We start from the raw sequence: 288,358 nt of genomic DNA on the forward strand, positions 1-288,358 counted from the left end.
TTTTTTCCTCTATGCATTTTTTGCCAGTCCTGGGCTTGAGCTCAGGGCCTGAGCACTATCCTTGGGCTTTCTCAAGGCTAGAACTCTACTACTTGAGCCACAGCACCACTTCTGGCTTTTTTTTTTTATATATATATGAATGTGGTACCGAGGAATGGAACCCGTTCTTTGTGCATGCTAGGCAAGCACTCTACCACTAGGCCAAACTCCTGGCCCCTATGCATTTCTTTTTAGTCTAATTTCCTGACTGCTCTGTCAGATAGCAGTGAACAATTTTATAAATACAGGGACATGGTTTCTAGCATTGTATAGATCCTTCTTTCTTCCATAATACTATAACCTTGACCTCTCTCTCTAGCTGGCACACTACCTTCTTTGCCTACAGCTAGGACTGCACTATTTCTGGGACTTACTATTTCTTTTTTTTAAATAATTTTTTATCCTTAAATTCTATTTCTTTCATTTGTTTTTTGTTTCTGTGGTATTGAGAAATCAAACTCAAGGTATCATGCATGCTAGGCAAGTGTTCTATCACTATGCCCAAGCCCTGGGACTTAACATTTCTTGTCTGCCATATTGGATTCTCAGCCATTATTTATCCTATTTCTTTTCTTTTCTTTCTTTCTTTTTTTTTTTTTTTGGTGCCGTCCATCGAGAAGGAGAGCATGGAAGAATGAAACATTTTGGGTTATGTCTGAAAAGGTCTTTGTCGTAGACTCCCATTTGATGGATGGTTTGGTCATATATGTCATTGTCCCTAAGGAACTTCTAGAACTTCCTATCTCCTGACACATCCTACTTTGTTGTGTTGTGTTTTTTCTCCTTCAGAAGTTACGTACTGTGAAGTCTAGCATATTTGCATGCAGGACAGAAATGAAGGAGGCAGAGGAGCCTGGCTCAATAGTTGTTCTGAAAGGAAGGACATGGAAAGATACTCTTGGCTCCCTTCGCCCCTCCCTCCTCTACCCTCCTTTTCTCCCTCCCGCTGTCTCCCTCTCTTCTTCCCTCCCTCTCTCTGTCTCCCTTATTTCTCTCTCCTCTCTCCCTTTTTCTTCTCCCTTCCACTCCATCTCTGTCTCCCTTTCCCTCTTCTTCCCCCTCGCTTGCCCTCCCCCCTCCCTTTCCCTCTTAGATATACCCTAGGATATCTTTGATTAAGCACACAATTTCACTTAGCTGACCTATTTTATTTTAAAGGAGAAATGAGCCAATGCCCTAGATTTCAGAGAAGACTGACACATCCCCTTTATCTTTGAGCTCCCTCTTCTTATTCTAAACTCCAAACTCAAGTTGACAACTTTTCTTCTTAATAGGCTTGGGTAAAGGGAGTGCTCAGAATTCCAATTCCACTCCCTTCTCTTCCCAGTCTCCTCTCCGCAGTGACACTGAATCCATTTACTACTGCCAAGCAGAGCCCATAAAGTGATGCCTGTTAATTATTCGGTTTGGTAAACACACTGAATGAGCATCTAGTAAAAGCAGCTAACACCTTTTCCTCCCCGTTACCTTCAGCCTGGCTCTTTACACCCATAATGCATTTCATCCTGGCCCTAGCCCCATGAGACGCAAGGCCACGCAGCCAGGGCTCAGGTGAAATAACCCAGTCAAGGTCACTTCACGGAGTCAGGACTTCATGACAACATGCAAATTGGTCAGGGTAATTTGGAAGGCATGGCATGGTGTGTGCGAATGGGGGAGGAAGACTCGACTCTTTGTCCAGAGATGCTCAAAATGTGGCTACAGAGGGTGAAATGAAAGTTGGACCAAGCTCTGAGAACCCAGCGCCGGGCTGGGGCCCTGAGCTGTCTGTGGTCTGGTGGTGGACACGGAGAGGGCAGGCAGGCACCTGTCAGCCATATGAAATCTGCCTCTGAAGACAGTTTGAAACAGGCGGGTGCCCCATCTTTTCAGGTTCTGAGTTCCTCCATATGCAGGATGTGATCTCTGGATACCAAACATGAAGACACCCAGACAAAGAGGTTCCTTGTCCTACACCAAAGACCTCTGACCTTAGTCCTGTGAAGACAGGAGAGAGAGGTGCATGGCCCTGAGTTCAGCTCCCCTCCACGGAGGAAAGAGCTGGTAGACTGCCCAGGCTCGCTCTCAGCCACCAATCTCCTGATTCCGTCTTCTCAAGGAGCTAGATTTTTCTGGACAGGAGGCACTGTCCCTGCACTAGCGGCTGACCCCTCTGTGAACAGAGGACGTCTGGAGATGGGAAATCCAGGAGGGAGAGCACCCACTCCTGCAGGCAGATGATCCACCCTTCGCAGGCCTCTTGCTGACAAGCTGAGCTGTTTTAATGACTACACAAGAAATGATGGTGCAATTTCCCTTGATTAAAGACAAAGCTAAAACCTGTGCAATTTCCAGTAGGTGCCTGTTGCTCCTCTCCTCTCCGGGGCAGCAACACGGGAACGGGGAGGGACACACAGGGCCAGCCTGTAGTCCCCCGGGAGCCGAGCGAGATGGTAAGTGTTGAAGACCCAGCCCTCCCCCAATCACCGGGGAAGAAAAAACCACGCTGAGTCAGAAGCAGTGTTAACCATGAAAGCGCATCAGATCTCTCTGCTGATCTCTGCTGATCTCAGATGCTCTCTGATGCTCTCCTCTTTTGTTGCGTCAGACAATTAGTTATGTACTGTTAGGGTATGAGAAGGTGGGCACTGGGAAGCTAGCCAATAAGAAGAGGGCCCCTGTGCTACCACTAAGGGTCTGGGTGGGGCTTTCAGGTAGTGGGCAGGACAGGTGCAGGAAAGCGCGCCAGACTTGAGCTGCTGCGAGACCCGCGAAACTGCGGGGGGTTCAATCGAGTCACGTACACAGAGATGCCTTAAGAGAGGTATGCAAAAGACCAAATGCCTAGACAAAGCCCTTTAATTGCAGCTGAGCCAGAATCAGGCCTCAGAGATGGAGGCTAGGCCCCAACAATTCCCCCTTTTTTGTTTATTAGAACAGGGGGGACAAGCGCACAAAGCCCCTGTCTTAGGTCGTCCCCTTCAGGGGATCTTACCCGTCATTGAGTGCTCTGCGGCCTTCTGTCCCACAGTACAGATCACCCCCGGGCCTGTCTTAGGTTGTCCCCGCTCCAGAGATCTTACCCGTCATTGGCTCTCGGGGAGACATCTAAGGGGAGTCGAGGGATCCCTCCTTGTCATTGGGCTCTCCTTGGTCATAGCGGTCATTGGCATTGGTAGCAAGCCTCTGGTAATGCACCTGTACGTTCATCAACTGAATGGATTCGTTCATCAACTGAATGGATTCTATCCTGCTTTGAATGAATTGTAACCTTATTGATAACACAGGGCCCAAAAGTTAAGAGTAAGAACAAGAGGAGTATAGGACCAAGAAATGGAAGGACATAGGGTAGCCATCTGTGCAGTCCGGTCCAGAGGAAGTTGATGATGGGTATCTTGACTCCAAGAAGAAACAGGATCAGCACTGTAAGGTCCATTATTTATTCTGAAAAAGAAGAGAGAGAGAGATATCCTCAGGAGGCAGAGAGCCTTCTGGGTCTTCATCAATATTATTGGGGTCCCTCCATATTTGGGGACAATATTTAAGATCCCTTGTAGGGACCCAAATTGGCTTTGTTTCATCAGTGGGGAAAACACAACCAAATCCTCTTCCAGCTGTAATGAGGGGGTCAGGGCCCCTCCACTCCCCATTAAGGGGGTCCTTCCACCGGACATAGACAGTTCGATAGGGAATAGAGGTTGTCCAATGTTTCTGGAAGGGTGAGAGATGTTCCCCTTTGGCAAAATTTAAAATATTGAGAGTAAACAAAGCCATCTTTAGCTGATCATGGGGGGGAGTGTATTCCCCCTTTTTTGTTTTATTAATTGAGATTTAAGGACATGGTTATATCTTTCTACTATTGCTTGTCCTCTGGGATTATGAGGGATGCCAGTACTATGGGTAATTTGCCATTGTTTAAAGAAGTCATCAAGAGACTTGCTTACAAAACACGGACCGTTATCAGTTTTTATTTGGTCTGGCAATCCGAGAGTAGCAAAACATTGAAGAAAATGACTGATAGCATGTTTAGCTCTCTCCCCGGAATGGGCTGTAGCCCAACAGGCATGGGAAAAGATGTCTATTGTTAAAAAAATGTATTTAAGTTTTCCAAAAAAGGGAAAATGTTTGCCACAGATTATTAGGCCTAAGACCTCGAGGGTTAACACCGCCCATTTGGAGCGGTGGAACCTGTAAGAAAGGGTGGCACGACTTGCAGGTTCTAATAATCTTTTTTAGGTCTCTAATAGCAACTTGGGGAAATCGGTGGTGCAGTCCCCTCCAGTTGGCATGCGTGAGCCGATGGAAAGAGATAGCCTCCTGTAAAGTGTAACATTCAGGATTAGAGGCTAACTGGTCAGCGAGGGCATTGCCTTTGGTCAAAATACTTGGAAGGCTTTGATGTCCCCTCAGATGTTGAATAAACATAGGAGCAATCCTTTGTTTGAGCAAATTTCTAGCTTGAATCATCAAAGGAGTGATGGGGTTACTATCAAGTTTAATATGAGCTTCTATGAGGTTAGGTAACAAATTGACCACATACAGGCTATCTGAGAATAGGTTAAGAGGACCAGTAACCTCAGATAAAGCTAAGACCACCGCATAAAGTTCCTTAAACTGCGCTGAGCCCTGTATTTCATGAGACAGGGTCACTGCAGGAGAAGAATTGCCTTTACCTGGGGAGAAAATAACAACAGAAGCCCCCTTCTTGCCTCCATCCGTGAATACGGTGGGGAAGGAGGGATTGGCTTCACTTAGAAAAAGTTTTGCATGGCTATTGCAAGTCTAGCATTATTTCTTTGTAGCCAAGAGAAATCATTAATCCTAAAAGGGACAATAAGAGAGTGGGGTTCACTCCCAAAAAGACGAGTGGATAAGTCTCGTCCTTTGACAATGCAATCTGCCATCTGGTCAGTCATGGAGTAAACTCTAGGTGTTCCTCCAACTGACAGGTGAATCCAGTGAAGAGGTTCCCCTTCCTGGCCTAAAAGGGCAGTAAAGAGGGTCTGTCCTGATAGGACATAGAGTGTTAGGGGCATAGCAGGATCATACCTCTTTAAGGCTGCTTCATTGATAGCTAATTGAATTTTATTTAGAACCTCTTTATGATCAGCTGACAATGTTACTATGGAGGTCAGATCAAGACCCTTTAAGAGATCAAAAAGAGGTGTGAGAGTTGCAGTGGTTATGGAGATCCATGGTCTCATCCAATTAATTTCACCAAGAAGTTTTTGAAGTTGGGGCAGGGTATAAGTATCTTGGATAGCTAATTGGGGTTTTAAAGGAGACACAACATCCAGTGTTAGGACTGATCCCAGGATTTTAAAGGGGGGTATCTTTTGGATTTTTTCTGGGGCAATTTGGAAGCCATTATCTTTTAACAGTTGGAGACATTTATTAAAAAGACAATCTAAATGCTGAGTGTCTGGGCTTCCTATAATGATATCATCCATATATACATAGAAAAGTGTGCCTGTCTCCTCGTTAAGAGGGGATAAGACTCTAGACATATAGTCCTGACATATAGGAGGACTATTGGCCATACCTTGAGGTAGAACTGTCCATTCAAAACGCAAATCAGGGCCCTTATAATTTAATGAAGGAAGGGAGAAGGCAAACTTCTCAGTATCTTCCGGGTGGAGAGGAATAGAGAAAAAACAGTCTTTGATGTCTATGACTATGAGATATTGGTCATTAGGAATGGCAGGTATCCAGGGCATCCCCCTTTGGGGGGTCCCAAAAAGTTCCATCCTCTCATTTATTTTTCTCAAATCTTGGAGTAGTCTCCACTTGCCATTAGGCTTTTTAATCACAAATACTGGGGAGTTCCAAGGGCTCAGAGAGCGTTGGAGATGTCCCAACTGGACTTGTTGGTCAACCAAATGGTGAAGTTGCTCTAATTTTTGGCGAGGCAACGGCCACTGCTCCACCCAGACAGGGGGACCCGAAATCCAACGTATTTTCGGTGTCCCGGGAGGAGCAGTGGCCCTTAGGATTGGGGGTGAGGCCGAGAGCAGCAAAGTAGTTGATCCCTTCTGGCCAACCCAAATGTAGGGTGGTTTTTATAACTTCTTTGATCTTTAAGAGAGTATTGCCGATATTCCTCATCATCCAGACCATTATCATAAGAGGCTTTACGGTCAGTGGTAATAAATGCCTCTGCTTCCCCTAATACATCTTGACCTAGCAAATTGGCGGTTAAGCCTGAGGCCACTAGGGGGCGAACTTCTCCTGTATTGCCATCGGGATCCTCCCAAGTTACCCAATCAGCTGTCTGCTGTGATCCTGTCTGTCCTCCAACCCCCAACAGAGGTGGGCCGGCAACCAGCTTCCACTGAGCGGGGATCTCCTCTTTCCTAAGCACTGTCCGATCCGCGCCTGTATCAATGAGGCACTTGAAAGGCTTTCCTCCTATAATGAACACCATCTTAGGCCTAACCCCAGACACGAGAGGCACCGTCCAATGCGCACGCGCTGGAGTTTTCCCCTTATTTAACGGGGCTGGGGTACGCCCCCCTTGGAGTTTAAAGGCCTGCCCTGAATATCAGTTTTGGATCGGCAGTCTCTAGCCCAGTGAAATCCTTTTCTGCACCTAGGACAGGGGGTGCGAGGCAAACTGGAGTCTTGTGATCTATTAAATGGAAGCAGCGGCGGTGGCGGTGGAGGCTTATTGGGACAGTCTTTCTTAAAATGTCCCTCTTGACCGCATCCAAAACAAGTACGCCCTCTCCCAGGGAGTGCCTGCCTGAGGGTGGAAGCAAGGGCGGCCATATCATCTCTACGGGAGGCCTGAAGCACAGCCGCCATCGTCTGTGCCTGGTGGGAATGAGTACCTATGTCCTGGGAGGCCACGATCCACCTCTCCATGGATCTGCCTTTTAATCCTGAACAAGCCATCTTGTGCTCGTTGTTCATACCCTCCCAAACCATCATCTTAACAAACTGGTCCCTAAGATCCCCAGGAGGGAACTTCCTTTTTATACTCCCCTCAACTCTATCAATAAAAGTGGACAGGTCCTCTTCTGGTCTTTGGTTAATTCCTGCTATCGGAGACTCAGAGGGACCCTCCTCCAGTTTTCTCCAGGCCGCTAGGCCCAAAGCTCTAATCTGATCCTGATAGGGAGGGGGGATGGCAGCCTGCTGGACCCCCGTAGAGTACTGATCAGAGGTCCCTGTCAGCATCCCTAGAGTAATGGGGATCATAGGTTGGGCATGATGGTTCCTCTCTGCCTGCTGGCGGCATTCTTCTTTATACAGGGCGCACCACTTAATGAAAAGCGGGCCTGGAAGGACTGCCTTGGCCAGGGCCATCCAATCGGCCGCGGTACATGGTTGATGAGCAAGGCCTTGGAGGATGGCTTCTGTCCAAGGAGCATTAGGGCCAACTTCTAAGACAGCCTTTTTGAGTTCCTTAAGGTCGTCAGGCTCCCAGGGATACCCGGTTGCAGGGCGGTTACCACCCGGGTCAACATTAACCAGGAATAGCTGGCAGGACTCCGGGCCAGGTTCAAATGGTGCCTCACTAGTGACACTGTCTGTTGGGGTCACGCTCTCCGGCCTTTCTGACACACTTCCATTCAAAGGCTGCAATATCTTGTGGACCTCAGAAGCACCGTGCAGAAGCCTGTCTGGTGAATGGAGCCCTGGCAGGCCCAGACCCTCCTGTGAGACTACAGAGACCTCATGGCCTGGGTTTGATGGGGGAGGGGCAAAGGGTGGCTCCTTCGCATCTCCCTGAGGGGAACTTGGCCTTTCAGTAGACAATGAGAGATTAGCATCTCCACAGGGAGTAAGGGAGGCATCTGGCCTCTCTTTGTTAACTGTGTCCCCAGGGGACCCTGCCCTCTGGTTGGAATGCCCAGGAGAAAAACTAGACTTTAGAGCATACAAGACTGAATAAACGCCTCGTGGAGGAATCTCCCCTTGATTAATCTGGGCTTTTCTGATTAGATGCTCAATTTTGTCCCAAGTATTCCAGTCTACCAAATTGCTAGTTGGCAGCCACAGGGCGATTTTAACTAAAGTATCCCAAACTTTACATGTCTGTGCAACTAAAATCTCTAACCCTCGACTTTTAAGGAAGAGCTTAAGAGAGTCGAGGGAAGGGTCATTCTTAGAAAATATCTTTCCCATATTTGATGGGAGTACACTTACCCGCAGTCCGATTAGCTCGTCGGCGGTGAGTTTCTCGAGCACGTGGAGCCCTCACACGGGGCGGCAGTTTCCTCACACGGGGCACCAGCTGTTGCTCCTCTCCTCTCCTCTCTGGGGCAGCAACACGGGAACGGGGAGGGACACACAGGGCCAGCCTGTAGTCCCCCGGGAGCCGAGCGAGATGGTAAGTGTCGAAGACCCAGCCCTCCCCCAATCACCAGGGAAGAAAAAACCACGCTGAGTCAGAAGCAGTGTTAACCATGAAAGCGCATCAGATCTCTCTGCTGATCTCTGCTGATCTCAGATGCTCTCTGATGCTCTCCTCTTTTATTGCGTCAGACAGTTATGTACTGTTAGGGTAGGAGAAGGTGGGCACTGGGAAGCTAGCCAATAGGAAGAGGGCCTCTGTGCTACCACTAAGGGTCTGGGTGGGGCTTTCAGGTAGTGGGCAGGACAGGTGCAGGAAAGTGCGCGAGACTTGAGCTGCTGCGAGACCCGCGAAACTGCGGGGGGTTCAATCGAGTCACATACACAGAGATGCCTTAAGAGAGGTATGCAAAAGACCAAATGCCTAGACAAAGCCCTTTAATTGCAGCTGAGCCAGAATCAGGCCTCAGGCCCCAACAGGTGCCTGTTAAGATAACTCAAAACTATTAAAAAAAAAAAAAAAGGAATTCTGAGCACTGAGAAATGTGGCAGTGAGCACAGGGCATGGTTCTTCCTGTCACTCAGCCTTCTATGACCGCGGTAAATATCTCGCAGGAGGAAAGGTGAGCCTGCAACCCCACCACCATTCAGGAGGTGGAGACAAGGTGACCAAGAGCTTGAGGCTGGAGTGAGCTAAATAGTGAGGCTATCTCCAAATTAAGTGAGCGCACGCGTGCGCACACACACACACACACAGACACACAGGTTTTGAAAAGGGGATTGTAGTTCAGTGTTAGAGCACTAGTATGTGCTCTGGGTTCAACCCCTAGGACTTAAAAAAAATAAAATAATCAGGTGTGGTGGCAATGTGTCTGTAATCCCAGCACTGGGGGAGGCCGAGGTGAGAGGATTGTGATTTTTTTTTTTCCAGTCCTGGGCTTGAGCTCAGGGCCTGAGCACTGTCCTTGGACTTTCTCAAGGCTAGAGCTCTACCACTTGAGCCTCAGCACCACTTCTGGCTTTTTTGCTATGTATGTGGTACCACGGAATCGAACCCGGGTCTTCATGCATGCTAGGCAAGCACTTTAACCACTAGGCCAAACTCCCAGTCAGGATTGTGATTTTGAGGCCAGCCTGAGCTATGGAGTAGGACTCTGTCGAGAAAGAGAGGTGGGGGTGGCAGGAAGGGAGGAAAGGAAAGAAGGAAGGACTCACAGGAGCGGTTAGTGTGGACCTCACAGAAGCTACTGAATGCTTGTTCCCCTTCTGGAGGCCCGGAAGGAGAAGGGGGAGACACAGGGCTGAGGCCCCTTCTGCCTTGAACACAGCAGCTATGGGGCCCTGTGGACCCCCAGCCACAGAGGTGTGCAGTCCTTTCCCTAGACACAGCTTCCTGCTCCGCTTCCAGCATCGCCTGCATTCCCACTTCTCTGTGGAGCTAGGAGGAAACCAGCAGGAACCGCAGGTGCCATTTTCAGGCAGCACTGCTTTTCTGGCCGCATTTCTGGCCTTGGGTGTGGACTGGATTTGTGGTGTGTGTTGGTCTCTGCTCATCTTCCTCTGCTGGCTCCAGCAGCTAAGCGTTCCACAGGCTTCCGTAAATACTGAGCCCCCAGTACGTGGCTTTGGGGGGGATTTCGACCATTAGCAGGCATGGGGGAATGGTTTGTGTGGATTCCCTTCCTTTCCTGTTCTACCATGATCACCTCTCAGGGCCTCAAATTTCTTGTCTTGGGCCATGTTTTTGGAAGAGCCCCCAACCCTGCAAGAAAAGGCCCCCAGAAACCTGAAGTTTTCTAGGTCTTGCCCAGTGTGGATGCTATGCGCTTCTGTTTGGACCAGATGGGTTAGGACGCGAAGCTGCAGCCATATGCATTCATTATACAGGGGATTGCAGGGTCACTGGGCAGATTGTAATGGAATTTAGCATGAGGTGAGTGTGTGTGTGTGTGTGTGATGGTGCTTGAAATCAGGACCTAAGACTCTCACTTGGCTTTTTCCCTCAAGGCTGGTAATCTACCACCGGAACCATGCCTCCACTTCCAGCTTTTTGGTGGTTCAGGAGATGAGTGTCACAGACTTTGCTGCCCCAGGCTGGCTTTGAACCCTGATCCTCAGCTCCCAGCTTCCTTTTATTTTTGCCACTCCTGGGGCATGAACTCAGGGCCTGGGCACTGCCCTTGGACTTTCCAAAGGCTAGCACTCTACCACATGAGCCACAGTACCACTTTTGGCCTTTTCTACCTACATGGTACTGAGGCATCAGACCCAGGTCTTCAAGCATGCTAGGCAAGCACTCTACCACTAGGCCACAGTCCTGACCCAGATTTCAGCTTCCTAAAGCTAAGATTACAGGCGTCACACCTGTAATACGGCATTCAGTTTAGTATGAGGAAGTTTTAACTAGAAAATGACATCTGGGGCAACACAAAATCAGGAGGTAGAGAAAGACCTAAACCCAAGAATTTGGTCAAGGACTTCCCCTCCCCCTCTCCTCCATTTCCCTTGGGAGTTTTGCACTGGTTATATCCAGCGACTGTCTAGTTGGGATGTCAGTGATGAGAGGCCCTTTCCTTTCATCTTACTGTTTAATTTTCTTCCTAATGACTTTAAAGGGAGAAATCTTCTGGTGCTGGAAATTACTTTGGATTCTAACCAGGGAGAACAAGAGGAAAAGCAAAGATTCAGGACCTTTCTTCTACTTCTTCTAGTAGTAATTCAGGGACATGGTATAATTGAATTAAGACTCATCAGGGGGTGAGTTATAGGATCATAATTCAGGCCTCTCCGTTTAATAGGATCTGCCCTGTGGTCTTGGGTCCACTAGATCTAAGCGATGAATTACGACTCTATAAATATTCACTAGGTCCCAGGGAAAGAGACCCTGATTAAAGAGAATTAAAACCCACATCCAAGCCGGCTCAACCTGTAATCCTAGCTACTCAGGAAGCTGAGATCTGAGGATCATGGTTCAAAGCCAGACCCAGGCAGGAAAGTCTCTACAGACTCTTACCCGAACTCAAAAACTGGAAGTGGGGTTGTGGCTCAAAATGGTAGAGCGCTACCCTTGAGTACAAAGAGGTGCAGGGACAGCGCCCGGGCCTTGAGTTCAAGCCCCGGTACCAGGAGGAAAACATTGACACTCTGATCAGGCGAATGATCTGAAGGGTGAGGGGTGAGGGGTGAAGGGTGAGGGGTGGGTCTGGGAGCTTGGCATAGGAATTGGAGAAAAATGTGAAGAGCGGGGACCCTGTCTCGATCAATTTCCTCTCTTCACAAAAAGGAGTCGACACCCGGGCACTGGTGGTTCACATCTATAACTCTGGTTACTTGGAAGGCTGAGAATGTGAGGATTACAGTTCAAGGCCAACCTGGACCTAAGACCTGAGACCCACCCCCCTTTTCCCCCAGCCCAACCGAAGCTGATGCAGTGACACACCCCTGTAACCCTGAACTACACAAGAGGCCAAAACGGGGAGGGTCATGGTCTCAGGCCATCCGGGAGAAAAGAAACTCAGCAAGACTCTACCTCAGAGGCAAGAAGATGGACAAGAAGGCAGATGGGAACAAAGACCCTAGCTCGAGAATGAGCCGCACAAAATGGACTACAGAAGTGGTTCAGCAGCAGAGTGCCTGCGTCCTGAGCACAAGGTCCCCAGTTCAAATCCCAGCATTGACAAATCAATAAAAAGCCTCTGGCTTGGGATCTGAGCTTGGCCGACCCCGAAGGACGCTGTTTTGATACCAGCTTCTCAGGGAGAACTTGGAGATGAGATCAAAGAAGGGATATGAAGCTGCGTACATTTGTTGACATCAAAGCAGACGTCAGTGAGGAATAAACAGGATTATTTTTTAAACTAACCTTCTGAGAGCCAGTCATGTACGTGCCGAGAATCGCATCCACGGGCTGTGTTCTCCTGTTGGATTCTAGAACACAGCTGTTGTTCCAAGAAAGAAAAAGAGGGTGATTAATTCAATATGATTCACACTTGCTTCCCCCCCCATTTATTTAGATACTATTTAATTAATGAGTCAACACTGGAGATTGAACTCAGGGCCTCATTTCAGTTAGTTTATTTTCAGGTAAAGTCTTGGGATTTCTGTGTGGCTGGCCTCTGTGATCTGCCTATGTCTGCCTCCTGAATGGCTGGGATTGCAGGAATGTACCACCATGCTTGGCCACGTGCCCTTTTGAATATGACTCTGACAGTTTGCCACCTCTTGGGTAAACCCAGCTTTCCTGAACTTGTAGAATCCCAGAGGTGACCACCGCAACGCTGCAGTATTCTGTCAGCTTAGGAAGTTGGCATTAGCCAGCCAGAAAGTTTTCAGTTCCTTTGAGACCCCTGTCCTGTCAACCTTTTGCTCTCTGCCTCCAACTCTTACCTAAAGATACAAAGAAAATGCTTGCAATTCATTACAGTTCATTAAAGTGAAAATAACATTTATTTTGCATCAAAATGAAAAAATAGGACTCATTTATTATTAGCATATAAATGGCATTTTTAAAATGTCACTCTGTCCCCAAATCACTTACATTTTCAGTGATCATAGCACACAAAATTAATTTTTGATAGCCTTTTGTGATCTGGCTGAAAATTCTTATTTCCTTTTGTGCTTTCAACAGCAAACTGTATCCACTGCTATTCATAGCAAAAATTTGAGATAATGAAGCAATTAAAAATACATGGATTTAAGATCCTATCTCATTTTTTTTTTCCTTTGGCCTATTTCTGCTTCATTATTCATGAAGGGGATATGTTTAATTCAGAGCAAGTAATTGCAGATAGATTTACGGAAAATTGCACTCATATTCTTTACCCATTTCAATTTATTTTAGCAAATAGATCTCTATTTGGGGAAGAAGAAGAAGAAGAAGAAGAAGAAGAAGAAGAAGAAGAAGAAGAAGAAGAAGAAGAAGAAGGGGGGAACGAGTTCTGGAGTGAGGGGCAAGCTTGACAAAGACCCCGAGAGCTCTATGTGCGTGTCAGTACCGATGGGAACGTCAAGGAAGAGCTCAGGAGGGCTATGACTACATTTTCCGGGGGTGTGCTGTGATCAGGGTGCTGCCCTCATGGAACTTTCCAGAAAGGAGATTGGAGCATCAGGTTATGCTGTTAGGCATGGCAGAGCCAGGCCTGGCACGTGGCTGGTCAGCCACCATGGACAGCATCTCGTTGCTGGCCTGTGCAGAACAGCTGGCTCATGGCTACATCCTTGGGGACCAGGGGTCAGGAACTTTCCTGCTGGGGCTGGCTTCGAGCCCTGATCCTCAACTCTTGGCCTCCTGCCGTGATCTTCACCCAGCTCTTGAGGTAGCAAGAATTGACACTGGAGAGTCAAAAAGACCCGGGATGTCTCGAGTATGTAGCTATTAGGGATTGCGCTGCTGGGAAAGACCCTTCTTCCTGTGCTAGTCCTTGCTGTGATAGAACACTCTGGGGGTGTCATATATACCCTAAAATGTTGATGATGACAGATCTAAGGGGCTGGAAGTGCGGGGGAAATCCAAAAATGGATGTGCATCGGGGCAGGGCAGACGAGTGGAGAAGAAGCTTGAGAGATAAAGTGGGGCGCAATGGCAGCCAGAGGTGCTCAGAGGCAGATGGCCTGGGGCCAAGTGAAGGCGAAGGAGTCACAGGTCTTGAGCAGATGTCCGTGTCAAAGGACCCAGGTTGGGGACTTGGGCTACAAGACTTGGGCTACATTCACGTGAACCTCAATATAAAGGCCACCTCAACTAACCTCCAGGCCAAACTCATTTAGGACCCCAACTATTGTAGTTGCCACGTGTCTTGACTTTGTCTGTCCTTGACCTCTGCTATCAATGGCCGCAGCCTGACTGTGATGCCAGTTTTAAGAAGCAAAGACAAAACCAAAACAAAAAAAAACCCAAAAAACCCAAACCAACCCTCACTCAAGTGCCGGTGACACACCTGTCATCCACAGGAATCTTCAGGAAGCTCAGATCAGAGGATCGAGGCGTGAGGTTCAAAGTCAGCCAGGGCAAGAAAGTTCACAAGACTCTCATCTCCAGTCAATCACCGAAAAGCCTGCAGTGGAGCAGTGGCTCAAGTGGTAGAGCACCCAGCCTCGAGTGAAAAAGGCTCAGGGAACAGCGCCCAGGCTCTGAGTTCAAGCTGCAGGATTGGCACAAAAATCAGGTCAGGAAGGCAAAGCAGGCTGTGAGAGGCGCGTGGACGCTGATGGGGGGCGTGGATAAAGGGCATAGGAGGGTGGAAATCGACCACGCGGCCGTGGTCAACTCACCGACGCCCCCAGCTCAAACACAAACGCCTGCTAGCAACAAAACAAACCTCCCCCAAATGCCAAACTCATCATTCAGAAAGGCATTCAGCACACAAACGCATCGAGACCACCCAGAGCCCCTGCCTATGGTTTGTTTTACTTCTTTCCTCCTTTTTCTTTCTTCTTTTTTAACCCCCTGGAGAAATACAACAAGGATTCCCTTTGTAAGAAATTGTACCCCGTTCCATGACTTCCCGTCCCACACGGGCAGAGTTCTGTGTCCTCCCACTGCTAAGTGTCAAATGGGCTCGTGTCACACAAGTCACGGCTTTCAATCTCCCTTTTATTTGCCGTGTCACCTGTCGGTGGGGCTGTGACAGCTGCCAGCCACCACTCTCCTGCCATTACCTGATAAGTGTGTTTACTGCGCTTCCAGTCTTCCTTCCCCTGTGTCTGCAGAGCCCCACATCTGGGGTGGAACAAGCTCCTGCAGGGCCGTCTGCTTTCTTTCCGTGGGAGGGCGGGGTCCACACACACTGGGGGCAGTGACTGGCCACGCTGGCCTGGCAGAGGCAGCCACCAGGACCCAGCACGTGTCCTGGCTGGGCTGGAGGGCCCTGGGGTGGGGGGGGGCGACTCTGTCAGATGGGTGGGGTTGGACCTGTGAAGCTAGGAGCACCCCAAACTCCGTGGGGTTTGCCAGGCCCTGGGTCTGGGCAGCTAGCCATGTCTGTAATGGCATAGGCACCGTTGTTTAATCTACAAAGAAAGTTTAGATATTACAGGGGTAGCATGTATGTGAAGTATATATACTAAGATAAAAATCACATAATAGCGGCCAGGAGTTTGGCCTAGTGGTTAAAGTGCTTGCCTAGCATGCACAAAGACCCAGGTTCTATTCCTCGGTTCCACATACATAGAAAAAAGCCGGAAGCTGTGCTGAGGTTCAAGCGGTAGAGCTCTAGCCTTGAGAAAGCCCAAAGATAGTGCTCAGGCCCTGAGCTCAAACCCAGGATTGGCAAAAAAAATAAATAAAAAAAATTATATAATAATATATATTAAATGATATAGTTAATATAACATGCAAATGTATATTAGCTATGTAACTAATATGCATATGAATATAAGTATATAATAAATAATCTGTAATAGTATAGTTAGTAAGTATATAATAAATATTCAATACTACTAAAACTATAATGGAAGGGAAGGATTATCCATATGATGAATTAAAAGCAGAAACCTATATAAAAAAAGACCTATTGCTGTATAAAGAAAGTTTAAGAAACTCCTACTTAAATCAGGACTCTGTGTGTGTGTGTGTGTGTGTGTGTGTATGTGTGTATGTTTCAAGTGATACAGCCCCTACCAAACAAGTACATGGCCTTAAGTTCAAATCCCAGTACTACTATGAGAGAGAAAAAAAAAAAGAAGGAAAAGAAGAAAGAAGGAGAAAAAGCAAAAGGGAAAGAAAAAGAAAAAAAATAAAAAATAACATCCTGCATGAACAGGCAATTGGGGAAATGCAATATGCCTGATGGACTTAGAATGATAATGTTTTTCAAATGTAAAGATATACTTTGAATTAACGTAGAAGGGAGGGACAAGTCAAAATGCAGAACTGACACCTGGCAGGCTAAAATTAACCAGAATAATAACTATCGTATCGAATCTTGTTGGGGTCGTGTATGTCCACTTCTGGTGGGTTGAAGCCTTGCTGTCACTGAGCTCTATTTCACTTCATCAGAATCTTCTAGTTGTTTTGCAGAGGCACAGTACACGAGGGTATCTTGTTCTCTGAGCCTTGCCGTCGCTTCCGTGACCTTCCCACCCCTGCAGAGCCCTTAGCTCAGCCCAGGACATACCTGCTCTCCTCATCTCCTTAGGCAAAAGCGACGCAATTCTCTGCTCTGGAATTCCCAGTTGGTAGTCCCTTCTGGGATGACCCTCAAAAGCACCCATAGTTTCTTTGGGTCCTTTATTTATTCTTTGTGCTTAAGGGTCCATAGATGGTTTGGGATGTTCTTCACAAATGTTTGATTTAGCCCCAAGGTAAACCAGCCAAACCAGTGGCCCTGGCTTCAGAGGGAGCGCAAGCAGTGTTCTGCTACAGGATCCCAGCTATTCAAGGTGAAGACTGAAGCGCGGGGGTGGATATGAATTAGGGGTCCGAGTCCCTTCTCCATGAAAGCTCAGGTGTTGCAGGAAAGATCTGCCTTGATCAGCACCACAGGTGAGAAGGAGTGGAGTCATGTCTGTGCTGCTCAGGTATAGTTGAATGTCAAGTTTGCCCCAAGCGCACATGGCAACAGTTCAAGTTGACCAGAATCTTATCTTCATGCATCCCTTCAGGCTATGCTTTCTTTCCCTGCCATGAGAAAGGACTAGCAGCCACAGGCTTGACATTTAACAGAAACGGATGCTTAGATTTGTCTATAGACAGCCATAACCATTAAAAATGTGAGCCTCACAAATCCCTTCTCTTAATAAGTGAGCAAGAATGGATGAGCTCGTTCTAACCCATCTCGCCCTCATTCCTCATTGCCTGTTGCAGGCTTCAGACATGGTTCAAAGTTGGGGCCAAGCCACTGGGTTCTCAGTGTACTTTCAGGGTTGGCATGGTGATATCACTATTCTAGATGTGTTTTGTTTTGCAGGTGGAGATTGATGAAATCACCCACACATCTCCATCTTGATAAGAATGCTAGAGAGATCAGAGCGTGCGGTTCCCAGTCTGGGCAGGGCTCGGCCAGCCCTCTGGATTCCAGGAGTGCAGTTTACAAATGGCGGTCAGACCATCCTTGGCACTGTGTGTGTGTGTGTGTGTGTGTGTGTGTGTGTGTGTGTGTGTGTGTACTAGTACCTGGGCTTGAACTCAGGGCCAGGGCACTTTTTTTTACTCAACGGTGGCATTCTACTACTTGAGTCATATCTCCTCTTCAAATGCTTTTGCTGGTTAATGGAAGGTACGAGTCTCATAATAATTTTCCTGTCCAGCCTGGCTTCCCACAATCCTCAGTTGTCAGCATCCCGGGTAGCGAGGAGCACAGGTGTGAGCCCCAGGCACACCCAGCTGGCACTCCAGTTCTGTAGCCTTCCCTGGTGTCCAGACAATGGCTCTTCTCTCTGTTGGCCATTTACACTTCATGGAAGGTTCTGGTATCCTCATCCCTGCAGCAAATATCACTGAGAACTAATACACTTTCCTCAGAGCCCAGGTGGTGCCTCGTGGCTGTGGAGATGCATTGCACACCCTTCCCTGTCCAGAAGGAACTCTCCGAGGCAAACACACTAATGGTGTATAATTGTCTCCACAACCTTCCCCCCGCATGACCTCAGCCTTCATGCTGGTTCTCTGATTTTCCCTAATCCCGGGCTTGTGAATGTGACCCTCCTTCCACCAGTACCATAACTGTGAACTTCTAGATAAAAGTGTAACATTCCAGATTGATACCCTGAGTTATAAACAAGAGGATGCTAAAATGTCATGGACTTTCCTGCCCAGACTGGCTTTGGATCATGATCCTCACATCTCAGCCTCTTGAGTAGCTGGGATTACAGGCGTGAGCCACCGGCACCTGACAGATTCCAGCTTAAAGAGGGGTCTTCTTTTCTAGCTTGGCCTTCTACGGTTTGATTTGCCCAGGACGGCTTCTTCATAAGACCAATGCTTCTGTTTTTGGTGGCTTTCTCACTCTGCATCCCCTCCCCCCATGGAGGGGAGGGTGTAGAAGAAGGGGAGAGGGTACCCCCCTTTTCTTCCCATCACCTTCCCTTCCCCTGTCTGTTAAATACACTTCATTTTTCCTTTACTCTGCCGCCTCCACTAAGGAAAAAAAAATCTTCACAATGTCTTTAGGATGAAAGACCAAACATCCAGCAAAGAAAACAGATTAATAATTCAAAAAGTTATCTGCCACAGGTAAAAGAAAATAAAATCAAACCACTAATTCTTCATCTCTGCTCTTGGCTGCAGCTGGAGAATTAACAGGCCTCAGATTCTGCAGTAATTGGAAGCGGGCTCTTAGAGCTGCCTCCCATTTCTTTCTTTTTCTTTTAAACTGGATCATTAGTGTTTCTTCCCACCATCTTTTCTCATGGGTATATACTCTACCTTTTATGGTTGGGATGAGTTCCCCCCCCCCACTCAAATCTCTCCCTCCCTCCTCCTTAGATCTTAATTTTGCACACAAGGACTGAGAAGTGCCATTAAGATCAGCCTCATTATCGCGTTGTATTTTTGGCACCCGTGATCTTCTATCTTTATTAGCCCAGAGCCTCTGATTCTCAAGCTCATTTGCATAATTCCCAACATCCTGGGCTTGTTCGAGAGGCTCTTTGATGTGGGCCTGAAGGAGGTCTACTTTATACCAAAGGACCCTTCATGAAGGTCCAGTGAGACGCCATACCAGAGAGTACACCCAGTGGGCCTCGAGTACTGAGCTCGGCTCAGCATCTCTCTTCCTGGTAAATTGCCAACCTGGCGTGGGGGGGGGGGGGCTGTGTCCACAGCAACCACCAGGATTGTGAGATCACTCACCATCACGCCCTGTGCCTATGATTAGACATCACTATTGCCCTTTGGTCCCTTCGTGAAGAATGACACAGAAAAGTGCCCCAATTATAAGGGAGCTCCAGGAAGTTCTAGAAATGGACACAGCTGAGTAGCAGAACAGCCAAGTTGACTCTCTTTCTGAACTTCATAGAAATGGAGATGTTTCTATGACAAGTCTCTCTGCCTGACCTCCAATGCCTAATATTTGGGAGAAGCAGTCTCCATTTGAGTCAGGAGAAAGAATTCATTTTTCACTGCTGTATAGTGTAGACTTGATTTGCAATTGTTTATGCATTATAATTTTGATGGACATTCCCACCTCTAAAGGAGAGGTTGTTATCATGTGTTCTTCTGGAGATTTGGGATTTGGGGACATTTTTGTTTTTTTTCCTAGTCCTGGGGCTTGAACTCTGGGCCTGGGAGTGGTACCTGAGTTTCTTTTGCTGACAGCTAGTGCTCCACCACTTGAGCCACAGCTCCACTTCCAGCTTTTTTCTGTGATTAATAGGCTGGCTTTGAACAATTGAGCCTCAGATCTCAGCCCTGAGTAGCTAGGATTGCATGCCTGCAATCGTACTGGGGCTGGTTTGAGCAGTCAGTGACAAAGGTTTTCCCAGGGACCTGTCACAAGTCACACTGCCCTCAGCCAGTTCCACTACATCTCCATAAATGCATGCCTGGTCAACTTTTCTTCTCCTTTTATCTGGTGACCATGTCTCCGTCTCCCCATTACATTTTATGCACCTAATATCTGACTATCATAGTTTCCCATTTTTTTTTTCTTGCTGGTGCTAGGGCTTGAACTCAGAGCCTGAGCACTGTCCCTGAGCTTCTTTGTGCTCAAGGCTAGCGCTCTACCACTTGAGCCACAACGCCACTTCGGGATTTTTTTCTGAGTGGTTTATTGGAAATAAGAGTATCATGGACTTTTCTGTCTGGACTAGCTAGGATTACAGGTGTGAGCTACCAGTGCCTGGCTAACTCTGTGTGTGTGTGTGTGTGTGTGTGTGTGTGTGTGTGTGTGTGTGTGTGAGAGAGAGAGAGAGAGAGAGAGACAGAGACAGAGAGACAGAGAGAGAGAGAGAGAGAGAGAGAGAGAGAGAGAGAGAGAGAGAGAGAGAGAGAGAGAGAGAGAGAGAGAGAGAGAGAGAGAAGAGAGAGAGAGAGAGTGTGTGTGTTCTGGGACTATTTCTGAGCTTTCATGCTCAAGGCTGGTGCTCTACTACCTGAGCCACAATCCACTTCTAGGTTTTTTTGGTAGTTAACTGGAGTCTCACAGATTTCTCTGTCTGGACTGGCTTGGAACTGTAATCCCCAGATCTCAGCCTTCTGAGTAGTTAGAATTATAGGTGTGAACTACTGGTGCCGGAGGGTGTTTAGTTTTGTTTTTTAATTTAAGAATATCGGAAGTCATTTCAAACTTGGAGAGAAGTTACAAGGCCAATGCAAAACTGTATGCTTTTCACCTGTATTCACCAACTGCGAGTGATCGCTCGCAATTTTTAAATTAATTTCTCTCTATATGCATATGTGTGCATATTATTATTGGTGTTGCTTCAGAATATGAGACATCTCAGAAATCACCACCCATTTTACCGCTAAACATTTCCCTGTGTTTACCAAGAACCATGTCTTAAATAAACACAGTAGAACAGTCGAAATCAGAAAAACCCAACATTTGCAGAAATGTAATTACAGAATCTATAGACCTTATTAAAATTTCCCCACATGTTCCTGTCACATTTCCCGCCCTCACCCCAGCTGCAAGATTCAGTGCAGGAGCACATGTTTCTATTTCATTCTCCTCTGCCTACCATGTCCTCCTCTCTTCAGGGAGGGCTCTGCTCTTCATCTGTCAGGGTGTGATGTGATTTGCAGAGTGAGAGAACCCAGGGAGCCCTCCTTGGTCAGCTGTGCCCTGATGGGGTGCCCATCCGTGCTGGCTCCTCTGTGTGTCACTCTGCCCTTGGCTTATTCAGTCATGTCCTAACGTGGCTGGTCACATGACTGAAGAGCAAGGGGCTCCAGGCTTCCTCACTGCACTACTCCAGCCTCTGCGGCAGTCCTAATTATTACAATTAGCTAATAACTGTAAGGGGGTTTCTCCAAGGTTCTGCAAGGAGAAATCAGACTCATTCATTTGAGTTATTACATGATGATTCTATCCCAGTCCATTTCACAACCATCATTATATTTTAAAAATTATCATCATCATCATCATCATCATCATCATCATCATCATCATCATCATCTTAGGGCTTGAATTCTGGCCTGGTGCTGATTCTGTGCTTCTTGTTTCTGCTCAGCGCTACTGCTCTATCACTTGCACCACAGCACCACTTCCAGCTTTTTCTGAATAGTTCATTGGAGATAAGAGTCTCACAGACTTTCTTGCTTGGGTTGGTTTCAAACCGTGATCCTCAGATCTCAGCCTCCTGAGTAGCTAGGATTACAGGCACCCAGCTAAATTACTGTTTTGAAGTAGTTGTGCAAAGGAGGTGTCATTTAACAAAGCAATATATGAATGCAATACATCTTGATCAATGTCACCCCTTCCAACATTCTCACCCACCCCTCCTCCCGCTCCTTCCCCGTCTCCCTTCCCTCAACTTTGTGGGATATACATTGGATTCGTGTTTCCCCCTCTCTCCTCTTCATTCATCCACTCCTTTTCCTTTTGCCCCACCCCATCCCTTGTGAGAGCCCAGCTCCTGGTGTTTTATTTTTACTAAATTCTGCCTCTGCCTCTCTATGGAATTACATGGTTCTCCCTCGAACCCACTGTACACTTGTACACACCTCCGTACCACCCAACGTATTTACCTAGGAGTTTATACGCTAAACCTACCTTCCCCATAGAAAGGGAAAGCCCAGATCCATTGTTTCTCTGGGCCTGACTTTTCCCTCATTCATCAAGGTTTCATGATGGTGAAGAAGCAAGGCCCTTAGCTCAACCAGCACACTGCCCTCTGCTGGGCATACGTGGACATGGAGACATGTTGAAGAAGAGAGAGTGGACAGCGCTGAGCACAGGGGCTCCTCTCATTCCTTCACTCAGTGAATCTTGACTGGACAGCGTCCACCCGCCCTCCCCCTTCTGCTGGACTCTAGTAGCTCCTTGACATGCAGCCCTCAGATCAGAGCCAAGTTACAGTGAGTGCAGTGCAGGGGGAAGATCTTGTTCTACAACACGTAATGGATACAGAATTCACTGAAGTTAAGGCCAGGTGTGTAAAGGAAAGCCAAGATGCAGTGCAGCTCTGGAGAGGACACACTGAGGAGGGACGGCTCTCCCATCTGTCCACCTCACCCCAGGGGCTTTCAGCGATGTCCAGAGACTGTGTGTGTGTGTGTGTGTGTGTGTGTGTGTGTGTGTGTGTGTGTGTGTAGCTGACTTTGAACCAACCACGATCCTCAAATCTCAGCTTCCTGAGTAGCTAGGATGAAGGCATGAGCTGCACTGGGGCCCAGTAGGAGACATTCTTGATCTCAGCTTGAAAAGCATGCCATGCTCTGGGCATTTAGAGACACTGAGTGGCACCCCACAGCGCCCTCACCTCCAGCCAAGGAGGAGCCAGGCCCAAAGCCAACCGTGGCACCATCAGACACCTTGAGATAGAGTTACCCGTCAACCTCTTCAAAGGGGGATTCATGTGAGCGGGGACAATAAGGATAAGAAGCAGCCACCTGGAGCTGTGAGGGGCCAGGGTGACCAGGAGGACACAGCTGTAACCCCGGTGGGATATGGGAACCCTGGGGGTGGGGCGTCTCCGTGGAGGAGGGGAGAAGTGGACACATTTGAAAGCTATCTTGTATGGAGAGCAGTCAGTGTTCACTGAGGGTGATGAGAAATCAGAGCTGGCTCTTCCGTTTTTCAGTTGGAGGCCCAAGGAAGGCTGGGCAGTGTTCGTTGAGGCAGCTAGAAGTGGAGGCTGAAGCTATGTGTGTGTGGGGGGGGTCCCTGCTGGGTTGAGTAGGTTTTATCAAGGCAATATGTTAAGACATGTTTTACAGCGAAATTCCTTCCCGTGGAAATCTGTGTGTGTGTGTGTGTGTGTGTGTGTGTGTGTGTGTGTGTGTGTGTGTGTGTGTGTGTGTGTCGCCCTGCGTGCAGAAGCCTGACACCATGGAAAGGCTTCATCTTCTTAGTCATTGCCTAAGCCCCGTGCCAAGGTATTTTTAAAGTGTCATAGATCCCATAGCCCTGTCTGAATTCAGAGACTTGTGTTTAAGTTTTCTACTGCAGTGTAAGCAAGAGAGGAAAAATATCCTGAGAAACGGATCCCAATTCGTAGAGTGGGGACTTTTCAGAATGGGGCCCTGATCTGCTTTCCCTCCCCTGCCCTCCCCTCCTCCCCCCTGCCTCCCCCCTTTCCTCCTTTGCCCTCCCCTCCCCTCTCCATCTCAGGTGCAAACACAGGTACAGTGTGTATTTCTCTATCTTCTCCATTTTCAGCCCTCTCAAACCTGTAAGAGTACCCTCTGGTCCTGCCCCTCACTGGGGTCAATCGAGCGGTCACAGGGTCGTCACAGAATTGTACCCCAATTGGCCACCATGGTGATAAGCTCCACAGTTGGCATCTGCTGCCCTTCTCTTTCCTTGTTTTATCTGAACGCTCTCCTTTTCCCCTCCTGGCCCTAGGCCCTCTCCCCAAAATGAGACCCATCCCTTTGCCCGTCTCTAAAGCTGCCCCCTGGTGGTGGTGGTCAGGTGTGCGGCAAGGGCCGCTTGCATAGGGGAGCTCAGGACATGGAACTAGGCATAACCATTGTCCAGGGTTCAAATCCTGGTCCTGACATTTGCCTGGGGGACCCTGAGCACATTTCTTACTGACGTGAGTTTCATGAAATAGAGCCTGGCCAGGCAGAAATCTAAGGATTGCAGTTCTAAGCCAGCCAGGGCAGACAAGTCTCTGTGAGACTCATCTTCAATTAATGACCAAACAGGCAGAAGTGGAGCTCAGACTTCTCTGGTAGAGATCCTGCATGGATCTTTTTGTTGTTAGGAAGGTAAAGGAATGCACAGATGGTTTGTCCCCCAGGCCTGGAAAGTAGAATGTTAAGAATGGACATTGGTATGGGCCTGAATGTATTCTGAGCCATTTACCTCTGTCATTCCAGGTAAGCCACGTGAACAAGTGCAGGGCAGGAAGGAGGGGTGTCTTGGAGTAGGAGGAGGAGGTTGGGGAATGCTCTAGACTCCTCCTGAACTGCCACAACAGAGAGCGCGTGCTTTGGGGTGTGTGTGTGTGTGTGTGTGTGTGTGTGTGTGTGTGTGTGTGTGTTGAGAGTCATGAGATTTGAACTCAGGCCCTGGACTGTCCTTGAGCTTCTTTCATTTGAAGCTAGTACTCTACCACTTGAGCCACAGCTCTACTTCTGGCGGTTTGGTGATTAATTGGAGATGAGTCTCACAGAGACTTGTCTGCCCTGGCTGGCTTAGAACAGCAATGCTTAGATTTCCACCTGGCAAGTCCCTACTTCATGAAACTAGCGTCAGTCAGTCCCTGTGCAACTAACTCCCAGACACATACCTGCCCCTGTTGTGCTAAGCTGACTCCTCTTCCTAATAAAGCAGGGACTGACTCATAACTGCTTTCCACCATTAAAGTCCCGTCTCCCTATTTCACAGGTGAGGAACGTGAAACTCAGAGACTGATTGGGCCCTGGCCACGGAGCTCAGCCTCACATCCTCTCCTTCTCTGTTGGGTCAGCAAACTTCAGAATAACTTGGTAGCTATTCTAGCAAACCAGGGGGGAAAGAGACACCCCCGTTTCCTAATCTGGTAAGCTAATAAATAATGCCTTTTGCAAAAATAAAAAATAAAAAAGGAGCCCCAGAGTCCCCGATTTCCTCTCTATAAATTCCCACATGAGCTGAGGGTGGCCTCGATCCCTGCCTCTGCTCACACCTCCAGGCCTCCTGTTTCTTCCCACAACAGGCTCAGCTTCCTCGGGAAGGTGAGAATGGCAAGGGCCTATAGAGGAGGCCCTTTCTATCCAGCTTCCGCCAGGCAGATGGAGAGTGAACCCCGTACAGAGTGGAGTGGAGTGGGCTGGCTGGCGGCAGCCACGGGGGGAGGGTGCTGCTCCCCCACCACCACATGGCCTTCCACGGTAGATTTGAAGTGGAAAATGGGAATTTGAAAATTATAGGCCGAGAATGGTAATTAGTTTACCTAAAGCAGGAAAAGATGGGCTTAAAAAAAAAAACCAAAAAACCTAACATTTTGCTAAGTAAGTACCAGGGAATAATTTCACCAGGAAGTAAAAATAAATTGTGTATCTGTGTGTGTGTGTGTGTGTGTGTGTGTGTGTGTGTGTGTGTGTGTGTGTTCCCTGCAGCCTCTGACTGGTTTTGAATACTCCCAAAGCCTCAGTTTCTGCATTAGTTATGCAAACAGCTAGCCTAGGAAGAATGAAGCTGTATCTATTTAACACATAGGAAGCTCCCAGGTAACTGACAGCTATTTATAAAACACCCGAAATCCATCCTGTGAAAGATGGCCGAGTGCCTCTCTAATGTGACTTTCACAAAACAGTCATGAGTCTGGGTGGCGGTGGCACACGCCTGCCATTCTGGCTATTCAGGAGGCTGAGCTCTGAAGATCCTGGGTTGAAGCCAGGACAGGCAGGAAAGCCAGAGAGACTCTGCTCTCCAATCAACAGGAAATGGAGCTGTGGCTCCTGTGGTACAGAGCCAGCCTTTGGGTAAAAGGCGGATAGCTCACGGACAGCGCCCAGGCCCTGAGTTCAAGCCCCAGGACCGGCCACTAAGACAAGCAAATAAACCGAATGCCAAAGTGAGGTTCATAACATTGTTGTGGTAGTAACTCTGAACTTCGATCTGAACGGAGGCTGTGGAATTCACTGTTTCTTCCGTGGAGGTGTCTGTGGGTCACAGGGGACAGGGTTTCGTTGTGCTGGCCCAGTGCTCTTGCAGCAGGTGTGAATGCGCCCACGTATGCCCGGGCATGTGCCCACTCATCCATCAGGGGACACAGGTGGCCTCTCCCAGGCAGCACTCCTTTCTCGTCTCCTCTGTCACCTTGGCCTTTCCCATGGCCGCCCCTCTGACTTTCTGAGAGCATCCAGCTACTTTCCTAGCTTCCCATCTCTCTCCCCAGACATTGCTCTTTCTCTGCTGCTCACATCCATTTCCTTCCATGTTTCTTCATCCCTTGCCCTCATCCTCCCACCTCTCCTCTCCTCCCCGCCCTTCCTCTCCCCTCCTCTCCCCTCTCCTTTCCTTCTCTCTCCTCCCCTCCCCTCCTTTCCCCTCCCCTCCTCTCTCCTTCCTTCCTTCCTTCCTTCCCTCCACACCTCTCCCCTCCCTCCTCCCTCCCCTTCCCTCCCTCTCTGTTCTCCCCCTCCCTTCCTCTCCCCTCCCCTCTCTGCTTGCAGTTGCACACTTTTCTTCAGCAGGCGAGGCTCCCCCCACATCCCTAAATGCATTTTAAACACGGTGTAAGGTATGATTTGCAGGAAAATCCGATTTCCATAGTTGGCGCTTTGGAGTCTCAGGGGACCCTGGGTCTGGCTGCACCTTGGGCAGGTTGAGACATCGCGGGGTCTTGGGGTGCCCCTGGCATGCCCCCCCCTGCCCCCACCAGCGTGGGCTGTGGACCGTGCATTTCCAGCCGCTTTCCTGCAGGTTGCAGAGAGCTCACAGGCAACCGGGTCTCTGGGTGTGGACACCCCTCGGCGCTCAGGTAAACGAAGGCTGCAGGGCTGAGGGTGGGGGCTGGCCTGGTGGGGAAGTGGGGTGAGCATGTGGGGGTGTGGGGTGCTGTGTGCGACTGGGGAGGCCAGGCTGGGAGAAGGTGGGACACTCGGGAGGCAGAGCTCAGGGGGAGGCAGTTGTGTCCTCGGAGGAGATTCAAGTCATTCCTTCTGAGCACAGTTCCTTCCCGGTTGCTACCAAAAGAGAAAGGTTGGCCTCGAACTTGTGGCTTTCTGGCTCCCCATATCATTGTCTCGATGAGTATGGCATCACCAAGTCCTCAGGGAGCTGGGCAGGTGGCTGTGCCATGCTCTTGCCACCTGGAGCTGTCAGCTCAGGGTGTTTCTTTTCTTTGCGAGATACCCAGCCCCAAAGGCTTAGTCCCAGCAACCGGAGAGGGTCAGATCCACGGTTCACAGTCAGCAGTTTGTGTAGCAGGGGGCGTGGGTTGTGGCAAGGAGACCTCTCTTCCCTGAGTCTCTCATTCCCCCTATCCCCATTAGGCCTGCAGAGCACCTGCAGTTTTTCTAACGGTCGTCTGCTTATCTTGGAGCTTCCCAGCCTCCTGGATGGGTGAAAAGGCAAACTGGAACCCTCCAGGGCCACGCCACGCAGGGTAGCTGTGCCCCTCCCCGCACCCACAGCGCCAGTCCCACAGCTCCCACGTGGAAGCAACCATGCGCAGATCCGCAGATAAGCAAAACACGTACCCTCGTGTGGAATATTACGATGTCTGGCGGAGGAAGTCAGCTCTGACACTCGCCACAACTCGGGGGAACCTTGAGGACACGTGTGCAAGGTGAAATCAGCCAGGCACAAAAGGACAAGTTCCATTGGGATCCTCCCGGCGCTGGGGGGAGCCGAGTACGAGAATGTTCACGTTCAGAGTGCCCAAAGAAAGCAGCAGGACTTGGGCAAGAGAAACTCGGGGAGCTTGTGTTACATGAGTTAAAGGTTTCCCAAGAGGAGAGCTGTGAAGTGTGACACACTTATTACGTCGAACTGGAAACCCCACCCCACTCTGCAGATCCACGCAGCCCCACAGGTGACCCCCACACGTGCCCTGTGCTGGATCCACCTCTGGGGAGTGGCTGCCTCTGCTGCTGCTTCCGCTGGAGAGTGGCAGCGTCCATCTGCATGAGACCCATCTTGGAATAGAACGAGGCACCCCGAAGAACGGGGTCTCTGGAGGCGGAATCTCCCTGCCCCACCTCACTTCCTCCACCACCCACAGCCTGCTTCCAGCATTTGCTCCTCGCTCTTTAGACTCCTGGCTCTCCTTCCTGCTTCCCGGAGGCTGAGCTGCAGGCATCGCAGCATGGAGCTCCTTCCTCCAGCTGGAACTGGTGAAAGATGCTGACAGGGGCCATTTTCCCCTGGGTAGCTTCCTCACCCCGGGTGGGGGGGCTGGCTGGCTTCTGGGGTCCTCTCTCCCTCCACTGTCACCAGCTGAGGCTCCCCCAGCAAACAGGTTCCCCGGACCTCACTTCTCTCCATCTCTGCGTTCATGCATATTTATGAGCCCAACGACTCCAGGCTGGAGATAATAACTCAAGCGAGGAAGAGCCATTGTGAACGTGATTATCTGGGAGTGACAGATGAATTGTCTAATTTCACGTGTGTGTGCGTGGCACAAACGCATCACAAGAGCTTTAGAGTCAAGAGTGTCCTGTGGTGCCGTGGCTCCTCGTCTTCACATGGTGGGGAGATGTGGGGGAAGGGGCTGCCCCCGCTGGGAAGGGGGACTGTGAAGGAGTATGAAACTTCAAACACTGCTTGAGTCTGCCAAACACACCAGTAATGACAGCCATGAAGAGAAGGGCAATGGCCCAAACAGAGCCAGCAAGGGTCACAAGCCACAATGTCGTCGTTTGGAGGTATCACTCGATGAATGGAAAAAACAAAAATCCCAGGGTAGGGGCCAGTTGGGTCCTTTGGATATGCTGAGGATCAGAGCGCAGAGGCCTAGCAGGACGTGTGTGTGTGTGTGTGTGTGTGTGTGTGTGTGTGTGTGTGTGTGTGTGTAGGGGGCATTGAATGAGCTGCACTTTGGGGTCTGTGTGGTTCCTGTGGACGTGGCCCAGCCTGTGGGAGGATCCAGAATCTGTCCCTTCTGACAGCCAAGCACAAGATGGTGGCTGTTAAGGCAGCTCTTGGAAAACCAGTCTTCAGTCGTTTCTTCTATCCTCCTGTTGGTGAATCCCCTCTCACCCCAAGAGCTGGGACAAATGGGGGTAGAGCTCACGTCACATGTCTCTCTCTGTGCACAGGGCCTTCTGGGAAAGTCTCCAAATCAAAAGAGCAGGAGACCCCAAACTGCCTTGGAAGACAGCTCTCCCCACGTCCTCCCAAGTCCTGGGGCTTGAACTCAGGGCCCAGATGCTGTCTCTAGGCCTCTTTGTGCTCAAGGTTAGCACACTACCACTTGAGCCACAGCAGCGCTTCTGGCTTTTGTCTGAGTAATTTGTTAGAAGAGTCTCACTCACAGACCTCCCTGCCCCACTGGCTTTGAACTGTGATCCTCGGATCTCAGCCTCCCGAGCAGCCTGGGTGACAGGTGTGAGCCACTGACACCTGGTTTGAAGGCAGCTCTGAAATGAGTGATGCATGGGAAGCCTCATCCAGTATTTCTGTTACCTCCTCTATTTCCTTCCAAAACAAACAGCAAGTTTCCACGCATATCCTCTGCTTCTTCAGTGTCTGCACAGACACCGGATCCCCCCACTAACTCCCACTGCGGCTTCTTCTGGAAACAATTTAGTTCGTGCTTGAAAAGGAACCCGAGACATCACCAGCGCAACACGTCTCTTCCTCTTTCCTAGAGAGAACCGTCCTGTAATGAAGAAAAGGGGTGGGGGAGGGAAACAGGGCGAGAAACATCTTTAAAAACTTGTGACAGAGCTGAGCCACTTGTATGAGAACAGGAATGTAAGGTTCCAAAGTTGAAAGCTGACTGGTTTGAGTTCTATGGAGAAGGCTTCGTGGCCTCTGGCGATTCCTTTCTGGGTGATCTTGAAGGTGTGGATGGCTTTGAACCTCAGTCCTTAGAATCTCAGCCTCTTGAGGAGCTAGGATGTCAGGGTGAGTCATTGGTGCCCAACTTTAGCCCCATTCTTGAGTTTAGGGATTAACTGCTGTCTCCCATTCCCCATAAGTCGTTCAATAGCTCAAGAAAAGACCTTGAACTTTCCAAAGACAAGTTACGGAGATCTTGTCTTCACTTAACTGTTGGTGACTTTTTGAGACGAGACCTACAATTGGAGCCCAGCCGTTTCTCTCTTTTGTAACCTCTGAAAATTAACTCCATCTGCATGGGGTTACAATCCCTGGCCAAAAAAAAAAAATCAAACCAAAAAAACCCCCTCAAGTGTGGACTCTTCTTCCACATTGACAAAAATAACAGGTAATTAGGCTGCAATACCCAAAGGAAAGTGAACTCACAACCAGCCAATTGTCTGTCAGCATGCAAAGTGTCACCATGGTAACAGGCAGTTACAGCGCTTCCATTTTAATATATCAAAGGCCAGGGATAATTTCCCAGCAAGAATACAGGACGGCAGCTTTCTTCCCCTTCCTCATATTTTCTGCCCATCTTTTGCCAGGACTGCCCATTCTTCCAGCAACAGGTTTACAGGGATGAGCTGTCTTATGAAAGAATCAGACACCTGGCATGGTGCCCAGGAGCTGCTGTGGGCCTTGGAGGTGGGGGGAGGTCCCGGGAGAAAACAGCACAGTATTTGTATTAAGAGTCTGGGCCACATTAAGCAGAGGTCAGAGGCTGAAGTATGAGCTGGGTAACATTGCCTCCATTCTAGAATGTTCTGTTTCCACCAAAAAGATCCTTTCTTCTTTCCCTTCCTGCTGGCTAAATGCTGACTCTGTTCCGCTGAACCTGATAGGTTATCATTTAATTTACTCTCCATCTTCATGACAGAACGGAAAGACAAATCTCATTCTTAGTCTGTGTAAAAGAGGCCCCCTGTCCTTCCTGTCCTCTCTGTCATTGGACTTGTCCCCTGAACAGGTGGAAGTCGATGTAGCTATTGTACACGTCATTATCAGGGCTGTCATGTGTCAGTCAGCTATGGCTGCATAACAAATGTCCACAAAGATTTCAGTGGTGTAAACCATTATCATCGATTTCACCGCAGGATAGGGTGGCTCTGGCCTGCGTGTCCAGCTCCAGACTCCCCAGGGGGAGAACTGTCCTTCTAGTTGTGGTACAGCCGCTAAAGTCCACGTCCAGTGGTAGGAGTGCATTCCAGATCCCTTCCGTGCCTCAGCTGCTAATAACCCCTTGGCAATGCAAGTGGAGTTTACAGTAATCTCACCCTTGATGTTTTGTGACAAGAATATGGAGCCCCAGAGGGACGAGGGCAGGAACTCAAGAGGTCATTTGAGTTGTGGGTCAGCAACAGCACCACCATCTCTCCATCAAACCATCACCTCTGCCATGATCCCACTTCTTGTGCACAGGGTCTGGGTAAGTAATAAGTGATTTTTTTTTAAACAAAGTTCTCGGGGGAAGGAGGGCAGCTAGCGTCTAACCAGACTAAGACAAAGATGCTGCTGCTGCTGATGGTGGTGGTGGTGGTGGTGATGGGGCTCTTGCTGTGTTCCAAGCACTATACTGGGGCTACGTCTCATCTGTAAGTAATCTGTCAGGATCTGGGGACCAGTGGCTCATGCCTGTAATCCTAACTACAATCTGAGGATGATGGTTCAAAAACAGCCGGGCTAAGAAGAAAGTCGGTGAGATTTTTTTTTTAAATCTCTAATTAACCACCCCCTCAAATCCAAAATGGGAGCTATGGCTCAAGTGGTAGAGTGCTGGTCTTGAGCACAAAGCTCAGGGACAGTGCCCAGGCTTAGGAGTTCAACCCTAAGACTTCACCCCCTCCTCCGCAAATAGACATTAAAAACTAGTTTTCTTTTTATGCACGCACTAAATATTTACCTTTTTAAACTGCAAAGATGTCAGAACACTCATTTGGAAACCAACTAGGACTAAGGAAAGACTGGAATTATGAGATATTGAGGATGCAGGATTATTTCTGCGCCGGGTTCCCTGGGCACAGAAACTCAGCTACTGGAAGATGGCTCGTTAGAGAAAGTTACACACTGAGCCCTTCGAGATGGAAAGCACCAGAGCTGGCATGGAAATTTTCTTGCCAGTCGACAGCTATAAAGTGTTTAAAAGCTGAAGTGTTCTTCTGCAATTTGTTTATATGTGCCTGAAATGAGGAACACATTTATTTACTCTTTATTCAGTCTTGTTTGACTCCATATCCTTAATATTTAGCGTTTATATAATCTATCATTTGTATGTCTGCCTATCTCTCATCTATCTATTATATACAGATCATCTATCTTGATGATAGGTGGTTTCTATAACCTATATCTATCTATCATCTATCAATCTATGATCTATAGATCATCTATCTTGATGATAGATATATCTATCTGTCACCTATAGAAAATCTATAACAGATAATCTATAATGAGTAATGTACCTATATAACAGATACCTATATCTCCTAAGATTTATATAATATATAATTATGTATTTACATAATACATAATCTATAGATTATATGTAATCTATATCTATCTGTAATCCACTTATATTGAAGATCTATATGTAAATGTAGATAGAAAGATGGTAGGTAGATATGGGTGGAGTTTGAGCTAGATAGAGGTAGATGATAGAGATAGATGGATACATACATATATATATACATGTATACATACATAGACGATTAAATGATAGATATTACATGATAGACAGACAGACAGACAGAGGATAGAACTTGGGGCCTCATACTTCCTAGGTGAGTATTCAATCACTTTAGTCACCCTCACAGCCTTTTTCTTTTTGTGCTTTTTGTTATTTTTTCCATGTTGTCTCACGGTTTTGTCTGAGGGCTGGTCTGGGCTGTGACATTTCTGATCCATCTCGTCCTGAGCGGCTGGGATTAACAGCATGAGACACCACCACATCCTGCCCCTAAACGTCCATGTAGTGGCCCTTGGCATTCGTGGTGGGGCCGATCTGGGTTCTGAGAGAGCCCCCATGGCTGCAGAACCAACAGACATGCTTCTCTTTCTATGGGGGTGGCTGTGGAGTACATGGGACACCGGCTGATAAGGAGACCTCTCTGGAGGCAGCCAGCACGCCAGCCATGTGCTGATTTGTTTTGTCTAATACAATGTGAGAAGTGCTAATGGGATTAGCCTTTTGCGATGAATGCTAATATGATAGAAAAACAAATGCTGATATACAAGGGGAAATTGCTAACAAAGGAGAAAATTGCTAATAAAATCCAATGGCCCTGGATGACAAATGCCTCCCTCGCCGGCTCAGGCACTGGAGGGAAAGCAAAGTTGGGGGAAGCTGAGATGCAGGGGTGGCAGTGAGGCACCAGCTACTTCCGCTGGGACCCTCGGCGTGGAGCACGCTCCTGGGATCGTGCCCACAGGCTCCGGGGGTGGATGACCTTGCTCCATGACCTCCAGAAGCAATCTAGGAGAGGACCCCTTGTCAGAGTGGCCCTGTGAACCTTTCTAGAACTCTGCACTGGCCAAGCAACTGCCTGCAACCCTGGCTTACTCCAGAGGCTGAAACCTGGAGATCGGGGTTCAAAGCTAGCCCAGGTAGAACAATTTCAAGAGATCTCCAATGAACCACCACCAAAAGGCTAGAAGTGGAGTGTGACTCACGCGGTAGAGTGAGCGGAAAAAGCCAAACAAGAATGCAAACAGCCAGCCGAGGTGTCTCCATGCCTGTAATTCTAGCTGCGCAGGAGGCTGAGATCTGAGGATCGTGGTTCAGAGTTACCCCAGGCACTAAAGACTTTGAGACTCATCTCCAATTAACTACTAGAAAACCGGAAATGGTGCTGTGGGTAGGGCGGTAGCCTTGAGCTGAAATGCTCAGGGACAGCACCCAGGCCCAGAGTTCAAGCCCTATGATCCCCAAACAGTAACAACCACAACCACAACCACAACAACAACCCCAAACAACCCAAGGTCTGAGTGAATTGGGGCAAATGGCTTTTGGCTGTCATGAAATTCCACCCTGGTGTTTGCAGGACCTAATGTTGCATTTCGCTTCGTTCATCTGCTTGAACTACACCTTAATCACTTGTTCAAAAATAATACTTGGGGGGGGCTGGGAGTTTGGCCTAGTGGTTAAAGTGCTTGCCTAGCATGCACGAAGACCCGGGTTCGATTCCTCGGTACCACATACATAGAAAAAAGCCGGAAGTGGTGCTGAGGCTCAAGTGGTAGAGTGCTAGCCTCGAGAAAGTCCAAGGACAGTGCTCAGGCCCTTAGCCCAAGCCCAGGACTGGCAAAAAAAAAATAATACACTGGGCCATCTCTGCTCATTTCCTGTACCTCTGAAATGTGCTCCCTTCAGGGCTGTCCTGAGAAGTCAGAGAGCTGCAGGCGTGGGAAGCCCCGGTGGCCTGGTCCCTGGTAAGATCTCTGTCACCCTTCTGTCAGTGCTCACTCATCATTGATTCTGAAGGGACAGACACCCACACTCCTGCCACAAAGGGGAAGAATGGTGTGGCCTCTTCAAAGGACAAGCCATCCTCACCGTGGCACAAGAGCCAAGGGAAAGTTCCAATGCCCTGAGTTCAAGCCCCAGTACCACCACCCCAACCTAACCCAGAGGACATCTCCTCTTCAGAGTTCTTCTGCCTCAGCTAAAATGCTTTGAGGAGACTTAGGAGAAAGAACTCAAAGCTTTATTTTTAGGTGACCTTGGCTAACCTCGGTTCTGAACTGAACTGGACATGCCCAGGTGTGTTCCGGTTGGACATCTTTGATTTTTTTTATTTAGTAATTATTTTTTATTAAAGAATTTATTAACATTGATTTTTACATCATATTTCAAATGACAAGTTTAACAAACAAGTGTTTAAGAAGGGAATCTCTATATACAACCACTGGGACTTAGTTTTTAGAACTTAATCAAAATTAGGCTAAGGGTTTGTATGTCATAGAAACATATTAATTTATGAAATAAAACATTATGTCTATAGAGTCATAGATTTTTATGTCTATAGTTATATTTATATTTCCATTACCATGTCCATAGCATCAGGTATGCAAATATTGAGTCCTCGCTCTTGTACTGTTTGGATCTAATAGCCTCATATTAAGGATACCATGAGCCTTTTGTTCCTTTGGTCTTGACTTGTCTCACTCAACATGATTCGCTCTAGATTCATCCACTTCCCTGCAAATGCCATTATTTTATCTTGTCTGTTGGCTACGTAGAATTCCATTGTATATATATTTATTTATATACCACATTTTCTGTATCCATTCATCTGCAGTAGGGCATCTGGAAGTAGTTACTATTTTTAATCTCTTTTTTGGTGGTGCTGGCATTTGAACTTAGGACTTCTCAACTTGCTAGGCAGATACTCTACTACTAGAGCAACACCTCCAGTCTCAATGTGATTTTGTCTCATAATCATCTTAACCTCTTGGCTTAAAATTTCCATTTCTCTGAGGCTTCTTGGAATTACATATAAGTTCGATAGCCACGTTTCCCCCCCCCCTCTTTTTTTTGCCAGTCTTGGGGCTTGAACTCAGAGTCTGGGTACTGCCCCTGAGCTTTTTCACTCAAGGCTAGCACTTTACCACAGCTCCACTTTCGGCTTACTGGTGGTCATTTGGACATATGAGTCTCAAGGACTTTTCCTGCCTAGGCTCGCTTTGAACCATGGTCCTCAGATTTTCTGCCTCCTGAGTAGCTAGGAGGAGATGGGTGAGACATCAGCGCCTGGCCAAGGCCCTGTTTTCATGGTTCCAAATCACACCACATGGCAGGTCTCATCAGAACCCCTCTTTCTCTTCCTCATGGTCCTGCCACTTTGCTCTCCAAGGAGACAATCTCAGTCTACCCTCCAGACTGAGGAGCTGGGTTCTTTCAGGTGTGTGTGTGTGTGTGTGTGTGTGTGTGTGTGTGTGTGTGTGTGTGTGTATACACCAGTCCTGGATCTTGAATTTAGGGCCTGGACACTGTCCCTCTTTTTCCCAAGACTAGTGCTCTATCACTTGAGCCACAGCTCACTTCTGGAAATCTTGGTGTGATTAATTGGAGATAGCTTCATGGACGTTACAGCGTGAGCTGACTTTGAACTGTGATCCTCAAATGTCACACAGTATGTGCTCTATAAAATGCCTGGGAAATAAAACATCTTAAGTTAGGTGCCAGTGGCTCACCCCTGTAATCTTTAGCTACACAGGACATTGAGATCTGGAAGATCACAGATGGAGGCCAGCCCCGGAAGAAAAGTCTGAGAGACATCATCTGTCATTAACCAGCAACAACAACAACAAAAGAGCAGTGCTGGAGGCATGGCTCAAGTGCCAGAGAACCAGATGTGAGCAAGGAAGCCGAGCCAGCAGGAGGTAGTGAGTTCAAATCCCGGTACTGGCCAAAGAAAAACTAGATATCTTCCATATAAGATACTTGGAGTGTTATGGGTTATGTTAGCTGTACATTTTTTTTGGTCATTTTGAATTTGGTGGAAAAATTGCCTTTGGGGCTGGGTTGGGAATCAAGTTTGAAATCAGTAGATTCCAGCCAGATCTGGGGAAATGTAAAAGTGCCCAGAGGTTGCTTGATTCCCACTTGATCTGAGTTAGGGTTGACGAGAGCAGGCTAGGAAACAGATCTAGGGAGAAGAAACTGCTTTGCGGATGCCATGACTCCACAGCGTGAAGCCACAAAGTAAATGTTTTCCCTGCCTGCTGATTTGCCAGCAAAGCAACATTGGAAATAGCAAAACAGCATCATCGGATTCATGAGTGCGGGCACGGACTGCGCAACTCCTGCCTGCCGTGGATGGTGAGTGCCTGGCTGGCTGGCTCGTGGACATTTAAAATCTGTGGCAGGCACACTGACATAGCGTATCCCCCACGAGACAGGATTTCTTGGGGGATCCAAAAAGAAATCCCCTCTATTGCATGCAGCTCCAGTTGAAGTTGAGCCATGTGCTTGCATGGCTTGCATTTCAATGAAGGATAGGCTGGTCTTACAGGGTCTTGCATGTGGTTGCTGAGGCCTCTAATGGGACTCCCTTCCCAACCAACCCAAGCTCATCAGCCAACACAAAGAGGCTGGAGTCCATCGCTCCATTTCTTAGGAGTCTGGCCTGCTTCTAAGAGAGCTAGCCTCAGGGAAATCTGCCATGTCTTCCTTGCCAAAACTCAGCTATATTAGCCCATTCTCAAGAGAGACACGACTAACAGATAGGCACGTGAGTTGAGTTTGGGACAGGAGAAATCCTGGCTCTGTCACTTACTGCCAGAATGTCTGTGGAAAAATCATGTGACATTCCCAAGCTTAAGTTTCTTGGTGTTTGTTCACACAAGAACAAAACTGGTGGTAGGTAGTAGCATCATCCGGTATCTTGGGCACTGTCCGTGGTGCTGAAGGAGCTGAGGTCAATAGACAAAAGTCCCCCGTGGAGACAAAGAGGCCCATGGTATGGAGCACATCTATACTGCTGAGAAAAGCCCCAAACCATCCCACAGAAAGGTGTTCATGAGATGAACAGAGGTTGAGAATGCTGAGAATGTGCTGGCTTTTCTTCATTAATTCATTCATGCATTCATTAAGCCATTCACTTAGCAATTCAATGACATTTTCAATCACTTATACCCATCTATTCATCCAGCCGTCCTTTCTGCCCATCGATCTCCATTCATTTTTCCATTCACCCATCCATTCATTCACCTATCCACCCTTCCCTCCATCCACCCACTCACCCATCCCTTCATTCACCCATCCACCATCCACTCATCCACCCACCCACCCATCCATCCCTTCATCCATCCATCCATCCCTTCATCCATCCATCCATCCATCCACCCACCCATTCTTCCTTCCTCCCATCCCACAGTCTCTTCTGTTTCCACTTCCACCTTGGTCAAGCTATCAAGTCCCATCTTGGACTCTCACAAGGGCTTGATAACTGTTCACCCACACCTACTCTTGCTTTCTTCCTTTCATTCTGTGCATGGATGGAGCCTAAATCTTGCTACAATGCTTAAACAAAAATGCAAGGTCGTGCCCTTGGGTTGGGCATCATGCACTCTTCTCTCCAACGTCAGCACCCACCAGTGGCCTTGGTGCCTCTCTGCTCTTGCTCCACAGTCCTTCGTGGTTTACCACAACTCAGGATGTGAAATCTGTCTCAGTTCTGGCCAGGGCCTCTGGTCCTTATAAATCTCAGCATTCTAAGGACAAAGTGGCCCTCATATCCTTTGCTGTGTGCTCTCAATCCATGCTGTGACCTTGTCTCCTATACTCTGTCACCCCTGTGGGCCACCTTGTCCTCTTCTCATTTCCTGCGTTCTACTGCAATGTTGCATTGGCTCATATGTGTATTATATCAACAGTTGTCTTCTAGGCTAGATTTTTATGCTGCAAAAAAGAATAGTAACACAATGTCTGTTATGTATGTGTGTTTTTCATGGAGCTAAGGGACAGCCTCAAGTTGAGACAGAAGAGGACATGTCTCCCCTGGGAGGTCTTGGGACACATTAAAGAATTAGGAACTCATATTATGTGGCTCTGTCTTACCTCTTCTTATTTCCCCTGTATTGTCTCTTATCCTAATAGACCCTTTTTATTGCATAAAGCCTTTTATTTCTAAAACAGCAAATAGCACTTGTCTCAAGCCTTGGCTACAGTAGGTACTTAGTACAGCTCTACTTAATGGAGAGATATGTAGCTTGTGGATTTAATTCAGGTCTTATTAACTGGGCTGAAGTGTATTCAGGAGATTAGGGAAGGAAAGAGAATGTTTAGAATGGTTATTAGAATATGATGGTTTTTTTGGTAACACACATTTAATGAAATATATCACAGAAGGAGTCTAATTTGCTTAACTTCTAGATATCTAGTCTGTTGATGCAGAAGTGGAGACGTGAAAGTATTAACCAGCTTCACATCAGAGAACAGAGGCAAGATTAGTATTTAGATGTGGGTCTGACTTCAGATTCTGTCACCACCTCTGGGCTCTAAAGGCTGACAGTTAACACTTAGACCTTTCCTGTTCTCACTTTCCAGATGAAAGATTCTAGTCCTACTCATTCCAGGCGGAAGGAGACAGCCGGAAATGGGGGAAGGGACAATGATTCAAGCCAGCAGCAGGCCTGCTGTTCATCCATTAGATTCTGGCTCCACATGTGTTACATGGCAAACCCCATGAAGCCCGCACTCAAGGTGACCCCGAGCTTCTCTACCAGCTTTCCTGTTCCCGGGGATAGGCCCTGTGCCCCCCAGAAGGCTGAAATTGCAGAAGAGACATTTCAGTTTGCTTTCCAACCATTTGTTTTGCTCCACAGGCTTCTCTGTCCGCTCATCCAATTTCATGAAAATTAGATTAATGAGTGTTAATTGGCAGTGGCTCAGCGAGTGGAATAGGAGGCTGCAGGCATGAGGGTGGGGTCACAAAGCTGTGGGAAGCTGGGTTTCTCCGTGCAAGTACAGAGCACAGGTGGCTTGTGACAGCTCTGTCCAGCCCACTCTCTTGGGACGGTGCTACACCCACAGACCCAGGAGTGGACGAGCAACACTGTCATTCATGTATGTATGTATGTATACATGCAAGTAGTCATGTGTGTATATATATATAAAGGTCACAATGAATCTCACTTTGCACAACTAATATATGCTAATAAAAATCTTTAAAAAAAAAGAGGCACTAGACTCAACTTGTATCCAGCACAGGGACTGTTGAATCTGTTCCAATTCTTGATTCTGCTCTAAGGCTGCCTGAGTTCCTTCATTCTGCATTGAATTCCATCATCCAGCGATCCATGGTTTCAGACACTCAGCTTCTGATGAAACATCCGTGAACTAGGCTGATGTTGCTTACCAGTGGATGAACCTTGATTCGCAGAGATACAACTGCATAAAAAAAAAACAATACGTAGAGGACATTCTCTTGTAAGGTTTCTTCCTGGCACCTCATGCATTCTGAATCCATACTGGGCAGGATGCAGACTGTGTGACTCCAGAGTCTGAATGTGAAGGGGCCTTGGTGGCCCTTGGCCACCATTTCTTTGATGGCAGGGGGAAACCAAAGCCCATGTCAGGAAAGATAATGGCTGTGGTCACACAGGAAGTCAAAACTGGGGGCTGGGAAAAGGCTTGGTTTTTCAGCCCAGCACTCTCTCATCAGAGTGGTGGCTACATGAAGTCCCCACACAGAACAGGGAACTGATGATACGCTACCTCTGCACACACAAACTTGACCTTGGGCCAGCCACACCTCTTTCCAGTCAGCCACGAATGTCTTCCCTCCGATCTGATTTCCAAGACACACGAGGCTTTGTTTGGTCTTAACTCTCAGAGACCGTAGACTAGAATACACCTTTCAGCATCTGGCAAAAACACCTCAAGCTAACCCTATGGAAAGCTTGGATGCTTCCATCACAGCCACGACCTTCCAAGCATGGAAGTCTACACATTTCCTGGAGATACCTCCCCCAATCCCCAGCCAAAAAAGAGACTGGTTGGGTCAGAAGTCACTGCTAAATCAGAACTTTCTGCTCCAATGGTAGCAACCTCACAGCCCCTCAATTTATAAAAAAAAAAGCCTCCTTCATACGGGTTTGATGTTCAATTTTGTTTGAAAAATCAAAAAAGGTTCCTCTCCAAAGAAGGGAAAAGAAATACAACCGGATGCTGGGTGGAAACGGGTCCTGGGTGAGCCTTGGATCTAGTAAACAGAAAAGAATTTCGCCCAGCGTTGTGGTGACCCAGGCCCAGAAATCTCATTATTGGTGGCAAAATGCAGGTTTCAGTTTTCAATAGCAAATACAATTGGCCAGAGGATGGATGTAAAGTCAGTATTTTGGATAAAAGGCCCCATGCCTAAATGATCAATGAAGGAATAAAGCTCCATTCATTTGTCTATTCATTAAATAATCACGGATCCATTGTGGTAAATACTAGGAACTGTGCAGAGCTGTTTTCTCCCAGTGACTTAGGGACAGCACTCAGGCCCAGAGTTCAAGTCCCACAACTAACAACAACAACAACAAAAACAAACAAACAAACAAATTTGGGCTGGCAAGTGGGGAATGGTTGAGAGAAGAGGCTGTGGTGAGATGATTGATGGGTGGTTCTAAAGGTGTTGTACCTACGCCTAGTTGGTCAGAAGTCAGTCACATGGTCATACCCAAGAGCAAGGCAGTCTGGGAGATGCAGTCCAGTTATGTGGTCAGAGGGAAGGGAAGCAGGCTTGCTAGGTGACCTGCCAGTCGGATCTACAAAAGCATGCAGAAGGCAGTCCTACCCAGACACGAGAAATGGCCTCTAGAAAAGGAGATGGCCACAGCCTTTATGAAAGGAAAGGTGTCCACATCACAACTAGGAAAGAAGTCAAATGATCACTGCAGCTGCAGAGGTGGAAGACAGACAAGATGACAGGAAAGGAAGCCAACAACATGGTTCCAGAAAGACCGCATCTTTTTTAAAGTTTTATTTTAAAATTCTGCATCTGAAAACACAGTATGACAGAAAGCATATATACACCTGCGGTGTTTTTGGTATGATACAGTATTTAATTCATCCACTGTTTTCTGCAAAAATGTTGCTTTGTCAGACAAAAACAAACTCCCCTAGACCCCCCAAAAAATACAGCTAAGGCACAATTTTGTTGTTGTTGTTGTTTTTCTGATCAATGAAAAGATAGAAGAGGAGGGAAAGTGGGCAGGTAACATAATCGCTTCTGAGAATCACATTCCATCATGAGGAAAAGCATTCAGATGACTAGAACTTTGTCAATTCCAGATAGCTTGATATCTCTTAAAATACTCCTTTAAATAAATAGCAAAATATCTACATCTTTCAGTGTGTGCCATGTGAATTCTCTCTCCTTTTTTTTAAACTTTATTTACAGATTCTCTTTTGTTGTTTAAAATCAATACATTACAAAATAGTTCTGTACAGTTTTATGCATATCATGATCTATAACAAAATAGTTATTCTTTTTTTTTAAAACTATATCACCACGTCTTTGAAAACAATGAAGGCGACAGTAATAACTTATCATGAGACCCTCCCCCCAAAAATGCCCAAAACAATGCCACTGGCGACATCGACTGAACACAAGGGGACAGACAGCACGGCCACTGTGCTGGGTTCCAGTGAATTTCCTGTGAGAACCCCCAGGGGTATCTTTGGCTCCCATCAGCACGGTGGGGTGATGAGGGGATCAGGATGATATCTGAAGGGGGGAGGTCTGATCCTTATCCACTAGGGATACTCAATGCTAGAACTTTCCAGGCAGGAAGGACCAAGAGCTACAGGAAGAAGCTCTGCTGATTCTTCCCTGGACGGACCCCATGAAGTCAACTGGTCTTGCGGGGGTGTGGGGGGGGGTTCTGAAAAGCTCTCAGATCCATCGTAGTGCCAAGGAAACAAGCTGGCTAAGGGAGAGCTGCCCACCCCAGCCTTCATACCAGCATACCAACCTCCTCCGCCGTGCCAGCCATTTTCACCTCACCCGTGAGCCATGCCCCAGCCAGAAGCTCCCATGAACGCTTCCAGAGGTGAGACTGCTTTCTGGGGGTGGGACATGGAGTGGGGAGGATGGCAGCTTCCCCCCCCCCCCACTGCCAAATAACTTTAAGGCCACATTTCAAAAAAAGGAAAACCCTAAGGCTTTGTTAGGGGTGTGAGGAAGAGAGGTAGGGGAGGGGAGGGAGGAGAACTACAGAAAGAGAAGACCACCCCTGGGGTGAGAGTGCAAGGCGCAGGCGTGCTTCCTTCCAGCAGGGGAGGGCCCACGTTCTCCCTGTGAGGGGCAAGAACAGAACCCAGGGCAATGAGAGGGGCACAAGGCCGCACGTGACAGCCTTCCTTGCTCTCGAGAGGATTCTGTACAATATCTTGTTTGCAAGGTAAATTAGTCATAATAATACTTCAAGGGGGGGGAAGAGAGAGAGAGAGAGAGAGAGAGAGAGAGAGAGAGAGAGAGAGAGAGAGAGAGAGAGAGAGAGAAAGAGATTTGCATAGATTGCATTCAGCCCCAGAACATCTGGACATCCCAGCGCCCCTCCCCGCCCCCCCAGGTAAACTTCTCAGCAGACACAATGAGGTAGCACCTGTGGTTGACCCCATGGGACAAAGTAAGGGAACTGAGGCAGAAGCAAGAGGACGCCCCTTGAGCGAGCATGGGTCCTTGTGCTTTCCTAAAGAAGCTGGTAATTGGACCGTCAGGACTTGGAGATCTGGAAAGAGCTGGAAAGAACCCAGCTCTTTCCCCCTGCCCTCCTACCCCTTTCTCCTGGACTCTGCTGTTTCAGCTGTTTCTGATGGGATTCCCAGAAGGTGGGGGAGCAGGCTGGGTGGTGCCAGTGGGGCCCAGTTCTATAAAGGAGACAAGCAGTCAGAGGTCTGTGTTACCTTACATGCCAGTATGAGATATTCCTTCTGTGTCTCCTTGATGCTGTTTTCTTCTCTCTTGACACCCCCTCATCACAGCCTGCTGGCGATGCAGCAGTAGAATTATGAATTTTTTCCCCTTTGCCCCAACTCTGCTAGGAAAAAAAAATAGCTGACATTGAAAAATTCAAGTCGTCTATTAAAATCTGGACTTCTGATTTCTCTTACCAAACTGGAAGATTCCACTACTCTGAGCTAGCATTTTTTTTTGCCAGTCCTGGAGCTTGAACTCAGGGCCTGAGCACTGTCCTTGGGCTTTCTCAAGCCTAGAGCTCTACCACTTGAGCCACGGCACCACTTTCGGCTTTTTCTATGCATGTGGTACTAAGGAATTGAACCCTGGTCTCTGTGCATGCTAGGCAAGCACTCTACCACTAGGCCAAACTCCCAGTCCCATGAGCTAGCATTCTTGTGGGGTTTGTTGTTGCTGTTGTAAGTTGTTGGACTTGAACTTGGGGTCTGGGCGCTGCCAGTGAGCCTCCTTGTCCTTGAGGCTAATGCTCTACCACTTGAACACAGCGCCACTTCTCATGTTTTGGTGGCTAATTGGAGATGGATGACTTTGAACCACAATCCAAAGATCTCAGCCTCGTGAGTAGCTAGGATGACAGGCGTGAGCCACCTCACCTGGTTCTCATACTTTTGAAATCATAAGGGAGCCGAGGCTCGGGGCTGCCTGCCAACAAACTATTTGTGGGCAGAGAGTTAAACACTGAGACCCCAGAATGTCCCCCATGTCCTCAGGAAATCTTGTGTTCTCTCGTCATGGTGAGTTTTGCTGGGAGTTCTTTCCTTCTTTCTTTCTACCAAAATGTAAGACTACAGAAGTATAAAACTATAGCAGCTGAGGAGTCAAAGACCTGCCCTCTCCATACCAATAGTGGGGTGATGGGAAGAGAGTGGGCCCCAGAGAAAGCCAGCTCTGAGTGGGCATGGACCTTCTAGGACCCGCCAGGGCCAAGTTCTTCAAGCCACCGGAGCTCACACTGCAGGAAGCACTGGGACAGAGAAGCAGCGGGCAGGGGATGGCCCAGGGCAGAGAGGCCTTGCACTGGATCTGTGGCCGGCAGAACTCCTGAGGGAGGGAGCCTGGATGGGTCTGACCACTCCCCTCCCCACCCCAGGATGTAGGGGTCCCCTCCAGGAGGGTGCATTTCCCTCCATTACTGCACACAGAGATCTGGGGTTCAAGTGGGTCTAGAAAACCCTCCATGGAACAAGCAGGGATGCCCTCGGTCTCTGCAGTCAGCTCATGCACCTTTCCCCAAGCCTGGGTCAGGGGCCCTGGTGGCTTGGGGGTTCCCTCTCTGGGGTTTGTGGGGACAGAGCCAGCACGAGGAGGAAGAGCAAGGCTCAGATGGGCACTCTACTCTACCAATCCACTTTATACCGGGGACCCTTCCCCATCGAACCATCATTCCCACTCCACTCTGAGGACACGAGATGGAGGGTAGGGGCAGAAAGACAGCAACAAATGGGGGGAGAGAGAGGGAGAGACGGAGAGAGAAAAGGAGAGAAAAAGAGAGAGAGAGAATGAATGGAAATGGGAGAAAGGAATGGGGGCCTTTTGTGAATAAAGGCAGCTTCAGTTAGTAAGATAACATAATTGACAAGCTGTCAAAACAGCACCTACTAATTAGTCATTGACTAAAACATATAAATAATAAATATCTAGAGTCCCTTCTCAATGTCCTCCATTGCTAACAGGCGAGGGCGGCACAGTTGTCAGGCCACTTAGGGGCCCAGCCGGGAGGGACTCGAGGACTGACCAGCTCACCTTGGGAAGCACAAGGCTGGCTTTCCCCAGGGAGTGCTGTCATTGGGGTGGGGCGTTCCTGGGGAAGGGAGACCCTCAAGTTAGAGGGCAGTGGTCCCCAGAGTGCCCATGGCAAGAAACGCTTTAGGTTTCTGTGAATGTAAGAAACTTGAATGATAGCTGAATTTTTCTTCCCTCTGTGGGAGTTTCAGGCCAGGGTCCTCAGCATCCATCTTTCCAGGACTGGAGGCCCCGGTCTTTCTGGGACCCGAGCTCAGATGTACCTCCCGGCTCTACCCTGTGTGTGACAGCTATGGGGGAGACAGGTCCCTGGAGTCTCCAGGCCTGCTTCTGTCCCTGGTCTTGACCCCAGGCTTTGCCTCAGTGGCTCCACAGCCAGACAACAGGGGCTGGGCAGTGCTTGTCAGACTGGGTGGTGCGGAGCCCTTGGGCAGGAAGAGGTACTGAAGGGCTGACCAGCGGCCTGGCTGGGCCATAGAGGGGGCACTCACTCCCCAGCCCCCCATCCCACACCGGGCTGAGTACACAGCTTCCTGCTGTTTGGTGTCGAAGTGAGAAGGGCGTGGGGCTGGGGGGGAGTGGGCAGGAGAGCAAGGGTGTGGGGAGGCCTGCAGGAAGTGAGGGTCAACTGGAAGAGGGGAGACCCACGTGGTACCCTGGTGCCCCCCCCCCCGTCAGTCCCCCCTCCCTAGAGGCCAGCTGCCCAATGCAGGCCAATCCAGCGGTGGCCTCCAGCATTCCCTCATGTGATGGCCTGGGGGACGCCCTGCCCAGGACGCCCGCCCCTCGCCTGCCTGGGGCGGGACAGGCTGGGTTCAGCACCCCCTCAGGCTGCTCCTCCACTGGGCTCAGGTGGTGGTCTTCTGAGCCAGCCTGGCTCCAGCGCTACCTGAGGCGGCCGTCGGGTTTGACGGCCCCCAGCTCTGACTTGGGGTCAGGGCTGAAGGAGCTCCAGGCGGTCTGGCTGCAGGCCTGCATGACGGGGCAGGCGCTGGGGCCCACAGAGCACGTGTCCATGGCTGTCCACATACTGCCCACCAGCGTGTCCAGCCAGCCCTCCAGGGCCGCGCCCGTGGAGGCTGCGTTCCTCCGTGCCTGCTCCACCCGAGCCGGGCTGATGGGCAGGCTGAGGACCGGATTCAGGCTCTGGAAGCTTTGCTCCATGTAGGCACTGCGAGGGGGCCCGCTGTGCAGCCGCAGCGCCTCCTCTGAAAGCCAAGGGGACAAGGGCTGGATGAGAAGGGCCGCTGACTGGGCATCTCCTGGCCCCGCCTCGGCCTCGTGCGGGGCACTGGGTATCACCTCATCTAATACACACACCATACACATAATATTTCCTATCTATCTATCTATCTATCTATCTATCTATCTATCTATCTATCTATCTATCTATCTCCCCCTAGTACTTGAATCATGTCCTCAGACTTTTTTTTTTTTTTTTTTTTTGCTTGAGGGAATGTTCAGCTAAGGTGTCCCATTTTTATTACAGGACTGGACTTAGTCTGTGATCCTTCTACTTCTACCACTCTCTCTCATTGCTGGGGTTACAGGCGGGCGTGCACCACATCTGGCTTATTTGGTGAAGAGGGGCTTTGCTAGCTGGTTTTTTTTTTTTTTTTTTTGCCTAGGCTGGTCTTGAACTACCATCTTTGTGGTCTCTGCTTCCTGAGTAGCTGGGGTTGCAGGCATGGACTATCAGGACTCCAGGCACACAGGCATGTGCTCCCGGTTTTGTGATGCTGAGGGAGGAGCAGGTGAAGATGGAGCTGGCCCTCTGCAGCATGAGCTGCTCTCTCACAGACCCAACCAACCGACCACGGGTCCAACAGAGCCGTGTGCACTGAACACTACGGGGCGGCTCTAATTCTTGTCCTGGCTCCCTCGGCAATATAGCATAACTGCTATTTGCACACCATTAGCGTGCTGTTAGGAGCCAGCGGAGGTGATTTACATATGGAAGACATTCTGGGTTATGGGCAAAGCTCCGCCACTCCGGAGAATTGAGCCTGGGCAGATGAGGGTGTCTAGAGGAGCCTCTGGGGTCATTTCCCGCAGAAGGCCTTGTGGTGCAAACCGAGGGGGCTGCGTTTGGAGGGATCCTGTCTTGGGAGTCCATCTAGGGCTCTGCACGGACAGCACCAATGGAACCTGCACTGGCTGTGTCTCCTGCCCTGTGCTCTTCTTTGCAGCTGGCCGTCTACACACCCACCTCTGCTTAGGTGGATCGTACGCTCAAAGAGCATATTTCCTATGTTCACCATGATTTTCTAAACACCTTCCATGACTCCCTATCTGGAAGAGCCAAGAAAGGAGACTCAGCGCAGGGCTACTGATTGCTCTGCCGGGGGCAGCCGCATGGCCCGGATGTGAGCACCCTGTCTGCCAAGGCAAAAAACTCTCCCAGGGTCCCGGGTGCCCATCTCCTGATTTTCCTGCAGGCACGTCGAGGTACTCACCCGGCTTGATGGGCTGTCTGTTGGAGAAGGTCAGAGGGGCCACAAGGAATTTGGTCTCGGCCACTGGCACCCAGTGGTGGAGAACCTTCACCGTCCAGACTCCAGGCCTCAGGGGCAGGTTCAGGGGGGGCTTGTAGTGAGTGAACTCGGCCGTGGACTCGATCAGGATGTCATAGGTGGCGGCGATGACATTGATGGGGTCCACCCAGACCACAGTCACGGTCACATTGGGCCCCTTCCCCCACTTCTGCATCCCCACCGGCTCGTCCATGGGCCCCAGGAGCCCTCCGAAGTTGCGGAAAAGCCTCTCCTTGGCATCCCAGTCAGTGCCCACCTGAAATGGGAAAGCAAGTCAGCGAGACGCCTCTGGTGCTGGCCTGGAAAGGCCTTGGATCCCTGCTCGGTGGGCTGCGTCCACCCACTTCACAGGTGAGGAGAATGAGGGGCCAAGCACATGGTGTCATTGCATGGCTGGCCAGCACCCATGTCTTTAACAGGGCACTAAAGCCCTCAGTGGATCCCCAGCACAGAATCTATAGAAGCATGATCTAGTTGGTGGTTTGTGGTGGGTCAGACCCAACCAGTCCACTCAGAGCCTTCGCTGAAAATGCTGGCTTCATGAGAAATTCCCATCCATGCCTGTTTGCCACGTGGATCTATTTGGTGCAGAGCAGGCCCCACAAGTGAGGGGCTCTGGGGATACAGAGGGGTGCACCAGTGGTCTGGGGCCATCTCAATAAACAACCTGACAAGCTGATGATGCACTATGAGGCGGTGAACTCTGAGGAAGAAACTAGCGCAGAGTGTCAGGTGGGTGCTCGTGGTAAAGATCAGTGATGGAGGAAGAGAAGGGGCGCTAGCTGTGGAAACCTAGGGGAGGTGTTCTGGGTAGAGGGCAAGCCTCGTATCTGACAAAGACGCAGGGAGTGTGAGCAGGAAGAGGATCACAGCGGACAAGGCTGGAGGAGAAAGTGGAGGACAACACACATTGTCGGGGCTTCTGGGTCTGGAGGGGGGACTGGCATGATAGGAAGATGCTGGGGAATTTGTTTCCTTAGCCAGGAAAATATACAGTGGATGTCATGGTGAGGTGTGTGTGAGGGAGGGAGGGAGGGAGGGAGGGAGGGAGGGAGAGGGAGAGAGACAGAGACAGAGAGAGACAGAGAGAGAGAGAGAGAGAGAGAGAGAGAGAGAGAGAGAGAGAGAGAGAGAGAGAGAGAGAGAGTGTCCCATGGATTAGTGTGTTGATGCAACTGTGTGCCAGTCCATGCAAGAATCCACTATGGGTCTCCAACCTTCCTGTCCATTCATCCATCCAATCACCTGCCAACTGCCCATCTATCCATTTCTCCAGCTAACCCAATCATCCATCTTCCCTTCTATCTATCCATCCATCCATCCATCCATCCAATCACTTGCCAACTGTATACCTATCCATTCTTCCAGCTGACCCAATCATTCTCCCATTCTCTCATTCATCCATCAGTCCATCCATCCATCCATCCATCCATCCATCCATCCATCCATTCTCTCATCTACCCACCTATCCATTCATCCATCCAATCATTTGTCTTAACTTGGTCCATCTATCCAGTCATCTTCCCATTCTCCCATCCATCCATTCATCACCTACCTGTCCATCTAGCTATCCACTCATCTGTGCACCTATCTCTCCATCCATCATCCATTCTCCTATTCTCCCATTCACCCACTTGTCCATTCATCCATCCTCTCATCCCTCCCTCCCGCCAGCCCATCTACCACTCCTCCTCTCCTGTAGCCAGTGACTGCTCATGTGGAGGCAGCCCTCACACCAGGAAGTGGGATAACAAACATATACCAAGCATTTGTGGCCAAGGAAACCTGGGATCCATCTGGAGCACTTCCCCTTTCTAGCGATTCAGAAAAAAAAATCTAAAATCTCCTAAAGGCCTCCATTTCCCCCAATCTGTAAAATGGTACCAGTGTCACCTTTTCATCAGCCAACTGGTTTTCTACACAGGTTTAGAGGAATCACTGGTTGGGGACCAAAAAAGTAGGCGAAGCTTCCAGTTCATTCTGTCCACTCTCATTGACCCCTGTGACCCCCCCACCCCCAGTGACAGTGCTGGATCTGGGGTCCGTGTTTGGCACAGGGCCTGGCAGGCGTTGGTGACTGTCACAGTGCCCGGCCTCCTACCTCAGAGAACTGGAGCCTCCCGAAGTCACTTGGGGGGCTAGCCACCTTGAAGACTTTCTTTGGCATCACCCACGTCTCCAGTGTCTCTAGCTTGCTCACACCCAGGTTGGTAGCGTGGTGCTTAATCAGGAAGCCCTGGAAGCGGTCAGCCAGGAAGTAGAGGTGGACAGAGGCTGGGTGGCCCATCGGGTAGTACCTGAAAACACAGGAGCTCAAGGGTCAGGACCTGGGCTGGGCCCTGCTCCTCATGCAACCCCCTTCCATACAGAGATTACTTATCGGGCAGGACTGGGATGGCAGAATTTGGGGCCTTGCACTTGCCAGGAAGTATTTTTCTGTTGGGGGCCGAGTAACGCCATGTCTGATAACTTTCTGCTGAGACAAGGCAAGGCGCAAGAGGCAGGGCGCAAGACTTGATGACCATTGGTTACCAATGTGTTATTGTTTATCCCTCTCTGCTGAGACCCACGGTGAGGGTCTATTAGCTGGAGGACTTCCTCAGGAGGGGGGTTTTATTTAGAGAGAGAGACTTTCCTGCCTTGATGAAGCTGCATGGCGGGCGATCCGGTGCCCAGCCTCTTACCAAGTTCTTCTGCAGCATCAGACTGCTGCTGCCCGGTGGATTTCAATAACTATGAGAACTTCGTGTTGAGTTAAAAACACAAACATGCTGACTGCAGGGAAGTGCAATAAAGAAAATAAAATGACTCCTTTCGATGCCTGTTCCCATAAATAACAACGATTCGCAGACGTGCACTGAGTGCTCTGGTGCTTCGTACAGGGGGAGCAGTGACGGTGTGTGAACACTGCCTACCGATGACTTTCCCCGCAGCCTCATTTTCTATGCATACATTTCTATGCATACATTTGCATAAATTACATAGCTGCATTTTGCCTTTGCTCCATAGGACTCCTCAAACCTTTTGTGTGTGTGTGTGTGTGTGTGTGTGTGTGTGTGTGTGTGTATCTTTGTAAAGCCTCCAAAAAGCAAGGTATTCGGCATATCCTACTCATGCCTCTGTCAACTATTGATAATTGTACTCTAAAGCAATGCTGGGTTAAACATCCTTGAGCAACATTATTTTTGGAATATTTTCTGGGTGTGGATGTATTGCTCAGCTGGTAATTCTGGGATCTGAACGTAGAGCCTTGTGTTTGGCTAAGCAGTTGCTCTACCCAATGAGCCATGCCTCCAATCCTGTCTTGCTTTTGCTGTTTCAGGTAGGGTATCATATGCTTTGGTTGGGGCTGGTCTGGTCCACAGCAGGAGGAAGCAAGCAAGCAAGGCCTAGATGCTTGGAGGAGAGTTGGGAGCAGGGAGTGGGGAGAAGAAGAGAAAAAGCCACTTCCCAGGGTGCATGTAAATCACTCAGTACTGAGAGACTGCACTTGGTTCCTTAATAACCACCTTCGCTGTCCTCACACAGCTAAGTGTGGGCTTCCCTCGGCTTCGGAGCTGGAGTCTTCCATCTTTCTGTTCAGTTAGAGTGCCCGGGGGAAGCCGCCTTCCCATGGCGCATCTGTGCACATCATGGCCTGGGTGCGGGGCTATGGGAGGAGACGGGAGTTTCAGAGGGCTGGAGCCATCGAGGCTCACCGATGCTCAGGTGGGAGTGTCGAGTGGAAAACCTGAGGTGTCCAGGTGGCGGGAAGTCACAGCAGGGCTGGGACATGGGGCTTTTGGAGCTGATGGCAGTGCTTCAGATCTGAGCACCGGAAGCGCGGTCCAGTGGCTGAGGAATGTCACCTCCTCTTGCGTTTAACCTTAAGCTTGTGGCTCACAGTTACAGTCATAGAAGAGACGTTGCTCCAGGGCCTCAGGCCCTGTCTTCAGAGGGCTTTGCAACTTTCCTTGCATGGAGGAGGAGGCCATTCCTCTGTCCTCTGAATCCTCTGCAGCAGACCGTGTGGAGACTGACTGCCAGCTCTGAGTGAAGGTTCTAGGAGCCTCCCTCCAGATCCTCTGTTTTCTCACATCCCATTTCTGATTTCTCTGGGAAACGCAGGAGATTTGCTTGCAAGCTTGAAAGTCAACTGACCTCCCGTCTACAAGACTGGAGAGTGGTGTGGCCGGCGCCCCCTGCAGGCAGCCCACAGCACGGCCCCCAACTGAGCTAACTAATGAGAAAGGCTCTACCTTCCACTCCAGACATTTCTGTAGCACATGCGTTACTTCATAATGAGAAAAAGAATCAATAAACATTTTAAAATAAAAGGTTAATGCGATGGATTGGAAATACACATAGGCAGAAAATGCCCAGGGAAAACCAGGTTCTGCTCTTGTCCGCTGCCTCCTCAGGGGGAAGCATTCATTTTGCCTCAGGGAGAAAGGTCTTGATTTATATGCAGCTTGGATTTGTTGATGTATGGTTTTGCACACAGCAAGGTGCGTGGCCCCATCAGAGTGGCGGGGGGTGGGGGAAAGAAGAAGACCTGGCCAAAAGCTTACCGGGCTGAGGGGCCACGATGGCTTGCTTTATTCCAAAACAAGCACCAGGGGAAATTTCCAACAACCCTAAAGAAATTGGGGGTGTCTTTTGGAATTTCCTATCACATCATTCATCTCTTGAGCTCTAGGAAGCCTGGGATTAAAGCCTGTCTTGCGGATGAGCTGCCTGAGCTGTCGATTCTGCTGGGGAGGGCAGGAGAAGATGATGGTCACAGCCACATACCTGGGGGAGGGGCCAGGAGGGTATGTCCTGGGCTACGTTTGGCTGGGGGGAGGTTGTGGGGACTGTCAGAGGGGGACCTTGAAACAGCACTAGAGGGTAAGTGGTGTTTGGATGGTCGTTAGGACGAGGGCAAGCCAGTCTGGGCAGTGACAGGAAGCTATGAATAAAGATGGCGGCCGGTTAGTCTCTCACCCATGAGATCCACTAATGGTGGCTCGGACAGGACTGGCTGCTGAGCATGCAAGACATCATCACAAAGCCAGCTTGAAACCCATCAGGTCTTTTTTGGGGGGAGCGTTTTCTCCTCTAAGTTTCAGTTATCTTGTCCAGGGAAGGTGGTAAACAATGCGCTCATTTCACACATGGAGAAACTGAGGCTACAAATGAGCCTCAGGGGAACTGGTAGAAAGCAGGGGTGAGATCTCAATACAGGCCCCAGGTTTCTAACACACCCTCATCTCCCTCTGACCTAAGCAGGCCTTTGGGGAGGGAGAAGCTCAGCTAGGTAAGGAAGCAGTAAACCTGATGGCCACAGTCCAGCAGAGGATTTGCTGGGCCAGGCAGGGGAGAGATGGGAGTCCTGATCCTGTTTTAGAGTTGTGGGGAAGGTGCCTTTCTTCTCCTCTCCTCTCTAAGAAGAGGGGAGAGGGGAGCAAAAGAGGTCTGTAGCTCAGACCTCCTGCTTTTGTCATTGTGTGGTTAAAAGGAAGCTGGAGGAGGAGAAGGGGTAGAGGGAGAGAGGCAGCAAGAATGACAGAGGCACTTCCTGGAATCTCTTCTACAGAAGTGATCAGGAAAAAGAATTACAACCTCACCCCGCCCGCCAAGTTTGTACAAATATAGGATTCATCAGAGGAATAAAATAATGTCATTTTCAGGGAAATGGATGGAACTAGAACAAATGCATGTTCTTGATATGGGGAAGGTAGATCTCAAATGCACTGGGATGTGACAAATTACATAGGATTATAGAGGCTGACACACAGTGAGACTGAATAGGGAGAGCCTTACGAGAGAATTACGAAGGTGCAATACCCTTGCACTACTTCTTCTTCATAGGTATGTAAAATAACATTCACACTGAAATGAACTCCAAAGACCTGGAAACCAGAGACTCTTTTCTTAATTTGTGTTTTCTTTTTCTGATGAGTCTGTATTCTTTACTTCATAGAGGGTGATTCATATGCCTATCCTTGGGAGGGTGTCGGGAGGGCACAGAATCAGAGGAATAAAGGGGTGAAAAAGTACTAGCAGTGGGGCACACTGGACAGAGATACAACTCGTAGGTGGAGATGGAGGGAGGGAGTGGGGGGAGGAATGAGGGAACAGATGACACTGTATGAAAGGAAATGTACCTATTGCCTGATGCATGTAGATCTAACCCTGTTCTGTATCACCCCATAATAACAATAAAGAAAATGAGTTTTATATAGTTACGGGGGGGGGAGGATTCAACAGAACCTTCCTCATCACAGGAAAGGGTAGGTGAGGCATCTGGAGTTTCCTTGTCATAGGACAGAACAGTATTAAAAAGCGGGGGTGGGGGTGGTACTGAGACCTGTGGGGGAGGCAGAGGATGGAGGAAGAGTGGACATTGGATTCTTGCTGCCATGATGCCAAGATCCAGCATGGAGAAAGGAAGAAAAAGCCAAACCCAAGAGAAAGAGGTGGCTGGCTGCAAATCCCCACCTTCCTCTCCCCTCACTCAAACTCTAGAACATTCTTTTTTTTTTTTAAATATCACCCACTCGTGGGAGGTGAGCTGATTCTAAGGGCTGGCTGAACATCTTAAAATCAGAGCTCTGCCTTTTAATGATTTACTGAGTTATATTTTTAGGTGGGAGAATGACATTATAATTATATAGACGTATATACACATATATATTTTAAAGGACTCCCTATTTTTCGGTGATACCTATTAAAATATTTATGGTTGGAATCGACACCCGTGCCTGGAATTATCTTCAAATTGTTGAGGGAGGAGGCGAGCAGGGGGAGGGGGGCTAACAATGACAGTTGGCGGCTTTGGGGTTGTTGGGGTGACAGGGAGCATAGGGTTCTGCTATTTTCTCTATCTTGGACTTATTTGACATTTCCATCATGAAATGCTATTAAAAAAAAACCAGAACAACCCTGCTTCCCTCCTCCCCCACGCCAGGGTTATTTGCTATTTAAGAACCTGCCAAGCGCATGCTAGGGTGATGGGATGATCGGATGGTGCCAACCAGAAGGGGATGCTGGGTAGCAGAGCCAGCAGGTGGGCCTGTGGGGAGGATCTGGGGGCTGGGGGCGGGCCCGGGGCTCCGGGGACTCACCTGCAGCTGTTCTCCTGAGCATCTGTGCTGGGGTGCAGGGAGGAGGCCGCCCGCCGCAGGCCCAGGCGGGTGAAGGAGTGCAGCAGGCTGAGCGTCACGTCGCTGAGGCTGTGCAGGCCCTCGGGCTCATCGTACACATTCTCCCAGTAGGAGCGGAGGCCGGGGGTGCCTGCCGGGTAGCTCCCGTACAGGTAGTAGTCCAGCTGCCCGATGATCTCCTGGTTCACCACGGCCTCGAACTTGCGGGCAAAGAAGGTGGGCCGGGCTGTCTGCTGTGCTCAGAAAAGGGGAAGGGGACGTCGGCAGGGGCCGGGAGACCCTTTTCCCTGGACCCCGTGGAGAGGGGCATGAGGCTAGCCTGCCTGCATGAGACGTGGGGACCGGACCCCTATTTCTTGCCAGTTTGGTGGCATGAGGGTGGGTGGGGGGAGCTGGAGCTCGGGCCTTCTGCTCCCTAGGCTGGCACTCTACAGAGGCCTCCAGCCCTGCTGAGGCAGGATCTCAGGCCAGCCTGGGAGTATGTCCGAGCAGCCAGCCACCAATTCGGGACTTCCTGTCATAGCTGAGATAACAGGTGCACCACAACAGACAAACAACAAACCACATCTTCGGGTCCACTCACAGTGGTGCCTGCCTGTAATGCCACTGGGTGGGAGACAGAGATCGGGAGAGTCATGAGCCCCAACTCAAATAATCAAGACCCCATCTCACACAGCCAGCCAGGCCATGTGAGGGTGGCCGAGAGGCCGCGGGCCGGCGGGCTCACCTGGAAACGGAGGAAGTCCTGCGGCTTGAAGTCGTTGGGGGAGCAGCCACACCAGTCCACGATGTGCTTGTACTGGCACTTGCAGCCCAGCTTGCGGTTCCAGTTGGTGATGCGCAGGTTGTTGTCCACCATGGTGTCGCAGTGGGGACTGTTCTCCAGCACCGTGTGGAAGAAAGACTGGGGGGGGAGGGCTAGCCTGAGACCTCCCCGGTCTCCCCCAAGAGGGGACGGGGTGATGGGGGGAAAACATGGGGACATTGCCCAGGACAGCTTGGGCCGGGAGGCTCAGACCTCTGACCTATGTGCCGGAGCTCCAGCAGCTGCGAGGGAGGCCAGATGCGTGTGGGGGTGCATCAACTCTGGGGGGCAGAGGGGCGCTCTAGGTCCCTGCCATGCACACAGTGTGACCACTGCTGGGAGAGCAAGGCAGGCTCGCTGTCCGTGGTGCTGAACCGGGGGCGCACAGTGTGACTGCAAGGGGAGGGCAGGCTGACCGCTGTCCATGGTACTGGACGGGTGCCGTGTTTCCTTCCTTAGTCTAGGGCTTGAGGCCAACCTCGGAGAAAGAGGCAGAAAGACAGCAGTGGGGAGACAATGGCTGGAGCCGCTGAGGGTTTTCTGAGACAAAGTGGCAAGGAGAGAGACGGAGGCGTGCCACTTCAGGGCTGTTTTTAGAAGAGGCCAGCCTCCAGGAGAAGACAGCCCCCCTCTGCTCCCAGCTCCCGAGGGCCGCTGGCGGGGACGTTAGTGGGTGCAGCCTCCCCTCACCCGGCCCCCAGAGGTGCGTGGGAGAAGGGAGGGCTGGGCAGGCCACAGAGACCAGGGCGGGGGGACAGGGGATGCAAGCCAAGATGCACAGAGCGCTGGGCCCTGCAGCCTGGACCCAAACAATTGGCCTGCCAAAGGATCTCCTCTAAAGGAAGGGGTGGCCAAGGTGAAGCTCTGCAGCATCGTGTGAGGCCTGTGAGGTAAGGTGACAGGTCCGCTGGCCACAGCCCACAGAGACACATCTTCCCCACCAAGTGGCAGGAAGAGAACCCTGGTACTGCCTGCACCCCTCCTTTCACACAAGGCAGAATCCCCGCCCCCCCCTCAGGCATCACGGGAGATAGGACATCAGAACAGAGAAAGGGTGGATTTTGCTGAAGCAGGATTAAAAGCTGCTGCTCATCACGTGTGCTGTGACCCTCTGGGGATTCCCGGGTGAAAGCCACCATGGGAGCTGCCTGCTCTGGTCTCTGCTCGAGCCAGCTGTGTGCCAATGACTCCAGTCTGTCATCCTAGCTACTCAGGGGGCTGAGATCTGAGGATCATGGTTCAAAGTCAGCTCAGGAAGGAAAGTCTGTGAGACTCTTATCATCAATCGACTACTAAAAAGCCAGAAGTGGCACTGTGGCTCAGGTGGTAGAGCACTAGCCTCGAACACAAAAGCTCAGGGACAGCATCCAGCCCTGGGTCCCCACCAGGTGAAATGGTGGGGGGGGTTCACTCACGAATGTCACAGGCTGTGCTGTGACAGGCTGTGCTGGCCCCACAGAACCAGCACATCATTTCTAGACCACTCTGGGTTGTTTTAGATGGATGCCCATCTGAGGCCATGGTGGGGGGGGGCAGAAAGTTCTCTTGGGCTCCCTGAAACTTTCTGGCACCTCTCCCACAGTACAGGCTGACACCTGAATGGATGACAAGTGAGAAGGCTGTGCGGGATTCTGGCTGGCTGGGTCTGTCAAGGCTTGGGTTTCTGGGGGTGCAACTCGCGCAGCCAACACACCCCAGGGAGGAATGACGGTGAGGAACTCAGAGAAGAAAAGGGCTTGCTGGTGCCGACAGGTGGGCATTACACCGTTGGTGACTGCAGAGGGTCTGTTAGAAGGTCAAGTGGGTCTATCTATCTATCTATCTATCCATCCATCTCAGAAGGGTCAGCAAACAGCTGTGCTCAGTTCCCAGGAGGCATTGCCATCAATGCAGGTGTTAGAGGCTTGCATTAAAAATTGCAGTTCTGAGCTTTGAATGTGAGGCTTTGTGCTTGGGGGCAGGTGCTCTACCACTTGGGTCGTACCTCTGGCACTTTTTGCTTTGGTTACTTTTTTGAGATATACTCTGTCTTTTTCCTGCCACGTTGGCCTGTGATCCCCTATTTATCCTTTTGTTATAATTGGAGTGATGAGTAAGAACCTTTCCTGTTGAGATGGGGGGCTGTCTCTAAAACTTTCAAACCACAATCTGTCTGCTCTCACCTGAGTAACTAGAATTACAGGAATATAAGCCTGTAATTTAAAAAAAATAACCTTTTTTTTTGTTCTTGGAAAGTGGAACCAAAGTCTCTAGCTCTAACAAAATCATTTTTTTTTTAAGAGAAAGAGCCTATAGGGTCTGAATGTCTTGAACAAAAACTGCCTTTTCTGTTTACACAAATGCATTGTGCTGGCAGCGGGTGGTGACACAGCCTGTTGGTGTCATCCAGTTTTGGGGTAGGTGGGAGGGGGCCTGGAGACCTTGCTATGGCAGCCAGAGCCCCATGTAGCCAGTGCAAGGCCAAGGTGTCTTTATCTGGATGTTTCTAGGAGATAAGGCAGGCAGACCTTCAACACGGCTCTCTGTCCAGCATCCGGCCTCTCTGCAGCCTCTCTCAGAGCCCGTCCCTGGGACTCACCTCGGCGGGCAGCAGCGTGTAAGAGTAGAACTCCTTCATCTTGGTCACCAGGTCGTCCGTCGAGAATGTCACATACTCCACGAACTTGCGGTTCAGCAGGAACCAGTCGGAGCCCCCATCTACCGAGATGCCCTCGGGGATTCGCCGGTCCCCCAGGCGCCACATGTGGGCGTCGCACTCCAGGAAGAGCCGGTCCAGGCCTTGCTTCCGGATGAATCTGAGGGAATGAGGTAACCCTGAGCCCAAGGGGCTGCGCCCAGAGCCCCAGTGACACTTCCTGTGCGGGACAGGATCCGTTCAGTCACTGCGAACCCCGGGAGCCACTAGCTCAGGGCCCTGATCATCTGCCATGTCCACAGAGCTTTCTAGACCAAGATTTCTGTGTGTGTGTGTGTGTGTGTGTGTGTGTGTGTGTGTGTGTGTGTGTATGTGTGGTGACTGCTGTGGTTGCCATGGTTGGAGCCTGCTCCCCAATCTCTCTGACAGTGCTCTCGAGTGCTCACCAAAAAATACACTTCAGAGAGACCGTCCCCACCTCAAATATGTATATATGTATACAACACACGTACTTCTGCCTGGTGTTCACAGTAAGCACACACTGCGCGCCTACTGTGTGCCCCACTGCACCAGGTGCTGCTGGCAGGGGTCAAGGACAGCTGAAGATGACCCCTAGTCCCTAGTGGGGGGTTTATGGCCCAGAGGTCTCCCACCCTGGAGTTCCTTCTGTCCTCCTTTGGTCACCCATATGGCTAATCATGGACTCCTGTGGAGGCCCTCACAAGCTGGGTGTCATTGAAAAGTGAGAGGCTCTCTCTGAGCCCCTGTCTCCCTCAGAATGGGTGCAGAGAGGGTCTCCATCTTTATCTGAGTGTGCACAAGGGCCGCACAGACCTGGGAAGCTGCTAAGCGTGCTGGTCAGGGTATGAGGAGGAGTGAGGACTATGGAGAAAGCGTGAATACCGTTCTCAAAGCTTTCCATTCCTTTCATAAACAAATGTTTCTGGCTGAATAACACATCTCCCAGGCCGAATCCTGGCCCAAGGCCTCTGGCCAGAATTCTAGCAGTGGTGGTCCAGAAGTCACTTGGTTATACCCAAGGAGAGGGTCCCATGGGCTGGTGTTATCACATGACACTGCAGACAAAGAAGCCCCGAGTGAGTAGGCTACTTTCCCAGCAACACACAGAGGCTCACACAAGGGCAGAAGGCCTGGGTGCCTGTGTCCTTGGGTTTGTTCTCTTCACATACAAAAGCTAGGCTTGTTAGTACAGCCAAGTTCTTGGCGGGGAGGAACTTAGTGAGGGTACTTTTACTGCATCACAATTTTACCCAGATGGAAACACAAGGGGTCGATAGAGGAAAATAAAATAAAATCCAACCTCAGCTCTGGCTAGTATGTGCACATTTACCACATACAAAACTTTAAATTGCAGATAGCTTGTGTGAAAATGTATGTGAGAACACAGAGAGGGAAGAAGGGAGAAGGAAAGAGAGAGAAAAAGAGAGACAGGGTGAGACAGGTACAGAGACATAGAGACAGAGGAGAATAGAGGTAAGGGGACTCACTGATTCTTCCTGGGACTGGCTCTTGTATTTCATGTTCTATTATATGGGATAATACCGTCATCTTGCAATTTTAATGCGATGTCCCAGGCCATAATATTCAGATGCAATATTTATGCAGTCATCTCCAAAATGAAATATTCATGGCATTGGGAGATTGGCTCTATATTTATTGCATTCCAAACTTGGATATGCTGCAAATATATGCTTTGGTTAATTATGAGTAAATAGACGAGTGATTCCCTGGGTTTCAGAAGCTTCTTGGGTGACAGGGGGCCTACTGAGGACTTTGTTTTCACTTGGGAGAAAGTGGCAGAGGCCCAGAACCTGGGTAAGAACTGGAGGAGAGAGTGCTTGGATTTGGGGTCCCTGGTGACTTGAAAGGGTAAAACTGGAGGGCATGGTAAGTCAGTGAAGACACAGTTGGATGCTCTTTCCCCCGCCCTTGCTGATTGGCTCTCCAGCAGAAAGTACACAGCTCTCTGCCCTAAGGGATGAACACAGCTTTGCAACAATGGTCCAGGTATATGGAAGGGACCAGTGATGCTCTGCTCTCCTTTCACTTTTGGTTGCCATAGTTACCTCGTGCATCCTGGCAACAGGTGGCCCCGCAGCAGAAGAGGTGCAGGGCAGAGCCAGGTACTAATCCTACTCCTGTATGCCCCACAAGCTCCCATGACCCCATCCTGACAAATCCAAGTATAATGGTGACTGCTGTATTGTTGGGGGGATTGCAAGATGTGTTGTAAGTGCTGGTCACTCAACTGATGAGCTGACGAAACCCTCCGTCCCTTCTTCTGTGGCAAGGACCATCCCCTGACACTCCAAGCATCACAGAGCTCCTCTCAAGCTTTACTCTTACCCACCATGCTTTCCATATGTCTATTACTACCTGCTACAGCAGCCCGAGATAAGGGAGACTTCAGTCCACTTGTGTTTGAGGCCTTCTCCCTAGAATGCTGCTTGACACACAAGCAGGTAGGTGCTCAAAAGACATTTACTGAGCAAATCAACAGGGAAGGGTAACGAATGCAGCGCTTGGCAATCGGGATGCCACGGAAATCTGTATCCAGGTAACTAGTTCTCCTAACTCACTTGACGAAGGAACCGAGTCTAGAAGGCTTGCTTGAATCCAGGTCGGGCTGGAGCCAGTGCCAACGCTAGCCAGTGCAATGCTCGCATCTTTACTACTTGTCACTGGACCAGGTGACCAGGGTTCCCTCCTCAGGGGACAGAAAGATCTGAGAGCTTCAATCATTTCAAAACCACAATGGCCAGAGAAGTCACTACTGGTGCTGAAAGGGGTACTCTGGAGACACCTGGGGCACATGTCTCCCGAGTGAGCTGCCTGTAGTCACCCCGCTTTCCTTCCTGGGCTCGCGGAAACGAACGGCTTACTTCCTGAGAGCTTCCAGTGCCACAGCGGGAGCCACGGGGACCAATCCACCAGCTAAGCACCGATGTCATCCACAAGAACAGACCTGTGATTACGTTGAGGCGAGGGGTCCTGGCCTCCCCACAGGGGTGGAGGACCCAGAAGAGAACCCTGAGGGCTCTTGACGAAGGACCTTCGTCATCTCAGACGTCTCGGCACACTCCCATGTGCGGGATTATTCCAGAACTGTCTTACTCCCTTTTGTGTTCAAAGAGGGTCTATCTGCCCTTTCCGTTTTTAGTAATATGTCTGAGCAAGGAGGAATCTTAGCAATTAACTAATACGACAAAATCCACAGACGAGAAACAACAGCAATAAGGCACAGAGAGGGTGAAGGGGCCACCCCCAAGTCCTACGACCCGGAAACACCCCGCCCGCTTCCTGATTACTCCACCCAGATCCTTTCCAAACGGAGCATTTTAGTTAAGAAGTTTAAGTCCGGGAATCAGACCTGCAGACATGCCACGGGGGGAAATCGGCTCCACAGGGGACAGGCTCATGGCTCGGTGACCCAGAGGCCAGGATGGGCTTCTCCTGGCAAGCTGCTGTGTCAGTTATTATCCGGAGGCATCTGCATCTCCTGTGTCACAATCACGCCCGGTGTGAAGGTTTCAATGAGATGGGACAGGGAGAGGACTGGGCCTAGCACCTGCCACGCAGAAAGTGCCTCACAAATATCCAAGATGGATTTGGATTTCCCCTCTTTGTCTCCATGTTGAGAGGCTAGGTGGACGATGGGCAGATCTGGGGCTGCAGAGCCATAGAGCTTCAGTACCTCGGACAGCACCCAAGGCCCAGGAGAGCCCCTCAACAACACCTGCTGGGGTCTGAGCATTTCCTTTCAGCATAAAACCTTCCTGACTCCAGGAAGCCAGGAGCAGACATGGATTCAGCTCCCTGGGTTTGAGCCGGGCTTCCCAAAATGCTTTCTGCTGGCTGTTCTTCAATGCACCTTCCAGAGTCTACAGTCTGTATATTTTCCCATATTTTATATATACTTTTTTTTTTTTTGCCAATCCTGGAGCTTGAACTCAGGGCCTGGGCACTGTCCTTGAGCCACAGCACCACTTCCAGCTTTTTTCTGTGTATGTGGTACTGAGGACTCGAACCTGGGGCTTCCTGCATGCTGGTTAGGCACTCTACCACAAGGCCACACTCTCAGCTTTATATATACTTCTTATTTGTGCTGGGAGTGGGGCCTTGTGCTTTTGTTTGGATTCTCCTTTTTTTTAAACCTACAGCTGGCCCTCTACCACTCAAAGCCACGGCTCCACTTGTGGCGTGTTGCTTGCTAATTGGAGATAAGAGTCTTATGTCCTTTCCTCCCTGGGCTGGCGTCTACCCTCAGTCCTCAGAGCTCAGCTTTCTGGTAGCTAGGATTACAGGTGTGAGCCACCAGCGCCCAGCTCCAGATATTCTTAACATCCGTACTTCAGGCTTCCCGTAGCACTGGTAGGGACACTCACCCTGCACACACTTCCTTTCCTCTCAGTCAACTTTAGACCAGACCTTGCCTTTTAAGTTCAGCTCTGATCTGAAGCAGAGCATCCAGAATGACAGGCACTGGTTGTCCGAGTCCTAGTTGGGTGGGTCCATGTGAGACCTGCATCTAACTTCCACGTTGTACCATTGATCTGTGACCCCTCAGGAATCTCACCCAGCACTGGTGGGCCCCCGAGGTCACCTCGGGAGGTGCTGGTTCTGAGGAGCGGGGGAGGGAGGGCCCTGCTCACTCCCACATAGCACAGCTCTGGCTCAGGCTGGCAGGACTCAGCTCTTTTATCTGGATAGACCAGAACAGAATACTTCAGAGCTTCTCTGTGCATTTGTAGGAGCCACAGGGTGATGAAAGGACACAGGGTGGAATGGCCAGGTTCAATGGAAATTCTGTCCTGCACCACCCAAACCAGTTCCAAATCTCAGCCTCCCATAGCCCTCTCAGAAGCTGGCGCCTGCCAGGTGCATTCTAGAAGGGTTCCAGCTCCATGACTTCCTGTGGGCAGTGAAAAGACTCTGCCCTTTGTTCCCAGAATGCTGTGATACTCAGTCCTGCAGTCCCATGTCCCCGTCGGGATCTTCTAAAGATAAAACACAGGCTCTGCTCTTACAACTGGACTGCACTATGATCCAGTGCGACATACTGGATCCCTGCAGGTCCCGAGACCACTTCTGGAATATACTGGCCTCCTCCCCAGGACAGCTGCCTCGGCTGGCCCTGCTGAGATTGTCTGGGAAGATGACAGCTGGGCTCTGATCTCACTCTATGTATCAGTGACTTTGTTTTTGCATGAGAGCATGAGAGACAATGAACACCATTCCCCCCCCCCCACCACCCTTGTTTAATTACAAGAACAGCCAGGACCAGTTGGGCAGCTATGAAAATGGCAGTTGCCTCTGCCATTTCCCCAAAGTGGGAGCTGGAAGTTCAGACAGGCTGCCAAAGGCCGGACACGAGACAGAAGGTGAGAGGCCCCTCGACACCTGTCTGCCTACCCATCCCCCTGTTCCATCTCTGGAGCTCTCCACTTCTCTCTTCCCTCTTTTCTTTCTTTTCAGTGGTACTGGGGTTTGGATGCAGGGCCTCCCACTTGCTAGCTAGGCATCTACCACTGGAGCCCCCTTTTCCTTTTGCTTGTTTGTTTTCAGACAGGATTGTGCTTTCTCCTGGTTGAGACTCCGAATGCAACCCCTTGCCGCCACTTCCCAAGAAGCTGAGATTACAGGTGTGCATTGCTACAGCCAGCCCTAACTCCCTTGATTTTTCAAAGGGAGAAAATGAAGCTCAGGGAAGCACAGTGGCTGCCTCAACATTTCCCACAGCGTGTGACATAAGCAGGACCAACAACCAGAGGAACCTCATCATGCAGCCTTTGTGGAACTGCCCTGACACCTGTCTCCTGGCTGTGGGAGCTGAGCTGAGGGGATTCATCTCTGTCTCAGCTCCCCTTCCTGTACAATGAGATAACTATTGAATTGACAACTATCACTACCTGGAGCTGAAATAAAAATAAAGACCAAAACAATACAGAACCAAACAGCTATCAGAGTCTGGACCTGATCATGCTCTTTGAGCTGCTTGATCCAGCCATTCCTGAAGTCAGAAGGAATGTTTTCATTACCCTATCCTTTACCCATAAGCTAGTTGGTGCTGGGTTTCTGTCATTTCCACCTGTCTCTAGCACACCACTGGGGACAGAGCTAAACTGGGGAAAGGAGAGGGAGGGGAGGGGGCTGGGGGTCACCTGCATCATCTATTATAGGAGGTCCCAACTAGCAACAGCAACAAGAGATTGGGAGATGAAGCCACCTTCGTTCATCTCACCATTGCATTAATACTAAAAAACACTGTCCAGAACTCATGGAAAAGAGAGAAGTCCTTTGGGGCCTTGCGAGCTTGTGCACGAATGTGGATTATTCCACTGGGGCAGCTTTGGGATTTGGTGTTGGTGGGGGCAGATGTGAGCAGCGTTATTGGCCACAGAGGCACATGGTTACACAGGATGAAGTTGTCAGGGTTTTGGTGGCTCACACTGTCACGCTTGCTACCCAGGAGACTGAGAGCTGAGGACAGTGATTCAAAGCCCACCCAGCTCCCCCCCAAAAAAAATATCTACCAGAAAACTGGAAGTGGAGCTGAGCCTCAGAGTGATAAAGAGCTAGTACTGAGCAAAAGAGCCCAGGAACAGTGCCCAGGCCCCAAGTTCAAGTCCCATGACTGACAAAACAGGCAAAATCACCACCACCACAGCAAACCAGGACATAGTCATGGCCCAGCCACCACTCTAGCCTGTACACCATCTATTTCTAACTGTCCCAGAATAATCTGTGTGCCGACCACGACAACACCAATCATCACCACGCACAGTTACCTTGCCCGGTGCATTTGGGGTGGTCTATCACAGAATCCTGCTGCAGGCCCCGCGAGCTCAGGCCTCTGGACATTCCCACTCTTTGGGGAAGGAACATCAAAGAGGTTGAGTGACCTGCCTAGCACCACACAGCCAGGCTACAATACGTCAGAATTCCCTACCACATTAACCGGGTCTCAGTGGAGTGCTTGGCTCTGCTGCCATGCCCAGGCAGTGCGTTCTGCCTCCACCCAAACCACACGGCCGGGGCAAAGGTGGTTCTTGAGTTTGTAGACTTGGAGTGAGCTCTTTTCCCATGATGTAACTTGTCTGCACCAATAGCCAATCGCACTCTATTTAGTGGGGGAGGGAGGGCAATCCTAATATTAGGGTCACTCTGTGCAATTCCCCCTGTGTGGACTCATGACTTGACCCGCTCCTGATCATTGGTTTTGGGGAGGCGAAAGACCTGGCTTCACATTCTAGCTTTAACTGGCTGGGCATTGCTCGAGAGCAGTGGTTTGGGTCCTGAATCTGCCCTTCCTTTCCTGAGGGTGAGGTGAGCCAGGCTGGTCTGGGAAGTGGGAAAGCCGGCACAGGGGGGTGGGCGCTGGAAGGAAGATCTGCACCCCTCAGTGGCTATGATCCTTATTTCCCTATCTCCCCCCCCCCCAGCTCCACCAACCTGAGTGTGCCAGGATCCCTGAGGTGCTGATTTCCATGAAAGCACCTCAGAGCTGGACGCTTATCGTCAACGAGGCAAAGGCAGCCCACAAGCAAGACGGGGATGGGTCACACTCCACAGAATGAAATCAAAGCTTTGCAAAAGCTTTGGGGCCCGGGACTCGTTGCATGCTTTCTGTCTCTCCCTCGGGCAAAGCGAATCATGAGGCGAGGCCGAAACCAGGAATGCCTCCACCAACAATGGCAGAGAAGGAGATTGCCAGTTGTACTGCCCAGGCTGGAGGGAGAGGCAGGGGTCAAGGTGAGCTGGAGAAGAGGCCCATGAAAGATTTGCTGAGACTCTGTAAGCCCTTTGGCTTTCTCCAGAAGAGCTGGAAACCCGAGTCAGCCCCGGGCATTGCCATCTTTAAAAGGGGCTGGATTAAAACAACACGAAAGAAAACAGGAGAGGGCCCAATGCAATCTGTTGACCAGCTACCAGGGTGAGTGAGCACTCCCAGACATCGCCTACAGGGGGCGCTCGAGTCATCACCCAGGTCTGGCCCAGAGGTTCCAGTGGTGGCTAATCTCTGGGTGCCTCTGATCTGTGCTGACACTTTGTGTGTATAGGGGGGAGAGGGGAGGATGAGGATCATTTTGTGCTGGCAGGAGATTCTTTTCCACTAGGAAGTAAACTCCATGAGAGAGGCCCGAACTGGTTGCTGTTGACCAACAGAACAGTGCCTGACCCACCATGGGCCCTGGGTGAATGTTGTCTGACTAAACGATCTGGGGATATCACCATCAGTCTTCCCACCAATGAAAGAGGATTTAATCATGGTTTTTTACCTCTGAGCTCAGCTGACTAGGCTAGAAGGAAGCTTCCCCCAACCACCTGTGCCCATCCCCACCCAAAAGACGGCTTAGATCTTCCAGCTCTGTTCTACACAGGGGACTGGGAACGATGAGTTTGTTACCTTGCGTTGTCCCGGCCGTGCGATTTCAGGAAATTCATGTCTCGGTATCGTGAAAGAAATGCCACCAGCTGGTCATTCGTCCTGTAGGGAACAAACACAGAAGGTCAGGGCCCTTCTCATCCCTGGCCTACAGAAAGAGCTACATTCATGTCTGCAGAATGAATGAGTGTATGAATGAATGAATGAGTAAACACATGCATGAGTCCAGGTGACTCCTTAATTGAGCTCCTCGGTGGCATCTGAGCAGGGGACCCTGAGGGATCCTGAGTGTGTGGTCTCCCGTGGATGAGGCACTGGATAAGAGTGGCGTCGCTCTGGCGCATGATTAATCCCAAATTTATGGCCATCGGTCGGTGCGATCACTGGTGCAGTCTCAGCTAATGAATGTGTGCGTACAGCTGTGACAGTATTTTAAAAGTGTGTCGCCCGGGTCTCCATCTGCCAGCAATGTGGTCGCCTTCCCTTTTGGTTGAATAAACACACACAGGAAAAGGGAACGGGCGTGGCAGAGCCTCCCTGGCTTCACATGGCTGGAAGGGGTGAATGGCGGCAGGTAGAGGCTGCACTGGGCAGGGAAAGGAGGCGAGGCTTTTGAAAGGTAGGGTGGGGCCCACATCAAGAAAAAAAATTACCTGGGCTCCCCAGGCAGAAAGATGGGGAACTCTGCCTGGCTACACATGGGGAGGCTGGGGGGGGCAGCCTTCCTGGATTCGTTGCCTGCTGGCTATTACCACAGTGGAAACATGCCCAGCACATAGTAGGTCTGTTGTGATAGCTGTTGGGTGGATAGTAGGGTGGGCTTTACAGGGCACAGTCAGTGCCTGGTATGCCCATATCCCTGTCCTCCTGTCAGTCCTCTCTGCTCTGAGCCACCCGTGTGTCCCCTGCAAGACAAATCCACATGTTTATCCAACCTAGCCCACCTCACTGCCTGGGTGCTGCCACCACCCGTGGGGCCCCGTGGGGACGTTTCTGGAGCTGGGCACATGGGAGGGATCCAGGCCCCGTTCCTTCCCCAGCGGTGGAGGGGCTGCTCGGGCCCCGTGTCCCCGCAGCCCCTCGCCACACTGACAGTTCATTATTGTCGTCTTGATGAATGCAGGACAAGCTGGCCTCTGAATGGGCTCCTAGCTGCAGGGATAATACAGAGGCCTCCGGGGCCCGGGTGGGCGGCCTCGGTGGGCTCCTGGGCCCCCTTTGCAGAGCCACGGGCCTCCCAGGGTCAGTCTTGGCAGGGACTCGGCTCACAACCCCAGACATCGTCTTTCAGGGCTGGGAGCGGGGGCCATTTTCACATTAACCGCTTGGCCGAGCCCTCATCTGATGGGCATGAATGGGCATTTAGCGAATTTACTCAGCGATGATTCCACATGAAGTCGTTTCAAAAGGTGACATGTTGAGGGGGGAGAGGAAGGGCAGGGGCTTGTGGATAAAGCCTCCTTTCACAACACAGGCCTGTGCGCTGGCCTGGGGGGTCCCACAGGATTGGCTGGACGGGTGGGATGAGGGCACCCCGCCCCCAGCTCTTCCTGGGAGCTCTGGGGGCCCCCTCATTCCCCCTGAGTGCAAAGCGCCTGCTCAGAATGCTAACGTCCACCTCCCAAAGGGGTGGAATTTGCTTGGGGCCCAGGTTTTCCTCTTGGGGCTGTTGGAGGCCTGGCTGTCAATAATTGCTCACATAATATTTAGTTTTGTCCAGATAATGAACAACGTATGATCTGTTGACATTATTTTTACCCCATTCCAGCCTTGCTTGCTTCTGCGCTCTCTCTCTCGCGCGCGCGCTCGCTCACTCTCTCTCTCTCTCTCTCTCTCTCTCTCTCTCTCTCTCTCTCACACACACACACACACATATACTCCCCTCTCAATCAAACCATTTGCCAAGTATCTCCCTTTTCCCCCATCAATGCATCTATTTCCTTTCCTCTGAGGACATGATTATAGTTCCGTGTTCTGATTCGGACCACATCCTCTAACTAGAGCAATGGAAAAGCCTTCCTGGAATAAAATAATACTAGATATACACAGAAATAAACTTGACTGGTTATCCATATGGGGGATTCTGGGTTAAAAGTGCCTAAATAAATGAACAACAACAAAAAAAAGGTAATCAGCTCAGAAAAGAGCAGTCTTGGTGTCCTAGTAGATTCTTGTTCAGTTTTCTTGTGTTTGTCATCTGCAGAGATGCTTTGAGATGTGAGATTCTCTTTCCATCCTACAAATGGAGGGGCAGAGATGCAAAGGCAGCCCCAAGAGAACATGCCACCAACCTGGCTCCCTGTATCACATCCCATACCTTCATGGCCTCCACACGGGACAGAAAGTGAGCAGGGACACAGCAGGTGCAATGATGTGTCCCCTACCCACAGCCTGGTCTACAGCCCAGCAGCCTCACCCCAAAACTGATTGAGTTAAAGCTCAGGTGACTGTGGAGCCTTTGCCACCTGAAAAGCTTGGTTCTACAGCAAGGGAGAGTCCCCATGCTAATTCTTTTCTTTCTGTCCTCCCCTGCTCCTCAGATTCCTCTGCAGAGCCCTGCTGTAGATCAAGGTTCTCCCATCTCTGTGTCACCGCCACCCCATTTTGCCCTTGGGGCTCCACAGAAGAAAATTGTAGAGAGTTTGTCTTTTTTCTGTGACTGGCCTATTTCACTTAGAGAAGCATCCTCAGGCTTCGTCCACATTGGGATTGCATGCAAGAAGTCCTCTTCTTTTCAAGGCTGACTAATACTCCATACTCCAACCTGATATACCATGTTTATCTTCTTGTTTTGTTTTCCTGTTATGTGTAACTACAGCAGCCATGACTCTTCTGCACAACTTCAAACCAACTATATAGATATATACTACTATACAAATAAATATGTGTGTATATGTGTTTGCATATATATATATACATATTAGAGAGAGAGCGCCTGATTTCTAATAGAATCTCAAGATTCCACGTAGAGTCTAAGAGGATCTCATTTCTTTAATGAATGGATGTGTGGATAAACAAATTACTCTGTTGGCCAAACATAACCAAGACTCAAGACAGAACCATCAAACTCTTGTCCCTCTGGTACAATGAATCTTTTTGGTGCTCAAATAGAAAGCCTTGGGCAATAGGATGGGAATGTGTGCAGGCAAGATGGCGGCACCCCCGGATGGAACACATCAACTCTTGCCTTTCATACAGAAACCTGCATCCTTATCTGGGTGAGTCAGGAGAGCATCTTTAACCCACGTGACCACTCCTGAGAAGCCTGGGAGAACTTTGTCTCTCTCTGCTTGGCTGGTGGATGTGTGGCGTTGCTCTTGGCCTCAAGAAAGCCTGAGAGCCGTGCCACCTAAAATAGAGCTCTGAAGACCAGAGCAGCTGGTGAGAGGAAAGCAAAGTGTATTTCTGCAAAAGCCAGCCCATGTTCTGTCAGCTTGAGAAATAACAGGGCTGGGGATATGTTGATTTTGTTACTAGATGCAAACAACACTGTTAACAGCATAATTATGGGCATGTTTTCTCCAGTCCCCTTGTGAGGCCACGGCCTGAGCAGGTGACTCTCCCAGACTGCCCATTATCTGGGTGGAGCTTTCAATGGATGCTTTCATCCCAGGGCCTTGGGGTCTTAGGGAAAGAGGCATGCATCTCTGCACATCAAGAGACAAAAGTGGTTGGTTGCTGAAAGAGCAGAGATGCTCACCAGACCCCAAATGCAACTTCCCATGAGGCACCTAGGCTAATGGTCTTCCTATCTTGTGTTTACTTCACTTACTTTATTTGTTTTGATGTGAGATTTCTTCTCCCTGCCCCCTGCACCAGTAGTTTTCAGCCTTTTACCCTGTGTCACCAATACATGTGTGAATTAATATTATGTGATCACGAAGTGAAGTCCCGAGTTTCTGAGAATTGCTCAGAACCATAATGAGGGTCTCACATGGGTAGGATGCAGAATTGAGAGAGGGATGCACAGGAAAGAGATGTAGGGGTACAGTTAGGATATGTAAGGCCTGGGTGGAGGGGTGAGGCAGAGACTGACAGAGCACTTGAAGGCTCCTGTCAGGGAGGAGGAGGAAGAGAAGGAGGAGGAGGAGGAGGAGGAGGAGGAGGAGGAGGAGGAGGATCCTATCCAGATAAATTGTGTTTCTTAAAGCTATTGCTGTCTACCAACAGGTATACCAGTTGTCCATTCTTTCCAAGGGCTCTTATGTTCTTTGGAGTTTTTATCTTTAGAAAGAACAAGAGATATCACACACCCAGTAGGATGACAATAACAAATGAACACAAAAGTCGGTGATTACATGGAGGAATCTGAACTCATTGACTGCTGTGGGGGAGGCATTGTAAAATGATGCAACCACAGTGGCAGAACAGAATGGAGGTTCCTCTAAACAAACAAAAACCAAAATAGAATTAGCATATAGCAATTCTACTTCTAGACGTTTATCTTGAGGACTCCAGGCAGGGTCTTAAAGAGATCTCTGCTCAGCATATATCTATATCTATATCCTAAAACACCTATAAGGTAGAAGCTGCCAATGAGTCCACTGATGGATGAATACACAAAATACAGTCCATCCACTTTAAGAAGGAATTAAATTCTAACACATGCTACTCCATAGGTGACCCTTGGCAGACCCTCTGCTGAGTGCTAGGAGCCAGTCACAAATGACTATTTATGTAAATCACATACAGGAGTCCAATTCATAGAGGTGGTATGATGACGGCCATCAGGAATGGAGGGAGGAAGGAGCAGCAAGGTATTCAAGGAGTAACTTCAGTTTGCAAGGTGAAAAGACTACTGAAGCTGGGTGGATCCGATGCCTGCACATGAGTGTGAAAATACTCCATACCACTAAAGCCGTACACTTAAAAATGGTGACAATGGTACAGTTGGTGACACAGGAGTTTGACCACAATTCAAAATCAAGGGCAGGAAATAGAGAGGGTCTCTCAAACATTCTCTGGTACATTCATTTGCCTCATTCTGTTTCTAATCTTCAGGCTAGCTTATTATAACTAGTGCTCTTCTATGGCTCCAGCTATAGGCCACTGGGTAGCTGTGTTCCCTGTTCGGTCTCCAGCTGAAACGCTCTGTGGATCTCTGAATGGGGCAGTCTGTCCAGGTGTGAGGTTCCTGGTCCCCAAACAGAAGGCGCTGCCTGGCTCCGTGTGACTGGAGGACTAAGTGGCTGCTTGGATTCTAGGAGCTCATTATCTCTGCCAGTGTATATGCACTGCCAGGAGGTTTGGAGAACTGTGGTCCTGTGAGCCTGGTTCTGGGCTAGACAGTTGGACAGAGGCTTCTACCTCTTAACTGGCCACCTGGCCAGAAATATCTTCATAAATGGCTTCCCTTAAGGCCTCCTGCTCACAGGGCAGGCCATGCCCCTCAGGTGATGGACAGCAAGGTACTGCTGGGCCTGTCCACCTGGCTTGCTCCCTGCAGGTTCTTTGCCGTCCACAGCTCTTCAGACCTGTTGGGGGTCCCTGGATCACCTTCCTGAGGACCCCCCTCCCCCCCACATTTCCACCTACTGCTAAGAACTCTGCCATGAGATGCTGTGGTCTGCATCTCCAGGACGCTTCCCTGGCCCTGTGGGAACTCACAGTGCCCTCCACCCCTGCCCCAAGGCTGTGAGATTCATTGATCTTTCATCTTCTCCTCAGGAACAATGTGTTCACTCCCCATGGCATTTTTATTAATGTCTTCCCATGCCCTCCTTTTTGAGGTAGTATCTTGTATGCAGCCCCAGACTGGCCTCAAACTTATGATCTTCCTGTCTCGGCCAGCATAACAGGTATGCACCAATGTGCCTGGCTTCTCTTCTTCCTATTAATCACCACGGCCATCACACAGACAATCCTTACCATGTGTTCACCAACCCCTGGCACACAACTCATGCAACACTCCAAGTATTCACACGAGATGCTGCTGCTGCTACTACCTCCATTTTCACAGACATGGAGCCCGAGGCTCAAGGAGGATGAAGTAATTTGCCCAAGTTCACTTTCACACAACTAGTGAATGAAGGAGCTGGGTTTGAGCTGCAGGTGGTTGGACCTTAACCATTGTGATGAGACTTGGAACCTCTCTCTCAATGGCCTGTCCCTGGCTCCAAAGGCTGACCTGACCCCTGTGGCTGGAACCAGTTGCTGGAGAGCTGGCGGACCCAGGGCAGCTTCTTAGGAAACACAAGCTGAGCAGTGGAAATTCTCCAGGTGAGAGAACCGTCTCCAAAGACACACGTCTATGGATCTTCCCCAGTGTCCTTGTCTAGCTGGCCTGAGTGCTTGCCTTCCCAGGCAGCTCCAAGCCCTTGGGCTTGGATGGCAAAAGGTCCACAGTGAGCTGACCTCTTCAGCTCTGAGCTCCCACCCGGTCCCACTGGCACCTCAAAGCAGTTAAAGCAACTTCTGTGTCTACAAGGGGGTTCCCCACTAGGCCAGCCTTTGTAAACATAGGTCCCCAAGAGGCAGGAGAATCTGAACCTGGGCTCCAGCATACATTTGCTTCTGTGCTGACCCCACGCACACAGTGTGAACCTGGGGCAGAGCCGTGGGCACTCTGTTCTCGACTCTCCTCTTACTGTCTAGACACAGGGCCGGAGAAGGATGGGCATTGTCTTTCAAAGACCATGAAGCACTACCATCAAATACACTGGGCATCTTCCTTCCCACCCAACGCTGGCTGAGTACTAAGTGCCATGTTCTACCTCTAGGTGCTATGTTCGACTTGCCTCTCCCAGCATACAATCTTACAGAGGAAAAAATAATGGAGATGTACAAAAATGGAGAAAACTTATGCCAATTCCCATGGCCAAGGAGACACAGGCAGAGCCGAATCCAGGCCATCTGTGCTCGGGTTCTAGGCTGGTGAGCAGAAAGCCAGTGAGTGTTCATACCCAAGGGAGGGGGATCTGACCCCAGTTAGGGCAGGGAGCCCCAGGAGAGGCAGTGGGCGTCTCAGAGACTCAGTTTTGACAGCATGGTTGAGAATGCTTCCTTGGGGGCCCCTTTGAGAAGATTCCTAAGAGTGTTCATTTCCTGGGATGGAGAAGTCGTGGTTTTGGGAAGCTGCAGATGGAGCAGCAGATGGGGAATGAAAACCTATCAGAGTTGCCCACGATGGAGACCATTCATCTGCAACATTCATATGCTTCTGTGTGGGCCCACTTCATGGCGGCAACAGCAAGAGGAGCCGCTGGTGTCCGATGCATGACACGCCTCTGGCTGGGAGAGGACTGAATAAGAGGTGCCGGGGGGTGGGGGAGGGTGCAAATGGGTTGTGCCATGATGGGAGAAGGGAGAGGAAGAGCGAGCCAGACTATCGGAGATGCAACCCAGACACGGACACAGCCGCAGAAATGATGCTTGTTTTGGGGCCCTTGGAGAGACACAAGATGTGGCCTTGAAGGCAACAGACAGTAAAACACCAGGGATCCACTGAGCCTTTTCCAAGTGCCTGGCTCTGCTATGTTTTGTTATTAAGCCTCAGTGTCCTCAACTGCAGTTAGAGCAGCACGGCGCCTCTAGGGGGCGGCAGCGGGCAGGCTCGCCTGGCCTCCCGCTGTCCCTGGCTGAGGAACCCTTTAACCTCCACCCCCACCTCCCTAGGCTGACCTGACCCCTGTGGCCTCATAGGAGCTTTGCAGGCCGGAGGAGCGAGAACCAGAACCTGCAGCTCCTCAGACTCAGGGACAGCAGGTGACTTCTAGGTATCTGCTACCATCGTCATCGGTATTTGCCAGGAGGCCTGGGCCCATTTCTAGCTTGTAGCCAAAGGGTTCACTGGAGAGAGAAAAGGCCCCATATCTGCAACCAGACAGAATTGGTTCTCTGCACTGCCGTGCCTCAGTTTCTCCATGTGTGATTGTGTTTACTGAGAAGGCTGAAGGCAGGTCAGCCATGCACAGCACGCTAGGAACTTTCCAGGGAGAGGGAAGGGCTACCCCAGTTTCTCTGCCTCATTCTTGTCTAAAACCACTTCTTTGGGTCCATTAAAACGTTTTCTCAGACACAAGCTGCACGCATTAGAAATGGTGGCACTCAAGCTGGGCACTGTGGGCTCATGTCTGTAACCATAGCTACTCGGGAGGCTGAGATCTGAGGATCGTGGTTCAAAGCCAGGCTAGGCAGAACAGTCCATGAACTTCTGACCTACTCCAAAAAAGCTGGAAGTGGTTGTGTGGCTCAAGGGGGAGAGTGCTAGCCTTGAGCACAAAGAACTCAGGGACAGTGCCCAGGCCCAGAGTTCAAGCCCCAGGACTGGCAAAAAAGAAAGAAAAAAGAAATGGTGGCTCTAAACCACAGGTGATTTCGGTTGTCCTTTGAAGAGGGGACCGGGCTGGAGATATGTGCTTGGCACAAATGGGCAGAGGGTGGCAGTGGAGTCACACAGCCTCCTCACACCCAACCTAGGCTGTGGCACGCAGCCTCCTCCTTCCATTCTGCCCCCTTTGAGTTCAAGGTCACCCCTTTGCCCTTTCTGTTTCCAGCATGCTGTGGCTTCCATCTTGCTTGGAGTGACAGCAAATTTCCTGAATTCCCTCTCTGACCTTTCACATCTCGTGTGTACTCCTTGCTTTGTTGTAGCTGCTCTTGACCCCACCGCTGTTTTGTTTTGTTGCACACCCGGGGAACACAAGCCCTTCCCCTCCCTGGCCTCTCCCCACAGATGCCCTGTGCACACAATTTGTTGTTTCATTTCCTGTTGTTTTCCCTAAACAGAAGCCCTGTGTGGGTCGTAGGGCCCTCGGCTCCTTAGGAACCACGCTGTGCTTGAACTGAGTCGGGGAGTCTGTCCTCATCATCAACACCCGTGCAATGAGTGTAGGAATACGTGGAGAGGTGAGCCAGTGTCAGGACTATGGAGACAGCAGCCCCCCCCCCGTCCCCCCTCCCCGCCTCCCCCAGCGGCCTCTGAGAGGCCTGCACCTTCCTGCCACCTCACTCATCACTCTTGTCACGGGAGGAGCCAGGGGAGGCCCGGTGCCTCACCTGATGGGGTAGTCAGCCGCACTGAGGTTGATGAAGAAGTCCCAGGGCCAGTCGGGCATCTGCAGGAGGTCGCGCATGCTCTGCAGGTAGGTGGACAGGAGACTGGCCCCGCCCCAGATGGTGGCCATCCTCCAGGGGGCGACGCGCACGTTGCTGTACTGCGTGGCGAACTGGAGCACTTGCCGGTGCAAGTAATTGGAGCGCTTTTCCCGGGAGACAAAGGGTGACATTCAGAGGCCCTGGAAACATCAGGTGCCACGCCTTTCCTCGGCCCCCGTCCATGCCTGTGGCACTAGGCGAACACACCAAGCTTGCCCCAGTCACTGACCCTGGCCCTGGGGCAGCGGGGAGGGGAGTGGGGTCCTTTCTGCCTCACCTTCCAAACTTAGGAAACTTTTCAATGCACAGCAGAAATGGTGATTTCCTCAGCCCCTCCCCAAGCTCTCCAGGCGTAGGCCCGTAAAGCCAGGAACTCTGGCATTCTAACTTCCGGCTGACACACTTGAGGACAAAAGCTAAGAAGGCTCACGCCCATCAACCCAGGTATTGGGTGGCTGAGATCTGAGGATTAAGGCTGGAAGCCAGCCTGGGTAGTAAAGTCCATGAGAGTTTTCTTCAATAAACTACTCAGAAAAGGCCTGGAGTGGTGCTGTGGATCAAGTAGTAGAGAGCTAGCCTTAAGCATAAAGAGGCTCTGAGACAGGCAAAATAATAATAATAAAAGTTATTTAAAAAAAAAAAAAAGCTAAGAAGGCTGGGTCTGCCTGCTAAGAATCTGAGAGGTGAAGTTTTGCAGTGTCCACGAGGTGACGAAAGCAACAGCAGTATGGGGGAGGTTCATCCCCAAAAAGATCTACAAAAGAGGATTCTAGTGGATCTCATCAGAAAGAGGTAAACACAGAAAGCAATGGATATGGTAAATCACCCCGAGGTGGATACAGATATTGAAATTTCATATTATAACCCCTTGCTATGTGGTGAATAAGAAGGGGCGGGGGAGAAAAACACTGATTATGGAGCTGAAAATTCTGAAGCCAGCATTGAGTGTGTGTGTGTGCGTGCACACATATAAACACATGCATGCACTCATACATGCCTGCACAGCACAGTTGTGCAGCCTCTGAGCCTTGGCCTGTGCTAGAAGGAGGGAAGAGAGAGGGCCGGCGGGGGGGGGGGGGCAGGGGCAGGGAGGCCCTGGGCTCACCTTATCCACGTGGATGTAGTAGAAGTGGTCTCGGTGGTAGATGGCCTTGAACATGCGTTGCAGCTGCCGGGAGGCCCGACCGTGGACAACCAGGACAAAGGCGATCCTGACCGGGTTGGTTGGCATGTACTCCACTGAATCCTCATCCCACTGCACATTCCTGTTGGCTTTGCCTGGGCAAAAGAAAAAAAATAGTTAAGATAGCAGAGGTGAGAGCAAGACACTGTAAGGAGTAGGAACTTTAACTTTTCCTTTTCATTTCTTTCTTTCTTTTCTGGAGTCTTTCTTTAAGAGGTCCAGAAGTTATTCTGGGGCCCTGAAATCTGATTCAACTTAACTAATAAACACATCTAAGCGAGTGTGTCGTCCCAGGCACAGAAAGGAGCTTCAGACGGCTGATGGATGGGGACACACAGACAGGCATTCACTCGCCGCCGCGGGCAGGAAACGGGGAGACGTCGAGGGAATTCCGAGTTAGGCAAGCTAAGCTCTCACGAGGCTGAGCTAACACACTGTGTCCATTCTTCCTTCCTGACAGCAGCCAGTGTCTTTGTCTGCTTCCTTTAAATTGCCTTCCATTGTCGAAGGAATAGATACCACGCACTCTAATGTCTGTGCATGTTTTCAAATGTCCAGTCTGGTATTGTTAACTAGAAGCATCCCTGCAGTTGGACATCTTGCAGTCTTATCAGCTGACACTTTTTTAAGCCCCTTCTCTGGGCCCAAGCTCAGTCCACACGGACGCAGGGGATTGGCTCCATGATCAATCCAGGGCCTGTCTTGCAGCCAATCAGAGCACTGTGTCTCCCCCACCCCCCCAGCCCCACCCCGTCCGAGGACTGGATGTGTGACCCCAGAAAGCTAATTAGCCTGGAAGAGAACTGCATACTTTGTTGTTGAACTATTTATTGGATAAAAGAGTTTCTGCTCTGCTGGACATCACACTGGAAGATGATAAGAGCCTCTGCATTCTCACAAGGACAGAAGTTGCCAGAAAGAAAACCCATTGGAGAAGAACAGTGGTCCATGTCTTAAGTCTGACAACCTGCTTGAGCCCTGGGATCTGCCAGTGTCCTGTCTGGTACGTCCCAGGCTGCAGCTCTTCATATGTTACTGTTTTTTGTTTTGTTTTGGTTGGTTTTTTTGCCAGATCCAACACCATCAGATCCAAGGAATCCAGCTTCCCAGCTAAGTGTGTAACTCTGCTGGCTGGCCTCGAACTGGGCTCTTCAGCCTGAGCTTAGTTCCTCGTGGGTTCTATGTTGATGGGTGCCAGAACATTGTCAGGACAGTGTCTCCATGTGCCCCGAGCATCAAAAGAGAAGCCGAACTTGTAGACCATTTTGCCCAGAGGATAGAAGCTCAGCAGCCCATCAGCTGTCATTAGAAAGCAAATCACTGCCAAACAGAGATGCCTCCTTCCAGAACAGGCGGAATCAACAGGGGTCAGGTCTACACTGAGATCCTCATGCCAGACTTCTCCAGAGAGCAGGTGAAAATAACAGGGTGGCTTCGAATAATCTGAGACCATGAACAGAGACTACATCATCATAGTGAGCCACGAGCAGCGACGATGTCATCATATGATCCAGGAATGCAGATGACATCAGCTTGGAAGGGAAAGTGGGTAACAATGGTGGGTGCTTGTCAATCAAAGATATTCTAAGTTAGTGACGGAGCATGCGTTTCAGAAAGGTCACAGCTATCTCCGGATGTCTGTATTAGATCGGAGATGACTGTCGGTGACCAAGTGGCACATTGTTTTCATTCATCCATGCAACCCATCTGTTCTTTTGTCCTTCCTTCCTTCCTTCCTTCCTTCCTTCCTTCCTTCCTTCCTTCCTTCCTTCCTTTCTCCTATACACCCATTCTCTAACCACCCATCTATCTATCCACTCATCTATCCATCCATCCATCCATCCATCCATCCATCCATCCATCCATCCATCCATCCACATACCCATCCATCCATTTATGTATCCATCTATCCACCTATCTGTCTACCCATCTATCTATCCACTCACTCATCCACCAATCCATATCAAACTATCTAGGCACTCAAGCACAGCAAACAACACAAATACACATCCAGCAGAATACCTAACAGCCCATCAAGGCACACACCACACCACCTGACTCTTGCTATGCCCTTTGTCCACAAAGCCCTCTTGCCAAGGTTGCTGGATAAATGAATGAATGAATGAATGAATGAGCTCTGAAGAAGAGTGGCTGCTTTGGTCTGGAGGAGTGGATGTTTTCCGAGGGCCTGCTATGTTACCATTACCATCTGTGGAAACTCAGAGATGGCAACACATTCCCTGGGGTCACACAGTGAGGGCAGAGGAGAAGCAGATTATGCAAAGTTGCCCGGTTATTTCCACCCCTCTGTAGAAACTGGGGCCTGGAGAAGTCTGGCATGAGGGCCCTCTCCCTGCTGTCCTTTGAAGGGACTTGGACATTGATACTAAAGAGACCCTTTTGTACGTGTGTGCTGGTCCCGGGGTTTGAACTCAGGGCCTAGGTGCTGTCCTTAAGCTTCTTTTTGATCAAGGCTAGTGCTCTACCACTTGAGGTATGATGTCACTTCCAGTTTCTTCTAGTGGGAGGTCAGTTAGAGATGAGTCTCCCAAACTTTCCTGCCCAGGCTGGCTTTGAACTGTGATCCTCAAGATCTTGGCCTCCTGAGTAGCTGGGATTACAGGTGTGAGTCTCTGGTGCCTGGTGGAGGAAGCCATGCAGGGTCACAGGTAGACACGTGGACGCGTGCTTTTCCTCTGGGGGAAGGGCTGGGGGAGTGCCTGGGAAACCGGAGGCAGCCACATTAACAAACCACTTCCTCAGTTTAAATAAAGGTGTCCTTGGCTGAGGCAGCGGGTCTGGACAGCTGTGAAGAACACAGGGCAGAAAAACGCCAGCGTTCTGCAGCGCAGCTATTTTCCAGAGGAGTTGGGGGGGGTGGGGGGAGGAGAATGGACAGAGCGGCTGGCAGGGGTGAGACGTGGAGGCAGAGTGAGGCAGGAGTAGAAAAGGCCAACCAACTGTTCACAGAGGGCCCGGGAGTACAGAGCGAGGTCTCAGTGTGATCTTAAAGTCACCTAAAACTCTACGAGAAGAAAGGCAGTGAGGAGGCTGAGCCCCGGAGGCCCCCATGAAGAAGCTGAGATGGTAATAAGCACAGTAGACGCCCTTGCCGCCCCAGCCCTAGGGAGGCGGAGGGAAGGGGGCTCCTGCGCTCAGGGCCAGCCAGGGTGAGCCCCTTTCTTAAACAATCAAGGGCTTGGGGTTGTTGCTTGGTGGCAAAGCACTCTCTTACTGTGTGCAAGGCCCTGCATTCCATCCTCAGCACGGAAGGAGAAAGTAAACAAGAAAACAAGAGCAGAAAACAGATTTTTTTTTTTTTTTAAAAAAGCCCAGCACTGAGCCAAGAATGGAGTGTGTCTGTGATCCTGGAGCTCAAGGGCTGTCCCACCGCCCTGCTATAAAGAGAAGAATCTGTTCCCAGACCAACTGTGAGCTTCGGGGTGCAGGGTAAGCATGGATGCTGTGGGGCTCCGAGCTGGGCCAGTCTTTGAGACAGGGGACTTTTTGAAAACACTGGAGCCCAAACACTGCCCAGCTCCTAAAAACAGAAGTCTCAATTGAACACTGTAATCAGATACCCATGGCACAAAATAGCAAATAAGTGGGGGAATCAGAGTGATTAGAGGCAGGAGAAAAGCTGACTGCAGACGAATGTTAACAAGCCAGGTAGGCGCAGAGAATAGTAATACGCTGCCGCTAGCAGGTGCGGGGGCTAAGCCCCCCGAGCCCGCACCGGCTCCCTGCGTCACTGGCTGGGCAGTGACGCTAAGCCTCTTACACCAGCTCTGCACCCCTCAATCTCTCCTCGGGTCAAATGAGAATGCTGTAATCCCCAGGCTTCAGAGATGGCAGAGATGCGGGGTGTTTTGCAGGGTCACTGTGTGTGTGTGTGTGTGTGTGTGTGTGTGTGTGTGTGTGTGTGTGTGTGTGTGTGTGTGTGTGTGTGCGTGTGCGTGCGCTGTCTCGGTTTCTGAGACTCCAGTTCCCCAACTGTCAGCCTCTGTCCAAAAATATCACATGGAACATTCCAGAAATAGACAGCTTTGAATAATCTCGATTACAGTCTATTGTCCGCATCGTTCTATTTTTATGATTAATCATTTCTGTCCATCCACTGCTGGGGGCGGGGTAAGTGATACAATAAATGCGATTGTAGGTATGTACATACAGGAGAAAGATGTAAGAGTAGGCCGACCATCTCGGTGCATTCTGCATCCAGGGATTCAACCAGCTGTGCATGGAAATCACAATGCACCGAGTGGAAAATGCACAGACTCCTTTCTTGTCGGACTTTGCTGGAGTGTAAGCCATCACAATCGGCCACAGGACCCTTGCATCGCATTCGGTCTTATAAATAATCTGGAGCTGATTTAAAATATCCCAGATATCCTGGGTAGGCTCTAGGCAGTGTGCTCAAGCACCCCTGCCCAGTCTGTGGACACAGAAGGTGACTGGGATGGTGGGGTGTGGGTTTGGGTGTTCATGGGGAGTGCCAGGATGGGTCCCTGAGGGCAGGGGAGGGAGGGACTGTAGTGCAGGTGCAGTGATGCCTGCAAGAAGAGGCTCCGGGAGGAGACCCAGGGCACTGTGGGTAGAAATCACCCTCACTTGCCCATGAGCGTTCTGGGCTCTGAGGTGGTGAGGAATGTAACCAAGCTCACACAGTCAAGAGATGGAGAAGAGAGTCAGAGCCCAGGTCTTGACTAGAATGAAAGAGATGGGATTTCTAGAAACTTTGAGACATTTCTGGCTGGCCTGGGGTTCAAACCCTGTCCGTGCAGTTACGAGTGCTGCTTAAGAAGCTGGTTCTCCAACAGAGACTAACAGATCTCAGCGGGGGTGAAGGGGGGGGCTGGGCCATCATGGTGAATGATATGAAATAGACTGCGTTTCCTCCTCACCCTTCCCAACCTCATGCCCCACCACGCTCCTCCAGCCACCCCTCCCCATCCAGCCACCATGTCACTAAGCATCCACAGACCACGCCAGGGGGTGGGGGAGGAGGGGAGGGGGTGGCAGGGCCCCCTGAGCTGGGATTACCAGTGTTCTTTGCCCTTCTGACCCAGAGGTGGTCATCTTTCCCAAGTTCTCCTCCAAGCTTTCTTGTTACTTGCCATGTTCATTTCTGTCCCCCCTCCTCTCTTGAGGAGACTCAGAGGCTCAATAAATACTGTCACGGAAACACGCGGCGACTCATCTGTTTTTATTACAGACGGGGCCTTGTGTGGAAGGAACAAGTCTTATTTACTTCTCAGGGTAAGGATTTTGACAACAGGTTTATTTTCCCCAGCTCTCCAAGGACTAAGTGAGTAACGTTCGAAAGTTAACAGTACATTAATTAATGCCAAAGTGGTTGAAATTTTCCTAATAAAAACTCTTACAGTAATCACATTATGGGCCATTAACGCTGTCTTCCCGATCACCAACCATAAATATATGCTGCAGGTGCCTGCTTTAGAAAAGGGGCATTCCCACGCCGCCCCTCGTTTGTCACATGAATGCTGCCAAGTCACATGATGTGGGCACGGGGTCCTAAAGGGCAGGATTTACTCAGCCGGCCCTTGCAGCAGGCCTGCATGGGCTGCCTGCATGGCTCTTTACAAGTGGGGAAACCGAGGCATGGAGCAGAGGTGAAGCATGTTGGTCTGCTCCAGGGTAAACATTTAGGAAGGGAAAGAGCTGAGACCTGAGTCCAGGCAGCCCAATTCCAGAATGTTCCTCCATCCTGAACTAGAAGCACCAGCCTACTGTCCCCTGGGCCAGCCCCACGGCTGAGCCAGCTCGAGTTGGATAGATGGGAGACAGAAAAGGAGGGTGGTGTTTGGTTTTTAATCCTCAGGTAACCCACTCCTGGCCTGATTCTGGCTTGAGAGCTCTTGTCCTCCGTTCACAACTCAACATGGCCTTGGCCACCAAAGATACCCTGGTTTCCTCAAAGGGGTCAGCACTGGGGAATCGAACTCAGGGCTTGACGCTTGCTAAGCAGGTGCTCTATTATCTAAGCCGTGCCGTTTCACTTCCAGTTTGGTTATCAGGTAAGAATCTCCTACTTTTGGTCAAGTTGGCGTCTGGGACCACAAATTTTCTATCTCTACCTCCTGATGAAAACCGTACACGACTATACCCGGCCCCGGAGACCTCTGGCTTGGGAGCCACATGTAACCTAGGATATTTTTGAGAATATTCTTTTCTAATGAACGACTTCTATAAATGAACCGGCTGACATTGTCCTGGAGAGAGCTTCAGGAAAAGGAGGCGTCTGGCATCTATGTTTTTCCCCCCAGACAGAAAAAGGGTTAAGATGAGCTGTCCAGGTGGCAGGACCTATATTCCTGCCACTTCCCAAGGCCACTATCAGTGAGAACCACCTCAATTAAGTAAAACGTAGCCAGCTCCAAAAGGAAACATGTGGGTAATGTTAACTTCGTTGGTGTACCAATGTGTAAAACTAACAGACGATACTTAAATGAGAAAGGCAGTGAAATGACATTTGGTTAAACAATGCATCAGTGGGTAGAATTTGTTGAAAACTGCCATTTAAAAAAATTACAAGCACAAGCAAAAGTTGAGCAAGCTGTCACGCGGGTCTGGCCACCTCAGTATTTTTGATATGACAAGCTTCAAAGGAGTTGTGGGTGGCTCAGGCTGGAGACAATTTGAACAAGTTGGCAGACTCAGGCCAGAGTCCGTAGACATTTGAAACTCTCCCAGAGTCCCATAAGCTGGGGGCTGGAAACCTGTCTTGGCTTGTGGATTTCGTGTCTTGAAAGACGATACAAGACGTGGAGGCCTATGAAAAGATATGACAAGCTTGGCGTGCCTTTGTCTTTCTGTCTGCTGTTGTGCTGGGTGTGGAGTAATTGTGGAATATGTTTTCTGCATATTGGATAATGCAGACATTCTGGATCTGCCATCGCATTTCTGGGGCGTATTCTTCCTGACTGTCTAGTGGGTCCTCTCTCTGGCCCATCTGCCTTTCTCCTTTCCAGTGTCACCAGGACCTAGGCCATTGACCAATTAAGGTATGGGATGTAGGCTGATTGGGGAGAAACAAGACTCCAGTAACTCATGTCCAGCCTGGCAATGTGGTATGGATGCAAGCTGGTATCATTAGATACACTGGGTTAGGTATGGCTGGTTGATTATAGTTTTTCTGTTTAATTCTCCTGCAAACACCCACCCGGGTCCTCCCTTATCCCAATTTTATGAGGAGGAAAGATGGAGACAGAGGTGTTGAGTATCACAACCAAGTTCACACAGCTGATGGTGAAGCTGGGGGTTTTGAACCCACGTGAAGTTGGGTTCCAGAGTCACCCCTCCATCTGTCCTCAGTGGGTGAGGAACGTGGCTCAGATGGCTCCTGTGAGTCGGGGCCACGCCAGGCTCTGCTGGGGTAACACATGGCCCCCCAAAGCAGCTGTGCTCAACACTGCACACACTCATTTCTCGCTCCTGTTCCCCGGGAGACTGTCCCTGAGGAGGTGACCTGGGGACCCAACGGCTTCCACTTCAGTTCCTCCGCCTCTCGGCAGTCCCTTCCTCATCCAGTGCAGAGGAGTCCAGCAGGGCCTGGCAAGTTCAGACACTCCTAACCATTTACCCAGAGGAACCAACCAGCGCCCCTGCATGTTCGCGTCCCTGGAAGGGGACCAGGCCACAGCCAACTCTGACAAGATGCCCGGGAGCCACACAGCGCGGACACAGGGACCCCTGAAGGTCATTTTACAACATACGCACCAGAAACATAAGGCAGCACTCAAAGCCAGTGCATCTCATTGTGGGACAAGGATGCCCCTAGACCCGAGAAGATCTGGGAGGTCCCAAGACATGTCAGGTTGTCAAACCTAGCCCCTCTGGGGCCTGGGAGATGGAATCTACTGGAATCCACTCCTGCTTTTGTGTCGAGGTGGTGGGCTCCACTGCGCCAAGCTACGATACAAACCCAGCAACACTCTCCCAGAGCCACAGTGCTGCTGACAAAGGAATTCAGAGTCCCAGGGTCCTCCATGGGGGCCGTGACAGCTGCTCACACCCAGGGCCACCCCCCAGGAAGGCCAATGCTGAGCGACAAGGCGCTGATGGATGCCTGCGGAGACGATTGCTCAAAAGCTCCCGGGTCACCTGGAGGCAGCTGTGCCAATGGGGAGAAAAGGCTGGCATTTGTTAAGTGCCTCTCTCTATCTGTCTCTCTCACTCTCTCTTGCGAGCTTTGAATTACAGAGAACATAGTCTAAGACTATCCTGTCAGCCTCTGACAACTAAATTACTCACCCTGCCTCCCCTGTGTCCCCTGTCCCTGTCGCGCACAGCCTCGCTCACAGAGGTGAGCACTCCGTGGGAGCCCCTCCTGGCTCGGGGAAGGGTGACCCTCCCGGCAACCTAGGTAGCCACAGGGTCAGAGGGGTCTGGGGGACTTGGGTTTGGCCTGACTGGGGCAGCGGGGCAGGCAGAGTGGGGGGGGCTCTCTCTCCCTCAAACCCATCTCTGCCCTTTCCCTTGGCATGCATCAGAGCCTGCTTCCCAACAGCCTTTGCAGCTGGCTGAGCCATGGAGGTGTCAGTGCTGTGCACCTCCTCTGTTTCCCTGTCATCTTCCTCCCCCACTGGGAGCAAGGGGTGGGGGAGGTAGTTCTAAACAGGTGTGGCCATGTTCTTACACAACCCAAATAGGTGGTGGTGGTGGGCCGTGTGTGGCTACCAACCTGTGAGTAAAAAGAAGCTCAGCTGACCACCCAGAGAGCCAGCCCAGAAAGAGCCCTGGGGTTTTGCCCTGCCTGGCCTCACAGGCCACCAGTCCCTAGCGCTCGCAGGCTGTGAACAGTGTGTTGTGAACACAGTGTGCTGTGCGTGCGTGCGTGTGCCCGCATGCCGTGACCTCTCCTCCACACTCAACCAGCCACGTACAAATCACATCTCTCCTGAATGTATCACTCCTAAACAATGCAGGATAGTGACTCTTCGCACTGCATTTTGTTGTGTTGTGAGGTATTGGGATGCTTTAGGTAACCTGTGATTTAATCCTCAACGGGAGGATGCAGGCAAATACTGTGCCGTGTTATATATGGGCCGTGAGTATCCCTGCATGTCCCTATGCACAGTAATTCTGGAATGGTCCTCCCAGGACATGAAGGAGTTACTATAGACAGAGGTATGCATATACATATATGTATGAATATATTCATATACTAATACATACACATATATTCATATGTATTCATATATGTGTGTGTTGTCACACATGCACACATAGGTATAATAGGCATATTTATTTACCTATATTATAAGCATGATATATATATGAAACATCTTTGTAAATACACTATGGATTCACAAATACACTATAATGTACTGTGTATCATACATTTACATATAAAACATTTACCAATGTAGTATGCAGATAATGTGCTTTGCCAAAGTGATTACTTCTCTGTGTCCTTGAGATTCTCCCCATTTCCTTAAATATCAGCTATTTCCTGTCCTTGAACCGTAGCTCTGTGAGCTATGTCATTCCCCACTTTCCTTCTACTGCTTTTGCAGGATAACTTGCAGGGTTCACTACCAAATTATTTAAAGTTCTTGCTGGATTTCCAGATAGTCAGAGGAAAGCCCTCAATCCAACATGGGCCCCTCCAAGTTAAAGCCTTGAGGCTGCCAAGAGTTCCCAAAGTTTCCTGAGATACCTTCCCTTTTCTACTTTGTGTCACCCATCAACCAGCCAGCTCAGAAAGTTTTGTGACAAACTTTGTGACAAGTCCAGAAAACTTGCCACCTGCGTGCTTCCTGAAGGGTTCTGAGAATGGTGTTTTTTTTTTTTTTTTACACATCACAAGAAGCGGCAGCAGAAAATAAGAAACCCAATTTTCTTTTAGTATATTACTTGTCAGACAGCGAAATGGGATATAATTATGGTGTGACATTTCCAACAGCAAATATGTTCCAGTGTAAGCAATTAACACCGGTTCTTTTGGCAGGCTTAAAAAGATTACTCGGAGACTGTGCTAGGTTACAATGCCCCATGAATAATAAATAACGGAATATCGCAGCTAAGTTGCACGTGAGGACCAAAGTTCAAACTTTCTTGATGAAAACCGACGGGGTGCTTCGGTGATCCTGTCACTGCCACTTGGCATGAGCGAAGGCAGATCATGATTTTTCAGGATGTATCGAAATTGCTTATTTACCTTGTTCCTGAGAACATGCCCCCCCCCCCCCTCAAACTGAGTGCCTTGGTGTCGGTGGCTGGGGATGGGTCTCAGGCAGTGGGTTTAAGGGTGGCCTAGTGAGGGCACATGGGGGATGTGGCTCTCATGGGGACTGACCATCTGTAGGACGGTGACAGTGATGAAGTCCCACAGAACAGTGTGGGGTGGGCCGTATGCCCCCTCTGTGGGCAGCCAGCCCTGCATGAGCCAAGGGAGGGCAGTTCCCTCTGACTCCCGGTTCAAGGGCTCACCAGGACGGGGAGCTGGGGGCAAGCCTAGGCTCAGGGGCAGGTGTGTCACCCGGGGTACCACAATGCCCTGGGCACCACGGTCTGGGTATGTCTCTGCTGTGCCCTGTGAGGTGTCTAGCAGGACTTCCAGGCTCCATGCAGAGGGCAGAGAGAAGTTTCCTCCTTGGCTGGTCACACCCCCCCCCCACAGTCTCCAGACACGGCTGCAAGTCCCAGGGGGGTCATTAGGCAGACCCCAGTGCTGATGAGGGCCCTGCTCTGAGCCTCAGTTTCCTCCCACATGGAATGGGAGGAAGCCACACACACACAGCAGAGGTGAAGTGCGGAAGGATGGAGGAGATACGGGTGTTGGCTCAGGCGAGGGACCCGGTCACTCATATACCTCTCGGCCCTCACTCACTGAAGCAGCTCCTCCTCTTAGCGGAGCTGCACCTGCAATCGGTGCCGGGGATGGAAGAGGCCCAAGCTTTCTCCTTTTCTTCATCAAATGAGCTAGAAACACCCATGGATGGGAGACACGTAAACCAATCGTGTCAGAACCAAGCCGTCCTTGGTAAAACAGCAGCAGGGTGATGGGGGGATTGGAGGGGAAATGCCCTCATTTTGGGATTTTCTAGGATGTGAATTTTATGGTAGAGGTTGGGGGATGTGGAGGTAAGGAGAGGATATCGAACCCAGAATTCTGAGACGTCCCACGACTTGCCAATCCAACAAACTCAGTAAAGCTCAGCCCACACTTTGCTAAGCCGGAAATAATGTGGTGATTGATTGGCACTGCCTGCTGGGGCCCAGGAAGGTAGCTGAGAGGCAGGTGGAAATATATTTACAAGTTTTGTGGCACAAGAGTTTTCAGAAGCAGGGGAGATGTAAGTAGGAAGAGGTGGTTTACTTTTCTTTTAAGCCCCTTCTGAACGCCATGTTTCTGTTTTGAAGATGGGCAGAAATAGAGACAGGAGGAGAAAGGGTTAGGAGAAATGGTATCACTGTAAGAGAGAAGGAAGGGGTTTGGTGGGGAGGAGGGAAGACGGCCGGGCAGGAGCTGGGTACAGGGGAGGGTTGGGGTGAATACTGAGAGCAGAAGAAACAGAGACCCCTGGGGATCTGGCGTGAGCCACATGAAGGATGGGGGTGTCTTTCATCAAGAGAGAAAGCATGGAAGACTATAGAGATGAAAAATGGTGGGTTCTCTGGCGGACCCTAAGAAGATGCCTGTGGGTTTCCCAAGCTGGTTGCTTTGCCTTCAGATCAGGACCCCAGTCTGGTGACATGGGTGTAGACATGGTGGCTGTCACAACGAGACAATGAACTGTCTACACCTCCCCCGGGCTCCATGCAAACCCAACTGGAAGTGAGAAAGGCTGCCCCATCCACTGGGATTCTCCTGGTCTAAAGCTGCTCCTGACTGACGGGCCCAGTGGAGGAGGACAGGCGAAAGTCATCACTGAATAATCCTCCACACATTTCACAGTCAAGCCAGCGTTCTGATGATCCCTGTAATCCAATTAGACGAGGTGGGGAGCTATATCTTAATTCCTGACTTCATTGTGACTTGCCTGGTAGCAGACAAACCTTGTTTTAATAAGGTGTCACCTTCCAACACTGGCTGGCGCATACACAATGAGCGGCAGGACAGTGATGAAGCCTGGGGATGAGGGGAGGGGCTAACTGTGGCTTAGGAAACTTCCTGTCTCTAACAGCCAATGGATGACTCAGAACCCCATGTCCTCACCACCGAGGCTTCTGATTGGACGAGACTCATCTCTTCCCTTCTTTGCATCCACTCTGCTCCTCCTGACCTGGGGGTGCTGTATGTGGCATCTGGGTGATGCCAGGAACTTACAGGACAGTAAAGATGCCCATCACTTTTAGATGATTGACATTTATTGAGTACACTCCCTCCCCTCTGGGTTGAATAAGATTCATTGTAGGGATATGAAAATTGTGATTCAGAGGGGTTGAAAAAGTTGGCCAGGGCTAGAGCCGGAGCTCAGAGTCATAGGAGTGTGATTGTGAAGGGCTGGTGCTGTGTGCACGATTCTAGGTGGGAAAAACCAACATACACTAATGTTGACCCAAGACCATCCTGCAGTCCAACAGGGGGAGCAGCAGTAGATGTGCCTGTCCTTCCCAGCACGCACATATGTGGATTGGTTGCCCTCCAGCTTACTTGTGCAATTCCCAGCCCAGGTGCTTGCCTGGGTGGCTGCATGTGTCCGTGGTTAGGCCACGAATCAGAACGAACACTGGCCTCTGTGGCCTCTGTGAGACCACCAGGAATCTGCAATGTGGGTGAGCTCTGCTCTAGGGACTTAGGCCCACAAAGGGCGGTCTCAGGCTGGGATCTCACAAACAGCACTGACTCAGCCCATGCCACTCGCGCCGATGGCTTCCTCCTTTGGGTTCGTGCTCTGCCCTTCCCTGTGCTAGTCCTTCTGTTCTCCTCTGCCTCTCCCATGCCACCATCCTCCTCCCATGCTGGCAGGACTCCCATGCCCGGGTGCTTCCTCTGCCCCTTGCGGGCTCCTTCCCATCTCATGGCATGCAAAGGGTGACTCCTTCATAAACACAAGTTGACCCTGAATGAGGTATTGACCAAGATACTAGAGCTCTCCAGCTGTCTCTCCCAACTCCAAAGGAAAAAAAGGACAAGCAGTGTATCTGGGACCCTGCATCCCTGTCCAGTTCAAGGAAGCCACAAGTCCACTTGTCCTGAGTGTGGACTCAGAGTGTGTGGGGAGAGAGGGGAGGACCTGGGAACTGGGGACAGGGACTTAGGGACTCTGCAGGCCACAGAGAAGCTGATGCCTCAGACAGCCACACACAGGCCACGCAGCAAGGCCAGTCGGCACACAAATCTTGCTTCAAAGCAGAGTTCAAGGCCATCCATCTCCAGGCTTGCCAGCCACCAGTTCAACTTTTCAAATTTGCTAGCCTGGCACAAAAGAAGCTCAAGGATGTGTTCAAGCTTCAGGATGGACACACACACACGAATAGCAATTGAGGAGCTGGAGCCTGTCATCTGGAACTTAGCTGGAAAGCCGGGCTAGTGGGCCACGGTGGCCTCCACTGGGGAGGCTATGTGGATGCTCAGACCCCACCTGGACTGGGGGGCGGGGCCGTGAGCCAGGTGGTCCGCACATGTTCACTGGCTTCCCATCCTGGCTCCGCCTGGGTGGGCTGGCCGCGTGTAGTGGGGGGTGGGCACGACTTGAGGTAGGACACCTGTTCTCACCAAGTTCTAGCTCCCTGTGGGCTCAGCAAAGTCACTAATGACCATGCATGGCCCTTCCACGCAGAGGGGCTCAATAGCAGGCCTGCCCTGGAAACCCATCCGGGGAGTGGCACTCCTGTCCCTGGGCCCCTGTTCCAGCAGTAGGGTGCGAGCCCACATCTCACACATGAGGAAAGGAAGGACTGCTAACCTGGAGCTCGTGAGCAGGAGTCTCCACGAAACCTTTCTCCCACTGCTCACTTGTGCCCTTGGCTCTCGCCACCTGTGGGCTTCAAAGTCCCTACATGCCAACCTCTGCATGGCTACTTCCTGCCCCTGCCTATAAATAAGGAATAAATGCCTAATGAATTAATAATCCCAGTGGATAAATAAGAAACAAGAGGAATCAATCAAATCCACAATGGGGATGGTGGTGAGGGAGGCAGAGTTTATAGAAACAAAAACCATTTGAACAAAACCAGCTAGTGGTTTATTATTTTCCCGATGTCTCCACCATCCCGGCTCCTCCTGGCTCTCACGGCAGCCCTCGGGTCCCCTTCATGCAGAACGGAGCCACAGGTGAACAAAAAGACAGTAACTGGCACCACCCCTCCTCCCCTGAGCCACGGCTCCACTCTACTGCCCGCACGGCAAGCCCCAGCATTTTCCTTGAGTGTCCATGGTGTGTGATTACTTAGCCCACAGAGAAAAGGTCCCTCCCCAAGGCTGCGTTCATGTTGCTCTACAGCAGTAAGCTACAGAGCATGCTACTGTAATGGATATGCCCATAATGCTTTGCTGGCAGATCCATCAATGTATGCCTCAACTACAATTGAGCACAAGTAGGTAACAGAGGATCATTGGATCTACATTTTCATTCATCCGGTGCCATTTATCTTCTGGTTATTGTAATGATCTCTCATTATGAGAAAATAGGCAAACTTCCTGGAGCAGGGGGGTGGGCGGGCAGGCGGGAGGGAAGGAGGGAGGAGGGAAGAGAAGGAAGGAGGGAGGGAGGGAGGGAGGGAGGGAGGGAGGGAGGAATCCAAAGGCCCTCTTGCTGTTTTATCTGGCGCACTTTGTTTTTTAGCAGAGGACATAGCTGATTTCAATCCAGCTTGGGAGAAGAAGTCTGGAATTAAACATGGCTCTCAAGGTGACCTCAGACAAACCAGACAAGCTGCTATGGAGCCTGTGGTCCTAAATCACCTTCATCATCACAGCTCACTTTGTTTGTTTTTTGTAGATCTACTATATGCTAAGCACAGTGCCAAGGGAGGTCTTTCTCCCAGCCTCCCTCCCCCCCAGTTCTTCCACCCAGCCTGAAAAGATAGGCACCACAGCCCCTGTTTACAAACGGTGTTCCCATAGGCCAGGTGACGTGTCCTAGGTCACGCAGGTGGAAATGCGCAGTGGTCAGCTCTGCCTTCGGAGGGCCGCTGCTCAGGGCCTCACCATGTTCCTTGGTGTGCGAGAAGACTTTGGTGCTGAGTCACTGTAGACATCATGAATGCGGGAGGCCAAGGGGTGAGTGATGACAGATGCTTTCTTAGCAGTTCTTTCCAGGAGTGCGCATCTCTCCGTCACAGCTCCCAGGCTTGCAAGTTCTGCCTTGTGCTGCAACTCACGAGACACCACACACTACGGCTTCTGCACCCAGATTTTGTCCCAGTCCAGACCCCAGTTGCTGCCGCCCCCGAGGATATTTCAAGCCACTTGCGCCAGTCTCCTTCGTTTTTGCTGAAGGTTGTATTTGATTTGACCAAGCCATAAAGCACTGGTGATTTAAAAAGGAAGTGGATGGTACGGCTCCGGTGCTCTTCCTGCTGCAACCCCGAATCTTGTCCCCCAGGTGCTGGAAGGGTCTCCGTATATCCTGTCCACCACGGTCAGAGGCCGGCAGGGGCCAGGCAGGTCATGTCCCAAACAGGGAAGGCCTGGCCAAGACCAGTGCTCGGGGTTGGGGACCGCTGAGGTGACTCCCCTGGGTACCTGCACTGCTGTGGGCAAAGCTGCTGGGGAGGCTGGAAATCTGGACATCTCAATGAGCCTGCCAGTGCGCAGGCTTGGAGCCTCAGGGCCCTGGTGAAGATCAGGGGAGGTGGGCATAGCCTGACCTGTCCAGAAGGGGAGGAGATTAGCTGACTCCCCTTGTTGTTGCAGAAACTGGAGTTGTCCATCACAGAGCCTGCCTTCAAGTTCTCATGACTTCCTCCCTGTAGGCATTTGGATTGAGAGTTCTTGGTCCAAATTTCTCTTGTATACAAAGACATATCCACATTGTATTAACACTCATGTTCACACCATCCTCTGCCGAAACCTTACTCCCAGATAGCACCACATTGACACACTGAGAACCAGGCCTTCAACATCTTTGCGGGGCGGGGGGTTGATCCATCCCATGCTGTCTACTAAGCAATGACATGCAGGATTTTGAAAGTCTTGGAAGAGGTCAGACGTGGGCATCCACAGTGTTTAGAAATATTTTTGGTAGTACTTAGGGTTTGAGCTCAGAGCCTCACGCTGGCTAGGGGGTTACTATACTGAGGAACTGTGCTTCTATTCTTGTATATTGCTGGTTATGTTTGAGCTAGAGTTTCTGTTGTCATCCAGGTATGCCAGGATGAGAGTGTGGCCCCTGAGCCACGATCTGCCTCTGTAAGTCTCTCATCCATGCTGGGATGCCAGGCACATGTCATCTTGAGTTTCCTTTTATGGTGGCAGAACCCTGTGAATTTTTCTGCCTGTCTTGGCCTGCCCTCTAGGAAGCTAGAATGAGAAGCATTTACCACCATGCCCAGAAAAGGTCTCCTGAACTGTTTTTTTTTTTTTGCCAGTCTTGGGCTTGAGCTCAGGGCCTGAGCACTGTCCTTGGACTTTCTCAAGGCTAGAGCTCTACCACTTGAGCCTCAGCACCATTTCCGGCTTTCTTCTATGTATATGGTACCGAGGAATTGAACCTGGGTCTTCATGCATGCTAGGCAAGCAGTCTACCACTAGGCCAAACCCCTGCCCCCTCCTGAACTTTTTAACTGTAGGCTGGCTGCAAACTATAGGCCTCCCTTTCTTAGCCTCCCAAGGAGATACAATTATAGGTCAGGAGTCACCTGGCTAATGAATCAGCAGCATTCAAATGGCTATTCCAGGTAAAAATAAGATGGAGAAAAATGAATGTCGGATGGATACTGTTTGGAATACAGAAGGTTCAGGATCCAAGGGTGTGTAATGACAGGGTTTGAACCTGAAACATGAATGTTCATAAGGTGGCAGTAGTGGGATGCCAACAATCCCCACGGATGACGTCATCATCGTCACCATCATCATCATCGTCATCACTGTCATCATCATCACCATCACCATCATCATCTTCATCTTTAGGAGTCGGACCTGTGCTTTTCGGTATCTTCCCCCCCCCCCATTCTCTGACAGGGAAGAATTTCAAAGACTTATCAGAGAAATTGCCATCTCTTGGTTATTTTTTTTTTCAAGTGGACTTTTCTCACTTCTCCCACTGGTCTCCTTTGTGGGAACTCCTGCCCTCCCCTCCTGCTCCCTGTCACAGCCATGGGTCAAGGTTGAAGTCACCAGAAGCATCTGAGATGGAAGATCAATGCTCTTTGTCCTGCCAGGCAGTGAATCAGTTTTCCAGAACCTGTCTCGTGGCTCCAGGAAGCACACATGTAATTAAAGCCAGCAGAGCTGAGTTGCAGATTAGCTGCAAAGTGCGCCCCTGCCAAAGGTCTCTTCCTTCCTGCCAGACGCAGAGCAGTAATTAGAAGCGAGGGACGGCAGCGTTCGGAATTCCTCACCAGTGCCCGGATCCATGGGGTCCGATCCTGTGTTCTGTGAGACCCAGGGGCTTTGCTGGGTCCCTCTGGCGTCACAGCCAGCTCAGGCCACCCTGAATCCCCAGCCAGTCATAGACAGCAGAGGATGAAGCCTTGGTCCTTCTTTCTAAGCCGGGCTCTGGGTTGGAGGTCAGGTGTTCAGTTGTCCACTTGTATCAGGCAGGTGTTGGGCTGATCCACCCATCAGTGTGCAGGCTGTATCTGGGCACAGCACCCCCCCCCCCCGGCCTCGCCCTTTTTGCTCTAGTCTATTTGTGAGACCCAGGGTAGCCTCGAAGCAGAATCTCCTATATAGGTTTGATGCTCTACCACGCCTGCCTGGAGGTTCCACAGAGTGAACATCTCTCTCTAATCTTTACATCTATTTACCTATCCATGGATCCATTCATCCCCCTTCCATCCGTTCTCCCATCCATTCTCCTATCTGTCCATTCTCCCATCATCCACCTGTCCATCTCTCTGTCCATGCATCCACCCATCCACCAACCCACCCATCTTCCAGGTGTTTGCTTTGTTCTGGATGGGCTAAGCCTTTAGAAGAAGAAGACGGGATCTGCCTTCCTGAGTGGCTGAGTGTAGCTTTGGTGTAAGATGCTGAACTGATGACTGCTCTACTGCACACCGGTTACCAAGTGGGAGCAACGCTTCAGGAGAAAAGCAGAGGCATTCTGAATTTGAGCCAGATCAGAGGAACAGCAGGAGCTTGGCAGGGCAGGCATGAGAACGGGCCTGGACAGGGACAGAGTGCATGGGAAAGGCTTTGCTTGCTCTGTCGGGAGAAAGGGATTGGCAAGGGGAGGGAGCTGGCTCAGCAAGCCATGGGGCAGGGAGGGGTGGGGTGGGAGGGGGCCTGGAGGAGGAGCTAACTACAAGGAACCCTAAAGGACCCCCAGCAGCGCCAAGGAGGCTCATGGGCCAGAGTTCACTGAAGACCCTAAGAAAACTACCACAGCAGAGGGAGGTGTGAGAAGCTGGACTAGGCAAGCAAGCACTATACTGCGTGTGTGTGTGTGTGTGTGTGTGTGTGTGTCCATGTGCATGGGAGAAGGGCACTGGTGAAAGAGTGAAAGATAGTTTGACTCAGGGCTGAGTCTCCATGCTGGACGAAACATGAGAACCAAGAAGTGACTGTTTATTTTATTCATTTATTTTTGTCAATCCTGGGGCTTGAACTCAGGGCCTGGACTCTGTCCCTGAGCTTCTTTTGTTCAAAGTTAGCACTCTACCACTTGAGCCACAGCACCACTTCTGACTTTTTCTGTATATGTGGCACTGAGGAATTGAACCCAGGGCTTCATGCATGCTAGGCAAGCACTCTACCACTAAGCCACATTCCCAGCCCAAGAACTGGCTGTTTAACATGAGCTCCCAGGAGGGTGGGGCAGGACATGGGAGGAGGACAGGGATAGGCCCTTTGGTAGATGGCAGAGGACTGGCACTCCGCCCCAACTCTAGGAACTCCAGAGGGTTTTCCATGGATCCATCCGAGTTTTTATTGCTTTACAAATGCATTATGAAGCAACCATAGTCCTCCCGGCATCGCCTTCTAAATTACAGTGTAATTCCTGGACAGCGCTCCACGCACTGAACAGTGTGCCCCTGTGTCCACGGTATTGAATTCTAGGGTGGGGGTAGATAACCAGGTGAACTGGCCTTTGCAGTCCAGACTCTGTGTGTGTGCCAGTTTCCTATGACTTATGACAACTATAACAAAGCCACCCTGTTTCTCTACACACTGGGTTAAGGAAAATCCAAAAGACAGCAAAGACTGCACATTTAGTGGTCCCGTCTCATACTGGGTCCAGGTGAGCTTTTACTTTTCTAATTTTTGATTAACCAGTTCTAACTGTTCACACCTATATGGTGCAATGCAATGATTTAAAATTATTTTTCCATATGAGGGATTGAACTCGGGGCCTTGGATTTGCTAGGCAGAATTCTCTACCACTTGGTCCACACTCCTAGTTCTTGTGGTTTGATTGCTTTTTCAAGTAGGACCTCACATTTTGGCGTGGGACTCACTCCAGACCACCATCCTCTTACATCCTCTTACTTCTGCCTCCTGTGTAAATGAGATCATAGATGTGCACCACCATTCCTGGCTTGCCTGTTGAGATCTCTAACTGGGATTCTTCCAATCCCTCCTTCTCAAGTAGCTGAGATTACAGATGTGCACCACTGGGTCTGGCTGACACAGTTTTGTCATATAACTACAATTAAAGAAAACTAGAGCAATGCTGCCTTCTGTGATAGTTGAGCATGTTAGATTTTTGTTTGTTTTTGTTGGTCCTGGGCTTGAGCTCAGGGCATGAGCACTGTCCTTTGGTTTTCTCAAGGATAGAGCTCTATCACTTGAGGCACAGCACCACTTCTGGCTTTTTTCTATGTATGTGGTACTGAGGAATTGAACCCGGGTCTTTGTGCATGCTAGGCAAGCACTCTACCACTAGGCCAAACTCCCGGCCCCTTGAGCATGTTTTAAAAGTTAAAAGAAGGATCTACCTATCTCTCCCACTCCTTTTCTTCTGCACCCTGGCCTTGGACTCTCGGCCTCTCTGTTATTCAGCTGAAGCAAGCCACACTCTGAAGTGAGCCATTAATTTGTGCTTTGTGGCTGAACCTCAATCTTGATTTAGGGCTATATAAAACCTTCTCAAAGTTGCAAGGCATAAATTAGTTTACTAATTTTGCCATTAAGAGTTTATCAACGGGAGCACTGCTTTAACCCTCCTCTAATCAATCCCCATTTTCTGTGTTTATCTCCTATTCATTTTTTTTTTTACCCTGGGTTTCTATACACATCAATTTGCTTGATGCTCTTCCTACATATGTTTTAAATTACTTTATCATTGTATAAATTTCATAGCCATTAAAGGCCTCTAATACCGGAATGGCTGACATGGTGTTAAAAATTGGATTCAATTCCACGGAGTAATAAATTGTGACCTAAATCCAATCTCTCATGGGTGACTGAAGGATACAATGAAAAATTATTGCTTTATCATTTTTACATGAACACAAATATCCCATGGTGATGAGACAGGCAGGGAGAAAGCACCGGTGGCCCTAGGCAATGGCTCAACTTCTGAGACCAGCCCTGGGTAGGACTGGCCCCTTCCAGCACCCCACGCCCTGCCTGCCTAGCCAGGTCTCTGCTGCACACAGGGGATAAGGCCACCCAGGTTCCTGAGGCCAAATTCTGTGGCTAATGCAGGCTAAAGAGCTCACGGCTGAGCACCTAGCTCTGTAGTGAAGCAACTCAATGGTGAAGCATGTAGCTCTGTGACTGAGCACCTAGCTTAGTGGTGAAGCACCTAGCTCAGTGGTGGAGTACCTAGACCTGTGGTAGAGCACCCAGCTCTGTGGTTAGCTGAGTGGTGGAGCACAAATGCACAATTTTGGGAGACTCTTGGGCAAGGGGACATGGGAGTTCCCTGGCACTCTGAGGTGGCACACGTGACGAGGCTGAGGAGGGGCATCGCCTGGCAGCCGGCCCAGAGCACACCTGCGATGGAGCAGAGGGTGGGCCTCGCTCGTGTAAGTGATCCTGAAAGGCTTCCTCGAGGCATCGCCCTGAAGGCTGAGATCTGGTCAGAGATGTGGCCAAGGAAGGCAGTGACATCAAAGAGAGACTGCAGAAGGAGGTGCCAGACGCTGTCGTGGCCATGTACAGAGGGCACAACAGCGGGACCCCAGGTGACAGGGCCTGCCCATCCTGGCAAGCCCACTGCTCTCCACACTGCCCCTCACCCAGACCACGACTACTCTGTGGGACCCACAAGGCCCGTTCTCTGCCACCCCAGTGCATAACAGTCCAGCGGGTGGCTGTGCAGGGAGAGGGTGAGAGGAGGAGGCGGAAGGGGAGGGGGGTTGGGGTCTCAAAGGTGGGAAAGGCAGAACCAGGATTCCTTCTGCAGAGGCCTGAGATCTATGAACAGAAATCCCCTTTTCTGCTTCTGGCTGTCCTTGGCCTTCTGTCCAATATGGATGTGTACCCTAAAGCACAGAGCAGAAGCACGAGGAGGGTCGTGGAGGGGACCACAGGCCACGGGAGGCCCTGGGACTGTGGAAGGGAAGGGAGGCCCAAGGGCTGTGTGTGTGCGTGTGTGTGTGTGTGTGTGTGTGTGTGTGTGTGTGTGTGTGTGTGCGCGCGCACGTGCACACATGCGTGATGACAACTTGTGCTGCAGTGTGAACATAGACTCCCTGGAAGGACAGGGGCATCTGGGCCAGCAAGTGTTGAGCTCTTCATAAAAGTCAACATGGAGAATCCAGACTTTCATCCCTGAGGGGAGGTGTCTCCTTCAAAGGATTCAAATTCTGGAGCTGAGTGAAGGGGCAGACTGGCACAGGGCGTGCGTCTGCATCCTCATCCCCGACACACGTTCTCCTGGCCTGTCTCCCTTTCCGCTCTTCCCAGCAAATAAAATGCCCACTGGGCGGAAGCTCAAATCCCTCCTCGGCAGAGGGAATCCCGGGTGGGTGTCACGGTTCCCAGAAAGGAGCAGACTTTCCCTATGGGGTGTAATTACATCTTAGCTTTCTGTAGAAGAATACTTTATGGCTTAAATGCTATTAATTGTAAGCCGTTTTGTTCCGTGGGAAGTTGCTCATTGATAACTACCCAATTAGGGTTATTTTGCAATTAGTCTATTCACAGTAAATTTCCTGCAAAAGGAGGAGGCTGTGGTGCAGGAAATTAATGCCGTATTGGGGCCGAGTGTGCCATGGCTCAAATGCCAATCGTGTGAACCAGTTCAGAGGTCCCCGGAGGGCGCGCTACCATGCCACAGAGCCTGCATCTTGAGGTACCCTGGGAAAACTCCCATCGCAGAGCCAGGCCGGAGATGTGGGAACTTCTGGCGCATGGGTGATATTTATATGACTTATTTTTTTGCAGGGGGGGAGGCAGGTGTGTATCTCTAGGCTGCCTGCTCTCGTGAGCAGGGGTAAGGTGAGTGCTTGGTCTTCATGTGAGGTGTGTGCGATCGCGTTTATGGCACACATGGAGACACCAAGCCACAGAGGGGTGGAGTAACACCCCCAAAGTGCCACAGGACACGCAAGAGCGATTTGAGCCCAGGCAGTCCAGCTTCCTGGTGAGGCCCCTCCCCACTACAACGAACACGCCCCATATCATCACGTGGGGAGAGGTCAGCTAGGCAGTGTGTGGCATAAGCAGGAAGGAAAGAGGGGAATACGGAAGCAAATAAGGAGAAAAAGAGGGAGGGAGGGGAAAGGAAATAAAGGAAGGAAGAGAGAAAGGGAAGGGAGGGAGGGAGGAGAGGGAGGGTGGCGAGTACACAGGTTCTCAGCTCTAGTGGAGAACCCGGGCCCTCGCCACCCAGCCACTCACTGCCTGCAGCCTTCACTCCAGGCTAACCCACCGCTATTCTGTCCTCAGCCGTAAAGCCAAAGGTGGAGGAAGACCATTTCACTGCAGTCCACCCAGGAATTCTCTGAGCAGGACCACAAATGGGGCAGGGGCAGTGGTCAGAAGGTTCAGGGGCCGGGGCAGGGGCTAGCACTCACCCTCCAGGGGACACAAGCGGGTCACCTTCTCCGGCATCAGCTGTCCCAGCTTGTGGCGGCAGTAGGTCTCGGCTATCTCCTGGCGGCAGTGCTTGGACTTGGCGCGAGACAGAGCGGAGATGGCCTCTTTGCCCGAGATGTCGCACTTGGGTGGCTGGTCATATTTGGCCTCGGGGGAGGAACCACCACTTTTCCTGGCATGGGTCTGTTTGGGTACATCCTTGGCCTGGCTGCTGTTAGTTGTGGCTCTCTGGCCAGGAGGTAGCACCTCCTTGGAGCCTTTTCCTGGAACTGAATGACCCTGCCCTTTGTCCTGAAGCTCCGGCTTCCTCCGCAGTCTCTCCCTCTGCCGGCCAGGGGGTCTCTTTGCCGACTCAGGTTGGTGCTTCTGCTTTTGAGTCCTAGGTGCAAAGTTGCTGTGGTCTATGTTCTCGAAGTCCTTAGGGACTGAGTTTTCATTGTTGCTGTCTGTCCGTACTTTCTCCTTAGGCCGGTGAGACAAGAATCCATCCTGCAGAAAACCAGAAAGAAACAGAGAGAAGAAATGTCACCGGGCCATCATGCTAAGAAAGGAAGGTGAGTGTGGTGGTGTAACTATCATTCCAGCTACAAGGGAAGTAGAGGCAGGAGAATCATGAAATCATGGCTTGAGACAGAAAAAAAAAAATCCTGGGCAAAGTCAGTGAGATTTGATCTGAAAGATCAAACTAAAAATAGGGAAACTCAAGGCCTTGGGTTGAAAATCTCAGTATCACCACCAACAAAAAGACTGGATCCATGGGTTGTGGTGTCTGAACCCAAATTTCCCTTTGCTAAGTGCCTTAGATTCTTTCCTCTTTGGACCTCGGTTCCCCCATCAGGACACATGAGATGTTTCTACCAGAAACTTAGGCTTTCACAAACATTCAAGGAGCAGACAGCTATGGTTCTCCGTGTCTCTGGACTACATCTCTGCTACTGGGTGGCCAACAGATTCCCCCAGCTTCCCCCTGACATTCCAGCAGGCAGTGCAGTGGTGGCTTATGGGAGGGCTGGAAATGGCATAATAAAGTTACAAAAGGAGAAAATATTGGCAGGATATCAAGCACACCCCATTGCTTTTAGGACATGCTCAAGTATCTGCACCCATAAGAGAAACTGCACGGAGCCTCTGTGTATCAAAGGTGTTTTGGCTTCCCCCACCCCCACATGCAGCCTGTGCAGAAGCATCGACTGCATGTCTCAGGAGGAGGGCAAACACCAAACCCGCCACACTCTTGGGCTAGAGTTTAAGCTTTTCAGAACAGTCAGGTAAGAGGACTACACTCTCATTCAGCTACCCAAGATAAAGAGTCCTGGTCATTTAGAGCCTGGGTCAGAGCTTCTGAATAGCTTCTAGAACACACTGCTTCTTTCTGCCTAGCACTCATCCCTAAGGCTTTAGTCTAAAGGAGCAGTGCAGATTCTCATAGGGAAATCACAGAGAATATAAACTGCCATGCTTGTCAGGGGTCACATCCCTGTGAAGATTATTATTATTATTATTTAATTACATAATTGTTCAGTACTAGGGTTTGAACTCAGGATCTTGTATTGTAACGCCAATGCTCTACCTCTTGAACTAGGCCTTCAGCCATTTTTGCTTTTCTTATATTTTGGAGTAGGGTTTCACATGTAAGTACAGTGCTGCCTGGATCACGATCCACCTGTTTCACTCCCCACTTAGCTAGGATGACAGGCGCACACTACTGCATCGAGCTATGGGGTCTCTAATTACACTAGCCTGGGACTGCGACTGTCCCATTCTTCACCTCCCCTATGGGTATGATTACAGGCATGAGCCACGAGCATTCAGAGTTTTCTCGTTCCTTCCTTCCTTTCTTCCTGGCAGAATTGAGCCCTTAATAATTCCTATCCTCAAGGTGACTGGTGGAGTTCTGCTAGCTCCAAAAGTGGCTGACAGCAGCTGACAGGCCAAATCTGGACGACCATTTGTTTTTGTGAATAGTTTTATCGAAACATAGCCACACCTGTTCACCCATGTTTAGGGGTACTTCCAAGGAGGCAGTGGCTGAATACTTATTGCCTGGGAGACCCCCCGGCCCTTCGAGAGAAAGTGAGCTGACGCTGATCCACAGCAGGTGAATTTAAAAGCCGCCCTCCTCTAGGGTGGGTAGTACACTGTCTCCATTTGGCTCAGCTATGGTCTCTAGAAGAAGCCATCTTTGGTGGTGCCTCCACTAAGAGTGAGCCAGAGAACCCGGTGTACGCCACCACTGTCCTCTTCTGTACCACTGCCTGCTTCGTGCCATGAGGTTATCTACGGCCAACAGTCTTCTTTAGACGGATGGCTCCATCTTGAGGCTGGGCAGTGGCCCATGGGGACCCCAGAGGGGGAGGACGGGGAGCGGGGCCACGAGACACAGAGGATGCACGAGACACCCGGAGCACCAGCGGAAGACACTGCTTCCGGCCCCTACACTCTACTTGTTCCCCCTGGCCAGTGAGGCGCCATCCGCTCAGACCCCGCTGTCATCCATGATCTGGGCAGCCCAGTTCATGGTGGGCTTAGGGGGACAAAGTGAAGCAAAGGGACGGGGAGAGGGCCTCGTGAGAGGAAGTGACGCCATCGTGGCCTGACTTGGCGAGAGGAAGTGGTGTCATCGGGCGCGACCTTCGGGGGAGGAAGTGACATCGCGGGGCCGGCCATGGAAGGAAGTACACGAGTCCAGGCCCTGCGTGTCCTCTCTTGTTTGTGCTGCCTGGTTTCCGCGAGGCCGGGGAGCTGTTTCTCGGCCGCCCGCTCCTGCCGGGATGCGCTGCCTCATGGCAGGCCCGAAGCAGCAACCAGCCATGGAGGGAAACCTCCAAAACCGTGAGCTGATCACAGCGTTTCTCCTTTCCTTTCCAAACGTCGTCTTCTCGGGTGGGTTATCCACACCCCCCCACCCCAGGGCAACGGAAAGGCTGCCGTCCACCTCGCTCTCCCCTCTGAAGGTGAAGGGTCTGTTGGGGGATGGATGTGGAACAGGCTGCAGGCCCGGGAAATCAGCCTCTGCCGCTTCAAGCCACGCAGGCGAGGCGACCGCTCAGCCTCAAGCGCAGGTGCGGATTTCATTTCTCTCCTATGTGACTCCCAAGTTGGGTCCCCGAGCAGACAACTTCCAGAAGCTCCCTATTTCAAAGGCGGACATTCTGTACCACGTCCTGACAACACTTCACCGGGCAAAGGGAGACCACAGGAAACCCTGCGATGATCATTTCTCTCCATCCGCCATGGCCAACGAAGCTAATCTGACAATCCCGGAATAGCCCATGGCAAATGTGTAATATTGGGACGGCACCATCATCCATCTCAACCCACCACACAATTAATGGCCACCGTCTACTCGGGGAGGGAGGCCACCACAGGGGAGGCTGGCACAGAGGGGAGACGGAGCTCAGCATGGCCTTGTAGCCTCCCGCCTGTCTTGGATGCCCCTCAGCTGCCCAGGGAAATTGAAAGATTCCAGTGTCAGAGGGAAGGAAAATATCTTGTCTTATGGAATGAAGCGCTCACAGATAATCTAACAGCTTCTGGAAAAGTCTCAGCAAACATCTGGGGACCTGAGAATTCCTGTCACCTCTCCTAGTCATACAATCTCTCCTGCCCCCCCCTCTCTCTGTCACTCACGTTCCCACCCAACTTTTTCTTCTTTAAAAGAACTAAAATCAAACATTTTTATTTATGATATTTACCCCATCAACCAGTTTTTTCAGTATCCACTACAGTGCTGCAGACTGCGAGGGTAGTTATATAATAGAAACTTTATGCCCTTGGACGGGCAGCTCTGCAAGTGCAAGTATCCCTCCTCCTGTTCCTCCCTTCCTCCCCGCAGCCACCACTTTTTCAACAATTTGTGTCATTATTTCTGTCACTTTTGATACTGCATAAAAGTAACCCATGAATATTCCCCCAACTAATTTCACTCAGCAAAACCTCTCCCCCCACACCCAGTCCTCCACGTGGTTGCTACTCTAAGATTTAGTAACCTAAATCACCTAAATATTATCTGCTGGTTGCCCCTGCCACATGTACTTGACAGAACTGGCCCACTCACCAACAAGCCACCATGCTGCCTCCCCAGTTCTCCATCTGAACCCTAAGAGGCCAAGAGCTCTCCCCAGGCACCTGCCATCCAGACAGCCACACCCACATTACTGTCTCTGCACAAAAGCCAACCCTGGGAGGTTTCCAGGCCCAGCACAAGATGTACCACAGGCATTGGCGCACCTGAACACATGACACTCCCTGAGAATTGTGCACACCAGGCTGCATAAGCCCTTGTACGTTGGGAATCAGCAAAGCAATGTGAGTTCCATCAGGGGAAGGACATTAAGATGACCAAGGGGGTGGCTCACACCCCCCCACCCTCCCCCCAGTCCTCATCACAAGCATGAGGATCATGGTGTGAAATGGCCACCTCACAAGTGGTCTGGGGGCGATGAACATATCTGAAATTTCTGGAACATGCCTACCCCCCAACACAAGAGGAAGTATGATAACCCAACTCATTTGATGGTCTCTGTGTGGCAGGGCTCATGAATTCTCTTTCATGATGAACTAACCATGCTCCCTTTATCCTCACCCAATCCAGCCCTCTCACCTTGAGTTATTTGTGCACACACCACCCTTTGACTTATTTTATTTTAATGGACTTATTACAATAATTGCACATTCAACTCTTTCACGTGCAAGCTCCAAAACTCGTAATTGCTCAGCTGCTGCCTTCCCTCAAAGCTGTCCTGCAATCCATGTTTATTCCAGAGGAAGGATTAAATACAACAATGTCCTCCATCTCCATTCACCCTTGTGCCCATATAGTCAATTCCCATCAGGTGGAAAAATCCAAAGCATGGCATGGCTCTGAACAGCGGGATTATCACCCCACTGACCTTCCGTCTGTCCTGGAACCATTCCTGCCTCTCCTCCCTGGGTCCCTTTGGGGCGGATTTCTACCCGGACACAGTTGAGTCTCAGCCTCTGCATCCCATTCCTGAGAAGCAGGGGCAGGTTTGCTGTGATTGGTTAAGTGAAGCACTAGGTGATGAATCAGCAAGCCTGATTTTCTTATCTGGGAGGGAGGGTCCTGAACCAGTGCTCCCCCCACCCAGATGTTACTCTGAAGTAACTGATAATATCAAGTCTAAGAGTTCTGCTATTGTAGCTCCTTGAAAAACCATTAGATAGATTTAAGAGACCAGAAGTGGCTACACCACACTGTCTCTGCACCTTACTAATGCCACCCTTGCATCCTTGTCCCTGTCATGGACTGCTAAGACTCAGAGGTCTGAAGTCAGGTGGAAATGGTTGCATTCTACCCCACCCCCGGCTCCCAGCTCTTCCAGCTGGTCACACCAATTTCATCTTTTTCTGCCTTGATTTCCGGGGAACCTCACTTCCACTGCCCAGCTCCTGGGATCTGCTAGGAAAGTGTGCACAGGCTCGTTGCACGCTCAGCCTCGGCTGCAAGCCCTGGCATGTACTAACTCAGTTCATCTTCACCATGATGCTAAGCAGGAGATGCTTGAGTCCTCGCCTCCCTCCTGAATGGGAGCTCTAAAGAACTAAGGCTGCCCATCTAGGAAGAGAAAGGGCCACCATTTGAACCCACGTCCTGAAGTCATGTGGGACAACATCATGTGACCTCCAGCCACCTTTGGTAATCAAGGCAGTGCCAAAGGGAAACCCCAGCCAGGGGCATGGCTTAGAGAGAGACGCTGGTTTCACCTGCTGGCCTGCACCAGCTGTGGCCTTCTTTTGTGCTATTTAGATGCACAGCATCTGGGTGGCCACTTGCTGTTGAACTCAGAGTCTGAGGCTTCCTTTCAGTCACCCAAGCCACTGGATGGGACACCGGGCATGGGGAAGAAGCCTACACTTGCTTCCGAAAGGACCTTGTTGCTGGGGTAGATGGGCAATGGAGACAGTGTGGCAGGGCCCACCCAATCAGGACACACCGTTTCACAGCCTGCCAATGCAAAAAGTCCTCGCTTAGGCCCTTGGCCAGTTCATTTGCATGCATTAGCATGCTTCAAAACCCAGGCCCCTGCTAGACAGGGGCAGACCCTGCTTTAACAGGGCCCCAAACAATAGGACTGTTGCCATTTAGCATGGAGATCATGGAGGCACAGCCTGGCACAGGGTGAGGATGCAGGAACTGTCTCGGAGTCCAGTGTCTGCCTCAAACTGAGCCAGAAAGGAAGAAACTTCATCAGTAGCCTATCATCTTAAGCAAGGACTGCTCTGCCAAAATGACGTAGGAGTAAGTACAGACAACTCTCCTATTCAGTTCCGCATACCAGAGAAACTGGTGTTTGATCATGTTGCTGTGAAGCTGTCTGTGTGGCAGGCCCAACCCTGCAAAGGCAGGACTGAGAGACATAGCGGGTTCAAATCCAGACTCTCTTCCACTCAGTGCGTGACTCTGGATACAGTTTCTCATGTCACCTGCCTCACTCCCCTTCTCAGAAAAATGGGGATGGAATTTGGTGCTGACCCTTTTATGAATACTAAAAACGTCAAGACGTGTAAAGCACCCAGCTGCAGGCCTACAATCTCCCAAATATTAGCTGTAACTTACTAAGATGGATGTGTGCTGTGCTGACTTACAGTCGTGGTTTTCAAAAGAGGCTCTTTCAGGGCATCTGAGAGCTTGGTAGGGTTGGGGGGAGGGGCACGGTGGGGAACCACTTCTATCAGACTAGAGAGCTGTGATTTTCTGTCCTGGTCCCCAGGGAGTTTGGCCATGCATTGAACAAGGTGTCTTGGCAGTCTGAAAGCAGAGTCAAGATTCAAGAATGTAGCTGTCCCCACAAGAAGACAAATATGGCAGAGATGGGCAGAAATGCCCAGTGATGCCTCCCTTCTCACAAAAAGATATTTTGTTGTTGGGGAAAATGGAATAATTTCATTGGAAATTTCACTTCTACAGACATTGCTTGGGTTGTTACAGTTGTTTTAAGAGAGTGGACAGGCATTTTAAGACTTGCTGTGTTTAAATGTTGACAGGTGGTCCACGATGGCAGGAGCACCCACCCAAGAGGAGGCTCCTGGAGTCCCCTTCAAGGGCACGGCAGGTCCCAGAGGCCAAAGGCGAGATAGCGACGCCTCACAGGTAGAACCTGAGCAATTACTCATTTGGGGAGTCGAAGCTGACATGATGTTTTCCCTGTTCCCCGCCTCTGGACTTAGCTGTCACTTGTATGTGCAATAAGAACCCACAAAGAGCCAGGTGCCAGTGGCTCACGTCTGTAATCCCACTTTCTCAGGAGGCTGAGATCTGAGGATCCCAGTTCAGAGCCAGCCCAGGCAGGGAAGTCCATGAGACTCTTATCTCCACGGAACCACTAGAAAACTGAAGTGGCTCTGTGTGGCTTGAAGTGGTAGAGTACTAGCCTTAAGCAAAAGAGCTCAGAGACAGTGACAAGGCCCTGAGTTCAAGTCCTGTGACTAACAAAAAGAAAACATGGAGAAGACTGGAACTGGGGTGCTCATACAGATATGAATGGAAAAAAGCAGCAGGAATCAGCACCCTGAACTGGATTCCCAGGAGGTTACCAAGCCAGCCTCCATGCAGACTCCATCAAGCCCTGAGCCTCCTCCTCCACGAGTTCAACCTTGGTCTGTCCAGGCTCAAATAGGACAAGAACACCGTTTCTAATGCTCAAGACCCCATTCTCCTTCAAGCACCTGCCTGAGAAAAACTCAAGGCCAACCCACCAATGGGCTTTCTCCACCCAACACCTGAAGGCAGGTACATCCCCCTGTGCCGGGGTAGAAACTCAGTGTTCTCTGTGAGCAAACCCAGGTGGGTTTCCTGAGGCCCTCTCCCTCCCTGCCTGATGTGTGGAACTCTATCCAGACTCCTCCAAGCCCCTCCTTTCCCTTATTCTGCATGGGAAGGCCCCGTCACCTGTGGGCAAATCCATAGTGTAATTCCTGCTGCGTCTCTCTCCTGTCATGGTCACTTCCTTATTCAACTTGTGCCAACCACTTTAGCCAGTGTCTGGCCTGTTCATAAATGACACAGTCCTTGGCCAGGCCACGTAGCCCTAGCCAGAGTCCTGGGGTCACAGCCCAACAGTTTACTGGGAGTTCACTGGAAGCCCAGTGCCAGCTGTGTCCATGCCCACCCGGGGCTGGAGACAATGTGCATCTGAACCTCTGGGTCGTTCCATGCCCACCCACAAGGCAGCCCGAGGTGTGGTGCAGAGATGGGGGTAGAAAGGAGGCTGCGGTAGCACAGAAGAGGAGAAAGCACAGTCTCCGATGTAATCCAGGCTAGCCTCAAACCCAGGAGCCTCCTGCCTCAGCTTCCAGAATGCTGGGATTACAGGCGTGTCCCTCTGCACCTGACTGCTGCTCAGACCCTCATAGAGAATCTGTGAGTACACGGGGGCTGGAGATCAAAGCCTACAAAATGGCTGATGCACAGCTGAGTGGAGCTCGTGTACGGCCGGGACTTCAGTGAATGAAGCAGCACTGTAGGATCTTTGTGAACTCAGTGGATGTTAACTGCTCTTGTTGCAAACATGTAACAGAGATGACAGAAAGGCCCATCTCCTTCTCAGCAGGAGCTAGGTCACGGATGCCTGGGTCCCCGACTTCCTGCTAGACACCTTCAACGTGGACGATGAAGTCAGTTGCAAAACTAGGCAATAAATAGATGAATACATAAAAATGGTTCAGGATTGGGGCCGCGAGTTTGGCCTAGTGGTAGAGTGCTTGCCTAGCATGCACAAAGACCTGGGTTTGATTCCTGGGTACCATATACATAGAAACAAGCCAGAAGTGGTGCTGAGGCTCAAGTGGTAGAGCTCTAGCCTTGAGAAAGTTCAAGGACAGTGCTCAGGCCCTGAGCTCAAGCCCAGGACTGGCAAAAAAAAAAATGGTCAGGATTTATGTGACTGAACAGTCTCCTGAGACTCGGCCCACACTGATTTGCTTACATCTCCAGCCGGGGGGCAGTGCGGGGTGGCGTCATGGCTTGGAGGGCTGTCCTGTGAGACACAGTGTCAGCATCTGTGCCCTCTGCTCAGCAGAGGCCAGGGGCCACCCCTGGTGACGACCCCAAGGTCTCCAGACCTTGGTCACACATTGTCCCCTGGAGTGAGGGCCACGTGACTCCCCCTTCTGTTCTGGTCCATAGAGACCCAGCTCCAGGCCAGCACCAGCCAACCTTGGAGCTTCCAGCTCCAGTCCATACCCTTTCCTGGTCACCAGCCATAGTATTCAGCACAAGATGGCTGAAGAAAAGGGTTCCAGTCAACCAAGGCTGGGTGTTCCTGAAGGAAAGGGGCTGCAAGAATAGAGGCACAGAGAGGGAAAGTGACATGCCCCAAGACACACAGCCAACACACTCCCAGGGGCTGTCAACAAGGAGCCTCTATTGGCGAGCTCATGTTTTCACAATGGCCCCCAGGGGGCTACACTTCCTCTACCAAAGACCTTGGAGGAAATCAATCACTCTGAATGCCAAATCGTTGTGCCAGGGTGGTCAGCAAATAGAGGGTCGACTGAAGCACTGCCTGGCTGCCTCTGCCTCACTCTCCCCCAGGTTCATTGCTCGGGCTCATCCCCTAGCCCCACCCAGACGGTGATATGCTTTGTCTCCTGGAAGACTCTCTCTCTCACCCTCCACGCACTGCAAGCCTGGCCCTGCCAATGTCCTCCACAGCCCCTTTGCCACATCCTGGGAATGGACGGGCACGTCAGGAGCGAGACGTGTGGGCATCTTGGGTGATGGATGGCAGTACCAGTGAGCCCATCACCGTGGCCAGCTGCTGGGGACCAGAAAGGCTCATGGAGCCCGTGACAGAAATGAGGAGTCACCCCATAAATAAGTAAATAGAGACACACAGCCATGCACACAGACCCCGTGAATATATATCATCCCAGAGTTGGGGCTGTTTGGGGTAGGGAGAGAGAGAAGGGAAAAGAAAGCTCCTAAAATCACCCGCCATGCCAGGTCAGAAGGGAGCCTTCCTAGCAGCTGCTAATAAATTACTTTTACTACGTGGAAGGACGAATGGCTGTGGCGCTGTCTCCCCTAAATCTCCTTTATGAGCCTGTGTTTGGTTTGGCCCACCCAGCCAGGATGGGGGCTTCCATGCTGCTTTTCTTTCGTTGGCTAGGTTCCTGGCTGAGGGCCTCCTGCCGCCCTCTGCCCTGTGCACTGTGGGCATCTCAGGTGGACACAGGCCGGGTATGGCAGAGAGGATGGCAGCCTATAGGACAGTGGAGGAATGAGAGGAACAGCAGGCCCCAGCTGTCAAAAGCTAAGACTGTGCCATTGTCTGATAAGCTTCAGGGCACAGGTACATGGCCTGGTGACAGTCACTTCCAGTCCCAGAAGGAGAAGCCCTGGCACTCACTGGCCACTACCCAATACGGTGAATGACCACAGTGCACCTCCCTCCCTCTTCACTACTCTGGATCTGAAATCTGCCTTTCCAGGCTGTGTGGCCAGGATCCACCACTAAATGGCACACGGGCAGCTCCAACTGGGTCTCAGTGAAGCCTGGGGGGACCGAGTGGATTCGCTGCCTAAGAAAACCCAAGCAGACATGTTCAGGAGAAGATCTGGGGTGTGTGGCTCCAGTGGTAGAGTGCCAACCTCAGAGGGGGGGAGGAGGGGGGGAGAGAGGAAGATGGGGGGAGGGAGAGAGAGGGGGATAGGGAGAAAGAAATTCAGAGTCAGACTATAGAAAAGAGTTCAAGGTCGGCTTAGCATTTCTGGACACAGCAATGCACACCAGTAAGCGCAGCTGTTCAGGAGGATCCACCCGGAGGCCAGCTTGGCTCCATACTGAAATCCTGTCTCAAGGACAAAAAAGGAAACAGGCTGTAGAAGCTGTTCAGTGGCAGAGCACTTACATGCTATGCACAAGGTCCCGGGTCCCCTCCCTTACCTGGGAAGAGAGAGACAGGGAGAGGAGAAAGAAGAAGAAGACAGAAGGTGCTGGAAAGAGGAGAAAGGAAGCAGACACTGTCGCTGAGGGCAAGAACTACCTCCTACACATTCAGGACGCTACACTCAACACCCCACTCATTTCATTCCTGTGAGGACCTTGCTCTTGCTCAGTCATTCCACAGATAAGGAAACTGAGGCATGGGCATGCCATTGGCCAGTGTCTGTTCCTCGACCCCCTGGCCTCCGCCCGAGCAGGATCTGGGCGTCCAGCATGAGAGGTGGGGAGGAAGAGGCCGTCCCGGAGAGCCACAGTGCTGGCGTGTCTGGCGGCCAGGCCCAGCCAAGCGAGCAGATGGAGCCCAGAGAGCAGCTGTTAATGCAGTTTGCCTTCTCCGTATGCTTTGCTGTTTAGCTGTAATAAGTGAATTGTTCTTTAATATCTGTCAGGAGCTTCCACACTGAAGGCCGACGGCAATCACAGTCACGCAGAACCACACGGAGTGGGGCAGGCCCGGCTGTCTGTCGGGATGGGACATGTGCGGGATGTCAGGAAGGATGCTTGTGACAGCATGGCCTGGACCTGAACACACGCATGTGCATGCACACACACACACACACACACACGCTCCCTCTTCACCTTCTGTGACACCTTCTCCCCAAGCCCCTGTCCTACTCAGTGAGAAGAGTCAGAGAAGGTCACCGGCCACAGCTGCTAGGCTGGCGTGGCGGGGAGATGGAGCACCTGGTCCCGGCTGCAGATTCCACGTATGGCCGCTGGGGTGACTGATGATGGGGAAAGGGCGCCCTCATCATAACCTAAGGCATCTGGAATGGTGTCTGACACCTTGGTGGTGAACGCCAAACCTTTCCACCAGGCTGGCCCCATGCCAGGCCAGGTGCCAACACCCATCCTAAGCCCTACTTCCCAGGGCAGACCTCGCCAGAGGCAGGAGCGGAGCCTCCCCCTCCCCCTCAGACAGTGTGCGCACATTGTGAAATCTGCTTGCCCAGGGGCTCAGGTCTGTCCTGACACTACTGTCAATCCCCCGAGTCAGGTACCAGGAATGGCTCAGCCACACTGCACCAGCCTGCGACATCCAGTCCCGGCCAGCAGATGCCTGAGCAGCCAGCCACCAACGTGTCCTCCCAGCACCACGGGCAGGCCTCCAGCACGTGGTCCCCACCCCTGTGTCCCCTGGCCAGGCACCCAAGAGAGCTCCCACAGACCTGATCTACCCACAAGGACAACAGTACCCGGATGCAGGAAAAGGGACACAGATACTTTCCCTCTGGCTGCCAGGAAGCTCACATGGCAGTTCTTTGCTTCTACACAACAAAGTCTGGGAGGCATATGCCAAAAGGCCATCCCAATTCCAATTCCCTCCCTGCTGTGACCTTGCTTCCTGAGCCTCAGCATTCATTTATTTACCCAATCTTATTTTGTTTGCACAATCTCACTCTGTCCTGTAAGAGGCAGAAGCCCTTCCCAGAATAAGGGAGGGGTGTGAGAAGAGATGAAATCAACAAACACACAAGCTCCAGGAGATTTCAGAATAAAAAAAAAATCCCTAGCAGATGACCTAGTGGACTGTGTCACCCAGGTTCCCCGGGGTGCTAGGGAAGGAGGGAGGTGGGGTGGTTTTTAGCCTGGAGCAGATGAGTTGGGGAGATAGCGTGTTCACTATGATTTCTGGGGTACAGAACAAAAAGGCTGGGGACAGGACTGCAGGAGAGCACTGGTCATGGGGGGCTCAATACAGGCCACCCCCTAGATCCTCTGCCCATTCTTTCAGTCAGTCCGGGTTCCCAGGGTGTATTCAGCGCATTCATTCATTCACTCATTCATTCATCTTACCAGGAACACAGCACACAGTCCTTATTTACGCTGGGAATTCAGTGCAGGGACTGGACCCAGCCTGGAGGCTTCTGGGTACCCAGAGTGTCACAGGGTCAGCCTGCCACCTGGTCATGACTCCTCATCCATCCTCTGCCTGGGCCGCAGGTAAGTCCCACCCAGCATCGACTCACTGGCCCCGGCCAGCTCACCCGCTGCTGTTTAAGCTGCTAGGTTGGTTGCATTTTATTTGCAAGTCCGTGGAATTTTCCCTCTGATCAGGCTGGCTGCCGGTGAACATGGCACAGTCTGAGGACAGGGCCTGGTCTGCCTCACCCAGTGAGGCCTCCTCCCGGCTCATCCTACTCAGCGCACAAGCATTTGAATCAACACACAGACAGGAAAGTGGGGGGGAAGCCCCATTCGAGTGCAAGCGGCACAAGCCTGGCCCCTGAGGTGGTGACGCCTGGCTCTGCTCCCAGCCGCCAGCAGGATAGCGGCCATCGGCTCGCCCTCCTCCACCCTCGCCAGCTCCCTCTCCTCTCTGGCGCTGCCCAAACGCAGAGACCACAGCTTGGAGCCCAAAGGCTCAGAAGCCTTTTGGGGGATCCAAGGAAAGTGTTTCTAGAAGTCAGGCCCATCGCAGCTACATGAGCCAGAACTGAGAGAGATGGCTGAACTTCCAGGCTGGTCCAGGCAGAAAAGTCCACAAGATTCCTTCTCAGGAGGGAAGCTGGGCATGGTGGCACACGCCTGTAATCCCAGCAATGGGGAAGAGGGGGAGCAAAGTGGACAGATTACAGTAAGGGGCGTTACGCACCCTGAAGGGCCAGGACTCTAGGACAATAGCTGCAGGCCGGGCAGTGTGAAGCAGCTGGGAGAGGCCAGGGCCCCAGCGGCCCAGGCCTGTGGGCTCCGGGCTGAAAGGCAGGCCTACATACCTGCTCTGGGGCTGGTCCAGGCTGCCTGCCAAGCAAGCTCACACCACACAGAACTCGGGGCGCCCCACAGAGGCTTGCTTGTGAGGCAGGAAGCGGAGGCTGGGCCCTCAGCCTGCAGCCAGGCCCTGGACCCCGTGAAACCACTAAACAAGGCCTCCCTTCAGGCACCATCCCGCCAGACGAGCCCCCCTGGCCGTCAGCTTTTATGATGCGCCCGGCTCCTTGGAAGGGAATGTCCGTCCACTGGGCTTCGCAAAGGCGTAAAAATGATCTATGCAGGTGGACAGCTTGGTTTCCAGCCAGGCCAATGGAAACACCAATGAATTCCTTCCCTTCAACACAGCCTTTCTTCTCTTCTTCCCACAATGCTGCTGGTGTTATTCAGGCAAAAAAAAAAAAAAAAAAAGTGTCCTTTTCTGAGGCGAGGAGAAAATATTCAAAGTCTAAAAACAATTTTTGTTTTTAAAAGCGGAGGTCCAGGCATGGTGGCGCTGGACTGTAATCCCAGCAGCATGGGAGGCAGACACAGGAGATCTCACATTGGCTGCCGTGTAAAATCAAGCCAGGTGTGGTGGGGCATGCCTGTAATCCCAGCTACAGACGAGGCAGAAGAAGGAGGACTGCAGTCCAGGCCAGTATAGGCCAAAGAGTGAGACCTTACTGGAGAAATGCAGTAGAAAGGGATGGGGTGAGGCTCCATAGTGGGGCGCCTGTAGAAACGAACACCAGAGCCCGCGTTCTGACCACAGTGCCACAGAAACCTTTCCTAAAACACCACGTGGTGTTGACAGGGGTTTTGTGGGGACAATACCTCTGAGTCTCCCAGGTCTTCTATTCTCACAAGCATTCTTCTGTTCTTGTTCTTGTCGGTCCTGGGGCTTGAACTCACGACCTGGGCGCTATCCCCAAACTGCTTTGTCCTCATGGCTAGCGCTCTCGGCCGCTTGAGCCCCAGTGCCACTTCTTGGTGAAGAATCTCAGGCTTTCCTGCCCAGCCTGACTTCAAACGCTGGTCCTCAGATCTCGGCCTCCTGGGTAGCTGACCCGACAGGCGGAGCCACGGGCGCCTGGCTCTCCTTCTCTCTATGGTAGACATGGGTGGGCAGCTCTGGCGCGGGGCTGAGCTCCGCCCACAGGCCGACCTTCTCAACCCTACAGGGCTCTGCTCTGGCAGACCACCACACCCCACAGTTTGAAAGTGGTGCAGGAGGGGGTGCCACTCTGTAGTGGGGTGCTTGCTTAGAGTAAACAAGGACCTGCGCTGCAGCCCCAGCCGTGATCAGACGCCCCATGGACTCAAGAGCCACCGATGCTGGTTGAGTGGGGACTTAGCTTCTCATCCAGGCCGTCGTGGGGGGCAGAGCGCAGACCCCCAGGGGAAGGGGGAAGGGGGAAGGGAGGGCCCTGGCAGCTGTGGGGTGGCCCCAGCCCACTCATCAGCAGCACAAGGCCCCCTTGGGGTGCTCCTGGGGAGGAGGGAAGGTGCTAACTCAGCTGTGTTTTCAGGGGATGCCCTGCAAACAGAAGCTAGGTCTGGTCTACTGCTACTAACGTTAGATGGGGCTCTGAGCATCCTGGTGGCCAATGCAAAGAAAAAAAAAAAAAAGGCTTGCTGCAGGGCCACCTCAGTTCACTCCCCCAACTCCACAGGCTTACAAAATCAAGGCTGCTAACCACGGCCCGGGAGGCTCTGCAGGGCTGGGGTAGGTCCTGCCTCTGTGGTCACCCCACACATACACCAGGGGGTTTCAAACACCCAGTGGGCTCGGTTGCTGCCACAGGACATTTGTGTGTGCTGCACCTCCTGCCTGGAAGGCCTTTCCCAGCATCCTGGCATGACTGTTTGGTTCATGCTCAGGGCTCGAGGCTGGACTCAGGCCTTACCCGCTTCATGGAGGTGGTTATCTGTCTTGCCACCTCCTTCACTGTTTTCCCTGGCACTCACGGGGAGTCTTCTTGCTGGGGTGTTGACTGCCTCTGGCTGAGCTCTGATTTCCGAGCGCAGCAATACGTGGATAGCTAGGGACGTGGTTGCCGGTTGCCCGAGGTCTGTCTGGCTCCTCTGAGAAGAAAGCAGGGAGGGTTCTGCCCCAGAGCAGACCAAAGCAGGGGCTGAGGGAGACAGAACAGCCCACGAGCACCTGCGCTGGGACTCGCTCTGGTCATCCCAGCACGGAGCCTGCGCCCCACGTGCCTCAGTGTGGACCAGAGAGGGCTCCAGGCGGCCCAGACCACACACAGTGGCTGGGGACGTGTCCACGCGGTCCCAACAGAAGGACAAGATTGTGAAACTGAGCCTGAGTCCCAAGCTCACATGGACACAGCCCACGGGCAATCTGAAGCCGGTGTCCCAAAGGGTAACAGTGCCCGGGGTTCCAGACCTTCCCATCTGTCAGTCTAGGCTCTGGATGCCCACCAAGGAGAAAAGGAAGGAATCCTAGCTGTGCCTGCTGTCGTGTCTATTTCTCTTTTCAGCCTGGTGATGACCTGCCTCAGGACCTTTTCACATGCTACCCCTCCCCCATCACACTCTTCCTTGCCCAACAGACTCTTTTTCACTCAGTGGATCTCAAGAACAGCTTGTGGCCAGGGCCTGCAGCTAATCCTATCTCAGGGAGGGGCAGGGCCATCTGCTGGGCCACACAAATGCCCAAGCCCTGAAGACATAGACTTCCTGGGACCGGGCCTTGCAGGAGAGTGGAAGCCCCATGCATGGGGACAGCTCGGAGGGCAGGCCTCTCCTTCCTGCTGTATTTAATGTTGCTGCTAATCACAGAGATTAGACTAAAACAATTACAACAGCTAATTAAAGAACAATGCGGTTTCTGGCATCTTGGTGGAGACAGCACCGCTGGGAATTCCTAACTTGGGCAAAGCAGGGATAATTAAAAACCCCCAGCTCGGCGCTCCCCGCTCCAGCAGCTGGCTCCCGCTGATTAAACGGCAAATAAAACACAGGAAACCGACGCTCTGTAGTCTATCCAATTTCACTTCAAAGGGCTTTTAACTGATTCATAAACAGAAGAGCCGTAAACAGCACATTACTTAACCAAAGCCAGCTCTTCCATCATCGGCCGTCTCTCGGATCCCTGACCGACGCTGGACACGTCCACTGGGCCCTGGGAGTGACAGGAGATGGCTGGCTTTCAAGCGTCCTTTGCTGGACAACTTGACAGCCTGGGTGGAGGACGGGGAAAGACTGGATCCGGAGCTGCAGGGAGGCTGGTCAGCACAGCTGGGTACAAAAACGCAGACCCCTCCATTCCCACGGCCCAGGCCTCTCTTACGGGGGAGATCCCCAGCTCACCATGACTGCAGGGGGACGAAATGGCGGAGAAATCGGGCAGGAAGCGGAGAGAAGACACAGGCGGCTGGGGTTCAGACGCAGGACTCTGCGCCCCGCACGGCCTGAGCCATCCCTCTAGGCTCTTCCCACTGGCTCTTGTCATTTCAGCGCTGTGAGGAAGGAGTCCCATTTCCCAAGTCAGTGCCCACCCCTTCCCTCGCTTTCTCCCGGTTTCCCCTCCTGTCCTGGCGCACAGGTTACGTAGGACATGGGCCGCTGTCCACGGACGCCGATCATTTTGGAGATCAGGTCTTGTTCTTTTGTTCTTCTCCCTCGTCCATCCGCAGCAGCCTCTACTTCCTGCCTCATGTCCACGTGCTGTTTGGTGAAGAAAGGGCACGGTGGGGTTTTGGCCGACAGAAAACGTGGTACCCCTTGCGGCACCCTGGGCTCTGATCTCTCATCCTGGACCCATGTGAGTCGCTCTTCCTCTGCTCCAGTCCTTCCTCCTTTAAAAACGAAGCAGCTGGGCAAGCTCATCTCTACACTCCTTTCGACCTCTGATGTTCCACTGTGCTATCCCAAGATGGCTGCCACTGCTCCATCAGTCACGGCACCCAGGGAGGGGACAAAGATGCAAGCACACCCAACAAGCAAAACAGAGGATGCCAAGCTTGCAGTTGTAAGATGAACGAAGGAATGAAGGAATGAGTCCTGGGGAGGTGTCACGGAGTCAGTACAGCAGCCATGCACGCGCTAACGTCATTCCACGGGGGCACTGCCATCCAGTGGCCACGCTGCCTGCCTTGAACACTTTCCATCTTTATTGTCTACCAAAAAAACTTAATTAAAAGAAGTGTTCAGGAGACCAAGGGTGTTCACTTAAACAAAAATCACCCCAAAGGAGAAGAGATGGCTGCCCCTCCCCCCCGCCACAGGCAGCTACCCACGCTCGGACCAAATGACGGGAAACGAACGCTCGCCCTTTCTGACGTGACCAGGGGCGCGCTTCTGTTTTCAAGCACGTCTCCTGACCGTGAACCTCGCCTGTGTTTTCCAGGCAAGCCTGCTTTCTCCCACATCCCAAACACTCCGCCGTGCACAGACCCCACCGGCCTTTCCAGCTGTGTCTGCCGTCGGCCGTTCCTTGAACCAACCTGGGGTAAGGTCAGGTTCCTGGGACGCCCGCCCAGGTGTGTGCCCATCCCGGGTCGTAGGAGGACCAGGAAGCTGGGCTGCCCAGCCTGAGCCTGCTCATTCTGCAAATGCGTCTGATGAACCCGGTGATTTCTGGGGTTGAGGGAGCACTGGCTCTTCACCTCACTCACAGTGAACACGGCAAAGGAATGGAAGAGCAGGAAAAACGATCGCAGACAGACACACAGACAGACGTACAGACAGACAGAAAGGACTCCTGGTCTGTGGGAACAGGTAGCAACAATGTCTTGAGCTCCATGGGATGGTTACATGTGGGAGGGAAGTGTAGCGTACGATGTAGGGACGTGGGGGGGTGGAACGTGGGGACTGCCTACCAATAAATGCTCCAGAGCCCCCGGAGAGCCCAGGCTTCGCAGGGCACACGCTCACCGTGGGAGCAATTCTGCTTACCCGGTTCTAACAACCGTCCCAATCAGATATCCCAAGAACGGGGTATCTAGAAGGGGGAGTCGCCAAGCTTCCATTCAGGGCAGAGTCAACTCCCTGTCACCCAGCTCAGCTCCATCACTAGCCAGAGTGGCCGACAGATGTGCCAAGGGGAGGGCAGCCAAGGGAGAGGGTAGGCGGGGAGGGGGGGAGCTAAGGGGGAAGGTGGCCGGGCCGGGGAGGCCATGTCCACAAAGCCAGAGAGCTGGCTACACCTGGCTCATGACAACTGTCAGCCAGACCCCAAGTCCAGAACAGGGAGTATGGGGTCTGCACAGGGCTGGCTCTAGCTTCAGATCATGAATCCACGTTTTCAGACTCAGTTTCCCTCTCTTTTACTAACTAGAAGACACAGTACCCAATACATCATATATATATACACACACACACACACACACACACGCATATGAGAGGCACCATAAAGTGTACCATCACTCAGCTTTGGTTCCCACATTTCTGAAAGGGAGTTATCCATGATCTGGAGGTTCTAGAAGGTTCTACCAGCAAATGTTTAAAGCAGTAGAGTGCCTGGTTCACAGCCGGCGTGTGTTCTACCCACTAGATCTTGGGTGGCCTGAGGCAGCCTGGCCACCCTGGCCAGACCCAGTCCCTGCCCCCACGCTGATCAACGGGAGGTTCTTGCTCTGGGTGGGGCCTAACACTCACACACTGACTGCGCGTGTGGAAGTACACACACACACACATTGCTCTGTTCTGTGTGCCTCACGTGATGTGTGTGCTCACTCAGGACCTCTTGGGTCACTGAGGAGTGTGTAAAACACTGGCAGCCACACATGGATGACGACTGCCATGGAGTCAGCTGGGCCCAAAGGCTGGGCACTTCTCCCTCCATGTCCTCTGAGCCCTGGGAGGAGCAGGGAGAGCAGTGTGCGGGGTCCAGGCCTGGGGTTACACAACAGAGCTGCTGGCTAGGTTCTGATTTCCAGGCCACCCCAGCCAACCTGGGGCCCTCAGGGACTCCTCCATCCAGCTGCAGCCCCTGGGTGGGTGGGTGGGTTGGAGGGGCCTGAGCTGGGCTGCAACAGGCTTCATCTCTGTGGGGGGAGTGACTATGGAGTGGGGGGACCCCACGGATACACAGAAGGTGGCTTGTGAGCCCTTGAGTGTCAACAGCTGTTTGCTTTGATGATGTTTTATCTGAGAATAAAGATGGTCCGGAAGGAAGGAGACACAGACATGGAGTGGCCCGAGAGACCTCTGTGTGCTGCCGGCAGCAAGCACGACCTCCTCGGAGCAGCTGGACCTCCTCACCACGCCCAGGGAGAGCCCTGGAACCTGGACAGGGGGTAGGAGCCAGGGCGGAGGGCCCTGTCTTCACAGTCTGGCGTATGTGGACAGACAGCCTGGCTCCTGTCCTGGGAACAGCGTGAGCCAATGTCCGCCTCTGGCGGGTCCGGGAGAAAGAACTCCGGGGTCTCTGAACAGAGGCGTATTTATGCTCCTAACCACGTCGACAAATTCCAGTGAGCTTTTGCAACCCCTGCGTTGATGGAGGCACACAGGGGAGCTGGCGCCTGAGCAGTGCCCCAAACTCTGACACCCGGAGGAAGTGCCAGAGAGTTTCATGTCATGTCACACTGGTGGCACATCCTCAAAATCTTATTTACATTTGTCACTCCTTCCAAATTATAGTAGCAATCAGACCCTCTGCCAAATCTAGCTAATTAATGTGTTAATGAAGAACCCAATGTCTCCCGCTCCACCAACTTGTTATTTTTTTTTTTTACATATTTGGATAGTTCCATGCTGACATAACTGATATCCGTCCATTTGCACTTCAAAATATTATTTAGAGATAAGAAGCACAAACTGTACCACTAGCAAGGGTTCCAAGACACGGAAAAAGTGGCTGTGGGTTTCATCTATCTGTCATCCTTCATCATCTATCCATCATTCATCCATCCATCCCTCCATCCATCCATCCCTCCATCCATCCATCCATCCATCCATCCATCCCTCCATCCATCACCTATCCATCAATCTATTCATCTATCCATTCAACCCATCTATCTAGTCACCTATCAATCTACCCATCTATCCATCATCCATCCATCCCTCCAGCATCTATCCATCATCTATCCACCTATATCTATCCATCCGCCACCCACACATCCATCATCTCTCCACCATCCTCCCGTCATCCATTCATCTATCAATCATCCATCCATCCCGTGTTCATCCGTCCACCATCCATCCACCATCCTTGCTCATCCCCTCATCATCCATCCTTCCATCTGTCATCTGTCCATTCATCACCCACCACCTTGTATCTGACCCAGCTCACAGGTAGCTGTAACCGGTACCACCTCTATACTGGGTCTCTGTGTTGTACTTGAGATCTGGTGGGAGGAAAAGCCATCCAGAACGGGCACGGGTGGTCGGGTTCCTGAGACACGCGAGACTCTGGGTCTGTCACTGAATGTGCCTGTGACTCGGTTTTCCCCCAAGAGGTCCAGCTCAGCGCTGTATCCAGCTACCACAGACAGCATGGGCCGGGCCCCCAGCCCAGCCATGGCTCCCTGTCTAGTTCCAGCTATCTGAGGCTCGCTTCCACAGTGTCATGAAGTGCTCGAGCCTCACAGCCCAGTCACGGCATTCACCAACTCCTCCATGGGGCCACCATGGCTGAATTCCACCAGCTATAGCACAGGTTTTTCCTTGAGGTTAGAACTCAGGGCTTAGGTGCTGTCTTGAGCTGCTTTGTGCTCAAGGAAAGCATTCTATCACTTGAGCCACAGAGCCACTTCCAGCCTTTTTATAAATATTTTAAATTTATAAATATATGCAGAATATGTATATATTATGTAACTATATATTACGTGTTATATGACTGTAACTTATATACTACATATTATATATTAATATATTGCCTAAGTACATGTTATAGAAATATTATATATCATATGTATATTTGTGTGCTATATATTTATAAAATTTTGTGTTTATAAATATATTTTATAAATATTTATATGTTTGTGAATTGTATAATATACTTGCTATACATTGTGTGTTTATAAAATGTATTTGTTGAATACTTATTAACTATTTATATGAAGTTTTAAAAAAAATATACATAAGCCCACACTTCCTTTCACTGCTCTTGGGGTGCTGAAGTGCACCCCCTGAGCTCAGGGGCCCCTGCAAACTTCACACACTCCCCCGTGTACCCAGCCTGGCCTGCTCCCCCTGCTTCCATCCTGGAACAGGAGCGCCTGTCCCCAGGGCTGCAGCGGGATTCCACCAGGCCATTCATCTCCAGTGCTGGCTATGCCGTGGCACAGGTCACATGGGGCCTGGTTCTCAAATCAGACACCCGTGGGCCCCCTCTGGAGACAAGTCAGCTCTTGTCCACCCAGCCTCCCTCCTCCTGCAATCCCCCAGGACATTCTCTTTGATGTCCCTCACTGCCTGAACGCCCTAGAGAAGCTGGGGCCTCCCCATAACCCCTGACACTTCTGGAGCCAGCGAGGGGCCCTGTCACCGTCACCCTACCGGTGGCACCCAGGCTTCTGCCTTCTGCCTGAGGGGAATGGGACGCTCTGAGGCTACAGGTACCTGAAGCTCTTCACCCGCCAGTCTCAGCTATGCTGCGGGACAGAGGTGAAAGGTGATCGGGCGAGGCCACGTGAGAAGCTCCGTGGAAGAGCTCCATGGCAAAGGGCTAAGGGATCCCGGCTTCAGGTCTGCACAGTGCCTGTGTCATGGCTCACAGATGTCAGGGTCCTTTTAACTGTGAGTGTCCTAGGTGCAGGGCTGGAATCAAAGCCCTGGCCTTGGGTGAAGTCGCTGGTGTCAAAGATAGCAGCGCGGTGACCTCCGGGTGGTCTAGGTTTCATGGCGAAGCACGCATCACCAAGCTCCTGCCTCAGGGAGCTTTCTGGCTATTTGCGGGGTGTCGTGTCACACCACATGTGCCCCTGACTCACTGTGTTCCCAGAACCACCCCCAAACAGTGCCACCACCCCAGTTCCAACTCCCTGGCCTGGCCACCTCCACCTCTACGGGTCTGATTACACATCCAAGGAGTCACAGCAAGTGGAAAGGATTCGGGCAAAGGGACTGGCCTGTCCCTGCACCGTAAGGATTAATGGGCAGGAGACTCAGGTAGGAACCATCCAGAAATCCTGAAGACTCCAAAGTGCTCAGTAGGGAGGAAAGATTCATGGAAGCGCTAAGCCAGCAGAGGGGGCCAGGAGGCCAGGAAGGCTTGGGGCTGGGAGACAGCTTCTAGGGGAAGACTGCACTGAACTAGGCGGGCTCTGCTGTGGAAAGAGGAGCCGGACCTCAATCCCAGAAGACCCAGATATGGCCCCTGAGAACCCCAGCCACGGACCTCAATCCCAGAAGACCCAGATATGGCCCCTGAGAACCCCAGCCACGTAGATGCACTTGATTTGCTTTTGCAGTGTTGGAGACAGAGCCCAGAGACTCGCCCATACTTGGCAAAGGGTCTTAGCCTCCTTTTATGGACTGGTGATGGATATGTCAGGCCTAGAGCCTGCAGACCAGATGGGGCCTGACCTTGACCATCAAGCCTGACATTGGAACAGAAACAAGAGAACCTGCCCCCCAAAAGGCCCCACCTTGTTGCCTGTGACTTTGGTCCAGGGACCAGTGAGGCTCCACTGGGGTTTCTTAGGCGCGCTCATTTTCTCCTAGGAGAGGGGTGTGCTTGCAGGCATGTACAGGCCGGTTTGGCAGCAACTCTGACCTCCGCTTGCTAGATGCCTATGGCGCCCCTCACCCCCAAATTGTGCCTGGCAAAACCATCCTACATGGAGGCCACCAGGCAAGACACTGCGCTGGGTGGTTTACACCCAAGTGTAAGTTTGGCTAACCAGCAGCCCAATAATTAGCTCACAACAACCATCTGACAGATTTCTGACCTGGCTATGACCTGGAGGTCCCTTGGCCTCAACAGTTCTTTGACTGGATGTCCCTGAACTTGAATCCGATCCCCCCTTGGCCACCTCAGACACCTTCCTTCACCCTTGGCTGATAAACGAATTTCTTACTCATCTTGACATCCTACCGGCTCAGAGGCATTGAAGGGGCTTGAAGAGGCAAAGGCTTTAATCGAGTGGAAGGAAAACCCGCACTGTTTTGATAGGAGCCCAGGTAGAGTGGGGGGAAATTTCAGATCACCTCTTGGCAGGCTTAACTCTTTACTGCACATGCCGGAAGCTCACTACCACACCCTGAGAGCAGATCGCATCTGCTGAGAGGGGCAGGGCTGGAGGCCAGAGGATGCCCACACCTCCTAAGCCCTCTGACTATTCCAGCAGCAGCCGTCTACCTACTACCTCTGAGCTCTGCGGGCTCAGCATAAAGCCCAGGCCTGGCTTCCCTCCAGGTGGAGTAGGCAGAAGTGAGGAGATTCAGTGACACCAGTCTGAAAGCATTCATCTCCTACATCCACTCTTCATTTTCCACACAGGCCTGGCTTGCGATCCTCGGGGATCCCCGATGCCTTTCATATCTGAATGGCATTCCCTCTATGTACCAACCCCCTCTCTGCCCCCAGTGAGTCGATCAGAGAAAGTCAGCTACCTGGTTGGTTTGGGAAAGTGAGCAGTCAGGGGCTTACCTCCCCAGTGCCCTTGATCTCTGTGTCCTGGGAGGTTCTTGCCTTGCCAGGGAGCCAAGTCCACAAATACCCAGAATGACAAATCTTTCTACAAAAGAGCTCCCCTGGTTTTACCCAGTGTGAGTACTGGCAGCCATTAACTGATCGACAGAGGAGTGGCCGGGGTGGGGAGGGGACAGAAGAGCTGTAGTTCAGTGACAAGGGTCAAGCCCACCAGAGCAGATTCAGACCTGGAAAACTCAGGAGAGGGTCGGAAAGAGGAGCGGATCAAAGGCACATTCAAATTTCTCGGGATACCACTGGTGTGCAGGGAGAGATTTTTGAAGATAAAATTTGTAACTCTCTTTTTTCTTCAATTTTTTGTTGTTATTGTGATATCATTCATTCATCCTCTACCCATCCATTCATTCGCCCACCTATCCATTCATTCATTCACTCAATAACCTATTCATCTATCCATTCATTCATCCACCCACCCATCTGTCCATTCATCCACCCAACAATCCATCCATCCATCCATCCACCTAACCATATCTCACCAATAGGATTGCTTGAGACAGTGTTTTCAACTTGGCTACCACCAGCACTCCTGGCTGAATAATTAATTCCTGGTGTGGGGAGGGGGACTCCTCATTTATCCCAGGATGCTGCCCAATGGTCTCTAGGAACAACCACCTCCCCTGACTAGACACAAGCACCTCAGATGTTTTTAAGATGTTGCTGAACATCCTCTGGGCATCAGAATCACCCCAGGTTGGCAGAGGACTGCCAGCGAGGGTAGTCTAGGTGTTTAAGTGAACCCAGTCAAGGAAAAAGAGCCTGAGCTTGAGTCCAAATCCAAGTGCAAATAGGATGCGGGGATGGAGCAGACTGGCAGGGCCTCTTCCCCATCAGTGTCACCGCCTCTGAACCGCCCTGCCAGCTGGAGACCAGCTCCCCCCCCACACCCCTGGGGTTTGGGCTTTTCTGGGCCATCCTGAAGCAACACAGGTTGGGCTCCTCTCTTGGGAGGATCCAGGGAAGGATGTGGGGATGGGGCCTGAGGAGGATGAGAACGGGGAGCGAGTGAGGGACATCTTTGCTGACGGCTCCGAGACCCCTCGCGGTCAGCCTTGCGGTGCTCATATCCATGGAACAGCCTTGCGGTGTTCACATCCTGGGAATGGCCTCTGACTATTTGTAGTGTCTGCCATAGGGTTCTTTGGATGGGCTGGGGCGGGGAGGGGGGTGTCTCCTTCCTCCTTCCTTCTGTTTCCTGACTGAGCTATGGAGATGACAGGCGCAAAGACACCTCCCTCCCATTGCATGGTGGTTCACGAAGCCGACACCAGCACTCTGCAGATGCCATCACCTACAACTGTCCCGGGGCTAGAAACCAGGGTCCATGTGGGTCTGTGGCACTCTGACCCCCAGGAGAACAGGAAGTGGAGAGAGGAGCCCCGCCCTCCTGTCCAGGCTCTCCAGTCATCCATGCTGCACAGAAACACCACTGCCCTCCTGGTTCCTCAGACGGGCCATAGTGCCCACACAGGTAAAGCTGCTACCTCCCACCCTGGCAGCTGGGTGTGTGCCCTTCCCACCAACAAGCACACACCCCAGAAAAACACCGCCCCCTTTCCCCCCGCCTCCCTGTCTCCTTTCCCCCTCTGCACTGAGCGTCTCACCAACGCTGGAAAACACAAAAGACCTCGGGGATCATGTCTCAAGGCCCTTTCTCCCCACCCCCACAGGGGGCGCTCATGCCCTGGCTCGCTGGCCCCAGATGATCAAGGTGGGGAGAATGACAAAGACCCCGTGGGGTAACTCACCTGGGTGCCCAACGTGATGGGTGGACTGGGGTGCGGGTCCTGTGGGAAGAAAAGAAACAACGGTTCAGAAGGCAGGGCAGGAGTGTGCCCAAAGTTTTGTTTCTTCTCAGTTCAAGGATACTTGGGGAACAACCAATGCTGTTGCTCCCATTCTCCAGGGATGTCAGTATGCCACCTCTTCCCCCCCCCCCCAAACACACACGAGATGAAGAAGGTCCACGTCTCCGCCTTTGGGGAAGGGAGGAGAAGCAGCATTGGGATAGACATCAGCGCATGCGCACACCCTGACAACGCTGCTCACTCACTCACCAAACAGTCCACGGACCATGGTGACACTAGGGGGATGGAAGAAGGGCCCAGGAGAGACCAGGCGAGCGGGGGGAGGGGAGGAGTGCTTTCCAAGGAAAAGAGGAAGCCCAGTCGGAGAAGGTGGCTTTGGTGGGAGCCGTATTTGCCTGGACAGACAGACCCATCTGGGTACAACCTTAAGCTTGACTTTTAGTCCCTTAATTTTTATTCTTTAGGACTTTATTCTCCAGAATGGGCTTTTAATCTGGAGCTGGCCTGGGCCGAGATCCTCCTGTTTATGCTTCCTTCATCGTGGCTGGGATGACAGGCTCAGCACTCCATCATCGGCGTCTTGGGAACTGTCCTTGGAGTGCACTCCTCCAGAACTCTGGCTCCTGGGTAGCCGGGATGGCAGGCGTGTGCCACCGTGCCCGGCTAGCCCCAGATGTCTAGAGAGACGCATGGGGAAACAGGCTCGCTGTTTTATTCACTCCTCTGTCTAGCTCACCTCCCCTTCCCACACAAGAACATCCACCCTGAATTTCACTTCCCCACAAAAGCACCCAGGGCCTGCCTCCTCCCCGACGCTGCCAGTACACTGATCAGTCTGTATCCGAGTTTCTGTCCACTCCATCTGACCATGGAGACTCTGACTAGAAAACAAGAGGCTCCATTTCCACCTCACAGGGAGCCTCCTTCCCAAAGCCAAATTCTGGCGAAGCGTTGCACCGGGCTTGGGTGTGTGCCCAGATTAATTAAGCCATACTTCACAGCCCATTTGGCTATTGTGTGGGGCTTATGTCTCATTGCTCAGAATTCCGAGGCCAAGGAGGAGGGGTACGGATCCATCCTGAGCCCCTAATAAAACAACTTCACCTGGGGGGGGGGCGACACTTCTTGGAAGGTCATGTGCATCCCTGTGTGTGTGTGCTGGGGGGAGTAAACCAGGCTAATACCGCTGATCAGTGAAGGCCCCACTCTTTATCTGTGTTCCAGGATCAGATACCCTGCTGGCACATGGTCAGAGTCCAAGGCTTATTAAAAGCCCCTGGAAGGAGAAAGCACAAATGCTACCTATTTAGCATCTTAATTAACTAGCCAGGAAGAGGATAAAGCGCTCACAAGTGGCCATGCTATTAACACTCGGGATTCCACTGCCAGCCGGGTTTTATTTTCTTCCCTGGGTACTGGCAGGAAATGTGAGACTCTCCCTGAAGAGGCTCAGTCCAGGTAGGCCTGTGTGCGCACGTGCGTGTGCATCTGTAGGTCTCGCTCACAGCAACATCCTCCTTAATTGGAGAGGCTAACGAAGCGGAACCGGGTCAGCGGTGCTGTCTGCCTAATCCATCGTGTCTGTCCAACTTGGGGCCCTCTGGTTTACAGTGGAGTAAATTCCTGTCCGTCAGAGAGATGGCTCCTGCAGACCCAAAGGGAGTTCGCCGGCGCTGGCCCGCTCCTGTAGAACGTTCCCAGATTCTTAATGTCACCCAGAACCACAGAAGCATCACATGCAAGGAAAACACGCAGGGGAACAGAGGGGACTCGCTTAGCGGCTCCGGCTCTTTGCAGCTGCCCAGAGCCTCGGCCCCTGGGCCATGGCTCCAGGGTCCTTTATGGTGCCTTTTCCAGCTCTCAGCCTGGCTTGGCTGTTTCACCTGCTGCAGCCAATGAGACCACAGTGGAAGTGCCAAGTCAGCTTGGGCACAGCTCTGGGGTTGGCCATGGCCACTAGCATATGAGCCCCAGGACCTGCTGAGTGGCAGTGGATCTGGGTCCCACCTGCAGCGTGCAGCCAAACCCTGTCTAGATCGGCTGACAGCCCCCAGCCAGCCCTCAGCACGAGATACGCTGGTTGCGCTTTGAAGGATAAATACTATCATTTAGCAACTTTTAATAGGATCCCTGTTCCAAAATGATGGGGACGGAGAGGGTCTCACATGTGGTTGTTTGGATTTTGGAATGCTTGCAAAGGATACAATTATGGACAGGATACACACACACACACACACACACACACACACACACACACACACACACACACACACACCAGTTACAGATGTTTATCTTGCCATGGCAAATGGTATTTGAGCCACTTGAGCACGCTTGGGGCTCCAGCTTATCTTCCTTGGGAATCTTCTCCCCTCCTCTAGCACCATCCGGGAGGAAGGGAGAAAATGGTGGTCAGGGTCATCCAGTGACCTACCCAAGGTCATGCAGGGGCGAGAGCCCAGCTGTGACCCCTGTACTGGAGGATTGCAAGTCTCTTGTTGGCTAGCAGCTCTCCTAGAGCTTAAAACAATTTTTTTTTGGGTCAGTCCTGGGGCTTGAACTCAGGGCCTGAGTGCTGTCTCTGAGCTTTTTTTATTCAAAGCTAGTGCTCTACCGTGTGAGTCACAGTACCACTTCTGGCTTTAAATATATATATATATATATATATTTGGTAATTTATTAGAGATAAGAGTCTCATGGACTTTTTTTCCCAGGCTGGCTTTGATCCAGGATGCTCAGATCTCAGCCTGCTAAGTAGCTAGGATTACAGGCGTGAGAGCCACCGGTGCCCACCTTAGACATGGAAATCTTGTCAGGTGAATTATGTCTACAGAAAGGGAGATGACTGGAAGCAATAAACAGAAACCTTAGTAAAAACCAGAATCCTTTTTTAAGCATCTGTGTAGCTTTTTCTTTTTTTTTTCCGTTTTACGGTTGTGGACATGAGGGATGGAAATGAGGATCCGTGTCTTGACTAAAAACAAAACAGAGTCATTTTACCACAGCGGGGAGCCTGCAGTGTTAACCAATCAACTCCAAGAGAGGCAGGGATGAGTCCAAAGTGACTCTGTGTACACTTCTGTCCCCACCGACCGCTGCCTGTTTAAAGAGAGGGCTGCTTGTCTCATTACAGGTCTTGGAAAAATGACACTCTGCTGCCCAACTCAAGCCTGGCTTGGAAGATCAGCCAGCAGGGCTCAAATATTTTCCAGCCTGTAAGGCCAAAGGCCTGATTTTAACAAGCAATTAAGCTTCAATAAAGAGAGCAGGGAGGAGGGCTTTGGCGGCTGCTCTGTCACATGCGCAGTGGGTGGGGCTGGCTCTCTTCTTGTGCACTGGGGATGCAGCTTGTAGCATTTGCTCCTGGGAGTTGGGCAGTGGCTTCAGGGTGGAGATGACAACCTTGTGACTCAGGCCTTCTCGTTTTCAGTTCCAAAGGCAGCCCGTGGCATCAGTGGAGACTTCCTGGTGGCATACGGCAGGGGGGACATGAGGGTGGGGCTATCTCTGCTATCTCTATGACTGGAGACAGGCCCAGGAAACTGTACCCTACACACAGTTATGATCAAACACTGGAGGGCCTGGTTAGGGAACGGCTCTCGTAGTGGATGGGAGAAGCATGCTGTCCAGAGACCAACACGCACAGTCAACTGTCTGGCCTGACATCAAGCATGCGGTCAATTCTGGATTCGACCTGTGCCTAAGCTGTGTTTGAGTGCCAGGGCTGCAGAATATCGTAACAACAGAAGTGCTTTTTCTCCCAGTTCTGGAGGCTGGAGGGTCTGTGGGTCTGCATTCTGCTGAAGCCCCTCCCCTGGTGTGTGGAATGCCCGCCCTGGCAGTTCCTTATCCAGACCTGTTCCTCACATAAGGATGCCAGTCAAGACCTTCAGGCCAGCCCAGGGCGTCACAGAACGCAATCCTTTTGTTAGAGATCCTCTCTTCTAGTCTCTCTGAGGTACCAGGGCTCATGGCTTCAATGCAGGAATTGCCAGGGGGCCACACTTTCAGCGTACACCAGTGGGTTGGTGGATGTAACCACAGGTGGAGCCCTGAGCGTGTGTGAGCCCCATTCCTCCCCTCCACAGGATGGGAGGAGGGACTTCCAGTGGGACTGAACCCCCCCACTGTCAGGGGGTCACTATCGTCACTGACTGCTCTCCTACCTTAGCAGGTGAGAGCCTGGAGCACTCAGCACAGACTTTAACACGTCGGCTCCTGGCCTGGAGAAAGGCGAAACCTCTGAGCTGGCGGCTGCAGTGGACACAGGACCTACTGCAGGTTCCCAGATCCCACCTCCAATCTTCCTTTGTGAAAGCTTAGCTATACCCCTCATACTCAGCCCCATGACACCTTGGTAGGGGACAGAGGCTGAGCTGAGTGCTTCCCTCCCTCACTTCTCCCCACTCCACAGTGCAGGTGACACCAGGCAGAAGGCCTCCCAGGGGACCTGCAGCCAGTCCCCAGGATGCTTCCACCAGGCTGTGCAGTGTCCCCTTCTCCCCATCCCCACACAGCAAGACAATGAAGGAGTCCCCCCCCCTTGTCCCCTGCACCCTCTGCCTCCCGTCCAGGCCTAGCTGCAGGCCCAGTGTCCCTTTCCCCTTTAATGCCCCTACAGGGGTTTGCAGTGGGCATTCGTGGTCCCTGAGGTAGAGACCGGCGCGTGCGCAGCAACCAGCTCTAGCCAGCGTGGACTCTCGGCCGGCAGCAGCACAGAGCCTCCTTGTTGCCTGAGAAAGGCTTCATTCAGAGGGAGGTGGCGGGCTAGCACCACACAGCCCTCACCTTACGGGAAAGAAAACTCGGGCTCACCTTTAAAAGGGGCCCAGGGGAGAAACCAGAGACCCCGCTGTGGGAGGGGGGCAGAAGGCGCCTGACTGCTTAGAGAGCCCTGGGCAGGTAAGCCGAGGCCCTGCATACCTGCCAGCCCTCCCACCCTCTTCCTTGCACTCAAGGGTTTAAATACAAGGATTACAAGCAAGCCTTCCGTGTGTCTCAGTCCAAACTCTAGAAAAAGGAGCCACAGAGCCTGGGCAGAAAGCGTAGACTTTGGCGTGGGGGACTTCATCAGCCAGAGCCTTGGGAGATTCTGGAAACCACAGCCAAGCTCACCTGTAATGCCATTTTACTGTTTCCACGCTTGTTACATGCAACTGTGCGCACACGCACTGACCAAATTCTCAGGCCTCAGTCACAAAATGTTCCATGCGTGTCTCAAGAGGTCCTAGAACTCATTACAAAGCACACAGAATTGCGGTTCCTGGAACAACCCAGTTCTGAGCACAGCTCCCTGGAGAACGAAGCTGTGGTGAGAGGAAGCCTGCAGGCAGGAGCTGGGCATGGGGGTGAGGGGAGAGGGGCCTGTGGACAACTTTAAGCTGCTTTCCTTATGGCCTTGGGCACTGGAGATGTGTCTCAAATCCTCCCAAGATTTTTAAATCCGAGAGGCTTCACAGAGCAGTCTTCGCATCTCTTTGTAAAAACAGAAAATCCAGCCATCCGCGTGGGCATGAAAGCTCTGGATGTGTCACCCGCTAGTTAATGCCACATGCCTGAGGATGTACGGCCAATCCATACCACCTTCTGGATGCCAGCCGTCACTACAGAGCACCAGCCTACCAGCAAGCCCAAGACCTCGGGTTTATTGCCAGAAACAATAAAGACAAAAGATGCAGGCAGGTTATAGGTACTAGCTAATGATGTGTACTAACCAACCACAGATCTGGGAGGCAGAGAGTAAGAGCCCCATTCTACAGGTGGTGAAACTGAGGCTCAGAGGCGACATCACATGCTCTGCCGACCATGGGAGGGTGCAGAGCAGGGAATCAGGGATACAGTGCTAACGTGACCCTGGCTTTCAGTGGGTTAAGCGCCATCACAATAGGCAATCAACAAACCCCCCAGAGACTTGGAACGAATGTCCCCAAACCTATCTTGCATTTCCTTGCTACAGGCTTTCATGTGCTCTGCTCCAGCCACTGGCCTCGGTAACCATGCATAATAATGTTAGTAGTAATTCATAACCATCGTCACCACACCTTGCACCGTCACTGTGAGGATTGGCTCCCATCGGTAGGAAGTGATGCCCCTCCCAGGACGCTGGTCTGCACAGTGCACAGGCACTGCAGACCATCACAAGACCTGCTGTGTGCCAGACAAGGACCAGCTGCCTCCACCACACAGCCTGTATGGCAGATGCTGGCCACCTGCCTCCAGGACCTGGATCCAGGAGTTCTGGAGGTGGCACCTGGGCTCTGCCTGGTCCTGTGTCTGCCCAGGGTAAGAGCACAGCTACATCTCCAGTTCAGCCTAGGCATGGGCCTACCATGTTTGCATCTGCCTATTATTACGGCCACCAAGATGGCGGGCAGGCCCTTGGGGCCAACACTACCACGTGCCCTGTGCATGGCTCAGAATTCTAGATGAAGCCAATTATTTCCACCCCTGACCTGAACAGAGTGCGATGTTTCCTGGTGAGTCGTGAGCTCTAGGGTGGGGAGGTACCACGTTTCCTAAAGACCACATTCTAGGTCTATTGAAACGCCATCTGCAGGCTGCAACTCTTGATACCCCCAAGTCCCAGTGGGTTCATGCCACTCTGCTGGAAGAAAGGCTCCTCTCTTGTCCCATCTTCTTCCTCTTGGGCAGCACACATATCTACCAGCAGAATGTCTTATGTTCAAAGGATCCTGTGTCCCACCCAGCACGTGTGGAATATTTCCAACAGGCCACACGCACAGAACAACCTGCTCATAGAGAAACCCAATGCCAGGTTGGGGAAGGAGGCTCTCTGGGTCCCAGGCTGTGTCTGGGAGTGAGAAGATATGTCCCCCAGGCTTTGGGGGAGGTGGGAGGGAATGAAAGAGAAGCTGGCAAGTCCTGTGGCTTATCGGCCGCATGCACAGATGGCTTCCTGCACTTAGAGGAGTCCACTCACTAAAAGTCAGCAAACTCAGGAGAGAAGGTCTCTGTTTCTTCACAATAATGACGGTGATAATGGTGGGTGGCAGTGGTAATGATGATGATGCCACGACCCCAGCAATGTGAAAGCCATCTTCACTGTCACCACGGGTTCAGTCCTCATGTGGTACCGTAAGTACTCACCTTCCTCCCATCCCTGGAAACAGCTGCTGAAACATCACAGCCACGAAGCCTAAGAAATGGATGCTCTCATTCTGTGCTCTAGCCCTGGCAGATGCTCTCCCACTCCAGCCATACCCGCTGCCTTTGGCTTCAATTAGTTTTAGTGCTGAGGACAGAGAAGGGTCTTATGGAAGTTTTCTTGAACTGGGGCCAGCACAAGCTGCAATCCTGCTGATTCTGCTTTCCCAGTACCTGAGACAGCAGGAACATGGTACCATACCTACTGTTGGTTGGGATGGCGTCTCACAAAGTCTTGCTCCCTGCCAGCCTCAAGTTTGATGTCCTCAGAGCTCCTGTCCTCAGTAGCCAGGATGACAAACGTGAGCCGCTGTCATCAGTGGACATCCATTTCTGATCTCTCCATGACATGGGTGCCGGAGCAGAGGTCTCTCCTTCACAGAGGCAGGAATGGAGGCTCAGAGATTTGCTCTAAAGCCATAAAACCAGGCCTGTTGAAACGTAGTATCCTCACAGCACCCAAAATCAAAACAAGAACCACACGCTAGTCTGTGCAGTGGTCTGACCTTCTTGTTGCACAAAATGAATTTTGTTTTTGCTTGAACTCAGGGCCTGAGCACTGACCTTGGGCTTTTCCTCAAGGTTACCATTCTACCTCTTGAGCCACAGCACCACTTCTGGCTTTTTTCTATGTATGTGGTACCGAGGAATTGAACCTGGGTCTTCCTGCATGCTAGGCAAGCACTCTACCACTAGACCAAACTCCCAGCCCCAAACCATTAAAAAAACAACAACAAAAAAACTAGTTGCCACAACTTGGACAGTTTCATGAGAGTGGAATGTACGGCTGCTCTTCAGGTGTCAGGCAAGCTGGCCACCTGGACAGGCAAAGAGCTGGTCACAGCGGGGGGCTGTGTCGCTGGCTCATCCCGGAGACTAGGATACACCTGGCGGGTCTAGTCCACTGGGCTGAGGCCTTGGAAGCATCCGAGGCAGCTATGGCTCCTGCCACCCCACCTGTCAGTCACAGAACTCTGTGGTGGCCCCACCTATCCCCCAGCCCTGAGAATGCGGGGTTGTAGCATCTCACTCCATGACTTTACAAAAGAAATGCATGGTAATGGGTTAAAGGTAAGCCTCGAAGTCTAGCTCATGGCTTGGCGGGGGGGCAGGAAGGAGGGGCCCCGCAGAAGGGAGAACAGGAAGAGGCAACAGGCACCCACTATTTCTCTCTCACTTCCTGTAGCTGCCTGAAGCAGCTGGCTGCACAGTGCCGGGCTGTTTTCCTCCAGCCGGCTGGGAAGGAATCTCTCTCTCTCTCTCTCTCTCTCTCTCTCTCTCTCTCTCTCTCTCTCTCTCTCTCTCTCTCTCTCTCTCTCTCTCTCTCTCTCTCGTCACCCAGGACAACGGCCTTGGCTCTGCTTGTGCCCAGGGCAGCCCCAGAGGCAGGAAGATGGGAAGAAAGCGGCATGCAAGTGGCTCACAAAGCCCCAGCTGGGGCACGAGGGGGCAGGACGAGGCTGGAGGAAGGGAAGGGGGTCAGTGGTGGCACACAATGAGCCCCTTTCAGCAGGGAAGAGACCGCAGTCGGCGCTCCTCAACGCAGCCTCAATGGTGTGGTTTCTGAAGCCACCGGTCCTCCACCCAGAAAGACAAATTTGCCAGACTTCATGCCAAGGACAAGCGAGCGCCTGTGACATAATCAACACCCAGGCCCCTGTGCTCAGGGCTGTGGCCGGCCTGAGTCTATAATGACTCCCTTTATGTCTAAGCTTTTCGGCAAGGGGGCAGGAGGGGCCCCTCGGCTCACAGGAGTGAGTGCGGGACTTGGCTGGACCCTGGGCGTCCTTCCCAGGAGCTCCATGGCGATTTACTTACGAAGGGAGGGCGAGATGAGAGAGAACTAGACAACAAGGCCCGAGTTCAAGTGAGCGTGCAGTACAGCTGAACACATTCACCACATGGTGGGAACCGGGCTCTGGCCCAGCCAGCTCGAGCTTCCGGGTCAGGTTTCTGCTCTGACGGGTTTTATTTGATTCCTCTCCATTCAATAGATGGCTTTCTTTATTGTGTCAGTGGACACAGAGTGTCCTTAAGTAAGTAAGCCAGGCTGGACTCAAACGTGTGGTCCCCTTTGCCTCCGGAGTGATGGGATTGAAGTGTTCATCACTACACCTGGCCTGGCTGATGTTTTCAAAAGGAAAGGGGGGGGAAAGGGGTGGGGAGGGAGTGGGACAACACTGGATTCCAGCACTTGAAATTCTGGAGATTGCCCACAGACCTGCAAGATCCTGTCCCTTCTCAAGACAGGAGAAGCCCTAGGAAGACAAATCCAGTATCTCCCCCCACCCAAAACGCTGCCTGGCGGGGGCTCAGAGCAGCCATCCTTCCCAGAAGGGACCCTCACCCTGCAGCCCACCCCCACCCCCTGCCCCTGTGCCTCCCCATATCCCCTTCCGGAACTGGGTGGGTACTGGAGTTTGCATTCTCTGCTTTAGCAGCTCCCAAGCTCGGTGCAGCGTCTAGACTAGAGAGAAGTGGACGATGCAGATGAGAGACCGTAAAGTAAACTTGGCTACAAGGCTGAGCGGACTGGAGCCCCCTGAAGAAGAGGGGTGGTCCTGTGTCTTCATGAGTCTGCCTTCCTTCCCAAAACACTTTGGGAAAGAGACTACGCCATCTTTTAGTTGCTCAGGGCCTATGAGGCCAAACATGGCCTTTACACACGACTGTAATCCCAGCTGCATAGGAGGCAGGCCTAGGAAGATGGCAGGCCAGAGGCAAGTCAGGGAAAAAGCACCAGGTCCTAGCTGATCAGCAAACTACCAGAAAAGAGTTTGAGGTGTGGGCTCAAGTGTAGAGTACTTGTCCAGCAAGAGCGAGGCCCTGAGTTCAACCCCCAGGCCTGCAAGAAGACCAGTTACAAGTATACTATGCTGGATTAACCCCACAAGGCCAGAGGCCACCGTCCCTTTCAGAGCCCCGCAATGGCCATGTACACAGAGGGCTGGGTAGACCCTGTTCCCCGGACCTCCAGCCTCATCGGATCTGAGAGGAGAAGAGCGGGAGCCAGCCCCACTAACATCCTAGTCCTGGCCACACAGAGAAGTCTGCAGATGACAGCTCAGCCCGCCCCGGGAGCCGTGATGTCTGACGGCTGCTCTGTCGGGCTCATGTTCTTTGTGGGATATAAATGTGGCTGAGGCCTGGTGTGCATGGAAAACGTGGCAGGAGGTCACGTGGTAGAACTGAAGTGGGGAGGGCACAGCTTGGTGGGACAACGCCAGCTTAGCACACTAGAGACCCTGGGTTCCACTCGCAGCACAGCAGGTCACAACAATCTTTAACAACAATGACCATAATAGCAGCAAGTTTCTAAAACTTAATTTGAGGACACAGAAAGCCAAGAAAACAAGTGTAAGTGCTCCAGAGTGGTGCCAGAAACACTTTTCTATCTTGTTTATTTTCCCTCCTTTGTTTCCTCAGGTAGTGCCGGTCTTAAACTTGGGGCCTTGGGCACTCTGGGTGAGTTCTGCACCACTGAGTTACACACATCCTGGTACTAGGTGCAACTTATTTTCTTGCAGCTTTTCTGTGTCTGAGAAGTGGGACTGAGGCATTCACATCTGGTAGTAGAACCCCAAGTCCCTGCTCTGTTCCTGTGATTTCAAATCAGTGTGGAGGGGGTGGTGAGGGGGAGGAAGCCTGATTCACTGAGCAGACTCGGAATTCTGCACTGTATATTTGTAATTAGTCATGCAGGAACATCTTTAAACACCAAAGTGTGTGTAGGGGGTACATGCAGTTGTTCTGATTTCACACGCTAACTGTGTTTACACGCTAACAGCGTTTCCCGGGGACAATTATCTTATTACTAGCGCACTCATCTTTCCATCTTTTCAACACAGTTTACAGCTGCAGAACTTCCAAAATTAAGGCTAATTAAGACCCCGGCGTTCAGCAGGTAGAACAGACGCCTTGCAAGTCGTCAAGGGAAAACAGTTGGGGGAACTGGGCGTGGGGGAGGCCGGGTCAAAGGGAGAGGTGATAAATTCTGGGCAGGCTCCACAGATCAGGGTGAGGGCACGGTGGGCTCCTGGGGAATTCATCCCAGGGTCCCCAGGGACACCACCGCCCTGGGCTGCTCCAGGTCCTTACACAAGCACAGTGCAGAATCAGCACCCAGCGCTTGTCCTCCCTGCTATCCCCCATCGCTTACCACACCGTTCTGATGGACGGATTGACGTGCATGCTCTGCAGGTTTATACGGATCAGAGACAACACACCTGCCTGCGTGTTCACTGCACACTCCCTTTTGTCTGGAGTGTTCTGGGCACCAGAGCTGACTGGACAATGGGGGAGGATGTTCTGGAATCTGGTAGAAAAGTCCCGGGACTGGTGGATGCTAGAGAAGGGCAGTGTGCCGTCTGTTTGTGGGGTGTAGATGTAGGGGTGGGGAGTCACTGGGCCTTGTTCCCCTGGGAATTGGGGGGTGGGGGAGCGGGGAGAGCAGCTTCTGGAACCTACTGCCCAGGGTCTGCCTCCTCTGGGTTCCCCTACCCAGAATGAGGGGGAGACGCCATACCCAGGTGCCAGCGCCAGAGGGTACTGCCACCCACCAGGCTCACAAATTATTCCGTCCCTGGGAATGTCAGAGTGCGAGGGAAGCAATGGTGCTGGCTGCAGCACACTGGCGTCTGATAAAGTATCTTTCCTCTGCCTAAAAAGGAAAAGACCAGGGGGAGAAAAATCAATCCAGGCTAGATAAAGGTCAATTTGCAGCTGTAAGTCCCGGGGCTGGGGAAAACGGAGCTGGCATTTGTATCCCACGGGCACTGGCACACGTGTGTACACACATACTCGAGTGTGCATGCAGGCATGCAGCCACGCATGTTTGCATGTGCATGTACACATGCAGGTATATGATCACACATGTCCCCGCATGAATACATGTTCACGGGTGCACAAACACACCTCTGCACAGGCATAGACACACCTGCATGCACATCCATGTTCACATACATGGCATGTCCAGCACCCAGGTGACATCAGAGGGACACAGTGACCAGGCAGTGGCCATTTCACAGCAGGTGATGCCACTTCCCAGAAGCCCTTGCTCATGGTGGCCCCTGTCCTCTGAGCCGCCCTGATGTGCCATCGACCAGGCTGACCCATCCTCCGTTGCCTATGACACACAGAGGCAAAGGTACCCTCACTGTCAGGGCATGGGAGCCCCTACGGCAGCCACCCACTTGAAGGAGACACCCCAAATCCTGTCTGCCCTGCCAAAAATCCAGGCTACTTGCCACATGCAACCACTCAAAATAACAACAAAAAAATTCATGTCTTTTGTAAATAGGGTCCCAAAATTTAGTTCAGCTGGGCCCCAAACTGGGATGTTCCAGCATGCTGTGATTACAGGTGTGACTCACCCTACCGGACAAAAAGTATCAAGAAAAGCCATGCCCCCCCCCCCACCTGGTTCACACACACCTTCCAGCTCAGAGTTCCCGAACCCCTAGCCCACAGGTGATTCTACCCTAAAAGAAACAGGGATAAAAACCATGGATTTACACAGTGAGGGCAAGAGGGAGGAGGAGAGAAGGGGCATTCACATTCCAGGAGGATTTGATGAAGGGATTAACAACAGAGTTGCTTTAAATAGCAGCCTCCACCTTGTTTATGGATTATTGGATTACTAAATACTTGCTGGGTTGCTGGGTGAGCGGAGGAGCCTGGGACAAAGGCTGGGTCCATTCCCTACACAGGGACAGGGTCATAGGTGCCACAATGCTAGCAGATACCACCAGGAGAGAAGATCCTGGTTCCCAGGTCCCAGTCTCAGGTCATGAGGTACAGCTGGGTCCACAGATCAGTGCGCGCGCGCACACACACACACACACACACACACACAGACACCCACCCTCTCCTCCACAAGTACTTCTGGGCACCCAACAGGCAACTCCCCTCTGTCCCTCAAAGAAACTCCACACGACCAGTTTACAGATGGGGACACTGAGGCTGGCTGGCTCACTGAGAGTGTGTGGCAGAGCCCACATTGTAAAAAGCAGGATATTCACGAAGGGTCTGGGTGCACTCAAAACCAGGACCCTGACAACCAGTGTCTGGGCCAAGCCCTGCACCCCACACCTGCTCTTTTTCCTTCCCCCCGTCCTTGCTGGACCCTGAACAGGAAGCAGCCCCAGCGCTGCAGGCGCAAAAGCCTGGAGCTGGCATCCCCTTCTCCGGCCACCTGCAAACTCCTCTTCCACCCCCTCCTCCTCATCTTGTTCTCCTCTCTTGAAAAATGGGGCTATTAGCCGTCCCCCCACCACCAGGGATCAGGGTGATTAATTAGGGACCATCTGTGCGCCAGGAGAAGGGCACCTTGGGAGAGGAGCTGTGAAACCAGCTATCATCACCACCATCATCATCATTATCGTCCGTTTCAGGACGAGGTCCCCTGTCTGAGGCCCCATGTGAACTGCTGCTGTCTCTCCCCCGCACCCCAGGCCTGTCTGTGGTCCCCTGGAAGGGGCCTGCGCCCCCACGCCACACACCACGGGAGGAGGGGCACTGTGTTTCTTCTCCTGAGGGCTTTGCTAATCCAGGTGGGAGGAGCATGCTAAGTTGCGATTCTGAGCCAGGCGTGGCGGTGCACACCTGTAATCTCAGCGCACACATCTTTGTCCCCAGAGCTCAGAGGGGCTGATCAGGTAGGCCAGTCCTAGGGTCTGGGTCTGGCCTGGGAAAGAAAGGAAGCTGTAAGAAGAGGAGCCGTGCCTGCTGCTGAGCTCTGTCGGCAGGTGGTTCTAGGCTGGGGTGTCATCCACGGTCAACTGGCCACGGCGTCTGCCCGTACTGACCACTCTGTACGGCCGGAGAATAATGCTGTAAATGTTCAGATGGCTTCCCTCGTCTCGAGGTGAGCCGTTTTCCAAAATGCAAGAGCAAAGTGGACGAGGAATCCTTTAACCTCTGCTTTTTGTTCTTATCTATTTATTTATTTATCTTTGCCAGTCCTGGGGCTTGAACTCAGGGCTTGGGCACTGTCCTTGAGCTTTCTCAAGGCTAGTGCTCTGCCACTTGAGGCACCACACCACTTCTGGCATTTTCTCTGTATGTGGTCCCGAGGGCTTTGTGCATGTTAGACAAGCACTCTACCACTAGGCCATGCTCCTGACTGCTGTTTTTATTTATTTTTAAATTTTATTTCTTTATTCATTTTTTTTAAGACAGGATCCTGATTCTATAGCCCAGGCTGGCCTGGAACCAGTGGTTGCTCTGCGTCTGTCTGCAGGAGGCTGGGGTTACAGGCGTGTGCTACCTCACCAGGCTCACCTCTGGTCTTTGTTGAGAGCCCAGAACCCAGAGAAAAATCCAACAGGATCAATCCTGTATATAAGAGGGCGGCTGTGTTACCTCTGCTACACACACTGTAGTATGAAATACTACTGTACATTGAGTTCAGGAAGTCACGGACTATGCTCTCAACCTCGCCAGACACTGCCTGCATTTTATTGTTGGTTAATTACTGTTTGTGTCTGAGACCTTAAAGCAGGACAGACACTGGAGGCAGCAAAGGGAGCAGGGGCATCTTGGAGAGAAACACACACCGTGCACACTGTGCAGACCTGCATGGCAGCCAGTGCCCTCAGCCAGGTAAACCTCAGGATGCTGACTCCCTGTGAGCCTCCCTCCTCCTTGCTCAGCCTCAGGACCTTTTCACATCCTCTTAGATCAGACACCAGCATCTCATGCTGGTTATCAGTCATTTCAGGGAAGAGACACAGTCTTCACCCAATCATCAAGAAAGGGAGGGAGAAGGGATTCAACAGACGGCATGCCAGGAGTTAAACACAACGTCGTGCGAGGCGGGGGAGGGACTCTAACCTTTTCTCCTCTGCTCTAATGGGTGGCACGCAAAGCTGTTTTAAATTTACCGACAGCTCTTTAAGCTGCCACCAGCTCTCGAGGTATTTTTAGTGGAGTAGATGTTCACACAGGACCCCAAGTCAGGAAGGAGGAGGGAGTCAGGTATGGCTTCCCTCAGGTACCTCAGCACTGCTCATTTGCATACAATTAAACAATCACTTCATCCCCCAACCCCCCCCCCGCACCCCGAGTCTCAGCATCTTTCAGCATCCTTCAGAGACTCCCCACAGGGACCAGCAAGCCGGCTCTGGGTTTCAGAGATCTGTTCTTAATGAAGCATCTCTCTCCATCGCGGGCACAGAAAAAACAGGGGGGCAGGGTGTGTGTGTGGGGGGGGGAGAAGCCCTGATCCTAGAGGAAATATACCTTTCCTTTCTCCCCAGTTCAGACAAGACGCCATGGCAAGGTGGGCATTCCCCAGCTGCAAAAAGGAACCGGGCAGAGGAGGCGCAGGCAGGACAACCAGACCTCCCAGGAAGGACGGGACCTGAAGGTGCCTGGGGACACCCCCCATGTCCCAGGCCCACACCACACACACAGAACCCATATCCACAGAAGTCCACACGAAGGCTCCCCACCCTTCAGGGCCTGTGTGGTCTCCCCTCCAACTCACCGCCGAGGCCCACCCAATCCACCTCCACCAAGCGTCCAGACTTTCCACCTCTGTACTTGACTGTCACCCATCAAGGCCAAACCACAACCATCCCTGCTCGCTTGCAGGTCCCTGCTCTACCCCATGCTGCAGGGCTGCCACAGAAATCCCAAGTGGGGCGGCCCCGGGGCGTGCTTGTCATCGGGTGGGGATGGCCTCTGATCAGACACACATATACGGACCCTCTTGTTTCTAGACCATTCCATGGCTCCGTGGCTTTCTGATGCCCAACCCTCTTTTCTCTTGCTGGAAGGCGAGAAGAAATCTCTGGGTTTCCTCATGACATCCCTGGGCCCCATTTTCACTTTTTTTTTCCTGCCACCTTCTATATCTGACTACTGCCCTTTCTGGCAGTCAGGATGCTCAGGCATCCAGGCTACCATCAGCAGATCAGGGCATCTCAATTCGTCTTCTGGCTGGTTCTCTCCTCAGCCTGTGGAGGCTCAGTGGGGCCTGTGGGGTAACACCCTCACTCCCCAGAACACAGCATCCGAAAAGGGGAGGCCTCAGGGCTGGCCTGCCACACCTCCTGCTCCTGGGAGTCAAGGTAGGAGCGGGTTCTCTCACCCCCCCGCTGCAGGAAGTCCCTGCTGCATCCAGCCTGCGTCCCAGCTTCCAGTGGCTGAGAGGCCACTTCTGAAGGTCCTCCGCTTGCGGTCACATCCCTCACACTCGTTCTCCCCAGCTGGACATCTGCCTGCATTCGAATGTCCCTTTGTTACTGGTTGTGGGGCTTGAGCTCAGGGACTGGGTGCTGTCCCTGAACTCTTTAGCTCAGAGCTAGTGCTCCACTTCTCTGAGCCACAGCTCCACTTCTAGTTTTCTGGTGGTTCACTGGAGATAAAGAGTCTCATGAACTTTCTTGCCCAGGGCTGGCTCTGAACTGCAATCTTCAGATCTCAGCCCTGAGTAACTAGGATGACAGGCGTGAGCCACCAGCACTGGGCCAAATGTCCCCTTCTAATAATGACAGCTGTCATGCTGGCTTCTGGCTCAGCTCTTCTGGGCTAGACTAGGCTTGTGCATCTGCAATAACTCTATGAGACAAAACCCACAGTTCTGGGGTGGGGCTCCCACGGTGGTGGGGGGGGGTGGCACCAGGGACACAAGTCAGGGTCATTTCCTGGGGGCCATAGGGCGGGGGTGAGGACAAAGCTGGAGGCCCTGCTTGACACTGCTGTCCACAGAGGACTCCCGGACAGAGGGCATACCCTTCCTCTTTGCCATCACTCCGTGGCAAACAGAAACAGGAAGAAACAGGCTACAGCCTGAAGTTCCTTCTCCCTTTCGGCGAGTTCTGAGCATTAGTGTGTAACAGCAGTCGCCGGGCTGGGTCGAGCCCTGCGCGCCCGGGAACCTATATGGAGAAAATAATGGCATTTTCTCAACAAATTATCTCACAGCTGAAGTAATCACTGCCTGATAGCTATGCCAATTCATATCTTCATCCCCTTCGGCTGCTTCGGTGAGGAAAGCTGTGTGTCCCCAACCGAAGGACCCACCACCGGCCCGCCGTGGGCCCTTGCTCTACTGGGAGCCACAGATGGTGTCTTGAGAGATGATGTTTTGTTTTTTACTCTAGAGGCCAACCTACCCCCCCCACCCCCGCTGCCACTCAGGGACATTGCCACACAGGGATACAGCTAGCACGCCCATAGCACGCCCATGGGCAGGGAAAACAAACCCAGGCTGGCTAAACACCAAGATCTCCAACAGCTGCCTGGCTTATAGTTGTGGTGCAAAGAGGAGCTCCAGGCCCCACTGCAGCCCCGCATGTCCTGCCCTAAGGCCAGAGGGCAGGGAGGACAGGCTGGAGGGATGAGCAACGCTGCAGCCAATGGATCCAAGAGGGGCCACTCACCGGGCCAGAGGTAAAGAATGAGGAGAGGAGGTGACAGATAGGCCTGTGGTCCCCTCATTGTTTCATGGGACGAGCAATATCAGGGAGGGTGTTTTGTCCAAGGTCACACAGTCGGGGATGTGGCAGACCCAGGATTTGAACCATGAGCCTTCCTCCTGGCCCCATCGTCCACTGTGAAAGCTGCTGGCAACAAGACCCTCTGAGGATCACTCACACACACGTGCGCGCACGCGCACACACACACACACACACACACACACACACACACACACACACACACGCACACATGCCGTGTCTCTACTTCACACAATCCTCCATTCAGGGCTGGTCCCCCACGTCCCAGAGCATGACAGCTCACACCAGAGGCTCGGCGCCTTGGCTGTGGGAGGCCAGGGCTCGGCTGGGAGGCGCTGGCGCCGTGGTTGAGAGCTGGGACAGTGGGTGTCTCTGTGTGCCTCACCTCCCTCCCTTGGATCAGGTACCCAAGGCCCTGGAGGAAATGGCAGTGACCCCTCCTGCCCAGCCCGCCCCTCCCACGGAAGGTTTCCTGGCCCAGGGGGGGGGGGGACAGCCAGCACTGCCCCGCCCGGTGGGCCAACAGGGACAAGAGCCAAACAATCTCAGTTGTCCAACCTTAGCACGCAAGGCACTGGGCCCTTCTGTTCAGAAAGCAGGAGGACACCCCCACCCCAAACCCTGTCCAATCTAAAGACATGAAATGAGCCCCCACACCCCTCCTGCACACCTTTGGGGGTGTCAGCAGGCTCACACACAGACACAGAAAATAGTAACTGTTCTACAAATGGAATGGACAGGCCGCTTCCTCAGGCCTGGGGTTTCCAGGCTGGAGCAATGGCCGCCTCTTTGTGGATGAGAGGAACCAGACTGCTAGGGCCATGAGTCAGAAGCTCAGGTCCCAACGTGGACTGGGCCAGCACAGGAGGCAGGCACACGCTCACGTACACACAGTGACACCATGGTGTGGTCACACGCACAGACACACAAGCATAGCCGCGAGCCTCACACCTCTCCCAGCAGCTGGCACTGCCGCTTCATGTCCCTGGCAGGGTGCAAGGGGTAAAACTAGACCCGAGGGAGGGGTGCCCTGTGAATGCAGCCTTGTCGGCTGGGCCACCCTACAACGCCGGCCCTGTTCCCAGACCCTGCGCCCCAGCCAGCCCTCATTTCACGCTGCTCTCCCTGCACACACAAGGCCTGCTCAGTGCTGAGGGTCAGTGCAGTGCCAAGGCCCTGGTGGAGGGAGAAGGGCCTCTCCCGCTGGAGAGGCCAAGCCACGAGGCGCCTTCCCTTCTCACACAACCCCACCCAGGAGTGGGGCGGCCTGTCACAGCCCCCCTGTCCCCAGAGGCTCAGAGGGCACACTGACAGAGCCCTTGGCTGCCAAGAGAGCTCCTGGCAGCCTCCTGTGTGGTTGGCCCAGGGTTTGAAAGGCCCCATTCACCATGGTGGAGGTGAGCAGGGAGGTGCCAGGGGAGCCGAGGACAGGCCTTGTCACCCGCAGACAGGGATGGTCCTGAGGCCAGGCCATGTGGCCATCGGCCCCGGGGCATCATGGGAAGGAGAAGCAATTGGTGATGGAATTGCTGGTGCCTTTCTCCTCCCAAGCATGCGTGCAGACTTCCTCTACTCCTGCAGCCAAGACCAAGACATTTACTTAGCACCTACTGTGCGCAGGGAGGGGGGGCTATTGCTTTAGCCAATGGGAAGGTGGGTATGCGGCAAGGAGGGGACAGAAGCTCAGGAGGTCTAAATTGTTACTATAAAGGTGCTATACAGAGGAGTTATAGCTGCATAAGTCAGGTGATGAGTACATGTGTTTGGGGTTAATGCCCCCCACCTCCTTCACTCTCCCCAGTTTTTCCCTCTGTTCTGTTTATTCTAATCACTTTATTTTCTCTCTTCCCCTTCCTTCTCTCCCCTCCCGTCTCTTCCTTCTTTTTCCTCCCATGGTTGCCTTCTTCCCTCTCTTCCTTCCCTCCTCGTCCAGGTGGCCAAGTGTGGTTGCGTGCAATTGTAATCCCAGCTACAGGAGACAGAGGTGGAAGAATTATGGATCTAAGGCCAGCCTGGATGAAAGTGCAAGACTTTATCTTAAAAAAAAAATAAAGTAGGACTGGGAGTTTGGCCTAGTGGTAGAGTGCTTGCCTAGCATGCATGAAGACCTGGGTTCAATTCCTCAGTACCACATACATAGAAAAAAGCTGGAAGTGGTGCTGAGGCTCAAGTGGTAGAGCTCCAGCCTTGAGAAAGTCCAAGGACAGTGCTCAGGCCCTGAGCTCAAGCCCAGGACTGGCAAAATGGCCTGGGCTGGAGGAGAGGGAGAGGAGGGGGCGTTACATGATTCAAATGCTGGAGCCAGAAGTGCATAGAAAAGCAGGCAGGGTTACAAAGCTCTTGTTCTATACCACCAATTAGTAGCATTGTCAGGCTCTAGGCTTCCTGCATCCTGCAGAGACGAGGGCCCAGACTCCACTAAAGAACCATGGCATCCTTAGCAGAAAAGACCCTGTGCAAGTGCACGGATCTGGGTTCAAACCCCAATACTAAGGGAGGGAAGAGAGAATAAGAAGCAGCATTTAGAGAGGGGTCTCTCTGTGATGTCCTTGGCTAGTTTGGAGTTCCGGTGCCAGATTTAGACAACACTGAAGCCACACTGTGCCCTAGAAATGAGAGCAAAGAATCTGCCCATAATGACACACATTGGACTGGGAGAAAGCCTTTGCCAGGGAAAAACGCGATGCAAATTACAAAGACCTTGGGAAGGAAGCGGAAGGAAGACTCGGGAAGGAAGCGGCCCTACAGTGCCAGGAATTCCTCCCCCGGAGCTAGAAAGAGTACAGGGCCAGGTCCAACTGGCAATTTAATTCTATTTTGAAGTTTACTGGAAAGCAGAGCGGGAGAAGGGCATTAGAGCAAGGCCAACAGCTGGAAGAGGCAGGGAGGAGACTGAAAACTCCAGTGGCATCCCTGGATTTCACATTGTCCGTGAACCTCAGTCAAGGTTCCAGCTTCCTCCACTAGGAGACAGGTCCGGCATGGCATGTACTTGAGAAAGAGGGGGAGGCCCAGACCCCTTATTCACTGGGTTTTAGAGAACTGGTAAGTGTTTGTGGAAGGCAGGGTTTTAGGACTCTGTGCTATCTGGGGTCCTGGTGTCATTTGGTGACCTGTAGGGTCCTGGGGACAAGCAGAGCCAGGCCCGGAGTCTCTGCTGAAGGGAATCATAAGCCCATCACCCTAAGATCTGCAAACAAAGCCCCACATGGCTGTTCCCAAATTCACACCAACAGGGGATACCACGCCTGGGCTGGAACCTTGACCAGGACTAGCTGTCCCAAAGCCAGTGCCTACCCTGACTGTGTCTACACTGTCCCTGGTTCAAGACCTTTGGCTAATGCCTATAATCCTGGTTACTCAGTAGGAGAAGATTCAGAGGATCATCGTTCAAAACCAGCCAGGGTAGAAAAGGCTAGTGAGATTCTACCTCTACTGAACCAGCAAAGAGTCAGGTTGGATATGTTGCTCAAATGGTAGAGCATCAGCCATGAGCGAGCAAGCAAGCAAAGCACAAGTAAGGTTCTGAGTGTAAGCCCTGATACGGGCAATAAATAAATAAATAAATAAATAGAAAGGAATGCCAGAGCCGGAAGTGCTTCGGGAAGCAGGCAGGCCACAAAACTCTTGTTCTTTACCACCAATTAGCATGCTCAGGCTCTAGGCATCCTGCATCCTGCAAAGATGAGAGCCCAGATTCTACTAAAGACCCATGGCATCCTTAGCAGAGAAGACCCTGGGCCTGGGGCCCTGCGTGCCTGTGTTCAAACTCCTCTCTCAGTCCTGAGGAGCTAAGAGACGAAAGGACTTGCACAAGCTCCCAGCACAGACCCGGATGGCCGCTGTAACCAATACATCAATTGACATTATTATGTTGATACACAGAAATTTAAACGATAGCATGATAACCCTTGGCAGTGTTAGTTTCCTAATTGAATGCCCAATCAAAGCGCTATGGACTGAATGCCATTTGTTCCCTACTTAATTAATTGTGCTAGATCCAAATTGAATGACACTATCTCTGTCACCGAGGGACACTGGCGGAGCCACCTTGGGCTGCCAGCCATTGCCATTTCCCTGGATAAACCTGAAGGTGACAACTTTTCAAAGAAGACTGTTCCGGCCATGTCCATTCTGCTTGGTGACACCAAAGGGAGCAAAGCCACTTCTCAACAGCATGGGGAAACATGTCCCCAAGCCGGGTTCAGGGCCACTGTTCAACTTTTCTGGGATGGTATCAGATCCCTAAAAGTTCCTGAGCAGAGGATCACCGCCATGGCAGGTCCTGGTTTTGAGTCATCCTGGCTTTGTAAGGTAACAGTGACCCCTGAAACCATCTAAAACGCAGCTCCGATTTGTTGGCACCCCTAGGAACAGGGCTCGTCTTCCCAGCTTGGATGAACTGCAGTCCTGGCTGGCACAGCCAGTGCACACTCAGCAGGGAGATGGAGACTCAAGGGAGAAGGTCACGTCCTGTCTACATACATATGTCTTTCTTACAGTCTAACCATACGTCATGCACCAGTGGCTCCCGCCCGTTATCCTAGCTACTCAGGCTAGGCTTAGATCTGAGGGTTGTAGCTGGATGCCAGGCTGGGCAGGAAAAGTCTGTGAGACTCTTATCTCCAATTAACTACCAAAATGCTGGAAGAAGAACTGTGGCTCAAATAGTACAGCACTGGACTTGTGCACAAGAGCTCAGGGACAAGGCGTAGGCCCGGAGTTCAAGCTCCAGTACGAGCACATGTGCTTATGCACACACATAAACACACACACACACACACACACACACACACACACATTAAAAATTCTTGGGGCAGTGGTCATGAAAGGGGAGTCAGAGCTCCCCTGCCACCATGTGTCACGTTTTTAATCAGCAAGCACCCCAAGGGCTGTCTGCCACCAGCCTGTCCCATGTAGTAAACTCTCCTCTGAGCCTCCAGGAGCATCCCCACAATCACTCCCACAGTTCCTGGAGTTGAAGGTACTGATGAGGTACAGTTTCCATTCTCAGCACCAACAGTTTAGGGATGTCATGAGGGAAACCAGGCGTGGAGGGGTGTGAGACACAACCTGCTGGTCCACATGCACACGTGAGTGCACGTGCACACATTCACACAGAACACACTGCATACCTCAGATTCTACAGACTTAGCTTAGCCCTGCTGGACTCGATCGGATTCCCAGTCTATAGTTACAAGCCCCAGTGAGGGCCATGTAAACAGATTAAATGCCATGGCAACCAAATTCCATCCAGATACCCACCAAGGACTGGGGAGAACAATGTCTCACTTGGAGATTAGTGCTGGGGGGAGAGGGAGGCAGAGAGGAGCCAAGGGGGCTTCCTAAGAATTTGAGACATCAAAGTTTCTTCACCTGCCTTGCTGGAAACTCATGCTTTGGTTCTGCCGGGCACCATGTTGCAAGGTGGGTGTACTGAATGGTGTCCTATCCAGACCTCACAAGTCTCTGCAACGCAGGGGGTACAGCTGGGATATTCAATTCCTTTCCAGATGTTTCTCCACCTCCTGCCTTCAGCCATCACTGTGCAGTGGGGTGCTTCCCCTGGGCCCTGAGTAGGGTGCTGTACCTTCTCATGTGTATAACACAGTGCCACCCAGCTTCTTTGGCAATGTCCTGATGGCCCTGTGTTCCCTTTCAACGCTAGTGAATCGGGAGACGCCTGCAAGACTGGGCAGATGGAGGGACAAGTCTGCCCAGCCTTCTCTGCTGACCCCCACGTCTGAGGAAGCTATAGGAAGCCTCAACATTAGAAACAAGAAATGTGTCAGCCACAAGTCGCAGGGGGGTTAGGTGGCTGTCCTGACCCAGGCTCTGTCTGAAGGTCACCTCTGCGCTTTCCTACCCCCCTGCCTAGGACAGCACAGTTCTCCCGACAGCACGGCCTGCTCACCCAGGGATCAACACAAGGCCCCAGGAAGACTTACAACCAGGAATGACCCAGGGCAAGTGCTGTGTGGATGCTGGCCATCACCCAGGTGGCCAGACTCTAGTCAGGACTACCCATGGAGCCCTCAGACCATCCACTCTTGATAAATCCCTCTTGTAAGCCCCAAGACACTCGGGCCACACAGGGGAGGCCATGTGTGAGCAGCGGCTCTAGCATCAACCTCCAGGCCAAACCTCGGCCCTCACGAGGCAGTCACGTGCGCGAATGCCCAAGGGAAACCCAGGCAGCTAAAGCCAGTGGGGCCAAGAGCCATGTAGAGATGAAGGGCAGAGGTGAAGGGAGCTGCCTGCTCCCAGCAGCAGACCAGCAGGGCCCAGGGGCCTGGAGGACATTGGCGCTGGGCTGGGACACTGCTGAGACCACAAAGATGCCTAGAGACTTGACTGACAGGTGACACAGCTGCAATTCCCACCTTCCTGGGTTCTTTTTTTTTCTTAGTCATGAACCTAGTCCCCGCTCCCCCCTCCACCACCCCATTATCTAATGATTTCAGTCTTTTTGTAGGATCGAACTTGCACCTTTAGAAAGTGCTAAGTTAGCCCAAAGAGGCATCCATGCACCTACAGGACTGCGCAGCTGCATTTATGCATCTATACAACACAGGGGCTCTACTGATGGCTTTCACCCAAACTCTAGTTCATGCCAGAGTCCTCACAGAGTTAATTTCATAACTCAGATTTTTCACATAATCATAGATTGCGGACATTCAGTTTTTAAATTAGCTCGGGAAGTACAGGTAATCCCAATTCTTGCTTTTTCTCTCTCCCCTCTCTCACTCCTCTCTCCGCCTCCCCATACTGTTGCTCAGTATTAAACTCACATTTGGGGCCTCACGTATGGCAAACTAGCCTTCCACACCACCGGCTGTCCAAATAGCAAATCTTTGGCCACAGAAATCGGCCATGCTAATGATGATTAGTAAAAGTGAATGGCTCAGTAGAGGAAGAACTTCAAAACGTATCAGCCAATTAAGAAAAATCAAATAGCCCTGGGAAGGCCCTTGGCCTGCACTTGAACAAAAATTAATCCAAGGAAAGTGAAACCCATCCTGTCCCAGTGTGGGCCCTGGGGAGAGGGGGAGGGGAAGGAAGAAGGCAAAATAGTGCATGCATGAGCATGGAGATGGAGCAGGCTGGGGAAAGGGATGACAGAGTGTCCGCGAAGCCACCATGCCTTAAGGAGCCAGGCCCAGGGGTAGGAAGAGGTTGTAGACGAGACATCATTAGAAGTATGATTGGGGCCCTGTTAAAGGGAGAGAGGTACAAACCAAAGTTCCAAGGCCGGCGGAGAAGACATGAGATTGAACCTCGGGACCCGCAGTAAGGGCTCCTTAATCATTATGAATAATTCTACAAGCCACAGAAGGTACCACAAGATCACATCTGCATGAGAGGTGAGAGCAGGTGACAGAGGACCCAGAACTGCCCCCTTGTTAGTGTCTCCAGCTCCATGTCCCCAGGCCTCACCCCTACACCAACAGCCCAGGCGGGCCACTTGCTCCCCACAGAACCTTCTAGAACTGCAGAACTAGCAAGCTATGCCTCGAGTCTGGCCTTCCCTACTATTTTTATTTAAAAAGACTTGCTGTTTCTTTTCTTCCACGGGTGTTTGGAAAGGAGTGGTTCCTATGTTTTAAAATCACATGTTCAGTATGCCAGCTAGACAGATTTGCTTAAACGACTGTAAATACATTCTTTTTAATGGTCATTTGCAGCCCAGCTAACACCATGGCGGCTTAGCTGGGGAAAAACAACCTGCTAGAACTACGTTCATTTTGATCACAATCAACTCCTGACATGCTAATATTAGCAGTCATTTTCACGGGTGTGTGAGTTGGGGGTGAGGGTAGTGTGGGGGCCTCCAGCTCTGAGTCAGAGCTTCCCTACCCAGCCCTAAGATCTGGAAAGTAACCAACACCCCACTAGGGAGCAGAAGCAGTGAGGGGCCTGGAGAGGATCAGGAGAGAGCTGGGCCCTGGTTGTGGCCCCACCAGCAACTACAGTCTTACAACATGCCAGGGCTCAGAATCATAACTGCATGTGCACAACAGGTCCTTTGCTCTCTGGGAAAGTGTTACAAGCCACTCTTGTCCTCACTCACCTGAGCATCTGAGCCTCTTGTGCCCCTAGGCCGGTCCCTGGCTGCTGGCCTGGAGATCCTGGGCCTTCCAGGACCGCTCACCGTGGTAGTGATTTTCCACTGGTTTCAGCAAACTAATCTTCCTTTCTTACGACTCCTTTGATTTATAATTTTTTAAATTGAATTTCTGAGAGGCTCTGATTAAACCATTGTCTAGAGAGGGGAAGAGGGAAGACTGACAGGGAAGAGTTCCTGACCTGGGTTCTTGGTAGCTGAGGAGGAGCTTGAAAGCTCTGTTAGGGTCAGTGGTTGAAGTCCCCCCGCAATTGGGAGATGAGGGGACTGGCACCCCTAGGAAACTTCCCCAAGAGACCTGAGAGCCCCAAACTGGAAATCAAGCTGCAGTCTGATACTTTTCAGAGTGTCCATGAATGCAGATGGAGACACAGGCACAGCACAGCCCTGCTCTGTATTGGCTTCCTGTCCACCATCTCCCAGAACCAGCATCCTTGAGCTGCTATGTTGGGGTGCTTCAAGTGTGCACTGGACCTGGCCATGAAACAACCAGATTAAACTGTATTGACTTGGTGGTGATGGATTTGAACTCAGGGCTTTACCCTTGCTCGAGGGCCTTCTATGTGACCTACTTGAGATGGTGGGGCCCCAGGAATGAGGAGACATCCCAGTTCCCCTCCCTGGCCCCAAAGATGTCCAAGCAGCCCCACGACCTCCCCTCCCACCGTCCCGATCCTCTCCGCCTCTCTTTCCATGGCAGTAAAATAAAATGAGCTGTCTAAGTTACCCCGGGATAGAGCGTTCCGCTTAACTCCCTTTCCTTTCTCCCTTTTTCTGCTTTTTCCAGGGCGAGGCTGGACAAGCTTATCAAACGCAGGCAAAGGACATCTTAGCTCTGATCCTTCGGAGAAATCCATTTGGCGCTCTTAACATTTCCTTCGGCCGATTGAATTTCAGACCCGTATTTATGGGGCTGCCTCTGCCCTTAACGCGCATGGCCTAAATCCCATTACAGCATCCACTTTAGCGTACTTGGGGTTTTCTAAGCTGGGGCTTTATCTAAGCGGGCAGCCCTGGAATGACCCTGCTTGGGCTCAGAATCTCTGCCTCTGTCACCACCACGGCCACGAGGTGTTATTTGGGGCATAGTCCTGAGCCAGGCCTGTCCTCTCAACCCCCACAGGGACATAACAGCTCCTCACCTTCTGGGGTACCTTCCGGGAACCACAAGGCCCTGCTCCCCCTTCTCACAACACCTGCAGCGCAAACGCTTCCCTGTAGAGGCCTGTGACCAGGGGAGTTACGTTCTACGTCATTTCAGAAATTATAAAAATCACAAAGGAAAACGAGCTACCAAAGTACAGCAAACATCAAGGCCTGGCTAAGTGGCCTTGTTCATCATAATCCACTCCATTTAACTCTCGGGGAATCATGTTTGTTTGTTTGTTTGTTTTTAAAAAGCAGCATCAGCCACCAGCTTCCAACGCATGATATTTATGCAAATAAAAGTGACCTTGATTGACACACAGTAGGTACTCTGTGCTGTTGGCCATGTTTTCCCATCCCAGCACTTAGTGAGTATGCAGTGAGGTTGGCCCTGCATTTGAAGACACAGCTCTGTCCTTCCTACCAGCTGGCTCTTGTTGGGGCTGGAGGGGCCATCTGCCCATCCAGAGCAGACAGGCACTGTGCCTCTGCCAGGCTCACAATATCCAACCCAACGCACGCGCACGCGCGCGCACACACACACACGCATACACACATACACACACAGCACAGGCATCGGGGCCATTTCCAGCCTCCTGGGATCTGTCCCAGAGACGCCCTGAAGCTCAACAATCACTGGCTTAGCACAAAAATAGACTCCAAAGCACACTGTAAGGAGAATGACTGTCAACGGGCTTGACTCCCAGCTCTAGGTATACCACCAAAGCAGTGCCACCTGACCTTCGAGAATCTTCTTTTTCCAAGCCTCCCACTTTACGAACTAGGGTTCCAGTGCCAAGTCACTTTCTTCTACTCCATAAGCAGGTTTGGTTTTTTTTTTTTTTTTTTTTTAAAAAAACCAGCAACAGCAGCTGCTGTAAACCAAGAAGTGAATGTGAGGCCTGTCCAGCTATTTCGGGCACTGTCCCCGTCTGCAGGCGGCTGTGGCTTTGGTTACATCTAAGTTTGGCCTCTGAGCTTGGGGATCTAAATGGTGCTGGAAGAAATCTCCAGAGCCTTCACGGATTCCCATCCCAGCCAGGTTTGGCTAAAATCCCATGATGTACAGGGTCCAGAGGAGGGCAAGTTCAAGGGACCATGTGCTAAAAACCTGCCACTTCTCCCTGGGGCTGAGACTGCTGGAGGCTTTTTCTCTCTGCCCCCTTATCAAGGAGCAATGAGATAGACAGACAGCCTGACTCCCTTGACATCCAATAGAGAAGAGAGGCTCAAGAGAGGTGGGGTGATGGGGCCGAGGGTCACCGAGGAAGAGGAGGTGGAGGGGGTGCCTGAGCTGGGCTGTTGGACTACAGGATCTCACAGCCACTGCACCGCCATGCCACCGTGACCTTTGCATGTTTGGGGGGTTTTCTTTTGTCTAGACAGCTTTGGTCCTGGGCTCCTAAACTCAAAGCCCTGGGCTCAGTACCTAGCAGGGCCACAAGGTGGGTCTGCGGTTCACTTGATGAGATCTGATCTTGTATTCAAAGCTACTTGCGTTCACCTTCAGCGCCTAAGCCTTAGGTGAGGAATCAGGTCCATTTCTATAAAAATGGAACGCGGAGACTGACCCTGGGGGATTTCCTGGCAGGAGGGATAAGTGACCTAAAACAGAGGGAAATACTTTGGATGTCCAGAGCACTAAGACGTGGCCTCCATTCACTGACTAAATGGCACATGCCCAAGAACCAGGTGACAGTTCAGAAATCGGATTGAAAGCCCCCCGGCTCGCCCTTTCCTTTTGGGAAGAGGAGCCTTCTGTTACGATCAGGAAGGAGCAGAGCGAGGGAGGGCTGGGCTTCCTGACACCCAGACCTAAAGATTATGTGTGAGGCCAAGGAAGCAACAATAGCCCAGCCCAGCCTCCCGCATGCGCCTCACCCATGTAAATGACCTACGGCATCTTCTTTACTAAGCTTTGCAAACGCCTTAAGGGGCTGGGTGTATAGCTCAGTTCTCGTTTCACAGACAGGCAGACAGAGAGGATGCCAGCCCTGAGTTCCGGCCTCCTTTCGGGGAGCTCTCGGTTCTCATGCTTGGGACATCCTGCACAAAGATGGTACCACAGGATGGTACCAGTGGGAAGACGAAGGGGAGGCTGAAATGACATGCTCTGTGTATGCACGTACGACCTCACCGCACAGAAGCATGTGGACGGATAGGGAAACAGGAGTGGGCGATGGATCTGTTGTCGTGAGACACAGAGAAGCCACACTTTGAGAGGTCTAACTGGGAGACTTTATTGGAAAGCCAGCAACTGCAGGAAGACTCCTGTCTCCAAAACCTGCAGCCTCTCGAATATAATTAAAACTGAGCCGTGAAAGCAAGGGAGAAAGAAAGAGCAGAAAAACAATACCAACATACCTGATTAATGCCAATGGAGGGCTGACGTGCAACACCACGGTGACAGAGGAGCCAAGGGAACATGGTGGCATGGGCCTGAATAGGGTCCTGGTCAGGGGCCAAGGGTCACAGGGAGCTTGAGAGGTCATGACCCAAGACTGGCAGATCCATTAACCTATTGTCCGTGTCCCTGTCTCAGCCTCTAGTTCAGGCATGCCCTTCACCTGGGAGGTGGGACGTCCATGCTTCCACCACGAAGACAAGATGGCGCCAGTTAAACCTAGTTCCCTATCATCCACCACGCAGCCAAGATGGCGCCAGATGAACCCGGTATCCTTATGTCAGATTAGAATGCCCTGTATGTGCACAAGTGGAAATGTCACAGTGAATCCCCCCTCCCCTTTGTACACCTAACGCTGGCCTGGATGTTAGCATCTCCCTGAACCTTTCCAACTCCATAGGGTCACCATGAGGAGGAGAGACCAAGTGGCCTTCACTCCACCAGACAATCTCCGCAGAGGAAGGAGGGAGGGAGGAGGGGAGGGAAATAGCCAGCCCGACGCGGAGGACACTGAGCCCCTCAGCCCGTGGAAAGCTAGGCAGGGAGCTGGGCCATGCCCCCTCCTGGTGTAGCCTGCAGGTGAACCCACAGCTCTGGCTACCAGCTTGAATGAGGGAAGGAGGTGTAATTTTCTTATCTCATCTGATTCAAGTAACAAGTGTTGTGTTCAAGGAGTTAAAAAAAAAAAGTGATAAGGCAAAGTTCCCAGGAACACCTTCCTGCACACACACACACACACACACACACACACACACACACACACACACGGGTAAGCTGTTAAGATGTGGGGGAATGCCCTTCCACACATGTGGTGAGTCAGCTGACTAGGGGAGCAATGCCTAGCTCTTCTCCTTCCCTTCATGGGCCTGAGTTCCAATTCCACTTCTGCCCCTGTGTGCCAAGAGACACTGAAGTGCAAGCACTGCTTCCTGTCCACTCAAGCAAGGGTAGATGCATGTGCATTTCCCAATGGGTGTATGTACGCCGGCTGAGTCATGCGGACTCCTCCCTGAGTAACAGCTCCCTGGTTCCACTCTGAGTGATGGGGCCTCGGGCCATGATCTTCCTACCTCCTCTTCCTCAGTAGCTGGGATTAAAGATGTGTGCTACTATGCCAGGGCCCCTTCCATTCTTATCTGCAGCGAGGACTTACAACAGTGCCAGACGTAGCGTGAGCAAATGTGAGAGGTTTCTCTGAACTTATTATCATCTATTGCTCTCATCATAAGGAGTTTACATAAAGTTTCAAAGGGGAAATTCATTTGGTTTAGTTCAAGCAAATTGTTCTTTAAAAATAATAAATAAAATAACCTAGCTGGGTGCCCGTGGCTCACACCTATAATCCTAGCTACTTAAGAGGCTGAGATCCAGCAGACCAACCTTCCAAGCCAGCCCAGGCAGAAGTTCACAAGAGTTCTTCGCCAAGATAACCAGCAGAAGCCAAGCTGGAGGCATTGCTCAGGTGATAAGCAAGCCAAACAAGTACAAGTTCCTGAGTTCAAATTCTGATACCCCCCAAAAGATGATCTCTTGAATTAGTTGATTCAGAGATGGTGCTGAAATGATCAAAGATCTTGGTTTAAAAAAATACAAATTTCTGTTTCTTTTAAACCTGAAAGACTTGTCAAACAACTAGGGTTACCATCCACTCCCAGCAGGATCTATCTTTCATTCAGCACATTCCTCTCCAGTCCCTAAGACCCCAGAGCTCAGGCTGTAACATAAACTTACCTACCCTAACCTACCCTAGCCTCAGGCCCTTTGCATTTTTCACCTGGTCTTTAAGTCCTTTACACCTGGCTTTCATTTAGAATGTAGTTGCTTTTTTCTTAGACTTTTTTTTTTAATATCAAGAACTCTAAGTAGCTATGGCAAGAATAGATAATGAATAAGATTAAGTCTTCCCTCAGGAAATTCTCAGCCTCAGTAAGTGCCAGATAATGGCTGGGGATAAAGATAGGATCACAGCCAAAGGCAGATAGAGAGCCAGCTCTCTGCAGCAATCTTCCATGAAGGATCCAAACAGAAGCTGAGAGGCTCTCGTGTCAAAAGAGTTAAAGCTAGTCCCTATCCCTCCCCACCTCCCCACGCCCTTGCTGGTTAATTCTGCACTGCTGGCCACTAGTTGTTTGGTCACTAAGGACAAACACACGGGTGTGTCTGGGAGGCGCTTCTCACTGAGATTAACACCAAGTGTTAGTAACTATTACTAACCACGACCTGGCTAATGTGAGTGGGTTCTCTCCCATCAGAGGAAGGCTCATAGAATAAAACAGCTGCCCTCCCTCCCTCCGTCCTTTCTTCTCTCTCCTCCCATTGGGGCAGCACAGGCTCCCTAATAATGGAGCCTGTATAGACCAGCAGCCAGGCATACTGGTGCTGCCTGGGTCTCCAGGCTGCTGTTTGCAGACTGGAACTACACAGTTGCTCTCTTGGGTCTACGTTGCTCCTGAGAAATGGGGGTAGGGGGATTCCGTGATCCTGGGAGCAAATACCTCACAATGACGCATGCACAGCCCACTGCTGTCAGAATGATGTGGAGCACTCACGCTCCAGCACCAGCAGGCCTGAGTCTCAGGAGCATGTGTGGCCCCATCACTCCCTGCGAGTGCCCACCTGAGCTAAGGGGCCTCAACTACCTGTGGTTTGCCAGCTGTGCCAGGCTGATGGGCCTGGAGGCCCCCACCCTGGCTCTTCAGGCAGCCTTGAGAAAGGGAGGCAGGAGCGGCCTCAGGAAATGCTGGGAACATCAAACCACGTAATCCCATCAGCCCCTGCACACAGCCCCCCCCATCTCCTGTCAGACCCAGCTCTTCTCTCCATGGGTCCCCCACGGAAACCAGCAGCTCTGCGGGTTCACCTCACCTACGCTGACATCAGCAAGATGGAAGACTTCTACTCTTCTTCCTGTGTTTCACTTGCAGATGTTTCCTGGTGGCCTGTGTGCCTTTATCAGTGGAGATAATACAAGGCTTGGGTCCATTCTGCAGTCTTCTCCAGGAAGGGCCTGGCTCTGGGGGGGCCTTGCAGCTCCCATGTGACCTAAGGGGGGAGGGGGAGAGGTGCCCTACGTTCTTACAAAGCTGGTCTATGATGACCATGGCTCGACATTACACAGCTAATGCTTGATTAATTATTAGAACAGTAGAAAAAGCTGGAGATGCTGTCATTCTCACTGCTATTGTCTTATAATGTCCATAATGTCACTGTATTGGTATAGTCTTTAATCACATCGGCATATTTTATAGTATTTTTACTACTTATTGAGTCTGTTACATTCTGGATGATAGAAGGGCTGTATCCTTTATCTGAAACGCTTGGGATTTGAAATATTTCAGATTTGGTTTTTCTTTTTTCTTCTTCTTCTTCTTCTTCTTCTTCTTCTTCTTCTTCTTCTTCTTCTTCTTCTTCTTCTTCTTCTTCTTCTTCAGGATTTGGAATATTTGAATAGAGACAATGAGCTAGCCATGTCTCAGAACAAAATACCTTGCTGGCTCACACAGCTTATACATCCAGCCTGAAGGTCACTGTGTATGATGTTTTAAATCATTTTGCCCATGAAACAAAGCGGACCATTTCCCTGTTTAAAACACCTGATATTTCCCCATGGAACTCCAATAGGACCCCAAGTCTGAACCTCAGGGTAGAGCTGCGGCTGAAGAGCCTGTTGAGCTCTCGACTCAACCAACACCCTCTTTCCATGTGCCCGGGGCACCTCAAGTGTCTGTCAGTTCCTTGAACCCCAGCCTCCTCCAGAGACAGGCTGAGTGTCTCCCTCCAGGCCCTGTAGCCCCATCTTCCTATTATACTCCCAGGTAAAGGTAGGAAGGGAAAGCCAGGCCCATCCTTCCAAGACTCTCTCACAAGAGCTTTCCACACCTGGGCACAGCCTAGATCCTGGCCTGGCCCCCTCCTCAGCCAGGAACTCTGGACCCATCCCTGGGCCTTCATTTGCATCTTAGAGCCCTCCCACCTTGGAATCTTCTTTCCTACATCATCTCTGCCCGCTTGCTTGCTATGGGAATTTGTTTTGCAGGGTTAGGGCAAGCACCCCCAGGCAAGGGGTGGAAGAAGGAATGGCTATCACAATTTAGCCCAGGGGACATGAATTCCTGAAGAAGAGCTCCTAGCAGCTCCCAGCTGCTCAGCACTGGGCCTGGGCCTAGAGTCCAGGTCTGTCCACCAATGAGGGTGGGCTCTGGGTAAGCCATCTCCAAGGCTCCCTCTGCCCCTGCCCCTCCCGTCGCCCTGCCTCCCTCGTGGGACTGTGGAGTGGCAGGATGGGTGCCACCTGTGGCTGCACTTCCAGCGTGTATGGGCCTAGGCCTCTGTGTTTTAATATAAACCTATGTCACGTCCTCACAGCCCCGTGCAGCAGGTCCTGTGCTGATGGCAGAACGGCGATGCCACTGGTCCCACACCACACAGGAGCCAGTGAATGCAGGACTGATGCTTGCCTTGGCTCCCACCACTCAGCCAGACACCCTTCTAGAAGGGCAGTGAGCCGGGAAAATGGCAGGCCATCGTGATCAGAAATCACAGACGTCTCTAATGCCTCCTCCTCTCAGTCCTGCAGTCACTCAAGCAAGACGCAGATGTGGAAGAGCCAAGCCCTGAGCACCCCCACTCAGCATGAAGACGCGCCCCCCCACCCCGCTTCTGCATGCAGAATGGCCCATGCCAGCCACAGCAGAACCAAACCCCACTCCACCTCCCCGCTCTCTCCAGCCTGGACAGCCAAAACCAAGCCGGAGCCCAGGAGCTGTAGTTAAAGCACCCAGAGGCCCTGGCAGGAGAGGTGGCGGGGCCAGGGGAGCCTGTAGCTTCGACTCTCGAAATGGCTCTCACACCTCAGTTAGTGGCATTCAATTATTCAGGACCTCGCCTCTCCACAAGCTCGGATTGTCACTGCAAGATGATTTCTGGATGCCACCCAACTGCCTGCTGGAGGCTGCCAGGTGGCCTGTGGTTCATTTCCTCCCTCACCAAAACTCCCCAAGCCCACTGACCGCTGGCCAGCCCCACCCTGGGGTGAGAAGCACGATTTCTCCCGAGGGGAGAAATTGAGGGGAGTGGGTGACTCACCCGGCCCAAGGTCCCTCCCACTCCAGTGCAATCCAAGTAGAAAGTAAAGAACAGCGATCCAGACCCTGTGCCAGGCTGGGGCGGACCCCTGCTGGGTTCTGTAAAAATCACTGCCTGAGAGGAGCCAGACATGCTGTCATTCTGCCGAATTCACGGTCAGTTCTGGAAACTGGCGAAGAGGCTCCGAGTTTAAGACTACCACTGGCAGAATCTTCCTCAGAAACACTCGAGCCTGTGCCAAGAATGAGGGAAAGAGGAGAGACGTGTTTCCCCCGTGCCCTGAGAACCAGGTCTGCGGCTTAAACAAGCAAGAAGACCCTCTGTGTGAACCACTCCCCACTGCCGAAAACTCACAGCCTGCATCTGTAAGGACTAATAAGGAGGCAGTAAATGACACATGACACATCCCAAAGCCCTGCCATCCCAGTTTTGTGGGAGGCTGAGAATGAGAGGCTTGGAATTCCGGGCCAGCTGGGGGAGAAAAGTCTATGAGGTTCTGTCTCTACCGGGGGATACCGGACACAGCACCTCACGCCTATAACCCCAGCCATGATGGAGAGTCTCAAGTAAATAGGTTGTAGCCCAGGCACTTTGGGTAGGATGCAAGAACAACCTATGAAAAACTGAGCTGGAGGCGTCGTAAGTACAAGGTCCCAAGTTCAAATCCCAGTATCATAAAGGGGCGGGGGGGGGGGGGGAGGAGATGAGGTTAATTATCCTCCTTCCTGTTAACGTGATGGCTGTGTTAGCTGCAGTGAGGCTATGTGAGTGTCCGAAGGCCACCGTGACTGAGCTTGGGAATAGGATTAGAAGCAGGAGGGGAGGAAGAGGCAGAGTTCACCAGGCAGCACCTCCATGGTAGTCCCTGTGGGCTGAAGACCCTCACCACAGTGCTGGCTCCCACTCAGCCTGCTGGGGTGGGGGTGCTGGAGACTGCAACTCCACACACACACACACAGGAGGCCCTGTGTACCTGGACCTGGGTCACCTAGAGCCAGCCAATCCTGAGCCCCACCTCATGTGCATGGTATGGTACGGTATGGAGGAGCCTGGGCCCGGGGCCAGGAGGGGTGAGTAGGCAGATCTGTCCCCTTGTTGGCTCCGTGGACCTGGGTGGGGCTACTTCCCCTCTCTGAACCCCACTTCCTCTACCCAGAAGCCCAGCTCCCACAATGCTCACATCACAGGACGCTTCGCATCAAACATTTGGCTGCGGTCAGGGTAACCATGGTGCCTGCTGCTGTTACTACTGTTTGCCATCTGCCCCAGCACCCCGCCTCTGAGTGGGTACTAACTGGGCAGGAAGAATTCAAAGACAGCCTTGTGATGAGTGGCTGGAGACAGATGAGAAAGCCTCCCTCCCAGCCATGTTCTACGGGGTCTGCTCTGAACTCAGGGCCACCTACTTGCTAGACAGAAGCTTCACCGCTTGAGCCATGCCTCCAACCCTCTTTTCTGTAATTTTAGTTCTTTCCCCTCATATTTACACAGTGAGTTTGTAGAGAAGGGTTTCGTGTTAACATGTTAACAGAGGATCTTAATCAGATGCGCCCCCTCCATCACTCTCTCTCCTCTCTCTCCTCCCTCCCAAAGCAACCTCCATGGCCTCACGGTTCCATTTCTACAGAGGGGCCCCCCGGGCCACCCCACTCCCCATTGGTAGCTTGGACAAAACCCGCTCATTCGCTTTATTTAGTGAGTGCTGTTGTTCAGAGGCTGCACGGTGACATTCCACACACACACACACACACACACACACACGTGTACAGCACGTTACTTGCATGGAACTCCTCGCATATATCGCCTTTGCTTGATTTTGTTTGTATGTATGTGTCTGTGTTTGTGTCAGTACTGGAGCTTGAACTGAGGGCCTGAGCCCTGTCCCTGGGCTTTCTTGCTGCTGCTGCTCTGTGACTTGAGCCACAGCTCTCCTTCTGGCTTTCTGGTGGTTAATTAGAGATGAGAGTCTCAAGGACTTTCCTGCCTGGGCTGGCTTTGAACTGTGATTCCCTTAGATCTCAGCCTCCTGAGTAGCTAGGGTTACAGACCTGAGTCACTAGCGCCCAGATGGAATCATTCCTGTTTAATTGGGAAAGCGGAGGGGCTTCTAAAACAGGCTATCAATTTGCCTTTGGGCATCACTTTAGCCTTGTCTGTCACATTTCCCTACGAGGAATTCGTAGGCTCTCAAATCACTCTATACATAATATAAAATGCCAAATCTGATCTCTTCTTTGCTGCAAGACTTATTTAACAAAGGTTTTGTGGGTTAAAATTGTTTTGTGGCTGCCTTTTAGAAGCTACTTTTTTTTTTTTTTTTGCCTGAGCACTGTCCTTGGACTTTCTCAAGGCTAGAGCTCTACCACTTGAGCCTCAGCACCACTTCCGGCTTTTTTCTATGCATGTGGCACCAAGGAATCAAACCCGGGTCTTTGTGCATGCTAGGCAAGCACTTTAACCACTAGGCCAAACTCCCAGCCCCTAGAAGCTAAATTTTAAAGTCTTATTTTTGTGTGGCAGTGCTGGGGCTTAAACTCAGAATCTCAAGCTGACCAGCGGGCACTCCAACCACCTGAGTCACTGGCCTGCAGCCCTTGTCTTACTGATTCACAAAAACCAAAACCCAAGCAGCAGGACTCGAGGTCTATACCCAGGAACGCCCCAGCCTGGGACCCTCCTCACCAAAAAGTGGCAGCTATGATGCCCTCCTTTGAGAGCTAGAACTGACACAGCTCAATACACCAGGACTGACTTGGGATGTTTCGGGGCCCCCACTCTTTCTTGCTGGAAGTATAAATTCCATCATGAAGAAACACCAGGATGGCAGTGAGCCATCCCTTCTGGTGACACGCCTCAAGTCTGATGCGAGCATGAGGCAGGACCAGAAGACCCAGTCCCGAGACGGCCAGGACCTTAGCCTAGCACCAGCTGGCTAGCAGGCGGGGCTGTGGGGACACAAAAAGAACATGAGGTCATTCCAGCATGCAAGGCCAAGCAGACCTAAAAGCCAGGGCCAGTGGGGGGAGGGGCGGTTCTAGGGAATCCTGGTGTCCTTCTGCCAAGCCCACAGTCACTGCGCCCACAGAAGTGGGCTAGCAAGTGACAAATGCCCAGGGTTCAAAAACCCAGGTGGCCCCAGAAGCCGTGAAAACACTACTGACAAGGCACAGAGACATACACGGGTCCCCCAGGAGAGGCTGTGACGCCATGGCCACACACGTGTGCAGTCCCCCAGGGGACGCATCAGATAACAGGAATTGACACGTGCCACTCTAGGCCAGAAATCTCACGGGGGTGTGTGCGGAGGGGGGCGCACAGGGTTAGGTCCATCTGCTTTCCAGCCAAGAGCACGGGGGCAGCCAGAGACAGGCAGAAGTCAATCAGAGCGGAAAGCAACATGAACCAAAAAAGAAAAACAAAAAAAGCCCAATTCTCCCAGAGCTGTTTTGCTGGCTAAAGCTAAGAACCCTCTGGAAACTATGTCTCTCTCTGCTGTGAGAAATTCAGCTGTGGCCTCATTCCCAAAGCAACGAAAGCAGTTCCCAACTCCCTGGCAGGAACCAGAGGGCCAGCCCTTCAGTACACCCCAGCCCTGGGCTGGCCCAGCGGAGTTCCAGAGATCCTGGCAAGCATTCCCAGGCTCCTCTCCCTGGTAGGAAGAACTCCATGTTCCAGTTCCATCATCACGCTAAAGAGCTCCAAAGCAAATACAAAAACAAAAGCTAACGAAGGGCCGGGGGGTGTGGTTCAAGTGGTAGAGCGCTGGCCCAGCCACATATGCCCAGCGGAACTCCCCTCACACGCTCAGTGCACAGAAGGTCACCAAGCAATCCATAGCAGTGGGGACGGAGGGTGTGAGGATGCCAGGAAATACTAGGCCTACCGGGGCAGCCATCTTCTTTAAAAAGAACCACAGAGTCCATATTTCCAGTCCCCTGAGTCATACACTCAACTTGCAAGTAGCCAATGCCCAGTGTTCAGGAGCACATGGCACTGTATGCCAATAAAACTTTATTTGGAGGCACATGTGGGTAGTCCATATAATTTTCACACATCATGAAATGGGATTCTTTTATGTTTGTATTTTTATTTATTTATTTTGCCAGTCCTGGCGACTGAACTCAGGGCCTGGGCACTGTCCTTGGGCTTTCTCAAGGCTAGAGCCTTACCACTTGAGCCACAGCACCACTTCTGTTTTTTTTTTCTATGTATGTGGTACCAGGGAATTGAACCCGGGTTTTCGTGCATGCTAGGCAAGCATTCTACCACTAGGCTAAACTTCCGGCCCTTATTTTTTCTTTCCTGGTCCTGGGACTTGCTTGAACTCAGGGCCTGGGCATTGTCCCTGAGCTTCTTTTGCTCAAGGTTAGTACTCTTACCACTTGAGCCACAACTCCACTCCCAGATTTTGGTAGTTTACTGGAGGTAAGGGCCTCACAGATCTTTCTGTCCTGGCTGGCTTTGAATCACGATCTTCAGATCTCAGCTTCCTGATTAACTAGGTTTAGAGGCACCCTGGCTTTCTTTCCTCCCTCGCCCCAACCATTTACAATTTTTTTTTTGGTAGGTCATGGGGCTTGAACTCAGCTTGGGTGTTGTCCCTGAGCTCTTTTTGGCTCAAGGGTTACACCCTACCCTTAAGCCAAGCCACATTTCCCGTTTTCTAGGGGCTAATTGGAGATAAGAGTCTCAGGTCCTTTTGTGCCCAGGCTGGCTTTTGAACCTTGACCCTCAGATCTCAGCCTCCTGAGTAGCTAGGATTACAGGCCTGAGTTACCACACCCAGCTCCCTTTCCCTTCTTAGCTTACAGGCCAGGTGAAAACAGACAGGCTGTAGGCTAGATTTGGCCTTCAGGCTGTAAAGCAAAGGTGAGTTCAGACCTCAGACCATATGACTTGGTTTCTACACTAGGCCCAGGGAAGCAGTGGTGTCAGAGGTCCCCTCGGAGTCCCAGCGGGGATTGAGGGACTGAGATGACTATCCCCACAGGGGTAGACTGCTGAGGCTCTAGGCTGGTTCTGATTCATCAGGCCTAAGCACATTGGTGAGCTGTGGTCATCATTTCCACACGTTTCCATCTATAAGTGCTACTTCAGAAGGAAGTGGAGAACGTGGCTCAAATGGTAGAGCACCTGCCCAGAGATTAGCAGACCTTGAGTTCAAACCCTAGTATTCCATGAAAGAAAGGGAAAACAAAGGTTTCAATTCCTCCCTTCCATCTATTGTGTTTACTTCTAAGGGGCAGCACTCGGTGCCACTCTGTGAGCAGCTGCCTCCAAACCGTGGGACATCATGAAGGAAAAGGCCAGCCTTCTTTCCAGGTGATTTCCAGAGAGTGCGCATTTAATTATTCCTCTCCATCAGCAGTTGAGCCTCACTGAAATCCCTGCTCATAATTATGAGCTGTAGTTATTATTTTAACACAAATCAACACCTTATGAAAATATTACACCCCGGATGCTACCTCTCCACCGCTGGGACTAGGGGTGGAAGGCGGTTGCCACACATACTCTCTCCCCAACTGTGGCTTCTTGGGGTGCAGGGTGGTGGAAAGTCTGGGGCCAGAAGCCCTCCACATCTAGACCGCTGACTTCGCACATGGCCCAAACCCCCAGCACTTCACAACCCAATTGATTCTGGACATTAGCATCAGTGGTTCCATCTACACACTGGGCCACCTCCTTCCTGTGCAGCCAGGACAGTCAGGCTGTAGAGTGGCTCAGAGGAAGTCCTGCGTTAAAACGTCCTGTGTGGCGCAGATTTTTGACATATACCCTCCTGGAATTTTGTTATGGAAAGTCCAACCTTACTAGTTTGTCACTTTGGGCAAAGTCCTCTCTCTCTCTCTCTCTCTCTCTCTCTCTCTCTCTCTCTCTCTCTCTCTCTCTCTCTCTCTCTCTCTCTCTCTCTATGCCTCCGTGGCCTCATCTGTAATCAGGAAGGACTCGGGCATGGCTGTGAATGGTTTGGCGTGATCCTCTGCCATGGACTGTCTAACACACAAGGTCTCGGGTGCAGGACGACAGCTCACGGATAAACAGTGATTGCTGCCGTGTCATTCTGAGGGCTGCGGCAAATTCAAATTCCCAGCGGTGCTACACATCTGGCTCTGAGTTAATGGCGCTGCTGGGAGGGGGTGGGGCTTAGGGGGGAGGAAGTGAGGTTGGTGGGGACGTGGACCTGAGGGGACACTGGGACCCAGCCACTTCCTCCCCCATATCATTATTTAGCTGCCTGACTACCATGGTGGGGGCAATATTCCTCCACCGTGTGCTCCTTTTGTGCCCCCGTTTCACCCCACACCTGGAAAGAAGACCCAACGACCACAGACTCAAACCCATGACCCATGAACCAGAACCAACCTTTCCCCTTTCCTCTCAGGCAATGAAACACTGACTCATACAAAGCCAACAGTAGCCATCCACGGAACAAAAACGTAAGCAAAGTAGCTACGTGCAGGGCCTCATGCCTGTCATCGCAGCTAATCAGGAGGCAGAGGCCAGGAGAATCATGGGTCAAGGCCAGCCGGAGCAAAAAAAAAAGGGGGCTGGAGGCAAGGCTCAAGTGGTAGAGCACCTAGCAAGAAAGCAACAAGTCCTGACTTCAGACCCCAGGACTGCCAGTCGTCATCGTCGTCGTCATCATCATCATCAGACTGTTGAGCCCAGGACACACTGGAAGGTGGAGTTCCCACATCAAAGAAGCGGCCATACCCCTTCCCCTCAGGCTGCCACCTCTTAGGGAATGAAGGCTAGAATTTCACTGTTTTCAACAACTAACCCATATTAGATTTGCTTTGAAGTCACTGATTAGTGGCTACTGACTTGAATTCTGATGGGTGGCAACTCCACTGTCTCTCATTAAGAGGAGGAGGAGGAGGAGGACAGATGGGGAGAAAACCCTACCATCCTCCCAGCCTTCTGAGTGCTGCCCAAATCTGACCCTCAGAGTTTCAGGTTCCCTCCTGGCTTCCCACTTTCCTGGAAGTACCTTCTGATGCCCACGCTCAAGATGGTGATGAGAAAAAGCCCCTCGCACAGCCCCTTGCCACCTCAACACTGGATGCCAAGGATTGGGGATCCTCTGTGTCTTTCTAACAGATGCCCTGAATTGGGGGAGGGGGGGAGGGAGAGGGAGAGAGGCACACAATGAATAGGCTTTTATTTCAAAAAGAACACCTGCGAAGCAGGGCCCTCCATTAAAAAATAAACAGAAAACAGTTGGGGGAGGGGTAAAATAAAAAGGAAGTCATTTTCCCATCAGCTCTCTAATTACTAGAGCCCCGCCCCCCATTTCACAAGGAGAGGAGGAGGACCAGTAAGTCTCTCCTGTCCCCAAAGGAAGGATGCTCAATGAGGCACACAGTGCACCCGCATCTGTCTCATCTGCTTTAATGCCACCCTTGAATAACGTATACATGAGCTTTCCATTGCCTGAGGGACAGGTACACGGGGTATGCTGGCTTTTCTATGTGTGAGTGGTGGGTTACTTGGGTGTGTTCAACTTATGATTATTTACCAAGCTTCACTTCTTTTCTTGTCTATTTATTTTTTCATGGCTTGGGGGAAAAAGAAACATCTAAGAGAACATACACAGAATTGAAGAACCAAAGCACAGGGGTAGATCTGGGCATCCGAGCCTCATAAAGGCTATGGATAGGATGTCATACCTGCTGCTGTGTTGAAAGCTGGGATTCCTGGAGCTGGTTTGGAATCCATGACCCTGGGCTCAGAATCGCCCATCCCAAATAAACCCTCGCCCCCTCCCAATCATTCCAACGTGCCTGGACAAACCACCATAAACTCACCCCACCCCGAGCCCACCATCACTGGTGGGCCTAGCTTTCTGGACACTGTGGGAACTGTCCCACCTCGTCACCTATCCCAACCACCATGACAGCAGAGGCACACGTTTGTGTCCCCAGCTTCTCCCCCTGGGGGGCATGCCGCAGGCTCTCAGGCACCCCTACCACACCACCTCTGACCTGCACACTTGCTCCTCTGGCTTTAGACTAAAGCAAAGCTCCTCTCCTCTCAGCCTGGGATTACAGTAGATGCCCGCCCCGCCTGGCCACTGCACTTGCTGGCTGCCTTCTTAGCATCCATGGGTGGGGAGGTGCCACATATGAGCCTGGATTAACCAGCCAGATAAGCCAGTGTCACCAGGCCTCAGGGGAAAAGGAGGGGGTGTTGAAGGGGGAATCCCCCCAAAATAAGACTTGTTACTAGGCCCCACTCTTCTCTGCTACACCTGGTCTGGGCAGGTTGGGGAGAGGGGGTCTCTGGGGCTCCAAGTTTTGGACAGCAATAATGCTAGCCGCGCTCCCCCCAGCTCTGGGCTAAGGTGACCCTCCCTGCTGCGCCAGCTGCTGGCTTCCGGTGGAGGAAGGGCACCTATGCTAACCACAGGGATCTCGGGGACTCAACCCCGATTACTATCTGCTGGCCCTGGGCGGTTCCTGGTGAAGGCAGGAGGAAGTGACTGCGGGACTCTTGCTGCAACTTAGGGGTCAGGTGGTTCCTAGGAAGGGCAGGTTCTGAACCTCCAGAGGTGACCACAGGCCAGGCTGCTGAGCTGAAAGAGACAAGAAGCAGGAACAGCAGCGAAGACCCTTCCTATGGCCAAAGGAGTGGACACAGCATTCTCCAGAGGTGGGGGGAAGGGGGAGAGGGAGAGAGGGAGAGAGACAGACAGAGAGAGACAGAGAGAGAGAGAGAGAGAGAGAGAGAGACAGAGAGGGCGCGAGAGAGCGAGTACGCGCTCTGAATACAAAACACCTTCTTCCCGCCAAGTTCAAAGTCAGGGACGCAGTCTGCTCTGCTACAGGGTGATATTTTCAGTCTAGGACAGAAATCCAAATGAGCTCTAGACCAAAGGAAACACAGGAGCAGATTTGCGAGATGAAAGCGGTTTACAGAGGCGATCCCTACACAATTCTGCTTCAGAATTCCTCACACTCGCATGCTTTACCAAAACATTCTTGCTCAAAGAATAGTTTCAGTTGCTCTTGCAACAACACTCCCCCACAAAAACATCAAAAACAAAGAATGGGTGACTGCGAAGATGCATACATTGATTTGCTCACCCACAGTAACTTTTTCAAAATGAGCTGCACAATTCCAATACATGCAAGGGGACTTTCATACATAAGAGTGTCCTTGGGATTTGGACATTTGAGGAAACAGAGTCATAGGAGTTTCAAAGTCAGATGAAAACCCTCACTGAGACCCTAGAAGAAGAAGCAGGTGAAGCTCCTGGGTGAAGTTGCTGACATGCCCTGTGACTCAGTTTCCCCTCCACAGCATGAGGTCAAGGGACCAGTGGCTACTCACAAGGACCCAAGGAGGCATTACAGATGTGTGTGTCTCGCACATCCTAAGTGCTGCATGGATATTAACATTCTTATTATGTGCCTACCTGCACCATTGTTTGGTTCCAATTCAGTGGCAACTGCTGAGTTTGCTCCTTCCCCAGAGCGAGCCCAGCACCCTGCCCGTAGCCCAGGCTAGCCCAGGACTCGTGACCCATGGGCCTCCACCACCTTGGGTGCCACCACACCCATTTGAGAGCCTGCACTTTAATTTATTTTTTCTGGAATGTGCTTAAATGTCACATAGTAAATCAGGAATGACAGGCCTGCACAGAGGGCTTTCCAAGGAACTTTCCAGACAAAGGACTCAGGCATCCAGACAGCACTGGGAAGAGGCAGGCCTGGGTTTGCACTCCAGCTCTGTGATTCTCTTAACTTCAACAAAGTTGTGATTCTCTGAACCTCAGTTTCTTCAAGTGTGTGTGTGTGTGTGTGTGTGTGCATGTGCGTGTGCGTGTGCACGCAATAGTCCTATCCCACAGAGTCAGGGAGATTCAGTGAGATGATGAGACATGACTTCAAAGCCCCCGTGTTCATACTTCACACCTAGAAATCCAAGACCCCCACTTCTAGCCAGGCAGCCTAGCCTTAACTGCACCTGGCTTACAGACAACTGCTTCCTTCCCAGAAAATAGATGATGGATGGATGGGTGATAAACACAGCGTAAATAAGCAATAGATCCATGGATAGACTATTGATAAAAATATACATAGGTAGATACAAAGATGACAGACAGAAAAGAAAACAGATAAGTAATAGAATGATAGATGACGGATGGATAGACAAATAGGGTTTTTTCTTTTTTCCCCTTGAGAATTTACTAACACAATTTATACAAAGCACCAAAATGTGCCTGGCATACAGGCATACAGTCAGTGTGCTCCAGGCCTGGTCACACAGAAGGGCCTAGAAGAAGGATCCAGCCTGCCTTGAGTTTCACTCAGACCTTACTTTGCATGGGAAAATGCGTAATCACCAAGAAAGAAAGGAAAAAAAAAAAAAAAAAGCTTCTTTCCAAACATACCAAGAATTCCTCTTGAGAGTGACAGCTCATGCTGGAGCGGCACCTACTGATTGGCATGCATCACTTGACACTCGCCCAGGCGGCGGCCCCCTGGGGCGGGACAAGGACAGGGTGACAGGGTCACCGTCCATGCCCAGCAGGGCAGGGGGGGCAGTGGGGGGCTGATGCCCACACCGGATGGGCAGAGGGCATCAACTGCACATCTGCACAGGCCTAGCACACAGTCCCGTGACCTCCTCCACAGCCCTGCTTTGTGAGTATGGGCATTGTGGGGTGTGGGGATTATTAACTGAATTTATTTCCCCCTACAGATTTTCACGTTCATTTCATTTTCTCACAGATGGGGTTCTGGGCGTGTAAGAATGGGAGACATACAGGAAGAGGGGAGAGGGGTCCCAGGTGACCCAAGACCAGAGGTCTATCTGAGACTGCCCTGCGCAGTCCCCAGTCCTGCAGGATCATTTCAGTTTTTCTGCATCTAGATTTACAGCCCCACTTGTGGGAAATATCGCTGGGTGGCAGGTAGTTGCTTACCACAGAGTGAGCCAGGAGGTTTGCTGTCTGAACACGTATACATGTGTATGACACGCATGCTGACAAACACATACATGTGCAAAGCACACGTGCCCAACACATGCGTGCACGCAGATGCAATGCACACATGTGGGCACACACATATGTGCATGTACTCACACACATGCATGCAAAATCATTCATTGCACCCAACTTCCTTTCCTAGAGAGACTACAGATGAAAAAGTTGGACAATCCCCAGGAAATAGTAATGTATGTCTTAGTTGCTTTCCTAAGCCAAAACCAGCAAGCATTATACCATCCTATCTTTGGGAACACACACACACACACACACACACACACACACACACATATGCATGCACACGTACAAGCATGAACTGATCCACAATGCAAGGAAAATGACTCTATACCCAACATGTATGTATATATATATATGTATATATATAATCCTACATATGTCTATATATAGACCTATATATACACACACACATATATATATATATATACATATACACACCCGCACGTACATATGTATATACGATATAGGTTGAGTGTCCTTAACTCCCAAACCCAGAATCTTTTTTTTCTTTGTGGGTCATGGGACTTGAACTTTGGGCCTGGTACTATGTCTGAGCTTTTCAGCTCAAGGCTGCCACCCTACCCCTGGAGCCACAGCCTCATTTCCCATTTTCCAGTGATTAATTGGAGATACGAGTTTCATATTTTCAAAGCCCCGGCTGGCTTTGAACAGCCTCTGGAGTAGCTAGGATTTCAGGCGTGAGCCATCTCTCCCAGCCAGAATCTTTGTAAATGCTCTGAACTCCAAAGCTTTTTCAGCACCAACACAACATGTTGCACTAAAAATAGCATATACGGGCCGGGAGTTTGGCCTAGTGGTTAAAGTGCTTGCCTAGCATGCACGAAGAGCCTGGTTCGATTCCTTGGTACCACATACATAGAAAAAAAAAAAAGCCAGAAATGGTGCTGAGGCTCAAGTGGTGGAGCTCTAGCCTTGAGAAAGTCCAAGGACAGTGCTCAGGCCCTGAGCTCAAGCCCAGGACTGGCAAAAAAAAAAAAAAATAGCATATACGATTACCTTTAGGCCATGTATATAAGGTAATATAGTACAAATAAATGGACGCGGTGCTTAGTTTTCAGTCTCATCCTAAGAGAATTCATAATGTCTGCGATAACATCATAAAACAGTTAAGAAATCTGAACTCTGCAACACTTTCAGTCCCAAGCATTTCAGGTGAGAGGTACTCAACTTCTATCAAGCATCCTTAAGTATATCGTAATATGCTACAATATGTATAGAATAGTTTCTATTTTTATGTGTTTTAATAATTTCCAGTATATAATGAAGCAGATGGCAACATTCACAACATGATAAATATTGTCCAATGATGTGCATTTCTGTATACAAAGTGTAATGCATTTGTTCAAACAAAACTCCGATGCCAGTGTGAATGAGGAGAAAAAAGAAAAGAGATCCTGAATTATCAGTGAACTATCCTGTGTTGTCTCTGGTCTGAAAACATTTGGATAGAAGGAAAAGCTGTGCCTCCAGGCTGTTAGAATCAGAGAGCCTCCTTCCAAAGGCACTGCCAGAGACTATCTGTCTGAGCAATGTGAACTATGAGGAATTTCTGCCAAAAAATAGCATTTCAAATGGGTCAGATAAGACAAAAAAGCCCATTCTAGTGAGTGTATGTGTGTGTGTGTGTGAAGGAATACAACCGTACATGTCTTAAATGAAACTATGTGACATCTGAGGGCCATTAAGTGTGAGAACTCTCAGGGAGTCCTCAAAAGAAAGGAAATGAACGTTTGTTACATTAACACTCCAGGATTTCATTTTTCCCCAAAGCATTCCATTCTGCAGGACTTCCTGACGGGTCCACCCCCCTCCCCCAAGAAATCCTCCCCCCCTAAATTCTGAAAGGACAGCAAAGCCCACAGCTCACTGAGACTCACTACCCAACTCAGCCTGGAGGGGGCTTGGAGGAGAGGGGCACACTGGTAAATCTTGGAGGAATTGTGCAAGAGGCTGCAGGAGGACAGGCAGAAGGAACCACGCCACTGGGGGTGGCTGAGCAAACGCTCCCTGTGCAGTGCCAGCCTGGCACTGCAGCATGCCCCTCCCCACCCATGCTAGAACCATGCACCCTGCCCAGATGGCCAGAGCACACCTGAGCCTCATCAACCAAAAGCCATTTGGAAAATCACAGGGGTATCCCACTTCCCAGTCACCACTCCAAAGCATCACACCAAGGGCCTCGGAAAGAATCACACACCGGTTGCAAGGATCCTCTCCCTGCCAGAATCCTTTGCTCCAGCAAGGCTGGAGTTTGGGAACAGCCTGCCCCCTTCTGGTCTCCCTGAGCTCGGTGAAGGGGTGGGCACAGAGTGCAGACCCCCAGCTCCAGGCAGTATGTTCACACTGTGATTTCAGTGGATATGGGGACAAGGAATATGGGGGGGAGGGAGGAAGATAAAAGAAAACACACACCCAGCAGCCACAGCAGTGCTGGACATGGGAGATGCTAACTGCAGGGAAGGAAACAGTGCAAAGAAGAAAACCAACACACAACTGTCTACAACAGGGGGGTAAAGAGATTGAGATGCTGGGAAATACAGGTGGGAGGATTAGTGGCTGAACTTACAGAGAAAGAACAGCCAAGCAACAACAGCTGGAATTCCAAATGGGATTTTAAAAGAGGTGGCCTTCTCCCCCACCGCCCCTTCCCAGTTGCAAGAAGTCTGTCTGTGGCTGGCCTCGGGACACAGGTGGAGATAACTAAACTGAGCACAAAAGGTGCGCTGTGCATGGGGACAGAGGAAGAAGCCAGTCATCTGGGCCTCCCTCCTCCCCTTCATCTGCCTCAACAGGTGGCATTTACACCCTAAAAATGCCTGGCGCTGCGGTCCCACGCGGAGGGTCAGGGGCGCACGCTCCCGCACCCTCTGCCCACCTCGGGACAGCCAGGGCTCTGAATCTAGAACGACCTGTCCGACCCAGCCCCAGGAGTTCAAAGGCAGCGCCTGCACGGGGAGGCCGGGCGCCCAGTCCCCCATCTGCCATCTTCGTCGTCGTCGTCGTCCCCACAAACAAGGCAAGGACTCGGCCTCCACACCCACACGGCAGGCGTGAAATGCAGGCTCGGCCCACGGGCACGGAGGGGCCTCTCGATTCCACACAACAGTGCAGACCAGAAAGCTGTCTTTAGCCGGGGTCCCCGGGGCGACTGAGGCCCTCGCCCGCCTCCGCGGACGTGCGGCGGCTGGGCATCCCGGAGTCAGCCCCTGGGGTCCGATGCTGCCCGCTGGAGACTCCGGCCCCGGCCCCGCCACACCCGGGGCGGCCTGGGGACTGTGGTCCGGAGGCAGGGGGGGCCCTGAGATCGGTGGGCTCGGGAAAGTAGCACAGACGGCACTGGAGAAGTTTGGGGATAGGGAGAGAGGGCGAGCGGGCTCCACCCGGCTCAGAGCTGCGGGCGGCGGCGGGCGCCCCAGTCCCGCCCGTTCCACACCCGGGAGGGCGGAGACCCCGCCGGGAAGGTGCGTGCCCGGGCGGCCGCCGAACGCCACCGGCCGGGGAGGCGGCCCGAGCGCGTCCCCGGGGCGCCGCCAGAGACCTCGGAGGGCAGGCGAGGAGGCGGCGGCAAGGTGAGACCGCCGAGCGGACAGAATCCCGGGGCTCGCGCGGAAACGCCCGGGGCGGGACCCAGGACCCGAAGTCAGCCCGCCCGGACCCCCGCGAGGAGTCGCCGCGACTAGGGGACGGGGTCCGGGGAGCGGGGCCCCCCCGACCTCAGACCCCTTCCCGGGCCGGGCATCAACTCCTCGAGCACCCGAGGAGGAGGACGGGGCACGACCCGCGAGGCTCGACCAGCGCTCGGCGGCGGCGGGGGACCCGACACCCGCACCCCCGCGCCGCCTCCTCCCCGGGGGGAACTTCCCGGACGCCGCGGGGTCCCGCCGAGCCCTCCCCGCCCTCCCCGCCGCGCCGAAGGGCATCTTACCCGTGCCCGGCCGAGCAGTGCCCCGCGGCCGGCCGGCTGCTGCGCGCGGGCTTCTCCGGGGTCGGCTCCTCGCGCCCGCGCCGGGGCTCCGCGTCCTCCGCCGGCTGCTCCGGCTCCTCCGGGGCCGCCGGCTCCGCGGGCCGCCGCGGGCAGATCCCGACGCTCGCGGCGCGGGCCCGGGCCCGGGGCCGGGTTGGGGTGCTCCGCCCCGCCGGTCCCCGCGGCGCCCCCGCGGCGCGCCCCGGCCGCGGCCCCGGCCCCGGGCCCCGAGTCCAGGCTGCTGAAATTCCAGGCGAGCAGCGTCTGCAGCAGCAGCACCGTGAGCGCCGCCAGCAGCGCCGAGCGCGAGCGCCGGGCCAGGCTCCGGGCGCACGGCGCCGCCACCATCTTCCGCTCGGCGCGGCGCGGCGCGGCGGGCTCGGCTGGCGGGCGGGCGGGCGGGGACCCCGGCGCGCTCCGGGCCGCCCCGCGCTGCCCGCACCTCCCGCGGCCGCGGCTCCCGCTCGGGCCCCGCCGCCGCCGCCTCGGCTCCGCGCGGCTCGGGCTCCGCCTCCGCCTCCCCCGCCGCCGCCGCCGCCACCGCCTCCGCCGCGGCGCGGAGTTTTCAGACGGGCAGGGACCCGGACGTCACCGGGAGGAGGGGAGCGCGGGGGGCGGCGCGGAGGCCGCCGGGGGCGCGGCGCGCGCGCGGACCGAGGAGCCTGGGGGTCCGGGGCGGCCGCGGGGGGTCGGGCGCACACCCCTGCCCGGGCCGGGGGCGCCGCTGGGGAGGGGGCGGCGGGGAGGGCGGGGCTGGGGGCGGAGCCGGCGGCGGGGGGGCGGGCGGGCGGTCAGGCAAACGGAGCGAGGGGCTGACAGGCAGATGGACGGACGGACACCCCAGGGCCGGGGTGGGAGTGGGGAGGGGCCAGGGGCCAGTCTTGCGGCGGAGGAGGGGGGGGAAAGAGGAGGGAAAGCGGGGTTGGGGGTACTCGGGGACAGAGGCGGGTCCGCTCGGATGGAAGGGGAGGTCAGGAAAGGGGAGAGGAGGTCCCGGGGCCCCGCATTCCCGGTGCCAGCGAGAGGTGGGGCGGGGGCGCCTCTCCCCGCGTGTGTGGTCCTGGGTCTAACCCAGGACTGGGGCGCTTGGCAGGTGGGGGGGATCTGGGGTCCCGGGCCCACGCTTTCTCATCCCGGAGGCCTGGGAGGGGGCTTGGAGGAAGCCCCCCCTTCCTCTGGGGTTCACCACCACTGGGCTGCGAGTAACTCCTGAGTCACCCTGTCCCCGCCAGGACGCACTGGGCCCACTGAGTCACGTCTCCTGTCCCCCAGGACCCAGGCAGCACGCTGGCTTCCAGGCTAAGGAAGCTTCCTCAACCTTCCTGCCCCACCCGCTGAGCCCCAGGCTGCCCGGGGCCGGGCCGGGGGTGAGGGGGGCTCGCGGGCCTGGCTGTGTGCCCTACGAGGGGGTGTCTCCTCCCCTCTCCTCCTCTTAGCCCTCCCTCCCTCCCAACCCCTCCCCTGTCCCCAAGCGTTTGGAGAAAATGGTCCCCAGCCGCCTGACTCAGTCCTTCCCACCTTCCCCTCCCTCGTGCCGGGGCCCAGGAATCCCCACGTGGCAGCCTGGCGCGCAGGGGTGCGGGCGGCGTCCCTGGCTGGATGTCCACCGCCGTGGGGGTCTGAGGGTCACCAAGGAGCTGGCGTTTGCGGGGTGACTGACTGGCATCTCCTCTGCTATACTTTAAAACTTCACCCTCACTCCTAAAGGGAAGAAAGCAGCGCTGAAAGAGAATCAATCGGTGGGAGTGGCAGGCAGGCAGAGCTGGAACTTTCCATGGCCGCCCCTGACACGGGCGGGCAGCCACCCGTGTCCAAGCCATCCAGAGGTGAGTGGTGAGTGGGGCTGAACTCACCTTGGAGGGGGGCTGCGGTGCGGGAAGGGAGGCACAGCAGAACCTAGTCAGGAAGAAGCCTTGCGGTCAGGCATTGGCTCCAGGCTTGGAGGCAAAGCGGGCGGGCGGCCGCAGGAACAAAAAGGGCTTTTTGAATCCATGAATTACCCAGCCCGCTGCCGCCCTGAACCAGACCTGAGAACTGCCGGCCCCGGAGCTCGGGCAGGCGGCTCCACGGCCTCGCTCTGAGAGAGGTGGGGCTTCCACTCTTACCATCTGGGACTCCTCGTGTCCATAAAACATGAAACCAAAGCATTTCAGACGAAACTCTTCAGGCCAGGCTGGAACCAGCAGCTCAGAACCATCATCTAGGAGCCCTCTTCTCCCCCCATCTCTCTGCCTTCCCCAGGCTCTTGTTCATTTTGAGGGGTTTGGGGAGCCACAAGCTTTCCGGACCCCATTGCGGAGTCTAGTGGTACCTTTTGTTCCTCTCTAGCTCAGGGGAAAGAGTGCCCAATATTTCTCAAGTTGTTCCTCCAAGAGACAGAGATGAGCCAGATATGGCAGCTTTTGCCTTTAATCCCAGCCACTCGGGAGGCCACCACTGGGAGGATCACAATTCAAGACTACTCCAGGAAAAAGTTACCAAGTTTCCATTGCCACGAATAATCTGGTTGTATGATGGTTCACATTGCTCCTTCAAAATACGCCAACTTGGGGACCATGAAGATCCACCCTGGTCCAGGCCAGACTGGTAGAAGCAGGAGACAGTATCTTAAATAAATAATTAACTAGGAGATGCGGCTGGAGTGGCACAGTGCCTGCCTGGCCCTGAGTTCAAATCCCATCTTCAGTGTGGCCTCTGTGAGGCTCACAGCCATGGCCCAGTTCCCCTCCCCCCCCTCAGGAGCCCTGTTTTGGAGGGCTGGGTCCCTGGGGCTGTTGTTATCACCTTCTCCCTGCCCCTCCTGCTGCTGGGGGAGGCGGTGGGGAGACTGCAGGCGCTGTCCCCTGGCCCTGCTCTGCTCTGTGCAAGGCCCTTAGGCAGGTGCTGCCTCCTCCAGGTGACACATATAGCCAGGGTCCCCTGGGCCACCTCTGATTCAGCTCCCTCAGAACTCCCCCTGGGTGGCAGCACAAAGGTTAGAGAGCTCAGCCCTCCATCCCTAGAGAAAGAGCTGTTTGTTTATTTCAACTCATAAAAGCCACGCAAGGCCAAGGCCGCCAGGCCTGAGGTTTTAGAAGCTCCAGGCAGGTGACTGACACCATAAACAGCTTATGTGATTCTCCCCCACCCCCTATTCCCCGGCACACACACACACACACACACATACACACCTGGAGGGGAAAAAAAAAAAATCACCCAAGACAGAAGCACAGGAGGAAGCATTCCCAGAATCCTCGCCACTGTCTTTCTGCCCTGCTACAAAAACAAGTGAGTCAGGGCGGAGGCTGGGGTGGGGAAGCTTTGGGAGTCCAAGATGCCATCCCTGTTCCAGGGGCCTGCCTGCGGAATCCAGAGCCTCTGGGAGAAGCAGAGGAGTCCCTGAGTTCTCTAAGGCACACAGAGCAGCAGCAGCCACTCTGTGTTTGGAGGAAACCAAAACAAAGAGGAAGGACAGAGATGAAAATGGCTCTTTACAAAGCTGTTTTAAAAAGCTCATTCAAGCCGGGCTCCGTGGCTTATGCCTGTAATCCTAGCTACTCAGGAGGCTGAGATTTGAGGATCAAAGTTCAAAGCCAGCCTGGGCACAAATGGACCTGAGACTCTTATCTCCCATTAACCGCTAGAAAATGGGAAGTGGGGCTTGGCTTAAGGGTAGAGCGGTAGCCCTTGAGTTGAAGAGCTCAGGGACAATGCCCAGGCCCAGGGATAGGGCAATAGGCGTGAGCTGAAGAGCTCTGGGACAGCACCCAGGCCCAAGGTTCAAGCCCCATGACCGCCTCTCCCCAAAAAAAGAAACAGCTCGTTCAGTCAATCAACCCACATGCATGGGTCCTGCTTCTGTGCTGGGCATTGAGGCCTTCATCCACAAGCAGCTGGCCAGCAGGGCAGCAAGGGTGTGTACGGAGGAAGGGGAGGGGGAAGGGGGGAGACAGGGCAGGCCTTGGTTAGAGCTAGCTGGGGAGTAGGTTAGAGCAAGCTTTCCCAGGCTTGATTCCCCAACCTGCTGCTTTCAATAACTGAGCCTTTAGCAACATCATGAACTCATTCGATGCCTCAGCTTACCCATCCATGAAATGTAATGAATAGAACCCTTGCCATCTGTTTCCTGTAAGCATTACATGAGATAACCTATCAAGATTGGCACCTAGTAAATGCTCAACCAATGGGGCTTCTATCCCTTCCTTTCTTCCTCTTCTTCCTCTCTTCTTATTTGGTGTATGTGCCAGTCCTAGGGCCCAGGGCCTAGGTGCTGTCCCACAGACTTTAAGCTGACTTTCAACTATGATCCTCAGATCTCAGCATCCTGAGTAGGTAGGATAATGGCATGAGCCACTGGTACCCAACTGGGGGCATTTATTTTATATGACCACTGCCTGGCCAGGCCCAGTCCAGTCTCAGGTCAGTCTGTACAAAGCCATTCTCTTGTCCTCTTCCTGCACGCATGGGAAGCGGGGGAGGGGCTGCAGGAAAAAATCCCATTTGCCTCTCCCTGCATTTAAATAAATTTCAGACCAAGAGTCAGATTTTGTGAAAGACCCAGCTGCTTTTTTCATCTCAGCCATCCGCCTGTTGCCTTTCGTCGCTGTTGTTTTCAGTCTGTTTTTACCCACATACTACCCAATGGACTTGGCTTTCCTCAGAAAAGAATTTTTGAAAATTCTTAAGTTTCACTTCTGCATGAAGAAGAGACACGCTGACAGGTGTCCGCCCCTGTCTGGGTGTTGGTGTGGGGCCTGTGGGAGGGCTGTCACCACCCCAGGAGCTCCTGCCTATCTCCAACAAGGGCTTCCACCCCAGGGACCCTGGGCTCCATGCAGGCCAGCAGCTGCAGGTCCCCGAGGCCCCAACTGCAGGCCAGAAGCACAAACCCCACCGATACTCCCTCCCAGAGAGGGAAGCCACCTCAGCCGCAGACCCCAGGTGCACCCCGAAGACCTGCTGTGCTTTCTGGGAGCCTCATGCCCCGTTTCCAGGTGAAGCTCTGAACAGCAGAGGGAGCTCCAGGTAACAAATAACTGCTGTGACCACAGTTTCCTGTGGAAAAGGAGCTGGAGACCAGGGGGGAAAAAGCCAGTGGGGCCTAGGTGGGGCTGGAGTCCTTCTAGCTGAGCCCAAGGAAACAGTCCATTTGCAGGCACTTGGTTGTTGGATGGTGGGCTGGAAGAGATGGGAGGGGGAAGGGAAGTAATTCAGAAGCCGATGCCCTGTGGGAGGCACCTTCTGCTGTTGGGAGATGGGCATCTCCTCTAGGAAACCTGGGCATGTAAGCACAGGGGGACAATACTACTTTGCCTGCGTCACCGCTCACCCAGGCTCTCCACAGGTGTCAGATATAGGCCCAGAGAGTAGTGCTGAGCTGCACATCTGCTTGCTAACTTTTGCTTACGTGGGCACAGTGGAGCAGTGCCCTGGAGTTAGATTCCCTTAGATAAAGCTAGACGAGCATGGGATTATCCCAGGGGGCCGGATAAATGGGTTAATGCCTGTAATCCTAGCTTCGAAGGAAGCTGAGATCTGAGGATTCCCCATTTGAGCCATCCTGGGCATAAAGGTCTGTGTACCCAAATGCCGGAAGTAGAGCTGTGGTTCAAGAGCACTAGCCTTGAGCATAAAAAAAGCTCAGGGACAGGGCCCAGGCCCTGAATTCAAGCCCCAGGATCAGGACCAAAAATAAAAATACAGAAACTTCAAGGCCAGAACCCACAGGGATTCAAACAACCAATGAGAACTTGACCAAATAAATACATCTATAGCTGAAGAAATCAATACTTCTTCTCCATAGAAGGCAGATTAATAGAAATCAAAACAAGAATGGACACAAAGAAATTGCACAGTGCACCCTACAAACTCAGTTTAATGGATTCCTAAAGTAACATATACTTGCCCTAACAGAAAATAAATAATATTTTCTCATAATCATGACATCTAGGATATGCCTGGACATAAAGAAAACCTCCATGAGTGAAATAAAAAGAGGTTCTTTTTTTTTTCCTCCAGCCAAATTCTCTCTGATCATAATCCAATAATTTTAGAAGCACTTTATTACTTTGTTTATTTGTGATCGCTGAAAATTGGCAAGCAATCCGAGACAATAAAGTTCAATCTTTCTCAAGCAACAAATAAGAGCACTTTATAGCAGAACCTAAGAATACAAACAAATGTTATAGTCAGAGGAAAATTAATAAGCTGAGATGCCTTCATAATAAAGAGTTACTAACCAAACAATAACAGAATTTACTCCAAACCCTCGAGGTTAAAATAAAGAACAAAATAAATTAAGAGAAATTCTGGGAAGAAAATTCACAGTGACGGAATTTAGATTTAATGGGACAGCAATCACAAATAGCAGTAGACGGGGAAAATAAATTTAAAAGCTTTTTGTGTGTGTGTGCAGTGCTGGGGATTGAACCAAGGGCCTGCATATGCCAAGCAAGTACCCTGCCAGCCACATTCCCCATCCTTCTGAAAGCTTGTTTTTATTTATTTATTCTTCTATTGATATCTATTCTGTATGAGGGGGGGGGGGTCTGTGATTTTTCCAATGTAGGTTGAGTTGTATACTGCTCACATTCAGCCATTCCATTTTCAACCTCCTTTTTCACACCCTCCATCTACTGCTCACATTCAGCCATTCCATTCTCAACCTCCTTTTCCACACCCTCCATTGCCCCATCTCCTCCTCCTCCTTCCCCTCCTCCTTTTTTTGGTGCTGGTCCTAGAGCTTAAACTATGGGCCTGGGTGTTGCCTCTGAGTTTCTTTTTTGGTCAAGGCTAATGCTCTCTATCCCTTGAGCCACTGCTCTACTTCTGGCCTTTATTTTTTATTTTATTTATTTTTAATATATTTTTATTGTAATTAATAAAAGGGTTACATGATATTTGCCAGATAGAAGGTGCATTAATTCACATACATTGATACCCTTTCACATGTCTTGGTACCCATTACCCTCCCCTCCGCCCCCCCCCCCCCCGTCTTGGTTTTCCCCCTTCCCTATCCAATTTCAAATAACCAAATACAAATAAATCCAATATATCAGATAACAAAGTGAGATACTGTAACAATATGAGATAACCAAGGGACAGCAAAGGAGATGAGAGATAACATAGTACATTAAGGACAACAATCTTATTTTTTGTTTTTTTGTAATTTATTAGAGATAAGAGTCACACCAACTTCCCTGGCCTAGGCCAGTCTTGAGCCACAATCCTCAGATCTCCGCCTCCTGAGTAGCTAGATTACAGGTGTGAGCCACCAGCACCAATTCATTATGACAGGTTAATGTGTATATTATGTGCTCCAGTCATCTCCCCTCCCGTGCCCTCCTGTCTTTCACTGGTTATTCCCCACCCTGTATCAAACAGGGCCCTGTTTCTGCTCATGCACTTCTCTTGTGTATGTTTCAGCCTTTGCGTACAAGAAAAAGCATGTGATTATTAGAGTCTGGTTTCTTTGACTCAATACAGTGATCTTCAGGTCTGAAGGGTCAGCTACAGTTAGGTCTGCCAGATCTACTGGTTTTGAGGGAGGGACTGAGGACCTGAGATGGAGGGCAGGCTAACACTTGAAACAATTGCACGGCTGCTTTAAGCTGTTTTAAAGATACAGAAAGCATCTTTAGAAAGTATACAGCAACTTGGTAAGATACTTAAGAAGAAAGACCCAGGAGCTATATAAAGGAAGCCATTTAAAAAATAATAATCTTCAAAATCTCATTATATTGCATAAATAAGATTCAAGTAAATGGAAATAAGTACTAGGGTCTCTCTTGGAAAGATGAAATCTTACAAAACTCGTTTCTTAAAATTCCAGTATCAACAAAAATATCAACAGTTGTTTCTACTCCATGGTGTAAGGGAGGGGGGTGGGTAAATGATTAAATTTTTTTTTTAAAAAGGCCTGGAATAAATCAAAATAAATATTTACACAAGACAAAATGAAGCAAAAGAGAGGGAGAAGTGACAGAAGAGAAAAGAAAAGAGAAGGCAGCTTCTTTAGGAACATGCCATAGGGCAACGTCAATCTGATTAGATTGAAACAAAACTCTGGGCCTGTCTTGGAGGCCTGGTTTCGGGAATTCTACAAGATGGGCCTGCCCTTGTCTGAGGATTAGGCCACGGCTGGATGGACTGCTGGGAGGCGTAGACCCCGGGAAGGTGGGGCCTCAGGGAGCAGGCCTGTAGTTGATCCCTGACAGTCTTATTGTGCCCTTCCCTTCCTGTTTCTGCCCCACACTGCTTCCTGTGCACCATGACGTGCACAGCCTCCTCTTTGGATTCTTGTCACCACACTTGGATTCTTGTCACTGTGTGGATGAGTCTCCAAAATATCATTAGGCTTGGTGAAGCAGCTCAGGCATGAAGGACTGTGAACGTCCTGTGGACGTCATGTCTTGTGTAAGCAAGTATACTGGGACCCAGAGTAGACCAGTGGTTACCAGAGGCTGGGAGGGCAGAGTGTGGGCAGGTGACTGGCCGCGGGCCCGTGGTCCTGCTGGGGACATGATGGAAACATTCTGGAAGCAAACCGTCCTGATGGTGACTTAACTTTGAAAACATACTAGTGCAGGTGAAGTTTTCATATGTAAATTGCCATCTCAATAACGCCATCGGAATATGAATGCTGCCGAACCCACATTTGCTCATTTATGCAAAATATACACTATCCCACTGCACCAAGGATGAAAAATGAAGATTTCTTCTTTCTAGAACTGGCACACACTGTTTCAAGTAGGTCAGTTGCTCGAAATCTAAATGGGAGAGCAGCCAACTACCATCATCCCCTACAGCTTCAGGGTCCCTGTAACCCCTGGCCAAGGGCTGGCATGATGGTTGGGATGCTAGCCCTGCAGGCAGAGAGCATTCTGAACTGCTCTGGATTCGAAGTTCTCAGCCCCGGCACTTCTTGTGTGGCATGTGGCTCTGCTGTCCTTATCTGTAAAGCATTGCAAGGATGAAGGGGAAAAAATATGCCTAGATGATGTAGGCAATCTCTGGCATACTGTGAATGATAGTACATCCATTAATTGGCATACTTAGGCAACAATCCACATGTGGAGAGTTTGCAGACAATGTGAATCAACACCAGGTTACAAAATAAAAGGAAAAAGCAGGAGGTAAAATGTTTGCACGGATATGTATATATTACATATATGTATACACACACATATATATACATACATATGAGTGTGTTACACAGAAACATAATTGTACTAAATATGCATGGATGAAATAACAAGGGGGAGATTACCCAGATGTAAATGCTATCTTTAGGGGGGGAAATCTGTGAGTAATTTTGTTCCCTTCTTGTAAATTTTCTGCATTTGTAAGGACCGTGTTTGGCGCTAGTTATTGGGTAAACATGATAAACACTTGAAAATTTGTGATCGCGCGAGGCCCACGTTGGTGGGGCAGGAATCAATCTTGCTGTGATTAATAGCACACGATATGTGCAACTTGCAGACTTGATGTCTGAGGCTGGTCGTTTTTGCTTTAGAAAGGGCAGTCATTCCTATGGCTAGAACCAATTTCCTAAGGAGAGGGCCATCAGGCTTGGCATTCCAGCGCAGCTGCAGTCTCTTCCCTTGCCGTTTTGAGATGTGCCTCCTGGCCAGAAAATAGTCAGTTGAGTCCTCACCAATTAAGGATTTCTCCATTGCTGCCAGGATAAGTTCTTCAGGTAGCTTACGCTTCCAGCTAGCTCCATGCAGCCCATACTTGACAGAAATGTTACACATAGGGACTTTTCAAGTCCCAAGAGATGAGATCATATCCATATTCATAATTCAGGAAAAACTCCTTTGAGACCTAAACTGATGAGCTTCCCTAGTGCATTCCACAAACATCCACTACAAAATGGGGTCTACGTTTTGGGAGAAGGCACCTTAGCCCGATCATCACGCTAGACCGTCTAACGGACAGGCAGGTGATGTGATGTTAAATAAACCTCATTGCATCCCTCTCTTTCTCATCCACTTACTAAGTATGGATTGAACCCCAAGACCTTGTGTTGACCTCCATTGTTTTCAAGCCTACTTCACCAGGGGCTGGAAAATAACTTCCATTCTGCTTGCCCAGTCAGATCAGTTGGTCATGGAAGCCTTGAGTGGCTCTGCTAGAAAATGACTCTGGGACCCAATCCGAACTAGGATGAAAAAAAAAAAAAAAAGCCATGATCGATTACTAATGTCTGCCACCATTGCAGAATGGGAAATGGTGGCGGGTGCATGCCGTCGGTCTGCCATGCTCACTGGATTGTTGGTGCCAAGTTAATAGTGGCTATTTGAGTCTTGAAAAACATTCTGCTTCCCACAGGTTGAAGGACCCAACTTTCTATCCTTGTCCCCATCATAAGGAGAAGCTCACAGAGGAAAGAAGAAGAGCAAACATTTGTGAGATGTCAGGTTACACAGCCTCTCTTTATATTCAGCCAGCCAGGTGCTATTAAGATGTCCCTTTCGGGGGGACATGCTGTCTTTTGCAGAATATCCATTTCTATCTTCTTACACATGAGGATCTTGATGAAATGCAGTTTGCATATCTTTTCAAACAAATAATGATTTCTCAGTACCAGAAAAATTATATTTTTCCATCCAGCTAGTGACCTGAGCTTAGTATGAAACCAAACAAGATCCAACAGTGTCCTCTTCTCTCTAGAAGGTCGCAAAACAAACTAATCCCGCTAGTTACTGATCGTCACATTAGTTTAATGGGTTCCTTTGGATCCAGTTTACTGGATGAGGCAAAGTCTGCTTCACACCCATTAGCTCCCATGCAGCGAACAGTAAAATCAGAGCTTTTCTCTATCCTAGCTACCAAAGTATTCTCTCTGAATACATTCTCAAATGCCCCACTGACCCCCTTTAATTCAGGCTGGTCCAAATGTCCGTGGTTATTGGGTGGGCCTGGCGCCGACGTGGTCAAGTTCCATAAGATGATGCGTGCTGAGGGCCCTCGCTACAGGATCACCCTGCTTCTTTGTGCTGTCGTCATCACAGAATGATCCCTGGCAGAAATGCAAACTCAGGGCCAAGCAACCTAGTCCAAGTCCCATAGCCAGAGAGACAGAGCTGAGACTCCAACCCGGACTTGGACTTCCAGACTCCAAGTCTAGCTCCGGTTCTCACCAGGGCCCAGTGCTCCCTCTGGTGGAGCAGACTCTGAGACAAAAGTTCAAGCACCAAAAGATACCCATGGGGCCGGGAGGAGGGAGAGGATCCTAAGAAATGGAAGGAGGGAAGAGGGAAATGGAGGCAAGAAAGAAGGAAGCAAACTACCAAGGTGGAAAGAAGAGCTGAGCATTTCCTAGAGAAGGCTGGCGAATGACTTGTCCAGTGGGTTGCTCAGGCCAGGAACCTATACACCAATTCCTAGCTGCCATGGATTGGCTGTGGGCTTCTCTGAGGTGTGCTGAGTCCCCTGGCACTTCATGCACGACTGCCCCATGTGTGGACAGAGTGAACTCTGGTGGTCAGATGAGACTTCGTGGCGCCCCGCTGCAGGGCAGGAGAGGATAGCCAGGGAGGCTGCAGGAAACCTAGGGCTTGCAAGTTGCCAGGCAGCTACTCCCCTTTCCTCCTCTTCCCTAACCCCACCACTTTATTGAATTACAACTCCCAGATGAGAGCATTTACCATTTTTAAATGGTACAATTTAACATCTTTTTAAACAAATTTTCTTGCATTCCATGACCATCCGACATCATTTATTTTTAGAACATTTTCATCTTTTCCAATAACACATACCCATTGCATTCCTTTAGTGCCAGAACCCAGAGGTCTGCAGCAAATGTCCCACATCTAGAATTGTGCAACTCACTCTGGAGGGTTTGTGCATGTGTCACTGCATCCCTGTCTGGGGACACTGGCACAAGGGTGCTAACACAGCCACCATCCCACCCACCCGAATCCACCAAGCCCGTGGGAGGAGTGTCTGATGGACAGTGATTTCTCTGGAAAGGTGGAGAGTGTGTTGTCGTTCTCGCTCACCAGGGAAAGTTTCCTGCTAATCTTTGGGTGGAGAGAGAGAGAATAAGAGAAAACAATGCTGCACAACTCTGGGATAGACGCAGAAGACGAACAGCACTGGATCCCTGGCTTGGTCTAAAGGAAGGTGGAGGCCAGAGCCATGTAAAACCATCCCTTGCTGTCCCTGCCCCCAGCAACTCTAGAAAGCAGTGTTTCCTGACACATCCTTCCTGTGGTAGCGACTCTAGAGAGGGGAGAGAGAAGGGGCGCGGGGAGAGGGAGAGGGAGTGGGAGAGAGGAAGGGGGGACAGGGCTTTCTGGGTTCCTCTAGAATTCTTCCTTCATTGAGGCCTGTCCTTTAGGGCTGACCAGCTCTCGGTCATGGAGTGTGTGGGGGGGGGTCCTGTGTTCTGTAAAGTGTTTAGAAGACCCCCGATTTCTATCCAGTAGATACCTTGTGCTTCTTGCAACCCCAAACTCTCCAATCACTGCATGAATGTCCCCTGTGGGGGAAAATCACCACTCACTGAGAATTTCCCAGTTAAAGGGAATCCCTCTCTTCCTGCTTCTCTGGGCTCCTCGGGCCTGTGTTGCGGAGAAGGAAAGCATCTCCCAGCAGAGGAAACTCGAAGCTTGTTTCCCAAGACTGCTAATTGCCCCTGATGGTGATGTGAAGCATTGCTGCTGTTTTTTATTTTAATATTAAAACAAATACAGATATATTACAGAGTAGAATCCCAAAGTTCCAGCTGGAAAAGAAACTTCACGTCGGAGATGGGTGACTCTGGCAACACTCTCAGAGCCCTTGGCAGGTGTTCGTACATTTACCTCCCTCTACTGCCTGTGGGAAGCTGATGGCAACTGCATGGGTGCCACAGACTAGAACGCTTAGGGAGAGCTTCCCATGTGATCCTCCCAGCCTGCCTACTCTCGTTCCATTTTCAAGATGAGGAGACTGAGGCTGAGGAAGTCGGGAAACCCATCCAAGGGTTGCTGTAATGGTGACGAATGCAGCCCCACATCTCTCAACACCACCTTCCTTCTTTCCCTGTGTCCCAATTTCCCCTGCCTGTTAGGACACCAGTCATGTCAGAGCAGGCCTCAGCCTACATGACCAGATTTTAATTTCATCTGGGCTGGGTGACCAAGGAAAGTGATGCTCTGAGACACAAAGGACCTAGAACTTCAGCGGAGGGATTTCGGGGGCCCCATGTCTAGCCCCTGGTGCCAGCCACAAGAGTTTGCATCTTAGGTTTGATGATTTCCTGAGCGCCCGGGCCCTGTCCACTCACCCCTTAACATCTTTTGTCACCTCCTGCTGCCACCTAAACTCTAACAACAGGGCCCCCCCTTTCTTGATGGACCCTCCAGTTCTTGACGCATCACTGACGTGAGCACAACTGCTTCCCACCTCCTGTGCCCCCCCCAAATTAATCAAAATAAGGGAACTGAGAGGGGTTGGGGGAGGGGTGCCGGCCTCTTTGTTCAGCTCTGATTTGTTTTAGTTCAGAATTGGCCAGTTGCTAAGCAGGAAGGCAGGTTCAGGGTTAGGGTTCTGAAGACTAAAAGCTTTGGTTTAAAAATAGGCAAACTGAAAAAAAAGAAAAAACCAAAAACCCTGAGAGCCACTCGGATGGCCCCGTGCAGAGTGGTAATTGATCTAATGCAAGTTTTGCCTGGATAACCTCATTATTTGTGAAGTTATGTCAACGTGGGTCCTGCCAAGTCAGCAAGCACTTACAGGATGAGACTTCTAAATGAGGGGCAGGACTATTTGTGGTTCATCTTGAAAACGCAATGCAGGGACCTGGTGGGCACGCACCAGTCCCCACGTCAGAGGCCCTGGCAGCAGGCTGAACATGGCACAGCCGAAGGGCTGGGCATGGGTCCTGGCTGCTGGTGCTCCCAGGATGGGCTGTGGAAATGTGGTTTGCAGACAGCCCTGGCTGGCTGGCAGCAGCCTCAGCTTCAGAGGGGCCCTGGCACTTGGGCTCCATCTGGGGCTGCGGTACAGAATTGTACCAACGGTTCTTCCTAGCCTCAACCTGCTTCTTCTTCTTAATAGGTTTTTCATTTTTCTTTTTGCTACTCATAGGGCTTGAACTCAGGGCCTAGGCTCTGTCCCTGAGCCTCTTCGTGCTCTCTCTAGCACAAAGGGTGGCTCTCCATCACTTGAGCTACAGCCCCATTTCTGGCTTTTTCCTAGTGGTTTTTGGGAGATAAGAGTCTCACAGATTTCCCTGCCTAGGCTGGCTTTGAACTGTGATCCTCAGATCTCAGTCTCCTGAGTCACTAAGAAGACAGGCACGAGTCACCTGTGCCTGGCTTCTCCTCCAGGCCTAACCCTCAAGGGCCCCTGGTATCCAGCTCCTGCTTTTGCCTTCCTTCGCACTTTGTGCCTCCTGATAGGGGTGGAAACACACCACTTTGTGGTGCCAGCTGGAAGAGCTTTTGTGGATTTTCAAGTGGAAAAAAAATCTTCTCAATTATTTAAGAACAGAAACTGAATTCTCATTGATTTGGCTCGTCCAACATGAGAAAAATGCATGGAAATTACTGTTTGAAAGGACAGCCTCTCCTTCACTTGTGATTTATTTTTCTTTTTGCCACACAGGCCAGGTGCTGTTCTAAATACTGTTAATACTAGGATATATCAATCTGGATATTTTGCTGTTACTGTATAACAAATTACTTGGGGTGGGGTGATTTTAAAAAGCAAAGGATTTATATAGGCTTGAGGTTCAAAGTTTAGAATATCTAAGGATCATCTGGTTGGCAGTGTTCTCAGGCAACTCAGGGTGTCATATGACAGGCAATAAGGGGTGTATGTGTTTTAGTTCTCTCTCCCTCTCCCTGTCTGTCTCTCCCTGTCTGTCTGTCTGTCTGTCTGTCTGTCTGTCTGTCTGTCTCTCTCACCATTATTCATCTCCCAAGGGCCCCATCTTGGTCTGACTAAATTTCTTAACCCTACACAAGGAGAATTAAATTCCAACGTAGCTGACTACAGAACACTCAAGCCACACCCAAACCACAGTGAGACAGACGGAAGTTCTGAAAGGGAAAGACTGCCAGAGAGGAAACAGTACCAGCGCACATGGCATGTGAGAGTGGAGCCCACGTAGCTGAACGCAGGGAGGCAGCTGGAGGGGAGCAGTCGGGGATGGCAAAAGAAGAGGAGGATGGAGAGGACGCGAGGGGCCCACCAGACTGCAGCACTGTGTGTGTGCAAAACACACACACACACACACACACACAGGAACACAGGTGAAACACAGGAGAAACGCCTGTGAACAACTGGCCTGCGCCTCGAAGCAAATGAACGACAGGAATGTGAAGCAGCAAAACTGAGAAGAGAGAGGGTGAAGGGGTTGGACGGGCTCAGAATGCTGCCTGTGTGCATGCGTGCAGCCCTGCAAAGGTGAGGCTTGCTGAGATTGCTGTGGGAAGAGGAGGAATGACGGAAGAGGTGGGTGTGCTTGAGGTATGGCGTGTGCATGCACGCAAGCACCCGCCTGAACCCCTGTGGACGGCCAACTGGTGTGAATTAAAGACATAGATTAAGAAAAGGTTCTCTGCCGGGCCCCAGTGGCTTGTGACTAGCCACTCAGGAGGCTGGGATCTGGAGCACAAACGCAGCCCAGGCTGAAAACTCCCTGCGAGACTCTTACCTGCAGTCAATCATCCTCCCAAATACAAAACAAAACAAAACAAAAACAGAAGTGGCACCATGGTTCAAGAGGGTGAAGCACTTGCTTTGAGATGGTGCCCAGGCTCTGAGTTCAAGCCTCATGACCAACAAAAAAAAAAAAGAGTAGAAATTTTTGAAAAAGAGCATCCAAACTCCTACAGGTAAAACTTGAGCTGCTGAAACTCGAAGGACCTATGGGTTCCTGCTGACTGGCAGTGCAGTTTAGCCCCCAGCACCCTGTGATGGATGGAGGGGATCTGAGTGGTCCAGACATTGGAGTGCCGGCTGCCAGGCCCAGAATGGTGCTGGCCTTAGGTTCTGGGAAAGGCGGAGGAACTCGGCATCTCACATCAGTACCCAGACCTGTTCAAAGTCAGCAATCACAGTGCTCAGGAATGGCTGTCTGAGTGGTACCAGTTATGTCCATGAGACCTCAGAGGGGACTGTTAAAGCATCAACCATTGTCTCTATTTTCTCAGGAATCCACCATCTCTTATACGTGACCTCCCTGCTAGAGTCAGGGTGGTGTCCAGGGACCAATTTTGAGGCTCATTCTGTGAGCAGAAGCTGTCAGGCAGGCCTGAGGGCTGGCTCAGGGGGTGGTCAAGACAACAGGGCATTTGCACAGTCCCCATGGCTTCCCATCCACACCTCTCATCCTAGGCACTCTTCCGAGTAGCTGCCAGTCTCTCCACGGCACCTGCAGCCCCCATAGCTCTGCTCGCCTGACAGAGTCGCCACAGTTCAACGATGGGTCACATTTCCTCTTCTGGGTGCTTCTCCTCCCCTGAGAAGAGAACCAACCACTCCCTGGTCTCACCTCCTTCCTCTTGGGTGCTGGCAATGGAACCCAGCCCTTGGGCATGACAGGCAAGTGGTCTGCTAGGAGCCACTCCCAAGCCAAGGGCTGTGCTGTCACTGGGACCTGGACAGGCCAGCCTCTCTCCATTGGTAACACAGGGACCGTGACAGTACTGAGTTTGGCTGGACTGGAGAGAAATACGTCTTAGACTCAGGCCTGGTCAAGGAAATGTAAACCAATGGAGTCACATGCCTCAGTCGTGGTATCTGAAGCAATAGCTGCTAAGAGCTAACCATCACAATTCTTTATCATGTAGAAGTAGTTTATTTAGATATAAGTATGTAAAAAGGCGATGCTTAACTTCAACCTGTGGCTTACACCAAGCATCATAGCTACTCAGGAAGTGGGAGCTGGAGGATCACTATTCAAAGCCACCTCTTGGCAAAAAATTAAATTAAATTAAAAGTTTGACAGATTCCAGGAAAGGCCAGGAGGACAGTATGGCCTAGCAAGCCCGAGGTCCCGAGTTCAAATGCTAGCACACCAGAAAAAATGCTAGCACAACAGATAAAATCCAGATGGGAGTTAATCTACGACAGCCTCCCACTTACAAACAAGAACACAGTGATGGAATGGTTGCAAATGAACCCTGGTGGAAAATACAGATTCTGAGGGCCTGATGTAGTGAAGCATGCTTGTAATCCCAGCTAGAGGTAGGGATTGGGAGGATCATGGCTCAAGGTTAGCTTAGGTAGAAGTTAGCAAAAGCCCCTACCACAACAAACAAGCTGGGCGTGGTGGTGTGAGCCTGCAGCTCCAGCTATGTGGAAGGAGTGGGTGACAGGCCTGCACTCTGAAGCCAGCTACCAGGCAAAAACACCACATAAAAAATAACTGAAGATGGCTTGAATTGCACGTGGAGTTCAAACCCTAGTATTTCCAAAAAGGATGCAAATTTGGATCTCGCTAATCTCATTAAATGTCAAGTATTCTGAGTCACTGATCTAAGGTAGAGCGCAGGATCCTGCATTTCTGATAATCTCCCGTTTGAGTGAGCCTTACACTACTATGGTGACCTATCTGTCTAAGGTTGTCAACATGTGAAAAGTTGGTTTGCTTCAACCTTCAAGAGATTCTTGTTCAAGGTGAAAATGTCCCCATTGCTTGGGGCTCTGAGAAGTATATCGCACCAGCACAGGAACTTGTAAAAGAGCAAACCACATCACAAGGCAGGAGGCATCAAGAGGAAGAGACCAATGACCTACACACCTCTCATCAGGCCCCACCTCCCTGAAGGTCACAGTACCACCCAACAGTGCCATCAAAGGGAACTAAGCCTTCAACACAGAGATCCAAATCATGGCATGTCCCATCTGACTCACTTAGAGCAAGCAGCAAAGCATTAGGCTCCTTGGATCTTGGCTCCCTCCATGCAAACCACAGGAACCCAGGGATAGCACAGATTCCCAACCCCGCACCCTCCGCAGCTCCAGCATGGATGGGACCCAAATGGCAAGCAGGAGAAATCAGATCCAACTGAGAGAAGCCTTGCATTCAAGGTTTCTGATTGGCTCATGTGGATTTAGTTAGCATCCTCAGGCCAGGGGAAGGAAGAATTCTGATCAATAGTCTCATTGATACTGAGAGCAACAAAGGATGAACGTTTTCTTGAAGAACTGAGCACTAGTATGAGGAGAAGAGAGGCCCTGAGTCCATTGTAGATCTGAAAGGTGAACGTTTGCACTTCTACCTTCCTGAGATACTGCTGTGGCCCATGGGCCTCTCTAGTCACCTCCTCAGAGCCCCAGCTGTAAGGCTGGACAGGCCACAGAGATTCATCCAAGATTCGAATGGTTCATCAGAGTGTTGCTTCTTTCTGGCCAGCCAAGATTCTTCCTTCTCGGCTTCTCCTTTGTTTTGCATCACAGGCCAGAGGCCGCCCAGTTGCCAGGCATTTAGACAGCACCTTATTATCATGTTGAGGCTTCCTTGTTTGATTTAAAAAAAAAACTTTATCCAATTTGCAGCAAGCAACTCGATTTTAAAGGTCATTCTATGAACTGCAAAGATGGATCAGGAGGGTGAGGTCATTTTTCATTTGGGAAACCGTGTGGTCTGGAGGACTCTGTCTGTTCGCAGGGCCCACTGATGCCACTCTGGGCATGTAATCGTGGGGGAATAAAGAGCCTGCTTCCCCTTCCAGAGCACAGCACTACTTTCTCTCCAAAGCAGCCGTTATCAGTCAGTCTCCTCCCGACCTGGGCCAGCGTGCACAGGTTCACAAGTCCCACACCAGGGCGAGGCAGTGTGCCAACTTCACTGTAATCACTTCGTTGAAATATCTGGAAGTGTCGAGCAAGAGGCTGGTTCTCTGTTGCCATCATTTATGACAGAGGCTAGAATAAATCCGTAGACATGGATTTCCCTATAAAATACTTCCTTGTGAAACTTTGTCATGCTGCAAAATGAAAAGAAGGTGAGGGAGAGGAGAGGAGAGGAGAGGTAAAAACAAGGCTAGAACAAGCCCAGGGCTCTTGAGTTCAAACCTCGCTACAGTACTGCCCCTAAATCTCATTGGTTAACTCCCCACCCAGCACAGAACCCCTCTTCTGTGCCAAGCACTGCGCTCTACAGTTTATGCGATGATCAAGAGGATTTTCCTTGTCCTCCATAGGCCAGTACAGATGACTTAAAACTGGAAAGACTGGGAGGACGTCACCAATCAACAACAATGCACTGCTTCTGGTGAAAATACACTGTGTTGGGATTCTCAGTGGAGAGGAGGGCTTTCTCCATGGAGCTTACTTGGTTGGTGGAATGGGAAGACAACCACAAAGGGCCTGGCATGACTCTTCAGCCACTAAAGTGAAACCATTTGGGCAGAGTTGGGGGAGCAGCCTACAGAGTTAGTTTTCAAACTGTTCAACTATATGGCAGCATTTAGGTAAGTCTCTGATGACTGCCCTGGCTGCCTTGGGAAAGGGTGGTAAGTGGGGACCTGTTCCCCATTTCTTTTTCGCACCTCTACAGTATACTGAACAATAATGATCTTCCAGCTTAAGTATCCACATTCTTTGATTGCAAGAGAACTTTAAAAGAAAGTGGAGGAAGGACATCTCTCGTGAACTCAAAGTGCCACCGACAAGGCATTCCACTCAGGCAAGGCAGAATTTGGATGTTCATACTATTTTGTCCAGACTACTTTTTCCTTCCTTCAATCTGTTTTCCTCTCTGGTGGCTTCTCTCCTGGTGTAGAATCTCCCCGATTGCTATCCCTGGCCACCGAGTAGAGCCGGGCCCATCCGCACAAATTCAAGAGCTTATGTCTGCTCTGATTTTAGAATTGGCAACATGGGCTCCACCAATCTTAGAATCAGTCTCAGTGGTATTCTTAGCCAGACTGGACTCACTGGTCAGGGAAGGTGTCAGATTTGTATAAAGATGTGGAGAGAGAATAAGGATCATTAAATGAATAGGGTGGATGACCATGGAAATGTAAATAAATGCTTATATATCATTACTATCTTTCTTCAAGTTCATCCATCCACCCTCCATTAACCCCTCATCCATCCATCCATCCATTCATCCACCATTATCCATCCATCCATCCATCCATCCATCCATCCACCCATCTAATCACCCATCCACTCAAAGGTGAGTGGTAACGTATCATAACAGTCAATGTTAGACCTGGCATCTATACCCAGTCTCCTTGAGAACTTTGAGAAAATTCTCTCCTTGAGAGAATATTTTTCTCCAGAACATGCAGTCTCCTCCGCTGATTTGTAGGAGGTTTCTGACAAGGCAAGCCTCGTGGAATTATTGCCTCAACAAACAGCAGCATGCAAGGGTGTATTTATCTCTAGTTTTATTATTAACCTGTGCTCATTTTCGTCTTAGTATCATATCTATCTTTTCCAAAGAGAAGTTTACCTTCATTATAATGCCACATCTCAGGGAAAAAAATACAAATAGCAATTTTAATGTCAAAGCTACATACATTTTTATCGGGCTGAGCCTTGATCCGTAAGCTATTATCTGAACTGCTAAAACATGCCCAGTGGACCTGCCCTCACATCTCCATGTCTAAGACTGCACCATTTCAGCCAGGTCCCTGCCATTTCCTCAAGCTGCCCCGCTCAGGTGCGAGCAGGAGGGTGGCCAGAGAAATGCTGAGTGGGGCACTGGCAGTGACCTCACCAGCCAGGCTGAGCCTGCGGGAGAAAACGCAGCATGGAAGCCGCAGAGCCCCGTGGACTTGCTACACGTCTATCATCAGAAAGACTTGCTTCCCCTCCAGGGGGAAGCCTGGTGCCCACTGCCCTTGTGGAGCTGAAATGAATTCAATTTACCTTGCTGTAATTGCTTATTTGATTCCTGATGGTGACACACAGTTAGGAGGGAAATTGACATTCTGTCATTTCTGTTCCAATGAACCCAACTCCAACAAGTCCCTTCCTAGGTGCTTCGTGGTCACTGGGCCACCTGCCCTTCTTCTAAAAAGACATTAGAGAGGGAGGGAGGAAGGTAGGGAGGGAGAGAGGGAGGGAGGGAGGGAGGGAGGGAGGGAGGGAGGGAGGGAGGGAGGGAGGGAGGGGAGATTGCAAACACAGAATCCCAAGCCAGGTCTCTTTAGAACAGTGAGACAGATGACTCGCTTAAGTGGCCTGAGTGTATGTGAACCTCCTTTCATCCCCACAGACATGACAGACTCCTCAGAAAGCATTGTGAGTGGGTTAGAAAGAGCAATTCTCTCACTCTGTCACCTAAAGACTGTTTCTGTTCAACATCAAGTTGTTAAGAAAGTAGAATAGTTTAGGACCTAAGAGACAGTTTTAAGTACACAAAGGAAGGAGGAATGGAAGGGAAGGGAAGGGAAAGGAAAGCAAAATGGGTTTCTTGGGCTCTGGGTACCAGTGCCCTCTGGGCCCAAGCCTTTGCATCACACAACAACCTCAATGATGCCCACAGCTGGAGGACCTTGGTTATGGAAGAAAAAAAATGCATAAGAGCTTAACTAGAAGTCTAAATATCAATATCCAGGAAACAGAGGCTCCAGTATATTCTGGCATAGGTGATTTAGATGGCAACACTACATTATGACTTGGCCCTACCTGGCGTAGTTTCCTTTGTTCAACATCCCTATGCCACTCAGATAAATGGCATGTTCCGTGGGCATGGGTCTTCCCCTGCCTTATCACAGGCAGCTCCAGGATGCTCCGTCTATTTACACCGCCCCCAAGTTGTTGAGCCACTGGGGAGTTCTTCCTCTAGTGGTTTGCCAACAAATGCCTCTTATACTCATCACTCTGTGTCCAGCACCTAGCACAGTGCCTGGCTTGGAGCAAGCTCCTGGGAATCCTGGATTGATTGGCACTGTCTGGCCAGGCCCCAGCGCTGTCCATCATTGAGACAGGAGAGCAAAGCTGCTTCCCAGACAGAGCCGCCTTCCAGGTCCAGGCCGCATCAGCATGCGGCTCACACCAGCCAGCCATCGACCAAAGCTGTGATCTTAATAAATCAGGAGGAAGGAGCACAGCTTCCCAGAGGCCTGCGAGAGTCTACCTGGGAGCCCAGAAAGGCTGAGAGACCTGTGGTTGACTGTCTTTGGATTCTCAAAGCAACCGGCAGAAAATACTGACGGATTATGAGATAAATTTTCCCTTCTTCATTCTTCCATAGGTAGAGGTTGAAAGTCCCACCTGGTTCTTGGGGCTCCTTGTGCCCCAAGATACATGGGATCTTCCTTCCTTCAAGTAGAAAATGAGGCACCCCCTCTTCTTGCCCATACAGCATTCCCCAAGCTACTCGAGATGCCCAGAACCCACAGATACGTTGCCACAAGGGATAGCCAAGGACTGTGCTGGTCCACAGCCAAAGCTTATCCTAATTTTAATCTGTCTGAAAAACCAGTGTCTATCTTAGTTCTCGTTTGAATGAGAGAGCTTTTCTGCTAATGACCATTAGATGGCTGTTTATTTCTATCCTCTAGGATGATTCTCTGTGCTCAAGGCCATACAGGCTGTCAATCCATGTGTACAGCTCTGAGCACACATGGAAGCACCATGCCACAAAAATCTTACCACGAGATGTCTGTGCTTCCCATCCAACCCCCTGGGCTACAAAAGAATCTAAACTCCCTCCGGATACATTCCTTGCTCTTCAAATGATCATCCCCGGGGCCCTCTGTGGGCCCAGTGTTCTGAGGAAGAGATAACCGACAGTCATTTCCTAAACCTCAGTGGGGAAAGCTTTTAAACTACTAATGACCATACAATGCCTGGTGCCTGCAACTAGTATTTGCTGAGCACCTCCTACCTGCCAAGAGTTATTCTAGGAGCTTGAGAAGTGGCAGACAAAACAAAGACACAGCTAGTGGCCCAGTAGGGAGGAGCCACAGCAGAAAATCTGCAAGCATGCAGGTTTATACCAGTGATAACTTGAGATTCTCTCCGCTGTCAGCTCAGCGCCGATGGGTAACAGGAAAGGGTCATAGGTGTGGAGCGGGTGATCAGGAAAAACCTTTGGAAAAGAATACGTTTGAGCAAAGAGCCACATCAAGCAAGGTTCAAGGCAAGTGTAGTCCAGGAAGGAGAGCACAGAGGAGGTGCTCAGAGTTTTCTAGAAACAAGGACAGAGGCATAGCAGGAGTCTTGGGAGTGGCAGAGACTACCGGCCAGAGCAAGGCACAGAATGCAGCCTGCATCTCCAGGCAGCCTTCCCTGGGGGAGTCACACCATCAACACAGGAAAGGTGACTCTGGAAAATAAAATAAAAATTTAAAAGCCCTAAACTAAAGGCAGCTGCTACAATAATGGAATTGGACAAGCAAGCCTATAACATATGATATGTGGACCACACATCTGATGCATAGCGCCTTTGTCCTTAGAGAAGATGAGATTCCTTTGTGCTTCCCACTGGCAAGAGAAGCCCCGGAACAGAGTCCTCTGCCAGCTGCCCTAAGAGGACCACCTCTCTCTCTTCCCCACTGTCCAGCACCTTTCTAGTGGGGAAAAGTAATACTGGAGGGAGAATCAGGGTGGACAGTCAGGTGCTCAGCCTTAGCCATTAACTATTTATGACTTTTTTGAAGAATGAAAACTAAATCTAACTCAGTGACACACATACAAACCAACCCCTAACCCCTAGAAAGCCCCAGGGAGACAGCGGCGTGTCCCAACCTCTTGTATGTCTTTTATATATCTTTATTTATGTCTTTCACTATAGAAGCCAGGCACTGCCTTTTCCTGCCTCCCTTGCAGCTAGAGTGGATGCATGTGATCTCATTTCTACCAATCAGATGGCTTGTTTGAAGCTAGAGGCTGGAAGCTGGTGTCATACTGATTTTCACCCATTTCCAGGGGGCAGCAGTGGAGGAGCTGATGTTCTGGTACAATGTCTGAGCCTTTGACATCATGAGCTTCATGGAGCCCACTGTAGGGATGGCGATCCTGTGCTAAGTGCTACGTTTCAGGACTGCCCATGGTGCAGCCCCAAAGCCTGGCCTTCCTCCTCACCTCAGCAGATGGTGGCTGTCTCACCCTTCTGGAGTCTGAAAATCAAGCACAGGGCATCTGTGGGATCATATTCCCTCTGGGGGCTCTGGGGAGAATCTGTTCTCTGTTCCCCCCAGTTTGTGGAGGAGGGTGACATTCCATTACTCCTGTTTGGTCTCACAGTCAAGTTGCCTTTTCTTCTCTTCTGACTCAGGGTGCATGTCTCTGGATTTCATATGACCTGGGTAATCCAGCATAATCTCCAGATCTCTGTAAAGAACTTCTTTTTGTTTTATCCATTTCCAGCTTCAGGTATTAGGGCAGAGGATACCATTCAACCCACCACATCCCTCCTGAAAACTCTGTAGTATCTCCTGTATCAGCCTAGGTTCTGGTATATTGTTTTGTGCTGGGATTTGCACTCAAGGCATCACCACTTTTTTAAGTCTGGGGCTCTATACCTTAAGCCACATCTCCTGCCCTGTTTTTTTCCCTAGTTATTTTGGCAATGAAGTCCAGCAACTTTTTCTGCCTTGCCTGGCCTTGAATCATAATCATCCAGAATATGACTAGGATTACAAGTATAAGCCACCAGTGCCTGGCTCTATTTTTTTTTTGGTATCCAGAGCCTGCCATTAACAGCATCTTCCTTGTATCTAGTGCCCAAATAGGACCAGGGGTCTGGAACACAGCCCTGCTTCCAGTCTCAACCTTGAGATGTCCTCTGAAGACATGCAGGACTCTCGGCTGCTCACCTCAGCTCCCACCATGTGTGGAGGAATGGAACGCTCACATCAGCAGCTCTGTGGCTGAAACATTTTTTTTTCAGCTTAAAGCATGTCTCTTCACCCTAAGAGGTTGCCACACAGACCCCGCCACAGAGCCAGGCGGTCAGCCTCAAAACATCAACTATTTATGATTTTGTTAAAAAATAAAACCCAGCTCACACTCAGTCACAGGAATCTAAGGAACAACCTCAAGCCATGAGAATGCTTCTGTGCCCTGACCTTTGTGTCCTCTGCCCTGTTTCCTCTGCCAGCCCAGGCCCCGGGGATGTGCAGTCTCCCTCAGAAACACTCTCCAGACATACTCAGACAAGACGGCGATTCCTCAAATGTGAGAAGCAACTTGGCACGGTGGCTATGTGCTGTCAGCAAAAGCCAGAGCGATCTGGACAGAAGCTTAAAGACTGATGCAATTCCTTCCTATCGGTGTGACCTTGGGGACCTTCTTTACCTCCCTGTGCTGTTTTCTCCTCCTTCAAAGATAGGAAGTGCTAGCTATATCACTGACTGGCCCGTTTCATGAAGGTTCAGTCTTTATGTGGAGACAGCTTCAGTTCCTTGGCCTGAATTGTCCTCCTCTTCCCCCAATGACACCATCTTGAACTCAGTCTTCTAGGCATGTAGTGTCTCCTTCATCCATGATGGGTGGGCTATGGATTTTTAAAAATATTTTGGTGAATAATGCTGCCATGTCTCAGTGGGTGTATATTCTGTGTTCAATGGAGGCACAAGAACAGAATGGAATAGCTCCCCGAGGCATGGTACCCTGTTTCTCTGGAACCTTCTTGTCTACAGAGGCAGCAACCACTGCTTTGACCTGGAGCTCCCTAGTACTATTTTGGGGAGATGTCTCATCTTGGGGATGTCCCACCTACTCCCCCAAGCATACTCTGCTTAGCTATGAGGGGCGGGCCATCACTGTCTTTCTGTTTTGCACGTCCCCTGTGGGAGAGAGTATCACTCATGACATCAGAAGATTCTGTATAACCACAGCATTCTCAAAGTCTCTATTTGAACAAGCACAGCCAGGCTTCCAATAGTTATTGCTCCTGTGAAATGCTACAGGAATACCCTTGGTTTGGACCCCTAGTTTCAACTGGACCCTGTATTTTTTTCCTTTTTCCTTTTTTTCCCCATTTACTCCTGGTTGAATCTCATCCTCTTTTCCTCTGCAAAGTGGGGGAAAGGATTCTGTCTGCTTCCTAGGGATACATTAGGAGCAAAATAAGTGCTATTGTTTCTATTTGCTTGGGTGAGTGCTTTTCTTCCTGGTTCAAACATCCCAAACATGCCAAATAGGCATTTTGCTAGATCCAGAAAATATGTGGAGGTAGAGGCAGGACTAGATGGCAGCAGGAAGAATGAGCCGAGGGCCTTTCTAACTTCTCAGCACCTTTCTAACATCTCAAGAGCTGGAAACACAAGACAACTCTGAAACAGTTTCCCAGTGAGTGGTGGGGACTGGAAGGCTCACAGCACCAGAACGGATGTGATGTGCTCCCAGAAAGTCAGGTTCTGGAAGCCTACAGGCGCCTCTCAGCTCCAGGTGTGCCACGCACTAGAAGATGGCTTTGGGGAACGGGCCTTCGGTCTTTCCCAGCCTCAGTTTTTCCCTCTGAAAATGGAGGGAACCCACATGCAAGGGTCTGCAGGCTCCTGGCAGGGCGTGCTTCTCAAAATGTCAGGTGTTGAATGAAACTGAATGTCACTGGCTTACACCTGTAATTCTAGCTATTCAGGGGCTAAGATCTGAGAAGCGAGGTGCAAGGACAGTCCTAGGCAGGAAAGTCCATGAGACTCTCATCTCCAGTTTAAAAAAAAGCCAGAAGTGGAGCTGTGACTCAAGTGTTAGAACACTGGCCTTGAGCAAACAAGCTCAGAGACAGCTCCCAGGCCCCGAAGTTCAAGCCCCACAACCCACTAAAACAAAACAACAAAAAAAAGTGAAGTGTTGCAGACCTGTCTGGTCCTGCATCCAGATGCTGCCTCCAGGCAGGGCAATGTCCCCTCTGCCCCATGGGCCAGGCTGGACTCTGCCAGGCGATGCCCACTCACAGTGGTGCCAGCACCCAGAGTTCCCAGGGAGCAATGTCCAGTGCTGCTCCAGGAACTGGGTGACAGAGGAGGAAGGAAAACAACCTGAAACAGAAATAAATCCCACATGCCACCATCTCATTAATGTCTAAAATTAGGTTAACATAATTAAAAATTTAAGGGCTAGATTAAAGCATGTCAGTCTAGCATTGAGTGCTGAATTATGCCATGGATCTTTTTTCTTTTTTCCCTACTGGTTTGTGCCAGAGGGGTCGTTCAGAGACGCCCAGGTGACACACTGTTCTTGGTGATGCTTGATTATCACTGAACTCTTGCAGCTGGCCCCGTTTGAAAGATGGTTCTCCCAAGACGGCACTGCTAGGACTCCTTGAAAATGTCTGGCTTCATAGCTGATCCCCATCCTATGCAAGGTCACTCCAAGGTCAGCCTATCTTCATTACATGTAAGCCACCCTGTGTACCCCCAGGATCACATTTTGAGGTGCAAAGCCTTCCATCTTATGGACACACAAGTGCCTGTAGTCCATCCTTGGTTACACTGAATGTGAGGACCAGAGTCTACACTCGGCAGCACATCCACCGTCCATCTCCTGTCAGCTCCTACCCAGTCTAAAGGACTCAAATGACTCCAGTCCCTGGAAAAAATCTGGGAAACACAGGTAGCAAGTACAGAAGACAAACCTGCTGGTAACCCTTCAGACACAGGAGGACACAACCGGCTCTGTGTGGGCGATCCTGCCGTGGACTCACGTGGTCATTGGGGCTGGGTCACCTGCTCCCTGTGCCCAGGCACGAGATGTACACTTCCCTAAGCTGTGCCTTGCTGGCTCAGAGGATTCCTGGACAGCCTAATGAGGTAGTGTGTGTGTGTGTGTGTGTGCATGTGTAATCCCCTCTTCAGGCAGGAACGAAGGTCCTTTAAGTATACTGTGGAGGGAGGAAGCACTTTTTGTGCCAGCAGGGCAGGGCTGTCATTACCTGCAGATCTGAGTTTCCTGACTCGCCCAAACTTGTCCACCCACCATTTCACTACCTCCACAGAGGCACTCGCCTGGGTGCTATGTGTACACTTGTTCAGTCTTCCTGTCAATGTGGTGATTTTCCCACAGCTGGGGGAACTCGGCCAAGGTTCCAGCTACCAGACTCCCTCAGGGCCCGTTTGGGGTCATGAAACATCCAGCCTTGGGATAACATGGCTTCTGTTCCCTCCTTGGCTCCTGTTTCTGCTTTGTGGCCTCATTTGGCTCCCCAAAAGACAGTGTGTCTACCTAAAAACGGATGAAGACCAGCCCAGGCATGGTGGCTTATGCCTATAATCCCAGACAGTGGAGAATCTTGAATTCAAAGCCAACCTGGACAAAAAGTTAGCTAGACTTCCATTGGTTCATGGCTCTAATACCAGTTGCAGGAAGATCATGGTCCAGGAATAGAAACACAAGGATTCCTGGGCTGTGGCTCAAGCGCTAGAGTACACCTTCTGTGTAGCAAGCAGAAGACTCTGAGTTCAAACCTTAGCACCCCCATAAATACTAAAATGGGTGAGATACACCAGGTATGGTGACACATGCCTGTGATTCCAACACTCAGGAGGGGGCATAGGTGGATTGGGGGGATCAAGGCCAGCCTGAGCTATGAAGTGAGTCCAGGCCCCTCCCCCAAGTGGACTCGACAGTGGCCACTGGGGAAAATGCTGGTGGCCCCACAGCTCATGCTGGTGGCTCTGCTGCAGCGAGCAGGGGCATTCGTGGCATTGTAGGTCCTGGGCTGGGCACACGGCGATCCACAGTAGGATCCTGCGGGGCTCACAGTGCCCGTGGGAAATTCATCCAGGGATTTTGGAGAGTGTTTTAAGACCCAAGAAGAAACGGAAGTGAACTCAAGGACACCTCTTGCATGGCAGGCTTTCTAGAAGGCGCTGTAGTCTTTGTGGACAGAGTGTAAGCGATCTCTTCCATGCCTGCACACAGTAGGTGCCAAAGACATTGGAAAGGTGGCTGGGTAGAGGCATGCTGTGGGGACTGGGGACTCTCCACAACACCACACCGGTGCCTGATTCACCTTCAGGTACTGGATGGCCCCTGGATCCTTCCACACGTTCTCCTGCCCAAGCTCCCTGCAGCCAGGCCTGGTCTGCCCTGTGCCTGGTCCCTTCTCTTCTTTGTCCTGCAGAGGCCCTGATCTGTCTATCTGGTCCCAAAAGACCCTTTTCTGGGGCCTTTGGGGTTCTCAGTGCCCGGCAGTATCTAAGCTCATGACGAGAGCATCTCAATGCATGGGCTCTGGCTGTCTGGGTGGCCCTTCTGCTTTCTCCTCCTCGCTGGCCATGTGGCTTCTGTCCACAGACTCCACATTTGCTTCTTTCTCAGGTTTCTCTTTGGCTGGCTGGCTCTCTTGTCATCATGTTCATGTCTCCATGAGATGCCACCTCCTCCAGAAAGTCTTCCTAGATTCCATGCCACGGCCGGCTGAGGTTTGCTTTTCTTGATAATCTTGGTCGCCTTCTCTACTTATTATCTGGCATGAGCGGCAGTCGGAAGTGAGACTGAGACTCAGGTTCCCAGTAAACATTTTCTAGGGAGGAAGGAAAAGGCAGCAGGGCAGGACTGGCCTGGCATGTACCAACGCCACAGACCTGCAGGTTCTGCACACCTCCTCTGAGCACAGACAGCTCGTTCCTTCCCACTTAGCAGTGAATTATATTACCTGCTGGTGAGGGCCATGTCACCAGGCCAGTAATTAGTTCTCTGATTATCCACAATTGAAGCTGTTCTGGCTCACAGATGCCTTTCTCACACACACACGCACACACACACACGCACACACACACACACAAACCCGGCAGGCCAGCCAGGACATTTGGCAGTGCCTGAGCTCCCAGGAAGGCCGATCAATTTCCGTTTGATTTGTTTAGAAATAACAAATAAAGAAAGTGGAGCTATTCTGGAGGTTTAGGTTCCTCCTTCGCTGGGATTTGGGGGGAAGGAGGCAATTTGAAATTGCCAGTTAGGACAAGACAGGCAGATCGCATTCACGGCTCAATCGGATTCCCCTGTAATCAGAGCTAATAACTGTATTTTTCTACTACTAAACAATTCTGTTATTTTAAAGCTAACTATAGAGGCAGCTAAACGATGGCCGGGGGCTGGCCGCAGGCAAGGCTGCCCTCCAGTGTGACAATGCACCCCATTTAACACCCCCACTTTGTTCTAATTTTATCCCAGCTGACGTGTAACTTGTGGGGTGAGACAGGATGAGCACTGATGAGACCTCTAGGATTTGGGAGTGGGCAGTGCTGGGGCTTGAACCCAGGATCTGTTGCTCTCGCTTGGCTTTCTCACTCTTCAGGGCCAGCGCTCTACGACATGAGCCATAGCTCCATGTTTGGCTTTTTGATGGTGAACAGGACATAAAGAGTCTCACAGACTTCTTGCCTGGGCTGACTTCGAACCTCAATCCTCAGATCTTAGCCTTTTTAGTAGCTAGGATGACAGGCGTTGAGCCACTAGCACCTGCCTCTGAGAGACTTCTTAAGCAACCCCAAATTGAACCCGTCCCTGGAACAAAAAGGGAGTCTTAAAGATCAAAGGTTTCTGTGTGCCCAATTGCTCTTCCTGACCTCTGCCCAAGTTTTGTCCCTTGCTCGGCTAAGTCCACCGCCATTCGGCTTTGGTCTGACCCTTGCTTCACCTTCCTGCCCTCCAGCCTTTCCCTTCATGCCTGTGTTGAGTGAGCTTTGGGGCAGCATCTGGGTAAAAGTGCTGTGATGGAATTCCAGCCTTACTGTGAGCCACTGGGAGAGCCATGGGCCATGCCACGCTCAGGACATGGGAACAGAGGGGTGCTTATCTTGTAGGAGAGCTGTGCCTGTGGTATTTGTGACAGTACAGCACAGAGACCCACAACTGTGGCCTCCAGCCCCACAACCCCCAAACCTTCCAGCACTTCCTCAAATCCTTCTAGGAGCTGGAGGAGGGCGCCTGTCTCTGTGTGTCTCTCTGTCCACATGTCTTCTACCAGGGATGTTCAACTTCAACAACAGAGACCTTTGGGACCAGGTCATTCTTGGTGGTAGGGGGCTGGCTATCTTGTGTGTGGTTGGGATGTGAGCGCCAACCCTGATCCAGTCTTAGAGTTTCTGAGAGATCACACTCACTCTTTTAGTCCACCAGAGGGCCATTTACATCACTAAGAAGGAACAGGATGGCCACTGTGGGGAAGGGGGCACGGGGAGTCCTCAAGGACAAACGCATAGGTAAGAGGCTGAGAGTGGCTCATGACTCATCCCAGCCATCAGAAAGCTGCAATCAGATGCTCAGACTTGGGCAGGAAAGTTCAACAGACCTCTCCTCAACCAAGAGCTGGGTGCAGTGGTGTATGCCCTTATCCCAGCTACCAAGACAACAAAGGTAGGTGGTGTCCAGGTGCATTACTGGGCATGAAGTGAGACCCTGTCTTAAAAAATAATCAAAAAATAGAGCCAGAGTGCCCCAGCAAAGCTTCTACCAGCAAGGACTGGCGACATAATTCGCAGCGTCCACTGTGCAATGAAAGTGTCGTCCTCTTGTTCAAAAACTATTAAGATCTGAAAGAGAACACAGGTGGCACCTTGTGGAGGTGTGTCATTACAGTGGTTTCATATCCAGGGCCCTGGCTGCCATGACTGGTTGCTTTATACCCAATGCAGAGATCAGTGAAGAAGGGGCAGTTAGTTCCACAGCTGATAGATTCTCACAGCAAAATACACAATGCAGAGATCAGTGAAGAAGGTGCAGTTAGTTCCACAGCTGATAGATTCTCACAGCAAAACACACCACAGAAGCAGAACTCACGACCCCACCTTCTGCCCATCTTTCCGACTATAAACACATCACACCAGGGGTAAGTGCCTCTTTCTTAGCTATCTAGAATATTCTTAAAAAAGAATTGGCATCATTATCATGCAAAAATTCCAGACTCTCACAATGACTTAAATTAACTACTTCTACACCATTGCTCATATTTGTACCAGCAGGGAGGGTCTGGCAGGATGTTGCACACCTATAGTGTCAGCTAAGGAGGAGTTAGAGGTAGGAGGACCCACCTAATAGCTGCTGGTGCATATAATCGGTGCAGGTCTGTCCTGAGGCCTCTCCGTATCTCACATGATTTTTTTACTATCACAGTCGTCTTGTAAGACACATAGCATTTCCCATTTTGTGGCCAAGGAAGCTGCACAGAGAGGATGGAGAATCCTCCAGGATGTGTGAATCCTGAGTCCAGAGTCTTCAGGAGCTCTGGGATGAGGCCTGGCATCTTAGCAAAACCATGGGCAAAGTAAGAGTTTCTGTGAAAGATCAGAAGTGTGGAGGTGGGCAGAGGCAGAAAAAGCAGAGGAACAATGGCTGATTCCAGGAGCAGTATAGAACTGTTACCCAGCACTACCAAATACAAAAATGAAGTGGAATTGTCTCCCTTAAAAAAGGACCAAAGCTTTTCCCAAGGCCATGTGGCCACAGGAAGTTATGGCAGTATGTCCACATGGCCAAGGAGGTACTTTGGTAAGAACAAGTTTCTGTTATTTCTCAAATACCACAACTCCCGGCCTCCTCACCAACACATCAAGTTGGCCCAGGACAAACTCATAATCACTCTGCGACCTTTAGAAACCCAGATTTCTCACCACAAGGAATACCAACAAACACTGGTATTGTTACTGAGCATCTAGAAGCTTGCTGTACACCATGCAAAAATGTACCTCTGGGCCAGGAAGTTTTTGTTCCAAAAGGAGCAGCATGACCAGCAAGTCTTGACTAGAATTTACTCTCTTCCATACTGGGGCTTTGTTAAACAAACCACCTCTCTTTAAGCAACATTTCTGGGCAGGCAGGGTTTGCAAAATATAGAGACAAAAATCTCCTGTGCCAAGTTCTGACTCCTCCTGAAGGCCTCTACCACTATCCCACCCAGCCTCCCCCTCGTGGGGTGAAAGACAGAAGGAAATGTTTTTCTCCTGGGAGAGAGAGGGGATGGACCCAGTGAGACTCCACAGCAGGTTGTAGCTTTGTCAAGGAGAATTTTGGGTTTTGAAGTCAATGGCGCATTGTTCTACAGGGCTTCAGTTTCCTTTGAAGGTGTGTCTGAAAGGGTCTGGGTAAGGGTGGGGGGGCAGGAGTTTGCGTCTGATTATTTCTTTGCACACAGGGCACTGGGTACTTGTGGGCACTCCCTCTGGGATCTCAATGGAAGAAAGAAAGAGTTTGCACACTTTGGAACACAGACGTCAGAGAGGAGTGCAACCCATTTGCACCCCCTTTTGGGAGGTCCTTAAATCCGGCTATCTGGAAGTCAGCCAGGTGCCTGCATTTCAGAACGAAAATCAGATGCAGATGTCTGAATTCCTCCTCCAGAGGCACAACTCACTCCACTTGCCCTCCAGGCACACCTTGAACATCACCTTCCTGAACTCCACCTAGCACTTTTATCCACAGTGAAGCCCATTGGTTAGGCTTCCTAACACCTCTGGCCAATTTAGTGTTGTTCTCCTAACACTTGTTCCTGTCTAATAAATTAAATAAAAATTATGCACTACAGATCGCATTGATGAGGTAAAATGAAAGTCAACTAATTAGATTGGATTAGTTTACTGCGTTGGCCGAATGCCTACCCACCAGACATTAGCCAGGATGAAACTATGAAGGTAAGAATATGTGGTGTCTCCAGCTCCCCATCAAGCTCTGGCAGAGCATGGGGCTTAGAACCCAGGAAGCACTCAGGAAACTCTCGTAAAATGAACTAACAACATAATATGCAGTAGTGAGCCTTAAAGGGACTTGAAAGGCTGAGAGTGCAGGCGACACTGAGCTGAGCAAACCCTGGCTCAGTGTCCTGTCCATGAGTGGGGTCCCTCCCACCCCTATATGTCCAGGTTGCTTCACAAGGAACCCAGGGGCTAGCAGTGGATGCCAGGACCTCCTGGTGATGCATGCCTACCTCACGCTAGGAACCACAGCCACTGATGGCTCCTCCAAGACAACTTGCCTCAAGCTGGCAGCCAGAGCGCTCTATAGCCTGGCACCTCCTGAACTTGAGGATGCCGTTTCCAATCCCTTGTCACTCTTAGGTCTGTTCCTCCAGCAAAACGATTCTAGTTCGATCCGTCCCAAACACCCATGCAGCTCTCCCTTCCCATCTTGCTGGACAGGCCATAAAAACCACATGCTGTCTTAGAGTCCTGCCTTCCAGCTCTGATTCCCCACTTGGGTTCAGCGATGTGGAGTGCTGAGAGGCCATACACCTGACTCAGCCCTTCTAGCCTGTCCTCTGTGGGAGGGAAAATGTCCCAGAGGCGATCAAGAATGACTGATTTGCCTTTGGTGGGATTTATTAAAATGTCACAGAAAGCAAAATCCTGGATTCTGACAGAAGCTGTGTCTACCACGTCATTTAATTCGCAACACACCCTGGCATATCCACCACATAAACACATTGACACAAACACACAGACATGTGGAATCACACACACACACACACACACACACACACACACACACAAGATACCAACATGCAAACACAGATGCACGTTGTGGAGACACATGGGAACAAACATCCATAAACACCCTGAATTTCTTGGTCTAAAGCCAACTAAAGCTCCCACTGTTCCATGTTGATTGCCCCGGCACCGACAGCATGGGAAGACATGGCCAGCTTGCTAAGGAAGGAGGGGAAAGCTCGGTGTCCCTCCGTCTCCTTCTCCTGGAATAGGCTGCCTTGACCAAATCCAAAGTTTGGCTTGCTTTTCTATTGACATATCCACGGCTCAAACCTCCCGCTAGCATCTCTGATAGGCCCTTGTTTAGCCAAACTGTCAGCCCAGGAGGATTAATTTGATGAATTCTGGTAAGGGAAACTGCATTGCTGCCAACACAGTGGAATGGAGTGTGTTTGTGTTTGGGGTTCTGCTTTGAGAAATCTTGAGCAATCATAAATGCGGGAGGGTGGGGAATCAAACAACATTTTGCAGTTATTTTGTATTTCCTGGTCATGGCTACTGTTCTAAGAACAATTGTGCTTGCAGAAAGTCCCCATAACTGCTGTGACAAAGGAAGTTAAGGAAACCATTTGTCTCCAAGGAACCCCTCCCCCCCACTTCACTTCTAGAATCTGTTGCTTTACCTCTTCTGCCACCTTTTCCCAAGACAACCTCAAAAGGGTTTTTGCCTGTTAGGTATGCAGTAATTTATCTTTGCCTTGTAACTCTGGGACACACATACATACACATATACACACACACACACACACACACTCACACACACACACACAGGCATGTACACACACGTGCACACACATACCCACATAGCTGAGACTGGAAGATTTGGGGAAAGGTTCTGCCCATTGTGTTTCCGAGAGGCCCCTCCATTCCATGGTGATGTGAGAACTTTCGGAGGGAAAGGAATTGTTGTTCTCATGAAGTCCTAAGCATTCTTCCCCATGCTTCATCCAAACCAATTTATCTTATGCAGATCTGCTATATTAGGGGAATGAGCAGTTGGTCCCATTCTGTGCCACTGAGACGGACTTTTCCCTCCAAACAGAGGTATACTCCTGGTTCTTGTTGATCTTGTAATTCCTACAAGGTGCTAAGCTAGGTGCTCTGACCCGATTCATTTAGACCTTCGAGAGCATGAGGGGGTGTCTGTCTGCAGCTCCTGAAATAAACTACATGGTCCATGTGGCTATGCAGCCTCCTGTGGGGGTGGAATGACATGGGAGCCCTGCCTGTTCTGGAGACCAATGCTTACAACTCAGAGGTGGGTGACTCAGAGAAGGAAATAACCGATTCCCTCCTACAATTTAACGTTTCAGTTACTCGTGAATACACGTAGAGATTAAAAAAAAAAGTGGTAATGAATGCGACTGTCCGGGCATAACGAATGTAGACAGGTTATATCTGGACTTTCTTTGATGGCATTAGTCTATTTGGTACATTGAAATGCCAGGTTACAACAAGCGCTCATGGCATGTACATCAAGGGCAGAAGGGCGTGTGGGGAGGGGGACAGAGAGAGTTCTCATTCCTGCTCCCACAGGCCCAGAGGAAGCTAAGGGCAGAAGGAGGCCCAGCAAGTGGAGCCCATGGACTCTGGAATCACATCACAGACCCTCAGAAAAACATGCTTGTCCTTGCACTCCAGGCTGGGTTCTGTCGCTACTATGGGAATGAAATGGCCTCCAGATGAGAGAGACAGAGATGAGAGACAGACAGGGACAGAGAGATAGAAACAGAGAACCAACAATGACTTTCCAGGACATCTTCATCTGCTATCTTGAGTACAATTCGGATGTAAAAACTAGTAAGAGCCACAGTCTGCCCTCACTAACAACGTCTCAATAGCACACCTTCTTCTCATGAACCCCAATCAGAAGGGTTCCCATTTATTTAGGGTACTGAAATGGAACAAAGAAGTGATTTATTTGTGATCATACAATTGAAGAAGAGAGAAACTGCCTATTGGAACCAGGTGTCCGGACTACAGTGTTGAATTCTTTTCCCCAGGAAGTGTTAGGATGATGATTCTGTTTGTGATCATTCAGACAAGAGCTGCCCGCAGCTCCTCCAGCACTTGAGAAAATGACCCCCAAAGACAGGACAAAGGTATGGGGAAAGGGCACTGAGAATAACGCTTAAACCATGTATGATCAAATTGCTGCTAACACACTTTGGCATTTCAGGAGAATCCATTTATATATTAAGAATGAGTGTGCTGATTGCAAGTCATTCTTGTGTATCCTTGAGGAATCTCTGTGGCAAAACTCATTGAATTACCTCTCCCTTTAACAAACATCAAGGGCTGATTTTGTTTTGGGTCTGCATGATGAAGTCTTTGTTTTTGTTTTTTTTTTGTAACAAGGGAATTATTAAGATAGAAAGAAAATGGAACCAGGCAATACTAATTGAACACTTATTATGGACCTGGAAAACAGAGGCAGTGCTCTTAGATCATGCCTAACCTAAAGTAGGACTCAACTCCACCATCCTGAAAATGAATGAATTCACCTGTTGGATGTAGTGGACAAGGAAAACAATGGACTGTCTGCTGGAATCTGGTGGGCGATGCAGGGAGTAGAATGGCACACCACACACCCTCACAGCCTCCTTCAGAAATCTTTCCCCCTAACCCTTTTTCTCCCCACCAGTTGCTTTATCTTCCTCTCTCCTAGTCACCCCCTCACCCACAAACAAAAGCCTCTTGAAAGGAAGGCCTTCCGTTTTCTTTGGCAATTCAAAGTTGTCTTTAGATTGCACACAGCACTCTAAAGAGAAAAAAAATCATGCTGATCATTAAGTAAAGATAATGACTATTTGGGGAGGTAGGGAGAGGGAGAGGAAGAGAAGTGGGGAGAGACGAGAGAGGGGGTGGTGTTTTTTTCTTCTCACTTCAACCAGAATCACTTATGTAATCACCATTCCTCTTTAAAACAAGTCTAAGGGCCGGGAGTTTGGCCTAGTGGTTAAAGTGCTTGCCTAGCATGCATGAAGACCTGGGTTCGATTTCTCGGTACCACATACATAGAAAAAAGCTGGAAGTGGTGCTGAGGCTCAAGTGGTAGAGCTCTAGCCTTGAGAAAGTCCAAGGACAGTGCTCAGGCCCTGAGCTCAAGCCCAGGACTGGCAAAAAAAAAACAAAAAACAAACAAGTCTAAGACATGATTTTGGTTTTGCCTCTTGGTCTCATTTGACAGACGAGAAGAGCAGATGTAAAGTGATTTGGTAGAGGATCCAAAACAGCAGATTGTCAGTGGAGACGGCCACAATGGACCACGGGCCCGAGACCAGTGGGCACGATGCCAGAGGAGGCTGCTGAAATGCAGGACGACGGCCTTCCTAACTTCCACAGCCGTGGATGAATTCTAGTCTCCACCACGTTGGATTTGGGCCACACAAAAAGTTTACATTCGAAAGCAGGTGAGCAAACTACCTGTGTATAAATAATGTTTTATTAGCACCATTAGGTTGATTCCCTTAGGAATGGTCTAAGGATTCACTGGTTCAGTTCAATGGCACAGTCTAATACTTGGGATAGAAACTGGTTATAATGTTTACTACCTAGGCCTTTATTTTTCTGTAATGTGCAAATTCCTATTCTAGAGAGTAGACTGATGGATAAATTATAAGATTGGAAAACAGTGCACTCACAGGGGACAGACTAGCACCTGAGCACCGTGACCTGTGTCATCTCTAGTAGGGAGGTTGTGTCTTAAAGCTCTGCATCCCTCCAAACCATTCCCCACACAGTTATGAGGACCTCAAAAAATAACTGGGGAACGTGTTTCTTCAGTCCTCTCTGTGTGCCGCTGTAAACTATGCCTCCACACAGGGGAAAATGGCATGTGCGGTGGGGCAGAGCAATAGCTGGTGTTAACTGAGAGTCTGGAGCTCAGGAACAGACCGGGCTGAGAGGGAGCGAGAGGGCAGGGCAGGCAGGAACTTTGTGGCTTGGTTGCAAGTGGAGTGGGAAGCCATGGAGAGCTTTAAAGCATGTGGAATATTGGACCATGGGACTTCAGCTGATGGCCTACTGCGCTATGGAGACTGGGGCACTGGAGGGTAACCACAGAAGAGGGAGCATGAGAGGACAGATGTGGAGCTGGGTGTGCAGGAAGCCTGACTAATGGACACAGAGAAGCCGGGCGCTCCTCCGTGCTCTGAAGGGCCTCGAGTGGACTGACCTGACATGTCACACTGCAGTTCTAGCCTTCCACCCACACTGCAGGGCTGGCACAGCTCTCCCAGTTCCCTTGGCTGCCTGGTAGTTCCCAGCAGGCCCTGTGGAGCCCACAGCCACTGCAACACAACCAGGCAGACTCAGCCTGGCAGAGGATGAGTCACCTGGCAGCAGGCAGCCAGTCCCGTTGCAGAAGGACGGATCAGGCTGGTTAGAGAGATCTCGACACTTCTGTTGCACATCCATTAACGCCAGCCACAGGTTAATTCTGAGCAATTTCCAGGTGATCCGATAATTCATTAAACTGACGAAAACAAATCTTCGGAAAATCGAGCCCGTGACAGATAGAAAGCCAGTGATTTATTGTCCGGGGAGGAATAAGTATCTCCTGCTTCATTCTTTGGTCTGTTGAGTGAATCCGAGTGTGAGGGGAAGAGGAAGGCGGGTGTGAGCTCAGCCTCGCTGGCATTGTTCAGGCCACATGTGGCTGGGTTTTGTGCTGTCACATAAAGTGGGAGGAGTCACAAGGAGGCAGGAGGATCCGGACAACAGGGTGAGGAAAAGTGAGTATGAACTGGGTCTGCGACCCTGTAATTATTTCTGAGACTCCTTCCGGCAGATTCTCTTGCATTCTTAACCATGTGGAGCACAGTGCCAAGAGCACTGAAAGTTCAGAAGGTAGTCAACATCATAAAGCAGGTGGGCGGGATTGTCCTTCCACGTGTAAATACTAGACACTCTAAGACACCATATTGCCACTGCAAAGTTGTTACCGGAAGCACAGGTACCCACGGCAAAAGTCATCACAAGGCTACTAAGAGTGGGCATTCAGAGTGGTAGGAAGATGGGGGGTGGTTTTGGGGGTGCCAGGCTCAAACAGAATAGTTACAGGGGTCACATGGTGAGCTTCCTTCCAAGTGACAGGAGAGAAGCTGAGTTGATTGGAGAGAGGGTTTTCTTTGGAAAATGAAGCTGGTCTTGGTTGGAACCATGCATCCCCCACCCCCAGTTTCTGAACTTAAGAGCTCAATGTAGATGGGGAGGTGACTTCAAACTCCCATTGGGAGAGCTGATTTCCTTTTGAGCTTTGTGGTTTTAGTCGTCTGCCATGCTGGTCCTGGCTTGGCACTGGCATTTCTCTAGTCCTTACAGTGCCCCCATAGGCTGTGTGCCTGCCCCCTGCTTTGCATTCCTCAACTCTTACCTAAAGGAGTTCTACAGTAGTTGAGGCAACACTAGAAGGGAATTGTGCATTTATATTAGTGAGACTCTCTGAAAGCCACACAGATGCTGGGAAGAGGGACTTAATGGTAATGGTGGGTTTTAGAAAGAGATACTTGCTCTAGCACCGGGGGTGGGGTGTCTTTGTTTAACTGGGTGGGAGTCCACAGAGACTGAGGAGTTCGCAGAGAATGCTTGAGCTTTGAAACCCATAGGGCCATTAACTTGGTCTCTGTCTTCTAGAAAATATAAATGTAGTTTGAGGTCACCGGAGGCTTGGGAGCCTGTATTGTGATCTATGCCCCCCCAATTCCTGTTGAAGGTAGCCTCCCCCAAATCTATTAGTGCCCCAAGGACTCTACACTCTGCCGTGTTGCAAGGGGCTTGAGCATCTTCCTGAGGAGAGGGGCATGATTTTGGCCCATCAATGGTGGGTTTGACCATGTGATCTGCTGTAGCCAATGACACAGGGAACAATGTAATACAAATAACTCAAGCAGGGGGTTTTCAATCATGTTTTGTTTTTTAACTATCTATTTTTCTCTCTTCCTCTGCCACAGATAGTGCATCCTCCTCAGGAATGGTTTCTTCAGCCTGGGCCCTGAAATGTGAAGATATGTGGACTTGTGGCTGACTCTGAATGCTAGTGTTGTTACCAACACACTGAAGGTATAAATTTGGGGATACTTGTTATGCAGTATAACCTAGTGAATACTAGCTAAGAGGGGTGGTTGACGACATAGCTGATCATTTTTAAAAAACATGATTAAACAGTAACTGGAGATTGGTTTTGAATGCTAAACTCTTCACACTTAAACTAATACAAACTTGCCCTGCTCTCTCCACTGAGTGTCTGACAGCTCAGCATATCTGATCTTTGCAGTCTATACATGTGAAATGTGTGTGTGTGTGTGTGTGTGTGTGTATTAATAACATAGGTCTTTCCTACAGGACACATGCTTTGCTTAAAACCAGCCCAGACTTGGCCTTTCAGAACCAGTTTCCCATTATAATGACGTGAAGTGAGAAATTTGTTGCTGACGGCTTCATTTTTCTACCTTTTTTCTTTTCCTGCTACGGATTCAGTCCATCCTTGTCCACTGGGAATGCTACTTCCTGTTCAACACTGACAGCAAGAAATTCAGACAACCCAAAGCCACAGGCTTCTCTATTAACTAACTACCCTGGCACAGGTAAGCCCCTGGAATGTGACCAGGCCTGATCCAACCCAAACATCATCCACCTATCCATCTATAAATGCCATTTTATAGACATGAGACTGAGGCACAGAGATAGGAATCCACTTTCTCAAGATCCCACAGCAGCGAGGTCAAGAATACAGAATAAGACCTTGTTTCTCCTCACTATACTCAGTGCTTCTCCACCCTAAATTTGAATTGAAAGAAAGAGAATGTCAAATATGTGGGAAAGGGCCTCCATACAAGTGTGGGTCCGGGAGCTCCTATGTAATAATGGATGGGGAGATGTGAGCTCAGAAGCACACACAGTGCTGAGACTAGGCAGACAGGGGGGCGAGAACAGGCAGCCAGGAGAACGGGTCTTCCTGTCTGTCTGCCATGTGGAAATTGCTCCCTGGGGAGATCCAGTAGAGGGTAGGAAGGGACTCGATTTCTATTTTTGATAGGAGTCGCCTTTCCTTCAAAGAGAAAGAGCAACAGCTTTTGTTTAAACCCTGAAACAAACTGTTTATTCTTCTACCCCATGCGAGGCAGAGCTGGGACTTGGGTGGTGGTGCCCCGTGAATGGTAATGCCGTGCCGCTCAGCCTTGCTATTTATTAGTAGTGCAATGGCGGGATGTGATTAATTACCACTGACATATGTTTGTGCTAATTTAGAAGACTCACACATTGCATGTGAGCCCTCGCCTGCCTCCAGAGCTGAAACTTCAACGGGAGCAGAAACAATTCCAGAATGTTGTGTTAGGTTTGGCTAGTCCTGATGGCTTAATGCCTTTATCTGAGGGACTCTGAGCATGGGGAGATTTTGACCCACACAATGGGCATTTGAAAATGTCTGGTTTATCACAACTGGATGCTATGAAGATAGCCATCCAGGGACAGTCCTGGGAGGCTTTGAAGGCCTTACTGTGTGTGAGATGGGCCCTTTCAACAGGAATGATCCAGTCTCAGCTCTCTGACATATGCAGGTTGAGAAATCTGATCTAGCTCAGTTCTTCTCTCCTGACTCATGACCAGAGAGGGAAAGCAGGTGACTCAAGATCACACAGTATGCTGGTGGCAGAAGCAGGCAGCAGATTTGCAATTATTAGGAACTCTGAATGGAATCTGAATGTTTGTCACTAAATCCGAGGTTTGACTCTTGCTAACTGGCAAGGCTTAAGCACGTCACTTAGGTTCTCCACACGTCAGTTACCTCATCCTGAAAACATCACCTGCCAATAGCTAAATAGGAATGACTCAATGAGGAAAGACAGGTAAATGGCACAGCATGCACACAGATAGCTTTGGATTCATTGCTAGAATTCCGCATCTCCTAGGGATTGAACTCAGGGCCTTGGACGCTAAGCTTGACTTGCTTGTTTGGCTGGGCTGGGGCCCTTTTCCTTGAGCCACATCTTTAGCTCTCTATTTTGCTGGCTAATTAAGAGATGGGAGTCTTGTGAACTTTTCTGTCCAGGTTGGCTTTGAGCTGTGATCCTTTGAATCTCAACCTCTAGTTGCTAGTCGCTAGGTGAGAGCCACTGGTGCCCAGTTAATATGTTTCTTAAATTTTTTAAAAACAATTATGTAGCAGGCCAGGAGTTTGGCTTAGTGGTAGAGTGCTTGCCTAGCATGTACAAAGACCTGGGTTCGATTCCTCGGTACCACATGTATAGAAAAAAGCCAGAAGTGGTGCTGAGGCTCAAGTGGTAGAGCTCTAGCCTTGAGAAAGTCCAAGGACAGTGCTCAGGCCCTGAGCTCAAGCCCAGGACTGGCAAAAAAAATTATGTAGCATGACAAGTACAGGGAGATCTCATGAGCCGTGATGTTCATTTCAGGCTAGTAAAGATGGTAGGGCAACTTGCTGGTTGTACAAAAGGCTGTGGGGCAGACAGAATTGCCAATGGGTGGCCTGAAGTCTCCAACCGTTTCTTCATACTGTGGAGTAGACAAACCCTGCCATGCAGCCCGGGGGCAATGAGGTAGTGTCTGTCTATTGTCTGTCTGAGTGCTCCAGATGAAAGCAGAGAGAGCTACCTCCTGTGAGAAAGTGAACCCACAGACCAGCAGTGGGTCCCGTGGGGCAGAAGACCCCCATGCTGGAACATGAATAGACTCACTCTCTTGTGTGAAATTTGTGGATCATGGTGGGAAATATGGGGGACAGAGAGGGAGAGGAGAATCCAGGGCCCTGCACCCCTCAACAGGGCCATGTGGCATTCCAGAAGAGGCAGTGATGTTCTCCGAGTGATTCACAGAAACACCCTGCCAGCTTGGACATCCTCTGTGAAGAACTTCAAAGGCTCATTGGAGAGGCACAGAATCCGAAACTCATGAGGCCCAGGCCCGAGAAGGCTAAGGTCGCCACTGCTTTAGCAAGCAAGCAGGCAGGCCGCTGGGTTCCATCAACCTCATCTTCATCCACAAAGCAGCGAGAGCACCATGCTGGATACCAGATCCTCCAGAACTAAAAGTTTCTACCCTTCAGTGGGTATCTCCCGATCCCCTCCTCCAGTACTGCAGATGATAGGTTATTTCTGAGATGGAGATGGCTTTAAACGGTGATTCCCCAAGATCTAAGTCTCCTGGGTAGCTAGGATTATAGGCACGAACCACCCAGCTCTTTCCTATATTTCTATTGCAAGCTTTAGAAATGGGACCAGAAGACTTTTGGCGGCAATTCAGGCTGACCTTCCTCAGCAATTTAGAATTTTGGGGTTCCCTTTTGAGTTCTGACTAAGGCTCTGGGATTCTTTGCCCCACCTGACTATTCTTTCAAGACAGTGGAGGTGAGCCAAGAACATCTATTTGACCATTGCTCCATCCAGCACAGTATCAAGGAGATAGACAGCCTCGGGCTACAGGGCCCCAAACACAGACCCAAGCATTCTGCTGCTTCTGCCTCTAGAGAGGCAGGGGCATAAGTGGTTTCCAGGAGTTCTGAGAAAAACTGCAAAGGCACAGTCAAAATAGCTCGTGCTGTTGACGCCTCCTTCCCGCAGCCTCTGGCCCAGTGACTCTCTGGTCCCCAGGAATGGGAAGGATGTAAGTGGAAGGACTAAATTGGAGATGTCACCTGGAGGAGAGAGTGGCCTATTGAGGTGTAATATGTTCTTTGAAGGATGCGTTTCCATTCTGATGGAATCAATGCAAGCGGAGCAAACACTCTCTAAACAGATCTTTCCTCTAAGCCCACACTTGTCTAAGAAAGGAAGCCACAAAGAATACAATGAGCCATTCTGCTCTCTGCTCCCCAGCTGTGAAACACCCGGCTTGAGTGCCAAGCAAGAGAAGTCCCTGGGATTTGCCTGGCCCAGCTGGCTGGCTAAGTGTCTGGGAGATGTGCAGGGCCTGAGCTGGTGCTCACCCCCTCCTGGGTCACAGCAGCTTGGAACCCGAGCTGCAGAAGCCAGGAGCCAGGTGACTGGGACATGCTCTCTGCAGAATCTAGACCCAAAGGAATGAATGACACAAGTATGAAATGGGGAATTGTGGAAGTGGGAACTGGTGGGCAAAGGAGGGGGTGAAAGGGCATGAATGTGATCCAGATACTTTATATGGATGTATGTATGTGTGCAATAAGGAAACCTAATAAGATTGTTTAGAAGAGTGGAGGGTAAGGAGTCACAGAGGAGGTGAATGTGATCAAAGGTCATTGTATGTACTCATGGAGACAGCACAACGAAACCCCTTCATATGAGTAATAATAAAAATAAAAACAAAACAGCAAAAAAATAGAATGTGCAGATGGGTGGTGGGAAGGAGGCAGCTAGACATCAGGATTGTGGAACCAGAGAGCATCCTGGCTCAGCTCATTCAAACAAATAACTCGCACATGTGTGTATAGTATATATGTGCAGGTATGTATGCATACACACAAATGCATGCAGGTGTGAATGTAGACACGTATGTGTATTGCACCTATACAGGTCTAAGGCTGTGTATATGAGGATGTCCATAAATTATGTTTGTGCATGTATATATGTGTGTGTAAAATGCTGAGTGCATGTATATGCACATCTTCATTCTGCATGCACGTGTGTGTGTGTCGCATAGCAATTGTGTGCATGGCCACTGTACAGGAACGATGTATCTACATGTACAATGTCTCTGTGTGTGCACTTGTATGCATGTGTATGTGTAAGAGGCATGGATCTGTGGCAGGTAGAGGAACTTACACTTACCTTCTCAGAATAATGAGTTTTGAAAGAGCTGCACAGAGTGCCCTGCATTTGAAAGAAGCTAATTGCACTGGGAAATAGCTATCAAAATATTTAATAAGTTGAGCATGTGAAATGGTAATGGATGGGGTGCCATGTTCTTGCCCGGGATAAGGGAGCCTAGGGCAGGTCTGGCTGTTTCCTCGTTCTGCAGGGACACAGGTGGGTGGTGTTTGGAAATCCATCTTAACATGATCACTGTCTGTCTTTTCCAGAGGTGATGTTGTCCTAGTAACACAGTTCCCACTCTGGGCTACCCTCTTGTTCATCATGGAAGGACATGGTACATTTCAGTAGAACTTGAAGAGCATCGGAGAGGAAGGGGAGGGGATGAGGGAGGGAAGGATGAGGGGGAGGAAGAGGGGATGGGGAAAGAAAAGGAGGAGGAGGAAGAATAGGGTAGGAGGAGGAAGGAGAGGGAGGGAGGAAGAGGAGGAGGGGAAGAGAAGAAGGGATAAGGGAGGGGAAGGGGGTAGGGGAAGGGCTGGGAAGAGGAGGAGGGAAGGCCTCAGCCAGCTTTGGCCCCTTCACACCTGTGTATGTCCTTTCTTACCTGGGTAGGCAGGTAAGGGAGGACCCCTAATGGTTCACGTTCATATTTCCCTTTGATGTGTGCCCTTTGAAGCTGACAGAGCTTCTTCTCACATGTTGGGTTTTATCCTCGTTCTATCCTGCTTCACCGAAAGCTGCTTATTAACTCAATATTTGCACAAGATTTTTATCCATTCTGGGAACTCAGCGCTTTGCAGTTTTGTGTTTGTCTTCCTTCTATGAAGTTCTAGAAGGACGGGCTGCTTGCATCAGCAGGGCTGTGCACAGAGCATCTGGCAGAAAGCAGTGCAGGTGAGGGGCGTGGTGGCAGTGTGATGTCAAATGTTTATACAGTTATTCCAGCTTCCTCCGGTTAAAATGGGGACATTAGTCAAAGCACCTCTCAAGGCGGGAAAACTCAAGAGTTAGGGTGAGTGAACACTGAGGAACGTACCTAGGCACAGTCAACTGTCGGGGACCTGTCATCCTCTGTCCCCACAAACATCTATTTAATGCACCCAAGTACTTTCCTGGCCACTGTCATGGGGCTGGTAAACCAACCCTGAACAGGATCATTCAAATAGCGATCCAGAAGCAAATCAAATGCCAACTTCATGTCTTTTGTTAAAAAGACACGAATCTAAAGGCTAGATTTAAAATACACAGGGACATAAGTGACACAGGACTCTAGGCTTTCCACACAGTGAGACCAGAGAGGACCCTCTCAGGGGAGGAACACAAGGGCACAATGGCTCTGTGCCCCATCATACAAAATACTGTTTATCAAAATGAACTACAGAAAATGGTAACGAGGGTTTTTCTTGTCCTCTGCTGTTTTTGCCTTTTCTTTCTGTCTTGTTTGTTCATTTCTCTGTCTTTGAGAGGGTAAGGGGAGCGGCACAGAAACGGATGGTGGTGAACAAACCACAGCAGTGGTGATCACTGGACACTGTTGAAAATGAACTATACAACCTGTGGGTGGGGATGGGAGGAAAAACTGTGAGAGAGTGAGGGAAATGCTGACATCAACCAAAAAGAAATGTACTCTTTACCCGACTTCCGTAACTGGAACCCCTCTGTACATCACCTTTGTAATGACAATTAAAGAAATAAAAAAGGATAATATAACCAAAGCAAAATCAAATGCATTAATCTAATTTTCGTAGCAACCACACAGAGATGACTCTCAATTTAGAGACATGAGAACAGACTCAGAAAGGTTAAGGGATGCAGCCAAGGGCACAAGGCAAACAAGAGGAAGAGCTGCGATTTCAACCCCAGCCAGTCTGGCTTGGAGTTGGAACTACTATATTGTGGCAGATGACATCCTTTTCCAGGAAGAAGTAGAGAGGTCAGATGATTGAATGCGGGGTTGGGGGGCATGTCACATGAGTACTGGAGCTGAGATGTGATGTGGTGGGTACTTGCTCTGTGCTAGAGAGAAGCGATGAGAAGCTGCCGGGAGTCTGGGATGCACTTTACAAACACCTGGGGTAAAGCTAGGGCTGGTCAGAGCCCAGGACCAGCTGGTGGGGTGGTCAGTGAATTCATTAAGTGCTGGTAAACAAGCCCACAATCACAGTAAACTGAATAAATGCAGGCGTGCCCTTCCATCTTCAGCTGACATTGAGCTGTCAACAGAATTAACTATTTAAATGTATGCAGATCTGGACTCTGAGGGATCTTGGAGGGCCAAAGATGGGAAGTCCTGCATGGGTCTGGGACAATGACGCCCCAGAGGTCTTGCTTTGCAGAAACAGGGCTCTGGCAGGACCCAGGAAAAAGGCGATGAGTCTGCAGGGCAAATAGGCCCTGGAGAACCAGTATGGTTTGTTTCCTCCCAGCCATGTGATTCAGCTACTGGGAAAGGCCACACGTGCTTTTCTATAGGGACAGTGTGTGGGAAGGAAGGTGGGAAGGGTCAATGCTGTTTCTTCTAGTTTGTGAGTCTCATTGATTTCCCCACAAGGAAGGCAAAGGCTTGCTGTGACCTTGTTCCCATGACAGGTCTGCCTGGGACAAAGAATCCGGCAGCTATTTTCAGGTGGTGACCCCCGTTGGACGTCCAAAGGGCAGGAGGATGAAGTTAGGCCCTCGCTACCTAAAACCATGGCTCACCCACCCCGCAGCCAAACCCCTCAAGTCTTGTCAACTCCTAAGCATCCTTCTATCTGTCTGTTCCTCCAGACCCTCTCACACCAAGCCACCATCTTGACATGAAAGATAACCCGGGATTCCCGTTCTCCTTCAATCTCATCAGAGCATCAATGCTGTCAAGTTAAAGATGATTACCCCTGCCCTCTATCTCCTTGAAACTTTTCATTGCTTCTCAAGACCCATGGGATGAATATCCAAAGGTCATTTTCAAAGGGCAACAATCTGAATGTCTATCTTAGAATGGATAGGTAGAGATATGCACAGAATGGAATACTATCCAGCCTTAAAAAATGAGAAGATCCTTAGCTGGGTCTAGTAGCTCACATCTATAATCCTAGCTATTTAGGAGGTTGAGATCGGAGGCTCACGGTTCAAAGCCAGCCCAGACCAGAAAGTCTGTGAGACTCATATCTCCAATTAATCACAAAAAAAGCCAGAAGAGTCACTGAGGCTCAAGTGGTAGTACTCGCCTTGAGCACAGAGGTTCAGGGACAGAGATCAGTCCCAGACTTAAGTCCCAGGACCAGCAATAACAAACAAACAAACAAATGTAATAATAAAAAAGAGAGAGATGATTCTGCCACATTTAGTAACTTTTAAGCTCTGTGTACCCACAAGCTGCCTGTATCATCTATCTATCACTACCATCCAATCTACCTACCAACCAACTTTTGTGGCCCTGGGAAATGAATCCACAGCTTATGAATGGTAGGCAAGCTCTGGCCCACAGCGACACTCCAGACCCAACACGAGTGACCCTCTAGGATACTGTGATAAATGACGTAATAAGTGTCTGAGTGATGTCACTCATACATGTATCTAAAACAGTTGAACTCACAGACTTAGCTGTAGGATGCTGGTGGCCACGGGAAGGAGAAACAAGTGGAATGTTGTTATTCTATGGTCACGACGTCTCTGTTTTATAAGATGAATGAATTCTGGAGATCTTCCTTCCCATACTGCACCTGTAATCAATGGTGACATGTTCTGTGAAGAGGGTAGATTTCCTGCTACTTGTTCTTCTCACCGTAAAATTGGAGCAAGAACAAAGCCAGTGTTATCGAAATGACTTGTCATTCTTTTAACATTGAAATCTGATGCATAAATAAAATGTGGTATGCCTTAAGTTTATCTGGGAATATAGGCTCTTATTAATTCATTCCAGCAACCAGATAAGCTGCACGTACATTATTAATAAGCTCTGGAAAGTATTATTGACTTGTCACTTTGACAATCAATATTTCCTGCATACTGGAGGCATTTGACCACATTTAATTAAAACGCACACCATTTGCGGTGCAGTTGGCAATGTTAACATTAAAAAAAACCAAAACACCTCGGAATGTTAAGAAGTCCTGTGCATGAATCTCTGAGCCATGCCTGGCTTGGCCCCTGCTTCCCTCCCCTTCTCTATCCCCCCTCTCCCCATGGTTCTCTCTCTCTCTCTCTCTCCCTCCCTCCAAGCTCTTTGGAAACTCCATTCATACCCAGTGAAACTGAAGAAAAGCATGCTTAGGAAAGGAACACAAGACACAATGCCTAGGTGCATCTGGTCATACAAAATAAGATTTATCGAAATGAACTCCAGGAAATAGAAACAAGATGCTTCTTTTTTTTTGCTGTTTTTATTTTCTTTCCTTTCTGATTGTTTGTGTATCTGTCCTCGGGAGTATCAGGGAGGGCACAGAAATGGAGGGACAAAGAGTGAACCAACATAGCAGTGGCGCTCACCGGACACCATGTTGAAAGTGAATGCTACAACTCGTGGGTGAGGTTGGGAGGGAAAAACTGGAAGAGAGGGAGGGAAGGGGTGACGCCGCACCAAAAGAAATGTACTCGTTACCTAACCTGCATAACTGTAACCCCTCTGTACATCGTCTTTAATAACAATAAGAAATAAACCAATGTGTGGTAACACAATAAAAATCAATTTGAAAAAGAATTCCTCTCTGCTCACACTGTGTGGGCTTGAAGGTCTCAGCATCCTCAAGCATGTAAGCTGGATCCTCCATTCCAGGGTCTAAATCGTACCCACATGTTGTGCTTCTCTTAGCTCCTTTCATGGCCCCTACCTCTTTGAAGCTTCTATGACATGTGGCTGCTATGTGAGGGAGGGAGGGTCCGGGGGATGGGGGAGAGACTGTGCTGACCAGCATTCTGTGCAATCTCCTGTGCTTACAGATTGGACGTAAAAGCTCTTTTTAATGGGCCAGAAATGCAACGAGAGGAAGACACAGATTCTAACCACAAAACATGGTTATACACATACATACATAACTATCTGGAGTGATAGGGTGTAGTTTTACCACTAAACAAAATCAAATAAGCTGGGACATTGGTGGCTTATGCCTATAAATCTAACTACTCAGGAAGCCTAGATCTGTGGATTGCAGCTCAAAGCCAGTCCTGAGCAGGACAATCCATGAGAATCTCCAATAAACCGCTTAGAAAAAGCCAGAAGTGCTGCTCTGGCTCAAGTGGTAGAATGTTATCTTTGAGCACAAAGAGACCCAGGGACAGCGCCCAGGCCCAGGACTGGTCTTGATTCAGATAACCCTGCTGCTTCCTCTGGTGTTCCCAAGATGAGTATGCATCCTCAGATTTGTTCCTCAGAATAGTCTCACCCAATAGGATTGCATTAATAATTTGTTCTCTTGGTATGGGCCATTTGGTTGCAAGGGGAAAAAAACAATCGTGACATGTTAGCCTAGTTCTTTTCTTCCTCATTTACATTCACTGTTGCTTTAATTATGCTTTTCAGTCAGAATACTTATTAATTTTATAGACCTACCTGAAATTAAATTGGATAAATTCCTTTTGCTCAGGACCTTGAGAAATGTGTTTTTTTGTTTTGTTTTGTTTTTTCCAGGCTGAGCCCAGCTTGGGCCCTGCACAATTCTGTTCTCTTTAAACTCATTTGCTGATAAGCGTCAGTTTAGGGGGCATGCATCGTTCCTGAGCAGGAGAAATCTTTGAAGCCCAGTGCAAAGTGCAGATGGTAGAAAAAAACAACACAAAACCCACGGAGCTTTGTACACAGAAGGGTCAGCATGGGAACAGAAGCCAGGACTGTGGCTCTGTGGTACAGCACGGGTCCCGCGTACAGAGAGTGCTGGGTTGGGTCTCAGTACCACAGCAGGGGCTTCAGAGTGGTGATGAACCCTGGCACAGCGAGGTGGGGTGAGGCTGTCGGAAAGGGCAGCCTGTAAGTCATAGAAGTGAGGCAGTAAGGTGCCAAGGAGCCTACACACTGTCCTGAGGGCAGTGGCCAGCTTTTGGAACAAAAGACGACAGTTGTGGTAAGCTTAGCATCTGGGTGGGGTTTGCACTTTCTATGCAGGTATTCTACCACTTGTGCCACACCACCCACAACCCTAATTCCTTTTCATGTAAGATCTGTGTATGTGCTCAGCTTGCCTGGATCAGGTTACCCTCTCATGTTACCCTAGGCTCCTTGCATGGCTGAGATTATAGGCTTTCGCTATCTGGCCCAGCCTGTTTGTGGATGCAGAGTCTCACTAACTTTGTGATACCAGATACAAGAAGCTTAAGAAGATTTGGAAATACATGGATATGCATCCTGGGAAAACACACATGACCAAGAACTGAGTCTACCGCTGACACGACACTCTCAGTGTGAAAATGACAGCAAAAGGAACAACTGCGAGTTCCGTGGTTAGTGGGGTCAAGGATTGGGGAAGGACAGGTCCATCCAGCCAAGGACACACAGCGCCCCCAAGAGCTTCCTGCGTAAAAGAGGAAGTATGTCTGTGCTTCCCTGTCACCCAGCTCTTCTGCTATAAATCCTGATTGTTAAAAAAAAAAAAAAGGAAAACAAGACTTGGAAATCTATCCATGAAAATAATTATTAGAACACAGGAATGTGAATTTAGGGCCCTGAACTTACTAGGCAAGTAAGTTCATTTGAACCACCTCACCCACCTTTTTTGTTTTTGTTGTTTTCTTTTTTCTTTGCATTTTTAGTTACTTTTCAGATAGTCTTTGAGTTTTTGTTTGGTCTGATCTCAGACTTTGATTCTCCTGTCTGTGCCCCCTACGAAGCTGAAACTACCGAAGGTTCCACCCTATCTAGTTTATTTGAGATGAGGGTCTCTTAGCTGACACTGATCTTGAATTAGGAACCGCCTGCTCTCTGTCTCCTAAATAGCTAGGATTACAGGCTTGGGTCCCTACATTCAGCCTCACATTGTTTATGCTCAAAAAGCAAGGGGCGGGGGAAGAAGCCCATCCTTCTTACAAAAGTTCTCAAGACTGAGAGAGAGGATTTTCAATAATAAATGAGACATTTAAAGATAGAGCCCCAAAGCTTGTATCCCACGCAGCACTGTGGCGGACGGACAGAAAACTGTCTTCCCATATTGACAAGGAATTCATAATTGAAGAGCAACGAAATACAAATGCAAATGAATCAAACCCAGCAGGGATGCCTAAAAGACATAAGTGAGAATTATGGCAATTAAGAACACTGTCTCATAGGAAATTAGATGGGCCCATTAATTACAATGCCTTAAAGGGAACAAGGTCCTGGTGAAAATGCAATAAATTAAAATATCAAAAAGAAAATTAGAGAGCATTGAAGATGTAAGGGCTATCAAGCTAGTCTCAGAGGTGCTGCTGGGGACCAGAGTTGAGGAGAGACAAAATTTATTGGCAGTAGGCAGCTGGCCACTCCTAAGGCTCCTTCCCTTCCCTTCCCCCTCCCTCCCTCTTCCCTCTTTCCTTTTGCTTCTTTCCTCTTTTCTTCCTTCTTTCCTCCGTTCCTCCCTTTCCTTTCTTCTTTCTTTTCTTCCTCCGCCCCATTTCCTCCTCTTCTTCTTTTTCTTCCTTCCTTCTTTCCTTCCTTCTCAATTCCCTCTCTCATTCCTTTTTCTCTACTCTCACGCTTCCTCCCACCATCCTCCACCTTTCTGATCTTCCTTTCTCTGTGGCTTGACTGTCTCTCTCCTCCCTTGCACATTTCCTCCTCTCCTTCCCGTGTGTCTTCAGGTGATGATTTGTCAAGGGCAAAGGCACCCAAGGCTATCTCTCTCCATATTGGGAATGGATCCTGCCATGGGACATCTGCCTTGTCTTTTGTCTCTAGTCAAGGTCAGCAGCCCCCAGCCTGTTTCAGGTGACTTCACCTCTGAGCCAGTGCCCCCTAGCGCCCTCTTGCTGTAAGTCCTCTAGCATGAACTTGGATATCAGCATCTATGCTAAACTACCCCCTGGAGATTCATGGTGTCTGGTCCCAGGGGAGTTCTCCCTCCAGCCTCACAGCACACCCACCCTAATGATGCCTCTCTCTGTGACTCAGCAGCCCGAGTCCCAGGCAGCAATGACTGTTCTAGTCCTCAGAAGACATTCTATTGTTTTCACCAAACACCACTTCATGACTATTTACTTCATACCACTCTCTTTAAAAATTGCATTATTTTGAAGACATTCACCTCATCTATCTGTGATAGATAACTAGCGATGTTCCTTTTCCCTTATGAGTTTTAATATGCATTCATGACCTCACCACTGGAAATATCTCCCCGAGGCTCTGTCTGGTGACTCTGTGGGTGAGGCAGGCAGCCACCGCTGCTGGATGTGTTGGAATGTCACCCATCAGGACTTGACCCTGCTCAGGGAGCCTGGACACGCTGGGAGCCCCAGTTTCTTTATCCATTAGTTTAATAGCCACTTTGGGGGCCTTCAAAAGGGATTCAAGTCGTTCTTACCAGATCTGGTTAGTGCTCTAGAGAGTGGGTTGTTACAAAGAGGAATGTGTTGAGGGTTTGTTTCTCGGGATGCCTGACCTTTCAAAGCAGACAATAATCTCACTGATGAGCAGGGGATACTGCACTCTTCCTTGTAGCCACACAATTTCTGCCTGGTTCTAAGCACCTATGGTGTTGTACCAAGGCTCACTCACCTATTGATCCATCTCCCATGCCAGTCAGAGCTCAGCATGGCCAAGGTGGCTCTGCGGAGGGTGTGGGGGCGGGGAGAGGGTGTGTGGGTGACGGTGTGGGGGTGAGGCGGGCAGATGGGCTCCCTGTACCGGTCTTGGCTGTGTGACGGGGCTGCCCACAGTTCCCTTGCTGGCAGGCTGCTGGCTCTGCCATCCTTCTCCATCTGTGTTTCTTTATTGAACTCATTAATTCTCTTTTCCATCCCTGGCACGGGAAGTTGATATCAGCCGTGCTTTAATGCCTCCTGTGTTTTGCAAATTACAGGATTATAATGGATGAAATGATGAGACCCACTGTGTTTTTTTTTAAAACCAAATCACAGGGAAAACCATGAACTGTCCTTTATTAAAATGGTTGGGAATAATCTGTCCTGGAGGTCCAGTCATGCCCAGTCTGAGGTCTCCAAACACAGATGGAGAATTTTTTCCTAGCCTAGATAATTCCTTGGACACACAGTAAATTCTTCGGTACTTGAACGTTTTTATTTTCAAATTACTAAAGTGGAGATTTCCCACCTCCCCTCTTTTATGTGACTTTCCCCTCCTCTTGTTTGAAAATAAGTTTGAGGAAATCGTAACAGGAATCATCTGAAGGAGGCTGTAGCTCAAGGTTCAATTTGTTATTTTTTTAAAAAAACAAAAAACCTCTGGCTCTCTGCTGTAAAGACAAGCAAAAGTTTCTCTGAAGCAAGCTCAGTTAGTTCAATAACTAATTAAAATCAGCATCACCACGGACAGAAAGGTTTCCGCTGATCTTATCTACCACTTGGAACTCTTTCTAGAAGAGAGAGAAAGAGAAAAAAATAAATTGGTTCTTCATAGGTCATGGTTCCCCGTCTTCACTTCTCTCCCTAGACCCTAGTAGAGTTTCTAGAACTGGATAGGACTACAATAAAAGCTGACTATGGAATAAAATGAATGCATGATCCTTTTTCTATTTCCATTTTTCATAGGAACATAATACAGAAGAGCATGTACATTTCAAATGTACACTTAAATTTTTACAAACTCGAAATCACCTGCAAACCCAACACCCCAATCAAGAGCATTGTTGTTACCTCAGAAGTCCCCCCCACACACACTTCAGCTGCTGTCCCCAGGTGTATCCCTCACTCCAACTTCTAACTGCAGAGACTATTGTCTCTGCAGCCTGTCTTCTGCCATTCCACATCAGGATTCTGAAATCCTTCCAGTTGGTGCATGAACATTTTGAGTTGTGTCTCACTGGGCAGAGCTCCATCCATCATGAGTGTGATGGATGGGATGTCTGCCTCCACCTCTCCCAAGTTCATACATGGGATCTCATATCTGCAGAATGACAGTATTTGGTGGTGGGATCTTTGGGAGATGAACTCACAAAGGTGGGGCCCTTAAGAGATCTGTGTCCTTAGAAGAAAGAGAAAGAAGTACATCTCACTCTTCTCCTCCCTTCCCCTCTCCTCCCCATCTCTCCCCTTCTCTCATGTATGTAACAAGGAAAAGGCATTTGGATATAAGCCAAATGAGACTGAAGTGATAGAGTACCTGTCTCACAAGTGTGAGGCTCAAAGTTCAGTCTCTAGACTTGTCAGGGGAGCAGGGGAGGGAAGGAAGGAAGAAGAGAGAGAGAGAGAGGGTTGGGGGAGAAGGAGACAGAGAGACGGAAACAGAGAGACAGAGACAGAGAGACAGAGAGGGAGAGCACAAATCTGGGCATTTTCATTTCCTCTGGTTCCAATGTTCTCTTCCATTTCTGGATGTTAGCACATGGAGATCCACACCTGGCAATCCTGTTCCACCTTCTCCTCCCTCTTGTCCTCATCTACTGAGATTTCAGTTGAGGATCTGTACTCTAGGGACATCTGCCTTGATCTCCCCAGACTAGCTCATAGCAGCTTGATGCATCTGTAGGGGACCTCGTGTTTTCTTCTCTGAGTTCTTCCTAGAATTTATAATTGCACACAAGTATGATTATCTATTTAATAAACATCTCTTCCACTACACTTGAAGAGCAGCAGAAGTGAGACAATGCTTATTTTTGCTTAGCCTTTTATATACTTGGAACAGGACCCACCCAGCACATAGTAGGCGTTTGATAATACACAGTGGATCTCCATTTGATTTTCACCCTCATCCATTGCGAATGGAAGTAGTCAACTTTCTTTAGGACCAGAAAGATGGCTTCTTGAGTGAGTTCAGCATTTTATCTGCATATAGTCCACATTTCAGTCAAGAAGCAGGCAATGGGGCTGGGTACTGGAGGCTCACACCTGTAATTCTAGCTGCTGAGGCTGAGATCTGGGGATCGAGGTTTGAAGCCAATCCAGGCAGGTTAAGTCCTTGAGACTCTTATCACCAATGAGCCACCAGAAAACCAGACGTGGATCTGTGCCTCAAAGTTGCAGAGTGCTAGCCTTGAATAAAAGAGCTCAGGGACAGCGCCTAGGCTTTGAGGTCAAGCCTCATGTGACACTGACCCAGCAAAAAGGGGGAGCAGGAGAGCAGCCATTCAAAGTCTGGCCAGTGGTGTGCCTGTTGTTGGCTAGTTTTTTTTGCTGAGTGAATGAATAAATAGCATGTTGTTCACCTCTAACCCCTGAGTGGAAATAATTATTGTGTTCCCTTGACTGCATGGAAGATCATCCTGGGCCTGTGGACCGTCGTTGGCCTTGGTGGCCGTGGTCTCCCCAGTCAGTGGGCCCGAGATCCTCTCCTAGGTTGGAATGCACCTCAGGCTCACCTTTGAGAACAGCCATCCTTCTTATGTACCTCTAAGGCCTTGTTCAGGGCACCGAGTTTGCTCATTTATGGAAAGAGACCCTGGGTCCTAAGAAGTAAATGAGACTGAGAGGCCCATTAATTCTCTGAGTGTACCCCGGGGTATCTGGGGCGTTCTAATGTAATTACTAGTGAAAAAGTCGGAAATCCTATGTACTGTGCCAGAAAAGCATTTCGCGGATCAAAAGGTACTCAATTTTGCTCTAGACGAGGAGCACCTGGCTCTGAGTGGAGCCAGGCCGCTGACTTGTATGGTACCTGCCCATTCCGTGCCCCCGCTTCTTCTACTTCATCTGACCTCTGTTCTCTCTTCATAGTGGCCTTGTGAGCACAACATTATCACTGCTCTCCCCTGCCAGGAGTCCCTGGGCTCCCCAGTACCTCAGAACTCAGTACAAAGCCTTTTTCATGACCTACAGGGCCCCCAGTGTGCTATCTTGCCCTGACCTCCTGTGATTCTTCCTCCTATCCACCCCTTTGTCCTACCTTGAAATAATTTGCTTACCACAGGAGGCTACAGAAGTTTTCTGAACACATTCCCTGGTCTCCACCCCTCTTTCTCTGCCCACACCTCACCCTCCACCTCCCCGGTTCTATCTTGCCTCCTTTGACAGTAACCTGGACCACATGTTCTGCCACCCGGAAATGGCCCAATGTCTTCTGATCCACAATTTTTTTCAAGGGAAGTTGGAAATCTGGGTTAATAGTTTAAGTCTTCCATCTTTAAATTGGGGGCCCAACAAATTGCAAAGCTCACTGTCCAGCGCTGGCCAGTTCTGGCCACATGGCAATGTCAGCCCAGAGTCACCTGACCAACTGATTTTGTTTTTTAAGAGAAGCCATAAATCCATGATTTATGTCACAGATCCCAAATGGCTTAAACTGGCAACTAAGTCACTGGAGAAAACTAAGGTAGCACTGGTAAGAGAAGCCAGCCATGTGATGCTGGGTCGTGCGGATATACTCCTGGGCTTATTCCCAGAGGGAGGAAGTGAGGACAGACAGGCTACACCTGTCTACACCCCCCAAATCTATGGGTGGGGGGCTAGGTCCACCCTGGGAAACAGGACAAGAAGAGGTCTGTGCTCAGGCACAGAGGAGAACCTAGAGCATCCAGACACGTTGCAACTCGTTTAAATGGCTCTAGTGGAAAACACACCCATGGCCCCATGTGTGGTCTCCCCTTTCTCCTCCTCCAGGGCACCCATGGTGTCTCCTCATGGAGAACAGTGGGCAGCCACTAATGATACACATCTTCCCTTCCAAGACTCAGCAGCCAGGGTGCCATTCTGTTCAAGGAGACCCACATTCACTCCTCAATAATTCTGACTTCTCAGGGACGAGCTGTTGTTTATTTGCCTCTCTCTGAAGTGTACATATTTCATCCCAGCAGCAAACACCCATGGCGCCAGTCCCCCTTCCTTCTATGCACAGGCTCCATCCGGATTCACTCTATTTATATCATTTATTTTGGTTGCCTGTTTCCCATTTGGGAGATCAATACACATTTGAATGTGGAGGGAGAGGGTTTGCAGCCACTTCAAGGGTTCTTCAGACACAGGGTGGGTCTTGGCTGTGCTATGCTCAGCCCAGATCAGGGGCTCTCTAAAGGGAGAGAGGTGGAGGGAGAGAGAAAGTGATGGAGAGAGGTAGGGAAGGAGGAAGGGGGAAAGGCAAGAAGGAGAGAGAGTGAGAAGAACGAAGGGAAAGAAAGAAAGGAGTGAGGGAGGGAAACGGGGGAGAGGTGAGGATTCGGAAGAGAGGAGAAGGAAGAGGAGGCAGAAGGTAAGAGAGGGAAAAAGAAAGTAAGGGAAAGAAGGTGAGAGAGAGAGAAAATTAGAATGAAGAAAAGTGGTCAAACCAGTTTCCCAGTTCTCCAGGTTTCCTGGCAAATACTGAAAGCTCTCAGCCTTTGGGCTCAACTTTCCCACTATCCATCTACAGGCTGAGACCTGAGCACCACTAAGCCTTAGATTCCCAGGTAGATACAGAGACTCAGCCAGCTTTCAGTTGTCCTGCACATTTTTGTTTTGTCGGTCGTGGGACTTGAACTCTGGGCCTGGGCGCTGTCCCTGAGCTTTTCAGTTAAAGGCTACCACCCTTGAGCTACAGTGTCACTTCTGATTTTTTGGTGATTAATTGGAGATAAGAGTCTCACGGACTTTTTAGTGCCCAGGCTGGCATTGAACCGGGATCCACAGATCTCAGCCTCCTGCATAGTTAGGATTACAGGCGTGAGCCACTGCACCCAGTTTTCAGCAAGTGGGAGCAGACTGCATGAGTGCTGGTGGCTTCCTCCTGGAGGGAGAGCCCAGACATCCAGACTTGGGGACAGAATTACAGTTATTTGGGACAGAGAACCGTCAGTCTAGTCTCAGAAGCCTCCTTTCCTTAGTTCTCACTCTGGGCACTGCCCCCTTTGGTTGTGGTGGTGTTGGAAGGAAACGCTGTCTCAAGAAGAGGCCTTGTGAGGTGTGGCCACAGGGCTACCCATTCCTGGAACTCTGCCTTCTTGGTTAACTGTAGCATCCCAATAGGAGGCACGGGAGGGAAAGCCCCAGACTTGTTCATTTGATCCACAGCACTGCTTGCATAGTTTTCCACTTGGAGAAAAGCAGGTTCCCACATTAATCCCATGCAGAAATGAATATTGAATAGATCACATATATAAATGTATAAAAGCAATCGGGAGGGCTGGGCGCTAGAAGGTCATGTCTGTAATCCTAGCTACTCAAGAATCTGGGATGTTGAAGATTGACATTCAAAGCCAGCCCAGGCAGGACAGTCCCTGAGAATACATCTCCAAAATAACCAGCAAGAAGCAGGGTTGGAGATATGGCAGGGTTGGTAGAATGCCAGCAAGAATGAGGCCTGGAGTTCATCACCGAAATCTCTCAGAGACAGGAATCGGATCCAGGTAGGTAACATGGAGGGATTGCAATGGCATATTAGCAATCAAATCTTAAAAACACCACACTTCTCTAACAATACAGAGCAACAGACCCCATTTATCTCACAATGAGTGCTAGCTGCTGAACAAGACAGACCCCTTAAGGGAAAACTCATACATGTGAGTAGGGGGTGAGGGGGAGGAAGAAAGCTGCTGCCCCTTCACAAGACTGGTAACTCTCATTCAATGTTGTTCTGTTTCAACTAAAGCATTCTGGAGAAACTTCCCACTATGGATTCTGAGCATCATCTATAACAACAGCAATGTATTACCTGTGTCACACTTTAAAATGCAGTGATTCAACAAGCCAACTGCAAGGCCATGTTCTGCCTCTAGGAACTGTCCACCACACTAGGGTAGGTTCATGGGATCTGAAACCTTCCATCCTCTCCTCTGCCTCCCCTCCCCCAGAAAGATATTCAAATTACTCTCTACCTGAAGCTGCCAGGGTAAAGAATTGAAGCTCTAAAGGAATATTAAAGACTTAAAAAAAAAAAGACCTAGACTATTACCTACACAGGCTTTTACTGCAATCCACAGGGTGTCTTCCTCAAATTCACTGCTCAAAATCTCTTGAGCCCCAGCAGCCTTTCACAGTAATGCCAGGCAGTGAATACTCACCTGGTAATGCATTATAATTTCCAGGTCTGCCTGTGGATGGAAGCCAAGCCCAGGTTTGTACAAGTTAGAAAAGAATAAAATGTCCCTGACTCAAAATAAATAGCAATGCCAATAACAGATTTTAATGTACTGCATCCCCAGAAGCCTGGGAGGAAAGAAGTGGGCAGAGAGATTAGATAATAGGCTTAAGAAGGTAAATGAAGCTTCCCTGAGCCCACTCCTTCCCAGGTGGGGTAGGGACAGGCATGCAGTGCACAACTTAGATAAAAGCAAGAACACTGGGGATTGGAGGCCTCAATTCAGGACCCAAAATATGCACAGAGGATGCTCTGAGAGCACCCACTCAATTCACAGATGATGAGGAGGCCGAGCTGCTCGAAACGGAGCCCTGTGATCCAGACACATTGCAGTCCAGAAATCCAAAATGAATGGCTCTTGGCCTATATAGAGATTGTATACAGGTTTGGGTTGACCTGACGATTGACCTGGACAGCCTTAGAAACAATGAAGCTCGGTGGGCAGCTAATGGAAGCACCTACCTCTGTCACTCTAATCCACAGAAAGGTGGTTTTGTTTTTTGTTATTTAAAAAAATTTTTTTTGGCAGTCCTGGAGCTTGAACTCAGGGCCTGGGAACTGTCCCTGAGCTTCTTTTACTATCACATGAACCGCAGAGCCACTTCCAGCTTTTTCTGTGTATGTGGTACCAATGAATCAAACCCAAGACTTTATGAATGCTAGGAAAGCACTCTACCACTAAGCCACCTTCCCAGCCCAGAAAGAGGCTTTTTATACTCAGCAAAACACACCGTGAAGGCAAGAGACACAGGTCACTGATATGTCTTAGAGGTGGGTTTATTTAGGCCTCCTGAACTAAAAAGAACAGCCCATTTGTAGGGGGAAAAAAAGAACAAAACAAAAATTCCTAGCTCAGGTATCTCAATTAATGCAGGGCTTTCTGGCTAGTTTGCTTGTTGGTTTTGCAAAGCCTAATTGCTCCCTACCAAGGCACCCACCCTGACTTCTTCTGGTTGCCTCCATCTGCCTTCATCTGCCTGTGAGATAGATAGGAAGTGGCTTGGGACTCCACAGGAGACACTTTACCCATCTTCTGGGTTAGATTGATGGGGGGGAGGGGTGGGCGGGGACACCTAGAAAGTGCTGTGCCGGTAAGAGGGGATTGTTGCCATTTTCTTTACAAAGGCCAGTGAGCTTTGCCTCACAGGATAGGGACATTATATGTACTACTTTCCTGAGAGAGGCTCCCAGGGCCATTCTTCCTCACATGCTTGACAAGAGATGAGTTAGGAGCATCAGATTCAGAGTACTCAGTATTCCTGAGCATTAAGAAGTTGGAGGCAATTTATAAGGAAATGGAAAGACTTGGAAAAAATCATAGTAAGTGAAGTGAGCCAGACTCAAAGGAACATGGTTTCCCTCATTTGTCATAATCAGTAGAAACCTTGGGCTCTCCTAGCAGAGATTTACAATAGAACAAAACCTAGATACATAAGGCCAGATAGTATGATGCTAAATGAAAGGACCTCCAGGATATAGGAACAAAAGCCATATAATGAGTGATTGTTGTACTTAATGTACTATGTTATCTCTCATCTCTTTTGCTGTCACTTGGTTATCTCATATTTTTACAGTATTTCACCTTATCTGATATATTGTATATATGCTTGATGGGTTATTTGAAATTGGATAGGGAAGGGGGGAAATCAAGATAAGCGGAGGAGACTGGAGGAGGGAAATGGGGACCATGACATGAGAAAGGGTATCAATGTATGTGATATAATGCACCTTCTATCTGGTGAATATAATGTAACCCTTCTATTAATTACAATAAAAATATATGGGAAAAAAGAAGTTAGAGGCAACACTGAGCAGGATGCACTGTGTTCATATACTGCTTTGTTAAATGGCAACTCCTTTGTATACCTGAAGATAATTTTTAAAAAATGCTTCTCATCAGCACAAAATAAAATCAAATAAAATGAAGGTAACTTGTCCACCATTGTGGGATTGAAACAACAGGGTGAGACAGGTACACAGTAAAGAAAATCAAATTGCAAGAGGGACTCATGAGTGAAATGTATGGAAGGATCGTATAACAATGAAGACAGATTCAAAGTGAGTTTACCACATCATGTTATTTGTGAGTTACATTCAAAAGAAAGTTTAAAAAACAATATTTAGCAACACTGAGATAAGAGCTCACTAGAGAAGAAAAATGACATACTAGGGACAAGGAATATGGGTGGGGGGAGAAAAATAAGTGACTAGCAAAAGGAGATAATAATTGATCATGTCTGATTTGGTGCCATGGGTATGGAGATCAGATTGACTTCTCTGTGCTCCATAAACAATCCATACAAGAATCGAAAAAAGGAAGCACACTTAGGATTCCCAGAAACAAAAGAGAACCCAGATGCATTCCAGAATAGGCAAAAGTCAGTAGAACTGGCACAGAGGATAGGAAGCAGAGAGTGGTAAGAAGAAACCAGATTGTGGCGAGCTCTTCAACTCATATTAAATAACTGAGATTTATTCCAAGGGGACGGAGGAGCCACAGAACAATTGTAGGCATCATGGCTGTGTTTTTTAAGTCTTGCTCTAAACTCCAGGCAAACTGGTTGGTCCCATTGCTTTCTGGAAAAAAAGTTGGTTGTTGCTGAATTATAACTATCCATTTAGCCAAGGCTTATGTTTTCCTGAGTCTCTAACACTTCTGAACACACTAGGCTCATTTATCTCATTTAGCCCTAGCCAATTTTTTATAACTTCACCATGCTGTATACAACCCACAGTGTGATCACTGAGAAGATGAACGACACAATGTTTGAAAAATCCAAACCTTGAGCTATCAGAGACTATGAACCAAAAAAATTCACATTTCTTTCTGGACATACATCTTCCTGGTGTCATCTCTCATTGGTAAGTCCCCTTTGGCCTTAATTTTTTGTTTTATGAAATCACCAAGTGACACATCAGTAAATTCCATAAAAATGTGAGTACTGAGACTGAGGTACATGTCCAGAAACCCAGCTCTCCCAATAACTCTACTCATTCAAATCCAATTACTAAATGCTTTTTAATCATTGTAAAATAAATTTCCTCTTCATGTCTGGAAATGTTAAAGCCCTAATTTAACAGTAACAATAAAAAAAAGCCTTCTCTAATGGATCTACGCTACGAAACAGAACATGGCTGTGTTGTCAGATGTTCAATAATTTAACTGCAAATGAAGTGTGCAAAATACAATATTTGTGTCATAAACCACCAGGCTTGTTACCTAATAGATATTTGAAGAGTCCTGTTTCACAATTCTGAACAACGTTATGCTGGAATTGTGGACTAGCCAGTCAGGCTTATAGGCTCCATTTGTTTATGGAGAAAATGGAGTCTCATTTTACCCTGAGACAAGAAGCATGGGAATGCATTATTTCTCTGGCTCCTAATACTGGAGAGAAGTGACTGGAATTCTTCTACCCAGTCTGGTGTGGATGGAAGTCGAGAAGGATTGTGTGGTTCCTTTATGGTTTCTGATTGTGGTAGGAAAAAAATGCCTGATATCCACATTGAATCCACTATGCATATGTTAGGTGATATGACAAAGGAAAGGAGGGGGGTGGGACTGGGTTTGGGATGAAATTCAGTTGTTAGGCAGTTGACTCTAAAACAGAGCAAGGGCTGGGAGGGTAGCCTAGTGGTAGAGTGCTTGCCTAGCATGCATGAAGCTCTGGGTTCAATTCCTCAGTACTCAGAAAAAGCTGGAAATGGTGCTGTGACTGAAGTGGCAGAATGTTAGCCTTGAGCAAAAATGTGCCAAGGACAGTACCCAGGTCCTGAGTTCAAGCCGCAGGACTGGCAAAAAAATAGACAGATAGATAAATAAATAAATAAAATAGCAATTAATCTTCAAGGAGTCCTTACATGTAGAACGAGAAGGCCAGAGAGGAGAATTAGACGGAGCTGTACCAATGGGGTATGGAGTTACACAACGTGATTGTTTAAACTTCCATGGTGGACCTGATCATAGATGGATAATAGGGCCATGAATCAAGGAATTCTGGTACCCATGAGAACTCAAAGGCCAACAGAGATTCTCTCCTAAAACCTGGAGAAGGAAAGGAGCTCCATCAACACCTTGATTTCAGCCTGCCTAGAGAAATTTCTTTTCAATTTCTGGTTTACATGATCATCTACATACTACATTTGAGCTAAGCCACTTAGATCGGAGGTGATTTGCTACTGGAGCAACCAAAGACGAATTTATGGACACTAACACTGTCAGTAGGAAAAAAAATAGTTGAGGAACTAGTACACTGGCTTTTTGTACTTAAAACCAGAAGAGTAGGATGCAAACAAATGACATCACCAATGCACCTCAATTTTGCAATGCACATTTGTTTTTCAAACGTTAGCATTTCTCAAATCAGGATTTACCTTACAATTGGAGAATATAGGTAATAAACTACTTTTCTGCCCCCCAGTCTTTCTACTAAAACTGAAAGTTGTTATTAAATAGATTGCACATTTTAGAATCTCAAGTACCTTGATATCACACAAAAGTACTCATTTTAAGAAGTGCACAGGTGAAATTCAACTCAATAAGCATTGATTGAATAGTGTGTCAGAACCAGGCATTGTTGCTAGGCACTGAAGTAAGCTGGACACAAGAAGAGAACCAATTTCTTTTCACTTTCCTCAGGCAAATGAAGCAATAATCTATGTGTGATCAATGAGACTGAAACTCAGGCTGCTGCTACCATTTAAGCTCTTAGCTATAGACAGGCCTAGCCATTCCTTGTATGGCTGTGTGTCTTTCCTGCCTTCCACGCTGGGTTTTCCTGTGTGTGTGGTGTGTGGTGTGTGTGTGTGTGTGTGTGTGTGTGTGTGTGTGTGTGTGTGTGTGTGTATTCATGCTCTCCCTTTTAGGATCCCCTTGTGCAGAGTCCCCTGTCCCCTTCAGCCTGGAAAGAAACACCTTTATACATTCCTAGTCTACGTAGCTCCTTATCCTAGCACTCATTCTTCCATTCCACATTTTTCCATGGATGCAAATTTCCTTCATACCATTCCCAGATGCACTGGCTGCATCTTTTATCTCCAAAGATGAGAGGTGTGTCATCAATGTTTGTCAAATGGGCGATTAAGTGAATGATTACTGAATTGCTACTGATTGCTCTGTCTGAAGAAATCTAGAATTCTCTGTCTTCTGGTGATTCATCCTGGAAGGTTTCTAAGGAAAACAATAAGTTTCAGCATTAAGATGCCTTATCTTACCCAATGGATGTATATACCTTGTAGCTGAGCTGGACATAAACACAGGCATAGTAAGAGCCAACCTCACAAATCACCAGGCCAGTTCCCCACAGAGCAGACCAAGAGGCATTACCCTCACTCTGAAACATGGCCCAATTTAACTGAGTCATGGCCAGAAACCTTGAGAGGTTGGTCCCTTTCCACTGTGGTCTCCAATATTTTCTCATATGACAGCAACAACAAGCATTCATAGCTCAGGTCATTTCACACACGTTCATTCTTGTGAACTGTCTGAAGTCCTGAACAATCTGCTGTGGGATCTCTTTTCCTGGTCCTCAATTGGCTTTGTGATATAATCTAGGCAAAGCTAAAGATCTGGTTCAGAAATACTGGGGACAAATGAGCCAGAAATTTGAGAATTATGGGGGACAGATGACAAAAATGTAATATGATGACAAACCATACTCTACCGGCTTTTTGTTTTTATGTTGTCCATTTTCCTTTTGTTGTTGCTGGCGGTGATTTTGGCATAGCATTTGAGCTACAAATGATTTTTACTGTGTGTGTGTGTGTGTGTGTGTGTGTGTGTGTGTGTGTGTGTATGTATGTATGTATACTAAAGGCTTGAATTGCCTGGGAACTGTCCTTAAGCTTTTGTGTTCAAGGCTAGTACTCTACCACTGGAGCTATAGCTCCACTTCTGTTTTCTTGCTGGTTAATTGGGGGCAAGAGTCTTGTGGACTTTTCCATCTGGGCTGACTTCAAACCATGAACCTCAGCCTTCTGAGTAGCTAGGCTTTCTACAGGCATGAGCCATTGACACGGGTAGATTTTTACATTATTTTACATTATTTTTAGATCATTGTATTATTAGATGGCTATTCCCATTACCTATATAATATCTTCATTTTTGCCTCTTGGATTGTAAACTTTAAAAAAAAACCATTATATGGTTACTTAAGAAAAGCTTTGCTGACCCCTGATGTAGGAGGAGAGAAAAAGAATCCTCTGAAGTGAACTTCAGAGAATGCACAAGACCACGGACTTTTAAGTTGTATACAATGGGGATCCAGGTCTCTGTCCACCTCCTCTGCATTGGCCATCAAGACTGAGGATCCTGGGTTATTTGTTGAAATTTGGCATATGCATTTGAATACACGGGTGGTGAAGCAGAGGCAGTCATCTGGTCATTTAGTCTTCCTGTGTATTGTCCTTGGAGGGTTCAGACAGGGCTTGGAAGGAATACTACACTCCGGGTCCTCTCTCCCCTCCACTCCTGTGGACACCGCTTGCTGGGCAGATGGCACCAGCACAGTCCTTTGGGGGGCGTGTCCCACCTTGGCTTCATCTCCAGCTTCTCTCTTCTCCCTGCAGCTCATCAGCTGTAGTACACAGCTTCTTCTTTCTGAGAGCCCTCTTACCCATCGGGGAAGATAATGTGCAGCAATCATTTTGGCTTTTCTAGACTTAATGTGTTCCTCTCTCTCTCTTTCTCTCTCTCTCCTCAGGTCCTTCCTGCCTTGGGGAAAGTGTAGCAATGCTATTTTAAGACATCCTTCAGTACCAAAATACCACTTTGAGACACTTGTGTCCTTCCTCCCAATAATCTCTTTTGTTTAAGGCATAAAGAACTTATTGGGAGGGGCAGAGTCATAGCTTCCTGAGGGAAGCGAGCCAACGGCAGTGTGGAGATTCTTCTGGCATTTCTGCTGGCTCAGGGGAGCCGTGCTTTAAACCTACCATGCCGAGGTGGCATATATATATATATATATATATATATATATATATATATATTTCTTTTTTTGGTTGTCCTCAGTCTCTCCCCTTCATCATCCTGGAAGGAGAGAGATTGCAGAGAGCCTAGCACTGCACTCCATTGCACTGCATTGAAGGAGGAAGGCAGGGCCAGGAGAGATCAAAGTATGTTTCTGCACTACTATTACAAAGAGGAGTCTACCAAGGCCAGGGGGAAGAAGACCAGTGGCAGCAGTTTTCCCATGATGGCAGAGAAAGTGGAGTCTGTATCAGAAGGCAGCGTCAGGATTGGGTGTCTGGTGTCATCATGCAAACTATCAGACATTTGTGAAGAATGAGTTGTGACGATATGTCCCCCATAATCCACTCTCTCGACTGATGAATACTCTTCACTGAGTGCTAACAATGTACAGGTCCATTGACAAGATTCAGCTCACATACACAAACAGTGGTTACCACATAGTCACACAACGAGCAACCAAAGCTCAGAGAGGTAACACCACCTCTCCTTCTACCACAAAGCTCACAAAGACAAAACCACAACTCCAACCCAGAACCGACTCTAAAACCCACACCGCACAGCTCCTGCTTAGTTCTCCTCCAGAGTTTGCCTCCATATCGTGTCTCCCATGATAGCCAAAGCGCCCACATATTCTTTTGGAGACACCAACTCCTGCAGACAGCTGTGAAGATGGTGTTGATATTATAAATGGAATTAGGAGAAAAAAGAAGGATACAGCTTATAAATCAGGCCAAGGGAAGTTATGATTCTTCAGGACACTCTAATCTATCTCCCTGTTATTGCCTGTATATGAAATGCCTACATGAGGGGACCAGAGGGCTTCTGGAGTCGTCTGCGGAGGGAAGATTGCAATTCAAGTGACCCCTTGTTACACAAACCAAAGCAATCTGTTTTACTTTGACACTCTGACAGACACTCTGACACTCGTGGCAGAGAGAGAAAGAGAGAGAGAGAGAGAGAGAGAGAGAGAGAGAGAGAGAGAGAGAGAGAGAGAGAGAGAGAGAGAGAGAGAGAGAAATAGACAGACAGACAGAAATGGAATGGTCTGTCCACTTCTTGGTGCCAAACCAAAGTGTGAAGGGTTAATTGGGAAGACGCAAGCGACATGTCTGATCTCTGATCTCTAACCATACCATGAGACAGCCTACAAGCCTGGGGGATATTTAAGGAACAAAAACCACAGCTCCATTTCTTTAAACCATTCTTTAACCTTTAGTTCTAGGAACTCTAATTAAAAATCAATTCTGTTTTTTTTCGGTAGTAAATCTGACAGTAATTCTATCTCTAATGACAGTGGCAAGATAAATAGTACGTCAGGTAAACTCAGCAGGAAAATGACATTTTCATTAGCAATTTACTGGGTGTGAAATTTCTACCATGATAAAGCATTCCTGAACAGTACAAGAAAACCATCTCCTCCCCCACCCCCCGCCACCGCCATAAGCAACTATTCTACTAATTAACGGGGAACACTGGTGGGATTAAATGTCTGCTACCCAAATTATTTTCGTGTGCACAGCAGTTATTTTGTATGCACCTTGCACAGAGAAAGGAAGTCGGGACTCAAAACAATAAACAAGCTGACATAACAAGATGATTGCAGGCTATTGCAGTCCAGAAAAATTTAATCTGGTCTCCTAACAGCATCCCAATCTTTATTGTGACTGTATGGGTTCCAATTCATCAGCCCACTTCGGCAAGCCATACCTACCAGTAATCACTCACTTTCAGGAAAGCCTCGGAACAGGTATCGACTTTAGAGACCACAGATTCATCCTGGGCTCAGTATCCACTCCCCAACCCCCAATCAAGATGCTTTGGCAGGCTTTGAAGCAAGCTGGGAGAGAATTTTGGCCCTTTTCATGCTAGACTCCCAGAGAGCATCTGGGGAAAAGAAGAAAAAAAAGGCAGCCAGCCAAAAGTTCAGTGTCAGGAGACTAACACACCTTTTTCACAGGCATTCCTTGCTTTAACCCCAGGGTGTCTGTTCTGTTCTAATCTAGGCGTGGTCATGTGGTACCAGTCCTAGAAGGAAGACTGAGGAAGGACGAGTGTTTTATGTTTACTGAAGGGCTGCTAAGCCCCTGGGACTTCAAAATCCCTATCAATCATGCACTTTAGGTACAACTGGCAACCTTCTTTTCAGATGACAAGACTGAGGCAGAGAGGAAGAGACCTACCCAAGCTAGCAAATGACTGCAATGAGGACTATTTAAATTAATTTTCCCTTTATTGCCCCAACTGAGGTCAAACCTACAGCCCACAGGTGAAGTGTACACCTCAGTAGCATTCTGAACCCTCTCAGAGCTGCACGGCCATCTTCTTTGTCTGGATGCAAGACATTATCACCAGCCCCCAAACCAAATCCTGGACTTGCAAAACAGAGGCATTCTCTATCTTCTTTGAGGCATTGGGAATTGTTTTTGAAAGCAGTGGAAACCCTATAGGAGTCTTTTTCTGATGCTGGAACAAAATAATACCCAAGGATGGAGATTTAATCAAGAAAAGAGATTTATTTAGCTTATAGTCAGACTGAAACCCCAAGATTGGGGGTGTATCTGTTTAGCCTCCTCACTTGCACTACAGGATGGCAGGTAGGAATGTAATTGGAACAGGGGCTAGAGGGAGCAAGTACATGGAAAGTCAAGGAGCCAGACTTGCTCTGTATAACTGCTCCAGCTAAGAACAGACTCCTTGAGACCACAATTAGCCCTTTCCAAGGGTGACCCCCTCAATGAAATAACCACCTCCCATTTTCTTCCCCGCTTTCAAAACCCATCACACTAGGGATCAAGCTTCCAATATGGGAATCTTTTTGGGAGGAGTGGAGCACTTCAAACCAAACCCCAACCACAGCAAAACCTAATCCACAAAATGAAAGCAATCAAAGCTGGTAATTGAAGCACCGCTTGGCCTGTCTTGGTGCTTTGGGAGTTCAACATTCCTGAAATCCATGGCAATCTCAGGAGCCATTGCTGAAGAGGCTTTTGTCCCTGAAGAATTATGAATACTCTTGATGAAACCTGTTATAAGAAGCATCGTCAGAATGAATCCGTATTTATTCTTCTTCATAAGGAAAGAGATGAGACCAACAGATTATGGGAAATGCTCTTACACAGAATATGGTGAGGGTCTGCACACTGCTGCATAGAAGAGATGACCATCACAGCACATCCTTAGAATCCTGCTTCCTTGCTTTTCTAGTGACCTTCCATCTCCCTACAAAGATGGGGAAGGGGGCTTTGTTCTTTGTATCTTAGAAAAGGTGAACAGAAGGCAGAATTGGATTTGACTAATAATACATAACTGGGGCTCACAGAAACTCCTATGGCTGACCTTCAACCCTGGGCTTGAGAATGAGACCCTTGAGCTAGTCTGGGCTCCTTTGGTTATAAATGCCAGCAGATCTCCTGTGACTCCAATGAGTCCCATGCCAGGGTGTTCATGGGTTCACAGAGGCTCAAAGTGTTGCAAGTGCTCAGCCAGTGTTACCAGTTTCCCCTGGATCCTTTCACTTTCAGGTGAGCCTCCCCTAAAACTTCCAGAAGTTCTCACTAAGCGATGGAGAAACACCCCCATTTCCCAAGAAGTTTAGAAAAGGTGGGTGAAGGGGTGGGTGGATGGTTTAGGACAATTAGTCACTTAAGAACCCTCAACACTACATCCCCTGGCATGACACACGCTCACTAGTCCAGCCCTGCCCTGCCCAGATCTCACAGAGGTGGGCGGACAACCCCCAATCACAGATTAAGAGCAAGCAATCAGACATGTCCCAGAAGAACAGCAGGATGCTACTACCGGGAAAGGATGCCCTAAGAGGAACCACATGTTATTCACAAGTCCCACCCAAAGAATCTCTCCACTTAACTTGATCTGAGCTGGTCTCTGCTTTTGTTGTTTGATTTCAGTCCCGGAAGCAGCCTAAATAGCTAAAGAAATATGTCTCAAGTACTGAAAATGAAGATGAGAAAGACAGATTTCATCTGTCCAGCATCTTAGTATTTTTGTAAGGAAGAAAACCCCAATGAGTACAAACCGAACATCATAAGTAAGAGCTGGCTCCAAAGGTGCTGAGCCAGCCAGGATCTTCAAGATGGCAACAACAGCAGAGGGAAATGGCATTGATTTGGTTTGGGGCTTAGGGGAAAAAAAGACAAGGCTTCCCCAGTAGAAAAATGCTCAAATTAGTGTTTCTAGTTGTTAAGGCTTCAAATGACAAGACGAAGATTTCTACTGGAAGCACAGCATTCTCAAGCACTCAGAGGCTGAAGAGTAGACTCATCAAATTGGTCCCCTAGCTGTCTCCTGCGTGTCACAGAAGGGTGGAGAGGGAGGGGTAGCAAAGGAAGGAGAGGCAGAATGGGGGATGGAGAGGAGGGGAACAGATGGCGGAAAAGGATATAAGAAATCAGAAAGGTGCAACAAAGAAAGAAAGAGAAGCCTAGCCTCTTGGGAAGGCAGGACTCACAAAGGAGTATGATTGGTGAGCTGGGAGCTAACACTGGAACCATGTTAGAAGAGGTCTAGATATTACTATTGTGGTTGGAGGGGGCTGTACAAAGTCCCTGATGATTCAGAGCAAAGGTGCTTTAGGTTCAAAGCTATGCTCTCAGAAGCTGAATTTGCTGTCCAGCAGAGAAGAAATGGAGAGTTGGAGAGCCCTGTGGATGGATGGCATTGTGGGAGAAAATAGAGGATGGAGGGAAAAGAAACAGACTGCTCAAAGACTCCACCCCCTCCTCTTACTCCTCATCAGGGGGGGCAGTCAGGTAGACTGAAGGTGGCAGGCTTAGGGAGGGCCTGCCTTTGGGAATGATGACAGCCTCACTCTCATGGCTTAGTTCAGGGAAAAAAGACAGGCATCTAGGATTAGTTGGTCACGTGCTATCTCAGTAAGCGAAGCCCAGGGGTCCTACAGGTGCCTCATCTCACCTTGGATCGTGGTACAGAAATCACCTTGTATCTAGGGCTTCCAGTGGGGGGAGGGAGAGAGTGGAAACACATCAGGGGACAGGGAGCTGGAAACTAGGAAACTATAATTGGGCTGGGACAGGATGACAGTAAAGCAGAGCAAAGGTGGATGGGGGCAGGAAAAGGCATGGATGGCTCTCGAGAGCTCTTGTAAACCTTGTTCAGGACCAGACATGGAAAGAAAACTTTTTCATCAAAGCAGCAACACCATCTAGACATACAGTTTCCCCTCCGATCTTTTTTTTTTTTCCTCCCCGCTATGGAGAGGCAAAACAGAAGCACGGAAAAGAGAGACATTTGCAAAATGGTTTCCAGGCCCTCTAGAGTGGAAGAGAGATGAGATATTGGTTATGATGAGGAGAAGATGATGATGGCTAAAATGATAGGACCAAAAGTATTTAAGTACTTTCTCCTGTGTCAGAAAATATATGCATGATGGAAAGATGGTGAAGGGCCTGGACTATAACACGTGTCCTGAACTCTTGAACACAGTGGCCAGATCACTCCTGGCCTGCAGGCATTTATGCTTTGGTGGGAAGATCTTTGGTCTGGGCAAGATGTTGCACCCCCAGCTATGAGCGGGCGGGGATTGAGAGGATCAACAGTTTGAGACCAAACCGGGAAAAAGCAGACCTCAACATAATTAACAAGCTGGGCATAGTGATATCTGTAATCTCAACTACAGGGGGCAAAGGGGCAGGGGCAGGGTGGGTATGAACAGGAGCACAGTCTGCAGCCAGCCCTGGGCAAAAGTACAAGACCCTAGCTGAACAATAACTACAGGGAGGAAAAAAAGAGATGGTAAAATAAAGGTACAATGTCTATGTGCCTCTAATCATATACAATAATATTTATAGAAATGAATTCCAGGAGGGCCGGGAGTTTGGCCTAGTGGTTAAAGTGCTTGCCTAGCATGCATGAAGACCCGGATTTGATTCCTCGGTACCACATACATAGAAAAAAGCTGGAAGTGGTGCTGAGGCTCAAGTGGTAGGGCTCTAGCCTTGAGAAAACCCAAGGACAGTGCTCAGGCTCTGAGCTCAAGCTCAGGACTGGCAAAAAAAAAAAAAAGAAATGAATTCCAGGAAAAAGAAACAAGGGATTTTTTTCTTTGATGTTGTTTTTGTTTTCTTGTTTATCTATTGGTCTTTGGGAGAGTAAGGGGAGACACAGAAATGGAGGGGAAAAGGGTAAACAAATGCAGCAGTGGCACTCACTGGACACTGTGGAAAATGAACTACACAACTTGTGGATGGGGATGGGAGGAAAAAACTAGGAAACAGAAAGGGAAGGGGTGACACTGTCCAAAAAGAAATATATTCATTACCTGATTTTTATAACGGTAACCCCTCTGTATATCACCTCATATATGTATATGCATATGTATCTGTATATACATATGCCTATGCATATGTGTATGTATATGATGGTGTCGTGCAAGTGGTAGAACACCTACCTATCTAGCAAGTTCAGGGCCCTGAGGCTAAAATATTATTACTGTTTTAAAAACAAAGAAGCCTATTTATATGAAAAGAACTCTAACTTTAAAGCAAGTTCAGAAATTCTCCCAGGCAGTGAGTCTTTCTGCATCCCTGAGGAGGCACACTGGGAGAAAGTGAATTATGGAGGCAGAACAGTCTGACATCTAGCTCCTTCCCTACACCTGACCAGCGTGGGGGAAGAGGTGCCCTTGACATTTACAAACTGGGAGTACTCATCAATGTACTTTTTAGGGAGTCTGTCTCCGGGCTTGAACTCAGGGCCTGGGCACTGTCCTTGAGCTTTTGTGCTCAAGACGAGTGCTGTACCACTTGGTGTCACAATACCACCTCCAGTTTTTGAGTGGTTAATTGGAGGTACGAGTTTTGTAGAGACCTTCCTGCCGAGGCTGTCTTTGAACCGTAATCCTCAGATGTTAGCCTCCCGCATAGGTAGGATTACAGGCTTGAGCTACCAGCATCTAGCTCAATCAATGTATTTCTAAGAATCAAATGATAGGTACCATCAGATGCTGCCTAGAAAACTGGTCAGCAGGAAACAAGGAATGCTGTTCCTTCCCTCTCCCATACAGGCATCTCATCTCTGTAGATGATTTGCCACGGAAGCTACTTGCTACTAACAAATGACTATGTCATAAACAGGCATTTCTACGATGATGTGTAGTTTAAATGGCACATAAAAGGAAGGCTTTGTTAAAAGGCTCTTCTGTTTTCTTAAGAGCTTCAGATGAATGTTTGTGGGGCAGAGGCTCCAGGCAATAGAAATATTTGAATAACAGCAGAGCCAGGGCAGTTAAGGCAGGTCAATATACCACTCTCCTCTTCCCAGTAAGTTCTCCATCTTCAGCTATATGATATTGGCATCCTAGTTATGAAGTAACCTCTGATCTATTACTCTTATGGAGGTATATTGAATGCATTCAAAGGAGAGTGTCACTGAATTACAAAGCAAAGTTTGTGTGTATGATTTACACAATGATGACACGTGCCCACCTGATACCATTCATATAAGTGACAAATCGCAGCAAGGAATTCAACTTATCTTGATACTTGGCCTCTGTGTCTACCCAGAATTCTTCAGATAAAAGTGGCAGAGATGCAACTCAGAATAGCTTTAGGAAAAAATGATATTAGAGGTACAAAGCTGGGCACTGGCAGCTCATACCTGTAATCCTAGGTATTCAAGAGGTCAAGATCTAAGGACTGTGGTTTGAAGCTAGCATAGGTAGGAAAGTCCATGTAACGTTTATCTCTGATTAACCACCAAAAATCCAGAAGTGGAGCTGTGGCTCAAGTGGTACAGCACTAGTCTTGAGCAGGAAAACTCAGGGACAGTGCCCAGGCCTTGAGTTCAAGCCCTAGAACAGGGAAAAAGGAGAAGGAGGAGGAGGAGGAGAAAGAGAAGGAGGAGGAGGAGGAGGAAGAGAAGGAGGAGGAGGAAGAGGAGGAGGAGGAGGAGCAGGAGGGAGGGAGTAGGGAAGAGGGGAGGAGGAGGGAGGAGGAGGAGGAGGAGGAAGAGGAGGAGGAGGAAGAGGAGGAAGAGGAAAGGGAAAAGGAAAGAAAAGAAAGCAGGAATGCAGCTGAGTCTTAGGAACTATGAAGCCTAGAATTGGGATCATTTTTCTGTAGCAATTATCTACTTGTTTACCATTCTACTATCTCATTAGTGGGGTCTTTAGCTTTTTAGCTACATAGCAAAAAGGACTCAGTGGCTTAGCTCAGGTCACATGCCCAACCCTGGGCCAATCAACTGCTTCCAGAGCTGGGCAGGGTACATTGATCTTCCCCAGATTAGATGGCTGTTCATGGGCCATTTACCTCTGACTAGAGATGTGGGGTGGCTTGAGGAAATGGTCTTTCAAGAGGAAACCAAACAAGTTGTAGATGGGACAGTAATTTCTAAAGTTCAGGCTATCTCTCCTGTCTCTCTACTTTTGCTTATTCATCCATTTCCTCCTCACTGATTCATTCATTCAAACATATACTGAAAGTCTACCTGCCATTTGCTAGGTTTTGTGCACAGCCTCATTCCCCTCTCCACTGCTGTATACTATTCAGAACACATGGTGCTCACTTGTCCTCTTCAATCACTGTCCATGCTGGAGAGGCTCTCAGCCCCTCTGATAGAGTGCCAGGCTGATAGACCCATTCATGCCGTGATCACTCCTGTGGAGACGAGGCCCTGTTTGTAATCCAGAACAGTGGACAACACACACACACACACACACACACACACACACACACACACACACACACACACACACTCTAAAGGGTAGGAAGGTCTGCTAGATATTGAGAAAGTACTTCATTTTCCTTCTTGAACAAAGTCATTCCCCTCACCCTCTTTCAGGATTTGAACTCAGTCTCTCTCACTAACTAGGTAACTCTGTCGCTTGAGGGACACCCTCAGTTCTTTTGTGTTTAGCTTGGTCTTCAGATAGGAGCTCATGTTACTTTGCCTGGGCTTCCCTTGGACCTTGATCCTCCTATCTCAGCCTTCTGAGTATCTGGGAACACAAGCATGTGCCACCATACCAAACCTTATGGCTATCCCTCTCTTTGTCCTTGAGCTTTTTCATCTGCAATGTGAAGAGAGAATTTAAAAAAAAAACAAAACACTTTTTTTTGGCAACAGGTTTTGGGAGGGAAATCTTTGCTTCTAAATTCTCTAAACTAAGGCTGTCTCTTGCCCAGACATTCCAGGGTCTTTTGGATAAACCCAACTCTCTGCTGTCAGATTTCTGTGTTGTAATCACCTTTCTATCTTTGGTCCCTCGGTACTAACTTACATTCCAATGTCTAGGATCTGGTATGCATATAGAAAATACTTATGGACAAATGGATGTATAGATCAAAGCCTCTCTCACCCACAGAACTATCCTGCTCTGCTTGCTGACAAATGGTGACTACCCTGGTTTCTGCACTAGGATTCCAAAGAACCGAGTCTTCACATTGGCAATTCCCATGCAAGCCACCAGAACCTACATCTCAGCTGTCTTCAAAGTTACTGAGAGTAGCTCAGGCAGCTCAGACACTTCTATTTTTTAATCTCATTATTTTACTTTCCTGTCACCAGTGACTAGGACCTACTGTAAATCAGACACCAGTTCTCAAAGTGTGGCCAGGCACCAGTGGCTCACATAGTCTCTGAGAGGCTGAGAATCCAGGAGGATTTCAGTTCTAGGCCAATCAGGGCAAAAAAGTTCACGAGATTCCTCTCTGCATAGCTGGGCACAGTGCCATGTACCTGTCATCCCAGGCTGTGGAGGAGGCTGAGATGGGAGAATCACAATGTCAGGATAACCTAGGGCCAAAAAGCCCTAGAGATTCTTTCTCCTCCTAAGGGATGCTGTGGCGTTTGTGCCTACAATTCCCAGTAAACACAAGAAGCCTAAAAGTAGAAGGATGAAGGCCCAGTGGGGAAAGCAAAGTAACCAGTCAAAAGCAGGCCTACAGGCCTTGCTCAGCAGTATTGTGTCAGCATAGCAGTCACAAGGCCCTGAGTTCAATTTCCCAGCACTATAAAAAAAAAAAAGCCTTGACAACATTGCCTAAAATGGTGGTTGTGACTCAGAGCCAAATTTTCCCTCCAGGTTACATCTGATAAGGTTAGGACAATTTTGATAGCCACTACAAGGGATGGCTGATGTATCTAATGGTCACAGAGTCCTCTAAGTATCCTATAATCACAAGACCATGCCCTGAACCAAGAAAGGCCCTTATTTTATTAGTGCCAGGCACGCAAAAATCCCTAAGTCAGTCCCACCAGCATCACCACCACCACCACCACCATCATCACCATCTCCATGTTCCATGAGAAAAGGAGGCATATGTACCTTGCCCCAGTAGTCTCATTGGGAGTGTCTGTTTTTTTTTTTTTTTGGTGAGGGAGGGTGACCTGTGTGTTTTTACCCTCGTATCTACAGAGTAGAACAGCAGGATAATAACTGCAAGTCAGTCTCCATGCTGGGGCTTGGAAGTTTCCTGTTTGCTTCGACATCAGATTTCACCTAGTTTCAGATGAGAAACGGAAGATGTGACTTTGGTCATAACAGAGAGTATCTCTAAATTGAATCCGGTTCTCCCTATTGAAACATAATAACTGCAAAAGTAATCTAGTCTCTTCATTACCAGTGCTCCATCCCTTTGTGGAAATCTGCTCGGAGGTGGGAGTTAAAGGGCCGGCCACACATTTGGAATGTTATTGTGGCTGGCTGGAATGCTTAGCAACAACACAAACATCACTCAGAATCAAATTATCAGATGTACCAACCAGATGCTCCTCGCTGTAATAGTGTGGTAAATGATGGCTGGGAGAGGTTCTTTGAAGCTGTGGAAGCAAATGGGAAAGCTAATTCAATTCTCAAATGAATAAAAGTGAGAAACTGTGCTTATAAACCTGATATTACCAGAGATAGGGCTGCTGCCTCCTGCTGCCTCCTGTGGGGGAGGAAGAGAGAGCCCGGGATGGTTGTATTTCTGGTAGTGAAGGGCTGGGCTCTGTCAGCACACATGAATTTGACCTGGAGGTTCTGGGTACGAGAGTTCAGTAAGACGGAGGGCTTATGTCTGGCAGATGTGGTGGCTTCGTCATCTACAGGTGATGAGGGAATGAAGAGACCCAAAGAAGGATCCAGAACCTCAGAGAATTTGGACTCCATGTGTCAGACATTGAAGAAGAATCATGGATTTCCTGGAGAGTGGAGAGGACCCCAAATGACCTGGGCCTGTGGCTTTCTGGTCACCCTAGAAAGACCTGGGTCTCAAAAAGGTTTCTCCAGTACAAGAAGGAAGGCTTGAAAGGGACCTAGGGCCTGAAATTTACTTCACCTTAGTACAATTATGTGTGCACTGGGGAGACTTTTGCTCCCCAAAGTTACAAATCCCACTCAACTGTGGAAACCATTCTCCAAGGACTCAGCATATCTTCCCTGAGGCCACACAACCAGAGTTAGACCCGTAACTTCTTTCCCTGACATCCAAGTGATGCTCAACCATGCCATTCAGGTCTGAAGCTGGCCAGCTGGATCAGGGCCTGACACAAGACTGCCTGCCATGTCCTGATTCTGGCTGCAAGGTCTTCCTTCATTGATAACTAAACAACAGCTCTACATTGGGGTTTTCTTAGAAACTGCTGTAGGTTCAGGAATTTTCTAGAATGTCTCTGGAACTCAGAAAACAGTTGAGTGTTTGTGAGGGGCTGATTCCAGGATCCCCTCCAGATACCAAAATCCCAGGCTATTCAAGAGCCTCCTATCAAGTGGTACAATGTCTGCAGCTGAACCCTCACATTCACCTCTGCGCTTCTCAAGCCATCTCCAGGTTACCTGCCACATGGAAATGCCATGGAAGTGGGGGTAACACTGAATTATTCAGGGACTGGTGACAAGGAGAAATCCCACATGTTTTCATCACAGATTGTTTAAACAAATGCTTTAGATCCACAATGAAGTCAAATCCATAGATCAGAACCCACAGATAGGGAAAGCCAATTGTGGAAATTTACTGCGTTATTACAGAGGTAACAAATGGGCAAAGATGAATCGAACTGTAGAAAGACTTGCAAGTACCCCTCCCCCCTCACTACTCACTACAGGTCAAATACTCAGCAATGAGGACATTCTCTGAGCCTTGATGCCCAGGGCTTTGTTAAACTTTCATTAATAGGCCTGATTGAATCACTGGCCACAGGGTCAAGCTAATCTCGAGCCCTTCTCCTGTGCCCTGAAGTCCAACGCATTCATCAACGACTCCCCCCTCCCCCCCCAGCCTTCTGTGCTTCCAGAGCTTTACATGAGAGGGGCAGGCTGCCTACTTGTTCTGGCCTCAGCTCTCCTTCAGACACATCTTCTTCCTCAGTCCACACGGTGAAAATAAGCAGGAAAGCCCAGTGTCAGTGGCTCACATCCATAATTCTAATTACTCAGGAGGCTGAGATCTGAAGATCTCAGTTCAAAGCCAGCCCGGGCAGGAAAGTCTGTGAAAGTCTTATTTCCAATAAACTACTCTGAAGAAGTTGGAAGTGGCACTGTGGCTAAAGTGGTAAAAGGCTTAGGGACATTATCCAAGCCCAGAGTCCAAGCCCCAGCATCAGCAAAAAAAAATAAAATAAGAAGGACATCCCTGCTGTGGACTGAACAGGAGGGCAGAGCTACCTCACACTGACCACTGAAATCTGGTCCTGGCTGCCCAGGAGGGTGGACACTACCTGCTTTGCTATGTTTTGCTCTCCAGGGCCTTCGTTAATGAGATTAGGAAGCATAATTAACATGGAAAAGCACTCAGGACCTTTGCTTTTTCCTATCTTGCCTGTACTAGGAGGGGCAAGGCTCACACTGAAGCAGTATGAAGCTTCTGAGAGACTCCAAAGAGATTTATTTGCTCAGTAACACTGCCAAGCCATAAGGGCCAGGGTAAAACTGTGGACTTAGTGAGAGAGATTTCTCCAGACTCTGTCTCACTGAGCTTAGAGTGAGTGACTGCTGTCTGGGGAAATCAGGCCTTGTCTAGAAGGAAAATAAATGACCAAAGGAACACATATGCAGAATGAGAGCCCCCAAATCTCACTTCTGTCCAATACAGGAGAAAAAGAAAAAAACAAAAGATGATTGCTTGCTTTAAGTCTTATAAGAATTCACAGAGAAGGTTAATTCTTCCTTCAAATGGAAGGAAAAATAATTTTTCAATTGCTTCATTGATCGAAAAACAACTAGAGGCTGCAGACATTTATCCACACCACAAAAGGCATACGGCTTCTTTATCTTAACAGGAATATTATCATGTTACAGTTAATAGCTATTGAACTGCCTATTACTTCCAGGCACTGTTTAAGGGCGCTGTGAATACATCATCTAATATAATCTTCACTCCAAACCAACCTCTTAGCTGTAGTTTTCGTCTTGTTTGTACAGAGGAGGAAACAGAGGATCAAGAGACAAAGTTACCTAGATCACACAGCCAGCAAAGTATAGGGAAAGAATCTGGAGCTTCAAGTTGACTGGCTAAATGATCCCTTGGTGTCAGGGCTTAGATATCAAATGTTCTCAAAGGATCTGGTTGTGTGGAAGGCTTGGCCCCAGGTGGTGGTGATACTCAGATGTGACTGGACCATAGGGACAATCGTTCCATCTACGAATGGTGACTCCCTTTAACTCAACAGGCTGAGAGGTAGGGTCCAGTTGGAGGAAATAGGTCACTGGGGTCTTTGGAGGCTGTCATGTCTCTCTTCCCCCTTCCTTCTGTCCTCTTTCTCCATTTCTCCTCCACCCCTCTGTCTCTGGCTGCCTCTGCGACACCCTTCTGTCATATTTGCACTGCCTCACCAGCATCACAATTAGGAATTATGAACTCTGAACCCTTGAGCCAAGATGAGCCTTTGCTCTTTTGTGTTGTTTTCCACTGGTATTTTGTCACAGTGGTAGAGGCCGGTGAGTTAATTCACGACCATTATCTTGTAGGGTGCCATTCTGGCATATCCACACTCAATCTTGTTCAACACCAGTGGCCCTTCTCCATAGTTTCTCTGTTTTAGAATGTCTAAATTTGGGTCTCAGATGATATACACACTGTGAACTGCGAACCGTTTCCTCCTCTTGGGTGTTCTAGAAAAGTCTGTAAGGGTGGAGTTGCTATTATTTCTGACAACTATTGATGAATGTGCCAGTTAAGTTTTCTAGGTAGAACTCCATTGTCTTTAACGGGGACATGATTTAGGTGATCTTGTTTAGAGTGAGCTTCCACATTTGAACCTCTAGAAGAATTTGTGAATTTCAATTGCCATTGAATGCAGACATGAAAGCAGCTCATAATATCCACTCTGCTATCTTTTTAAATATCCACAGAGTTCGTAATGATGTCACCTTTCTCATGACTGATTCTGGTATTTTCTTGGTCCTAATCAGTCTGGCTAGATGTTTATCAATTATATTGATCTTCTTAAAGAACCAGCTCTTCGTTCTATTGATTCTTTCTGTTTTCTATTTCATTTGCTTCTTCCCTGCCATCTGGTGCAAGCATTCCTTTGCTTACTTTTGAGTTCAATTTGCTCTTCATTTTCTATTTTCCTAATGTGCAAATTGTGGTCATTGATTTGAGGCTTTATAGTTTTCTTTTGTTACTGTTTATACTACAGATTTCTCCCTGTGCACTGTTTCAGTAGTATCCCCAGCTACTACTAGGCTAGCTTTTATTTTTATTCAGAAAAAAGCCTTTTATTTCCCTTTGGATTTCTTCGACTCCCTTTATTTAGAAATATAATTTCATGTTTTTGGAGTTTTACAGAGCCCTTCGCGCCAAGATATTGGGAATTTTCTATTAAGTTCTAATTTAATGTCATTATATGACTCAAATTCTTTTACCTGTATTGTTAGTTGTATCTTAGACCAGACTGTAATCTATTTTGGTAAATATTCTACATATAAACTCAAAACCCATTGAGGACAATGTGTGCCTTGTAATGTTTAGCAGAATGTACTAGAATGATAATTCAGTGACACTGCTTTGCAGTATTGTTCAAGTCTTCCAATCTTTGCTTTTCCTCTTCTATCAGTTACTGAGAGAGGTGTTTGATATTTCTGACTATCACTATGGAATTCTTTATTTCTCTTTGCATTTCTGTTAGTCTTTTGCTTCATATTTTTGTTGCTGCTATCATTATTATTGATTTGTTTGTTTTTGTGCCAGGAGTGGGGTTTGAACTCAGGGTCTTGCACTCTAGCTTGGCTTGTTCACACAAGGTTGGCATTCTACCACTTGAGCTACACCTCCACTTCTGGCTTTTTGCTGCTTCACTGGAGGTAAGAGTTTCAAGAACTTTTGTGTCCAGGCTGACTTCAAACCAGTATCCTCAAATCTCAGCCTTCTGCATACCTAGGATTACAGACCTGAGCCAAGGACATCTGGTTTGTTTCATGCATCTTCACACATAGACACTGTGCATGTAAGACCTCTGAAGCAACTAGCTTCTTTGTTGTTACAACATAATCTTCATTCTTGGCTCTGAAATCTACTTTCTTGGATAGTAACACCTCCCTTCCACCTTTTTATAAAAATAGTAACAGCATCATGTACTACTTTCTCTCCTTTTATGATTTCCCTATTTCTGTATTTCTATTTGAAGAGCATTTACTGGGCTGAAGGCCTGATTTCGTGGTAGAGTGCTTTTGTACTTTTCTAACCTGCGTGAGATCCTGGATCTTCAACAATGCAAAAGCAAAAAAGAAAAGGAAGTGCAATTCCTGAAGACAGCACACAGTTAGATCTTGCTCTTTTAAAAATGAACACTGACATTGTAGCCTTTAAGAAGGGTGTTTAGATCATTTAAATTTAATGTGATTATCAACATGGATTCCCATCTATCATCTTTTTATTTGTTTTTATTAGCCACATTTTTCTTTGTTTTGCTTTTCTTCTGTTTCTTCCGTTTGTTAATGAATCTCATATTGTTTATGATTTCATTTTTATTAAAAGCCACAGCTTTATTGAGATATAACTCACACACCATTCGATTCAGTCTCTGAAAGTGTACAATTCAGTAGGTTTTAGTCAATTGGGAGTTGTTCAACCTTCATTACTATCTAATTCCAGAACATTTTCATTATCACAGAAAAGAAACTTCATATTACACCTCGCAGCCTCCCCTTTCCTTTTCCTCTACCATCTCTCCATCTTCTGGACCTATGGATTTGATTATTCTAAATCGTTCCTACAAGTATGTGACCTATGGTGATAGGAGTCTCTGATGTCTCACAGCTCATTCATTGTTCACCATGCATTGGTACTTCATGTCTGTCCACAACTAAATAATACGATGTTGTATTTCTATCTGATAGCTTACAGACACCTACGTGTCTATCATTGTTTAGGTAATATAAAATAGTGGATATGAATATTCACAGACAAATGTATTCAGATCTCTTGGACAGATATTTAAGAGTGGAACTGCAATCCTATGTCAGCTATGTTTCATAGCTTATGAAATTTCCAAGCCTTCCTCAAAATGGCCCCACCAGTTTACAGTCCCATCAGGAATCCACGAAGGTTCTTACGTCTCCACATCCTTAAAATGTTTGTTATTATCTCTCTTTTTGGTCATTGTCATCATAATAGATATAAAGTGGACTCTCATTATGGTGTTTATTTGCATTTTCTTGATGACAAACAATACTTGGGATCTTCTCATATGCTATTGGGTCTAATTACTGCCACAGAGAAATGCTTATTCAAATACTTTTTCCAGTTTGTTCCTTTCCCTAATTTTAAATTGAAGGGCTTTAAAAATTATTGTTAAGTCATGGGAGTTCTTTATTCTGTAGACAAGCTCACTGTATTATGAATGATTTGCAGACATTATCTCTGATTCAATGAGTTGTCTTTTAACTTTTGAAATGGTACTCTTCAAAGTACAAAGTTTTTAATTATGAAGGAATCCCATTTGTCTGCTTTTCTTTTATCACTTGTACTTTAATGTCATACCTAAAAAGATTTTTCCTAGCACAAGGTTCTAACATATAGTCCTATTATTTTTTTCTAGGAATCTTATAGCTTTAACTCTTAAATCTATAGGGGGGATAACATTTATGGTTAATTTTTGTATTTAGTGTGAGGTAGGAATTCAGTTTCATTCTTTTACCATTGAATACCTAACTATATCATTGTTGACTGAGAAAAAACACTTTTCCCTTTTGAACTATCCTGGCATCTTTGTCAAAATCAATTGAACATAAATTTAAGGTTAGTTTTAGAACTCTCAGTTCTAGTGTGTGTGTGTGTGTGTGTGTGTGTGTGTGTGTGTTCTTGTGTGATGCTGGTACTACCCTGTCTTGTTTAGTATAGTTTTGAAGCCAAGAAATGTGAGTCCAACTTTGTTCTCATTGAGATAATGTTGGATATTCTAAAATTAGCTTGATATTAGAATTTCTGAAAAACTGCTAGGATTGGAGTAAGGATTGAATTAAACCCTTAAATCACTTTGAGGAGTTAGTAAGTAATGATGTTCTTGAAGATATTCCAATTCTTCTAAGTAGGTAGAATGTGATTCTAGCATGACACAAGACGCAGGGTTTGATCCAATGAAGAAGGGGAGGGAGGGATTAGGAACCAAATTATACTATCATTTTTATTTTTCTGTACAGTTGTTGTGTTCTTTATTTCTTCATGTGGGTTTGAGTTGTTGCCCAACATACTTTTGCTTCAACTGCAAGGACTCCCTTCAAGTATTCCTTGGAGAGTGAGTTCGCTAGTGGCAAGTTCTGCTCTCATTGCTCTGAGGATGTCATCACTCTGGAAGACAGTTTCTCAGAATGTACAATTCTTGGCTCACAGTATTTTTGCTTTCAGATATTTAGCTGTGCCATCCCACTGTCTACTGGACTATAAGGATTTGGTGGGAAATAAACTTGATCTTAGCAAGAGTCTCTTATTTGTGGGAAGCTGCTGCTTTCTTGCACTGTTGAGATGGACTTTGTTCTAGAGTTTGGTGATGTTTTGTCCTCAGATCCCTCTGGATTTAACATTCTTGAAGTTCCCTAAACTTCCTAAATGGGGAGACTGAAGTTTTGCATCAAATTGAGTAATCTTTCTGCTTCTACTCCCATTCCTGCTCCTTTCTTTTCTCTTCTTCTCTAATATTATGTGTATATTCTTAATCCTGCAGATCTCTCTTTCCTTTTTAAAATTCCATTTCCTCTTTCCATTCCTCAGATTAAATAATCTCAGGTAGCCTACTTTCAAGCTCACTGACTCTTTCCTGTCGGTTTATCTTTGTCAGTCACTATGTAACATGACTTGTTTTTCTGTATGCTTCTAAGATTTAATGGTTGTTGTTGTCATTTTTAACAGTATTGAGGTATGAACTCCAAGGACCCTGTGCACACAGTCTACCACTTAAGCCTTCAATCCTTTATTGTTTTTAGTCATTAATCCCAACATTAGGAACTATCACAAACAATTCCACTGGACTACATCTCACACCACATCAATACATAAATGAAATCATAGTAGTATTTAGTTATAGACTACATCTTACACTCTTGGTTATATGGAACCATTATTCCTGACAACCAGCATTTTTAAAAAAAGATTCCATTGGCATTCTCATTTGACATGAAGAAACTAAGGCCCAGAGAGCTTTTAAGAAACACAGCTCCCTTGCTAGAGCTGGAACTGATTGGCTAAGTCATTAAGCTGAGGCTACCTCTGTTACAGTTATTAAGCTGCTTTGGTATCCTATAGGAGCTATGCTTCTGATACTCTGAATGATACTTTACACCCCAATTTTTAACTAACTCTTGTTACCCCTGGAGAATTGCTGGGTAGGCTCATGCAGGTATGGTTTCTTTCTGTTCCCTTTTAAAAAGAAAATATTGTGTGATCTCTATCATAATAAAGTTCCCTGGCTCCAGTGCATGTGTTATTCCTGCTAATTCTGCAATCCAGGGCGAAACAAAATGCCGAGAATCCCTGTGAAGAGCTGTCTGCCTTCTAGAAGCTACACCAAGAGGAAAAGGTATGAGAGTGGGAACTTCTGGCCCTAATTACTGTGCTCGCTGTACGGTGCTCACTGTACGCATCTCAGATCAAGTGCCATTTTGTCCTCTTCTTCTCCTTTAGGGGGGAATTAATTAAGCCCTAATTATACCAACAGAAAAAAAAATAGAAGCTACAATAAAATAGTTTTTTTTTTAAAGCTATTAACAAGGTCTGAGCAAAGAACTTGTTAAAACCTGGGGAATGAGACTTATTTGAATTTTATAGCCTTTCCACTTACATATTTTCATTATTAAATCTTTTCTTACAATCCTCAATATGTCTTCATTCTGTGGCATAATCACCCTCTGGGAACTTTGGGGTGTTAAGTTGGACCCTTGGAGCTCCCCTAGTCCCTCAGCAAACAGGAAATGCACGGTGCATCCCATGAGGCAGGTTCCTAATAATTTTAATTGTTTTAAAAGTTCACACCAAGTTTTTTTTTTCCTTTTCCCGAGATGAAGTCTGAATACCAGAGCCTCTCTAGTTCAGGCAAGTTAGAGAGAAGCCAAAGTTTTTCTTGTTAGAGAGAAACTACGAGTTTATTCCAGGGGCTGGGAGTTTGACCCAGTGATAGAGTGCTTGCCTAGCATACACGAAGGCCCAGGCTTTGATTCCTTGGTACCATACACATTGAAAATGCTAAAAGTGGTGCTGTGGTTCAAGTGGTACAGTTCTAACCTTGAGAAAACACAAGGACAGTGCTCAGGCCCTGAGTTCAAGGGGGAAAAAAGCTTATCCCAATCAAGACATCTCACTGGACAAAAGGAATGAGATTTTTTTTTATCTCTTTAAAACTGAGCTGCTAAGGAGGCCAATCCCTGCAAGACAAAAGGAAAGGCCTCCCATTCCAATGACACACATGGCCACCAACAAGATTAGAGCTGGAAAGACTGTATATACATCCCGACAGACTGGAGGAAATGGAGGGCAAGATACGCTAGACACCTGCACATCGGTGTTCACTGAAGCCCTACTCATAACAAGCAAGCTATGGAAATGTCCCAGATGGCCCACAATTGATGAATGACCAAGAAGAGATGCTACATATACACAGTAGAGTACTATTCAACCACGAGAAAGAAGAAAAGAATGCTGCAAATTGCAGAGAGATGGATGGAAATGGAGATCATCATGTGAAGTAAAGTAGAAATCAAGGCCAGAAGGACACAGGTCTCATGTTTTCTCTCAAAAGTGATTACTTCTTGGAAAAATTAAATATAGATCTTGTCTATTATCCAGCTGAATCATGCCTGAGCATCTATCCAGAACATAAAAAACCAGGATACAATAAAGACACTTGAGCATCCATGTTCACTACTGCACTAGTCACAATAGTCAAGTTGTGGAAACAGCCCAGATGCCCTACAATAGATGAGTGGATCCAAAAAATGTGGTACCTACGCACAATGGAATTTTACACAGCCATTAGAAGAAATAATATATAATTTGCATGGAAATGGATGGACCTAGAACAAATCATGTTAAGCGAGGTAAGCCAAGCACAGAGAAACAAACTGCACATTTTTCTCTCATATGTGCAAGCTAGATCTAAAATATTGTGGGACTTGATAAATTATGCAGGACTCAAGGCATGCACTCACAGTGAAACCAAAGAAGGATATTCTTAGGGAAGGAATACAGAGGCACAAGGCCTATGTGCATCTGATCATATCAAGTAGTATTTATTGGAATGAATAAAAGCCATTGTTAGATCTAAAAGCTAAATGCATACAGATCGTATATAATTGCATATGCACACACCTACATATACACATGTACATGCATTGGTAATTGTGTGAGTATCTGGGGTAATGAGGTAAGGGGAATGTCTAGGGTCGAATAATACAGAAATATGGTGCACCTGTAAATGAAGATGGCAAAGTGAAACTCACAGAAAGCTCTTGAATAATACACAAAAATAACACAATCTAAATTATAGTCCCTGGTCATCGGAGCTGGGAAGTATTAATACGTAAAAGTCAGTACATTGCACCTTCAACAACAACAACAACCACAATGTAAAAGAGATGACAGCAGAGCAGTTGTTTAAAACCCAGTATGCATGCTGGACTCATTTTAGGAGCTAAGCTGACCCAGGTACCTGGGCCTCTTCCCATGCCACTTGAATCTCTATCCCAAGGAGGAGATGAGGCAGGGACATTGAAAAGCTCTTGGTCATATGTCTAGTGTGTAGCCAGAGTTAATATATATATATTACATATGTATTAATATATTAATATATATCAGGCAGGAGTAGATTCTCATGTTTGATCAGCATGGTGTTATACTAGTGACATATCTGATGCATTAACACTCATTCTGCGTTGGGTTTTGCAGGAAGTCACTTGTTTTGAGATATCTGAGCATCACGTTTCTCTTCTCTGACAGCTCTAAAGTCACTAGCTAAAAGCCAGGTAGAGGCATGGCTTCTCAATCATGAGGAGGCCCAAACTTGAGGTTATTTTAGCTTATGAAGTAGAGCGAAAATAGACAGATTAATAGGAAAGAAGGGGCACAATACTTACTAATGCTCAGAGACATGGGAACTATACACAGATTATGAGAAACAAACAGCCAAATGGCTGAGGTTTCAACAGCAATTTGAGCTACAGGAAGAAAAGAGGGGCCCTCAGGCTGCTGATGAAGTGGTGATACTTAGGAAGGGAGAAAGGAGGAGAGTAAAAAATGTGAACACCTTTTCGGCCTTTTCTGCAGGGAAGGGCTCAAAGGTAACAATCATTAGAAACACAAGCAGCATCCTGTGACAGTCTCTGAGTACCTGCTGTTTATTTCAGAGACAGATGCAAATGCCCTCCCCAAAAGAATGCTTTTCAGAAGCATTCCTGTCTGCAGCTTCCTCCCACTCCAGATCTCCATGCCATCTTGAAATGTGCAAAGGAAGTCTATTTCCTAGAACGATGACAATGGTGGTGACAGGAGCAGGATCACCTTGGCCAACAGTCCTCAGAAATGAGGTACTGCAAGTTAATCCTCCTTGTCTTCTCCAGAACCATATTATAGGTATCTTTTCCCAAACCTGGGGGCTTTTGTTTAGAATCACAGAAGAGCAGGTCACTAGTTACTCAGGAGGCTGAGATCTGAGGATCATGGTTCCAAGATAGGAATGTGTGAAGTCTACAGGTCTCTCAGCCTATTCTATCATTAGTGGCTCTGTTTTGCTGGAGGTTGGAACTTTTTGGACTTGAGTATCTTCCGAGTCATTTCCGGAGCAGATGACATGTTCAGGTAAACTTAATCTCAGGATGGTGGAGCAGCCTTGTTCAGCAATGGGATTCTCTCTGCACAGCTGGGATCACTGAGACTCCTATGAAGAATTTCCCAGCCTTTCCCAGCAACCAAGGATAGAGGGAGTTGGGGTTTGAACTCAGATCTCCAAGCAGAGAATGCTTTATTGATTCTAAAATAGAAATCCACAGTTGTTTTCTTTTCATATTAAAAAATCTTTAGTTAATGTTAGTCTGACACCAGTTTCTCTGGGCACTCTGAGATGGTTCCCTTGTGGAGAAATCTTTTTAAGCTATTTCTAAGCACCAGTAAACTTGGTGACTTCATTCTCTAGCAACAAGCCACAACTGTGGAAGTAGACTGAGCTCATTTTTGCACCGAGGAATGGAAAAAAAACTTCCTTGCCAAGAAGGCTGGCAGTCTCATTTTTTTCCACTGAGTAAAAATCAAACCAAAGGGAACAGTAACGTGGGACTCCACATTCCTGCTTTGCCAAAACTGATTTACCTGGGGCACTGCCACCCCAAAAGCCATCTTGGGAACCACCCCTTCCCTTACAGTAAAGAATGGAAGGACCTTTATTTTCTGCCAGGAAGCTGTCAGCTGGCTAGGAATTTACTCTGGATGGCCAGGTTGGCAGACTTCTTTTCAATGTTGACCTCAACTTGGATGTCTGTCACTGAGCAGCAGCAGGGAGTTGTCTGGGTGTCTGTTTGCATTCTGCCCTGATTTCTTTCTTGTGATCCAAGCTGGCTTTGCTACCGTCCTCCTTTGAAATTTTTCCTCTTTGCCTTCCCAATGCAGCCTTGGCAATTTCTCCTCTATTATAGACCTTACTTTGCTGCAATCAGGGGTTAATTACTTTGATGTCCTTAGATTCCACGGCAGTCCCACAATCAGTGAACTTGAGCTTGTGCCAAGGAGGCTGGTGGACATGCTTATAATATGGAAACACAGCTCTCAGCCATGGACAAGTCTATAGCAAGCTATAGGGAGTTCCTTCCTTCTCTACAGTAGCAACGGGGGCAGAATGGAAAAGGATACAGACATTGCAGAAAGGGCTCGGTGGGGGATGAGGAAATAGCCTTTCTGTGATGAAGCAGATTGTTCCATGGTGATGATTTACCTACAGCATAGATTATCTCACATTATCTGTTATTGGAATGGGATGCCAGAATATTTCATTTCAAATGTAGTAGAGGTTGTGAAATTCATTTCTATTGGAACTAAGGAAATAACGGAAGTATTTCCAAAGTCTGGGAGACGATAATGCTTGGCTACAAAGATGGTGATTTGGCCTAACAGGTCATACCTGAGAAATTAATGTCTTTTCTACATGCCACAAATTGAAATAAGGTGTAATAAGACCCAAGGGTCCATTTCTTCTCCTTAGATTGAAACATGAGCCCACATGGAATCTCAGGTTATAGCTTCTCACGTAACACAACTGCTCTCTTGAGGAGCACTTGTTAACGGAGCACCCTGCTTTCTCTTGAAGCCAGGTCAGTATGTCCCAAGCCCTCCATAGCTTAGAGCTTTCAACTACATCCTTCTTATACTCATTAAATGGAAACAAACAAACACACTTCTGTAATAGAGAAGGAGGATGTTACAGATTCACATCACCAGGGTTCTGCATAGGTAGGAGGTGTTTCTGGTTAGGGCACTGGTGTGGGTGATGCTAAATGAGATGTGGAGGACAGGGAATCCAGCAAGCATCAGGTCTACAGTCAACATTCACCCTTCTCTCTGATGTGCAATCATATTCGTGCCCTGCACCCCTCCTTCTTTCCAATACCCCTTGCAGAAGGAGTATGCTAATGGCCCACCATGTGTGGGGGGTATTCTAGTCAATGACACAGATCATCTATTGGCTGAGTGGGTGACTTCTATTTATTGCAACACTTCCTCCAGTAAATCTTAAAGCAAGAATGAGATGATTAGAAAATAGAGAAACGCTTACAATGATTAAAACAATTTTCTTATCTAAGTACTACACACGCACGCACACACACACACACGTACGTGTGTGTGTATATATATACTTATAAGAAATATATATATGTGTATATATATATATTTATGAAAGGATTTTCCTGTTAAATGAAAGAAAGTATGCATTTCTTTGTCTGATCCAGAGCAGCCTTAGAGAGGAAAAACAACACTGCCTAGAACTCAGGGAGACACAACTCCTACGTTGGGTTCCACAACCTGTGAATGTGACTTTGGGCTTATTGCCTATTTTCCCATATGTAACATGAGGCTAACACTATTTCCTACTAGATGAGGGTCTCAGAAGGGTTGAATAAAATAAAATGTGGAATGCTCTTAGCCTTCTCAAACAAACAAACAAATGGGCTATTGCTTGCATGATAATACATTTGGGCCATTCTGTAAATAGTTTGGCTGTTACCCCAGGAATAATTACAGATGTGGATCACAACATAGGGCTCTTCTGTGGAATAGGCACCATGGTCCATGCAGTTAACCCTCAAAAACCCCTCCGAGGTTGTGGACACAAGCACAATTTCAATTCTATCCTTCTATTCTATTCTTCTATGTCCAGTTCTTACTGGAAACGTTCACCTGTCCTCGAAACTAATTGTTGCTATAGTAAACACTGCTCCAATCCAGATGCACCCACCTAGCGGTACATTGCAGACCCTGCTGTTGCTTTGAAGGAGTGATGTGTGCGATGCCAGCTTCTGATTGCTTGCCGCATGACTAATTTTAAATATTTGTTTAATATGCAAATGATGGCTCCCGGCGACAGCTTGGGGAGAACCACAGATGCGTTTATGCACAACAGCACAGCCCCCTCTCCTCACTGTTCCCACTCAGCCCTGACACTGAATTCCTCAGTGCAGCTCTTACAAGACCAGCTCCCACACTGCCCCATCCACAGGAGAAAATCAGCAAAAGCTACCCGCACCTCAGGAGCCAACTGGAGGTCAAGTAGCCTTCAGAGTACACCCAGGGCCAAGAGACACATCGTTTGCACACCAGAGAACTAGCTGCATTTTGCTCTCTATTTAGTCTCTTGGAGAGCTTTGTTCAGTATACAATCTGCAGAATAGTATATGGCAGCCTTGCCCAGAGCTTCTAACTTCACCATGAGAGAACTTCTTAGGGTGAGAATTCTACTCAATAGAAAAAGGCCTCCAGCTGTGGCATGTGTAAAACCATCTCCCTGGAAGGGAAACTCCAGCAGTAGAGGCTCTACCCTATTCACTTCTGTTTGCTTATGATTCTATTCTGTTCTCTGGTTGGGTTACAGGAATGGATGGGAGGGGAATGAGGAAGGACAAGGGGAACAAAAAATAGGGTGAAAGGAGCATGGCTCGTAGTGGGGTAGGAAGAGAGCTGTGAAGAAATGTACTACAACCCCAGGTGGTCAGATGGCTACTTTTAGTAGCAACCCTCGGGTTGGGTATTGCTACCTACACTTGTTTTGTTGCTTTAATACTTTAGGAACAATTGGACCAATGTAGGCTTGTCTCGGGAGAAATCGAGTATGTGAAAGAATCAAGTTCCACCTTTCATGGCTGGTGCTGACAAGAAACCACCCCCCCAACTGATGTAATCCCATGATGGGAAAGGCACAAATACAAGGAGCAGCCTAAAGAGTGATCTGTGCCATGCTTCTGACAGTTCCAGGAGATGGGCAGGGCTCTGCTCTCTGATCCTATGCAGGGTGAAGGGAAAGCTGCTCTGGTTGGAGTTTCAGAGGACAGGTAACCCCAGCGGATGTGAAGTTGTGTGAGTCAGAGGAGCACAGGGGTTTTCTTTTATCTATTTCCCTTGAGCTACAGAAACAATTACAGTTCATCGCTGCCCAGTGCCCAACACACACCACGGGTTATGGACAGATATGGTCTCAAATTTTAGAACAAACTTAGTCAAGGAAGCATTTATATCTGTACACCAGATTGCTCACCTTCAAGCTGAGAAAAAGGTAAACCGCCCATACATCTGTGCTCACACACCAAGGGCTAACACAGGAACCCACACACCTACTCTCAGTATGTGCAAGGGGGTGAATTCTAACCGTTCAAACTCTCCTTCCCAACGAGCTTAGCGAAAGCTCGGCAAGTTCTCAGGGATAAATGCAGAATAAAGTTAGGAGTTGGAAACCCACACACTTGGGCAATTTTCCACTTACCAGAATAAAATGATGTGAATTCTGGAGACAGGCCAGGCTAAGCTGAGCAAGAAGCTGGATTCAGCATGGATCCTAACAAAGCAGAAGAGTTGACAGCTGCGGGGTCCCGCTGGAGGTATAGTCCCGCTATGAATTTAGGGGATGTAAGAAGCAGACTCGCATGAAAATCTAGAAGAAAAACACCTCCCATTGGCCAGGCAGGAGGCTCCACTGCAGTGGGCTGGTTTCTGAAGGGGAGAAAGGGAGGGCTTTCATTCCATGAAGAGCATGCAGCAAATACGGGCCTAACCCCCTCACCACCGTGATGATCGCCAAGCAACTCCTCCATCACCTGGAGAAGAAGCTGTACCTGCAGTCAGTGCTGTGTGTGCTGCTCGTGAGACCAGAGAGCCACCAAGAAGGGTTCTGGGCATGGGGGCCCACAATAGCATTCTGGAGAAAGGAGTAAGAGAGATTCTTGAAACATGAAGTCCTTGTGACAGAGAAAATCATGGAAGGGAGGAAGACCCCAACCTCAGGGAGACTTAATGTTCCTCCTTTCACAAATCTGTCTTTTGCACTTGTGTTTAGATGGAAGCCAGTGAGGCCTGGGGCTCTGTGGAGATCCTTCCAGAGGAAACCAGGAAGAGTATTTCTTCCTAAAAGCTGGATGAGGTTCCTACTGCCCCAGGCTCAGAAGATCCTGAGAAGGAGAGGAGTCAAAGCTATTTGCATCCGTTTGGGAAACGCAACATGGTATACTGGGAAGAACCAATATGCCATCCTGTAGCTGAATCATTTGGCTTTCTAGAAAATTTCCATTTGAAGTTCATAGATGGAAAAAAATAAATCCATCTGTAGGCCCCATTCTAGAATGGATATATTTACCACAGAAGCAAAACAGAGTTCAGAAAGAACAAGCCACAGGACAGACAGGTTCTGCTGCTGATGGAAGGATTAATTCAGGAAATCTCATCTTATTCTGTGGTGTTATTCAAAGAACTCTGGGGCTAAACAGCAAGGTAAAAGGAACAAGAGAGAGAAGCCAAAAGGAAACTTCAGGAACTCTGAGAAATCTAGATACATTCTGGAATTGGTTCCCTGCAGCTTACAATTCTGTTTACAGAATTCTTGCCACCAGTAGCACAGTAAATATGGAAATTAATCATCCATCTATTTCCCCATCAATCAGCTAGCCACACAGTGTGTACCAAATGCCCAGAACATTGCACGCCCATGCCTAGTCCACCCCTCCTGTCAGTGTGTTTTTGTCCTCTTTGTTCACAGACCCCAGAGACCTTGGCCTTTATCTGCTCTATCCACCCTCTCTATCCACTGCCCAACACTTTCCCATTTCCACACCTGAAACTTTGGTCCACAGTTGTATCATAGAGGAGAGTAATTGCTCAACAACAGTGTTCTCCAACGGGATAGAGGGCACAAGTTGTGATTGGAAAGAAGGGAAAAAAATGCCACAGAATGTACTAAGCACTGGGAATGCAACAGACTTCCAGACACGGGATTTATCATGTCAGGTCCCACATGGCTTCTAGAACATCCCAGTATGGTATGTGCTACTTTTACCCAATTTCAAAGTGAGAGAAGTGGGTTTGACATAGAATAGATCGAAACCAGAAAGAAACACGTTTTCTCTCATAGGAGGAATCTAGGTCTTCAAAACAAGGATGTGCACAATGTGGGGAGGAGACCCAGTGGGAGGTGGGAAGTGAGAATAAGATCCAAGCACAGTGTGTACATGTATGAAGTGGCCACAATGAAGCTTCATGGAACAGATTTGTAGGAAAACAAATCCAAAGGGCTGAGGGAGGCAGGATGAGAAGGAGAAATAGAGGGTTGGAAATAGCAAAGTATAGCGCATATGCGTATAAAAATCCTCACTTTGCACAACTGACATATGCTCATAAAAATAGTATTAAAATATTTCCTCAAATCTACTGACTCAATTCCACATTAGTCCCACTGGAGAGAACAAAAGAAACAATGCCTTAAAAGCACAGAAAGTGCAACGGAAGAAAAACCAAAGAGTAAAAAACAAATGAGGAATGCAGCCCATGTTGACCACAGCATTATTCACTTTGGCCAAAAGATGGGAGCCATTCAGGTGACTGTCAACAGGTGAGTCGGTAGCAAAATATCTTATATGTATGCAATGAAATATTACACAGACCTAAAAAGAGAGGAAGTTGTGATCCATGCTACAAGATAGATACATTACGTCAACTGAAACAAGATAGTCACTCCAGAATAAATACTGAAATATTCCACTTACACAGGTCACCTAGAATGTTCAAATTCAGAGAAAATGGAACTGAGGTGTCAGGGCCTAGAAAGACCAAGGAATGGGGGATTAGCACTTAATCAGTATGAACTTTTAGTTCTGCAAGATAAAAAAAAGTTCTGGTGATGACTGAACAGCATTATGAATGTGCTTCATTGCACTATGCTATATACTATAAAAAAGGGTCATATTATGTATAGTCAAGAACAATTTTTTAAAAAGAAAGAAATGAAAGAAAGAAGACTAAAAGTGAATTGAAAATAAGCAAAGAAGATGGACAGATGGATGGCAGGAGTCTCTGTGGATAAAAACTAAAACAAGAAGGCAAAAAAATACTTCTGTATGTGTCAGGCAAAATGAATTAAAAACATAAAAATATAAAGAAAGTGATTGAAGAAGTACTACTAAAACCATTCCTGAAATTTAAAAACATGATCTGAAGCTATATGCTGAAAAAGCACTATACAGGAGACTATTGGCCCAGAATGGACACCATTACAGCATGTGCAAATATAGAGCCATACTACCCTTCAGCATCTATCTGGTAAAGAGACCTCAGATCTAAGAGAATGAGAGCTCGGTTATCAGCAGGCATTGGAAGCAATGTTTTATGCCAAAGAGAATGGGTCCTATATTTAAGATACACCAGGAAAGAGAACCCCAAGGACTTTATATCCAGTAAAAAAATAAAATAAAATTGATTTCTGAGGACAAAGGGCATGAATTTAGCAAAGCCCAAGAACTCAAGCAATCTTGTTCCCATGAGCACTTTGAGAGAATGAGTAAAAATAACTACAGGGCCCACATAGTGACAATGAGGAATAACTACAAAGCCAGGTAGACAATACTACCCAAGTCGGATGAGAACAACTATAGAGTATTCTGAAGTACTCTGAAGTTGCCCCATGCTCTGTTCATGTGCCCTGTGCAATGGATGAGAACAGACAGCCCTGAAGGTCTGTTAAGTCATATGTCCATATACCTGAAATTAGTAACTTCTGTATATATAAATCTCAACTCAAGCCACAGCTCCACTTCTGGCCCCTTCTGTTTATGTGGTACTGAGGAATCAAACCCAGGGCTTTAAGCATGGCAGGCAAGCACACTACCACTAAGCTACATTCCCATCCCAGGAGTCTTCTTTTACAACCCTGCATCCAGCACAACATACCCTAGAATACACCCTGCTTAGCCCTAAATTGTAGCTTCCTAAAGTATACTACCAACAATGCTGGCCTATTTTCTAGGTAACATCTGCTGAGCTGGTAGCATCTAGATTTGATGCCCTGGGCTGGCCAACTTTGAAAGCTTGTAGAGTTGACTGTTACCTTAGGTGCCATCTTCTCTCCTGAGTCCCCAAATTCAAGAGAGGCTGGGCATCCTTTCCCTGTCCATACTTAGAGTCCTCACTCAAATTAACCAGAAGACTGGCCATAAGCAACAACAGCAGTTACATTAATAACAGCCTGGATTTAATACTATGGCTAGCCTATTTTGTAAGTGTAGAGTAGAGAATATTATCTCTGGTTCCACAGTCTTCATTGATTTTCCACAATCAATGATTGGAACTGGGTCAGTACTTAGAAACCTGGAAGGCTTCAATTTATCAAAAATTGTCACTCTAGACAGCCGCTGCTTTTGCTGAGTTGGAATTTGCAAGAGACGATGGCAGAACAATGAACAATGGCTTCATAGTTGTCATTCTTTCTTTCCGGCTGCTCATCAGGCAGCACTCCAAATAATAAAACAAAAAGTCCAAGTACTCCTGCCTAATTGCTCCAGCCTTTGAAACTATTGCTAGGTGTAGACGGTTACCTTCTGAGAGAGGACAGAAGTAAGGCATTTCAATGACTGTGCATTGTGAGGTTATCAAGACAAGATTGGCACTCATCCTTCTTCTAGCTAAAAACCAGATTTCTCCCCTCCCTCCATACAGTTCATCATTCCTTTCTTTGTGCCATGAATTGAGTTGAACTCACGTCTGTCTTGGTCACTGGGTCCATGGACTCCACCAGATCTATGAGAGCACACATTACCAGACTTCTTATGATTGGTTTGGGGTGGTCATATGATTCTTGTTAAAACAATGAGAGGTAAAGATCCTTTATGGAAAGGATCAGAGGCTCAGCTTCTTCATAGCTAGATTTGAATTGGAGTTAACTGTGGTGATGCTGGGAGCCTCCTCCCTGTTTGCTATGACTTGTATTCTGAGAAGACGGTCGACATGGACAAAAAGTATTCTGACAAATAGACTTCAGTCTGGTGACACCAGGAACCTACTTCTGATTCTCCACTTCTCATTTACAGGATGAAGGCCACTGTGTGTTTGGTTTTCTAACACTTGAAACAAAGTGCTCTACACTTAGGCCTTAGAGCCAAAGCTGCCAAAGTAGCAGGGTGACCTTGGGAAAGCCTCTTTCTCCAAAGCAATGTTTCTTTACCTTGGAGTTTGGGCATTCAAGGATAATTTACTGAATTATTGTCTTAAGCGGGGATTTTTGTAGGAGGAAGCTGGCAGGACATCATGAATTCAGGCTCTCGGGGAAAGCAGATGGATCATAGATATATCAAGAAATGCTGAGTGTGAGAGAGAGGCAGAGAGACAGAGCACACGGAGAGAGAGAGAGACAGGCATGTACACAGACATACATCGAGATAGAGGGGGAGGATACAGATATAGGAGGAAGAGCTATTTCACCTGTATGTGTGTATCTATGAATCCTTTCCAGCAAACAAGCTTAAGTAATGCACAAAAGAAAAGATACATAATATGAAAAATTGGGATAAAGGCAATTATGTGTTCCTTGAACATAATATGGAACTAGTAGATTTTACCATTTTTTTAAAAATTCCTGACATGAACTTGATATCTTATCATTCTAGCTCAGATGTCCTGAGGCTAGACTTCCAAGACTTTTTTTTTACAGGAGTTAAATTTTCAAAATAATTTAGCAACTGACCTAAGGTTAACATTTCATAAAACAAGGGTATTTTAATAGGGCAAGAATAAAATATAACGGGACATGTAATCTTTAAGCAAAGAAAATCCTTCCTTATAAAAAGATAGTTGCCAACCTAATTCCACATTTATATCTTTCCCTCTGACCTTATTTCTGTAATCTTCTAAGCAACGGATATTAAATTTACCTTTCATAATGGATTAAAAGTGATTGAAATAGGAGAAATTAAGTTATGTTTACTATTCTAACCCTTATATGTTCATTTTTCTGACATTTTCATTTATTGTCTTCTTTGCATTTCTTCTCAAATGTTCCCCTTTCTGGATATTAGCTAGTTATTCAAGTATTCTTCTTTTCATTTCTTTAATGAAGTAGAAACATCCTATTTTCCTAGCAGTGTAGAAAATTAATCAGTATTCTAAAGCCTTCTCTCTGCAAAAGTAATCCTTGTAACATAGGCTCATTCCTTCTATCCTACTCCCCATACTTCTGGTTTTTATTCTGTAGAATTTTAGTTGTATGCTTGGATTTATATATTTAATTTTATGCCATGCCTTTTTCTGCATTATTAACCCTTATTAACAGCTGCATTGAATGTCTAGACTAGCACTATGAATAGTTATTTGGATTTCTCTCTCATGTCTTTGGTCTTCCTTAGTTCCGTCATACTGGCTCTGCCTAGAACCACTCTTTAGTGGATGACAGGTTCCTTGGATTTATCCTTCGTGTGTCAACTTAGCCGTTGTAATTCTTATGTTCTCTCTCTGTGGGTTTGGAAAATGCCTTGGCAAAATAGTCTAGTTCATCAAGTCAATCTTTCCATTTAATTTTAATTCTGTCATCAGCCCTCTGACTTAAGTTTTCAATATTGCCAATCACATTTTTAACTTCCAAGATTCCTTCTGTATTATTAAAGTATTTCTTTGAACTCCTCCAGATTTTCATGCCCTCAGTGCATCCTCCTAGATCTGAAGCTGCTAATTAATATTCCTTGAAGTCATCTTCTGTTTCCTGCACTAAATCTGGTCAGGGTTTAAGATCAGAATAATGCTGACCTTGTGCCTCTTGTATTATATAGTGCTCCCAGATAATTTGTGATGGGACTGTGTATGTTTATAAAGGAGATTATAGGCCTGCACAGTCTACTATGGTAGGTACTTAATTGTTAACATGGGGTAACCACTAGCCACATCTGGCTATTTCCATTTCGATTCCAAAGAATATAATAAATGCAATTAAAATTCTGCTCACCCATTGCTGTGGATACATTTCAGGTGCTCAGGAATCATGATGACCAGAAACTCTGGCATTGTCTAATATAGTTACAAAGAATTTCCACTGCGACAGCATTTATCTGTATGAATTCAGGTTGACCACTAAAATGGTTTTCCTTTAAACAAGTGGCAGTCACCATGTGGCAGGGGGAGAAGGAGGCTGCCTTGAGTGGGGCACAGGGGCAGTTACACAGCTAACACTGTCAACACGAGCAAGCCTCACTGCTACTCATGGTGGTTCTGTCTCCATCAGGCTCAGTACCAGTTTCTTGGGGAACAAACATTCATTTCTTCTCAACTCCAGCCCCAACTTTGGCTTCACAGAAAACCTGGGCAACCCCAGCCAGCTTCCCTTTTACAGGGGAAATGTGTGCCACTGTTCTTACTCTCTGCCCTCAGACATTTGCACTGACCATGGCTTCTTGGCCTGCTATCTTCCAGTCCTCCATCTTGACTGTCCTACAGAGCCCTGCAGGAAGCACCCACCTTCACATTAGTCCTCTCTTTAGCTCTTGGAGGTTGTTCAGAAGTCGCCATTGATCTGAGGCCATGTATTTCACCCCTTCAGAACAACTGCTCAAAATTTCCAGTTTGCTGACGGCAGCACTTCCCTTTTTCCAGCGTTGCCAGTGATTTACTCCTGCCCTTATATATTTCTCCTGTCAAGATGTGCCTCATCAGCCATCTTGAACAGAAGGCAGTAGCCGTGTTTCTTAAGCTTTTCTGGCTATAGAAATCTGTCTGTTAATAATGTATCAGGGCTGGAAAGGAAATCTGAGGCCCAATCCAATCTCCATAGTTCATGTAAGGGAAGTGACTTGCCTGGAACTTTCACAGCACAGTACGAGCAATGCTGAGATGAAGAGGCAAGTTCACAACTCCCAATCTGGCCTTTTGTGCCAAGAAGTCTTAGAAAAATCTGTGTCCCACCCAAGTGGGATAGTTGATACCTTGTTACTCAGTGGTGCAAGGCCATTTTCTTTTGCTATAACAAAATACCAGAACCTGGCTACTCTATAAAGAAAAAGAGATTTAAGGCAGCAAATACTCATTTCAGTATGGCCACAGCTCACCCCTGCTTTGCTGAGGAAAGATGGGAAGTTGCAGGATGAAGACGTAGATGTCAAACACTTTGTACAAGAAGCTGCAAGTGTTTTTGTACTGGCATGAAGAGGAACAGGAGGGGAACGCCTTTACTAAATACTTAGCACAGATTTTTAGTCCATGTGTTCTTAGAGTAGACAGAGAATAATTTTTTTAAAGAAAGCCTTCAAAATTTCTTCCAAGCAAACAGCAACAACATAGAAGTAGAATCTCGGTGACTTGATTCTTTATAGAGGTGAAATGAGGTTGCTTGTTACTTGTTGCTTTGTATTCAAGTGTTTCTTACTGGTCAGTTCCTGAGATCAGGGTACAGTCACTGCAATGCTGTCTCTTAATGTTTTCCCCAGCACTTTTGGGACTCCTAACTCCTCACTTTTGAACTGGGTTTCTGACACTTCATATTCCAGATAAAGCCCGGGTAAGCACCCAGGCATGTGGACCAAGATCCTCCCCATTCACAAATGTCTGCGCATCCTTGTCAAATGTTAATGCTTTAGAAGAACTTATTTTACAAAATCCTCAATTAGGGAGATTTTATAGAAGATGTTTAGTTACCTCTTTCAGGGTGCTGGAAATAAGCAGCATGGCATGGCTCTGGTGAGGGACCCCTGGCTACTGCACACCTCAGCAGGTGCCATCCTGGTAGGAGTGTGCATAGGGAAGAGGTCACATGACAAGAAAAGTCACATGACAGGGCAGGAAGAGAGCAAGCTTGGAAGAGCCATGAATGGTCTTCTGTAACTGCCTCCTTAGAGAACTAACGAAGGATCTATGAGCATGACATCCATTCCTCCTGAGTGCAGTGCCTCCCGGTGACTCAACGTTCTCTACTGTTATCCATTCCTAAAGGTCTCTCCACCTTCCAGCGGCACTCCTAGAGGACCAAGATTTTACCACATGAATTCTGGGGTAAGGGGAAAATACTCAAATCATATCCAAACCATAGTCGCAACTCCTTCTATTCTCCTTCTAACACAGAATAATGGAGGACTTGTATTTTTTTTTTTTGGTGCCAGTCCTGGGCTTGAGCTCAGGGCCTGAGCACTGTCCTTGGACTTTCTCAAGGCTAGAGCTCTACCACTTGAGCCTCAGCACCACTTCGGCTTTTTTCTATGTATGTGGTACCGAGGAATCGAACCCGGGCCTTTGTGCATGCTAGGCAAGCACTTTACCACTAGGCCAAACTCTTGGCCCCGAGGACTTGTATTTTTACAACAAATTTCAATAATATCGAATGAAATGAAGAGACCCTTCCTATTCACTTATAAATTAATTTACTCTGGACTCCCCTCAACTCCTCCACTGCAGAGCAAAAAATCTCAGTTATTCCTCAAAACAGTAGGAAAGAAAGGAGCCTAGGAATTGGCAGATGGTCCCTGTTTAGAAATGGCCAGGATACTGCAGCAAGGGGGAGGCAGACGTAAGGTGTGTGCTCACTCCATCCCTGCCAGGAAAGTTCTAGGTGGGAGCTCGTCACCCATCTTGGGGAAAAGCTTTACCTGGAGCTGCGGCCTAATTGCACTGATCTTCAATCTGTTTCCAGCGAAGCAAAGTAATTAATTGTTTTAAAATGCTTTTGGAGAATTTGGAAAACTGACCTAAGGTTAATGGTTCATAAACCTCATTTGCACTTCTATTAGAGATTCAAGAAGATGAGTTGTTAGGCATCTGGACTGGATCTCAGGTACATGCTGTGAGACCTGGGGCCAGGACTGCAGCTGGCTAGGAAGTACTACCCCATCCACCCTAGAGGGGAGTTTGGAGCCAGAATTTCCAGTGCTAGCTTGACTTTCCTGTGTGCTTCTGTTGGATAAAATGCCTTAATCCCTACCCTTGGCTTTGTGGACTATGTTTCTTTTCCCTAGGGATGCCAGTAAGACCTATCAATTCTCCCTCTGATAGAAGCAATTCATTCTTGTGAATCACAAGGGCTTAGTTTGGAGATCATACACTCAACTGTACCCAGACACTAGTGAATCAGGAGGAAGAGGAGAGTCTGAGGTGTTGGAGGGGGCCTCTCTCAGGCAGAAACACATACCTGATCTATTTCTCTGGAGGCATCAGGAACTCAAGTAACAAGGAAAGATGGTCTGACATATGCTAGAGACCAAAGGAAACATAGGGATACTTCCAGCTGTAAAAACAACACACCTGCATGATTTTCCTCTACATCTCTGGTTTGAGATCTCTGGTTTGGTTCTTTCCGAACTCACTATCTAAATTCAGAGATGAAAGGATTATAGAAATAAGGACCTCTGGCTACCCAGGTGATCCAAGGGGCTGTAAAACCTAAACAAATGAAGTTACATGAGTAAGGTTTCACCCAGTCAGAGTGGTCTTTGTCTATGAGCCAATTTAGAATAGTAATCACTTCAACAACAGGGAGTCTGAATGAAGGGTGCATACTGCTAGGTATTCTCTATGGTGTAGGTCCTATGAAAATAAAAAAAAATATTGAACTTCTAGAGGTATTCTCACATGAATCAATTGTAATGTACTCCAGCAATGATAATAAATAGCTTTGGTTCAGAGGGCCAGCTGTGAGTCAGGATAAGTGATTAATAGACATCCTCTTAATTCATTTCTACAATAAATCCAGAGTGTGTGTGAGAGAGAGCATAATTAGCCCTTTCTATAGATGTAAAAACAGGCCCAAAGATGGCAAGTCATTTTTCCCTAGATCTCACAGGTGGCAACACCTGAATTTCATTAGCAAATGAGCTCCCAAGGTCCATGAGTTATTCTTTGCAGGAAGTTCAGCAGGAAGTGGAAGTGATTTCCCCTCCTAATTTCCAACAGTTCCCAGAGTGGGCTTGAAAGTATGCGAGCAGATGGTTGCTGGGTGGTTGGTATATAAATTCCCTCCAAATGTATATCTGGATTAGAATAATCAGAGTGATCAGAAAAATCTGCACACTGTAAATGAGGGGGTGGAAGAACAAAACAAAACTCTTGGGCTGCCAAGATCTTTCTTTTAGTGAACTTTGGGGCCACCTGGACAGCTTCAAGGGACCTAGGGTTTGGTGGAGTACAGAAGCAAGACCAGAGAAGACCTGGAGGAAGGAATAAGGGGGCATTGGTAAGAAGGGCATGGCTCATCTGTCTGTGTGGGTGGTTGTGGGATGTGGTCACAGAGAGGCTACTCACATACCATACCATTTACACATTTAAAGGGCAGAATCATTCAATGGTTTTGTTTTAGTTTTAGGGATTTTTGCAGACCCTTGAAACCAGTCACCACAGAACATTTTGAAACGTTTTGTCACCTTAAAAAGAAGTCTTGGACCTGCTAGCCATGACTTCCAGTTTCCCCTAAGCAACCAATAATCTATTTTCTGTCTGTACAGATTTCCCTAGTCTGGACTTTCATATGATCATCATCATAAAATGTGACCTTTTGTAACTGACTTATTCTACTTAGCATAATATTTTCAAGCTTCATAAGCTATTAAGATTTGAATGGCTTTTACAACCACTTTCTCTCCCACCCCTTGCTCGGCGCATTACCGTGGCACTATTCTTCAAATTAAGAGCTGGAACCTTCTGTTGGCACTGGAAAACACGTCAGCAGCATTCCCTATGGAAGGCTTGGAGCGCGAGCCAGGAGCACTGAACATTAGATAACTTTCCTTTTCCTGGAATCAGCAGGGAAAGCTCTGGATCCTGAGATTCCAGGAGAGAAGCCTGGAACACTTTACTCGCTTCTTTTACAGAATTGATGTCGGTAGTCATACCTCAGCTTTCCCTTTGCAAGAGTATAGCATTTCCACTTCCTGACTTGCCTTAGAAGAGTTAGCTATAAACAAATTCCTCAGGCATAGCACAAGCAATCTGTGTGGTAAAAATGGATTCAGAACCCAGGATCTGCCATCTTTCTCCAAACAGCCTCAAAGATTATTTCTGGATAGTTTCTACAACATTTTTGCTCTGTTTTCTGCATCACTCAGAGGGGAATGAGATTATTGTAAAAAATACTGAAAATGAATCTGTTTTGTCCAAAGCAGTGGTGACACCTTGTTATTCTCAAGGACTTACTAAGTGAATAGGAAATAGCACACATTCTGAAGTGTCAAAAGAGGTTTCAGTCTACTTTGAGCAAAAGAGAATATGAATTAGCAATAGAAGAAATATAGTATGTGAGCAGAGTGTGTTCTTTAGAATGAAATCAACCCGATTCAAATAGGAATGCCACCACTTACCAGCTGTGTGGCATTGGGCAAACAGCCAATTTCCCTCTTCAGTAAAATCAAAGCAATGTTAACAGTGCTTCCTGCTCCACAGGGGGCTGTGTGGGTCCCTGTTATCTTCTCTTTAGGTTGATTTGAGGGTAAAGCATGTTGGGATTAATGACCACAGAAACAATTAACTGCAACTATTTCCACTATCATCATTTAATTTTTATGTTAAAATAATATTGGCCATCTAATATGTCCTGCTTCTCTCTAATCCTTCCAACAAGGTGTCCAAGTGTACACAACTCATGTATAGATGAAAATCAAACTAGTTCAGGTGAGTTAAACTTTGGATGAGTTCCAAACTTCAGACTCAGGGAGCAGGGTAGATGAAATCAAGTATTAAAAATCAGATTTGCAGGTTAGAGAGGTGGCATGGTAACCATCATTGTAGCCATTAATTGCTATCAGAAGATAGAAAGATGAACACACAGGAAAGAAAAAAAACCTTTTTCATTCAGAAGATAGATTCCTATCATTTAAAAGTCATGTGAACACCATAAAATGTCTAGTAAACACCTGGTCTACCAGGTCCAACACAGAGCCTGTTGTTTACCATCCACCCAAAGGAAGAAATGGAAGTTTTGAGAAGAGCTACTGTACAATACCACTTAAAAGGGGCTTTTAAAATAGAACACACACACGCACACATACTCATTCCTGGAATTGTCATGTAACATCTCAGAGAAACTCTGTCCCTGCTTAGCAACAAGCACTCTGATTTGCCCAGTTTCTTGTCCTTGAGTTCTTACAAAGTCAGTATAATTTTAATTTTATAAATCAAATCCCATTTCAAATGCAACTGAAGAACTTGCACTCTTAAACAGTCCTGTCTTGAATCTTCAAGAAAATGGAAGACTGCTGTTGAAACTGAATAGCTAATCCTGAAATTATTCATTTTGTAAATTCAGAATTTGCTTCACAGCTTTGTGAAAACAACCTTTAAACTTCAGAAGCCAATTTGAAATTCAAGTTTGCGGCTGGGTCTTGTGGGCACTCCTTATCACCTTTGCTGATAAGCATTTAAATATATTCATTAACAAAAATAATTGTCACAGTTAACTACATTAGCACCTTTTAATTGAATTAGAAATTAGATGGGGATCATGAATATTTCACTAGGACACACTTCTAGCCTGCCCAATTTCTATCTTAAAAAAAAAAAAAAAAACCAAAAACCTCGCCTAGCATAAACAGGTAGATTTGCAATGCTCAGGGACCTGACTTTTCTCACAAAAATCATTCTATTGTCAAAAAATACATTAAAAAAAACCTTTTAAGTGCTGTTCTTCTCAACTCCCAGGCATGAGGAAAAGCATTTTCTGTCCTTAGTAAAGTTTTCAATAAACATTCATTCAACACAATCTAGGAATCACCAGTCCTACTACATGCGGAGAAGGTAACTGGTTGAGAGTAGAATGATTAATGGAAGAGGCTCTGTAGGTAGAAGCTAGGCTTCATTGTGGCAGCAGGGGGGGGGCAGAAAATCCTGAGGTTGTTTGCCCATTATAGGATATCCATTAGCAATACTGGAAATTAGCCAATAAACATTCCTAGTAGCACAGGCAAGGGCATGAAGACACACTCACCCACATTTAACCCCCCCCACATACAGTGACAAAACAATTCATAAAGACAGTATGTGTTACTATCCAGCCTTTGTTTTGTATTTAAGTTTATCTGATTTGGAGAGAGGAAGGGAAAGCACAGAAATGGTATAACATTTCAATTCAGCAGTGATATTTACCTGATACTATGTTGGAAATGTACTACACAACTTAGGGAGGAGAGGGGTTGAAAAGGAAAAAAACTGGGAGAAAATGAGGGAGTGCGTGACACTGTTCAAAAAGAAATATATTCATTACCTGACTTATGTAACTGTAACCCCTCTGTACATCACCTTTACAACAACATTTTAAAAAAGACAGTATCTGGATATCCAGATAATAACCCAGTGGGTAATGCCTCCAGTTGAGACCCATGGAGAAGGAAACGGATTCAAATTCTAGCCCCATCTCTGTGTTAGATCCTCCTCTAGGCCTTGCTTTTGCACGTAGGAAATACAATCATCTGTTCTCAGTGTGCAGCTGGAAAACTTACATAGTAAAAGATGTGACTGGGTGAGTTAGTTACTAGCTGAGTGGCTGTCATGGTTAGCAACAGTAGTAGACACAGCAGTGGAGGCAGCCCACCTATTATCAGGATGTGACACAGGAAGGAAATCCAGTTGCCCCTTGTATTCCTTCTCCATCTCATTTTAGGCTCAACCATATTTGCCCTCCTTCAGAGAGAGACTTCAGGTGGCACCTTCAAAGACAGCAGTAGGCCCTCATCTCTGAATCTTGATGTTAGTTTGACCTACTTATTTTGGAAGACATAATCCTGGTGTCTGAGAACCAGTCTTCAGAGGAAGAAGGTGCTATGAGACCAAAAAGAGAGACAGGCAGACCCAGGACTGTACAAAGTGCTACTTACTGGGGCTCATGGACAGGAGTGTGTGTTCTAGGACTGGCGGACTCCCAAATCCTAAAGCAGGAGGAATGAATGTATACTTAAGCTAAGGTGAGTACAGACAACTGGACCATATCCGGCTTTAATGAACACATCCAATATCAGTTAAGAATCTGTCCAGGAACCAGGGACAAGCATGGTGCACTTAGCTAGCTTACCATCTGTGACTAGGTTCTATGAGGCTTGGGATGTAGAGTGGCATTGGTCATGCCTGCCTGGGTCTCCACCACTCCACAAAGTCCCTGTTCAGAGGGTGGTCAAATCAAACCCAGATCTTTTCCCATGCTGAGGGGAACAGGACTCAAGAGTCTGAGGACCTGAAATTTCAGGTCCAACTCAACTTGTGATTCTGGGAAGATCTTAGGCAAGCTTTATCTCTCTCTCAGGTTGGTTGGCTTTAAATGGGGCTCACTGAGAATACCAGAGACCAATTGTGAAATGTAAATGGATTAATGCATTTGGAAGAACCCAGGCACTGCTCAGTCCACCGTCAATGAGCAGCAGATACTCTCCAGAAGTGTACTGCAACCTTGGTACTGTGAACATCTGGCGCTGGGTAATTTTCACTGGGGATAGGAGGGAGGGAATGACACTGCCCTGTATATTACAGGCTATAAGAACCATTCCTGAATGATTAGATATAGGTAGCACTTACTCTAATGATAATAACCAAAAATATCTCTGATACTTCTAATGAACTTCCATTTGAGAACTACTGCTTAACTGATTGTTACACTCTTACTTCTAATGAGAAAATCTCCTATCCTCCATGTGCAGAACCCATGGCTCCATGCACTGCCTTGTCATTATGACTGTGAGTATCTCTCTGGGCCATAGGCAGGCTCCATCCCTACATGTGTTGTGGATGCAGAGGGAAGGGTAGCAGATGGAGCAGAATAGGTGACATTAGACAAACTATTATGGAACACTACTATGATTATTATTGTTATTATTATTTCCACCAAATGCAACCTAATGCTTATGACCCATTACCTCCATTTTCTCAATAAAGAATTGAGGCCTATGGAGAAACAATGGGGTGAATATGTGAATTGGGGATGCTTTGGCTCCAGGTCAGAGAGGCCCCTGTCCGGCCTCTCTACAAGCACCTCTCAAAAGCAGAGGATGAGATCCCTTCTTTTCAGCTGGGCAGCGCCCTAGAGGCTCCCAGCCTGTCTGAAAAGAAGAAAAGGAATTCCTCATCCTACACAGGAGACTGGGAAATGGGGGTGGTTTGCTGAAGGTCAGGAGCAGGGCAGCAATGGCTGACCTGTTTGAAGGAACCATCCATTCTGGATCCAAAGAGAAGACATTGAACATTTTTCACTCTTTCTGAAAAGGTCAAATTGGAAGTAGCGAGACCCACAGTGAGACCTTTCGGCAATTTCGGAAAGTTCAGCCTGCAGCTTGGGGGGCGATGCAGAGGGCAGTTCCCACCTCCCTCCAGCCCCTCTCTCCACCTCCCATTCGCAGTGGAGCTGAACCCAGTCTCACTGCTTGGCACCTCCCCACCTCCTGCAGTCGGGCACGGTCTGAAGGAGGCAGCTGCTTCTCAGCATTTCAGATTCTGAGCTAAAGGGGACAGAGAAGTGGGCAGCAGACTCCAAAAGGTTAACATCTTCCTTTTCCGATGCTCATCACAGTTGCTATGGATATCTCTACAGGAGCCTTTGCGAGTTCCACATGAAGAGGCTGAAATTAATAAACTGCTTTGAACTCAAAGGAAACAAACCAGGTCTGGCTACAAATGCTGCAACCTGTTTATTTCTAGCATGGATGGGGGTGGGGGGACGCCTTGATGCACAGGTGTCATGCATAGAGCATCTCTGTGGGTGGGTGTGAGTCTCAATTACACATATCCAAGTGTCTGTGTGAGTGCCCTTATTTCCTCATATGCATACATATGAGGGAAGGTCAAGAAAGGTCTAGACACCAAATCCCTAAGGGCAAAGATTTAATGAATAGTTTCTCCAACTGGATAGCAAGTTCCTCAGGATCAAGGGCTTTGTGTATCATCTCTGCAATCCCATTAACACTTTACCCACTGTTTTCGGGCTGCCTCCATGGGCCTGTTGCTGGGTCATGTGTGGTAGTTATTACCACAGCACGCAAGTACTTTTATCACGACACTCAGAATCATGGGGGAGATGGGTGCACAGGTGGGTGGATAAGGAGGGTCCCAAATAGAAAGTCACCTAATCTTTCTCATGGTTGATATGCACATATGCACGTGTGCATATGTGTATTTATGATACACATAAAGAATGATAGGAAAAATCAAGTGTCATGAGGGGAATAGTCCACAGCTAAAAGGTAAAGAACATGGACTCAGGACTCAGGGCTAGGCTTGGTTGTCCATTGGTCAAATCTCCATGGCTCCGTTCACTGAGAAGATACATTCTACACACCCACCATGCACCAGGAGACTTGTAGGTCTTGGAGATGTGGCAGGGAGCATACACTTCATAATAAAATTCCCGTAATGCACAGTGAGTGTCATGGAAGGGAAAGAAAAATGGGCAATAAGAGCAGTGGTACAAGGCCTCCATGTGGCTCAAGGAACAAGGGAACATGTCAGAAGGAAACAACTCTTCACCAAGACATCAAGAATGCCTGAAAGGCTCTGAAGACAGCTATGGTGAAAAGGGTCCTGGGCAGAAGAAAGTGTGGCATGTTTAAAGAGCTAGAGAAAACTGGATAAGCCTTGAGCTTTAGATGTAAAGGGGAGAAAAGTCTATGTGTGTGTGTGTCTGTGTGTCCATGTGCATTTATAAGAGTGTCTGTGAGCTTTGTGGCATGAGTATGGGTGTGTGTATATCTGAATGAGTGTGAGTGTTCTTGGGTACAGGTACATGGATGTGAATGTGGCTAGCCATGACAAGCGTGTGTGTGTGTGTGTGTGTGTGTGTGTGTGTGTGTGTGTGTGTGTGCAGCGAGCTGCAGACCTGTGAGTGTATTTATGGCGAGTGTGAGGAGCATATGTAGTGTGCATGTGTATGATTGCGTTTGCGATCATTACAAAGCAGCTTCAATGCGATGGCCAAGGCTACACACAATGGAGAACAACTTCCTGCGGGAGCTGTGTGGACACACCACAGAATCGACATCCTAGCCTGACTGCTTTTACAGATAACATATCACGTGAGAAAGGTTTAATTAAAGCTCTAAGAAAGGGTCCCAAAGCTGGAGGATGCTGGCTGCCTCCCTAGCCAGAGCTGAGGACAGTGGGAAAGGATACAGGGCCCACGGGATAGAGCAGCGCTCCCCTTACGCTTGCCTCCTCTGCTGCCATCCTTCTTACCTGCCTGAAAATTCATGAGAACAGAGAACATTTAGGAAATGGAACCAAGAAAAGAATAGTTTAGAAAACTATCCAAACATATTGGTAGTCCAGAATGCAGATGGAAATAAAATATAGGGTTTGACCAAAACACTTTAAAAAATCATTTAAAATCATAAAATTTAGTTGTGGCAAAGGAATTTTGCCAGGCACATGGACGATGGGAGTGTAAAGTGATGCATAGCTTCTTATTTGAATTTTAAATTTATTTTTTGCTATATTGGAGTTGGAACTCAGGATCTTGTGTTCACTAAGCAGACATTCAACCATTGGAAGTACTTTACCAGCCTCTTTTTGCATTGGTTATTTTTGAGATAGAATCTTGCTTTATGCCTGGGTCGGGCTGGACTTCCATCCTCCTATCTGTGCTTCTCCCCACATCATTAGAATGACAGGCCTGGTCCATCCTGCCCAGCCATGGGGTAAACATTGTTATGCCTGGGCTGGCCTCAAACGGCAAATTTTCTTATCTCTGCATCCCAAGTTACTTGAGTTACAAGCTGAAACTACTGTGCCCAGCTAGTACACATACTCCAAAGAGCACCTGAAAATTTAAACTAGATGAACCTCTAGATTCAGCATTTCCATTTCTTTTGGCCAAAAGAACATAATCACTCAAGTGAGGCACGTTAAATGTAAACAGTTGTTCATCAAAGCATGATTTATAAAAGAAAACGATGCTGCTGCAGCCCCCCTCTTTTTTTTAATAAGCAGTGTCTAGAGACTGAGAACAAAGGGAAGTCAGCACCTCACATTTTAAAGACAGTGGTTACTGGCTGAGAATGAGTCTTCTCCTGAAAGATTAGGTTAGCTTCTGTGTAGTGGTGATAAACGTTGAACAATCAACTCTTTCTTAGGATAGGAAAATTTCATCAGAGAAAGATGATGTCCCTGAGGTAAATATAGACACCTTACCAAGTAGTTTAGAAAGAAACAGTATAAGCAGCGTCAGCACACCATGGGCTCTATCAGTGGAGGCAACATTTAACACCCACAGGGAATGTACTAAAAACAACAAAGAGAGAGTAAAGTCATCTTCAAGAAGGACTTGGTGCAAGTGAGGAGAGATTTTCCCTTCCTCTGCTCATGTTCCCAGACAGTGTATCCCTCATACCTCAAATGATGGAGCTAGAGATATGGGGTTGGGGGTATCTAAGAAAAGCAACCATTATCTCTGCCCACTTATAACCAGCCCTTGTGTGTCCTGAGCTACATAAGAAGACACTGGGACATGGTGATGGTACAGGCTGGTCATGAGGCAGAGAGGAAACAAAGACACGAGGACCCCTTACTCGTTCCAAATTCAAGCTTCCCTTATAAAGTGGGAGAAGGCAAGAAGGGTCCTTAGCATAACAGAGGGGAGTGACAGTGTCACATGACGAAGGTGGTGTCCTAAGGCCTTTCAATATGGGAGCTGGGCCAATGAAACTTGAGGATCAACTTCAGGAAGCCCACTAGGGGATAAGAAAGGAGAAATCAAAAAAGACAGCTAGAGGGCCAGGAGGTAGGCCTAGTGGTAGAGTGCTTGCCTAGTGTGCACTAAGACTCAGGCTTAATTTCTTGGTACCACATGCATAGAAAAAGCTGGAAGTGGTGCTTTGGCTCAAGTGGTAGAACTCTAGCCTTGAAAAAGCCCAATGCTGAGGCCCTGAGCTCAAGCCTGGGACTGGCGGGGAAAAAAAAAG

General features: G+C 49.3%; 1 protein-coding gene and 1 long non-coding RNA gene across 2 annotated transcripts in view; both read right to left on the reverse strand.

Annotated features, from left to right (window-relative positions):
- Positions 1-41,537: 41,537 nt before the first annotated feature.
- On the reverse strand, positions 41,538-175,782 carry Xylt1 (xylosyltransferase 1). The gene is made up of 12 exons (XM_090358114.1): positions 175,396-175,782; positions 125,998-126,036; positions 99,943-100,453; positions 76,819-76,991; positions 75,615-75,817; positions 66,639-66,719; positions 58,154-58,370; positions 55,498-55,674; positions 54,732-55,003; positions 49,745-49,940; positions 47,566-47,899; positions 41,538-46,317 (listed from the first exon to the last, which is right to left on the reverse strand). Exons 1-12 carry the CDS (start codon positions 175,780-175,782, stop codon positions 45,995-45,997), a joined length of 2,913 nt encoding a protein of 970 aa, XP_090214240.1. The 3' UTR covers positions 41,538-45,994.
- A 48,293-nt stretch (positions 175,783-224,075) lies between these two features.
- The window catches only part of LOC150046300 (uncharacterized), a 297,256-nt gene continuing 232,973 nt past the window's right edge, over positions 224,076-288,358 (reverse strand). The window contains exon 4 of the long non-coding RNA XR_016539603.1: positions 224,076-224,199. This is a non-coding gene — a long non-coding RNA (uncharacterized LOC150046300). The remainder of the gene's footprint in view (positions 224,200-288,358) is intronic.

Source organism: Megascapheus bottae, chromosome 25 (genome assembly GCF_031878675.1).
Source record: "Megascapheus bottae isolate mThoBot1 chromosome 25, mThoBot2.hap1, whole genome shotgun sequence".
NCBI lineage: Eukaryota > Metazoa > Chordata > Mammalia > Rodentia > Geomyidae > Megascapheus > Megascapheus bottae.

Excerpts from the sequence above, each read along its gene's own strand:
- Xylt1 (XM_090358114.1), bottom strand. The coding sequence starts at position 175,782 with ATGGTGGCGGCGCCGTGCGCCCGGAGCCTGGCCCGGCGCTCGCGCTCG. Across the intron at positions 126,037-175,395 it reads CACTGCTCGGCCGGGCACGG|GACCCGCACCCCAGTCCACC; the intron begins GTAAGATGCCCT and ends TTCTTCCCACAG. Across the intron at positions 55,004-55,497 it reads AGGACTTCCTCCGTTTCCAG|CAGACAGCCCGGCCCACCTT; the intron begins GTGAGCCCGCCG and ends TTCTGAGCACAG.